Source organism: Phyllostomus discolor, chromosome 7 (genome assembly GCF_004126475.2).
Source record: "Phyllostomus discolor isolate MPI-MPIP mPhyDis1 chromosome 7, mPhyDis1.pri.v3, whole genome shotgun sequence".
In the NCBI taxonomy this organism is placed as follows: Eukaryota; Metazoa; Chordata; class Mammalia; order Chiroptera; family Phyllostomidae; genus Phyllostomus; species Phyllostomus discolor.
Window position 1 is genome coordinate 132,452,012 of NC_040909.2, and position 287,103 is coordinate 132,739,114.

The 287,103-nt window shown below is 49.2% G+C and overlaps 5 protein-coding genes, 1 non-coding gene and 1 pseudogene across 18 annotated transcripts in view; 1 reads left to right on the top strand and 6 right to left on the bottom strand.

Moving 5' to 3' along the window:
- Positions 1-2,105, bottom strand: part of LOC118501901 (gasdermin-C-like) — a 3,721-nt gene extending 1,616 nt beyond the window's left edge. Inside the window, exons 1-4 of the mRNA XM_036031679.1 lie at positions 2,088-2,105; positions 1,949-1,993; positions 418-585; positions 1-97 (exon numbers count right to left, since the gene is read on the bottom strand). The exon at positions 1-97 is cut by the window's left edge and continues 33 nt beyond it. Of these exons, the coding sequence (XP_035887572.1) occupies positions 1-97; positions 418-585; positions 1,949-1,993; positions 2,088-2,105 (328 nt within the window). The remainder of the gene's footprint in view (positions 98-417; positions 586-1,948; positions 1,994-2,087) is intronic.
- Positions 2,106-2,191: 86 nt separating this feature from the next.
- On the bottom strand, positions 2,192-15,630 carry LOC114514434 (gasdermin-C-like). The gene is made up of 6 exons (XM_036031421.1): positions 15,277-15,630; positions 13,446-13,663; positions 12,601-12,784; positions 8,867-9,035; positions 4,367-4,478; positions 2,192-2,350 (listed from the first exon to the last, which is right to left on the bottom strand). Exons 2-6 carry the CDS (start codon positions 13,657-13,659, stop codon positions 2,280-2,282), a joined length of 750 nt encoding a protein of 249 aa, XP_035887314.1. The 5' UTR covers positions 13,660-13,663; positions 15,277-15,630; the 3' UTR covers positions 2,192-2,279.
- Positions 15,631-38,365: 22,735 nt separating this feature from the next.
- Positions 38,366-54,696, bottom strand: LOC114514435 (gasdermin-C). The gene is made up of 12 exons (XM_036031680.1): positions 54,448-54,696; positions 52,435-52,652; positions 51,598-51,781; positions 46,842-47,010; positions 44,293-44,404; positions 42,174-42,238; positions 41,588-41,681; positions 41,288-41,314; positions 40,397-40,536; positions 39,945-40,077; positions 39,439-39,512; positions 38,366-38,773 (listed from the first exon to the last, which is right to left on the bottom strand). Exons 2-12 carry the CDS (start codon positions 52,646-52,648, stop codon positions 38,534-38,536), a joined length of 1,452 nt encoding a protein of 483 aa, XP_035887573.1. The 5' UTR covers positions 52,649-52,652; positions 54,448-54,696; the 3' UTR covers positions 38,366-38,533.
- Positions 54,697-59,078: 4,382 nt separating this feature from the next.
- On the top strand, positions 59,079-60,103 carry LOC114514650 (annotated as a pseudogene).
- Positions 60,104-64,614: 4,511 nt separating this feature from the next.
- On the bottom strand, positions 64,615-195,874 carry CYRIB (CYFIP related Rac1 interactor B). 9 transcript variants are annotated; one of them, XM_028533944.1, is made up of 13 exons: positions 195,832-195,874; positions 159,271-159,323; positions 114,712-114,750; positions 97,501-97,583; positions 90,405-90,526; positions 84,912-85,017; positions 78,120-78,256; positions 77,047-77,124; positions 74,665-74,781; positions 73,535-73,614; positions 72,187-72,313; positions 69,819-69,889; positions 64,615-65,355 (listed from the first exon to the last, which is right to left on the bottom strand). In XM_028533944.1, exons 4-13 carry the CDS (start codon positions 97,571-97,573, stop codon positions 65,292-65,294), a joined length of 975 nt encoding a protein of 324 aa, XP_028389745.1. In that variant the 5' UTR covers positions 97,574-97,583; positions 114,712-114,750; positions 159,271-159,323; positions 195,832-195,874; the 3' UTR covers positions 64,615-65,291. The 9 variants fall into 9 exon arrangements, with proteins under 9 accessions (XP_028389745.1, XP_028389743.1, XP_035887315.1 ...); XM_028533942.2 differs by lacking the exon at positions 195,832-195,874 and adding an exon at positions 195,582-195,712; XM_036031422.1 differs by lacking the exons at positions 159,271-159,323; positions 195,832-195,874 and adding exons at positions 98,479-98,561; positions 140,312-140,519.
- LOC114514949 lies at positions 110,201-110,266 on the bottom strand. Its single transcript, XR_003686166.1, has one exon. It is a non-coding gene; the product is annotated as a small nucleolar RNA SNORD102 (small nucleolar RNA).
- A 17,383-nt stretch (positions 195,875-213,257) lies between the features above and the next one.
- Positions 213,258-287,103, bottom strand: part of ASAP1 (ArfGAP with SH3 domain, ankyrin repeat and PH domain 1) — a 269,830-nt gene continuing 195,984 nt past the window's right edge. Inside the window, exons 5-30 of one of the 5 annotated variants that reach the window (XM_028533938.2) lie at positions 286,652-286,726; positions 286,100-286,149; positions 281,593-281,722; positions 280,054-280,139; positions 273,850-273,925; positions 272,662-272,748; positions 267,589-267,597; positions 266,703-266,803; positions 264,099-264,168; positions 255,405-255,492; positions 254,924-254,972; positions 249,829-249,992; positions 249,042-249,175; positions 247,288-247,379; positions 245,031-245,217; positions 244,706-244,791; positions 243,588-243,703; positions 243,367-243,434; positions 242,232-242,339; positions 240,369-240,597; positions 232,367-232,537; positions 224,939-225,008; positions 222,702-222,760; positions 218,837-219,336; positions 216,906-217,028; positions 213,258-215,639 (exon numbers count right to left, since the gene is read on the bottom strand). In XM_028533938.2, coding sequence (XP_028389739.2) covers positions 215,565-215,639; positions 216,906-217,028; positions 218,837-219,336; positions 222,702-222,760; positions 224,939-225,008; positions 232,367-232,537; positions 240,369-240,597; positions 242,232-242,339; positions 243,367-243,434; positions 243,588-243,703; positions 244,706-244,791; positions 245,031-245,217; positions 247,288-247,379; positions 249,042-249,175; positions 249,829-249,992; positions 254,924-254,972; positions 255,405-255,492; positions 264,099-264,168; positions 266,703-266,803; positions 267,589-267,597; positions 272,662-272,748; positions 273,850-273,925; positions 280,054-280,139; positions 281,593-281,722; positions 286,100-286,149; positions 286,652-286,726 — 3,003 coding nt within the window. In that variant the 3' untranslated portion in view covers positions 213,258-215,564. Of the gene's footprint in view, positions 215,640-216,905; positions 217,029-218,836; positions 219,337-222,701; positions 222,761-224,938; positions 225,009-232,366; positions 232,538-240,368; positions 240,598-242,231; positions 242,340-243,366; positions 243,704-244,705; positions 244,792-245,030; positions 245,218-247,287; positions 247,380-249,041; positions 249,176-249,828; positions 249,993-254,923; positions 254,973-255,404; positions 255,493-264,098; positions 264,169-266,702; positions 266,804-267,588; positions 267,598-272,661; positions 272,749-273,849; positions 273,926-280,053; positions 280,140-281,592; positions 281,723-286,099; positions 286,150-286,651; positions 286,727-287,103 lie in introns of all 5 variants that reach the window. The other 4 variants (XM_028533937.2, XM_036031427.1, XM_028533939.2 and 1 more) reach the window with 4 other exon arrangements.

Consider the following 287,103-nt stretch of genomic DNA (forward strand, 5'->3'; position numbering starts at 1 on the left):
GCTGTGAGCCATTATATGCATAGGTGGAGTCCTTTTGCAGTTCATTTAGGATGGTGCCACCAGGGCCATCCAAATGACCCAAGGGTTCCTGTTCAAGCTATAGGAGACAGGAATTATTAATGAGGATGACAATACCATGTGATTTTGCCTGCAAATGCTGTGTTTATAAGTGAGTAACCAAGGAGCTGGGTAACGGCTCCACAGAGCCCCTGGGGACACTGGGCACCGTCACTCAGTGTGGGCTGCACTCCCTGGCCCTGCTCACTGGGGACAGAGCCGTGGTCCCCAGTCTCAGACAGCCCCTCAGCCCCCTGAGATGACCCCATTCTTGTTTTCCCATATATTTCAGCAGTCGGATCTCTGAAACATCCCCCATTTACAAGTCTGATCAGCCTCAGTAGCAGTGGGCTCCCTCACCGTGTCTAAGAGGTCCTGGAGGGCCTTTCGGTCCTGCAGCATGGCCAGGATGTTGGAGAACACAACGTTCTTGAAGTCCTTTGAGAGCTGGCCCACTATGCTTACTTCCAGGGAAACCTCCTCATGTAGGCCATTAAAATCTGTCCTCCGACAAGAAAACAAAGACAACTCTTAGGTGAGAACAGTCATTTCCCACCACCATAGGCAAAATTCTTCTCCCCTTTAAGCAGCTGGCCCCCAGTATCTCTGAGGGTGGCATGTTTGAGCTCCGTGATGGAGCTGCCATAACAGGCCAGAGGGATGGAAAACCTCAGCTGAAATGAGGTGGGGGGCAAATGCAGGGAGGGGAGAAGAGGATTCTGGAAAGGGGTCATGGGAAGAGGAAGAAACTGAGCAGGTGCTCATTTCTGGGACATGTCTGACATAATGAGGATTCTAGATTACACTCCACAGAAGAGAATGCTGGATGTTCTGGCATCAGACTCCAAAATGAGGCTGTCATGACAATCACATGAATCTATGGATATAAAGTGCTTGGTACTGCATGCAGTTGTGCTGTACCTCTAGGTCTATAAAGAATTAACCAAGGAGTGGATGTTGGGGACACCTGAGGCTGCCTCCAGGTGAGCTTCTGGGAGTGAGAAGTCACTAGAATGAAAGCATCAGGGAGACAGGATTCCTGTTTGGTTCACTGCCCAAGCCCCAGGGCTCAGAATAACAACACCCAAGAGGTCCTCCATAAAAGGTTCCTGCAAGAAACAAAAGAGAAAAAAAAGGAAAGGAGAGAGACATAGAGATAGAGATAGCGAGGGCGAGAGCGAGAGAGAGCGAGAGGAAGAAAGAAAGAGAGAGAATAGTAGGACTGACCAAACTGTACATTTAGAAGTAAAGCTCAGTTTTCTGAGTTGGTTGGAAAGCCCAATTTGGGTTCTGAGCTTTGCAGTTTCCTGCCCAGCAGGCCTTGTACTCCCTCTTAGTAAACACTCACCAAGCAAAACAGGCTCCTGTATTGTTTCTAGAAAGAGAAAGGCAAGTGGTCATCTCCTTTTCTCATCCCCCCAAATGTGCTTTAGAGACACTTCTGAGGGTTCTTCCCTTCACTGCCCCCTCCCTCTTGCTTAAACTCTCCCTGCTCCATCCCTCGGCCCTCCCCACGCTCCCTGACCCTTCCCACCCCACAGAAACCACGGCCAGGCTCCTGCCTGGAGGAAAAGGCAGGGACTCATGGTCCTGCTCCCCAGAGGAGTACAAATAGGACCCTCCCCAACCCCAGCAAACACACACTCTCCTTTTGAGTGGATGAACAATTCTTCACTGCCTAGAAAAAAGCAATTAAATTCCCCACCAAAGAGTTAGTCTGTGAAGACTCTCCCTTCTCTACATTCTACCACCTACTCCCCAACACCCTTTTCTATCCTCCCTGCCCTCTCTCCAGACAGGTTGCCCAGGTGAGGAAGGCAAAGGCAATCGCGTGGGATTTCAGCAGGGAAAAATGGGGTCTCTTGGAGGGACCACATTATACTTTCCTTACCTGGAGCCCTGCTCCTATTTGAGTGGGATTCGCAAAGGGCTTTTTCTGGAAAGAGAAAAAGAAATGATCACTCACAACAGCTGAGTCCCCTCTGCCACAACATCCATCCCCACCCCCACACACACACACACACTCCCACTTCGGTCTCAAAGCTCATAGGTGGCCGTCCCTGTGACCGGGGAGAGGCCTGTGTCTAAGTGACAGCAGTGGAGACCGGGACATGGGAGAGGAGCCTGGCTGGGGAAGGTCTGCCTGTGGGCGTGTCGGGGTGAGCCCCAGCAGGGTTTTTATAAGGTCCAAAGTGGGTCATGGGCTCAGTGGGGCCTGAGGTCTAAGCAGATAATCTGCTCAACTCACCTACTGGAAAGGTTTCCTCTTCAGCATCTGAGACGAGAAGAATCTCTGGGTGGGAAGAAGCCAGGTCAGCAGAGCCGGGGTTTCCCCTGCTGGAGCCTCTCACATCCCCACCCCTGCTGCCCTCACACCTCCCCCAGGACAGGTGTGACAGCTTTTCTCAGAGTCCGGGACCCTCGCATCCTAATCACCTGGGATGCTTATGGAAACTCAGGGTCCCTGACCTTTCAATATCTTCAGAATCTGTCTCTCTAAAGAGGAAGCTACAACCTGCCTTGTCAATAAGCACCTGGGTTGGTGGTGTCAGCTCCGGTCTCCCATTCCACCGGGAACAGAAACTGACTTCCTTCCTGCTGCCCTTCATCTCACTCTCCCGAAGGGCCCCCCTCACAAGTCTGCTCCCCCAGTCAGGCCTGCTTCCTGGCCGATGTCACAGACAAACATTCAAAGTTCTGAAACCTGCCTAACAATCAGGTTGATGTGCCTGACAGGGAGCAGGAGCCCATGAAGGAAGAAGGAGCAGAAACAGTCCCGCTAAAGGAGACCCCGTAGATCATGGTGGGGCAGCATCCAGGGAGAGAGGAGCTCCAAGGAGGGGGGATCAAGTGTGTGCTCCCTGGTAACAACGTGGAGTGAGTTCCCGGGAGGGCAGGCTGCAGCGGGTGGAGGGGTGGACGCCAGGGAGGGAGGGGGCAGAGTGTAGAAGATTCTGTGGGCAAGTTGGCTGTGAGGACACACTTGGGTGAGGAGGCTTCTGAGATGGCAGGGACCCATCTTGCTGCCAGGTCATGGGAAGGTCCAGGTGAATGGAGAGAGGGGAGACACATTTGGGTCGCCACTTTCTCAGACATTGATCTCTACCAGCCCTGGAGAGAAGGTCTCACTTTCATTCAGAGGTAAGATGGGAGACAGAGGAATTGTGATTTCCTCCTAAGCTCCACAGCAAGCGCTATGGCAAATTATTGGACAGTGCTGCACATTATTTTCCTCTCTGATTTGCTATGAGGATGAAATCAATACACAGAATTCCAATGGTTACTACCCTGGGCCATTCTTTGGGAAGGTTCCCCCTTAGGCCTGAGACTTAGAAAAAGGGCAAGGACCTTGCGCCCCCTAGTGGGCAGGGCAGGGCTTGCAGACACTGGTGTGAGGTCAGCCTTTTAGACCAACTCCATTTACTTCACACTTGTCAACACTCACACAGCATGGATTTGAAGACGGAGCTGAGCCACTGACCCCAAAGATTGGAGAGTTTTTCCTCATTCTGCCTATGGCCACTGACAGGAGATCCGTGACAGACGGACTCTCCCTTAGCCAGATGTTACATTGAAGCTTCTACAGGGAACAGCATGTGTGTGTGTGTTTGCGTGCCTGTGAGAGAGAGAGAGAGAGAGAGAGAGAGAGAGAGAGAGAGATGGAATGTGTTTGTTATGTGTGGTGAGGGCACCCCTTGACCTCCGAGGAGCTGGACCCCAGCTGTATCAGGCTGACCTCTACCTGGGACTCAGCATTAGGGCGGGGACAGGCCAAGGACCCTGAGCTGGGTGTGTTTGTAGTGCCCACATTCCACCCTGGTTTGCAGTTACTTCTTCATGAAAGTTTTTCTCCTGGACATTACATGCTCAGGGCACTACATCCACAGATTTGTTCTTGATTGGGCCACTCTCTATGGGCTTCCCCGTGGGGGCAGAGGTAACCTGAGAGGGCTCTGTGGCTCCCCCAGGTGAGCTGCTGAGAGTGGTGGGACCTTCAGTGGAGGTGGTTGGGGTTAGAATCACGCTCTGCCCAGTGCCAAACACACCCTGGCGCTGGGCACCCCATTACGCCCTCTCCACGTAGGATACTGTCTCTCTACCTGCCCAGAGCAACATTTCAGTGGGGCCCTGATTGCAGGTGCTGTGCATGGTGACAATGTGTGTGCCCTGGACAGCTGAGGGATGCTGCTGCTCTCTCTGAACAGGCAGGGAAGCCACGGTTGCCTGACGATGGTCTGTCCCTCCTCATTTCTCTCCCCAGGAGAAGCAGACTCCCGCTCCCCTCCTGCCTCCCTCATCCCCTGCTTACCCCAGCTGTTCTTCCTGAACACCAGCTGCTTCCTTTTATAGGCCATCACCGAGCCCTTTGGCACAGTATGCTTCCTCTCGCTCACCTGGAGAGCCCCAGCCCCTCCTTCAACCTGGGGGCAGAAACCAGGCATAACAACATCATCACACATGCATGTGTCCTTAAAAGTCAAACACATCTAGACAGCTCATGAGAAAAAGAATCAGCAGCCCCCTGCCCTTACCTTCTCTACTCCTGATTTCTCGTTCCTGCCCATTTTTCCTTGCTTCTTCCTATCTTCAGATCTCTCAATTTCATGTTCATATTGCAATGGTTTGATTTGTTTCAGATTCAAGTATATCTAATCACTTTCTCTTTTTCATGATGAGGGCTCTGTTTTCTACTCCTTATAAGAACTGAAGCAATTGATAAAAGGGAAATACCAACTCCAGCCTCTCGTGGGCTTCCATGCAGGGCAAGGGAAATATCCAACCCTCCCTCCCTCTAACCATCCCGTCACATCTAAAGGGGAGAAAGTGCTGAAAAGTTCTTGTGAGTTCCCAGCCCTGGGCCAGGCTCAGTAAATCAAAACTGAGACCTCTTCAGGGGACTATAAAATACTTCCCTCCTAACATATCCTATCACAATATCAGTAAAGGCTGATTAACCAGAGTTCCTTTCATCATGCATATCATGTCCAACTTTCAACAAGAAAATTACAAGGCATATTCAAAGGCAACAAACAACTGTTTGAAGCGACAGAGCAGGCTGAGAATCAGACTCAGTTATAGCATGGATCTTGGAATTATTAGACAGCGAATTTTAAACCACTGTGATTAATTTGCTAAAAGATCCAATGGAAAATATAGACTAAATGCAAGCGCAGATGAGTAATGTAAGCAGAGAGATGGAATCCTAAGGAAAAAATAAATAAATAAATGCTAAGAGATCAAAAATACCATGACAGTAATAAAAAATGTCTTTGATTGTCTAATTAGTAGACTGGAAACAAGTAACAGGAAAATGTCTACACTTGAAAATGCATCGATAGAAACCTAAAAACTATAAAGTAAAGGGAAAAGTGATTGAAAAAAATGGAGCATAATACCCAAGAACTGTGAGATAACTACAAAATTTGTAATATATGTGTAATGGAATGCAAGGAGAGCAAAGAGAGAAAGGAACAGAAAAAATATTAGAAGCGATAATAACTGAGGATTTCCCCCAGGTTGATACCATAGATCCCATCAGTTCAGAGAACTCCAACCAAGATAAATAAAAATAAAAATAAAAATAAATTAAAAAATCTTATACCTATAAATTCAAACTGCAGAAAATCACCGATAAAGAAAACATATTAAGGACTTCTGGCAAGATGGAGGCATAGATGGATGCACCGTACCTCCACGCACAACCAAGATGAGAACAACAATTTAGAGGCAGAATAACACCCAGAACTGACAGAAAATTTATCTGAATGGAAGTCGGACAGCCAAGAAGTTGAAGTAGACCCATTCATCCAGACCGGTAGGAGGGGCGGAGATGAGCAGCTGGGCACGGGTTGCAGCACAGGTCATGGCGCGGAGAGCAGAGAGCAATGGGCGCATGAGGCAACCAGGAGCGTGTGGGGCATCCGGAGTGCACAGGATCACAGCGGGTGAGCCCTGAGTACTCGAGCAGCAGCTGGTGGACCCAGTGAGGCAGCGATTGTGGACCGGGGCAGAGCGTGCAGCCCAGGATCCCAGGGAAGGGACTGAGGTCCGAGGAGAGCAGAGCCACGCCATTGTTCCCTCCTGCTCCCGCCCCTACATACAACGTCACAATCTAGCGACTGGGGTGCCCAGCCCAGGTGAACACCTAAGGCTCTGCCCCTCACCATAACAGGAGTGACCAGACCAAAAAAAAAAAAAGAGAGAGAGAGAGAGAGGCGTGTCTCAAACAAAAAAACAGATCAATGCCCCAGGGCTCATCCTTTTGAGCGACCAAGAGATAGCCAATCTATCAGATGCACAGTTCAAAACACTGGTGATCAGGAATCTCACAGAATTGGTTGATTTTGGAAGCAAATTACATGAAAAAATGCAGGTTACCATAAAAGAGATCAAGGAAATGCATGGAGAACCAATAGTGTTGGGAAGGAAACTGGGACTCAAAAAAATAGAGTGGAACAGAAGGAAGAAAAAAAGAACCAAACAGGAAAGAATGAAGAAATAAGAATTCAAAAAATCGAGGAGAAGCTTAGAAACCTCCAGGACATCTTTAAACATTCCACCATCCGAATTATAGGGGTACCAGAAGGGGAATCAGAAAAGCAACAGATTGAACAAGTATTTGAACAAATAATAAAGGAAAACTTCCCCAATCTGGCAAAGGAAATAGACATCCAGGAAATCCAGGAAGCTCAGAGAGCCCCAAAGAAGTTGGACCCAAGAAGAAACACACCAAGGCACATCATAATTACATTAGCCAAGGTAAAAATGAAGGACAGAATCCTAGAAGCAGCAAAAGATAAGGCGACAGCAACCTACAAAGGAGTTCCCATCAGACTGTCAGCTGATTTCTCAAAAGAGACCTTACAGGCAAGAAGGGGCTGGAAAGAAATATTCCAAGTCATGAAAGACAAGGACCTATATGCCAGAATACTTTATCCAGCAAAGCTTTCATTTAGAATGGAAGGGCAGATAAAGTGCTTCTCAGATAAGGTCAAGTTAAAGGAGTTCATCATCACCAAGCCCTTATTTTATGAAATGTTAAAGGGACTTATCTAAGAAAAGAAGATAAAGAAAAAACATGTATAGTAAAAGGACAGCAAACTCACAATTATTAACAACCACACTTAAAACAAAGAAACTAAGCAAACACTAGAACAGAAACAGAATCACAGAAATGGAGATTACATGGAGGGTTAGCAACAGGGGAGTGGGAGGAGGAGAGAGGGGGAAAAGGTACAGAAAATAAGTAGCATAGATTGTAGGTTGAAAATAGATAGGGGGAGGGTAAGAATAGTATGGGGAATGTAGAAGCTAAAGAACTTACAAGTATATACATGGACATGACTAAAGGGGGGGATATGGGTGGGAGAGGGTGTACAGGGTGGAGGGGAGTGAAGGGGGAAAATGGGACAAATGTAATAGCATAATCAATAAAATATATTTAAAAAAGAAAACATATTAAAAGTCAAAAGATATTGAAAGAAGTCAGATACTTCTTGTCTACTGTTGTTTCCACTATTTTTTTATGAATCTGTACCTTGTTCGATGGGACATGACAATAACTTATTTGATGATACAAGTAAGATTCCTTATCTTTCTATGAAATCAACATGGATTTTAGCTCTATCAGAAAAAAAACTTAACTGAATTTTGTAAACTTTTTTATTATTATGTAGCTCTTCCATTTAATTTATTGTGGTAAAAAAAGTAATATCTTCCCATTTTTAAGTGGACAGTACAGTATGGTGTTTTCATGTTTATTTGTCTTGGGTATTTTCTGACCTCCCTTGTATCTTCTTTGATGCACTGGGGGTTCAAGAGTGTGTATTTTCATGTCCATATGTTTGTGAATTTGCTCTGTTTCCCTCTGTTACTAATCTCTAGTTTCACTCCATTGTGGCCAGAAAGGACACCTGGTGTATCGTCAGTCAAGACTGATGGGGAGGCCTCACATGTGAGCGATGCTGCAGAATGTTCCGTGTATACTTGGGTAGAATGTGTGTGATACTCTGCTGAGTGTTCTTATGTGTCTGTTACAGACTATACCTCAACTGGTCTGCATGGTGCTCTGCAGGTCCTCCGTTTCCTTGTGGATCTTTTGTCTGATCAACCAAAACAAAGTGGCTGCAGCCACGAACCAGGAGTGATGTGCAAACTGTTTAACGACATCACAGCCCATGGCCAACCTTTAGAGCTGCGCTGGCTCTGAACAGGTGTGACCGTGGCACTGGACACCAGTAAGCAGCTGCCCTCTGTGAAATGGCTCAGGGTTTTCCCCTGTTCTCAGAAAGCCAAGTTTACCAACCCAAGCAGATGGAAACCCAAAGCTGAATGTCAATATATCCTTTAAACTGGAGTAAGGTTTTACTTGGTCCAAACATTCCTCCTCCAGGACAAAATCACCAGCCTTGGGGAAATTAGTTCACAATTAGGTGTTTTTCCCTGAGTTTCTGAATCTTCTAAGTGAAGACCAACTACACATAAAATATATAATGTGTAAAAGCACATTATAACACATACAAACTAATAAATGAATTTTATATAATTAAAAGTATTACTGTTGGCTATTGTGAGTGAGTTATGTGAATTCTATGTGCTTGAAGGTATTTAAGTCTCACTCCACCTATCAATTCTTCTCAGGATGTCATGGCATTTAATATTAGCATAAAACTTGACGTGTGTATAGTACGGCAACCATCCCTTTAGATGTACTCTAATCCACTGCTTACCCAAAACAAATACGTAATCATGTAATACCACATAATTAAACCTATATCCTATTTTATTGATAGGTGACCCCATCTCATACCTTGGCAAAAGGCTTCACAAAGAAAGAGAGAGCTCCCGAAACATTCATGCTGCTGTGATCCTCCATTACACAACTCTCACACAGCTCTACGACGTCAGTCACCACATAGACATTGTTCTCTCTTCTCCGGCACTCCTTCAGAAATGAGGGCTCTGGGTCCATCACTTTCCTAGGGTGGGGGGTGAGGCAGGGGGAGGAGAAGAGGGTCAGCTGGAAAGAGATGCCTTCCTGGGTTACCCTGGGCTACCGCCCTCCTCAGGACCTGGAAGGGGTGCAGAGACTTTGCACTTTGACAGGTGATCCCTCCCTGGGAAGAAAGATATTGACATACGGGTTAAGTTACCAAGGAAAGAAAAACATCTTCCTTGCTATGCAGGGTAGAAGGAACCTCATTTCCTGATGGGGGTGTGGGAAGGAGAGTATCCATGCCATTGTGTGAAAGGCATCTGCATTTTCCACAACTATTGTGCCCTGTTAGGGGGTAATTTACACATGTCCAGCGTACCAGGGCCTCTCACCTGAGGGGCTGGAAGTAGACAGGTGCACAAGGCTGACCAGAGCCCTACTGTCAAAGCTGGGAACCCACAGTCACCACCGTCCAGAGGCACAATCAGTGCAGGAGAAGGAGCAAACTGATAAATATGATGAAGCATGGAAGATTCTGGATGATTAATCATGACCAGCACATGGGGGTGTTTATAGATGAATTGTCCTTGGTAAGTGGCTGGTAGGGTGGACTTGAAGACATAGGTGTAGGCAGGGGACAGACAGGTTTGAAGTCCTGAACACAGATTTCATCTCCATTGCAGCTGTGAGACTCAGCTCTGGTTCTTCTTAAGGCCCCACCAGGGTAGGCCCCCTGGATGACAGCCCAGTGCAACTCGAGGGACCCTTAAATTGCTTCTCAGTGGAGGAGGTCATGAGCCCCCAGTGTGGATTTTCCCACTGCCCTGTGGGGAAAATTCACATCCCTTTTGGGGGTATGCAAACCCCTTAATATGTCTCTTGGAGGTTATGTCATCTCACACATTTACCTACCTCCAAACCTATTTTTGTCACCTTCATCCTCATTGGCTAAGCCCCCACCTCACTGACTTCCTGGTGCTCCTGAAAATGTCAAGTTCTGTCCTGTGCTGTCCCGAGGCTTCAAACCCTCATCTGGACCACTTTCCTCCTGCTCTTTGCTTCTTTCATTCTCCACGTCTGAGTTCAGCTGTTAGTTCCACAGAGAGACCTATACAGACTCCCTTCCACCAGCCCTTCTTTCACAAAATCCCATGGCCCTCAGAAGTCCCATCACAACCTGTAACCGCCTCCAGGTGAAAGACATTATATGCCCCACATCCACGTATTAAAAGTATCTAATTGCTTTCCTTTTCATATTTCAAATTTTGACATCAGGCTTATTTCTTATTCTTGGTACTAGGTAATAAAATGTACCCTCAAAACTGGAGCCTCTTTAACTGCTGAGAGAAATTTCTGCAACAAATTTTCTTTTCTTTTCTTGAAGCCAAAGAAACTCAAATACTCTTTTACACCATAAACTGTCTTTGTGAATGTGAGTTCTAATAAGAGTGTTATGGCTGTGGCACAGTACTTGCACAGGGCCGCCACCTGGGCCACCTAGCTGGCCAAGGGCAGATTAAGAGATTCTCAGCCAAGGTGGAGGCATACATAAACCTACCTCACCTCCACACACAACTCTAGCAAAAATTACAACTAAACTACAAAACAAACATCACCCAGATATGTCAGATAATCCAGCTGTATGGAAGTCCAACAACCAAGGATTTAAAGAAGCCACATTCATCCAGACAGATGCCTTTTCTACAACAGGTCATGCTACTAGGACAGGGAGTCAAAACAGCTCTACCTCATACACAGAAACAAACACAGGGAGGTTGTCAAATTGAGGAGACAAAGAAATATGGCGCAGGTGAAAGAACAGAACAAAACTCCAGGAGAAGAGTGAAATAAAGAAAAATTCACAGGGAACCAACAGTACAGAGGATGAGGTTGAGATTCAAATCAACAATCTGGAACATAAGGAAGAAAAAAGCATTCAGTCAGAAAAGCAAGAAGAAAAATGAATTAAAAAAAAACAAGAATAAAATAAGGAGCCTCTTGGACATCTCCTAACATACCAACATCCAAATCACAGAGGTGCCAGAAGGAGAAAAGTAAGAGCAAGACATTGAACACTTATTTGAAAAAAAAAAATGAAAGAAAACTTTCCTAATTTGGAGAAGGAAATAGACATACAAGTCCAAGAAGCACAGAGAGTCCCAAACAAGTTGGACCCAAGGAGGAGCACACCAAGACACATCATAATTAAAATGTCAAAGGTTAAAGAGAGAATCTTAAAAGCAACAAGAAAAAAGCAGAGAGTAACCTACAAAGCAGTTCCCATAAGACTGTCAGCTAATTTCTCAAAAGAAACTTTGTAGGCAAGAAAGGACTGGCCAGGAGTATTCAAAGTGATGAAAAGCAAGGACCTACAACCCAGGTTACTCTATCCAGCAAAATATCATTTAGAATGGAAGGGCAGATAAAGTGCTTTTCAGACAAGAGAAAACCAAAGGAGTTCATCATCAGCAAGCCATTATTACATGAAATGTTAAAAGGAACTATATAAGAAAAAGAAGGTCAAGATTATGAACATCAAAATGGCAACAAATGCGACAACTATTAACAACTGAATCTAAAACAAACAAACTAAGCAAACAAGGAGAACAGGAACAGAATCACAGATATGGACATCATATGGAGGGTTATCAGCTGGGAGGAGAAAGGGAGAGAATAAGGGGAAAGGTGCAGTGATTATGAAGTACAAATCAGTAGGTACAGAATAGACAGGGGGATGTTAAGAACAGTATAGGAAATGGAGAAGCCAAAGAACTCACACGCATGACCATGGACATGAACTAAGAGGGGGATTGCTGGAGGGAATGGGGATAGTGGGCAGAGAGGGGCAAAGGAGAAAAAATTAGGACAACTGTAGTAGCAAATTCAATGAAATATATTTTAAATTTTTAAAAAAATTTTAAACAGTCCTACAAGACACCAGAAATATAGAAATTGTGTCATGGCCTATCAATGTAACTTTTGTTCTCTATATAGCTGGTGATGTTTAACCACTTGCTTATGTTAGTAATTTTTCACATTGATAGAAATACAATTTAAATTGAAATCTCTCTTTCTAAGAGGCATAAATCCTTAAGGTTCTTATTAAGCCTTAGAGGATTATTGAAGGTGGGTCGTCCACCACACCACCCCCTCTCACGCCCCGCGTCGGTGACCACGTTAAATCACACCCTAGGACACTGAGGCATATGGACTCTGTTGAAACAAAGCATTTCAGAGCCTTTGTCTTACTTAAATTAAAACTTTGATAACTTATTTTTTTTAATTGCTTGTTTTCTTATTCACTGCATTTCCCTGCCCCACTAAATACATTTCATTTTAGGACAGGATTTTTATCTGTCTTGTCCTTAGTCTATTCTCACCACAAAATAGCATCAAGATAGACAATTGCAGGTTTAATAAATACTTATCAGATAACTGACACCCATTAGTCAAGTGAGTGAATGTAAGCACACCCAAGAAGAACAGCAGAGCCTGGGATGTCAGTTTCTTCATTCCGAGCCTCAGGGATAAAATCTATTGACGCCTCTGGAGGAGGGCACTGTTTGGGTGGGCCTATTGACCAATCCCTCCCCCTCCCATGGCCTCACCACTTCTGAAGTTCTGTCCAGGTTTTGTATGGCGTTCTAACAATCTTATAATCAATGGAGGATCCTTGGCAGCTACAGGTCTCCTCCGAGATGCTCGCTTTTGCCCCAGCATTCACACTCGTAGCCACATTCTGTTTCCACAACTCATTGTAGCCACAGAGGTGTCGAGTTTCCACAGCAGCATCTGCAAACAGACAAGGAGGCCTGAGGGTTAGCCAGCAGTTCACTCTGGAACAGCTGAGAAACATAATGGAAATGGAATGACTGAGTCCTAGCCTGCCCCATCTTTCCTACCCAACTAAATCTCTCAACTAGGAAGACCTCATTTATCAAAAATGAACAATTGAATTAAAATTACTCCTGAGGACAAACGTTTGAATGCACTCAGGGGCTGGATAACAGGAATGACATCCTAACCCGAAGGAATGATGGCATCCCTTGCACCCGGGGCCAGGAGACCCACAGCATCATCTTTCCCGGCACAGCGTCAGGCCCAGGAGGCAGCTCACAACACAGAACATGTTTGGGATTTGGACCGAGACAGACTGGGTCTGAGTCCCAGTCCTACCAGTTCCCAGCTCTGTAACCTGGAACAGATTATTCTCTAAGCTTTCATTTACTGCTGTGTAAAATGGGGATCATGTTCCTGACTCAAGAGGCTGCTCTCAGTATCAAATGAACCTGGGTCATAAATAGAAAGTTCTGAGACACTCTTCTTCCCTTGCTCCTTGCTCATAGGCGAGGCCGACCCTGTGTGGGCGTCTCAGCAGGACTTGCATGTGGCACCCTCTCCTCTGCACCCTTGTTTCACAGTGCCCCCCTCCTAGGCCCCTGGCTGACAATACCTGGGACCACGCCACTTGGTTCGAGGATGTCCTTGAGGGAGATGTCAACTGGAACATCAGATACTGTCCAAAACAGTGAGGAAGACTTCTTCCTCCGTATTAGAGAAAACCGACGTATTGTGTCAGCATTCGTGACACCTGAGACGGGCCTGAGTTCTTTGTCTCCAATCTCGTTGACCAGTTTCTTGACAGTGCTCTCAAACACGGAGGGCATGTTGCTAGGAGCAGACAGAAGGGAAGCAGAAAGATCAGGTGGGTCTCACAGATGAATTAACTGAGTCTCCATGTGTCATGCAGAGGGAGCTGACAGTGACTGACTATCTCATAGGCCTTTGTCACATCTACACAGTGACGTAGCATGCGTGTGCAAGGGGCCCCCATGTAACCCGAACTGGCCCTGGGACTTCCCTGGACAAGTCTCCAGCAGGACAATCTTCAGTGACCAGAGATAAGACACCAAGCCAGGAGTCCCTGCCAGGTCAGGGACCAACGAGCCCTTGCTTAGTGTACTGTAAGTGACAAAGGGGAGGTAAATTTCCTTCCAAAATTAAATGCACCCACTTTGCTAAGCCACTACAGTCTAGAACAAGCCAGCCAAATTGGGTGATTGTTAGTCATCCCCCGAGGACTGACTTTTACATTGTGTGAATTTCTTATGTTTGGTGCTGCTAAGCCCATGCTTTTTAAGATGTCATAGCATCTTGCTGTGACTGAAATAAGCAAGAGTAGCCTTCATGAAGATGGGCGTGAGATAGTTGAATAAATAACAAGGAGCCTGCATTGCTGTACCAAGTAGGCCGTGATTCAGCATAACATTATGAACTGCCTCATTTTCCTAAGCATCAGGAGCCTGGTGGAGGTGGTCATCCCAACCCGGATGGCACTCCCATTCCACTTTTAAACACTTTCAGTGTCAGGCAGATGGCAGAACTGGACTTTTCAGCCCTCAGCCCTTCACAGAAACACCGGTTTTGACAACCACCCATGGCCAAGGACACCTCTGAGGGAGCCCAGAGTCCAGCAGGGAAGTCCCGGCACCCCCTCAGAACACATCCCAGAGGAATGCACTGAAGAGGGGAAGGAGAGCTGAGTCCTTTCTCCCCTCACCCCTCCTCTGAGGCAGCACAGTGCAAGCCAAGGCTAACCCCTTGGCCCATGACGTCTCCCATGGGGGAAAGTGAGAGCCCAGTGAGCACCCGGCTCCACCAGCTGTGCAGGGCACATCAAAGAGGCCTGCATGTCCTCTGTCCCACCCAAACATGGAGGCAGGTTGGCATGCCTGAAGTTGCTGAGGACAGGTAGATGTCTATCAATAGATGAGCAGATAAAGAAACGTGGTATGTGTGTAAACCGTCACACATGATTCATATGTGTCATGACAATATGGCTCAGCCATGAAGAAGAAAATTTGTCATTTGTGACAATGTTCATGGACCCAGAGGTTATTGTGCTCAGTGAAATAAGGCAGACAGAGAAAGGCAAATACCGTATGCATTCACTTATGTACAATCTAAAAAAAGAAGAATAAATAAAACAAAACAGAAACAAACACACAGGTACGGAGAATGAGCTGACAGTCGCCATCCAGGAGGGGATGAGGGGGGGTGAAAACAGTCACAGATACAGCCCTTAGTCTTGCATGTTGTTGCCCAGGATTCTTCTTTACTAGGGAGAACTTCAGGAAGAGTGCCTACTTTGGGGGCGGGGAGGTGTCCAAGTGAAACAAACCCCAGACTCCTCCATCACGTCACAAACCTACCCTGAACACGTCTGTCTCTGACCTCAGTATCTTCCCTTCTTCCTCATCCCCTGGTTCCCAGTCAGGACTTACCAGCTTGTGAATTGCTTTGTCTTGCAGGGAAAGGTTCCAATGAGTAGGGCTCCTCCCAATCTGCAGACCACCTGATTCAGACAAAACCCAGAAAACAGAGAAATGCAACTATCCTCAACACGTCTTCTTTGCACCAGCAGGTCCCTGACTTAATTTCCAGTACAGTGTCCTGGGAAGTAAGCATGTGAGGGTCTCCCCAGAAGGCCAGGTCTGGAGCTGAGCTCTGGATCATGCAACCTTACCTCTCAAGCCCTCGGCCAACGGCCAACGTGTCTGCACTGGAATCAGGCAGCGCTTCTGTCTGCAAGGAGGTCCCACAGCAGAGTGAGAGAGGTGCCAGGAAGCAAACGTGCCTGGTCCTGATCCAATGAGAACAAGTCTGATGTGTGGATTCATTCACAAATGAGTGATTGTTGGAACAACTGGTTAGGCTTCTTTTAAAGCTGGGCCCCCTAGGGGTCAAGTGTGTCATCACCTCTCCTGTTATCTCAGAGGCTGTTATCTCTCCTGTTATCTCAGTGGCTGTTCTCTCTCCTGTTATCTCTGCTTTACTCAATGTGCTTTATGGCCAGGGAAAGAAGTTAAACAAATTTGCTCCAAAGTGCTCTTGGTCAGGAGATAAGGCCTGGTGTGCAGTTTACAAGCTGGTTTTAAATTGCTCAAATTGTTTGGCCTGGTTGCATTTTCCTGTCTCAGTTTTTCTTATCTCAGTTTCCCTTTCCACTTGCCCAAGAACTTTCCGACCTTCTTACTGTCCTGTCTCAATACGCCATCTAACATACACTGTATGTACAATGTAACCATGGATCAACAAGCAAGAGAGGCACGTGGGGATGGCCATTGCCAAGTCACATCGCTTCCTTGAAAACTCTCCACTAGTTACCTTTCTAGCTTAGCCTTGTTCACAGGTGTTCATGGAGGCCCCTTCTCTCGGGCCCCTCCCTGCCCCTCCTTGCCTCACTCCTGCTTCTCTGTCTCCCCTTCCTGCTCACACATACATAGCAATGTCCGGATTCGTTCTGAGAGTCAGAGACTTGAGAAGTCATGGCACAGCGCTCTTTCGTAGCTGTTGGCCCTGCGGGCAGCACAGACCAGGATCTGATCCCCCTTCATCACCTCCAGCTCCAACACCCTGCCCCATCCACCCTCAACTGCTGCTTGGGTCATTGCAGTCCCCTGACCAGACTCCCTCCTCCTGCCCTTACTGACTTACTATGTCTATGGTCCGCACAGCAAACACATCTTTTCAAAACATGCAGCATGTTTCACGGGTGATTCCAGACCTTGGCAGTTGCTGCCAACCCACCTCAAATGCAAACAAAGTCATGACAATGATTGACAATGGTCTGCACACACTTGTGCTTCATTTTCAATGAACTCTCTCACTCACTCCACCTGTTTGTGTGCCAGGAATTACTGCCTCTACAGCCTAATTCCTAATTCCCCTTCCTGGAATCTTTTCCCCAAAATAACTACAGAGTTCATTTGCCCTCGTTTTAGTTTAAGTCTTAGTTCAAAAGTCACTTCTCAGTGAGGCCTTCACTGTCTAAATGCAACCAATCTCCAGAACTTGTTCATCTTGCAAAACTGAAACTCTCTAGCCGTTCAATAACAACTCCTCATTCTCCCTCCACCTCCCCATCCCTGGCCCAACAACCACCATTCTTCTTTCTGTTTCTCAGAGTTTCACTCCTCGAGATGCCCCATACATGGTATTTTCTCTTTGTGACATACTTATGCCACCGAACATCATGCCCTCAACATTTATCCACGTTGTAGCATATCTCAGAATTTCTTTCTTTTTAAGGCTGAATAAAATTCCATTGTATGGACAGAACACATTTCATGTAACCATTCTTTTGCTGAAAAACATTGGGACTGCTTCCATCTTTTGGCTCTTGTGAATAATGCGGCTATAACATGAGTGTACAAATATATCTCTAAGACCCAAGTTTCAGTTCCTTGAGATAGATACCCAAAGGTGGGATTGCTGGATCTTATGGTAATTCTGTTTGTGTTTGAGGAACTGCCCATACGGATTTCCGTACTTGCTGTATCATTTTATGTTACCACCACCACCGAGTGCAAAGGGTTCCAATTTCTCCACATTCTCACCAACACTTATTATTTTCTGCATTTTACTTCTTTTCTTTGTAGCAACCAGTTGAGTTCAAGGGGTTCCAATTTCTCCACATCCTCATCCACACTGGTTATCTTCCTGATCTTTTTTTCTAGCAACCATCTGAATGTGTGAGATGACATCTCATTGTCGTTTGGATTTGTATTTCCCTAATGATTAGTGATGCTGAGCAATTTTTCAGGTGCTTATAATCCATTTGATTATCTTTTTTTGGAGAAATGTCTATTCAAGACCTTTTCCCATTTTTCATGGAATCATTTGTTTATTATTGAACTTCAAGGGTTTTTTTCTTTTGTGTTTACTTCATTGATTGAAGTATTTTAAGTACAGATATGACATTTTATTCCCAAATACTTCAGTAGACATCCCCATAAAAATAAAACATTTCCTGCATAATCGCTGTATGTATTATCCTATCTACCAAACTAGTAATTCTAACTCCCAGTTGATAATCATTTCACCCATTAATTTTCAACATACCCTAACCTTCCTTCCTGCCCTCTCATTGGTGATGGCTTTGAGGCCTTCCTAAGCCTTCCGAGCAGCCTTGGCTTGGGGCTGGGGAGACACACAGGCTTTCCATTTACTCCTCAGGTGGGGATCGGGGTTCAGTGGAGCCCAAAATCAAGGCGAGAATCTGCCGAGATCTGGAACTCAACTCCTGAAAAGGTTATCTCCTATTTATCCTCTGTGATGTGAAGAATGTCTGGGTGGAAAGAAGCCAGATCAGCAGAGCCAGTTTTATCCCGACACCTGTGGTGCCCACCCTTCCTCCTCCAGGCCAGGTGTGGCAGCTTTTCTCAGGGTGCCCTGGGGACCCCTTGCATCAGAATCACCTGGGATGCTTGAGGAAACTCAGGATCCCTGCCCTCACTCCATGTTGCCAAGTGCTGGAAACTGCCTAAGTGTCCATCAGTGAATGAATGGTTCAAAAAACTGTGATACATTTACACAATGCAATACTACACACCAGAAAGAAAGAAGGAGCTCCTACCCTTCGAGACAGCATGGATGGAGCTGGAGAGTATTATGCTAAGTGAAATAAGCCAGGCAGCGAAAGACAAATACCATATGACCTCACCTCTAAGTAGGACCTAATCCATAAAACAAACAAGTGAGAAAAATAAAACAATAGACATGCAAATAACGATTAAACTGACAGTGACCAGAGAGATGGGCTAGGGAGATAACGGAGGAAATAAGGGGAAGTGTCAAGTCAAGAAACATGTATAAAGGACCCATGAACAAGGACAACAGGGACAGGGGGAGGACTGAATGTGGGACAGGGGGTTGGCAGGGCAGGAGAAGATAATGGGTGAAAATGGGGACAAGTGTAGTTGAGCAACAATACAAACATTTAAAAAGAAAATGAATCTCCTGTTCCAAGACCTCTTCTCCTTATATTCAAACCAATAAGTAAATCATAGATATTTAGATTCAAAGTGTCTTAAACTAAAAAGTTGAATTCTCATTGATTTTCTATTTCTGATCATTAAAATCAAAAGACACTTCCATTGCATTAGCCAGAATCTATCTAGAAGTGCAAATACTTGCTGAGCATCTATTAGGTCTCAGGCACTCTGTCCAAGTGGTGCACTTCAAATTTACTTGTAATTAAAGGGATACATGCCTTCTGTATGCATTGTATCATGCTGCATGCTGTGAGGTATTAGAGAAGAGTAGGAAAACTACTCCTTAATCTCAAGGAAATGTTCAACCAGCGACTTGGGTGGGGGTGGGGGGAGATTTAATATAGACTTAGAAGTGATCATGATCATCACCCATTAAAATTGGTCCTGGAAAACTCTTTTGAAAGGGAACCTTAAATTCTATCTCCATGGACAGAAGTTTGGGCAGGAGGCAAAAGACAAGATGAATGTTGGCCACATACAAGAGAATGACCAATGAATGGTAACCCAAGACCTTTGGGAAGTGTTCAGAGCTGGGCTTATATAGAATTTGTGATACCAGGATCTCTTTAGACTAGGATGAGGAAGATAAAATAGTACAGTCTTTGGAAACAAACCAATTTAAATCCTGGCTCTGCTATCAGGAAATGACTGGAGTGCTTTAAATCTCAAATGCCTAATCTGTAAAATGGAGATAATATTATCTACAATGTGGAATTACTCCCAAAGATCAAGTGAGACGATCTGTTACAAATTCACATCATTTTGGCTGCTCACAACCCTCAGATTACTTTGGTAAGAATGCCTAGGACAATTGTAGGTAGGTGGGGTGCCATGAATCTATTCCCCAACAATCTTACTTCTGTCTTTTGTATTTTTATTTTTTAATGTAAATAACATTGAATTTTACTTATTTTTGATATATTTTATTGATTATGCTATTATAGTTGTCCCATGTTTTCCTCCCCTTTATTCCCCTCTGCCCTGCTCCCCACCCTCCCACCAGCATTCTCCCCTTTAGTTTATGTCCATGGGTCATATGCCCATATAAGTTCTTTGGCTTCTCCTTTTCCCATAGTATTCTTAACCTCCCCCTGTCTATTTTGTGCCTACTGTTCAGGTTTCTTATTCCCTGTACCTTTCCCCCATTCCCACCTTCCCCTTCCCTGCTGATAACCCTCCATGTGCTCTCCATTTCTGTGATTCTCTTCCTGTTCTACTTGTTTGCTTAGTTTGTTTTTGTTTTTGTTTCGGTTTTTATGTTCAGTTGTTGATAACTGTGAGTTTGTTGTCATTTTACTGTTCATATTTTTGGTCATCTTTTATTTCTTAGATAACTGCCTTTAACATTTCCTATACTAAGGGGTTGGTGATGATGAACTCCTATAACTTGGCCTTATTTGGGAAGCACTTTTTCTGCCCTTCTGATCTAAATGATAGCTTTGCTGGATAGAGTAACCTTGGATGTAGGTCCTTGCCTTTCATGACTTTGAATATTTCTTTCCATCCCCCTCTTGCCTGCAAGGTTTCGTTTCAGAAATCAGCTCATAGTGTAATGGGAACCCCTTTGTAGGTAACTGTTTCCTTTTCTCGTGCTGCTTTTAAGATTCTCTCCTTATGAAAAGGGGACTCTAGTGCACTGTTGGTGGAACTGTAGACTGGTACAACCACCATGAAAAGCAGTATGGAACTTCCTCAGAAAACTAAAAATGGATCTGCCTTTTGACCCTGCAATTCCACTGCTGGGACCATATCCTAAGAACACTAAAACACCAATCCAAAAGAAACTGTGCATCCCAATGTTCATAGCAGCACAATTTACAATAGCTAGGTGCTGGAAGCAACCTAGATGCCCATCAGTAAATGAATGGGTCAAAAAACTAGGGTACATTTACACAATGGAATTCTATGCAGCAGAGAGAAAGAAGGAGCTCCTACCATTTGCAACAGCTTAGATGGAGCTGGAAAGCATTATGCTAAGTGAAACAAGCCAGGCAGTGAAAGACAAATACCACATGAGCTCACCTTTAACAGGAACCTAATCAACAAAACAAAGAAACAAGGACAATATAACCAAAGACACTGAAATAGAGGTCAGGCTGACAGTGACCACAGGGGAGAGAAGAGGGAATTTCAGGGGAGAATGGGAAGGGTTTACAGGAACAAATTTAAAGGACACATGGACAAAAATTAGGGGGGGTGGTAATGGGAGAGAAGTGGGGAGGGTTGCGTAGGTGGGCTGGGATGGGAGTAAAAGAGAGAAAACTATACTTGAACAATTAATAAAATAAAAAAATTTTTAAAGATTCTCTCCTTATCTTTAATCTTGGGTAATGTAAGGATGATGTGCCTTGGTGTGTGCTTCCTTGGGTCCACTTCCACAGGAACCTCTGAGCTTCCTGGACATCCTGGAAGTCTATTTCTTTTGCTACATTAGGGAAGTTCTTCTTCATTATTTTTTCAAATAAGGTTTCAATGTCTTGCTTTTCCTCTTCTCCTTTTGGCATCCCTATGATTTGGATGTTGGAATGTTTAAAGTTGGCCCACAGGTTCTTAAGCCTCTCCTCATTTTTTTGAGTTTTTCTTTCTTCATCTTGTTCTGGTTGAATGTTTATATCTTCCTTCTGCTCCAAATTGTTGATTTCAGCCCCTGTTTCCTTCCTGTCATTCTTGATTCCCTATACATTTTCCTTTATTTCATTTTACATAGCCTTCACTTCTTCCTCTATTTTGCAACCATACTCAATCATTTCTGTGAGCATCCTGATTACCAGTGTTTTGAACTCTGCATCTGATAAGTTGGCTATCTCTTTGTCACTTTGTTCTATGTTTGGAGTTTTGTTCCGTTCTTTCATTTGGGTCACATTTTTTTCCCGGTACACCTATTAAGTAGTAAGGGGTGGAGGCTTAAGTATTCACCAAGGTGGGACAACACAGGTCACTGCACTGTGGTACTGTATGTGGGCGAGGTGTCTGAGAGGAAACAATGCCCCTTGTTCAGCTCTTGGCTGGCTTTTGGTCACTTCCCCTGCCACCTATCAGCAAACTGGGTCCTTTGGGGGCTGATTCCCAGGTGGGCGGGTTTGTGCACATGCTAGGACCCTGTGCATCTCTCCAACAAACTCTCCTGTGACTTTCTCCTGAAGCTGCAACCCTCACAAGTTTTTACAGTCAGCGGTTTTGAGGCTTTATTTCCCCATGCTTGAACCCTGGGGTGCACGGCCTGCCTCACTCCCCAGTTGTTCCTTCCCGTATATCCACACACAAATGTGGAACCGCCCGCTCTGCCAGCCACCACCTCACCACCAGTCCTTTCTGCCTCAGCCGCCCATCTCTGCCCCTTCTGCTGGTCTGCATGAATATTTCTTCTTTAACTCCTTGGCTGTCAGACTTCTATACAGTTCAATTTTCTGACATTTCTGGTTATTTTTTGTTGTTAAATTTGTTGTTGTCCTTCTTGTGTTTGTGCCAGGAGGTGAAGTGTATCTACCTATGCCTCCATCTCTGTTCCCCAACAATCTTACTTCTGAAAGGAATGTTTTGATGAAACCAAGCCTCAGGCAGAATTGTGCCACTTCCAATTGTGTATAAATAGTTATTTTCAATTAGTCCCCAAGCAAGCTTGCAGCCTGTTCCTGGATAGGTCCCTTAAAATACAAATGAGTTTCACTACTCTGTGGTTTCTTAATCTTTGTTTCCACTACTAGACTGTCACTGTCAGGCACATAACAAATGCTCAATACATATTAGGTGAAAGAATGAGCAAGTTAGTGAATGAATGAATTTATCAGCCTTGGGGTACAGTATAAAGTTAACATAATACATGTATATGCATGTATATATACTGATATATATTAAATTACAGATACTATAGCATATAAAGCACCTGGCTTATTTGGGTACTTATCTTCTCCATCCTACTCATGAAAACTCATTGAGCATCTCATTCTTCTCAACAACTTCTAACACAGAGCTTGAACAAATTAGATACCAGTTACAGTCCCTTAGGTTAAATGGACAATTTATGCACTTATTCCCCTCATTGGTAAACTGGGAGTAATTCCCATTCTGTCTACCAAGTTGGCTTGTTGTGACATTCAAAATATAACAAATAGCACAAAAACATGTAAACTGCTATAACATAAGACCGTATTTTTTCAATAAGAGCCATGAGATGTCTACACCCGAATCCTTGGATAGTTTTGGAAATGTGGAGTCCTGAGGCCCATCTCAAGAAAGGCTAATTCACAGCATGCCAAGTGTGCCTGGAAATGTGCATTTTAATGAAGTCCCCAGGTGATTATTTTTCCCTTTTTTAGTTTTTAAACACTTTATCTTTATATATATTTTTATCCTTAGATGTTTCCTAACACATTAGTTTTCAACATTGCCCGAAGAGAAGAGAAGAGAAGAGAAGAGAAGAGAAGAAAAGAGAAGAGAAAGTGAGAGGAGAGGAGAGAAAGAGAGAGAGAAGAAGAGGAAAGACCCTTGGCTGGTGTGGCTCAGCGGATCGAGTGCCCACCTGTGAACCAAAGGGTCATCAGTTCTATTCCCAGTGAGAGCACAAGCCTGGATTGTAGGCCATTTCTTGAGTGGGGGGCATGTGACAGGCAACCACACATTGATGTTTCTCTCCCTCTCTTTCTTCCTCCTTTTCCCTCTCTCTAAAAATAAATCAAGAAAAAATTGTTTGAAAAAGAGAAAAGACAGATGGTAGTCATGGAGGTGATGATGATCATGACAAGTAGAACCCAAATAATAGCTGGACCAGGAACCCTAGGAGGGAAGAAAGAGCGCTGACTTTTTGCTCGCTGCTGTAACCCTGGCACCTGGTATGGCAAATGTCCTATAACTGGTGCTCAGTAAATGGCTTCAAATGAATGATGTTGATGGTGGAGATGCTGTCTTTTGAACTTTCTGTGACACCCAACACAGCACAGGAGACACCTGCTCCTCAGGACAAAAAATGCAGGACCTGCATGTGAAGTTCTCTGTGTGTCTTGCTAAAAGCAAGAGAATTTCTTTCTTGCACTTTCTTCCCCTCCCATTAAAACAATGTTCACGGCCTGGGAGGAAGTGTATAAACAGGTAGATCGTGTTTCTACACCCCACTCTGGGTTAATAATGGCCACATTTCCTGCCTCATGAAAACTGTCAGACTCACTGTAGTCAAAGTTCACTTTGTCTCGAGAGCCTGAGCCAAGGAGGGTGCCCAGGGGCCTCTCCCTATATTATCCTTCACCTATCTCCTTCTTATCTTCTTCCACAGAAAAGGCAATGAGGAGTTCCTTGGAAAATGTGCATAAAGTTAATTGCTTGAAGAGGTATCGGATTGCCTAAAGGTAGTCTTGATTTTTTTTTTTATAACCTCATAAAGGAGGCAAGTGAACCAGGTTACAGTTTAGAAGAGGAAAGGACAAACAGAAAGAAAGGAAACCGTTGTGAATGTGTTAATTACTACAAAGACAGTTCAGCCTCCCTCCCTGACCACCCAAGAATAGACATGTAAGTTGCTGTCTGTCAACCTCCAGTCTGTAGCAGCTAGAAGGGTCCTTGGGCTTGGCTCTAAGTAAATGTTCTAACTCACTACCCAGGTGAGAGGCCTGTGAAGCCACCTGCCCTTTTGTGTTAAGTCATCCTCAGCAGACAGTACTGGACTAGAGGGCAGAGAGGTGACTGGGAACAAAGGGGATCAATTCTGGGCCCTGGAGTTAGAACGGACCACTTGATTGCCATTACCACCTGCCAGCCTCTCTGCTTTCCTCTTAGTTCGGATGTCAGCTGCTTCCCACGTCTCTATCTAAAAAAGCTGGGACATCAATATACTTCGGATGGGAGGAGAAAGTGTACAGAACGTCACTGAACTTGAAGCCGTTACTGTCTGTGTGTCTACAAGTCCCCAGGCATTCCCATGAGGTTTGTTAGCCCGTAGAGAGCTGGGTAAGCTTGCCTCTGCTCTGAATCTCAAGATCTGTGGAAACTCAGTCCTTCCTTGAGGAAGGGACTAACTCTTCTTCTGGTCACCCGCCACCTGAAACTTCTTTTCTTTTGCCTTAACTCACAATGGTTCCAGGAGACAGCATTTATACGTTTCTATAAAAATACACTCACACTAAGAATATATAAATTCAGAACTCTTTCTTGAAGATTTGGACATTACATTGCTAAACTGACTACTGACTTCCTCTTCTCTGTCCCTGTCAGCCTTTGCTGCCCCTTCCTTTTTCTAAATTCACATTGCTAAACTGACTACTGACTTCCTCTTCTCTGTCCCCATCAGCCTTTGCTGCCCCTTCCTTTTTCTAAATTCACATTGCTAAACTGACTACTGACTTCCTCTTCTCTGTCCCCATCAGCCTTTGCTGCCCCTTTCTTTTTCCGAGATGGGACCTGATGGCACAATGTTCTCCTTCTATACTGGGATGAAGGAGCTTAGCTATACACAGTTACAGACACTGGTGATTGGATAGCATGATGTCAGAAATGCTGTGAAAGAGGTAAGAGCAGGGGCCAGAGAAAGAGACTCTAACACTCCATCTTCAGGGTTGCAATTCACCTATGGTTCCTCTGGAAAATGGATGCCTGGCGAGTCTTTAAGGAAAGTAGGTGAAGTGTAGGAGAGACTCAGCCTGGTGGGTGGGAGTATTACCTGCAGGCTTATTCACATGCAAAGGGACAGAAGTGTGCCTAAAGGAGAGGTGCAGTGTTGGGGAGCTGGGGAAGGACAGCTGGCAGGGTGCAGAAACCTATGGGGCATGAGCACATAGGATGGGGTGGCTGCAGGGACTCTCTGTGACCAGAATCAATCAGCTCTGGCCATGGGAGAGAGCCTGTTGTAAAGTCCTACATGATGGGCAGGCTGCAGCTGTTCACACGCTACATTGTCTCCTGGGAGCGGATCCGAACTCGTAGGCTGGCTGAGCTTCAGATAGAAAGACCATTCGGTCTGGTCTTGGGGGAGGCTGGGGAAGGGAGGTGAGTACTGAAAGGAGGTGAGCACTTGTAAAAGCTTCAGGAGTTAGGAATAATGGGAAGAATTGTTATATTTCCTAAAATAAAGAATTATACTTACTTCAATCAATATCTATATATGTATATGTCTATATCTGTATGTATCTGTATGTTTTTGGTCATATAAGGATAGTTTGATTTTTATAGCTTAATTATTAATTCTAAATTTCATTACATTTCACAAACATTTATTGAGCATCTACCATTCCTTGGTCACTATGTTCGGCACTTGGATGCAAAGGTAAAAGCATATGGTCTCTGTCCTTCAAGATCTTAGAGTGTCAAAGAGGCTAGAACAAGGCTATGGGTGAAGTGCTATGAAAACCTTATTAATGGAGTTGTGTATGAATGCCTGGCATATGACTACAAAACAGTGTTGAGTGTTTGGTCTGGTGGTGCTGCTTGCATTTCTCTATAACACTTTCACGTGGCAAACGTTCCTCAGGTACCAGCCATTTGCATGGGCTTTGGAGACAGAAGCTCAAGCAAGACAGAGAAGGTCCTGGTCTCAGGCATGTCATTACTTTGGAATCAGAGAGCATGACCACAGGCCAGGGAGGGAGCAAACAGGAGCATCACAGACCTGTGCTCTGAAGACAGTCACCAGTGATGTCAGGGGCATCTCTGGGAGGCAGCCGAAGTCAGATTCAGTGGTTAGGGGTGGCTTCTTTGCATTTCTATTATGTAGAAGCCTAAAAAATCACAGTGTTCTACAGAAAGTATTTTTGGGGGACTATCCTGAGCTTGTTGGTAGGAGTTGATAGCAGTCTGCCTGCAGAAGGCAGGTTCACAAGAAAAGCCAGAGCCACCCTCTGGTGCCGCAGGATTCCTAAACTATGCTTGGATTGCAGGGACACACGAGAAGCAAGATGGTGACTATACACTTTTACTGTCCAGCCTCCAAGCCTCTTACAAGCCAAGTAGATGAGGCACAGTGTTAGGTCATGAACAGAGCATCACTTTTCTATTACTGTGTATCAAAATACCATGAATGCAGTGGCTCAAAATGACATCAATTTACAGTGTCACACTTCTGTAGGGTAAGAGTCCAGAGAGACCTCACCTGGATTCTCTGCTCAGTGTGTTGCCAGCTGCCAGCTGGGGCTCTGATCTCCTCTGGGGCAATGGGTCCCATTCACACTCACCCAGTTGTCAGCAGGATTTAGTTCCTTGAGATGTAGGTTGGAGGTCCCCATTGTGTTGCTGACTCTGGCCCAAGGACCATTCCTTGTTCCTAGAGAGGGAGGCAGGAGATAGCACAGCAAGAGCTCTGAGGGTGTGCTGCTGTTGCTGACCAGCATCTTGCATCCTGGTTACCAGGCAGCGCCTTTTAGCACTTAGGTAGAATAGATAGTAAACCAAGGGAGGGAGGAGGAGGAAGACATGTCTCACCCACTAACTCAGCAGTCCTGAGCCTGTCCCATAACATTGCCAGGTGTTCCAACATCACAGGGAAACTCTGTTAGCATGAGAGCAGGGAAGCCTTTGAAATGCTATACTTCATTTGCACTATCTGGTAGAGAAAGCCTTTGGAACTGTGCTTTCACTCCAAAGTCTAACAGGGGAAGAGGGGGGCACCCACAGCACCCAAAGTAGAAGCCCATGAAACAACTTTGGTCAACTGCCTAACTTCGGGTCACTATCTGTTCTATGAGGAGTCCCTAAAGCTTACAGAAAGAGGTCATAAATAACTTTGTGTAACTGCCCCAACTTGAGTTAACTGCCTCCTTCGTGTATCTGTTCTACAACAAGATGAACAAATGGACTCTGGAGCAAGATAAGGATTCAAGCTAAAAGACCCCCACACATACCTAAGTTTGGGTACTCATGTCCCCCCAGGAAAGCAGGCACCACATTTATCCATCAATAAATATGTAGCTCCTTTACCCCAATCCCACCAACTGTACAAGTCCCCAGAACAAAAGACCAGAGGTGGGGGTGTGCCACCCCAGCCTTGGACTGCTCTGACTTTTGCTGGCCTTACCCTGCTTTGCCTGTGCCTTTCACCCCCCACTTTCCCAAGGCCTGTTCCCTTCCATGGAATGTAACCCCAGTAAACCCTGCTTCCATGATAATAGACTTGCTGGTCTGCAATTCTCTACTGTGTTGGCAAGAGGAACCGGGTTTCCCAGACCACTGGAGGTCTCTGCCATGCAGCTCCTTTCACAAGCCCTCCCACACTTTACCCCTACCTCACCTCAGAAAGGACCCCGCTCCTTTTAAGGGCCCACCTGATCAGGCCAGGCACACCTGGGTAAACTTCCTTTTGGTTTACTCAAATTGCCTGGTTCCGAACTAAAGCCTGGTACCCTATTTTATACAATGCCCTGCCCACACTCAGGGAGAAGGTTATAAAAAGCCTGCACATGATGCAGCGGAAATCTTGGGAGAATCTTAGGATTCTGCCTCCCACAACTGGTGAGCACGCAGTCTCACCTGAAAGACTAGCCTCACAGACACCTGGCTGGTGAGATCAAGTTTTTCTAGCAGTTTTTCTCAAGGGGAAGCCATTCCCCATTCCAACTGCTTACTTATATCAGTTTCACTAGACGTGTATGCTAATCAAGAGTAACACTGCGTGTCTGCCTGCCAGGAATCATCGTAACTGCCTTAAATATACATTAACACATCTAATCTTTATAACAACACTATTAAATAAGTACTATTCATATTTCCGTTTTACAGGTGAGAAAGCCATCTGAAGGATGGTGAGTAACTGCCCCAAGTTCACACATAATTGGTCAATGGCAGAAGCAGGTTAGACAGAAGTCAGGCAATGAGCCTTGCAACACAGTGCTGTGGGGTATGAGACCCCTTGGTGTCTCTCTCCCCAGTCTTAGGGTACTGCACGATTTCAAATATTACTGAAACCCACCCAAAATGGCATTTCCAATAACCCTTTGAGTCTACTAACTAGTTATCAATAGCTTTCACTGAGCTAAGGGAGCCCAAATCAGATGAACAGGTTTGAGCAGCAAAATTACTCTCTCTGTGTATAGAATAAAAGGTATTTCCTTAGATTTTCATGGATAAATCATATTTTCATATACCAACTCCCAGCCTCTTGAGTGTTTCTCGAACAATCTAGCAACTCTGCCACTAATAGCACACGAGGTTTTGAAAACTGTCCTTGGGTTGTCAGGAACGTGTATAAAGGGCACACGGAGAAAGCCAAAGGGAGGTAGGATTAAGGGTGGGAAGTGGGGATGGCTTGGCGGGGGTGTGGGGAGTGTTGGGGTAAAATGGAGACAACTACACTTGAACAGCAATATAAAATGTGAAAAAAAACATATATTAGATAAGAGAACAAGAAACAATGATATAAAAAAGGCACCAAGAATAAACTTTTAACCAGAATGCATGACTATTGCTAGTACTACTTCCATTCCACCGAGCAGAAGGATAAGAAGGTTTTCCTGATGAGCTGAATTCCAAGGCTCTTAATCACACCTGTCTCAATAAAACATGCCTTAATCATCAGAAAGGGGCCAGATGATGATTCCTCTTTTGCTAGGAGACACAGGAAAGAATGTTCTTTCAAATTTTGGTTTAGAATCTATTTATCTAGATTCTTTTCCCACTCACTACACAGAGAAATGAGGCAGTGTGGCTGCTGAAATTAGCCCCTCTAAGCAGATAACTTTATATAAACCAAGGAGCAATGACTCGCTTATTTATTGCATATTCATGGCCAGGTTCTGCTTTCTTTTTGCTTAGACTTGTGAACTTTGCGAGTCTTACCTTTGTAAAGCATGATGCTTTTGTGCCTTTCAGGGTTGGATCCCTATGTTGAATATCTTTATTTGGCCACAAGGGTATATCCTGCCCCAGGGATGCTCTTCAGAGGGAAAGCTGACCTCACCAGGTGAGGCAACATAGCGTGAAGCTGTGGACAACTTGCCGACGTAAAGGGGTAACATGAATGGCACAACATAAAGTCAGCTCCCAAGGAAAACTGCATTTTTACCAGAACATACCGGAAATTTCCCCAGCAAGTTTATGAAGACCACGGTCATGGTAGCAGGACCACACAGACTATGATGCAATTTTGAAGGATGACCAACTCTCCATAGGGCAATGACTGTGAATGTTACTTATGGACTTTGTAACGTATGCTTGTAGTACTTGGGTCATTGTGTTTTAATTATTGGTGGCTTATTCAGTGCAATTCTGTATCCTGTATTATGATTCCTATAATATCAAAATCTTTTCTAATGTTTAATTAGGAAATTCTCATCCTAATTTTATAAAACTATCTTTTAAAAAACACAAATGCCTATTTAAGTTTAAATTCCTTCAAGTATGACGTCAATATTTTTAGTATCCTCCTTTGAACCATGGTTGGTCCATCCATAACATGAAAGAATTAAATTTCATGAGAGAGCCCATCTGCAGAGCTTCTGGAAGCAGAGGGAGTGCCCTGTGAGTGGGGCTATGAGTTCCCCTCCCTCCCGACAACCAGAGGCTTCCAAATTCGCTGTTTTTATGTTGCTGGGTTTGGACTCTTTTACAATGCTTTCATTTGTAAGCAACAGGGAATCCCACTGAAACTAATTTAAGCATAAAAGATAACATATTTATTCATGTAACTAAGAAGTTTGGGGGCAGCCAACTTCAGGTGCAGCTTAACCCATCAGGTTAGGGACAGTTACCTCAGGTGCTCATTTCCTTGTCCTCCACAGAGATCTGTGTCCGTTGCCAGCTTTGACCTCAGGCTAGGATTTTAATGGTAGCTACAGGGGGTGTGGGTTGTGGTCCATCCCACACAACACCCATAAAGGAAGGGTATTTTCTCAAAGAAAATTTAGGTGTACTTTATCAAGAACGAGTCAAGTTAGGAGTGCTGGATGCCTACCTTGGTGTTCATTTAAGATGCTGTCTGAAGAAGTTTCCATTATTAAGAACAAGTCTGAAAGTTCTAGAGAAGACCATTCTACCTTTCTCTCATTTGACTCAGTGTCAATCTCCCCAGGCTGTTCTAGATCCATGACTCATCTCCAGGCTCAGAATGGGTTAATATCTTAAAGTAAAAAGCATTGAGTATAACAAATAACGTCTCATATGGCCTGAGACAAAGTCCTGGTTGAGCATCCCATGATTTGCATTAACTCGGAGGCCAGTGCACCATTATTACAATGAACATTTTCTTTTGAAGGAGGAATGATTCCCTGAGGGTTGACACTCACAGTTGTTTGTCACTTGGTGACTGGAGCCAGTGCTTGCCTGAAGGCAAACTTTATTACAGGTGTCACTGAGGGAAATGAAAATATTCTACTTGTTATGAAGGGGTCTGGAAGGCAAGAGCATTGTGTCTATCCAAGTCTGCCTCTTGCAGTAAACTCCCTCCCTGCCTGCCCAGTGATTAGCTGATGCCACTCCTATGACCATGACACCAAGTGGGGTCTAAGAGGTAATCCCACACTTGAAGGTTTGGAGACCCCTCTCCAGGGGTAAGCACTGTGAGGTCAAACATCTGACTCACAGAGAAGGCAATCAATAAATGCACACCAGGCACTTGCTTTGCATCAGGGTATAGTGAAGACAGCCAGGGTGGGTGGTCAGGGGAGCTACTTTATATATAGATTATTACTCAGTTATAAAAAAAAAGAATGAAATTTTGTCATTTGCAACAACGTGGATGACCTAGAGGGTATTACGCTAAGTGAAATAACTAAGACAGAGAAAGACAAATACCGTATTATTTTACTTATATGTTGATTCTAACACACAAAATAAACAAACAATACAGAAACAAACCCACAGATACACACAACAGACTGATGAATGCCAGGTGGGAAGAGGGTTGGAGGGATGTGTGAAAAAGGTGACAGCAGTAAGTTGTACCAATTGCCACTTATCAATACAGCCACGGGGATGTGAAGCACAGCACAGAAAATACAGTCAATAACATTGCACCGAGTGTGACATCACATGGGCACTAGACTCACGGGGGGGGGATCACTTTTTAAAGTACATAACGTCTAATCACTGTGTGATGGACATGAAACTAATGTAATATTGTATGTCAACTGTCGTTGAAAAATAGAAGCGATGCAAAATCACTGTCTTCTTTCAAGGCTCTCTGCCTTTCCTCCATGCATTCCCTTTGTAATGCCTCCTCCCCTTCATTTATTCTCCAGGCTCCCCTCAGAGGTCATCCTCTCCAACAGGTCACCCTCCATCAACTGGAATCCCTGGCTCTAAATATTCCGAAAGTAATTCCTAAGTGCAGCACTTGCCACTAATGGCCTCTTTGGTCAGCTTCCTTCACTAGGGCAAATAACCCTCAGTTTTCTCATCTATAAAGTGGGCAGAACAGTCCTTCCTCAGTGTGGCTCTAAGGATAAAACTGGGAGTTCTCCATCTGTGTTTGGCATTCAGTAAATATTCAATCATTTTAGGCTGTAAATATAAGCCCCGTGCAAAGCTTAAAACTGCAGATAAAGCGTCTGCAACATGAGCAAGGGTGAAGTCATGACTCAGCTTTGCAGCAGCCACACACCTGACTGCTGCTGAAGAAAGAAACCCCTTCGTACTTCAACAAACCCTCAGCTCCACCGCGGCACTGGCCGGCAAACACTTGGGATTAGCACTGCCCTGCAGACAGATTCCAGCACACACACACACAAACCCCCGCTTGCTTGGTGCCTGCCCAGTGTCTGCATGGCGCACCTGGGATGTTCTCTTTGAAATCAGGGATCCCACTGAGAGGAAAAACGGTGTGTCTCCTTTGCATGTGTTAAAGCGGGGTTTGGATGGCCAATGCCCAGGAAAATGCGAGAGAGGGTCCCTGAGTTGGTGGCAATATTATGGCAACATTACAGGTGACGTCCAATAAGGTCTCTGTGAGGTTTATAATACCAACCCACTGGATGCTACGTTTTCTTTTTTAACCCTAGTGCACTGTTGGTGGGACTGCAGGCTGGTACAACCACTATGGAAAGCAATATGGAACTTCCTCAGAAAACCAAAAATGGATCTGGCTTTTGACCCAGCAATTCCACTGCTGGGACTCTATCCTAAGAACCCTAAAACACCAATTCAAAAGAACCTTTGTACCCCGATGTTCATACCAGCACAATTTATAATAGCTAGGTGCTGGAAGCAACCTAGATGCCCATCAGTAAATGAGTAGATCAAAAAACTAGGGTACATTTACACAATGGAATTCTATGCAGCAGAAAGAAAGAAGGAACTCCTAGCCTTTGCAACAGCTTGGATGGAACTGGGCAGCATTATGCTAAGTGAAACAAGCCAGGCAGTGAGAGACAAATACCATATGATATCACCTTTAACAGGAACCTAAACAACAAAACAAAGAAACAAGCAAAATATAACCAAAGACACTGAAATAGAGGACAGGCTGACAGTGACCAGAGGGGAGAGAAGAGGGAATTTCAGGGGAGAATGGGAAGGGTTTACAGGAACAAATTTAAAGGACACATGGACAAAAGCTAGGGGGAGGGTGGTAATGGGAGGGAAGTGGGGAGGTTTGGGTGGGTGGGCTGAAATGGGAGTAAAAGGGAGAAAACTGTACTTGAACAATGATTAAAATAAAATTTTAAAAAATACCTGTTATTTTTCTATACGTTGATGAATTACTTAATCCTAGTTTCTTTGGTTTGCCACCCATGTAGGTGGGAAAATAAATTTTAGTGTCTATTCTGTTTTCCCACTAAGAGACGATAACACATGAGGTAATAAGAGAACATTTGTGTTATGAGATCCTCAGAAGAAACATTGAAAATAAATCTAAGATCTTACTCTAGGATATGAATGATTCATATGCCTAAACCATACATATATACCAAATATATTTCCATTTTTCTCCAGGAAATACCAAACTCTCGTGGACATGACAGTGAATCATGTCAGACTTTTTATTTTTAGTTTTTTTTGACTGGGACCACAATTTGACACAGTCAAAAAAGAAAGACTAAGAACAAAAGTCTATTTCTCTTCCCTTTTCCTCTCTTTTCAACCAAGATTGAAGCTGGTAATAGAAAGGAAATCTATGTAATCAATGTAAACTTGGAACACTGTCTCTGATAGTCGCCTGTGCTGGATTCTCTCCAGCTATGACACACTCAACAGTATGTCTAGAAGTTCGCACTCATAGACAGGAGGGCTTATTCTCACTGTTTCCACACCTGTATTCCTTCCCATCTTCAACCATGGCACCTGAGCAGACACAAACGCCAATCACTGTGCTTGCTTCCTGGCAGATTTATGGAGAGGACGTAAGGTTATTGTACTCTCTCCTCTCCTGCCTGAGGTAGGAAGCCAGAGTGCTAACTTGCAATGCTTTGCTCCTTGGGGATGAGCTCCCCTTGGACTCTGCTTAAACAAGGAAGGAAGGGGCAGAATGGGAAGGTAAATAGGTGAGAGTTCAGATCACTGCTCTGTGTTTCCTAGCAGTGATCCCTTTGGTTAACAGAGCCTATGCTGTATCCCACAACACAAAAAAACGAATTTATGTTGGGAAGGAGAACCCTGTAGAACCATCAACATGTGGAGCAGGTGTTCACATGGGCTCAACAACAGGTGTCCAGCACAAGGCAGAACTCAGGCTGGAGCCCAGATCTAGCCAACCCCAGAGTCTGTGTTCTTAGCCGTATCATCCTATACAGCCCTCTAATGCCCTTGTCCCAGAGGACCCAGGGCTCCCCTGTGTTAGGGGCCTTGGATCTGTGACCCCTCACATGCTCTGTTTAGGGTCCTTGCAGAAATACCTGCTGCCTGACCCACATTCACTATCCAGAAGAGCTTGTCCATCTCCAATTCTGGGTGTCATTTCACCCTGAAAATGGGAGTGAATATGGGAGGTGATGCCTTTACTGCTCTGTGGGGTGTAGATGGACTCAAGACTCGAGGACTTGCCCTTCCTCTGCTCCAGCCTCTTTGCTTTCAGACTCAGAGCATCCCGAGGGAAGAACCTGTGCATTCTTCATGCTGGCTTTCCTGTTCCTACGGCTGGGCCAGGCGCATTGTGGGTGCTCAAATAATATCGGCTGAATAGAGAAAAGGACAGAGGGATGTATGGGTGGTGAAAGCTCTCTTAATTCTCAGTTGTCCCCCAAGGAGGGACAGTTCTACTCAGGTTGGGAGACAGTTTGTGGAGAAACAGAGAGCAAAAGAACAGGCCAAACAATAACACAGAGACCACATCATACTCCAAAGGAAGCCATGATCCTCCCACTGATGCAATCGCTTCACACCCCACTGCAGCCCGATTCTCTCCCCAGCACCCACTTCACACCCATGGTAATTAACTGATCTCCCTGCACAACCCATCCCCACATCATGTAAACCCCAGTCCTCCCTCCCCATAAACCCTGACATTCCAGAGCCAACCCCAGGCTCCACCCGCGCAACCACTGCCCACTCCACACCAGGCACCACTCCTCCCCTCCACACGTATTTGACACGAAGAGCGAGCCATGGGGCTTCCCCTCCGAAGCACTTCCCCACCTCTGCTGCCACCTCACACTCCCTGGGAAGTGTGACTTCCCACTGCACGTCTGCCCACCTCGCTCCCATGACAAGTCCAGTCCTCTCTCCACGAAACCAGTTACCCTCCTCTTCGAGCACCATCACCCTCACTACAGGGGCTCCGCACTGAAGAGTGAACCCCAGTCTTCTCTCTCACACCCCTCATATTCCAAACCACACCCATCCTGCTCCCCCACAGCCGCTTCACGCTCCACATGATCCCGAGTCCTCCCTCCTCGAAACCCGTCACAGTCACCTCCACTCAACCCTCTCACAAACGCTGGACTCCTCCCAGGGAGCCCCAAAGCTCACCCACCGCGATCCCTTCACACTCCACAGTGAAAGCCAGTCCACCCAGGCTGAACCCCTTTAGGCCCAAACTCTTACCTCTGCCATCCCCTGACATCCTCAATAATCTCCAGTTTTCCCTCTCCACGAATACCACACACTCTACAGGAAACCCCAACCCTCCTCACCCCAACCTCCTCACACTCCACGACAGACTGCAGTCCATCCATCCTCATAACATGTGTGTACTTCATGATTAGCATGCCTCCACCACCATCCCCAGGCACGGCAGAGAAACCCAGTGCGCCATCCCTACAACCACTTCGCCCGGACAGTCGGTCTCTCTCAATCCTTTCTCCCCATGGACATTTCACACTCCACCCAAGCTCACAACCTCACACCCCACCCTAAACACCAGTCTTCCCCCCCTGCAGTCATGTTACCATCCACAATGAAGACTGACCCGTTCACCCCACAATGACCTCACACCCCACAGAACCACAGACAGCCCTATACTTCATCCTCCTGCCAACCATGTCCCACTTCCCAGCAAGCTTTCCCCTCCCCTTCCCTCTCTCTGGGTCACTCTCTCTCGTCATTCATCCTGGGGGAAGCAACCTGCCTGTCATGGGTACCCTTGGGCCACCTATGGATAGGGGGCCTAGGCCTCCTTCCAGCAGCCATGGGAGAGAGCCATCCTCAGAACAGCTTCTCCAGACCAGGCTGGCATGGCTCATTGGATTGAGCACCCACCTGAAAACCACTGGTTTATTTCCTGGTCGGGGCACAAGCCTGGGTTGCAGGCCAGGTCCCCTGTCGGGGGCATATGAGAGGCAACCAATAGAGGTTTCTCCCTCACATCAGTGTTTCTTTTTTAATGTTTGATTTTTTTTTTATTATTGTTATTCAAGACACCTTTGTCTTGTTCCTGATCTTAGTGGGAAAAGTTTTAGATTTTGCCAATTGAGTATGATGTTGGCTGTAGGTCTCTCATGTACGGCCTTTATTATGTTGAGGAATGCTCCCTCTATTCCCACTTTGCTGAGTGTTTTTATCACAAATCAGTGCTGCACTTTATCAAATGCTTTTTCCACATCTATTGATAGGATCAGGTGATTTTTGCCCTTCCTTTTGTTTATGTGGTGTAACGCATTCATTGATTTGCGAATATTGTACCATCCTTGCATCCCTGGGATGAATCCCACTTGATCATGGTGTATGATCATTGTAATGTATTGCTGCATGTGGTTTGCCACTATTTTGTTGAGGATTTTAGCGTCTATGTTCATCAGCCATATTGGCCTGTACTTTTCTCTCTTTGTTGTGTCTTTATCTGATTATAGGGTTAGGATGGCCTCATAAAAAGAGTTTGGAAGTCTTCCCCCATCTTGGATTTTTTGGAAGAGTCTGAGAAAAATAGGGCTTACCTCTTCCTTAAATGTTTTGTAAAATTCTCCTATGAGATCATCCAATCCAGGGCTTTTGTGTGCCAGGAGTTTTTGCAATAAGCTTCAAGTTCACCAGCTCTTACACTCTGTTCAGGCTTTCCCCTTCTTCTTCATTCAGTTTTGGGAGATTACATGTTTCTCAAAATCTGCCCATTTCACCCAGGTTTTCAACTTTCTTGGCATATAGTTAGTTGTTCATACGAATTTCTTACAATCCTTTGCATTTGTGTGCTCTCAGTTGTCATTTCTCCTCTTTCATTTCTGATTTTATTTATTTGGGTCCTTTCCCTTTTTTCTTGTTGAGTCTGTTTAAAGGTTTGTCTATTTTGTTTATGTTTGCAAAGAACCAGCTCTTGGGTTTATTGATCCGTTGCATTGTTCTTTTAGTTTCTGTGTCATTTAATTTTGCTCTGATTTTGATTATTTCCTTCCTTCTACTCGTTCTCAGCTTTGTTGGTTGTTGTTCCTCCAGTTCTTGTAGATGTAGGGTTAGGTCGTTTAGTTGAAATGTTTCTATGTTTCTTACATAGGCCTGTAATGCTATGAACTTCCCTCTCAGAACTGCCTTCTCTATGTCCCATAAGTTTTAGACTGTTCTCTGTTCATTTTCATTCTTTCCAGAAACTTTTTGATTTCTTCCCTGATCACATTATTAACTCATTCATTGTCTAATAAAATGCCAGTCAGTCTCCATGAGTTGGAGTGTTTTTCAGTTTTTTCCTTGAGGTTGATTTCTGGTTTCAAGCCCTTGTGATCCAAAAACGTGCTTGATATGATTTCAATCTTCTTGAATTTGTTAAGGCTTGCTTTGTGTCCTATCATGTAGTCTCTCCTTGAAAATGTTCCATGTGCCTTTGAAAAGAATGTGTATTTGCTTCTTTGGAATGAAAGATCTTTATATAGCAGTTCAATCCATTTGATCTAATACATCATTCAGTTCCACAATCTTCTTGTTGATGTTTTGTTTGGAAGATCTGTCCATTCTTCACAGTGGGGTGTTCAAACTGTACTACTATAAATGTCTTGCTGTCTATATCTTTCTTGAAGTCCTCTGAGATTTTTCTTCTATATTTGGGTGCTCCTGTGTTGGGTACATGTATCACATTGATGTTTATCTCCCTCTTTCTCTCCCTCACATCCCCACTCTCTAAAAATAAATAAATCTTTAAAACAAAACAGAACAAAACAAAACAAAAACAGGTTCTCCAGCTGCAGGGCAACCTTGGGTCCACTGGGGCCTCTGCCTTGGTCAGATGGCCTTCACAGGGGAAACCCATGCTCAGTGAAAGGAGTCAAACAGACAGAGACCAAGCTGGACAGCATTTATGTGTGGAGCCTGAAACTCCCCACACAACCACACATGCACAGAACGGCCTGGCGGCGTTTGCAGCAGAAGACAGCACCAGGGCCAATGGCAGGTTCTGTGGGCTGACCCAGGGGACTGGCGCCCGTCCTGCCCACCAGGGGGCTCAGGCCTCGGCCAGCTGCTGCAGCACACACAGGGCCCCATACAGGGCAGACAGGGGCTTCTTGGCTCCCAGGTCCCAGGTTGACCTGGGGCTATGCAGCTCCATCTTCAGGCCACACTCTTCCAGCAGGTCATAGGTTATGGCCAAATCGTCCCCCTGCAGGGGGGCGAGGAACTCGGGTTTGAGGGTGAAGGGAATGCTCCAAGGGTATTTGAAGTTGGGCTCCAGGATGCTCCTCACCTTAAAGAAACAGGATCAGCTGTTACAGGTCAGCCTTGAGGTCAGGAAGGGGGAACCTTCAGTCCCAGGAGCCAGGGGTCATGCAGGACAACTACAAGGGCAGGAGCTCTGGAGTCACGTCCTGGCCCTGTCTTGTGATCGGTGTGACCAAGGACATGTTATTGGAACTCCTTGAGCCCTGGGTCCTCAGCTGCTAGAGAGTGACACTAACATCTACGCTGCAGAATGGTGGTGTTTGGGATAGCATATGTGGGTGCTTCTGTGTGCCATGTGTGTATGGGTATGCATGTGTCATGCATGCATATCTACCTCTATGTCCATACGTGGAGACAGAGAGCACACAATGTGCAAATGGTAACCATGTGCATAAAGCAGGGGTGTAACCCAGACACCCTGAGCTCCCCAGCCCTGTATCCTATATGGCTCTTTGAGAACTGGTGGGGGCTCTGCAGGGGTTGTCATGGAAACAGAGACCTTCCCCAGGCAGACTCCTGACCACAGGGCCTGCTCCCAGAGGGAGATGCAGCCCAGGTTTCCTGGTGGCCACACTGGGACTTCATCTCCTTCCGAGCAGAAACCTGATTTATCTCTCTCTCCTCAGAATCATTCTCATCTCCAGTTCCCTCACCCTCCTCCCAGGACGCTGGCCCCTGGGGATTTCTCACCAGATCCCGCTGCTGGGAGAGGATCTTCTTCTCCATGGATGGGGCCAGCAGACAGTGTTGCATGTCACTCAGCGCTGCGGACAGGGGACATTTGGGGAAAGACAGTCAGATATTCCTTTCCCCCTAGTGAGGCGAACTCTAAGGCAGAGGAATAAGACTCCTTAGACTTGGAGGTCAAGTTCCCTGCCCTGGGAAGGCCTCCTTTGGCTCTTGGGATGGTCTCCAGGATGCTCCCTGACATGGTCCAGAGCGGGGGATTCTGTGGCTGCAGCCTGGGATCATCCACCCTCAGTGGTACACGGGATGAACCTGGGCTGCTCTTTCTAGCTCTTTCTGTGTCATGTGGCAAGTTTCCCACACTAGGCCCTGCTGACCTTGGACAGAAGTGTGAGGTGAGGGTGAAAAATCATAACATTTCAAGGGTTTTGAAGAAATGGCAGCCCTTCTGGGGTCTCTGGGAGACCAACCTTGTGACCCCCCACAATGTCCTTCCAAATCACTCTTACCCATGATGGCTTCAAGCAGGTAAAGGATGAGGTGCTGTGAGCCATTCCATGCATAGCTGGGGTCCTTTTGCAGTTCATTTAGGATGGTGCCACCAGGGCCATCCAAATGACCCTGCAAGGGTTCCTGTGCAAGCTATAGGAGACAGGGATTATTAATGAGGATGACAATACCATGTAATTTTGCCTGCAAATGCTGTGTTTATAAGTGAGTAACCAAGGAGCAGGGTAATGGCTCCATAGAGCCCCTGAACACTGAGCACTGTCACTCAGTGTGGGCTGCACTCCCTGGCCCTGCTCACTGGGGACAGAGCCGTGGTCCCCAGTCTCAGACATCCCCTCAGCCCCCTGAGATGACTCCCATTCTTGTTTCCCCATGTATCTCAGCAGTCGGATCTCTGAAACGTCCCCCATTTACAAGTCTAATCAGCCTCGGTAGCAGTGGGACCCCTCACCGTGTCCAAGAGGTCCTGGAGGGGCTCTCGGTCCCCCAGCATGTCCAGAATGTTGGAGAACACAACGTCCTTGAAGTCCTTTGAGAGCTGGCCTACTATGCTTACTTCCCGGGAAACCTCCTGTTGTAGGTGCTTGAAATCTGTCCTCGGACAACAAGAAAACAAAGACAACTCTTAGATGAGAACAGTCCTTTCCCATCACCATAAGCAAAATTCTTCTCCCCTTTAAGCGGCTGGCCCCAAGCATCTCTGAGGGTGGCATGTGTGCTCCGTGATGGAGCTGCCATAAGAGGCCAGAGGGATGGAAAATCTCAGCTGAAATGAGGTGGGGGGGTAAATGCAGGGAGGGGAGAAGAGGGTTCTGGAAAGGGGTCATGGGAAGAAGAAGAAACTGAGCAGGCTCTGAAATACCTAGCAGTGTGAATTTATGGATATAAAGTGCTTGGTACTGCATGCAATTGTGCTGTACCTCTAGGTCTATAAAGAATTAACCAAGGGGTGGATGTCGGGGGTTTTCTGCCTCTGCTACGACACCTGAGGCTGCCTCCAGGTGCACTTTTGGAGTGAGAAATCACTGGAGTGAAAGCGTCAGGGAGGCAGGATTCCTGTTTGGTTCACTGCCCAAGCCCCAGGGCTCAGAATAACAACACCCAAGAAGTCCTCCATAAAAGTTTCCTGTAAGAACAAAGAAGGAAGGAAGGAAGGAAGGAAGGAAGGAAGGAAGGAAGGAAGGAAGGAAGGAAGGAAGGAGTTAATTAACAGGGCTGACCAAAGTGTAAATATAGAAGTAAAGTTCAGTTTTCTGAGTTGCAGGGGCACCTCCGATTTGGGTTCTGAGCTTTGCAGTTTCCTGCCCAGCAGGCCTTGTATTCCCTCTTAGTAAACACTCACCAGTCAAGGGAGGCTCCTGTATTCTTTCTAGAAAGAGAAAGGCAAGTGGTCATCTCCCTTCCTCACCCCCCAAATGTGCTCTAGAGACACTTCTGCGGGATCTTTCCTCCACTGCCCCCTCCCTCTTGCTTAAACTCTCCCTGCCCCATCCCTCAGCCTCCCCACCCTCCCTGGCCCTTCCCACCCCACAGAAACACGGCCAGGCTCCAGGGCCATGGTGGAAAAGGCAGGGACTCATGGTCCTGCTCCCCAGAGGAGTACAAATAGGACCCTCCCCAACCCCAGCAAACACACACTCACGTATTGGTTCGATGAAACATACTCTGCTGCCTAGAAGAGAAATTAAATTCCCCACCCAAGAGTTACTTTCTGCCGACTCTCCCTTTCTCTCCTTCTACCACCTACTCCCCAGCCTCCTTTTCCCATCCTCCCTGCCCTTTCCTGGGAGAGCCTGAGCCAGATTGCCCAGGTGAGGAAGGCAAGGGCAATCGTGTGGAGTTTCAGTTGGGCAAAATGGGGCCTCGTGGGGGGACCACATTATACTTTCCTTGTACTAAAGTCATGCTTTTTCCATACAACTTGGATTGAAAGTATATTTCTAGAAAGAGAAAAATAAGTGATCACTCACAACAGCTGGGTCTCCATTTCCCCCAACACATATACTCACTCACAAACACTCAACCCAGGTCCTCAGAGGATATAGGCGGCCGTTCCTGTCACCAGATTCCTGTGTCTAAGTGACAGCAGGTGTGGGAGGACATGGTAGAAGAGCCTGGCTGGGGAAGGTTTGCCTGTGGGCGTGTTGGGGCTGAGCCCCCAGCAGGGTTTTTATAGGGTCCAAAGGGGGTCAGGGGGTCACGGGCTCAGCAGGGCCTGAGGCCTAAGCAGAGAACCTGCCAAACAACGCACCTGGAAAGGTCTTCTCTTCATCTTCTGCAGAGTGAAGAATGTCTGGGTGGGAAGAAGCCAGGTCAGCAGAGGCGGGGTTTCCCTGCTGGAGTCTCTCACATCCACACCCCTGCAGCCCCCACACTTCCAACTCCAGGCCAGGGGTGGCAGCTTTTTTCAGTGTGACCTGGGGACCCCTTGCATCAGAATCACCTGGGATGCTTATGGAAACTCAGGGTCCCTGCCCTCACTCTGTTATCTTCAGAATCCGTCCCTCTAAAGGGGAAGCTACAACCTGCCTTATCAATAAGCACCTGGGTGGTGGGTGTCAGCTCTGGTCTCCCATTCCACCGGGAACAGAAACTGACTTCCTTCCTGCTGCCCTTCATCTCACTCTCCCGAAGGGCCCCCCTCACAAGTCTACTCCCCAGTCAGGCCCGCTACCTGGCCGATGTCACAGAGAAACATTCAAAGTTCTGAAACCTGCCCAACAATCAGGTTGATGTGCCTGACAGGGAGCAGGAGCCCATGAAGGAAGGAGCAGAAACAGTCACGCTAAAGGAGACCCCATAGATCACGGTGGGGCGGCATCCAGGGAGAGAGGAGCTCCAAGGAGGGGATGATGGAGTGTGTGCTCCCTGGTAACAACATGGAGTGAGTTCGCCGGAGGGCAGGCTGCAGCGGGTGGAGGGGTGGACCCCAGGGAGGGAGGGGGCAGAGTGTGGAAGATTCTGTAGGCAAGTTGGCTGTGAGGACACACTTGGGTGAGGAGGCTTCTGAGATGGCAGGGACCCATCTTGCTGCCAGGTCATGGGAAGGTCCAGGTGAATGGAGAGAGGGAAGACACATTTGGGTCGCCACTTCCTCAGACACTGATCTCTACCAGCCCTGGAGAGAAGGTCTCACTTTCATTCACAGGATAGATGGGAGACAGAGGAATTGTGATTTCCTCCAAAGCTACACAGCAAGCGCCATGGCAAATTATTGGACAGTGCTGCACATTATTTTCCTCTCTGATTTGTTATGAGGATGAAATTACTTCACGGAAGTGCAAGGGTTACTGCACTGAGCCCTTAAGTGGTAATTGTAGAAACAGGCAAGTGCCACGCGCCCCCTAGTGGGCAGGACATGGCTTGCAGGCACCGCTGTGAGGTCAGCCTTCGGGTCCCACCCCATTTACTTCACACTTGTCAGCACTCACACAGCATGGATTTGAAGACGGAGTTGAGCCACTGACCCCAAAGATTGGAGAGTTTTCCCTCATTCTGTCTGTGACCACTGGTAGGAGGTTAGTGCCAGCAGGACCCTCCCTTAGCCAAATGTTATACTGAGGCTTCTACAGGGAACTGTGTGTGTGTGTGTGTGTGTGTGTGAGAGAGAGAGAGAGAGAGATGGAACATGTTTGTTATGTGTGGTGAGGGCACCCCTTGACCTCCGAGGAGCTGGACCCCAGCTGTATCAGGCTGACCTCTACCTGGGACTCAGCATTAGGGCGGGGAGGGGCCAAGGACCCTGAGCTGGTTGTGGTTATAGCACCCTAACTCCCCTCTGGTTTGTAGGTACTTCTTCATGAAAGTTGTTCTCCTGCATGGAGTCAGAACCCCAAGTGTGTGTGTTGGGGAACTGTGCATTTTGAGGCTCCTGAGGAGGGAGAAATGTCGATACAACTCTTCATTATGCGGTCAGGGCACTACATCCACAGATTTGTTCCTGATTGGGCCACTATCTATGGGCTTCCCTGTGAGGGCAGAGGTAACCTGGGAGGGCTCTGTGGCTCCCCCAGGTGAGCTGCTGAGAGTGGTGGGACCTTCAGTGGAGGTGGTTAGAATCACGCTCTGCCCAGTGCCAAACACACCCTGGTGCTGGGCACCCGATTACACCCTCCCACGTAGGATACTGTCTCTCTACATGCCCAGAGCAACATTTCAGTGGGTCTCTGCTTGCAGGTGCTGTGCGTGGTGACAATGTGTGTGCCCTGGACAGCTGAGGGATGCTGCTGCTCTCTCTGAACAGGCAGGGAAGCCACAGTTGCCTGACGATGGTTTGTCCCTCCTCGTTTCTCTCCCCAGGAGAAGCAGACTCCCGCTCCCCTCCTGCCTCCCTCAGCCCCTGCTTACCCCAGCTGTTCCCCAGGAACACCAGCTGCTTCCTCTTATAGGCCAACACCGAGCCCTCTGGCACAGTATGCGTCTTCTTGCTCACTTTCAGAGCCCCGCCCCCTCCTTCAACCTGGGGACAGAAACCAGGCATAATAACACCGTCAAACATGTGTTTGGTCTCAAAAGTCAATACATCGAGAAAGCTCATGAGAAAGGAATGAGCAGCCCCTGTTCTCACCCTCCCTACTCCTGATTTCCAGTGTCTGCTCTTTCTTCCTTGCTTCATTCCATACTTACCTTGAGATCCCTCAATTTCATGTTGATACTGAAATGAATTGATTGATTTCTGATTCAGTATAGCTAGTCACTTCCTCTGTTTCATGATGAGGGTTTTGTTTTCCTACTCTTTATAAGAGCTGAAGCAACTGATAAAAGGGAAACACCACCTCCAGCCTCTCGTGGGCTTCCATGCAGGGCAAGGGAGATACCCAGCTCCTGCTCACTCTAGCGGTCCCATCATGTCTAAGCAGGAGAGACCACTGAAAAGTTCTTGTGAGTCCACAGCCCAGGGCTCAGGCTCACTAAAAATAAACCTAGGACCTATTGATGGGACTACAGAATTTTCCCTCCTCACATATCACAATATCAGTAAAGGCTGATTAACCAGAGTTCCTTTCATCATGTGTATCATATCCAACATTCAACGAGAAAATTACAAGGCATATTCAAAGGTAACAAACAACTGTTTGAAGAGACAGAGCAGGCTGAGAATCAGACTCATTTATAGTATTGATCTTGGAATTATTAGACAGGGAATTTTAAACCTCTGTCATTAATTTGCTAAAAGGTCCCATGGAAAATATAGACAAAATGCAAGTACAGATGAGTAGGTAAGCAGAAAGATGGAATCCTAAGGAAAAAAAATAAAAAATAAATTCTAGAGAGATAAAAAATACCGTAACAGTAATAAAAAATGTCTTTGATTGGCTCATTAGTAGACTGGACACAAGTGAGAGAAAAACTTCTGCACTCGAAGATGTATTGATAGAAATCTCAAAACAAAAAAGCAAAGAGAAAAATGACTAGAAAAAATGGAGCATAATATCCAAGAACTGTGGGATAACTACAAAAGTTGTAACATATGTGTAATGAAAATGTTAGGACAAGAAAGAGAGAACAGAACAGAAAAAATATCTGAAGCAATAATAACTGAGGATTTCACCAAATTAATGTCAGTCACCAAACCACAGATCCAGGAAGTTCAGAGAATTCCAAGCAAGATAAATAAAAATAAAAATAAAAATAAAAATAAAAATGAATTAAAAAATCTTATAAATTCAAACTGCAGAAAATCACAAGTAAAGAAAACATTAAAAGTCAGAGGATATTGAAAGAAGTCAGATACTTCTTGTCTGCTGTTGTTTTCTTTTTTTCTTGTTTGCTTTATGAATCTGCACCTTGTTCAACAGGGACATGACAATAAGTTATTTGAGGACACAAGCAAGACTCCGCATCTTGCTATAAAACCAACATGGGTTTTAGTTATACAAAAAAGAATAAACTTATTTGAATTTTGTAAACTTTTTTATTATTATGTAGCTCTTCTATTTGATTTCTATTGTGGTAAAAACAAACAAACAAACAAAAAACATAATATCTTCCCCATTTTTAAGTGGACAGTACAGTATGGTGTTTTCATGTTTATTTGTCTTGAATATTTTCTGACCTCCCTTGTGGTACCTTCTCTGACGCACTGGGGGTTCGAGAGTGTATATCTTAATGCCCATATATTTGTCAATATGCTCTGTTTCCTCCTGTTATCAATCTCTAGTTTCACTCCATTGTGGCCAGAAAGGACACCTGGTGTAACGTCAGTCTTCTTAGCCTGGTAAGACTGATGGGGAGGCCTCACATGTGAGTGATGCTGCAGAATGTTCCGTGTGTGCTCGGGTAGAATGTGTGTGATACTCTGCTGTGTGTTCTTATGTGTCTGTTACAGAATATGCTTCAATGGGTCTGTATGATGCTCTGCAGGTCCTCTGTTTCCTTGTGGATCTTTCATCTGATCGACCAAATCAAAGTGGCTGCAGCCACAAACCAGGAGAGATGTGAAAACTATTTAACAACATCATGGCCCATGGCCAACCTTTAGAGCTGTGCTGGCTCTGAACAGGTGTCACAAGTCAGTTTTTTCCTTGAGTTTCTAAGTCTTCTAAGTGAAGAACAACTACACATAATATATGTAATGTCTAAAAGCACACTATAACACTCACAAACTATATGATGAATGAACTTGTTCATATAATTTAAAGTACTACCATTGATTATTGAGAGTGAGTCAGTTATACAAATCCTACAAGGGTACTTATGTCTCACCCCTTCTACCAGTCCTTCTCAGGACGTCATGGCTTTTAGGGAGGTTTACTGTTAGCATAAAACTTTACATGTGGGTAGTGCAGCAGACACCCCTTTAGGCGTGCCATAATGCATCACTTACCCAAAGCAAATGTAACGCCACATAATTAAACCTACATCTGATTTTGTTAATGGGTGAACCCATCTCATACCTTGAATAAAGGATTCCTCTTGAACAAGAATTTTCCTGAGACATTCACACCACTGTGATCCTCCAACACACAACTCTCACGCAGTTCTACGATGTCAGTCACAACATACAGATTCATCTCTGTTCTCCGGCATTGCTTCAGAAATGATGGCTCTGGGTCCATCACTTTCCTGGGGCAGGGGGAGGAGGAGAGGGTCAGAGTGGGAAGAGATGCCTTCCTGGGTTACCCTGGGTTAGTGTCATCATCAGGACCTGGAAGGGGTACAGGGACTTTGGACTTTGACAGATGTTCCCTCCCTGGGAAGAAAGATATTGACATATGGGTTAAGTTACTAAGGAACACAAAACATCTTCTTTGCTATACAGGATGGATTGTGCCACCACTTCCTTAAGAGGATGTGGGAAGGAGAGTATCCGACATTTTGTGAAAGGCATCTACCTTTCCAAGATCATATGGGTCTTGTTAGAGGGTAGATTACACATATCCATTGTGCCAGGGCCTCTCACCTGGGGAGCTGGAAGTAGACAGGTGCACATGGTTGACAAGAGCCCTACGTCAAAGCTGAGAACACACGGTCACCATCATCCAGAAGCACAATCAGCGTGGGAGGGGGAGCAGACTGATAAATATGATGAAGTGTGGAAGATTCTGGATGATTACCCACAACCAGCACATGGGGGTGTTTATAGATGAACTGTCCTTGGTCAGTGGCTGGTAGGGCAGACTTGAAGATACAGGTGTGGGCAGGGGACATGACAGCTTTGAAGTCCTGAACACAGATTTCATCTCCATTGCAGCTCTGAGACTCAGCTCTGGTTCTTCTTAAGGCCCTACCAGGGTAGGCCCCCTGGATGACAGCTGAGTGCAACTCGAGAGACCCTTAAATTGCTTCTCAGTGGAGGAGGTCATGAGCCTCCAGTGTGGATTTTCCCATTGCCCTATGGGAGGAATTCACGCCCCTTTTGGGGGTATCCAAACTCCTTACTGTGTCTCTAAGAGGTTGTGTCATCTCACACATTTACTTACCTGCAAACCTATTTTTGTCACCTTCATCCTGGTTGGCTGAGGCCCCACCTCACTGACTTCCCACTGCTCTAAAATGCCAAGTTCTGTCCTGCCCTGTCCCAGGGCTTCGAACCCTCATCTGGACCACTTACCTCCTGCTCTTTGCTTCTTTCAGTCTTCAGGTCTGAGGTCAGTGTTTGCTCCACAGAGAGACCTAAATAAATTCCCTTCTGCCCAATCCTTTTCTCACAAAATCCTTTTAACCTTAGAGCACCCAGCACAATCTATAACTACCTCTAAATGAAACACATTATGTATCCCACATACATTTATTAAAATTATCTAATTGCCTTCCTTTCCACATTTCAGATTTTGTCATCAGGCTTATTTCTTTTTCTTGGGGCTAGACAATAAAATGTGTCCCTAAAATTGCGGCCTCTTTAGCTGCTGAAAGCAATTCATAACCTCTGATGAGACATAGTAAGGGGTTTGGATAGCCCCCAAAGGGATCTGAATTCCCCCCCCCCACAGGGCAACAGGAAAATCCACACTGGAAACTCATGACCTCCTCCATTGAAAAACAAACTAAGCAAACAAGCAGAACAAAAACATAATCATAGGTATGGTGATCATTTGGAAGGCTATCAGTTGGGAGCAGAAAAGGAGAGAATGGGGACAAGGTGCAGGGACTAAGAAGTACAAATTAGAACATACAAAATAAACAGGAATGTTAAGAACAGTATAGGAAACGGTGTAGTCAAAGAACTTATATGCATGAGCCATGGACATGAACTAAGGGAGGGGATTGCTGGAGAGAATTGAGGGTATCAGGTGAAGGGGAGCAAAAGGGAGAAATTTGAGACAATTGTAATATAAAAATGAATAAAATAGCCATGGCTGTTGTGGCTTAATGAATTGAGTGTCAGCCTGTGAACCAAAGAGTCACTGGTTTGATTCCCAGCCAGGACACATGCCTGGGTCACGTCAGGTTCCTGGCAGGGGGAAGCACAAAAGGCAACCACACATTGATGTTTCTCTCCCTCTCTTTCTCTCTCCCTTCCTCTCTCTATAATAAATAAATACTTATCTTTTTTAAAAAGAAAAGAAAAATGAATAAAATATATTTAAAAATTAAAATTTTTTTAAAGTCTTACAAGACACCAGAAATACATGAATTGTGCCATGCCCTGTCAAAGTAAGTTTTATTCTCTAAATAGCCTGTGACTTTCAACTAGTTGCTTACTTCAGTAATTTTTCACATTGATACAAAGGCGATTTAAATTGAAATTTCTGAGGTATAAAGTTGGAACTTCTGGCCAAGATGGAGAGGTATGTAGATATATTTTGCCTCCTCGAACAATCAAAAGAAGGGCAACAACAAATTTAAAAACAAAAAAAATAACCACAACTGCCAGGAAATCAAAATGTAGGGAAGTCTGACAACCAAGGAGTTAAAGAAGAAACACTCATTTAGACTGGCAGAAGGGGCAGAGATGGGCAGAGGATGCATGCCAAGGCAGCTGCTACAGGACCAGGTGAGTGAGGCAGAAACTGGCAGAGTGTGTGGTTCCACATTTGTGTGTGGATGGACCAGGAGGAACAACTGGGGAGCAAGTCAGACTGCCCAACCCAGGGTTCCAGTAAGGGGAAATAACGCCTCAAAACTTCTGACTGTAAAACCCAGTGGGGGTTGAGGCGGCGGGAGAAACTCCCAGACTCATAGGAGAGTTCAATGGAGAGACCCACAAGGTCCTAGAATGTACACAAACCCACCCAACTGGGTATCAGCAACAGAGGGGCCCAATTTGCTTCTGGGTAGGAGAGAAGTGACTGAAAGCCTGCTGAGAGCTGAGCAAGTGGCATTGTTCCCTCTCTGACCCCTCTCCCACATAGAGCACCACAGTGCAGTTTGCCCCAAGCTGGCTAATACATAAGACTCCACCCCTTACAAGTAACAGTAACACTGAGACAAAAAAAATAGGGCCCAAAAGAAAGAACAGATCAAAGATCCAAAAATACAACTAAGCAATGAAGAGGTAGTCAACCTACCAGATGCAAAATTCAAAACACTGGGGATTCAGGATGCTCACAGAAATGTTGGAGTATGATCACAAAATAGAGGGAAAAGTGAAGACTATGCAAAGTAAAATAAAGAAAAATACACAGGGAACCAACAGTGAAGGGAAGGAAACAGGAATCAAATCCAAATCAGTGATTTGGAATATAAGGAAGAAATAAACATTCAACCAGAACAGAATGAAGAAACAAGAATTCAAAAAAATGAGGAGAGGCTTAGAACCTCTGGGACAACATTAAACATTCCAACATCTGAATCATAGGGGTGCCAGAAGGAGAAGAGGAAGAACAAGAAATTGAAAGCTTATTTGAAAAAATAATGAAGGAGAATTTCTCCAATCTGGCAAAGGAAATAGACTTCCAGGAACTCCAGGGAGCTCAAGAGTCCCAAAGAAGCTGGATCTAAAAAACCACATGCCAAGGCAGTCATAATTACATTACCCAAAATTAAAGATAAGGAGAGAATCTTAAAAGCAGCAAGAGAAAAGGAGACAGTTACCTACAAAGGAGTTCCCATTAGACTACCAGCTGATTTCTGAAAAGAAACCTTGCAGGCAAGAAGGGGCTGGAAAGAAATATTTGAAGTCATGAAAGACAAAGACCTACATCCAAGATTTCTCTATCCAGCAAAGCTATCATTTAGAATGGAAGGGCAGATAAAGTGCTTCCCAGATAAGGTCAAGTCAAAAGAGTTCATAGTCACCAAGCCCTTATTATATGAAATGTTAAAGGGACTTATCTAAGAAAAAATGACCAAAAATATGAACAATAAAATGACAACAAACTCACAATTATCAACAACTGAACAAAGAAAAGAAAAACAGAAATAAAACAAACTAAGCAAACAACTAGAACAGGAACAAAATCATGGAAATGGAGATCACATGGAGGGTTATCAATGGGGAGAGGAAGAGGGAAAAACGGTACAGGGAATAAGAAGTATAAATGTAGGTACAAAATAGACAGGGGGAGGTTAAGAACAGTATAAGAAATGGAGTAGAAGCCAAAGAACTTATGTGTATGACCCATGGACATGAACTAAGGGGAGGAGGGTTTGCTGGAGGCAAAGGGAGTGCCGGGGGAGGAGAGCAAAGGAGGAAAAATGGGGACAATTGTAATATTATAATCAACAAAATGTATTTAAAAAATAAAGTTTAAAAATGCAACAAAAAAATAAAAGGTATAAACTCTTAAATTCCTTATTAAGCCCTAGGAGATTATGGAAGGTCGATCTTTTACCCCTGGCACCAAGTTAAATCACACCCTAGGACACTGAGGCATATGGACTTTATTTAACAAAGAGTCAGAGCCTTTGTCTCATTTAAATTAATACTTTGATAACTTATATTTTAAGGCTTATTTTCTCACTGACTGCATGTCCCCCTACCTCCCTAATTGTATTTCATTTTAGGAAGGCCTTTTTATCTGTCTTGTCCTTAGTCTATTCTCTCCACAAAATAGGATCAAGATAGACAATTGCAGGGTTAATAAATACTTATCAGATAACTGACACCCGTTAGTCAAGTGAGTGAATGTAAGCACACCCAAGAAGAACAGCAGAGCCTGGGATGCCAGTTTCTTCATTCTGAGCCCCAGGGAAAAAATCTATTGACGCCTCCGGAGGAGGGCACCGTTTGGGGCCGTTGACCAGACCCTTCCCCTCCCGTGGCCTCACCACTTCTGAAGGTCTGTCCAGGTTTCATATGGGGTGCTAACAATCTTATAATCCAGGGAGGATCCTTGGCACGCTGTAGTCTCCTCTGAGACACTCGCATCTGCCCCAGCGTTCACACTCGCACCCGCGTGCTGACTCCAGCCAACAGTGTAACTGAAGAGGGCTGTCACTTCCACAGCAGCATCTGCAAACAGACAAGGAGGCCTGAGGGTGAGCCAGCAGTCCACTCTGGAACAGCTGGGAAACGGAATGGAAATGGAATGACTGACTCCTAGCCTGCCCCAACTCGCCTACCCAACTAAATCTCTCAACTGAGAAGCTGACTCATCAGTAATGAATATGTTGAGTTTAAATTACTCCTGAGGACAAACATTTGAATGCACTCAGGGGCTGGGATGATGTCCTAACCGGAAGGAATGATGGCATCCCTTGCACCCAGGGCAAGGAGACCCACAGCATCATCTTTCCCGGCACAGCGTCAGGCCCAGGAGGCAGCTCACAACACAGAACATGTTTGGGATTTGGACCGAGACAGACTGGGTCTGAGTCCCAGTCCTACCAGTTCCCAGCTCTGTAACCTGGAGCAGATTATTCTCTAAGCTTTCATTTACTGCTGTGTACAATGGGGATCATGTTCCTGACTCAAGAGGCTGCTCTCAGTATCAAATGAACCTGGGTCATAATTAGAAAGTTCTCAGATACTATCAGTTCCTTGCTCCTTGCTCATAGGCGAGGCCGACCCTGTGTGGGCGTCTCAGCAGGACTTGGCGTGCTACACCCTCTCCTCTGCACCCTTGTTTCACATTCCTCCCCTCCTAGGCCCCTGGCTGACAATACCTGGGACCACAACACTTGGTTCGAGGATGTCCAGGAGGGAGATGTCAACTGGAACATCAGGTAGTTGCCAAAACATTGAGCGAGCCTTCTTCCTCCGTATTAGAGAAAACCGACGTATTTTGTTGGCATTCATGACGCCTGTGACAGGCCTGAGATCTTTGTCTCCAATCTCTTTGACCAGTTTCCTGGCAGTTTTCTCAAACATGGAGGGCATGTTGCTAGGAGCAGCAAGGGATAGAAGGAAGGCAGCAAGATTAGGTGAGTCTCACAGATGAATTAAATGAGTCTTCATGTGTCATTCAGAGGGAGTTCACAGTGACTTGGCTATTTCATAGACCTTTGTCACATCTACACAGTGACATAGCATGCATGCAAGGGGCCCCCATGTAGCCCGAACAGGCTCTGGGTCTTCCCTGGACAACTGTCCAGCAGGATGATCATTAGTGACCAGAGATGAGACACCGAGCCAGGGGTCCCTGCCAGGTCAAGGACCAGCGAGCCCTTGCTTAGTGTACTGTAAGTGACAAAGGGGAGGTAAATTTCCCTCCAAAATTAAATTACCCACTTTGCTAAGCCACTACAGTCCAGAACAAGCCAGCCAAACTGTGTGATTGTTAGTCACCCCCCGAGGACTAATTTTTATGTTTGTGCGAATTTCTTATTTTCAGCCCATGCTTTTTAAGATTTTATATAATCTTGCTGTGACTGAAATGGAGCAAGAATAGCCTTCACAAAGATGGACATAAGATGGTTAAATAAATAGCCCATGATGCCTGGTGTGGCTCAATGGACAAAGCACTGTCTTGTGAACCAAAGGGTCCCTGGTTCAATTCCCAGTCAGGGCATATGCGTGGATGTGGGCCAGGTCCCAGGTGGTGGATGAGAGGAAACCACACATTGATGTTTCTCTCTCCCTTTTTCTCCCTCCCTTCTCCTCTGTCTAAAAATAAATAAATAAAATCTTTAAAAATAAATAGCCAGAAGCCTGCATTGCTGTGCCAAGTGGACCGTGACTCAGCACAACATTATGAACTGCCTCATTTCTCCTAAGCGTCAGGAGCCTGGTGGAGGCGGTCATCCCAACCCGGATGGCACTCCCATTCCGCTTTTAAACACTTTCAGTGTCAGGCAGATGGCAGAACTGGACTTTTCAGCCCTCAGTCCTCCACAGAAACACTGGTTTTGACAACCACCCATGGCCAAGGGCACCTCTGAGGGAGCCCAGAGTCCAGCGGGAGGTCCCGGCACCCGCTCGGAGCACATCCCGGAGGGATGCACTGAAGAGGGGAGCAGAGCCGTGTCCTTTCCCCCCTCACCCCTCCTCCGAGGCAGCACAGTGCTAACCCCTTGGCCCACGAAGTCTCCCATGGGGGAAAGTGAGAGCCCAGTGAGCACCCGGCTCCCCGAGCTGTGCAGGGCACATCAAAGAGGCCTGCTTGTCCTCTGTCCCACCCAAACACGGAGGCAGGTTGGCATGGCTGAAGATGCTGAGGACAGGTAGACAGATGTCCATCGATAGATGTGCAGATAAGAAAGATGTGGTATGTGTGTATACAATAGAACATTACTCAGCCACAAAAGAATAAAATCTTGCCATTTGCAACACTGATGGACCTAGAGGGTATTATGATCAGGGAAATAAGGCAGACACAGAGAAAGACAAATACCATATGCTTTCACTTACATGTGCAATTTAACAAAAGAGAATAAATTAAACAAATCAGAAACAAACACACAGATACGGAGAATGAGCTGACAGTCTCCAACTGGGAGGGGATGAGGGGGGGTGAAAACAGTCACAGATACAGCCCTTAGTCTTGCATGTTGTTGCCCAGGATTCTTCTTTACTAAGGAGAACTTCAGGAAGAGTGCCTACTTTGGGGGCGGGGAGGTGTCCAAGTGAAACCAACCCCAGACTCCTCCATCACGTCACAAACCTACCCTGAACACGTCTGTCTCTGACCTCAGTATCTTCCCTTCTTCCTCATCCCCTGGTTCCCAGTCAGGACTTACCAGCTTGTGAATTGCTTTGTCTTACAGAGAAAGGTTCCAATGAGTAGAGCTCCTCCCAATCTCCAGACCACCTGATGTCAGAAAAAGTCCAGAAAACAGAGAAATGTAACTCTGCTTGTGGTGTTTTTTTTCCACCAGCAGGTCCCTGACTCAATTTTCCGGTGCAGTGTCCTGGAAAGTAAGCATGGGGCTCTCTTCTGAGGAGCTCTCATCTCCCCCAGAAGACCAGGTCTGGAGCTGATCATGCAACCTTACCTCTCAAGTCCTCAGCCAAAGTCCATGGACTGGAATTGGGCAGAACTTATACCTCTGTGAGGCGGTCCCACAGCAGAGTAGAGATCTCTGGAAGCAAAGCATGTCTGTTCCTGACAGGCAGGCTTGTTCAGCCCAACTGGCTGAACAAGTCTGATGTGTGCATTCATTCACAAATGATTGACTATTGGAACAACTTACTTGGCTTCTTTCCAAACTGACTCCCTGACACCTGTGGTTTATAGCCAGGGAGGCTACGCATCCTCCCGTCGGGGAGAAGAGGATGAAACCATTTGCTCTCAAGTGTTCTTGGTCGGAGGAGGTAAGGTCTTGCGCTTCACCAGCTGGCTGTACATTGCTCAGACTATTTCAGCTTGTTTAATTTTCTTGTCTCACTTTTTCTTGTCTCGGTTTCCCCTTCCACTTGCCCAAGAATTTCCCTAGCTTCTTACTATCCTGTCTCCATATGCATCTCACATGCTCTGCATGTAAAATGTAACCACAGATCAGCAAGAAAGATGGAAATAAGCTTCAGGACAAAGGACAGGTACACACAGGACCCTGGTGAAACCCTCTGTACAATCGGAATTGTACAGAGCATGTTCTTCATGCTTCCTGTGGGCCAAGTACTGTGTAGTCCCATCTGATAACAATCTTTAATGATAAAGAAAAGGGATACATTTTAAAAGGCCAGGACAACTTGCCCCAAACCCATTCTCTTTCCAAATACTTCTGAAATCTCTCCAGTAGCCTTATGAAATTAAGGGAAACGCCCACTGGAGAGGAAACTGTAGGCGCAGAAGGGAGAGACTCACCTGCAAGTCTTTTGTGATTTCCCAGAACCGATGCTGAAAATAGCAGCTGACAGTATTGCACAATGCATTTATCTTTTTTTTTCCTTTCAGTGTTCATGGAAGTCGCCACACCTGCCCTTCTTCCCCAGGGGACCCTGAGATCACCACTCCATTTGGGACTGAGCTCACAGCTGTGCTTTCTACCTACCACCAGATAAATGGTTTCCCCAAACTGAATTTACTTTCTGTGCTTTGCATTGTAAAAACAGTACATTTGAAATATAAAATTGTGTGTATACATATACCACTCTGCCACAGGCCAGCATTCCAAGAGCGCTGCCCTGTTCTTGGACATTCTAAAAGCCAAGGAAAAGTAACTCAGCTGTCTAGGCTGAGGTATGTGGGCCCAGGGAAGCCTGAGGGTCTTATTGATTAGGATTCGTTTAAAACAAAGATCATCATAAACAGCTGATGGCTTTACTTTCCCATCTCCTTGTTCTCCACCTCAAAGTACCCTACAACATCCCAGGGGAGGGATATAAATGGGGAAATAAATCTGGAAAAGCCAATGTGCAGCAGCCTGTGCTGAGAACAGCCTCTTGATAGGGAAGAGCGATCTTGGAAAAGCATGAGGAGAAACTGCATGTTCCTTCCTGAAATGTGCAAACAGCACCCATGCCTTCCCTCCTAGGAAACCTCACAGAGGAGTCTTCTAGTTTTGCACGTCACAGGGAAGCTCTCTATCCCTTGCACTAGAGGCCAAGAGTAGGTGATACCGATTTAAGGTTTCAAAGGAGGCTGAGGTGAGGGTGGCCATTGCCTAGCACACGTTATTTTCTTGAAAATTCCCCACTAGTTATCTTTTTAGGGTAGCTCTGTTCTCACAGAGGCCTCTTCTCTCGGGCCCCTCCCTGCCCCTCCTTGCCTCACTCCTGCTTCTCTGTCTCCCCTTCCTCCTGACACATACATAGCAATGTCCTGATTCATTCTGAGTCAGAGACTTAAGAAGTCATGACACAGCGCTATTTCGTAGCTGTTGGCCCTGCGGGCAGCACAGACCAGGATCTGATCCCCGTTCATCACCTCCAGCTCCAACACCCTGCCCCATCCACCCTCAACTCCTGCTTCCTAATTCCTCTTCCTGGAATCTTCCCCCCAAAATAACTAAAGTTCGCTCCCCTCTTGTTTCAGTTTAATTCTTAATTCAAAAGTCACTTCTCAGTGAGGCCTTCATTGTCAAATTGCAACGAATCTCCAGAACTTGCTCATCTTGCAGAACTGAAACTCTCTGCCCACTGAAAACCCCTTTCTCCCTCCACCTCCCCACCCCTGGCAACCACCATTCTACTTTCTGTTTCTAGGAGTTTGACTCCTCGAGATGTCTCATACATGGTTTTTCTTTCTGTGACACACGTGTTCACCTAACATCATGCCCTCAAGGTTTACCCACATTGTAGCATGTGTCAGAATTCCCTCTTTTTAAGGCTGAATAAAATTCCATTGTACGGATGGACCACATTTTGTGTATCCATTCTTTTGGTAATAAACATTTGGGTTGCTTCCATCTTTTGGTTCTTGTGCACAGTGCTGCTATGAATGTGGGTGTATGGTATCTCTTTAAGACCCTGCTATCAGTTTAGACAGACATCCATAGGTGGACTTGCTGGATCTTATGGTAACTCTATGTTTGTGTTTAAGGAATCGTCATCCTGTTTTCCATAGCTGCTGCATCATTTTATGTTTCCACCGCCACCACCGAGTGCAAAGAGTTCCAATTTCTCCACATCCTCACCAACACCTGTTATTTTCTGGATTTTAATTTTTCTGTAGCAACCATCTGAATGTATGAGATGGTATCTTATTGTGGTTTGGATTTGCATTTCCCTAATGGATGTGAAGATATTTTTCATGTGTTTGTTGTCCATCTGTATATCTTTTTGGGGGGGTGGATGTCTATTCAAGTTCTTTGCCCATTTTTAATGGAATTATTTATTGATTATTGGACTTCAAGTGGTTTTTTTGTTTCACATATATTTCATTGATTGAAGCATTTTAAAGTATAGATATCATGACATTTTACCCCCAAATACTCCAGCAGACATCCCTTTAAAAACATTTCCTCATAATCACTATATGTATTATTCTATTTACCAAAATTAAGAATCTAATTCCCAGTCAATAATCATTTCACCCATTAATTTTCAACACACCCTAACCTTCCTTCCTGCCCTCCCATTGGTGATGGCTTTGAGGCTTTCCTGAGCCTTCGAAGCAGCCTCGGTTTGGGGCTGGGGAGACACACAGGCTTTCCATTTACTCCTCAGATGGGGGTTGGGGCTCAGTGGGGCCCAAAATCGAGGTGAGTAGCTGCTGAGATCTGGAACTCACCTTCTGGAAAGGTTCTCTCTTCCTGTCCTCTGTGACGTGAAGAATGCCTGGGTGGGAAGAAGCCCACCCAGGTCAGCAGAGCCGGGGTTACCCCTACTGGAGCCTCTCACATCCCTGCCCCTGCAACTCCCGCCCTTCCCCCTTCCTCCTCCAGGCCAGGGGTGGCAGCGTTTCTCTGGTGGCCTGAGGACCCCTTGCACCAGAATCAGTTGGGATGTTTGTGTAACCCCAGGACCCCTGCCCTCGCTCCGTATTGTCTGAATCAGATTCCCTGAAGGGAAACCTGGAAACTGTATCTTACTATTTTACAGAGAAAATAGGGAAATAGTTTCCCTATAGAGAAATATTTTATCTCAGCTTTACAGAGAAAATGACATCTACATGTAAATTTAAGGTGTGCAGTGTGAGGATCTGATACATGTATGTTTCAAACTGATTACCACAGGTTAGTTAGCACCCCCATCACCTCACATAATTACCATTTATTCTGTGGGGATAACGCTGGAGATCTACACCCGTGGCACCTCGAGTCTACAACACAGCACGGTTAATACTGTCGCCTAGATGGCACTCGGTGCCCCAGCATTGACAACTGGAGGTCTGGACCCTTTTGGCCAACATCTCCCCATTTCCCGCACTCCCCGGCTCATGGCAGCCACCGTTCTACTCTGTTCCACGAGTCTGGCTCTTTATCTTCCACTTGAGTTTATACGGTATCTGTCCTTGACTTGGTTCCCTCAGCACCACGCCCTTGAGTCCCACGCATGCCGTGAACAAGGCGTGGGAGCTGCAGACAGCGCCTGGGGAGGCCACGGCTCTCCTGGGCTGTACCACTGGAGAACGGCTTCACCAGGGACAGAAACTGGCTTCACTCCTGCTGCCCTTCAGCTCGCTCTCCCGCAGGGCCCCTCACGAGCCTACTCCCCCATCCTGCCCGCTGCCTGGCTGATTTCACGTGCACGTAGAGAAACGTTTGAAGTTTGGGAACGTTCCTAACAATCAGATTTAAGGGTTTGACAGGGGACAGGGGCCCAGGAAAGGAGGAGGTGTGGACATAGTCTCATAAAAGGAGACCCCGTAGGTCATGGTGTCGCAGCATCCGGGGAGAGGGGAGCTCCAAGGAGGTACTGGAAAGGCCTTGGTGTTCCGTGCCAATATACTGGAGAACGTGTGTCAACACTCACTCTTGTCCTTTCTGCTGGTGGACGCCACTAAGTAAGCATTGTTGAAGTTCTCTCCTCTGCAGTCGTCATGGCTAAGTCAGAGTCTCCCAAAGAGCCGGAACAGCTACGGAAGCTCTTTATCGGAGGTTTGAGCTTTGAAACAACAGAGGAGAGTCTGAGGAGCCATTCTGAGCAATGGGGAATGCTCACAGGCTGTGTGGTGATGAGAGATGCAAACACCAAGCACTCCAGAGGCTTTGGGTTTGTCACATAGGCCACTGTGGAGGAGGCGGATGCAGCCATGGACGCAAGGCCACACAAGGTGGATGGAAGAGTTCTGGAACCAAAGAGGGCTGTCTCAAGAGAAGATTCTTAAAGACCGGGTGCCCACTTAACTGTGAAAAAGATTTTCATTGGTGGTGTTAAAGAAGACACTGAAGAACATCACCTAAGAGATTATTTTGAACAGTATGGGAAAATTGAAGGGATTGAAATGACTGACCGAGGCAGTGGCAAAAAGAGAGGCTTCACTTTTGTAAACTTTGATGACCATGACTCTGTTGACAAAATTGTCATTCAGAAATCCCATACTGTAAGTGGCCACAACTGTGAAGTAAGGAAAGCCCTATCTAAGCAAGAGATGGCTAGTGCGTCATCCAGCCAAAGAGGTCGAAGTGGTTCTGGAAACTTTGGAGGTGGTCGTGGAGGTGGTTTTGGTTGGAATGACAACTTTGGTCGTGGAGGAAACTTCAGCGGTTGAGGTGGCTTTGGTGGTAGCCGTGCTGGTGGTGGACATGGTGGCAGCGGGGATGGCTATAATGGATTTGGTAATGCCGGAAGCAGCTTTGGTGGTGGCGGAAGCTGCAATGATTTGGGCAACTACAACAATCAATCTTCAAATTTTTGGCCCATGAAAGGAGGAAACTTTGGGGGTAGAAGCTCTGGCCCCTATGGTGGTGGAGGCCAATACTTTGCCGAACCACGAAACCAAGGTGGCTATAGTGGTTCCAGCAGCAGCAGCAGCTATGGCAGTGGCAGAAGGTTTTAATTACTGCCAGGAAACAAAGTTTAGCAGGAGAGGAGAGCCAGAGAAGTGACAGGGAAGCCACAAGTTACAACAGATTTGTGAACTCAGCCAAGCACAGGGCCTAGCTGTGACACAGAAGACATGTTTTAGACAATACTCTTATGAATGGGCAAAAAACTCGAGGACTGTATTTGTGACTAGCTGTGTAACAGGTCATTTTAGTTTCTGTTCTTTGGAAAGTATAAAGCATTCCAACAAAGGGTTTTTAATGTAGTTTTTTTTTCCTTTTTGCACCCATACTGTTGATTGATAAATGTAATAGTCTGATCATGACGCTGAATAAATGTGTCTTTAAAAAAAAAGCACTCACTCTTGCTATGTGGTTGTCTCTGCCCGAACGCCCACTTTGTACACCCAGAAACCACCGCTCTCCCCCACAAAGGCCCCACCTGGCACCACCTCTAGTCCTAGGACACATCTACGTGGGTCCTGGGCAGGTACTCACTGGGCATTAATGACATAAAGATGCACGCGTGAATACGCTCCCTGCAGCTGTGTATCACCACACTGGAGCTCAACTTGTTTTTTTAAAGATTCTTATTTATTTATTTTTAGAGAGGGAAGGGAGGGAGGGAGGGAGAGAAACATCGATGTGCAGTTGCTGGGGGCTGTGGCCTGCAACCCAGGTATGCATCCTGACTGGGAATTGAACCTGTGATGCTTTGGTTCGCAGCCCGAGCTCAATCCACTGAGCTATGCCAGCCAGGGCTGGAGCTCAACTTTTAAAAGAACAGTGTGGCTAGTTTTAGTTGCAAGTAATGCAGGGAATCGCCTGCCAATTTAGAAAACGGGGACTACCACAGAGCAAGTTACAGCAAGTTTCACTCCTCAGTTGTAGGGTCTCTAGCGGGGGAGTTAAAGCTGTGCAGCTTTGCCCCACGGCCTCCCAGACTGGGGATGGTAGTTAGAGCCGTCACCGGGGACGGTGCTGGGGTAAACGGGAAATGACACACGTTTACCGAGGGCACCTGCCACAGGCTACGTGGCTGTTTATTAATAGAGTCAGATGTTGGGATGGACATCGGGCACTTGTGATACTCACGGGACATTACAGCCACCGCGTAGAGGTAGGCAATTTATGAGTGAGGACACACGAGAGTCATCCATAGTCCCACTGAGTTAACCCCAAGTTCACCGGCTCTGAAGTCTGTTTCTGAACTGTTCACACTGCTGCTTCCCACTTGCAGACAGTATACAGGGTGGGCAAAGTCGGTTTGCAGTTGTGAGCAAGTGAATCACAGTTTGTGCTTGTACTATTCATCATTACTTCTTTTCCATACAAACAACTGTAAACCCACTTTTGCCCCACCCTGTATATAAGATGTGTATTTAGAACATGAAATCAAAGTCAGTCATCTGTCCCAAGCCTGTTGCTTTCCTAATGAGGAAAACAGTTTCAAGGAACTGGTGTGGCGTGAGTGTCTGGAGTCCTCACCGCGGAGCTGTGCCCTTCTGTGATCACACCGTACAGGCTTTGCGGTCCCCTCTGTAGGGGATTACTTTATGAGTATTTACGGAATGCTGCATGGTATTTCCACTCAATAGACCTGAGTTCACCTGGCAGGCGTAGCTCAGTGGATTGAACGCAGGCTGTGAACCAAAGCATCTCAGGTTCGATTCCCAGTCAGGGTACATGCCTGGGTTGCAGGCCACGGCCCCCAGTGGGGGCCACGTGAGAGGCGCATTAATGTTTCTCTCTCGCTCTCTTTATCCTTCCCTTCCCCTCTCTAAAAGTAAATAAATAAAATCTTTAAAAAATTAAAAAAAAATAAAAGTTATCTTTAAACAAATAGACCTGGGTTAAACAGGAATGCTTGTTATTCCTGTGACGGGTCTAAGATACTAGGTGCCATCTGAGAAGAGCCTACAATGCTTTTCCATCCCCATCTCTCAAGTGAGAGAACAGGGGTCCGCAGGGAGTCCCGCTCATGCAGGCAGAAAGGGGGTGGTAGTGAGACAATCCCAGCTCTAGCTGGTGGAAGAATCTGGCCACTGTGGACAACTGACGCTGTGAAGGGAGGGGCACAAAGACGGGGGTCTGGGACCATGATTTCAGAGGTAAGAGGGGCCGAGGGGAGGCTGGCCGAGCGAGCAAAGATCTGCCCACACACAGACAAAGTCACACCTCCCCCCGGGTTCTAGCAGGCAGACCCTGCTGGTTAACCCTGGCGCTCTGTCCCGAGGAGCCCGTGGCCAGCTCCACAGTCTGCTCCTCTGTGGGGTGGGCAGACAGTAACAACAGGGGTCAGACGTGGCAGGGGAAAAGACGACTTTTTGTTTTCTTTGGCTATGTGAGTGGCAAAACTAGTCCTAAAATTAATCACCCTTCCTGGCTGTAGAGAGGCCTCCTTTGGTCGCTCTGAGCACCTGCTTCCATCACACAAGGCTCTCAAATCAACTGCTCTTGTCATTAGGGGGGACAGGAAACTCCTTCTGCAAAGGGCTAGGTAGTATTTTCACCTTTGAGCGCCAGGCGGCCGTGGTCACCAGAACTCCATTCTACTATGGTGGCACAACAGTAGCGTAAAACAATATGTAAACACACCAATGAGGCCGTGTTCCAGTAACATTTTATTTATGGACACAAACTTGAATTTCATGACACGCCATGAATAGCCTTCTTTTGATTTTTCAACCTTTTAAAACCAGTTTGGGCAGACTGGCCGGTAGACCAGTCGGCTAACCCTCGGTGCAGAGTTAGGGAGTCTCCCACGCTCCCCAACATGCAGAGCGTGAACTGTGTTAACGGCAAAGGGCACGGCAGGATGGCTCCATTCCGGCTGCATCATTATTACGTTCACCCACCGCACTCAGCATTCACTCGTACTGGTGGCATCTGGGTGCAGGGCAAGATCCTTGGGACCCTGAAGGGAAATCAGCCAGGGCTCTTCCCCCCGGTCCTCAGAGGGTCAGAGAAGATGCCCACAAGGGCAGTTACTTATCGGAGGTGTTGGAAGAGCTACTTGTATTAGATTCTTAGGGCTGCCATAACAAATTACCCCAAGTGGCTGGAAGCACCAGAACTGTCTTTTCTCAGTCCTGGAAGGGGAAATTGGAAGTCAAGGTGCTAGCAGGGATGGTTCCTTCTGGAGGCTGGGGAAGAATCCAGCCCCCGACTGGTGGCTGCCAGCAACCCTTGGTTCCTTGGCTTGTGGGCACGTGGCTCCACCCGCTGCCACCACCTCCAGGTGGCCTCCGCCCTGTGTCTGTCTCCTCTTCTTTCCTTTTCCGAAGAGCTGCTGTTAGAGTACGGCCCGCTCTCACCCCGGACGGTCTCCGCTGGGGATCCTTCATTTCATCTGCAAAAACGCCTTCTCCCAATAAGGACACATTTTCACCTTTGAGCACCATGCGGCCATGGTCACCAGAACTCCATCTTACTATTGTGGCACAAAAGCAGTGTAAAACAATACATAAACCAACCAGTGAGGGGGTGTTCCAGGAACATTTTATTTATGGACACTAGAACTTGAACTTCATGTACTTTACACATGCCACGAATAACCTCCTTTGGCAGGTGGGCATGCCTTTGGGGGGCTCACAATTAACCCCGACAATACTCGCAGAAGGTGCCTAGAAGGATGTGGCTCGTGTCGTCCTGAAGGCTTCCTGAAGGAGGCGGCACGAGCTGGTCCCTCAAAGGTAGGAGTTGTTGTTTCGTCAGATGGACACGAGGGAGGAAGAGGACGGGCTCAGGGGCCTCCAGACCCGAGTTACGGACACGCGGCACCACACGCCACCACGTAAACAGCAAGCGGCAGGTGCTGGCTGGACAGCGGGTGTGAGTGGGGGCGCGGGAGCTGAAGGCAGGGAGGCCGGCAGAGACGCCATCAGAAGGGCCGTGGGCTCCCGAGCCAGCACTGCTCCGCTCGGTTTCAGTGGAAACCTCCAGGGTCTTCTTGTGAGGTTAACCCTTCTCCCGGTATCAGAGCTCAGGTTCTCCTCTCATTGCATCAACAGCACGCTTGGACTCGACAACGTTTAAGCAACTTCTGCCGTCAGCACATTCAGATTTCACCATTAAGGTTTCAGGGCCTCACAGTAACAAACATTCTCGTTTCCTCCCACTCACGAGACCACGGCCTTCAGCCTCTCCTGGAAAGTGCCCCTGATCGCCACTCTCCTCCCAGTGCAAAAGGCTCGTCTTCCTTCCATGCTCTGCTTCCTGCTGCTCCCCCCTCGCTGCTGGGAAATGCTAGGCAAGCAAGAGTGGAGCTTCCTTGTGTGACTATGTCCACACAAGAGTGCAGCAAGGATAAAAGTCATGTTAACCACAAGATCACTGCTCTTACTGCACTTAGTGAGATTTTAAAAGCAATTAAAATTGGGTACACATGGATAATAATAGAGAAAAATACTTTTAAAAAGATCCAGCTTTTTCCTAAAACAAGGGAAATTATGGAATCTGTATATGCATTTCATAAAACATACACGGGGAAAGCTTTAGAAACCTAAACCCAAGCCTCAGTAAACCAAGCCACACTTAGAAAAATGAAAGCTGATTTTTATTTTGTCATCAACAGCCATTCTTTAAACATGAACATGCATACGTAATACTCTACGCACACATCACAGCTTTTAACGTTAGTTAATAAAGGTTAGACACACAACACACATCCTTACAAAAGAGTCAAAATGCAAACTTAAACTGTAAAGGAGAGTCTGACTGATTCAGGAAAGGGCGCATCGGGTACCATTTGTACAACACAGTTACCTTAGACGTCTTCGTTTGGGTCGAACGTGAAAAAGCGGCGGTAGAAAAGAAAGTCGTTGAGGGTTTTTAAATAGCAGAAGAGGCAGTTTTGCCATGCAGGAGAAGCAATATTAAATATTAGTTTTCAAAAAAAATCCACATTTAAAAATATTTAGTTCAAGTCACAGAATTTTTCTCAGTAGAGACCCCAATGCAATGCATAATTAGCTGCCTTAGATGGCCAGTTTGAAAGGAAAACGTCCCTTCAGAGTGTAACTTTACTGATTTTGGCACAGAAAAGAAGTCTTAAGAACGAGAACATGATTTAAAAAGAGGGGAGAGGAACAGAGGAAAGAAACGAAAAGCGAGCGTAAACGAGGAGTAACTGCGATCACTAAAAAACTGTGCATTCCCAGACGCCGCAGAACACCGTCTTCCATCCGCAGCAGGCGCTCGCTCCCGCAGTGTTATTGCAGCATGGATCGAATTTGCTTCGAGGTAGTCTCGTCATTCAAATGTTTTGTTGTGTACCTAAAAGTGAAAAAAAAGACTGAGAATTAAAACAAACAAACATTATCTGCATCAGGTTCCAAAACCACGACAGGCTAAGCGCCAGGCCAGGCGAACCTCCGCCCCAGCTCCGACCCTGCCCGGCAGCCAGCGCTCACCCAGAGCAGCCGACAGCTGTTCGCTCGTGGGAACTGCCTTCTTGAGCTGATGCAGGTGGCTGAACTCCACCGTAAACAGCTAGCTGTGCTTTCTCACTCAGAGGAAGGCTATCGTCGCTTCAGCTCAGGGGTCAGCAAATTGTCGCCTTTGAGCCAAATCCCACCTACTACCCATTTTGGTATGGCCTGTGGGCTAAGCATAGTCTTACATTTTTAAATGGTGGGTGGGGGTGGGAGTGGGATCAAAACAAGTGTAACACTTCACGTGAACGTGAAAATTATATAAAATTAAAATTTCAGGTTTACTCAAACACCGCCATGCTGACTCATTTAGGTACGGTCTATGGCTACTTCTCACTACCATGGCCGCGTGGGGTCGCTGTGACGACGCCATGCGGCCCACGAAGCCTCAAATACGTGTTTCCTCTCTGGCCCTTTTCAAAAACTTTGCCGACCAGGCAGATGTACTTAGCTTTAAGTATGTAAACACAAAATTAAGACTCTAAAAAAGAATCACGAAGAGTTCTTCTTACGTTAAGAGAAGATTCACCATAGGATTCTTTGATAGTAAAATTCAACAGGCAAGCCTACCGTGCGTAAGGCACGGCTCCTGGAGCTAACGAGCTGGCAGAGGGAAAAGGTGACACAAGGTGACACTGTGTTTCCTAACGCAGGGAAGGGGCACACCTAGGAGCGCAGGGGGGCGGCACGGGGCAGGGCCCGAGAGACCAGAGGTGACCAGGGCGCACAGACAGGGGGGCCACAGTGAGGAGCTGGAGATGATGCTGAGGGCACTGAGGCCGGGGAGGGAGGATGCCAAGTGGAGCAGCCACGTGCCATCTCACCGGTGTTGTGAAAGGACCGCTCTGGCTGCTGAGGGAGCAGGAGGAGCAGCCGAGGGACCAACCGGCCGCTGGTACAGGGGCCTAGGGGACCAGAGCCTGGACGAGAGCGGGAGCAAAGGAAACAGGTGCGCAAGGCTTGAACAGAACTTAATGCTGAATCGGTTAATTTGCCTCACAAGAACTTCGCACAGTCAGCTGTCTTTAATGATTATTTTAAACAGACATGCACCTATTGTCTGAGTTAAAGAAATTAAACTCTTACTGCTTTCACTTCAAATCAACTTAAATAGTGAAGAAATATCTGAACTCAAGCAAATGCTGAGAGAGGTACAGAGACAAACACGTGCTTATTAGGTACCTGATAAACTGTCTACAATGTTACTTAGAATCACTTCCAAATTGTTCTCCTATTACAGCACCGTCACCAGAGTGCCTGGCACATAATAGGTGCTCAATCAGCATTTGTGCATCAAGAAGGTAAGGGAAGCAGCCAGGCTGAAATAAAACTCCATAAAGGCACATTTACATTGACAGTGAGGGAGCACAGACTTAACCTTTCTGTTTTACTTCCCAGTGGCATATTAAGTGTGGACAGCTACGCATTATCCTATTGATGTCAGGGAATTTTCCCTTTCCTTCCTGCAACTGGAGAGTAGAAAGAGTGAGTGACGCGCACAGCGAGATCTCTGCTGCCCAGGACTTGACGTGTCACTGCCCAGCGATGCACCGCGACACCCCGGGAGCCGCGAGCGTTCTCCTGTCGCCCGACGCCAGCTCTCGCTCCTGCTGAGGGGTGATGCGGCCAGGAGCGCCCAGCGGCCCTCAGAGCCGTCCCTGGACGGACCCTCGCCAGATGTGTACTGTCATCCCCACACTTCTTCACCAAGCGAAGGCCAGTGGCATCTGGTGCACGTGAAAATGACGTACGAACACAGAAGGGATTGCTGCGCTTCGTGCGCAAACCCCTTTTCCAAGTGCCCGTGACTCTCCCTCCTGAAGAAAAGCGACTGTGCTTTACCTTTACTCTGGAACTAAGTAAAGAGGGCCGTTCCCTAGCCCTGAACCCTGGCTCCCAGTTCTGGCTTGCTTTCTCCTGCAGGACCAGTTCTTTGGTCCATCTATAAAATGCAGACATGATTTGTTGCTTTCTCCTAATCACACACTGTAAGTTGGAGAAACTGCATAATTACTACAGAAAAGCATTCAAAATAAGCAACATATCTTTGTATACAATTATGCTCCCTTTTTAAAATTTTTGGTTATTTGCTACTGGCTCTAAGAAAAACTCTCTGAGGAAAAAGAAGTGGGCACCTCTTGTAAACTGGCTATTCTCTGAAAAAGAAAATGACGCGAGAAAACGTGTTCCATTGTGCAGAGGTGTAAATGGCAATGAACCCTTGCGTGGTGCTTTCAGGACTACCAAGTGCTTTCCCAACCACCTCACTTCTGCCTCCAGTAAAGGGCCAGGCTCCTTCGGTCTGAGCAGGGTTTCTCCAGGAACCAGCGTTACCTATGAAATGGGGCGCCTGAGGCTCACCCAGACCTAAGGCAGGAGCAGCCTCTCTGGAGGCGGTAACCTGGGAAACTGCATTTTCCTATCCCCCCAGGTGACTCCAAAGCACACCGAGGTTCAAGCACACAGCAAACGATACAGCATCAAACGTTTCTCAAGAGAGCCGTCCTGACTTTGAAAATGGATTGTGACATTTATTAGCTATGTAATCCTCTAGTTCCTCAAGAGCTTAAGATACCTCTTGTACAAGGAAGGCTCCGAACACCCCAGGCCCGCCACCTACCTCACAGAGCCGTGGTAAAGATTGTATAAAGCCGTATACATGAAACTGCACTGTAGGTGTAGTGACATAAGAATGTTACTCGTTATCACCTCTACTACAGGAATCAGGTGTATTATTTAACCTTACAAAGCTTGGCACATGAAAAAAATAAGAAGCAAAAATCTGTTCACTAAGTAAAAAGAGGCAAGAGTTAAAACTTTTGTTTTTGAATGTGCGTTACCGACTCAGGAAGAAAGCTGACAGGTGGCTGCCGCTGTGGTGCTCCTCCTCCCCTCCCCTCCGAGGCCCAGACGGACTCCCAGAGCCTGCCCTGCCCCTCGCCCCCTGCCCCTGCCCTGCTCTGCCTTGATGCCAAAGTAAGAGACTGAACTAGCTTCAAACTCTGACAAGAAAACTGAACCATGGTTTTAAAATGAGTACCTGAAGCACAGTCCCTCCAAGGTAAAGAAATAATGCTAACACCTCCTAGCCCTCAAAGACCTCCTACTGTTGAGAAAGGAGTCCTGTCTCTTGCCGGCTCTGGGGAGCCTTGCCCAGCAGAAAAGAGAGGGCTCGGGAGAGGAGCCGGGCTGCCTGGGACTCGGGGCGTCTCCAGGAAGGGGTCAGGTAGGAAAGTTCACAACACCTCAAATGCTGGCAATACCGATGGAAAACCTCCGGAGTAAAACAGCCCAAAGAAGTGAGGCTTTTGATAGGTTGTGGCTGAAGGAGTCTGACATTTTAAGGGGCTTTTTCCTCATTTTACTATGTTCCTTGATCATCCTGATGTTGATTTAGGACAGACCACCTCTGCTCTGGCAGCCGCTGAGTGCGGCACGCTCCCCACAGTCATGCACAGTTATCTGATGGTTGCGCTCAGCTAGCGCGACACAGCCCGGACTTTGCTTTCTGACGCCGTGCCGGGAGTGACCACGATTCCCCACGGAACAGGGGAGTGTGACATCCACGGGAAACCCCTCTGTTCTATCGTGTGCACTGCAAAGCACAGATGGCGTGTCACCTCGGAAAGTCACCCCAGGATTATGTTATGTCCGTACAGCTTTGTGTTTGAACACAAAAACACAACTAACGAAACAATCGTCTTCAATGTTGAGGACATTTTATTACTAATAAATCTCTGTAAGGTAGAGATTAGATCACAGTTAGGTTAGTAGAGTCATTATAACGCGCCAAGATTTTCACTTAGAAATATCCCAGGCTTCCCAGCAGCTTCAGTAACTAAATCAAGTGAGTCTAAGCTGAGAGAAGACCACTGTCTCATGGAGCTGGGACTGTGCACCAGAATAAAGGACAAAATCTGGAAGGATGCTTACCAGAATGTTAAAGAGTGGTTCATTTCAAAATAGTGAGACTTCATATTTCTTTCTCTTTAAAAACTTCCATGTTTCTGGATTTTATTTACACTAGCCTTGTAAATAAGCAACCTCTGCTTCAAGAGGGGCAGAGGGTGAAAACCAAACTCTTTAGCCAAGAAATAAAGCCGCTATTCTCATCACACACACACACACACACACACACACTCTTCATTATAAAAATACTGCGGCCAATATTTGAAGCAAAATGACCATTAAGCAAAACGAGACCTTTACTCTCTAACGCAACATTCACACCCACCGCTTCGGGCTACCCTCACTGGGAAGCACCTTCTCACGTCTACCTTCTGACCCACGCGTGCCCATACCCACCTGAGAGCGTTGAGAAGGCCTTCCACACTGTTAGGAGGCTGGTCCTTTAGGACTTTGATACAACCTTTCATCTAGGAGAAAAGGAAACAGAAAAGGTGAAACATCTATTTTTCGTCTAACATTCACGTTCGAAATAGTCATACTTGAGCACTACAACCAAGAGGAAGCACACACTAGAAATGTAATTATCCTTTTTTTCTTTCTTAAAGGTTTCCCCCCCCAAGGGAGGAGAAAGGAGAGAGAAAGAGAGGAAGACAAACATCAGTGTGTGGTTGCCTACTGCGCATCCCCTACTGGGGACCTGGCCCACAGCCCAGGCATGTGCCCTGACTGGGAATCGAACCAGTGACCATTTGATTCACAGACCGGCACTCATTCACTGAGCCACACCAGCCAGGGCAGAATGTATTTACTAAAACAGGAAAAGAAAAATCTACCTCCATCTTATTATTTCCAGTGTATCAGTCAAAGAAACTTCTGAAGAACGAAGTCAGACTGAAGCACACCCGTGCTCACGGGCAAACTCAGGGGCAGTCAAGGGAAACTTCCTGAAAGGGCGCTGAGCGGCCTCCTCGGGGATGAAGCAGACACAGTGGCCAGGAGAGGGGAGCTCTCCTCTCCAGAGAGATGAGCCATGACAAAGGCGATAAAGGGTGCTGCCCACGGAGGGCAGAATCTGAGGAACCGCAACGACTCCCGTAGGGGAGCTTAAAGCAGGCCTTGGAAGCCAGGAGGACGCTTTAGAACCGAGGGGGCGGCAGCAGGGACTGGGTACAGCCGTGACAAAAGGGAACGAGTCGGTGGAGATGGCATGGAAGGAAGACGAGCTGCTTGCTGTGGAAGAGCACGGCACAGCAGACGCCCACCGGCTCCGGAGGCCACGCAGACGTGGGTTTCAAATCCCGCTCCGCCCTTCACTAGCAGGTCCAGTACTTGATTTCCTAAACTGTAGTCTCTCTATTAGTGCAGGGGAGGTAATGCCTACGTCTTAGGAGTACTTGCACAGGTAACGGGAGAACCAATGTAAAATCCCTGGGACACAGGAATCACCCAATAAACAAACGCTCATTTCTCTCGCCCTGTGATGGACACGGATGAACGCAATCAGCACCCCGGACGGGAAACGCCGAGGGCCTGAGCCGCCGTGAAAGGGACGCCGGAAGATGGCGATCACCCAACACTGGTTACAGTGGGCTGGCCAAAACCTGTGTGGCTTTTTCCGTAAAACAAATTTTTCTTTTTCACCGATAACTTCATTGATTTGGATATTTTTGAGTATGCCAGCTCTCTCCTCTGCGGTACAACGCTGACTATTCTCAACAAATGTCTCAATTTAATTCATCGCTATCAACTGCAACCGCTCTGCCCAACCCTGGAGCATCGTCCAGAGAGAAGTCTCCAGCAGGAGACTTGGCAAGCCGCTTCGGACACGTGGATCGGTCACAGCACCTCGTCCGTGCGCTGCACACATCTTCTGCTTCTCCTGTGTGTGGTTCGGCTGCCTTTTCCCTTTCTCGAAACAGTAAGGCACAATATGCCAGAAGTGCGGTGTGTTTCCTTCCATCTCCAATGTTAAAATGGCTACATACACAAAAATTCACCAATTTTGATGTGTTTTTTTTAAATGCACGCTGATACGGATCACAATACAATCTAAAAAATTGTTTCAAGTGAAGTTAAAAACAACAAAGTGCTGCTAGAGCCATCTTATGGGGGAAAAAAACAAACTTTTTTTTTACCAAACCAGTAATTCTGATGGACCGGGTATGAGAGGATGAGAAGAGAAATTACAAAAAAGAAAAACTGAGGCTATAGTCACAAATTATTATGAATGGGAGGAGAAAGGAAAATGTGTAATCTTTGACTTTTTTCTTGGAGCACCTCTACTGATATTTAGTAGCATGGGACAAAGGTGTTCACATTTAAATGGAAAAATAATATAAGAAGAATAAACTCTGTGTTTTGTGTACTCAACTGAAAACCTGCTCTTGCCCTTTCCCGTATATTTGGAAATCAATCTGTTGTTTGAAATGGCCTTTGGTCAAAGGAATGAAAGGACACAGTAAGATTTTTTCTTACATCAGATTATTTGTTTATATTGCCCAATACACAGAAGGACCCCTTGCGAGCGTGAGGTTGCCCTACCCTACGAGGCCATCCTCTCAAAGACAATACAGTCACCCTCCAGCAGCCCACCCACCTGCAGGCAGGCTCCAGGAAACACCGCAGGGGCAGGAGACCAACCCCACCACGATCGCAGACCGCCACCCCGACCTCTGGGACGGAGAGCGGCCTGCCAGCTCTTAATGGCAGCGTATGCCCTTCAATCGTGGAAACTGTCAAGAAGTACATAAAACAAGTAACTTACATCGATTTTTGAAGTTTTGGCAAATGCTCCCACTGGATGTACATGGTCATAGAGTATTATGACGCCCACCATTACCCTCAAGCAGAATGACACTGTCTCTTCGTTTGTAAATCTGCTTCTGTACTCCCTGGAGGGCAGAAAGGACATGGGCGGGTGAGGCACACCACACATCAATGAGCCGATTCAACTCTCAAGCTGACGCTCGGAGAGGAACCTGTTAATCTCTGCAACGACAGCACACATGAAGCCGCCCTCTCCCTTTCAATGGGGTTCCCAGACACGAGGTGGTATGGAGCAGCTGGCACCTGCATGTTATGGGCTCTGTATGCACCTTCTGCTAGCAGAAATCAAGACAACTTTAGAGAAATCCAGAGTAGCCCCAGAGTAAAAGTTTGGGAATGGGCACTTTGTAAAGGTTGCTATCACCAGTATGATGAAAAAAGTCACTAGCTTAAGAGCAAGTGTGCCTGCTAATTTGAACTAAACACATTAACTGTATCACTGGATTTTAATTTTCTAAGATTTGATCACATTAGTCTCTCACTGGAAACAGGAGACAGAACTTCTGTCTCTACAGGAGGCAGCCTGGCACAGTGGCATGAATGCAGAGGCAGGCTGAGACATCCAGACACACGTGCGGGGTCGGTCACAGGTATGCACACGTCCCTTCATTTCCCAGGGCCTCAGTCTCCCAAATGAGGAGGAGGAGGAGGAAGAGGATGATGATGATGATTCATAGCTACCCTCTTGCTTCATAAGGTTTTCCAATAAGACAGTGTATATGACAGTGCTTTGGAAAATCCAAAGCTCCACAAACACGGAAGTTCTCCAGTACAACCATACATATTTCAGGAACCCAGGAGGGAGCCTCTCTGCCTGTGTGAGGAAAAGCCGGCCAGACGACACTGCGGCCGACGTCATAAATGGCTAGAGAGGGGAGGAGCCCAGGGGAGAACCCAGGACCGGGGTGAAAAAAATGAAGACTCAGAACTAACACTGAGAGAAAAGGATATAGAAGAATAAGGCACGGTTCTTTGTTGAAAAGGGAGAATGAATCAAAGAGCTTTAAAACTCTTCCCCTACCTGCCCCGCCCCCCTTAAAAGGAACCACAACATCCACATTATGAAAAGTCTAAGTTAGTCTGACTGGTCTGACACACCTGGAAACCAGCTGGACTTCACACTTAATCAAAGGTTACATTAAGCTGCCAAGTAATTTTAATTCTATTCATATATTAACATTGGTTATCTGGGATCTACTTAATTTTCACCTTCCAAATACGACCTATGCGTATCTGGACAACCATTTCGCAGGACTATGGAAGCTGAAAAGACCGGTGATACTCACGGCGTTTCCAGCATGACTCTGCACACACTAGCCATGGTGCTTAGACAGTCTGTGGTGTTTTCTATTGGTAAATTTTTATTCTGTAAATGTGTACAGGGAACAAAAGAAGTAAAAGTGACAGAAAGTTAGTACCTGAGTACAATTTTAAACTTTGCATAACATCTTAGCAACTTTAAAATCTGGTTCCTACTCTTACTTTGTAAAAACCACACACTTGATTCTAGGCACTGCCTTAAGCTCTGGAGACACATCTACAAGCAAGGCAGCCAAGACCTGCTCCCCTGAGTGGCTCTGACACTATGGCTGAGTGGCGACCACCACGGCATGTAGACAGGAGGGGCTTGGAGGCAAGAGGTATGTGGGTCTCATCCCCACTGCACTGGGAAGTCCCTGGAAACATTTTAAGCTGGGGAGGAAGGGAATGTGGTTTATGTTTTACGATTACTCGGCTCCTCTTTGGAGGAAGGACTCTAGTGGGCAGGAGTGGAACAAAGAAGAACAGTCAGAACAGGAACGCAGTAATCTGGGTGAGAGTGTGGGGCGCTCATGTGGAGAGGTGGCAAGAGAGGGATTCGGTTTGCAGATTCAGCACACATTTGGGAGAGAGCCACTAAGACTGTCTGATGGAGTGGACATAGTGGGTAAGATGAAGAAGGGGATTTAGGGTAAAAAGCCGTAAGTTACTTGCTTGTGCAGGCATACCTTAGACATGCTATAAGTTTGGTCCAGACTGCAATAAAGCGAGTCATAATCTTTTGGCTGGGGAAAAGTCTTGTCTTCAACTTGTGAAAAATGCAACATTTGTGAGATGTTGCATTTCAGTAAAGTGAGGCACAACAAAAGGAGGTATGCCTGTCAGTGGTTCTATTAACTGAGACAGGAGAGACTGGGGAAAAGGCAGAGGTGGGGAAGAAACCACAACACCACTTAGGTGTGGGCCATGCCTCCAGCGGGAGGCCGCAGGTACGTGCACACAGGTGGGCCTCGGGAAAGGGGCAGCACTTGGGGGACACATCTGGGAGCCCATCAGCTGGGAGACGGCCTTCAACGCCACTGACTCACTGTGATCATCGTGTCTGCCGACGGGCGACAAGCATCAATGCAGAAACACCTTCCCCGGCAATGCTCACCTCTGATACAAACTTTGTTGTGGCATCGCTTAAGGTTTTCAGCATTGGGGTTGCTTCAGCATAAAACAAAGACATTCGATTTGCCAATTCATTATTTACTTCGTTTTCCCCTTCTGCCTGTGTGGGAAATAAGAGCACCTGATGAAACCAGTTCACAAACTATTAAATACTATCTCATTCACCCAAGTACCCAGGTCAAGTGCCTGCCTCATTAGTGTTTGCTAAATTAATCTAATACATGCTCCTAAGTTATGTTTCAACCCTCAAGTATTGTTAAAAATAGAAAGATTAAAAATGATAAAGCCATTTTTAAAAAAGATAACCTCTTTAAAAATACAGAGTAGGGCAAACGTAGGTTTACAATGTTCGTATGGAAAATAATAAAATAATTAATAAGTAATAATACCAGAATAAACTGTTTCATGTACTCACAACTGTAAATTTACTTTTGCCCCAGCCTGTAATTTAAACATTAAGAATGAAATAAAACACTGACAGGCTGCCTTCTGTGTACAAGGGACTATTCCAAATGCTCTGGAGGACAGGCAGAGGACCATGATGCTGCACCTGCCCCCACTGGTGACACACAAGCATCCACAGTGACATGCTAAGAGGCGACGATGGCCAAGGGGCAGGGGGAGACTAAGTTAGGCTGGAAGAATCCCAAACGGACTCACAGGAGAGTTCAGCCTCTGCAGGTGGTGATGGGCAGGTATACCTGGTCAGTCGGAGGGGAAGAGCATGTTTTCTAATGACTTGGAAGAGTGTAATTCCATGTAATTCCATGTACTCGGTGTAATAAGGGGCAGCAACTGGTGAAAGACAAGGTTAGAAAGGAAGGTGGGGGTCGGGGTGCAGAGGGCCTTAAATGCTGCCAGATCTTTTGTCTGTGATGGTAAACCACTTGCAGCATCAGAACAAAGGAATGACAAGTAGGTCAATTTCCTAAAGAAAGCTAATGAATGACAGTGGGCAGATTGTACCAAGAAGGAAGACTGTAGGTCAGAAAATGAGTTCTACTGCTACAGAACAATCGCCAGAAAGAGAGTGAGAATGAGGCTCCCAAGAGGATGAAACCGGGAGAAGATCTGAGAGGTACTTCACTTGAAAGGGACTGGATTCACTCATAACTTCGGGTGGTGAAAGACAGTACAAGGTGATTTTAATGTCTTTGGTCTTCAGTGATGGCAGGAGGCACGTAATAGAGAATCACGTGTTCTGCTTGTGTTTATTCTACACAGTGGATGTGAAGAAGACAGATGATGAGGTCAGTCTCACGGCAGGAGCTGGACTCCGCAGAATCCAACTGCCGCAAAGAGCAGATGCCTGACGGGAAAGAAATCTCTCCTCACACTCGAGGACTGACTTGGGAGCAACCACATCATAAAATATTGATTCGATGAAAAGGGGAAAAAAAGAATGGTGTCCTTTGGCATTTTTTCTAACCTCTTGTGTCACTCAGTACTCTTTACATACTTATATTTCTTTTTTTTAAAACATTTTATTTATTTTTACACAGAAGAGAAGGGAGGGAGAAAGAGAGGGAGGGAAACATCAATGTGTGGCTGCCTCTCGTGTGCCCCCTACTGGGTCCTGGCCTGCACGCAGGCATGCGCCCTGACTGGGAATCAAACCGTGACTCTTTGGTTTGCAGGCCGGCACTCAGTCCACTGAGCCACACCAGCCAGGGCTATAATATTTCTTATTAAACTATCTACTAGAGGTTAGGAATGAACCTAGAAATTTGTTTATTTTCCATACACTATAGGCCCTCAAAATACAACAGAGAAGAAGATAATATTTTCTCCGTATTTAAGGTTTTACTTCACTTGACTCCCTGGAGGCAGAAAGGGTATGAAACAGCTTAGACGAGAAGTCAAGAGGCTGCAAGCCTGAAGAGACCAGAGCAGATGCCCTGCCGGCCAAGAGACAGGCACCGAAGGAGTGCCCCAAGCTCACGACCTCGCTGTCCCCTCTTGCCAACATCAGTTCTTTCTGTCCCAGGCCAACTGCTCTCCAGGAGTCTTCCATTCCAAGAACACAGAAACAAAATACTCCACTGATTCACAAACCACTATGCCATTAAGATGATAATACATAGAGAGGTCTGGTAAATACCAATGTTATATACACAAAAAATAATTTTATTGAAGTAGTCATAGGAATTGAGGTGAAAAAGTGGAGGAAAAAAGGTAAAAACACTATATGGTTTGCTACCTCTTGCTCTTTCTTCCCTCAGCTGTGGTTGCCCACCGTCACCAACTTAATTGCTAGCTCTAACTTTATCAGAATGAATGAGCAAATGAATGAACAGACAGACAAGCTGAACACACCAAGGGATGAGTTACTGCCCCCCCTCCCCCAATCACAGGACTGACTTACTGGGACATTGTTAATCCTCATGCGACTCAGTGTTCTCCTGTAGTAGCTGAAGTCGTTCTGTATGGCAGGGTTTGTCATCTGAAGAAGACAGTGATGACAGAAAGATGTGTTACACATAAATGACACTGTGAATATTAAGTGAAAAATCTAAATACAGTTTTCCAATTAGCAATAACATTTGAATAACTACAACTGGTATTACCAAGATGGCTTTTTTCACTTAAGTTATATTAATACTGTACTAGTCCTTACTGACCATGTGAAACTGTGGACAGCTTTTAGTCACGGTCAGTACATTTCCCGTCATCTTTTCAATTACTCCACATGATATGCAAAAAGGTTGTTTGCCAAAAACCGGTATTAGCAAACACAGAGAAGGAAGAAGAAACCTGCGGGCACTTGTTTTGGAATGAGAGTAAAAGCACGTATGCCCGGCCAACGGGACGTGCTCTGCTCAGGCTAAGGTCCTCATCTACATCATTGGGCTCCGAGCATTGACAAAAGTGAACGGCGGTCTATGGGGCAGTCACAAACAGCTGAAGCTGGGAACCCAGCTCTCCCACTTCCTGGACCAGGCGACGGAGGCCCTGGCAAGTCAAGGACCTGCCCTGCGGCCGGCTCCTGCGACAAGGCCTCCCCCGGTGGAGCTCAGGCCCCCCGACGGGAGACCCGGCACTGGTTTCTACGCGGGCGCTCCTTCTCACAGGGAAGGGAGGGCTGGGGGGGTAGGTAAACAGGTACACTGGAGACCGGGCAGGGGGCATTTTGACGTTTTTATGTAAAAGGAAGTTGAGATACACTGGGGGTGAGCAGAAAAGGAAAAATATTGCAAAGGTCAATGCTGTTGTTTAAGACATATTTTTAAAATGAAGTTAAATGAAGACTGAGCTGGGCGATTTACTATGTATATATCAGAAGGCCTACCATAGTTTCTAAACCCAGTTTTCCATTTTTGCTAAGGACCATCAGCCGTCACTCAAACGCGTTTGACAGCACGGTCTCCAGGCAGTCCCTCCCAGGGCTCACCCAAACGCCCGTGACGGTCACACAGCCGCGGCCAGCGGGAACCCTACCTTGAGTTCGTCGAACCGGAGCGTGAAGTGAAGGATTTCTGCGAACTGCTTAGCGAGAGCCTGCTCCCGCTCTAGGTGCTGCGTGGGCGAGTACGGCGTGCTCGTCAAGGCCCCCAGGAGCCCCCGCAACGCTGTTTCTAAAAAAAGAAAGATCGAGTATTGTTCATATTTCCTGGTATTTGTAAATTAGAAAGTGAACAATTTAGAAACGTTATGATTTCAATTCCCATAAAGGTGCCATACTTGTCAAGTATAATTCGCACTTTTTTTGGCCCAAATTTTGGGGGGAGAAATAACCATTATACATGGTTAATACTAGTTCCGTATCTACACAAATGTTTTTAATTCTTTTTAAAATTTCTTGTACCTTGTATTTGTTCTTGTGTTTTGTAATTATTATATAAAATTTCTTGTACCATAATATATTCAAAAATAAATGCTAAAATTCCTTTATAATACAAAAAACAAGTATCTAAATATAAATAAATAAATAATCGAATTTAAAAATTAAAACAAAAGATTTTTTTCATGAAAGTCTAGCCCAAAAACATAGGTGTATATCACACACAGCAAAATACAGTAAGTTCTCTTTAAAACCCAGATTATCTAAACACAATCACTCAAACTGAATGCTGTATAACAACAAAAACCTGCCCTGGCTGGTGTGGCCCAGTGGATTGAGCGTGGGCCTGCAAACCAAGGGGTTGTCGGTTTGATTCCCAGTCAGAGCACATGCCTGGGTTGGGGGCCTGGCCCACAGTGGGGGATGTGCGAGAGGCCACCACACATTGATGCTTCTCTCCCTCTCTTTCTCCTTCCCTTCCCTCTCTCTAAAAAATAAAATCTTAAAAAAAAAAAACCTTAGACACTAATTCAATTTTGTATTCTATAAACTCAAATTCAAAATAATGCAAACTGTAACTGAATTAAATATCAGGATCAAAGGGTATATTTTACACTACACTTACCATTCTACAGCGCTGATTTTATGAAATGGTCATTGTTACCTACAGCTAAGGCACTTCTACACCAGCGCTGTGTCCCCACAGCCAAATCTGTGCATGCTATGAGTCCATGACCAACTTCTCATACTTTGAATATGCTATTAATTTATAAAAAGAAACTGCTTTCTTTCAGCTACTGAAGGAAAACAAAATATTTGGTTTACTAGTTAGCTTCCTGAGTTTCTCAAGAATTCGGCATCTCAGGATGATAATATGAATATATATTCTACTTCATTATATAAGTAAAATGGTCCCTTCAAAATAAGTGCCACTTTTGGAATGCCAAGCTAAGAAGTACTGTGTTTAAAATGGCAATAGTGATATTTCATTCAAAAAAGTTACAGAAATCAAACTAATTCTGTAACAGATTACAAAACCAGGAAACAATGCTAGATCCTATTCAGAGAAAGTAGCTTAGAGACAGATGGTGATCTGACATTAATGAATAAGTGTCAGGTTAATAAACAAGTATTTCCTAATGATAACAAATTTATGTCAGATCAACCGTTAACTTTAAAAAATGCCACCTCGACTGTTCATGAAGACCTAATGGTGAGCCAACATGTGTACTGTAAGCGAACCTAGTCTCTCGTTCAACTTGCACAGCTAACTACGACAAGGGTATTACAGACGGACGACCTGAGTTTCGAAGACATTAGACCCCGAGGGTGTGGCTACAAATGCCAGGTGCTTCTGACTACAGCCCTGTTCTTTCCACCATAATAAGCTGTCTCTCAAATAAAGCAACATTCTACCCAGCCTTCAGTAACCTCATAAAATATCAGTCTACTGATTACTACCATCACATGTACTTCCCATGTGTCTGTTCTGTGCCAGGTGCTGGCCTAGACACTTTACAGATACTACCTGTCATCCGCACAGTAACTCCGAATGGTAGCTGCTATCCCGTTTTTACAGTAAGTCGCTGGCTCTCTGCTCTGTGCCAGGCCCTGGGGAAGCAGCAATGACACAGACGTGCTTCCTCCCTAGGGACGCACACAGCCCGACTACACAGAGGGCAGAAAGGGAAACCACTACAGTCTGATGTGTGCTGAGAAATACGCAGTGTAATGGAAAGGTATAAAAACGGACCTCGCCTGGCTGAAGGCTCAGAAAAGACCTCCCTGAGTAAGTAACGGCTGGGCTGACACTGGAGTGTCCACTAGGGATGAGTGAGAGTTTGCAAACAGACAGGGCAGGGAGCCAGAGTGTGGCGTAGTACCCAAAGTGCAAGGCCCACACAGGTGGACAGAGAGCGCGTGCAGCAGAGTAACAGGCACTACAACAACACACACATAATGTGTGTGCCCCATGAGGCATCCTGGCCTGGTCCTCCTGATAGCCCTGGGAAACTATTTAAGCAGGAGAGTGATACCATCAGATTAGAATTTAGATTTCCACTTCATCCGCAGTGTGAAGAATGGACCATAGGCCTATGGGCAGCTTACGGAGTTGCAACGTGAATGTGAAAATCAAGTACGAGAAATCACATTTTTTGGCTACTTTAAAAAATGGTTTATTTCACCCTGAATGGTATGGCTCAGTGTCCTACAAACCAAAAGCATACTGGTCCGATTCCCAGTCAGGGCATGTGCCTGGGTTGCGGGCCAGGTCCCCGGTTAGGGTCATGCAGGAGGGCAACCAATCAATGTTTCCTTCTTGCATATTTCTCTCCCTCTCTTTCTCCCTCCCTTCTCCTCACTCTAGAAATATTTTTTTAAATGGTTTATTTCTCCCAAGATTCATTCCATGTGTCAGCATTAATGTAAGCGGAAAGCAAAGTTTGAGAGAGATGAAAACAGGAAAAACCATTTAAAAAAATACACACCAATACCGAAACGGGACTGTTGGCCCTGGCCAAGTACTCAGTTGGTTAGAGAGTCATCCCGATACCCCAAGGTTGCTGGTTCAATCCCCGATCAGAGCACATATAAGAATCAACCAATAAATACATAACTAAGTGGAAAAACAAATTGATCTTTCTCTCTCCCCCTTCCTCTCATTCTAAAAACATTAAGTAAATTTTTTTAAAAAAGGACTGCAGCCCTGGCTGGCGTAGCTCAGTGGATTGAGCACGGGCTGGGAACCAAAGTGTCCCAGGTTCGATTCCCAGCCAGGGTACATGCCTGGGTTGCAGGCCATAACCCCCAACAACCACACATTGATGTTTCTCTCTCTCTCTCTCTCTCTCTCCCTCTCTCCCTCTCTCTCTCTCCCTCCCTCCCTTCCCTCTCTAAAAAAAATAAATAAAATCTTTAAAAAAAAAAAAAAGGACTGCCACCAAAAAATTTTGCATTTCCTAGATTTAACAAGTCTCAGGGTTAATATCAGCATTCAAAGCACTCTACCACTTTGAGGGATAGGAGACCCCCGCCACAAGGAGTGGGCTCGGGTCACCTGGCCGAGCTGGGATGGCCAGTGACCTCAAAGAACTTCTGTCCATTGACGGCTGGAGTTCTCAGCAGATCTACTGTCAAAGGGACACTCAAGAAGGCAAGGCTGTTTATCTGCCTTGCAGCAGCTAGATCAGCCTTTTGTCCTGGGCTCCTCTGCCAATACAAAAAAGATCTACTGGCCTAACCATCCAGCATCAAGAGAGGGGTCAAAGACACAGGATTCTAGAAGGTGACCCAGGTCTCTAGCTGAGTTAGAAGGAAAGGGAGGTCAAAGAAGGGGTGACCTAAGGACTGGTCTCTCCAATGAGGGTCCTGAGACAAAACCACAGAGTTATGATTCTTAGAAAAGGTAGATGACAAGAAATTAATGGACTACTAAGCCCTAAACTTTGGAAGAAATAAGCTGGTAGACCAGTGCAAAAGCCAAAACTTATATAAGAAGTTGGCAAGAAAGAAACTGACCGGGAGAAATAACAAGGACAGATTAGTCCATTAGTCCACAAGGCAGAGCATGAAGATAATCAACGTGATAACTAGGGCGGGGAGGCCCCTGCCAAAAGTTCCTCCTGAGGGACAAGAGTCATTTATTCTCACCAACTGCCATCCATCTGCTATCACAGAGCAGTGCTTGAGTCCTCAGAAGAGAACCCAAAGGATGTGGGTTGTGGGGGATTTCAAACAGCCAAGAGACATGCCCACAATTATTGTGGTCGCTTTGGGACCCCTGATAGCTTTTGGTAAATTTAGCCCAGTGAAAAGGAGTCAACACGTAGGAAAAACTCATTCACTGTGACCCGATGATGGTCCCTATAGATAGCCCCTGGACCAGGAGGGAGAAAGATTAAGGAGAGACAAAGCAGTTTGTCTACAGTCTGATCCCACAACCCTCCATCAGGTTACACCTCAACCAGGAAGGCCTCAGACCAAAACACGCAAGAACGGGATATTTCCCAGACCAGCAAGGTTAAGCTCTCTCAGAAAAGCTCAGCATCTTCCCAATCGGTTGAGTGATCCCTTCCCTGTCCCTCCATAAACAGGCAAACCAGGAAGGGATCAGGGCCCTGCTTCTGGCACACACCCCATGATGCATCGGGAGTGCTCGGGCCAGGCCACCCTCTCCTTGACATGGGAAGATCCTGAAGGGCCAGGCTCCACTGTTGGCTGTGTGGTGCTCCGTGAGCTGTCCGGGGGTGTCTATCTGCATCTCCGGCTCAACAGTAAGGCAGGAAGAGAAGAGACAACAGGCACTAACACACATAAACCAGAGGACCCAACAGACTGGAGGACCAGACAAGATACTAAAACTCAGAGCCTAATTTAAGTGATGCGGCCAAGACCACACAGCTACTAAGCAAACACCAGAATTCAAACAGGCTGTTATGCCACCAAAGCCCAATATCCATTTATTGCTTCTCCTAAATACCCAACACATATTTCATACTGCAGATGTGTGTACTCATTAATGCATCATTGACTCATTCAACAAACATCAGCCCCTATCACGTGCAAGCAGGGATCGGCATCTTGTAAGCAAGGAAGCTGGAAATACTACTAGCTAGTTATTGGGCAAGAGATGAGAAGTAAACCCTCAGACTGCAAATTGGTGCTTTGCTCACAACTTTACGGAAGCCCCCAGAGCACAACGGGGAAGGTTCAAGGTGTCCGCAGCACAGCATGGAAACCGACAGCTCTCTGCCATTTCCTGTGCTGCCGCGCGCACGCCGCTGCTGAAAGGGAACACTGCACCCGTGAAGGAACGCGTGCCAGTGCCCGGGTCTGATTCCACGCGTTAGGACACAAGAACACATGTAAGCCTGGCTGCTTTGGCCTATTTTACAATTATTCTTTTTTTACTGGCAACTGCTAAGAGATCAAAATGAGCTTTGGTAGGACCAGAGCACCACCTACAGCAATCCAAGCATAAATGCTGCAGAAGCTCGCTGCACAAAAAGCCTGTACATGTGAAGGAGCCGAGATAACCGTGATTAAAAGACCAAGGCTGGCGGTCTGAGGCTACCAGGCCGCAGACTATGTCACTACTGCACTGAGAGAGCAATGGTGTGCAAGAACTGCCTGTTGTGCTTGGGAAAATAAATTACAGTTCTTATTTCCAGTAAGAAAAGGATAGTCTATAAAATACTTCTATCTCAACTATTATTCATCTGTACATTTAATAGTGTATATTGCATCTAAAGAAAAACAGTGATTCTTTTACTTTTTAAAAACACAGCCATTTTTTTAAAAAAGAACTTCAACTTCAAAGCAAAAGTTGCAAACACAAATGGCCAAGTAACTAATATAAAACAGGAAAAGAAAGACATAAAAAACTCGGAAGCAATAGGAACCTCTCGCAAACTAGGAAGCCCACGCCCTAACCAATGAACAGAAATGGTTTGTCGACTGCGATGCAGGTCAGTGGATCACCTGGTGCCTAGGCTACTGATTTCATCAAACAACTGGAGACTTCAAAACAACACAACACAAATAACTACCAATTTTTAAACCTGGCAACTAATGAGGAATTTTTTAAAACTACGGGCCACACAAATCACACCTCGGGTCTAAATGTAGCATAGGAGCCCCAGTTTGACACCTATCTTACAATATGGTTCTCCTACCCAAATTGCATGTATTCATTTAAAATACATAACGTGTTTATAAGATTCAAAACTCAAAACTATATAAAACATGTGTCAAGAAATTAAATGTAAATGTTTCAAACGTCCGACATACCTATACTGCTCCTCCTCTAGGCCCACAATTTCAAACAGAAGAGCCCTTGCAAGGTACAGCTTTCAAATGACACAAGCCGCTAAATGCCTGAATCCTACCTGTGCCTCCTTCTCCAAGAAAGGGAATTCCTACGTCGTTCACACGTTGTAGTGAAGGCGCAGGCCTGATCTCACAATCATTTTTCCCATGCAAGGGAAAAAGCAAATGGTTTTCGATTCTTTTTGCTTTAATCACTGTGGGTATGTATCAGCAGCTTCCTAGTTCTCCACTCGTACAGTTTTAGATATATAAACTCATCACAATCAGCAATGGTTTTAATAACACCAACATCTAAATAATCCAGAGGGCTGTGGATTTGTTCCTACGTACGGAAAAGGCTTTGGTGTGGGGCTGAACAAACTTCTACCAAGTGGCTTCTCAGACTAGGCTCCCTTAAACTGTAATGAATCAGGGATTTCCTTGTGTAAATGTAATTTGTCAAGGAGAACGGTGTAAATAAAGACCTAGTTTATGCTATGATCTTACAGTCTAACAAGCTTGCTTCATGTATGTAACATTAATTTAGCAATGGGAACATAAAATACTCTAAATCACTTCCAGTGTTGTCAATAAATGTCTTTTTCACTAGGGAAGTCATAATTACAAAATTGTCAACTTACCTAACCTCTGAGAAAATTCATAAAATTTCTTTAATTTGCCTACTAGTGGGACAACAGCACCCCATGCCTTCTCTTGTAACTTCTCGTCAGCTGGATGCTGGATGGCCTTCAAAATCCAAAGGAAAAAATAGTTAGACTTACACAAATCACAACAGTAGTATTTTAACATTAAAATAAAGGTTTCAGGAAATGTCAGAAGCCCTAGTATAATGTATAAAATACAAAATAACGGACCCAAGAACGCCAAGAATGGGCCTTCTCAACTTCATGGAAACTTGAAGCCTATCATCATACCCTTTCGGTTACCCGCGCGGTGGACACGGCTATAATGAACTAAAAGACAACACAAGATATGTTTGTTAAATGCAGAACACCCTGGTACGTTGTACAGCCTCCAAAAGAAACCATGTTTTATTATTTCCCATGTCACAGAAAGGCTTCCTTGGCAGTTCTTTCTCAAAGAATTTAGTGGAATAAAAAGGAGCCAAAAAGGTAATAAATGAAATTAAGATGCCAACTCTGGAAAAAGGGTGTAATACTTTCTATAATTCAAATTCTGGGGTCCAAACTAGCTTTAAGAAACCCACCAAACACTTAATAACCCAAATCAGTATGAAATACATGATTCAGAAATTGTCATTACTTATTTCCTATAACAAAAGCATCATACTGGAATCCAAGTTTTCTCGGGTTTTCCTGAATAAGAAGGCAAAAGCTAGTTTCAAATCTGAAAGTGGAAAAAATAAACTACAATTTACAGACTCTATAAGGTGAATATGCTTTTTCTATGCCCAGTCTTTCAAACCACTAGGCAATCTTTTGTAACTATAGAGGGTTATTTCAAAAGAAATATATTTTCTTACTTTCATCTTTATGGAACATAATGCTTTTTGCAACATCCTGGTTTGTTTTCTCTGACATCTTCAAACAAGCTAAACATGCCATCCAAAAATTGAAACTCATAACCCAGACGGAGGGATGGGGCTACCTATAAACATTATCAGGAGGTACTGACATGTTTAGATTTTCTCAAGGCGACAGTATTCTAACTCCATCTTCAACAAAACCAAAAATAGTAATGCAAAATAAAATTGAAACCACATAAATTTAGAAGATGCTCCTGAATAAATCAGCTACGAACTAAATAAATGGGCTATGTATTGTTTAAGCAATTTGCTTTAGAAGCCTCTCACTACACTCAAATTTTCTTGATTTACTATTAAATTTTAAAAACAATGCTTAAACACAACAGGAATCTGAAGTAAATGGGACTAATCAGAAATATTTTAATGTTAAAAAATACCGATGTTACAAGTAACAATCTTTATTCCTTTTTTAAAAAGATTTTAGTTTTTTAAAGAGGGGAAGGGAGGGAGAATGAGAGGGAGAGAAATATCAATGTGTGGCTGCTTCTCAACTCTCGAGCACCCCCTACTGGGGGCCTGGCCAGAAACGCAGGCATGTGCCCTGACTGGCAGTCACACCCGGGGCCCTTTGGTTCACAGTCCTGTGCTCAGTCCACTGAGCCACACCAGCCAGCGCCAATCTTTATTTCATATTATGTTAACGTGAATATCTCAAAGGGACTGTGATAGTATCCTGCTATATATGAGAAATCCTTTCAGCCTCAAGCCCAGTCTCAGCAGTGTTTTATAGCAAAGTAGTAAAAATTTGTTTATTTTACTTATTCAGGAAATGAGCAAATGAAAATTTTAAATTTGTTTTCTTCTCTTGAGAAGCCTATCCAACTTTTCTTGCAAGGATCTAAAAATGACTTTCTAAATATACTCATTCTCATAATACGAAATGCTCTAGCAGGTGGCACCCATTCTCGTAACCGAGCAGAGTTAACCATGTGCCTGCCTTTCCAGGAGTCAGATCAGAAGACAATGGCTGCTCTCTCATGACGGCATCTTATGGTTCCCCTTGTCATCCCGGTCCGCCCCCTTTCGCATCAGAGTTACTGCCGTCAGAGAACGCCGGGCACGGCAGCAACACAGCCCCGCACGCCAGCGGGGGCTTCATCGGGGACGGGGACTCTAACTCTCAGACATAGCACAACATTAGTGGGGAGTTCTTATTTCCATCTCCAATGGTTTATCCTAGAGGACAAACTTTGTTTATTTAATAGATTCTATCTTAAATGAAATGTTACTCTTTTTAGAGCGCTGTTAAGAAAATGCTGTCTTTAAAAATGCACGTAATTCCCCACCATCAGCACGGAGCAGCGGTGTAAACTCTCAGTCTGCGCCCCGCGTGTCGGGTACGGGGCTGTGCTGTTCATCGCGCGGGTGACCCCCTCGGTCCTCAGGACAGCTCTGCGGGCCGCTTCCCCACTTCCGCTACCCTGAACGCGGGGGCCAAAGAAGTTTTCACATTTATCTCCCTCCTGAATGACAGCCTTTTAAAGGACAGTATTTTCTAAAATGTAGGATTCTGCTGCAAGAAGACAAATAATTTTATAGGTCTTATTTTATACATTGCCAAACTGACCCCCCAAAAGACAACCTTTTCATAATACCACTTGCAATGAGACCTCCTGTTTTTTCATAAAACAACCAAGGCTGAGCTTCTATCAATGTGTTACTGTGTTTAGTAAAACTTCCCGACAGTGGTGTGCACTTATTAGCAAATTGAAACATTTTTTCTACTGTCGGGGCTTTTTCATAGGTAGAATCCTTGCTCTATTAAGTCTACTAAGACCTCATACTGATCTATGACGGTTATGTTGGTTGTATCTGTTGTTTATATATTTGGCATATAGACAGTTTTTATTTGTACCTTCCTTTCTTAATTAAAATTGTTTGTCTACTATTCGGAAATATTTTCTGCTTACATAGTTAAACCCAAACAACAACATACATTTTTCAGTGAAAATTTCTTCAACTTCTTCAATAGTTACACATTTATCCCCCATCTACCGAGGATTTATATGCTATTTTTAAAAGACTTTTCTAGCTTACATTTTTTATTTACCTACTTCTCTGCCTTTAATTCCTTTACCCAACAGTTAATTATGGTTCCCTTATAATAAGGCTCAGAGCCGGGACAGGTGAATCTCTTACCACTGATTGTTACTCCCCACCTGACATCCTAGCGTCCTTCAGTATTACTTTTCTATATAACCCCTTTTTAAAACTTGGAGACATCTACTTGCCCCCGCCCCACGCGCCCACCACGGAACACGGGGAGTGAGCCCCTAGGACCGCACGGCGCTATTAACGACCGCGCGCCCTGCGGAGGGCTCAGTCTGAGGCCGCAGTGCTGGCAGCTCGGGTTTAGGAGCCCGCGGGCCCTCTCTCAAATGACCAGTGTATAGACTTTTGTATATTTTTACTCCCTTCTAGCACACTACAACCCAATCTTTTTAATTTTATTCATTTATTTTGAGAGAGAGGGGAAGGTTGGTAGAAAGAGAGGGAGAGAAACATCGATGTGAGGGAAACATCCATTGGTTGCCTCTTGCACGGGCCCAACCAGGGACTGGCGGGCAACCCAGGCCTGAGCCCTGAGCAGGATCAACCAGAGAGCTTCCGCTTCTCGGCTGGCACTCAACCAACCAAGGCTCGCTGGCCAGGGCTGCCACTGAATCTAAACAGGCACTCAATTGCATCAACAGAAGACTCTGGGGAAAACACTTCCCACGGAGAAACAGAGTAGCCCTTCTACTTGGGAAGTTTTTAAAAGAGGAGAGTTCTACCTTCAGAAAAAAATCCAATAGGTAATAATACTTTTTCTGTATTGTTTACAAAGACAACTGTAACCAGTTAATAAAAATTCAGTTATAAAACAAATTTTAAATAAGGCTAATGATATAACACCGATGAACAATTTAAAATAAACCGTAGCACTAATTATTAACAGAGAGAAACCATGAAGCATTTTTAGAACAATTTGTGAATTGATTGCTATGACCTGTAGGGAAAAAATACCTTATCAATTAGTAAATTAGGGTCCTGCTTAATCATTTAAATCTTCCACCTCAATCATGTTTGATTTTTCAAAGTATGTTTAAATATTTAGAGATCCTGAAGTTCACAGGAGTGGTTACATGCCTTCATTAACTGAAATCTTAACGTCCTTCTGAAGCTAATGATATTGGTGAAGCACCGTGCCGGTGCTGACAACACAGACACAAGTGAGAATCAGGTTCACCCTCCTCAAGCTAGAGGTACAGTAGAAAGAAAAACATCAAACATCAATGCTCCTTCTTTAAAAAGTGATGGCCACCACAAAAGATAGGGTAAAGGAGAAAGGGGAAGAAGGAGACCACTGGGTTACAAAGAAGGGTAGGAACAGAAAAGGAAAAGAAAACCGAAGGGCATATTCCAGGAAAAAACAAAGGCAAGGAAGTGTACACGTGCCAGACATTCCGGAAACCAGCAGTCTGGCGCACAAGAGGACGAAAACAGAGTCCACGTGAGCTGTAATCTCCCTCAGCTAATGCTATCCCCAGCCACTAATCGTCCTTAGAAACCATGGAATCACTTCACGCTCTCTTCTCCTTGATGTTAAATATCCAGTCAATCACCAGCACCAGCGGGCAACTTAAAACTGCTAAAACATTTCTTGAATTGTCATCGTCTAGTGCCGGCACTGAAGCCTGCCTTCACGAGTGCTCCCAGTGCCACCTGGGGAACGGGGCCGGACGTGACCAGCACAGCCGCGGGCCGAGCCCTGACAGCCCGTGCACTGTCAGTTACAAAGAGCAACAGAAACAAAGGGTTGGGGCGGGGGTGAAGAAACAAAGTGTGGGCTGTGCCACACTTCAAGGAGCGTGGTAAGGAGGAAGGGCAGCGCCCAGGTTTCCTCCGGTGGTGCGGGAGAGCCGAGTGCGTGCACGCGCTGCAGGGGAACAGTCAATGAAAGGGAAGACACAGAGGATGTCATTCAGAGAAGAAATCATTAAAAGAGTCAAGTTCCAGAGGAGGATGGAGAACAAAGGTAGAGAAGTTAGCCTTGGTAGTGAGGGCTAGAGAGACACTGCTTCCTCTGAAAAACAGAAGTGGAAAAGGGATGAACGGAAAGAAGCCTGGACAAATTCAGAGGTTTGGGAGAAGAGAGTTGAGGGAGACCACACCAAGGAGTTGCTCTGTGGTGTCGTCAGAGCTGAAGGAGTCCAGACCTCCAGGATGGTTTCAGCGTTCCCCTGGGAAACTTAGGAGGAGCAGGAAAAACAGCCTGGCAGGACAAAAGCCCAAGAAAGGTATCTTCTTTCCTCCCCTCCAAAAAAAGGTACCAATAGTCCCCCATGGACACAGTAAATTTCAGGTGTGAGAGCAGCCAGCAGAACAAATACAATTTTCTTCAGTACACACAGAGCACACATGGGCGGAACACTGTCCCGCTTCCACTCTTCATCTTGCAACCACTTTCGAAATAATGCAAGTGATCTTCCTTTCAACACAACACTTCGTAGGCAAGAGGGAATCCTAAAGCACAGAAAATGACAGAGGTTAAAAAGAGGGCAACAGCAAGTTTCGGCTGATTTACCTCTCGTATTTCATGGCCGGCTCCTCTGTATGACTGCAAGTCCTCCAAGATGCCTTCTGCATCTTTTAACACTACATTCACCTGATTGTAAATCTCCTTCTCAGACTCTGTAGGCTGGGCATCTATATAGCAGGGAAGCACAAGAAAATTCACAGTCACATGATTTTTTTAGTACACATATAACTCTAAGCAACCCAAATGTCTAAAGATGACCAACATTTTATTCAATGTTAACTCTGCACTTCTTAGAAAGGACTGATAATTTTTTCATCTTGAATAACTTCTACACTTGAATAACTAGCCACAAGTTTGTAAATATCACAAAGAAGAAAGGGAACACCAAATATTACCATTTATTTTGGTTACAAATCACGACTTGGTATATTAAGTGACCTTGAGAACAATAACTTGAAATTTACACTGTGATAGCATTAATAATGGTTTTTTCATATTTATGTTCATCACTATCAGTAATGACTGTCAAGTGATGAGTAATGACCTATTTTAATGCAACAGAAATGAAAGGCCTACTAATATCTTCCTAATCTATGGTGTAAGACTGGAATGACTTTACTCTGCTATAACGTTCATTTTAATGACTGAATTTTGATATAAAAACTGTTTTAAAAGAATAGTGTTTAGAATCTCCCCTTTTCCAGGGACCACTTTAGATTCTGTACCAGAGAACTTCTCTGCTGATGGACACAAGGTCAAGACTCCTTCGCAGGAGTTCAAATTATGACACTGTTCCCAAACTCGTGGGCTGCTGAAAAACTGGGTACTTTAAGCTACAGCACACTGTCATTTCAATTTTGTAATACTGAAGCAAAAACTGAGTTCCTACATCCTTGAGAAACAGCGAGAAAAAAGTGGAGAGAGAATGCCAGTTATAAAAAGCATGATGAGGAACACAAACAGATGGGCACCTCCACCCCCTGCAGTGTCAGCCACAGGACATATGTTAATGTGACTGCACCCAGATTTCTCTCTGCTAGGCTGGAGGTAACAGAAACTGTTTCCAAAAGCTTGGTCATTTGTTTCTCTGAGAATAAATCATTTTTATTTAATACCTTACTTTTAGCTGGGGGATGCACACTCTGTGAGGAAACTGAGTTTTTTCTTAAATCTTTCCGGTTAGGCCACGTTACTACAGATAAGGCATAAAGCACTTAAAATGATAAACATCAAAATTACCATAATGTTTTAGAGAGGAATTGTGCTGGTAGAATTTCTCCATGCTAAAATTTTCTCTTATGAGGGTGAGGAGGCAGACCAAATTTATCATATGAATTAAGAATATTTCTGACGAATCTTTGTTTACCCATTATATAAAACTAGTACCTAAAGTTTTCTGACCCATGCCACCACCCCACAGTACACAGTGATCTGTTTATTCCTTTCTTTAGAAAATTTAAGGACACTTAGTTCACGTAGGAAACTAGGACTCCAGATGCCTAAAATACTGTAACTTTACTTGGCGCTTAGTCATAATTCAATTCCACCTATTAAACCTGCCAACTACTCAAGAACATACCACATTTTTTAAAATCAACAATTACAGTACCAAATTTTAATATCAGCACACTTAACACTGTACCACAGAAACAATAATAAAGTAACATTTACATGCAAAGCCAACTTAGGAATTTGTGTTCACATATCTGTACCCTTATATTTCAAATTTCTTTTCATAAATCATTTTTGAATGAAAATACTATCACAAAGGAATTACACAAAAGTAGCCAATTAAAGAGTCTGTGACCAAAGCTACAGAGGTATTACTAGGAGCAAATACTGATATTATAGCTAAATGACATTTTAAAAATCAGAATTTGTCATTTAGCAGTAATATCCTTTCATATTTAGCCAGACCATATTCTCCAAAGTAATGGTTAGACACACTTTTAAAAAGGGCACCTCATAACTTTTATACTTACACCAGGTGCAGCAGAGAAAAATATGTTTCACATGCAAAAACAGCAGTTGTGTACATTTGCATATGGACTGTGAAACTACAGACACGTACATCAAGTAGACACGTATCAGCTTCCATTCATGAAGAGGGAATTCATGACAAAGGACAATATTTTGACTTTCATATATCAAAAGGTATTTGTAAAGTTTGCAGATACTAAACTGTATTGTTGGTGTAGGGACTCGTTGTTAAAAGGAAAACGTGACACTGAGACTTACACACAAAGAAACATTATCAAGCAGATAGATTTAAACAGATCTTGAAAGTGATTAATAATCTTTAAAGATTTAATCAATGACAAGAAACTTAAAAATAAAGATTTCTGTTTCCCCCGAGGGTGGAAACAATGCCCAGCACCACACTGATTGACCGTGTTTGGACTGCCACAGCAGAGCCACATGTATAACTTTGAAAGCTGCTGAAGACTGCTGCAGAAGTGCAGACAGACAGAAAATGGCAGACACGTAAGCACTACTTTACTGACAGCAAGTCATGCAAAAGGGGACATACTAGGGGGAGGAAAAGGCTGTAAAAGAAGCATTTGTTCCAAAAATGGTATCATACAATGCACCCAAGACTTGTCACTTTGATTTTTCATAGCAAATAATGAAAAATTTTATTAGTTGAAGAAAAAACCTACCACTTAGCCAGCTAATAAGAGGACATTCATTTGACTGCTTTAAAAGAATGTATCCACTCCTGAGAGCAGGCACAGTGACTGCTCACCCGGCTTACTGAAAAGCCACTCAAGGGAAATTACAGCATGGTTCAGTTGCTCTTATTGTTTGAAGGTAAATTTAAATACTTAAATAATTTCACACCACTTTCCTATAAACGAGTGACTGAAAATAACTGCTAAAATTGAAATTATTATGGTACAAAGGAGGCAATGATCAGCTACAAAAGAAGAAAGTAAAAAGCAAATCATAAAAATTATAATTGTAGTAAGGGGTCTATGTGCTTTAAGCTTGCATTCATTCATTCAATAAATATTTGCACTCTATCCCCATAATTTCGTCAGGGCTGGGACCTCAATGTACCTGCAGCACATACCACTGCACGGTGTGTGCAAACTCAGGACCCGGCTTTTCTACAATGCAGATTTGTTGAGGGAATGGAAGGGACTGAGAGGGTAGATATAAGTACAGCTCCAGCATGGCTTAAAGGACCTCATTATGCATTTTTATCTTTGAACAAATAAAATCCTACACCATTTTAGAAAAAAACCTATAGGAAAATACGACCAGAATAAAAATATTTCAAAGTGCAGAGTTAAAGCAACAAAAAATATACAAGAGGTAAAATGGAAAATAAAGTTAGACTAAAAAAGTGGGTATTGACATTTTTCAAAGATGGACAAACAGGCAACATAAAAGACACAAGAATTAGAGGAAATGCATGACTAAATGGAAAGGCACTAAAACAATCAGAGACAGTGAGATTCTATTTCTCATTTACAAGCGCCCACCTATATTCACTCTCCTACTTTGATCTATCTGAAGGTAAGTCAATCAAGATTAACTAACAGACACTGAACTCTATCATTTATAAGGCACTATTCTAGGGTTGGAAGAGACATAAATAAGTAAAAGTCTCTCTCCTCCTAAGAACCACAATTTAGTGAACTAAATATATAGATGAGCGAAAGCAGGAGTACAGTTGTAATACTGTAATCCTGTAATACATGTAATCATTAATAAACAATAATATGAGAATAAACTCTGTTTGGCATACAACAGTGAACCTACTTTGCCCACCCCTGCATACTACTTACTCAGGCTAATGACTTGTCATTAGGACAAACAGTAACTTAAGTGTCATTTAAAGTAGTAAATTCCAAGAACCAGAAAAGCTATACATGCCCCAATTCAGTGCTTTTCATACACACTGTCATCAGCAGAAGTGCTGCCAAATTTTATGGGGCAATCTGAGCTTGTATGTTAATTGGGCCATTTTTTTAAATAAAATCTTATCATATAGGTATAACTTGTTTTTTTTTAAAAATGACCCTCTTTCTAATACAACAGATAACAGTATGTTTCAATGAACACGGATTGTCATTTCATGCCTTCGTACATGTTCCTTCTACAAAGTCCTTCACTAAATTCGTCTGAAACATCCTAACTCACGCTCTACAGCTCAACTCAAATATCACCATCAGAACATCCACCATGACGCCCAAGCTACCCACTGCTAGGTAAAGTTAATCCCTTCCTGATCTGTACCTGGAATGTAAATTATGTAAAGAATATTATTAATTTGCATTTCTATTTATTTTACTAGATTGAGAACTCCACAAAGGCAGGGGCTGTGTCTTAGTTATCTGCATCGCCAGCACCTACTTGTTGGCATACAGGAGGCAAGCTATAAGTGCACACTGAACTGAAGTGAAAAACAGCACATGTGTGCACAGGCAGAAGTTAAGGGAGTACTGCTTTATGATAAAGACAGAGTCTTTATTTTGTAAACTACAGGACTCCACTGAATCATGACTAAAAAGTACCAGAACAGTTAATTTGTATACAGATTGATGCAAAATGCCAGTACGTTTATCTGTATGAAATTATTTCTATACTTGTCCAATCATGAAGAGACAGTGAGCTAGGTTTAACCAATCAGATTGATGGAAATAGTAAACCTAAACTACTCTGGTAGCCTGAATATTACTGTTCACCTAGAAATAAACAATGTAGTACTAAATACTTTATTTAATAAGAGAATGTAGCTTTATTCTCTGTAATCATAAGGAACTGGCAAATCAGTGATGCTGACCCTTTTGAGTGTAGTATAAAACAGTTTAAAAGAGAACCAATCTGATGGGCTAAGGTCACTCTAGTAGCCAAATCATAAGGTAAACTTTTACGAATGCCAATTTCCAAAAAGAAGATGAATGAAAGAGAAAATTGATGAAGAAAACTCTAAAGTTAGAATCAAAAGAAAACATATATAAACATCTAAATAAGAAATAACAGCAGGCCCTGGCCGGGTAGCTCAGCTGGTTGGAGCATTACCCCATGCATCAAAGGGCTGTGGGTTCAATTCCCACTCAGGATACATACCTATGTTGCAGGTTTGATCCCCAGTCAGGGCATGTACGAGAGGCAACCTCTCAATGTTTCTCTCACATCGGTGTTTCTCTTTCTCTCTCTCTCAAATCAGTAAACACATCCTCAGGTGAGGATTAAAAAATAGTAACAGGCAAGAACTCTGGCCTAGTACATAGTGTATTTTCACGACTTTTCATTTACTGTATACCAGTAAGTGCCAAACCAAAAGTTCTACATTGGCTGATATAAGCAACAAACACCATTCCTTAATTTATACTGTCTTTAACATGTTAACACTTCATATGTAGCTCTTGGTTATTGGTAATTGTTATTATTAGCGATTCTAACCTTTTACTGCCACTAATTAGTTTTTTAAATTTTAAGGATAATGATCCAAACCCACCCCATATTAGAAAACCAAGACCAAATAATATTTTAAACACTACAGTAAATTCATGCTTCTCACTTGACCACAACATAACTCTGGGTTTATAAAAAGATCAAGTGCCAAGTCTTGAACAAGATCTTGACTGTATCAGAGCCAAGATTCTGCAAATGTAAGGAATTTGAGACAGAGTAAAAGGAGACAGAATAGCAGAAAAATACACAAGACCAAGTTGGAAACAGATGCAAATAAACTAAAATACAGCTTTAATGTAAGTTGCCTCATCTGAAAGAATAACCTTCAAGTCAGCAATCTGCTCAACATCCGGAAGCTGATTAAAATTCATGCTAAACATGCACTTAAAATAGCCTTGTTAATTGTTGAGAAGGGTCAAGAAAACCGTACTTGTTTAACTACATGTTCCCCTAAAAGCCCAACAATTTATGACGGTCCTGATATTGACATTACTAGTCCTTGCTAGCCTGCACACCGTACCCAAACTATTTACAGAACATTGATAGGAATGCAATAAAAGTAGAAAAATATCAGAGACCACAAATTATTCCATAAAATGTAGAAAAGCTATAAACTAATGTGTTCGTATGAGCTATCCTGGTTTAAAGAAAAAATACATAAATTATTCATGGAGTAGAATTAATTTCACAATATCACATAAACTAAATTGAGGTTGATGAAAAATGCAATGACTCTCTGAGAATTCAAGGGATTCGTTTATTTTGTTTTTAAAACAGAAAAGGCCTTAAATTTTAAGTATTTAAAAATCTACTAAAAGTTTTAACCTCAGGTGATGATGCAAGGGATGACACGATTTAGTCTAAAGGCTATCTCTTCACCCTTTCCTAACAATTTTCTAATGATCAGTTAAAATAGCAACATTCACACTAAAACACCAATTTAATATCATTTTTCTTGATTTGACAACCAGACAGGCTAAAGCAATACTGACAGCCAAAGAAGCAAAAGCTTTTCAGCATGCATGGGGTCAACGACACTTACCTGCCACCCTCAGACCACATTACAATAGGTCATGCAACATAAAACAAACAGAAGGCAAATTACTTAAAGGTCTGTGAACCCATTATTTTTCTTTATTTAGAGTTAGAATAGAATTAACTCCTGAAATAAATACATGAGTTTAACTTTTCAAATTATGTGCAAAGATTAAATAATTAAGGTTCACACCTACCTTTTAATATTATGCCCAAATTACTGAGCTCTGAATGGCCTTCATGAACAGATTTGTATTAAAATACTTCATTAGGTACACAGTGTTAATAGTTCATTTTTCTCAACTGCAATAATTTCCCCCAAATACTGCTTCTATTAGCAAATCGTGAAGTAGCATTTGTCCTTTCCATCAAAATTTTTCAAAGAAATGTTTTCTTTAGAGAGTCTCAAATGTTTTCATTAGAGATCTCAAATTGTAAAATAATGTCCAACCAAGAGATATGAATCTCTCATAAAAAGTCAAACGAAGCATTTTATCACAATTTAATCTAAAAAATAGGATTTCCAGTTCTAGAAGGCACCAGAAATTTTATTCCAGCAATTCACAGCTCAGTCATGCAAAGCAGTTAAAGAGATGGCAAAGTGGAAACATTCATTTAGTGCAAGACGAACGCAGTCTACTGCAGGCAAAGAGAAATAGATATAAAATCATCTTCTCACTTTCAAAATCAAGGAAAAAATTTGGCCCCTGCTCAAGGTCTGTGCATGTCAAAACTTTAAGAAGATTCCCCATGTTAAGGTACCTGTCAAGACAAGAATAAGAAAAGAGAAAATATCCCTTTATAAAAAAGAACATCGGAAATTTATTGTTTGTTTCAATAGCAACAGGGAAGAGGTTCATTAGGCCATGAATTCGTCCTTCAGGTCACCCAGATGTGCTCTGGCAGACAGCAACCCGGGTGCTCAGCGTGCTGATGTGGAGGACCTGGAGGTGAAATGCGGCTTTCCTGCACACAATGGCACGACTGCTGCTCTACTTCTTCTCAAAACTCTCCCAAGACAAGTTTCATTAATGGCCTTATAATGAAAAATTCTTTAAGTATTCCAATAGTGCTAGAATTCTGAAAAAGAAATTGCTGATCAAGAATTATTCACATGTAATGTTGTTTAAAATTGCACTGAAATAATAATTTATTTCAAAGCCAAATATCTAGAGTTTTGGCCACAGCTCACCTTTGCATTCCGTCTTAAAATAGCAGAATATTCAGCTTACCTCCTGTATGCCATGAAATAAAGCATGTGTTTCTAACCAAATTTGGAATCTTAATTTGTGGAGGTTATTTAGGTATTGATTCTGGATATGCAGCACACTCCCGATTTTTTACAAAATCACCACAGGATCATAAGCGTAGTCACCATGGCATACTATCAGAATGTTCATCATAAGGCTACTGGCTTCATGGACTAATGAAAGGACAGCACTGGCTACAGACTCAACATGATTTCAGCAAATGAAAAACTAAAGAATTATACATATGATGGTGATGTTTGCCTACGATTAAGAAAAAGAATCATGCAAACTTTGATTCCCCAAGTTTTATTAACGAATACTCTGGCTGGCCTTCACTGCGGTGTGAGTATAATTAATCTTTCACCTTTACCATTATGCACCAGCTGTGAAGGGCTAAAGAGACTTACTTTCAAAGTCCAAGAAAAAATGTGCTGCATTGTGGTCTATGTCCCTGGTTAGCACCTTAATGAGATTACCCATGCCAGCAAACCTAAAAATAAAAATGGCAACATCATTTAGTTCCAGTAAAAAAATTTTAAGCAGAGGCCTGGGATTCGGCAAAGGCTGGCTTGCTCATAATTACCAGCAGGTGCAAGTTTATATGCTCCTGGCACTGCAAATTTGGAACAACAAAAGCACTGTTGGCCCTGAGTTCACAGCTCTTGTCCCTCTTTTCCACATATCAAAAAAGTTACATAAGCAGGATTGAAAAAAGATTAGATTTTTAAATATAACTTGCAATATTTACATTTGATTAGTCTATGCTAGTGTTACTTCTTTAAGATGGTTGAGACAAATGTTCTTAATTCAAATTAACATCAAAAAAAGATTTCCCTAGTAAGTAAATATTGACACCATATCTTTAAATAACAGGGATAGTTTCCTTTTGTAGATCAAACCTACTGGGAATACAAAGAAGGCAATATTCAAACCATCTTTAACCATTAAAGACTGAAGGGAGTTATCAATTAATGACCTATTTAAAAAGCTTTACCACACATAAACCAATTATTTCTTATATCATCTATACTCCAAAGATAAATCAAACATGTTATTATTTAACTCATGGACTGATTATTCAACAATATTAACTATACACAACCATACGAAGCAGGTAACTTAAAAGTTAGCATACCAAACCAGCACGAAGGGCGCTAACAATTACTGTAACTTAGTGAGTTTGCAGAAGAAGAACAGTAAAAATGAGGCATTGGCATAAGTCTTGCCCAAGCATTTGCCAGGACTCAGGGAGGACGGACGTGGAGGGAGGTGTCGGGGACATCAGGAAGCCAGGTTCAAACTTGCAAGTGGCAGTAGCTATAAATCCCCTCCCCCAATCTCAATACCTTTTCTCTAAATATGGAATTGCTAGCAAATGCAAGTGAAATTAAACATAAAAGTAACAATATTTTTAACCAATGAAAGGAGACACCTTTTTACTCATCCCCATACAAGAAGTCTGGAAAGAGTTATCATTTCTGGCCGCCTGTGTTGCCCCCCCACCTCCCCATCCACTCCCTGGACAATGGTCCATGTCCCTAACTTTGAACTCCACAAAGAGGAAGTAACAGTGTACACATAACTGTTACCTGTTGGACTGACACACATTCCTTTAGAAAATGTTAAAGCAATCTAACTTATTCACAAATATGGCAAATAATGAAGGGCCCCCTCTTTTTTAAAACAATAGTCTCCCAACGGGAGAGGCAGGATCTGTCTTATTTTTTATATCAAAATCCCTATTACACAGAATTTCACTGGAAAGATTTTGTACAATGTTTTACACAAATGGATTAGTTGAGTTAAAAACTAAGAAGGAGCTATTTTATCTTAATTATCTTCTACATTATAGAAAGTTTAAGAATATGAATGATTTTTTAAAAACTGATTAGAGAGTGAGAGAGAGAGACTGACTGATTTGCTGCTCCACGTATTCATGCGTTCATCAGTTGATTCTGGTATGTGCCCTGGCTGGGGGTCAAACCTGCAACCTTGGCACATAGGGACGATGCTAATGACAACCTTTTACACGTAAGGAGAATATAAGCATTGTTCCAAAATCATCACATTCAAATAATTACCTCAAATTGGTTACTAAATTTATTTAATAAATTTTAGAAACCACTTAGAGATGGACTATTTCACTGCTTCAAGTTTTAAAAGCTTTCAAATACAGCGAAGTATGTTTCCAAACACATAAATTCTCTCTCTAACAAGAACTGAGACCAAATGTGCAAAGAGTTACCTAGTGTATCCAAGTGTCAACTACAGGCAGAAAGCAAGCTTGAGAAAGGCTGTAACTGTTTTAAAAGGGAGCAAGGCAGCATACCATTTGGTGGCAAGAGTTTATTAGTCCATGGAACCAAACCAGAATTCCAACTCTAGCTTTCCTAGCTGTTTGACCTTGAGAAGGCTAGTTAACCACTCTGGGACTTGTTTTCTGTATCAGTAAAACACACATAGTCGTAGTAACTATCTGAAAGGATAAAACACACATAATCAAAGTAACTATCTGAAAGGATTATGTGGTATTTAGGCTCTATTTCTTTTCATACAAACCAGTTTTCAAACTATCGATTAATTGCAATGTTGTGAATCACAGTATATCACAAAGCCCGTTTTTAGCCCATTTTTGTCAAGAACACTGCGGAAATGCTGTCCTGGAATCAGTCCTATGAGGCCATCAGCAGCTACAGGAGGGAGGAGGAAGGCAGAGATCGGTTTCCTTAGCTTTTCACTTGTGCGCACATGGTTGATCCTCAGGGGAACAGGGAAACCAGCCACGTCTGCCAGCTCCACTTTCCTACATCCCCTCCTGCAAGCGTCGTCCCCTATTTAGTCCTTTTTCCAAGGTGGCCGGGCCTAATGCGACCCCACACCCCTCACCCTGCTTCACACTCCGTCCTGGTGCACTCTCCGTAAGTGCTCAAAGATGTAGCATTTTTTAACCTCTGTGGTACAAATACAGACTCTTAGTTTGAAAATGGCCCAGTTTATACTGTACAGGTTTCTCAGCCTCAGCACTATTAACCACACAGGCTGTGACAACTAAAAATGACTACAGATATTACCAAATGCCCCTGGGAGGCAAAATCACCCTGGTTGAGAACCACGGATATAGTGCAACAGCAGTCCAATGCAGTAAGTCCCTCCGCCACACAGCACGCAGGCAAGATGCTCTGCAGGCAACCCATACCCCGTGTGTCTCTGAACAAAAGCTCGTGGAATTTTTCAAAGATTTGGAAACAGCTCATTATATTATTAGTTGTCATATCTTTTCTTGTAAGGACAAACAAAAAAATTAAAACCATATCTGTCTTGCATTGTTTAAATCTTCAGCCAAAAACAAAACAAAACAAAACAAAACCTCCCATCCCCTCGGTGTGGCTGACTTCAGTGAATACGACACAGCGGCTGACTGTCGGTTGTGGTAGGTACCAGAGTGCCTGGGGCTCAAACCCTAACTACGCCACTTTCAGCTTTGAGACTTGAGTCAAGATTCCTGACTTCTCCATCCCGCTGTATGCTCATCCTTAAAATGCACAGTCATAAACACCCACTGCAGAGGGTTCAGGAGCTCGTAAATGGCTAACTTTAGCACCGTGCCTTGCCATCTCTGTGCTGCTGCTGCTATGGCGGTTGCAGGCAGAGCCTGACTGACCAAAGGCCCAGCCCCCGGCAGCCCGGCAGCGGAACCTGTGGAATGTGAGGTTTCAGAGGGTGTGGCAGCCTCACTTCCTGCCACAAGAAGCCAGTCTGTCACAAGAAAACGAAGCCAACTTGCAGTGCAGGGTCACAGAAAGTGTCCTAGAGTCACTGCTTGCGGATTCCATTTGGTCCCAAGTTCCACTTGCCACTTCCGTCAGTTTAGTAGCTAGATTTTCTTCTGGTTTTAACACCCTAGTTTCTTTCAATCCATTTCCCCTCTGCCTGTTTAGCTGAGTTGGGCTTTGGTCACTTGCATCTAAAAGATTTCTGACTAATAAGACTTCTAAGTTTCAAAGGAACAAATAAATCTGATAAAAAGGATAATAAAATATATAAAAGATCTTTCAGATCATATACAACTTGGTCCAAAATACTATTGATTTATTTTGGAGACACTATTTCAAAGTAAATGGTAAATATATTTCAGAAAGAAAACTGCAAGTCTTATCATTTTAATTAGGAGGAAAAGTTGAGGAATTTTCTTTCAAATTTACTTTTTATTGTAATCTTTGGATTCAAACTAAACACTGTATTTCTCAAGTAATCTAAAAGGAAATTTAATGCACAGAAACTAAATATGGTTTACTTCCAGGGTAATATTTACGGTGGAGTGTCGTGACGATGAGCTCCTATGTTCCAAGTGTGTTTCCCAGCCGACTACTTACCCGGAAAGGAAAACACTCCTCCTGGCCGGGGCTGTGGAGTGTGTGTCCGAGCTCACGAACAGCACTTAATAACTAACTACATTAGACCACTTCCCCACAAAGCATTTGAAGCTTCCTTAATTAACATAGAAACCAAAAGAAACACAACGATACACTACAGTTAATATACTATTTCTTCTCTCTTTCTAGAAAATTCCTTTAAGATACATTTACTTCCTTGATTCTTTTACACTCTAGGGTCTTGGAACGCTGTGTCCTCTGCCTGGAGTGCCGGTTCCAAGGATGGCTTCTTTCCGTCCCTCGGGGCTCGTCTCAGATGCCCCGCTCCTGTGAGGACGGAAGGTCTGCCAACCTGATCGACAGCAGCCGCACCCTGGCCCCACGGCCTCCTGCACCCCAACTTCCTCCTTCAGCATGCAGAACACACACTCAATCACTCTGTTTGTCTGGTGTCAGTTTTCTCCACAAGCAGAAACTCAACAAATATTTCCGAGTGGGGGATGAGAAAGAAGAGAAACTCATCAACACACTGACTCACTTCACCGTAAATGGGGGTTTGTTAAACTTGGCAAAATGAACATTTGAACCATATAGTTCCCTTTTGTGGGGTCTGTCCAATGCATTGCAAGAGTTTTAACAGCACCCCAGGCTTCTACCTAGCGCCCAACTATGGCTACCAGTAACATTTCCATGTTAGAGATTCCCTATGGGGCAAAACTGCCCCCACCCCTAAGAATCACTACTTTAAATGCACATCCTGTTTTGCCTAGTAATTCTGCTACATACCTCCAGTGAATGTACTCTCCCCCCTCTGCCACATGACCATTCCAGAAGGCTTTTAAAAAAAAATCTCCTCTAACCTCCGACAATCTCCCTATCCTCACACACAAGAAATGACTTCACAACATTTTTTACCAATAAAAGAAAGAAAAAGAAACATCTCCTCCTGGGCTGGAACGCTCTGTCCACAGATCATCAAACGGCAAGCTACTTGAATTCAGGCACTGGTTAGTGAGGCCACCTCAGAGAGGGCTTCCAGGACCAATCCGTCCATCTCTCCCCTACCCTCTCTATCGCCTTCTCAAACTGATCGTTATCACTCTTTTGATTATCTGTCTTCCACTGCTGGTAAACTTCAGGCAGGCAGGGTCTTTGTTTGAGATACTACTCCATCCCTGAGTCCTAGAACAATGCCTGGGACACTGTAGGTAGTTACCAATGTTTATTAAATAACTCATGATTAAACATACACACAGTGTGTTCCAAAGAGGGGAGAGGAAAGACCAGAATAAATATTGACAACTGAAAACTTTGAACTGAATTGAAAATTAAGGCGTTAGAATTGAGGAAGAAGTCGCTGCCTTTCCAATCGCATCGATAAAGTCAGTCTCCCTCTCTTTGAGCAAAAGCCATAAACTTTATGTACAACTACTAAGAATTTTTAAAATGTTAAATATTATGGAAATAAACTAACAGATAATATGAGTATCATGCAAGTCCACAGTTGGCCACAGGAAGAACATAGCATCTTTCTGTGGCCATAAATGGGCTCCAAAACACAAATAAGAATGGAAACTAGCCTGTGTCCCACTTCTGATTTCGTAAGACTGAATGGCATTCGTAACATTGGACAAAATAAACTTTAAAACTGGTATTGAATTTCATTTAATTTCCTCCAGAAAAATTCTGAGTTTTTTCACATCTTTTGAAAAAGAATTAAAAAGAAGCATGTCAATTCTGCCCCCTCAAAATTCTACAAGGAGGACAAACTCCAAAATCAAGTCAACGTCCATTATCATCCTCAACACGGATAACCGGATAAAGAATGCAAGGCAGTATGATGAGGTATTAGAAAAAGGAGCCGCTGAAAACATGCTTTGTTCTCTCTAATAAAATTCAAAACCACAGATTTCCTAAGAACACAATTCCACACCTTCCGTTCGTGGTGGCTAAGCACGTGTGGATGTGGGAGAAACCCGCCAAGAGGATCGCTGGGAACGGCCACCCATTCCCAGGGAAGAAAATGAAATGTGCCCGATGCAAGCTCAGGATCCTTGGCAAAAAAGTGCCCTAGAAAGTATGTTACTGTAAAATGTTCCTAAATTATATTGTTGTGCATAAAAATATTACTTCATGTCGAATATGCTATTTCTTTATCTTAATTAGATTTTCACCCCTGTAAAAACAAAAGGGAGTCTTTAAAACTGACAATATGCTGGGTTAATGTGAAATTCAACTATGCTTCTGCTTTACTTGTCTACCAAGAAATGACTGGTTCTCATACCACATGTACTTATGAAACTGAAGAAATATTAACAGAATGGGAAATCGGTAATGAAGAATATGATGCAATTTCCACAGACAGTGGAACATACATGGTAAAGGCCAGGAGTGACTGAGAAATTACAAGCTTAAATTTTGTTCATTCCCTTCAGTTGTGTTTTCAGAAACTATAATACAACATAATATAACAAAATACAATCGCATGAGCAAAAACATAGTGAATCGCTTTCATAATTCTCCTTCCAAAGACAAATTACCAGAGATATACAAGCAATTCTGGGACTGCTTTGTCATATACTCAACCAAGCAGGTACTGCATGTTAAAAAACCTGTCTTCATATAAAAAAGTATTAACATTGTACTCTGAAGATAACAACACCGACACAAAAAATATTACTAATAAGCAATGGTTCTTTCAGACAACCTAATTCACTTGCTGGCAGCTGCTGAAGATATTGGGTAATTACTGAAATATTTTGTGGCACCTGCTGAAAAGGTCCTTCTAATCACTGACTACACAGCAGATAATGCAATGAGGTGAGTGCAAGGTTGAAAGGCAGGTAGAAATTCACGAGGTTTTGTTATCCTGAAAGCCACTCGCATGGCTCCAATTCCACACCTCTAGAGCTCAAGTGATTGCAGAAAGCAGCAAGTACAAGCTAAAATAGCAGAAACCTCAAAAATTTTCAACTGATATCAACAATCTCTCTTAGCACATCTGCTTCCGGAAATATCCAGGTCCCACCTTCCTCAAGCACCGCACAAAGTCTGTTTTGCAGAACTACGTCTAGGAAACTGCAACGTCACCATTTGATACTGTAAATGAATGGCGGAGTGACTCTGGAAGCAACCTGGCAGCTGATGATGAATAGTATAAGAATAAAAAATGTTCAATGTCAAACTTTCAAAATATGACTACTAAAACTACTAACATTATAATCATTCAATTTTCATAAATTTTCAGGTTTTTTAATGTATCTAAAAAGTTTATCTTATGCTGATATTCAGCTTTGGCTTTAGTTAAGTGTTGACTTAATTGGCCAAATATGTACTTGTTGTACCTCTGATACAAGCACACAAAATAATTCCTCAACATAGTGCAGAGTGAATATCCAATACACACCTACTGAATTACCTTAATAACTGTAAATAGGTGGGATCCAGCGGCACCTCTTCTATTTGAAGGGTCAGTTGGGCACAAAATAATTTAAAGGAGAGGCATAATCATAATTCCTTCCAAGCTTCCGATAAGGCTACAACTCACATTAGGGACATGGCAGCTGACGGTCCTGAATGGACTAACTTTCTGTGAGACGCTGAAAACCACCAACAGGTGAGTGCCAGAGTGACGGAGAGAAGCAGCCAAGGCAAGCGTCTGCAGCGGTTCCCCGACGTTAGGCTACTGAGGGCACTGCGGACACCAGTTGCACCCGAGCCTCCTTCCCACACCGCACTTACTTCACTTCTCTTTCTCCCCCTCCCCCCAACAAGAGGAGTTGCGAAATAGTATCTTTTGTTCTAGCACAATAACAATGGGCAACAACTATTTGTTCATTAAGTGGCATCACTGAGACTTCGCTTCTTCCCTTGCTCTTCCCTGTTTTCTGATCTGTGTGGTGAAAGTGCCTAAGTAGAACCTAAGCACCCAGGCTCTGCTCTTAATAAAATGAGTACACTTAACATCCCCCCGGGATTCTATATCCAGAGGGGTTTTTTTCTCCCACCCGTATCCCGAGGCAATTTGAGCACGAGCTATCCAAGGACCAGAACTCTTTGAGAGGAAGCATGAAAATATCGCTGTACTTAAACCGACATGGATAAATAAATGCTGCCCAGTCGAGGTGAACCCTCATGCCCAAGCCTATCCCTCTGCTTTGGGATGGTGGGACGAAGAACCGCAAAGCCTATTTCCTGGGCTTTGTCAGCCGACTTCCCATTAGGCCCCATCAGCGGGAGAGACTGACCGCAGACTGGATGGAGAGAGGGGAGAAGGACCCTCTCTCGAGTTTTCCAGTCCTGCCAGCAAAGACAGGCTCTGCTGCCGGCCCTGGCTCCCAGTGCGGGCACCTGGAGCAGCGCTGCGGTGCCCCCGCCCCCGCCTCAGGGGTCTCCGCTGCCTACGGCAGGGGCTCTTTCTTGAGCTCCTAGAATCCGCCTAGAATCCGCCTAGAATCCGCCTACCCTTCCGCTTCCCTGTTGTTTCCCCAACTTTACAAGTGATACTTGCTTCCTGTGGTTACCATTAATGTCTAAATTATCACAAGTGATTTAAAAAAAGGAAATATATATTTGTTTTTTCCAATGTATTTATTTTTCTCTTTTAATTAAGTTTATTGGGGTGTCACTGGCCAACAGGGTCATACAGGTATCAAGTGCACATTTCTACGATACATGACTAGCAATATCGCATTGTGAGAATATTAGGCTAAGCAAAATATATTTGGTCTTTATCCCCAGTTCCTAACAGAGTTCCTAATCCCCTGGAATTTCCTGGGTGACAAGAGCCTCTTTTGTTTTAATGAGGTGACTCTTGGCAGGCCCCTAAATAGCTTTAAGACAAAAGCTCCTTAAAGAAAGACAAGGCATGATTAGAGGGTTGGAGCCTACAGCCCCATCTCCTGACCTCTGGGCTTCCAACAGTATGTAAGTAAATTCACACGTTAAATCCCCAATTTAAAACCCCTAGCAAGGTCTGTCCTCTCCTGGTTGAAATCTGACTGATACAGAGGATGTTCTAGAGAATAGCTTAATCTTTAACCTTACCAATACCACCTAATCTATCATCACCTGGTACTGGTGTAGCTACTAATAGAGTGAATCTTTGCTTCTCCTTCCTTGGCAAAATGTAAACTAAGAGAAGCAGGAGTCAGTTATCACAGGGTGCCCAGCTACGGCACCCTTATAGTAGTACTAAAATCTCCCCATGACTCCCTACCACATGTCAAGATAACATATATTATTAGTCTCATACTTACATGGCATTAAGTTACGTGCCTTAAAGAAATGTGACATAAATGCACGATGGAATGGAAACTGGGAGACCTGATTTCTAGTCTTGACTCTAGCACAAAATAAGCGACTTCACACACGTCAGTTACTTGTTAGACCAAGTCTCTCACATTGCTTCTGACAATGATTTTACATGTTACGTGCGTCTTTACTAATGCTGACATCTAGTGGATATACTTAGATTTAGTATTTTACAATGAAAAATCTTATTTAAGCTATTTAAATAAAAGACCTACTAGAATGCCTGACCATGCAATAAATATAACAAATTAGATCAATACTGCCCCATAAATGGAAGTAAGCCGTAATAAAATAGTATTATATTACATTGAATTGTCACAACATCCCAGACGTTGATTCAGAGATTACTAGCACAAATACTCTTCCATGCCTCCAGCCCTTAAAATTAAACCACCAACGCAAATTACTGCCTCGGCCACAAATTTAGAGCCAGAAAGCCAAGAAACGTTCCCTGCTACGTCTCTCCCAGCGGGCGCAGACGCAGGGTATGAGAAGGGCGAGCACCAAGTTCCAAGGTAAGTGATCCACAAGTGCACAGGATGATGTATGATGAAAATATGAAACAGGCAAAACTCAAAATTACCTATTTTATAAGAATTTATTATGAAGGTTTCTCTTGAAAAAGTAGGATCATTAAATTAAAAACAGTATTCTGAATTCACTTTCTTAAAATTTCCCACTATTTTGAAATCCATGAAAAAATTACATATACACATATTTGGTAAACTACATATACTGAAATGCAAGGGAATGATAAACACAAAATTTAAGCCAGTGCTTATTTCTGGAGAGAGAAGGCCGTAGTACTGCGCAACGTCAAAGGTCTGGGTAATATTCTAGTTCCTCAACTACTGGTGGATTCGTGGGAGTCTTTTTTTTAGGTTTTTACATTTACAAATAAAGGTACATACATTCTTTTGTATGTATCAAGAATTTGAAAAAAAAATTTTAAATGTGAAGCCACTGTTGCTCAAAGAATATGTGACTCACCCAAAAATGCCCAACAAAAACAACAGGCTGGAATGCAGGTACTTGAACTCTAACACTCATATGACGACGATGCATGAATGATCTAATAAATAAAAGCCTTACCATCATGTAAAACGTTGAATGCTTCTATATCCAGTGATTACAGTGCCCGGCGGTGGTGGCTGCTGTTTTAAGTCACGCCACCTTTCCTTAGCCCCTGCCTGCCAATCTCCGTGACAGACACTGAGTATCTGGCACTGAAAAATCCCGAGGGTGGAAGAGACTGCACAAGACAGTGTGGCTTTCTTTCCAACAGAAGCATGCACACAACGCTAAGAACACATAGAAAAGGGAACACTTAGCCAAAGGCTTCCCAATCAGGCTGATTCTGGCCTGTTTTCTTTAAATTAGGAAACAATTCAAACATGAAAAATCATATTCTACCACCCCGATTAAAGCAGGGACATTCTGCTTTATTTGCTTCAGATGCTTCCCTATATCTTTGTGTAGTTAACCATCCCAACCTCCCCAACCAACTTTCCTTCCCCCTTCTCCCCCGATCTCCTAAGGTAACCAGAACTTAAAGCATGCTTCCTTTTCAAACATACTTAGTTTTTTACTACAAAGGTATGTATTCATACAGAAACAGTACTCCATTGTGCTTTTCAATCTGTATAAATGATACACTCAAGGAAATCTGCCAGGATCCGTCATACAGGAACGAGCATCAATCCTCATTATCGTCCTCTGACTGACACAGTCAAGAGGTTTCTAAGCCCCTTCTTTCTCCTTTGTTTCTCTCATAATTTGAGTTAAAAGGTAAAGTATTCTCTCAAGTAAGATATTCCCTACTTTTCTGATTGATTGGGGTCCCTTCTTAACATTAATGGGAAACAGTCTCTATGAGGAGTGGAAGACATCAAGCAGAATGACCTTACATCCAATTATCAAAGAAAAAGAAAATTTCAGACCAGGAAAGGACTATCCAGGCAGCTATGAATGTCATGCCCCCTCAAAATTCACGTGTGGAAATCATAATACCCAAACAGCCTTTGGGAGGTAATAACTAAGTCATGAAGGTGGAGCCCTCATGAACCAGGTTAGTGTCCTTATCAAAGAGACCCCAGAGGGCTCCCCGAAAACCTCTACCATGGGAGGACACAGCAAGGCAGTGGTGGGCCCTCACCAGGACCCAACCACGCTGGCACCCTGACCTTGGAAATTCCAGCCACCAGAACTGTGAGAAATAAATTTCTGTTGTTTGTAAGCCACCTGAGTTTATGGTACTTTGTCACAGTGGCTCAAACTGACTAAGACACGTGTTAGAATGAAAGACTGAAGCTTGACCATCTGACCTTAGAATGAATTTATTCTACGATACCCATGACAAGGAGCCAACTAGCCTGTACTTTAATGCTTTATTCTTCATGGCTATACCCAAGAAGTCACTATATTTTCTTCTATTTTTCTCGAGAGCTTTCAGAGCCAGTGAAATGCATTTTTCACATTGCTTTAGGCAATCAGAAAGAGTCATTAAGCACTCTATTTTCAAATGATTTAAATTTTAGACTTTAGTCAATTTCTAGAAACTTCAGCCAATGATCAAATGATGCACAATTAATCCAACATGAATCTTGCCCTCAAGAATCACATAAAACTTGTATTAAGCTGAAATTCACTGACTTACTAATTTCTCCTCACTGACCCCAGCTCTCTCTGGCCTCCTGGAACCAAACAAAACGATCCCTGAGCCACCTGACAACCCATTAAGTAACTGAAATGTCTTACTACACGTTAAACTGAAGTCCAAAGAAAGGTATCTAACAGACAATATATATATATATACTCACATACGCAAAAAAAATTACAAACAAGGTATCTCCTGTCTAGTAATTATGGGGATTTAGCTTCTGAAAGAGAATAATGTTTAGAAGGAGTTATTTAGGAAATACTCACCATAAGGACCTTCTTAAACATAGACTAAGGAAGTAAGGGCAACAGAACCATTTTTCTTTGAATATGACAAGAACTCCACCTTTGTGTCCAAAGCACTCACGAGGGCCTTGGATGCTGTTAAGTACTAGAGAAAAGTGAAAGTCAACACATGAGATCTTACTGTGTGCCAAGTACTATGCTAAGCAGTGCAGGTACAGTGTTATCCTGTAAAATCCTCAACCATTTTATGAGGTTGGTTAGCATGACAATCCTCATTTTACTTCCGAGCTCCCGAAGGTCAGAAGGGTTAAATAACTTGCTGTACAGTGCGGCTGGAAGTCTCACTCAGGCAAATCTGTGTTCCAGCAGTTCTCCTGACCATTTTGCATATTGCTTCCTAGTCATAAATGAAAGTACACATAATTCATCCAAAAAGTTTCAAAAATTTCAGTTGTTTCTGAAAGAAATTAATTCTAGTATTAAAATGTCTGAAGTAGGAGTAAGATTATAAGAGAAAATATAACATGGAGACTAGGAAAAGATGACAGGTAGTACACTAAGAAACGTCCTGCCCCGGCCAGACAGCTCAGCTGGTTAGAGCAGGGCTCCCCAAACCCCAGGTGGTGGCTGGCGGCTAACTTCCTCCCGTTCCCCATTGCTCACATACCCACCTGAACTCCACGCCCCCCAGCCTCACCCACCCCCCAGTGCATTACCACCTGACCTCCATCATCCTCCCCCAATCCCACTCTGTCTGTGGAAAAACTGTCTTCCATGAAACCTCCACAAAAATGGTCCCTGGTGCCAAAATGTTGGAGGGACCACTGGGTTAGAGGGCCGTCCCAATACACCAAGGTTGCAGGTTCAATCTTTGGTCAGGACACACACAAGAAGCAACCAATGAATGCATGCATAAGTGGAACAACAAATCAAAGTTTCTCTCTTTCTCTTAAAATCAATTAATAAAAATTAAGAAAGAGAGAGGGAAAGAGAAAGAAAGAAAGAAAGAAAGAAAGAGAAAGAAAAAGAGAGAAAGAAAGAAAGAGAGAAAGAAAAAGAGAGAGAGAGAGAGAGAGAGAGAGAGAGAAAGAAAGAAAGAAAGAAAGAAAGAAAGAAAGAAAGAAAGAAAGAAAGAAAGAAAGAAAGAAAGAGAGAAAGAGAGAAAGAGAGAGAAAGCGAGGGGGAAGGGGGGGGGAGGAGGAAGGGATCTTTAAATATTTCCCTACCATTTGTCAGATCTTTCTGTCTGAGCCTGGCACACTCAAGAATTTACACAGTGAAATTACAGGAGGTCACTGTCAAATGTTTCCCTTGTTCCTGAACTTCAATTAAAATCATTCTATTAAATATAACTCCTTTAGGCTCATCATAAGCAGTATATAACAGCAAAATATAAATATTCTCTTCTTGGTAATCACGTAGTTTTTAAGACAGGTACTTGAATAATTCCACATTTATAAATCAGTATCTCATATAGTGCTAAAAAGACTCCAACAGAGGACATCACATTTTGATCTTGTAGAGGAGGTAGTAATTATAACTGAATGTGTTTCCATTGCAACACTTTAAAAAATACTAGTTGGACAATGGAGACAGATTCCCTGAGTAAATTTAAAAGGCATACTCCATGACTACTTTCAAATGACAAGGCCTGATGCCTTTCACTAAATAACACTGTCAAAGCTGATTTACCACCCTCCAAAAAAACTGACTAACAACAAATAGGAGGCATTCCATTCTTTTCTTATAGTGGAGCACATTAATTTTAAATGGATTTTTCAAACCATTAAGTAAGACAAATGCAGAATGTATATATCACGTAGTTTTCTAAACTAAGTATGTTGTCTAATAATTATAGCTTTTAAAGTACTGCATAGCATATACAAGGACAATATTTATTTAAACCAAAGTTCAACTGATTTAACTACTTGGAATATTTTCAGCATATGTCTGAAGTTGCAAGGAAGGAAGTGACAGAAATGAGAAAGGACAGAAAATCTGAGCCTAGAATATAGGGTTCGTGAAATGACTTGAAATTACGTAGCTCAATTCTCTAGTTTTAATTTTTTTTAAGGGACTGAGAACTACAGAAATTTGGTGACTTGGCCAAAAGCAGCAAATTAGTTTTTTGGGTTGTTGTTTTTTAGTGGAGCTTAAGCTGATGACCTGGGCAGTGCAGCTTTTGAGAACGTCTTTAAGATATGGCATCAGGGTCAGCTCATATTGATAGAACCAAAAATCCCCCAAGTCGGATACCTATTGTGTCGTGTTCCCTTCAAAAGGAGTATTAGTGCTGTTTTGGCTGCCAACCGAATTTCAATAGATCTGGCCTGCCCTTTATTTGCAGTCAGCGGCAAGGTGCTGAGCAAACCTTCAAATTGAGTGACACCACTCCGGGCTCTTCCTAACGAGGCTGGCACACTGTCATTGTACAGTCCCTGCCGAAGCAGCTGAGAAACACTGGACAGTTTTACCAGTCTTGACCTTGTCTGTGTGTTTCCACAGCATCAGAGCACTTACTATCTGCATCCTTCCTGCGGCAATTAATTATGACATTTCTCTTGTTAAACTGTTGGAATTTTGAACTATTTTATCTTTTACTTGTGTAGTTCGCGTTCCTTGAACTAGAATGCGAGTTCTTCCAAGGCAGCAAACTCCAAGGTTTAACACTTATCTTCTACACCATTTTCTGCAGAATCTTGTTTCATGATTATTAACCATCAATCAGAAGTTTTTTCACAGCTATTTCAAAAACTTCTAGCCTACACCATTAGGATATTTTTTAAGGTATAGATGTGTAGTGCTACTTAAGATTAGTTACACGGAACATTAAAGAAACTTCTCTATCAAATCTGATGAAGAAAGAAAGGCCCAGGTGATTCTTCATGAACCCGAGTTCGACTGTAACCTGGGGTCCAGAGAGAGAATTCAGTGCCTATGAATCTGGATGGGAAACTTTTCACTAACTGTGAAATTTAGCAATTCCTTCAATCAAGAGTAGAGGCAACAAACCACAGTATGAACTTGTCATCAGTAAAAATCAGAGGTATTTTCATATTTTATTAATTACTGTGAACTCCTCATTTTTTAAATTATAGTTATTTAACAGAACTGTCATCAAAGTTTATTCTCAGTAAGAAGCATATACATTATCAAAAATTTGTATTTTTAATATTTAACTTTTTCAATACATCTGGTTCCCTGTTTAATCCTCTTTTACTTCATAAAGTAATCATTATAATCGTTATTCTGAGAAGGGATTCACAGGCTTCTCCAGAACACTAGAGGTCATGGCCCCAAAAGTGGCCGAGAGCTCCCCGCACTGACGTACAGAGCAGGTGAGGCGACCCCACAGTTCCAAAGGGCATCTCGCTAAGAGGCGCAGCAGGTCTGACAGAATGCCAGGCAAGTCTGAAATGTAAGCATCTCTATTTATGACTAGGAAGAGCACCAAGACATTTAAGCTGATCATCTTCACTTGAACAACACCAAAGGATCTATAGAAAAATGACATTTTCAAATACCCATTAACTTGTTACAATTACAGGACTATTAACGTTTCAGTACTCAGGACCATTTAACAGTAACTATTTTTTGTTGTGTTGTTTACTTCTAAGACTCTTTAACAATTATCAAAACCAGTAATTGGTAGAATTCTTATTAAGAATGTATGTAAAACCATCACCCCTTGAAGCTTCCAATTAAATAAATATTTTAAACTACCAGAATTATGGCTTAGACCTTTTCTGATCAACTATACTGGTGATAGCTGAAATGACTTAAAAGGTAATTTACAAACACAACACATACCTCTCCTATTGAAAGAAAGCTGTAAAAAAAAAGTTCTAATTAATTTACATTTCTCCACTACTTCCTAGTCTAAGCCACAAACTAAACAATATAGGGTATTATTTCCTAAAGATATTTTTAGCAATTAAATATTATGCATAGAACATTTTCCTTAAATTAGGTTTAGCCAATGTAGTTTTTAATTTAAATCATGACTTTTATTTGTATTTGAATCATCATTTCCCCCAAAGACATATTTACCTTCAGCCAGTGCTGGTGATTCTGTCCTCGTCCCTCTATCTGTTTAAAGAAAGAAAAAAGGGAGAAAGTCTAAAACATTATCATACTTTAGAACAACTTGAATTTGACTAAAACTAACAATAAGGTCCGTGAGGGCAATCACAGATCACATGCTGTGTGCGTAGGTATACACGCGTCTCCTCGGATCAATGCAGCGACTATCTACAGAGGACCTACTAAGAGTAAGGCATTAGGTTGCACCTGGAAAACACAAATCGGTGACAAAACACCCTAGTTGTCACCCTCAAGACACTCAAAGACCAGTAATAAGTGTACTAACAAAAGTGCACAATTATAGCTTATGAAACAAGGGAAGAAAATTAGTAATTCTTTTTTATGCTTGTAACAGGGCCTAAAATATATCAAAAGAGGCACATTGCTAAATTCTATTACCGTTTAAGTTCATTCAGTTTCAATGTACTATTAAGAAAAACTAGGTTTATTACAAGTGTTAACATCCTTATATTCCATGACAATAACTTATTATTCGCCAGAGGCACATGTGGCAAAACTCGAGTGAACCACGCAGTCCTCTCTAGGACTGGCTTTACTATTTCAAGGCCTAAAACAATTTTAGGTAAAATTAAATCTTTAGAATGAGTTTACTCTAATTTCCAACTAAGAGCAACTATAGCCACTAAAGCAAACCAGCTTAGTTCACACAGAATGAGAAGAAACATTTGACCAATGTGAAAATTTCTTTCCCCAATTGTTTATTCTATAATCCACGAGTCCTGGATTTACCAAACATACAATTTCTATGAATAAAAGTGTTTGGTAACACCTTGAGGGGATGGGGCGCTGCCTTCCTAAAACGACACGACAGTCACACTGCCCTCCAAAGGCTGAAGTGTGGTGCTGTGTCTCTGACAGACTAGAAAAACAAAACAAGCCCTGGCTGGGTGGCTCAGACAGCTGGAGCACCCTCCCGCACACCCAAAGATTGAGGGTTTGATCCCTGGTCAGGGCACACACCTAGGTTGCAAGTTCAACCCCCAGTCTGAGACAACCAATCAATGTCTGCCTCTCACATCCATGCTTCTTTCTTTCTCTCTCCCTCTGCCTCTTCCCCCACCCCGCCCCTCCCTCCCTCTCTTCCTTCCTTCTCTCTCTAAAACAAATGGATATATCCTTAAGCGAGGATTAAAAAAAAAAACAACCTGGCTGGTGTAGCTCAGTGGATTGAGCGCGGGCTGGGAACCAAAGTGTCCCAGGTTCGATTCCCAGCCAGGGTACATGCCTGGGTTGCAGGCCATAACCCCCAGCAACTGCACATTGATGTTTCTCTCCCTCTCTCTCTCTCTCTCTCTCTCCCTCCCTCCCTTCCTTCCCTCTCTAAAAATAAATAAATAAAATCTTTAAAAAAAAAAAAAAAAAAAAAAAAAAACGGGAACATGGCTCCAGGAACCAATGGATGGAAGTAAGATTGGCAACCCTGGGCTCCACTGGATTAGAAATTCTGATTCTGGGGGAGGAGAGAAGGGGTTCCGTGCTCTGAGAGACACAGAAAGAACTCTGAAAACAACAACCATCACCTGATCATTCTGAACTCATTATTTTGGACGAGCACGCTAAGGGAGGAGTTACTATATGGTGGGCGTGGGGGGCCCCTGAAACTGACCCTACCGACCATGAGGACTTACGGCTGCTGCTGAACAGCAGTGACAGGACGGAGTGTATTAAGAACCTGGAGCATTCAACTGGGGCTGTCACGCTGGGTGGTAACTACAAATGGGCAGCTGCAGCAACTGTCCCGAAACAAGGATAAAGCAACGACAGGCACTGATCCCTTGGGGAAGGTCTGGGTTACTCTACCAGAAAAAATAACTCAAGCTGTAGAAGCGCTGGCTGAAGGCATGGGAAACCTAGAGTGAGTGGTAGAAGACTGAACTAAGGAGAACTACCCTCCTGTTGTAAGCCTAATGTCAAGACTGTGGCCAGCCACCACCTTGAAAGCTTTGTAAGAGGCTGGACTAAATAACTTGGGGCTTAATGGAGAGTACAAGGGAGTGGGCCAGTGGGCTGGGCTGAATGGGACACCTCCTGTGGCCATCGCACATGTCCACTCGCGCTGAGGCACCTCCCCTTTGCTGCACGACTGGGCTGCTCTCAGCTCCCTGGCTTTGCGGTAAGATGCCTGCAGGAACTCTCCAGCCATCCTGAGGCACAAAGGAACCCTGTGGGCAAGCCCTGCCCAATGGGGATGGGATCTGGTAGATAAACATCCCCTCTTCCTACCCAGAGGCGCATTCTCCCTGCCTTTTCTGACGCTTCCTCAGGACCAAGTCTCACCTGCTCAGAGAAGTGAGTGACCACGTCGCTCAGTAACGCACCCTTGGACTGACTGTCCTTCCTTCCAGTTCCACGTGCCCCAGTTCTCCAGCTTTACTTTCCTGCTAACAGGTCCCCAAGTAAACTGCCTAGGGTGTCCCTGCCTCAGGCTCTGCTTTGGGGAGAAACAAAGTCAAGACACTTGTCCTTCAGGAAACAACACTCACTCCCTTTTCATCCCATCTCCCTGGAGGGTCCTTCCTAATCTCCGCCCCACTTCTCTCAAACCCCTGCACACTGACATGCCCCTTGTCATCTCATGGATTTAAATGTCATCGATGTGTCAAATTTTTTGCCGTCTACACATTTCTCCCAATGCCACACTGCTCAATGTTTCCACTAAGATTTTTTTAAAGATTTTATTTATTTATTTTTAGAGAGAGGGGAAGGGAAGGAGGAAGAGAGGGAGAGAAACATTAGTGTGTGGTTGCTGCTTGTGTGCCCTCTGGGGACCCAGCCTGCAACACAGGCATGTGCCCCGACCAGGAATTGAACCAGTGACCTTTTGGTTCGCAGGCTGGTGCTCAATCCACTGAGCCACACTGGCCAGGGCTCCACTAGGATTTTTATTAGACACCTCAAACCTAACATGCCCAAAACTGAACTCCTCATCTTCGCCCTCAAACCTGATCCCTCTGCAGTCTCCCCCGTCTCAGGGGTGGGCCTCTATCCTTCTAGCTGCTCAGGTAAACCCGTGGGTTCCTCCGCAACTCCTCTTTCTTACATAGCCCATGTTCCACTCAAACTCTCAGTACCTAAAATCTTCATGCCTGCTACCCTGTCTTCCATTAACTCAAAGACGAAGGTTCAGCTGCATTAGCAGTACTGGACCTCTTACTTCAGTATTCGAGAGCCTCTAGGACAGGGCTGCAAAGCTAACTGCACACGGGAATGAGCAGGAACGGGAGTAAGGTTAAAAGTCAGCAGGAATCAGGTCGAAAGTGCCAACTGGAGCAAATGTGTGTACTTAAAGGATGCCATTGCTATTAACATGCCATGCTGCTGGATATACATGTAAAATAATCTTTAGATGTTATCAACAAGTTAAATAAGTTTTATAAACACTCAGGAAGCCAAAAGAAACTGTCTGAGGGCTATATTTGGTTAAAGAACCTTCAGTTTGCAACTTCTGCTCTAGAACTTTGTACTGCCTACAATTTATGTATTATTAATTCTAATCTTTTACTTTTCTCCACCAATTAGGAGATGATCAGAGCTATTTGTGTTCAAAACCTAACCCCTCTGGTTTTCCTCAAAAGCTCCTTTTGGATCAATGTTACTACAAATGGAATGAATAAACACTTTTTTGCTTTTTCTGCCAAAGAAAAACTTCCTTCCCTAAGGCTGACTGCAGCCACCCAGAAATAAACAAAGCAAGTGGCTTGGCTGGTCACCTTCATACTTTTATAAAACCACAGAAGAAAAACCAGTGCCACTTGCATAAAACCATAGGAGAAAATTCTATTTATCATGTCTCTTTTTAAAAATATTTTGTTTTGTTTTGTTTTTACACAGAAGGGAAGGGAGAGAAACATCCACATTACAAAGAAATATCAATTGGCTGCCTCTTGTACACATCTGACCAGGGACCAGACCCACAACCCAGGCAGGTGCCCTGACCAGTAATGGAACCTGCAACCTTTTGGTCTGAGGGATGGTGCTCCAACCAACTGAGCAACACGGGCCAGGGCTGTCCTGTCTAATTCTTAATAAATCAAGAAATAATAAGACATCCTTATTTTCATCCTTACAAAATCAGGTCACAAATACTGATTGTCACATAATATGTGAATCAGATCATCCAGGCCTTCAAAATCCACAAACCTAGAGGTTCTTCAAATGAGCAGTAAAATTTGTTTGCCTCCAATAAAACATAAAACGTGCGAGTCATGACGTCAGAGCATCCTGTCAACCACACTTACAGCTCTGCAGTACTCCAAATGACGGTCTACGGATCTAACTGGTCACACAGCCAGACTGTGTTCCTCCTTCATCTGGGTGTATGATAAAATCTAATTGAATTCAATTTGTTTTAAGTTCCCCTTGACATTCAAAGAGCAATCTGAAAAGCCATCGTAGAAACAGAAAAAAAGCACTTGAATTAAAGAGCTACTGACCAAGCCTCCAGATAAGACAACATTGTAAAAGTGCATTATCCTGCAACCTCTCTCAGCACCCTGGATGTGATTTCATTGTTTAAAAAGTGTGCATGTGCATATGTGTGTACGCACACAATACAGTGCCTTCTTTCACATTTCTTGTTAAACTATTATTGATGTTAAGGTTTTTTTCCCCTCTACAATTGTAAAACTAGTTCTTTCTCATTTCTCCATCAAGGCCTTACTCATCTGTAAGGACCACCGACATGTTTGAAATTTCCTGGGTCAGACATTCCGTATATAAGTACATGTGATAAAGCCAGACACGGTCTTTTTAAAATATCCCCCCGGCACTTTGCATGAGTTATTTCATAGAAGCCTAACAATCTAATGAAATAAAATTATTAGACTGGTCTCCTTGATGAAAAAACAGAGGCTTCAAAGAGCTGTAGCTTGCCCAGAGTCATAAGAGGAGGGGAGGGAGTATTTTTCAGGAAAAAGCCCTATTCGAGCAATAATGATCAGAATATTCCTGTCCGTAAATGTGACCTGCTGTAAAAACAAATACTTTCCCCCCCTAACTTCTACCATAAAGTTACAAATTATTCCTTAAAAAATGAACAACAGTGGAAACCTGAGGCAAGGGCTAGATCAAGATGATCACTGGGCTCTGGGAACATTATTACCAGGACTTTTTTTTTTCCTTTTTATTGATTTACTGGGGTGACACTGGTCAACAAAATTATCCAGGTGTCAGATGCGTACGTCCACAACACACCACCTGCACGTGGGACTGTGTGCTCACCACCCCAAGTCAGGTCCCCTCCGTCACCATTTGTCCCCCGTGCCCCCCTCCACCTCCCTCCATCGCCTCCTCCCGGAAACCACCACACTGGTGTCTGCGTCCGTCGGTTTTTCCTCTTTTCCTTTTTTTCTCAACCCTTCCACATTATTATTTTTATTATTACAGTATAAACCATACCTATAAATATACTTTTGCTAAAATATCTACTTGCCTCTTTAACTTAATGAGAAACGAAGATACTGTAAGTATAGGATGCTTTATAGTGTTGTTTTGTTTTTTAATTTTCTCCCATCTTTTCCATCCTATCCCTGACCAACCGCACCTTTCAAAGCCCACCAGTGATCAGGGACCACTCTTCCTCAGGTCACGCGCAGGCTGCAAAGTGTTTAGCTGTGTTACCTCCCTGTCTCCCAGCGACAGGTCCATGAGACATTCTACAGAAATGGCTAACGAGGGAATCTGCCAACAAAGATAAAAGTGCAGCAAAGAAACACAACCGGTAACACGGGAAGTCGAATTCTAACGGGAACACGAAGGGAGTCACAGCGGAAGTGGCTGGCTGGGAGCACGGTGCCAGCGGCGGCAGGGAGAGTAGATCCGCAGTCCAGGAAGCTCTGTGAAGGCGACAGGAATGAGGAAAGTAGTTTGATGAAAAAAGGAAGACATCCCAGAGGAAGTCACAAAGGAAAAAAAATCTTATTAAAAAACTGTTGGGTATACTCCATGACATTGAGAATGCAATGGATAAAATATCGAAGCGACTCCAAACTAAGAAAGAAGTGTGACAATTTGGCCAAAACATAAAAAGGACACGCACGGTGCACTGTAAGCTACACAACAAGGAAGAAAGCAGGTGACTGCCCACTTTCACTGACAGCAAACACTAGCAGACCTACGCTATGAAAAAACACGTAAATGTCAGTAGATCTAACCTACATAAAAGGGAAATGGCCTCTTTTTGAAGCAAAGAATACAATTTCCATCTACCCATGTCATCCTACAATTGGGGTACTTCGCAGAGTCCCCCGAAAACACAGTAACAGAATCCCAGACAAGTCCATGGTTGGAAAATCCAGAGTCCCAAAGCTAAACTCACATCTTCATTTGCCATAGCCATTTTTTCTATTGCTGGAAATATATAAACAAGTATTTAGTAGCAAAATCCTAAGTGCCCAAATTAAGATAATGCTCTACAAAAGCATGTAAGAAGTTCTCTAACTTCTGGGTCTGAACCAGAAGCATGTCACAAAATTCAAAATGCAGACAGCTGTGTTCTGAACCACCTATGCAGTTTCTTCAGTCTCCTTCCGTGTACATCAGCATCTGCAAAAGAAAACTAGGAACCGCTAATAAAACCAAATACGTATATCCCACTCTGAAAATTTCTTAATCTTTAGTATATCATGAAAAACTGGAGAAATAATTTGCAAAATCTGGCGCATGGAAAGGTCATCAGCGTTGCTCACAAACACAGCCAGGTCACCGTTTGGTGCGGGCTACTGCAGCACGGTGTCGGCCAGGCCAGCGTCACACACCTGATCCTCACCGGGCCTGCACGTGGCAAAGAGAAGGTCTGTGCGTGGGCTGCCACTCCTTGCTCTCCTAATTCCAGAGAGCTCTATACCCAAAACAAATGTTTCACCACCCTCTGGGAAAAAGTATGGATCCCTGTGTAACGTAACTTGACAGAAAAAGCACGTTTTAAACTTGAGCAAGAATCCTAAGTCTCTCAGAGCTTCAGTGTCTTCATCTGCAGAAAGGAAGATGACACCTACTCACAGGCTGAGAGGCTGTCTGGCCCTCCCCCAGCCTCGGCTGTCAGGCTCGGCCAGCCGCACTCTGCACAGGTGCTGTCCCTACCACCCCCGTGGTTCTAACAGCCCAAACAATTCAAGCAGCACCAGGGCTGTTATGCAGTTTGTTTGTTAATTCAACAAATATTATTAAAATCTTCATTGTATCTCCAGCAGTGCTTGTGAGACAAAGAAATACGAAAATTTTTAAAAGATGTGTTTATTTATTTATTTATTTATTTATAGAGAGGGGGGAGAAGGAGAGGGAGAGAAACATCAATATGTGGCTGCCTCTCTCGCACCCCGATCTGGGAACCTGGCCCACAGCCCAGGCATGTGTCCTGACTGGGAATTGAACTAGCGACCCTTTGGTTCTCAGGGCAATGCTCAATCCACTGAGACACACCAGACAGGGCAGAAATAGGAAAATTTTAATCCTCAAAAAGGATAATGACTTCCTGCGGAAATAATGCTTGCATACATAAAAAGTAACAAGTCCATAACAATTCTGACCCCCCTAGATTATTGTTACAGATCACAATCATAACAGAAACTTAGAGAACAAGACAGTGTGAGAGAAGAGTATGATAATCCAAGTGGGTTAAATATCTCTTCCTGGGCCCCATAACACAGTATTTCACTCCTTAAAATGTCTGGCTCTCTCCTAGGACTGAATGTGGCTGTCAGAGCCATTTGCTGGTACTGTATCCCTTGCGCTCGCTAAGCATAATGCCTGACACACTGTAGTCTCCAGGGTATGAATGCTGAATGAGTAGATGACTGAATTAGAAAACATGATAAAAGATTTAACGAGACTAGAATTAATGTGATTTGTTTAGAGTTAAGATGGGTCATTCTGCTAAAAGGATTTGCTTGAGAAAATGAGCAATAAGGACAGAGCAACATATAAATAAGCAGCTAACTGATAAAAATTAGAAAAGTGTGTAATTTCTCCTATTAAAAATGAAAAGGGCCCTGGCTGGCGTAGCTCAGTGGATTGAGCGCGGGCTGCGAACCAAAGTGTCACAGGTTCGATTCCCAGTTAGTGTACATGCCTGGGTTGCAGGCCATGACCCCCAGCAGCCGCACCCTGATATTTCTCTCTCTCTCTCTTTTTCCCTCCCTTCCCTCTCTGAAAATAAATAAATGAACAAATAAATAAATAAAAATCTTTAAAAAAGATTTAAAATACTAAAAAATGAAAAGGATAGACTTTAAATAAAATATTCTACCATGATCATACAAAGAATGGTTTTTCCAGGCTGACAGAATAACTCAATTGCAACAAGTATAGATAACCACACTGGAGAGATACTGTGTATTTGATATCTGATATTACTGCACAGCTATCTACCTTGGCAGCAACCAAATAATAGATTTTTAAACAACTATTAAAAAATGCTTTATCACGTAACAGTAAGTTATGAACTGCTTCCTAATGGCAATCCAACAAAGATTAGAAGAGGACCTTCGATAGGCCAGATGTTATACAAAAGGCAGAGTATAAACTGCTGGGTAAGACAAGACCTGCCCTCCAAAAGCTCCGAGTCTGGGATGATGACATGTAAACAAATTACTACCATACACAGTAATTAGGTGAAATGCTATACTAGAGTTCTACAGATAAACTGCTATGGGGAAACAGATGAGGGAGTAACTGAACTCTATCTAGAGGACAGAGTAAGAGGCAAGCTAGAGAAATGATACACACAGCTACAGAAAAAGGTGGTTAGTTTCTCAAGAGATGGTAATTTCATTAGTGGAACTTCATTTTTCCTAATTTTTAGAAGTTTGCAGAGACGGTCAAGTGAAAACATTCAGTATCTGCAGACTCTGGAGCACATATGTGTGCACATGGCCCCATGCGGCCTTCATGCAACAGGAAGGAACTGTCATTTCCTAAAATCACTGCCAACATGCACGCTTACTATTTTGTACTACATGCTCAAAACAATGTAATGAGTGTTTTATTTCCAAAGCATTAGTATAAACACAAGAATATAAAGCAAATGAACAAAATAAAATTCCTGAGTTATGTCAGAAATCGGTATCATGCTCTCTATTTTACAGACTTAAACATCTTAGTTTAAATGATTTTTAATAATAAACACCCACACCAAATGAATGATGAATATACCACTGCCGTACTTTGCTGTTATGAATACTTTCATATCATTGGTAATTTTTACCTAGATATTTCAGACTGGAAGATAATAAAATAAATGATATAATTTTAAAATAAATTTTGAATATAATAAACCGAATCCTGAAAACATCAACTCACAATATCCTTGCTGTTTTACCATCTGCTGCTGTTTATTCAGTAACACCTTACCAAAATCTGTACATCTTTCCTTTGCCCCCTTTCCTTTTCACTTAATTTCTACCAGATCTAAGAGCTTTTATTGTGTAGCTTCTGTTTTAATTACATTCTTAGGAATTCATTCTCTCTGGACCCATAGGTATTCCATAACAATTTTCAGTCTACTGGGAATTGGCTTCCTCGCGTTAAGAGGAAAGCAGCTGGAAAGGTGCCGGTGAAGACAGGAGTGAGCGGTGGGCACTGGAGCTGCGACTCCGGAGGGAACTACTGATAACCCACGTTAAATGACAGACAGAGGAGCAGTCCTCACTGAGTCAACGGGCCGTCAGCGCAGATGTTTACTTCAGCTAGCGCACCCAGCCTCCTTGCTGAGTACCTTTTCTCAGGCATCATTAACCTTGTAAAAAAAGTTAAATATACAAAACAGCCATACAATCGCTACCTTTATATTCCAAATTAGGGAATGATTATTAATGTTGATTAAATCTGTTTCTATTAAGATTTGAGTTTTATTATTATGAGTCATTTACTTAACTTTCCTGTATTAAAAACATTGGAGTTTTTTTGTTCCATAACTTCTTAATAATAATTGACAGCTATTATTCAGATACACATTAACAGCTATTATTAAATTAAAGTGCCTGCCCTCTCCTATGCTAAACTAGTAGGTGAATGTTCACATATATTTGGCCCATCTGTTCACATGGCCCGGAAGTATTCCACTACCAGTTCTGTACTAACTGAAAAGGGAAATGTGCCTTACAAACTGAGGCAACTGGCAGACACCACCTTAGTCCAGGGGTCAAACCTACTGGCATCAAAAAATGTGACATTGTGTTCCTCGTGACGTGATGCAATTGGAAGTCTCAATGTAGTCCTATGTAAAATAATTGTCCCATATGTTTAACCTGATTCTACTTATAAGCAGACATCACATGGATGAGTCCAGACCACAGAACAACTTCTGAGACGACCCGCGTGGATGGGAAGGAGCAGGTGCTGGGCTACCGAAAGGCAGTCCCGTCTGTGCCGTGTGCAGGGCTCCACAGGAGGACGGGGCTGGGGGTGTCAATGGAGCACAAGGGGGGAGGTCTGAAGTGTCAGCCCACAGACACTGCTCCTTTACCCCCAAGACTTCCGATCTGGAGAGAATGGTCCGAAGGCAAGGGACACTTGAGGAATCACTCCCAGTGGCAGGAACAGATCCATGCCCCAGTGTCCGGACCAGACTGGTGTGCGACATAGGCGGGGCTCTCTCCCTGATGCTCACTCTCCTTCGGTTAACCGAGCCACCTGCTATCTCCCCAATAGATTCTTTTCCCATCCAAGTTACCCCGTCAGCTTCTGCAGCTTGCAACCAAAGACCCTTGACTGAATTATACAGACTATTCTGCACTTAAGTAAAAAGCCAACTATAATTTCCTTCCTAATTCAAACCCATTTCTACAAAGAATCAAAACTGCACTATATTATAAATGTAACTCTGAGGTGCCGAGTATAAATGATCAAAGATACTATCACAACAAAGACGATACCAATCAGCTTTTGATGCATTCAAGAGGCGCCTAATTCATTAAAGCTAAAATTTTGTTTTAAAGTACAAAATTTGAACCTTAAAAAAGTATGAGAACATCCTCAAAAAAAAACAGATGACAAAAGACCAACACTGTTCTAAAATGTATCATGCAAATAAAGAACTAAAAAAAAAACCCCACCCAAAACATTCTTACAAGGAGTTCTCTCTGCTGTAAGATGACGTCTTTTTGTTTTACATATTCCACACTGCTCTGGGAACAATGAAAAGATTCTCCTCCTGGGCCCACCTTTTCTGTAGACCCCTAATTCATACGCTTCCTCGCAAAAAAACAATACATGAATAAAAAATTACTTTCCATTCTTTATGAATATCCTTCACATTTTGAATCACAAGTGGAAATTTTAGCTCTACTAAAACTAACATCTCTTACTTCCTTGATAGTATCCTGTAGTCATACTGAATCTGCTAGTCCATTTGGGTTTTTTAAAAGACTTGGTTTGTTTGTTTTTAGAGAGAGGGGAAGAGAGGGAGAAAGAGATGGAGAGAAACATCAATGTGTGGTTGCCTCGCAGGCGCCCCCTACCCTTGGGGTAGGACCTGGCCCACAACCCTTGACTGGGAATCAAACCAGCTATCCTCTGGTTTGAAGGCCAGCAATCAATCCACTGAGCCACACCAGCCAGGGCTCCATTTGCTATTTTAAGGAATACGTTTAGAAGAAGTGCAACACGTGTTAAGGAGGGTAAAAACATATTTAAACTATAGAAAATCCTTGCTGTAACAAGGGAAGAGATTAGAAATATTTGTGAATACCTATTGTGTATCACACATTTCACTATAAATCATAATTTTTTCATAAACACTATAAAACAGGCAATGTTACCCTATTTATAAAAAGTAAATAAGGAAACTCGACCTCAAAAACTGGTTTACTTGCCCTGACCAGCATGGCTCAGTTGGTTGAGTGTCGCCCAGCAAAGTGCAAGGTTGCTGGTTCAGTTCTCAGTCAGGGCACACGCCTGGGCTGTAGGCCAGGGCGAATGCAAGAGGACACCAACGTTTCTCTCCCTTATTCCCCCCCCCCCGCTAAAAATAATAAATAAATAAACAAATAAATGAATAAATAAAATCTTGAAAAATAACTGGTTTACTTACCTCGTGTCAGAGCTAATAAGGGGTTGATCTGACTCAAGCAAAGATCTGCGTGGTCCCCAAAGTCGATGGCACTTTATCCCATGACAAAATGCCTCAATGGACACATTCTTCTTATAAAATTTCATTTTCATTGATATGTTTCTTATTAGAAAAACAATTGTAACCATTACCCTGAACAAGCAGAATCTGTGGGATGTAATCTGAAAGCAACTTTCTGTCCACCACTGTCCTTCAAAGTTATCCTGTGGCGACAGTTCATGTCCCTGAACTTTTATTTAGGGAGGTCTATGACTTTGGTCACTTTCAAGCTATACAAGTGATCTGAGTTTAGACATTGAGAGAGCCAGTTTAGTATAATATAATCATCACAGTTTTCCATTCAAGGTTGTACCTCCTCCCCGTCCCAGGCCAGCCCTAGGTGCAAGAGGAGACTTCACCCTTCTGCCTTCCGCCTATGGTGTCTGTCACTGGAGGGCACATCTGTCACTGGAGGGCATGTGCCCTAGGCCTAAGTGACCAATGCTGGTCAGTCAGGGCACGCTTTCAGGGATGCCGTGGGAGCCCTCACCACTCAGGCCCTGGGGGTCTCTCAGCAACAATGCCCTTGCTGCAGCAAGGGGCACCCCTCCTGATAATCTAGTCATTTGTTCCCCCCTTCACTGCCCACGCCACCCTGATCCCGTGGGCTTCGGGCTTTCTGGTCTATGGAAAACATGTACCCCTTGCCCACAAGAACTTCCAGAGGGTAGGCCGTCCTCCTGCACAGTGACCTCACTTTGCTGTGCTTCCAGAACAGCCAGCCTTCCTCTCACCCAGGCACCAGGGAGACAGAATCCACCTGTGCCCCCCCAGCTCCCCAAGTCGTTACCACAAAGCCCTGCCCTTGAGGGAGCACTCCAAGACGGCAGGGGGAGGATGAGGAGAAACTCCTAACACACCGAGAACTTGACTCAACAACTCTTTTCTGATGTCCAACAACTCACTTCAAAAACTCTTCAAATTTGCACCCTGACCAGGTGGCTCAACTGGTTGGAACACTGCCCTGCACCAAAAGGTCAAGGACTCGATCCCTAATTCCGGAAATGTGCAGCAGGTGACCAGTCAATGTCTGTGTGAGTCTCTCTAAAATCAGTGAACATATCCTTGCATGAGAATTAAAAAAAAACAAACTCTTCTAATTCCCAACTTCCTGAATCTTTTCATACCAATGAAAAGGGGACAGGTGTTAGAAGTCACATGATCCATTTTCTGGCTCCTTCTTTCGAAAGACCCGCATGGTGTTGTTACAACACACTATACTGACTTCGGGCCAAACTAAGAATAAGAGAGTTCCATTTTAACATCTTATTGTGTAATATACAGTGTGGGCAAAAGCAGGTTTACAGTTGTTTGTCTGGAAAATAATACGATAATTAAAACAGTAATACAAGAATAAACTCTTTCGGTCCTTACAACTATAAACCTACTTTTGCCCCATCCTGTATTTAACATTTTTCGAAACTTCCCATAAAAAGCAGGAAGAAAAATCCATAATCCCACACAGAGGTAGTTACCATTAACATTTTACCCTACTGCTTTCCTTTCTGTAAAGTTTATTTGAAATCCGAAAAAGTTTTAACTTTTTAAAACCTTGTACAAACAACCTCACTGAAATAATTTCATTTGCGACCCACCTGCTGCACTATTTAAGCATGTCCTTTTCAAACACAAAGTTCCCAGTACACCACGGTGCGGTGGCGTTCTGAACCCTCACTCCTCACTCACTGAGTCCCTCCTCACACTCACAACCTGTAACGGCTCCCCGCTGCCAGAGCCTAAGATCCACTCTTTTAAAATTAAGCAGCATCTATACCGCCTCCTATACCTGCTGCACCTCTAAACGAGATTTAAACTATGCATCCGTCATAAAAAAAATCACACTCAGGAAAATGTGTACGTCAGGGGGGTTTCTGGAATGTGACCTGCTCTCAGAAGAGAAGTGTTTCAGAGTCTGGTCACAGCTCCAGGGCGGCCACTGGAAGGATCTCAGGAGCATCCCCAGGGTTACAAGGCTGAACTCACCAAGTGCAAAAGAGCAAAGGCCGTCACTACTTTAGTTAGTAGCACGGCAGAGTCAAGCTCCTGCTGGGGGCCAGCCCCACAGGGCTGCAAATGAAACCCTGCCACCACACATACACAGTCGCTGGCTCCACGTGCTTTGTCACGACTGCCAAAGAGTTCATCTAATACTCAAGAGCAGATTTATGGAAACTTTCAAGGCTTAAAAATGGATTTAGGGATTAATTTTGTTAGAAGTTTCGCACATAATTTGCCATCCATTCACAAAGAACACATTTAAAAATCTGTTTTAAAGGCATCTTTCAGCAAACAAAGTGAGAGACAAATTCCATTTAACATGCTAGCAATATAAAATGAATTCATAGTTCCTACCCAAAGAATTTTGCTTTTCTCAGAAGTCTATGTCATTAAAAACTCACAGGATTACAGAAGTGCTTGAAGAAAGAAAATAATCGGTTCCCTCTTATAGCTGACAATAAACATATTCACTCAAAAGTACACAAGAACAATGAGCGTGGGCAAGTACTGATGTGGCTTTATGCTCAACCGCGGCGGGTGCGCGTGCGTTCATACGACATGCATATATGTGCAGAGATGTCGGAAAGACGTTCACCAAAACAGTGACTACTCAGACGGTGATTTCTGCTTTTTCTTTTACTTTTCTCTATTGTTCCACCTTTTTATAAATATGAGGATAGAAAAGAAGAATCCTATCCGTGTTACTGAAATACAGCACGGAAAACTGCGATAATCAAGACAAGTGAACCGGCAGAAGGACAGACACGGAGACCAATGAAACGGAAACGGCAGCTCCAAAACAAACACCTTCACCTGCGGTCAGCTGACTCCCAGCAAAGCCACAGGGAAGCACAACCGGGGAAGGCAGCGCCTCGTGCACACGTTGTGCTGAGTCGACTGGATCTCCGTGGACAGAAGGATGAACTTCAGAAATTTACTTCATGCAGTATTAAAAAATTATTTCAAAGTACATCATAGGCATAAACAGAAGAGCTAAGATTATAAAACTTTTAGAAGAAAACATGGGACTAAATCTCATGAGCTTGGGGTAGGAAAGATTTCTTAAACACAGCACCAAAAGCATGATTCTTAAAAAAAGAAAAGAAAAGATAAACTGAACTCCACCAAAATCCAAATTCCTTGCACCCCAAAAGATATCATTAAGAAAATGGAAAGACAAGTCACAGACTGGGAGAAAAATCTGCAAATCACGTATCACATAAAGGATTTGGATTCAGAACATATCAAGAATTCTAACACCTCAGGAAGAAGATAACCCAATTAAAAGATTTAAATTAAAAAATTTGATAGACATTTCACAAAAAATACGAAAATGGCTTGAAGAGATGTATACCACCAATCACGAGGGAAGTGCAAATTCAAACCACAGTGACACGGACTGCACGCCCACCGACATGGTTATAGTGCACAGCCAACAACCAGTGCTGGATTCAGAGGACTGAAACCCTCACACTCTGCTGCTGGGATGTAAAATGAGATTGTCCGGACAATGCCTTAACAGTTTCTTTAAAAATTAAACATGAATTTACTATGTGACCCAACACCCCCATCCCCAGGCATCTACCTAAAAGACATGCGACAAAAGGCCACACAACTATTTGCACACAAATGTTCACAGTGGCATTATTCATAGCAATCGAGAAGTAGAAACAATCTAACTGTCCATCAACTGGTGGATGAATAAATAAAACATGACATATCCCTATAATGGAATACTACTCAGCAACAAAATAAAACAAATTAGTGATCCACTTAACAATAAGGATGAGGCTCAAAAACATTAAGTGAAGGCAGTCACACACACACACACACACACCATACTCGTGTATCACATGACTGCATTTTTAAGAAATGTCCAGAAGGAAAATCCAGAGAGACAGAAAGTGGCTGCCTGGGGCCGGGGGTGGGAATGAAGACGGAGTATGACAGTGGGCAGGAACTTACTGTGTTGATAAATGCATTTCAAAACTAGACCATGGTCCAGGAAATTCCTATCCCAGAGATTAAAAAAGAAAGCAGGATTGTCCAAAGTCTAACCAGGAACTCCCTTCAGATAGAAATCCAGCAAGGCCATATCTAAACACAGGGGGTGAAGGCCTGAAAGTAAACTCGGGCACACTTTAACCCAAATGAATGGAATAAATGAAGTTGATTTCTCTGTACTTCTGAAAACAACTTGGTAAATGTATTTATGAAATGCCAGAATACATTACATATTTAAATTTACTGACTACAAGTAATGAATAGTTAGTTCCTGGCAGTCTCTTTTCCTGTATTGTCAGCTGTCTTATGAAAAGGTTACTTACAGTTTCCTTTTTACAGAGCACGAGGGAGAGGGTGTGTGAAGATCAGGAGCAGCCCTGATGAGTTAACGAAGGGTGGTGTGTAATGCAGCCTTGCTACAAGGGAAGAACTGCCTGGGATCAACTGCCTTAGCGCGCCCGTGGAGCAGCCCTACCTTATGACTTGAGGACAGCGTCCTATAACACTACCAACCAGTGACACATTTTTAAAACCTGTTCGTTCACCTCTTTTTTAAACTTTTTAAAAAGATTTTATTCATTTAATTTTAGACAGGGGATGGGAGGGAAAAAGAGAGGGAGAGAAACGTCAATGTGTGAGAGAAACATCCATCAGCTGCCTCTCACATGTTCTGCAAGTGGGGACTGGCCCACAACCCAGGCTGTGCCCTGCCTAGGAATCGAACTGGCGACCTTTTGCTTTGCGGGATGATACCCAACCAACTGAGCCACGATGGTGAGAACAAAGAAAACCTGTTCCTTCATCTCTTACTTATGAGGCCCAAATAAGATTCTAGGGGGGATCTGAGAGAACAGAGGCAGTGAAAGAATGCCACAAAAAGTTCTGCTTCCCCTAGCTGGCGAGGCTCAGTGGATTGAGCACCTGCCTGTGAACCAAAAGGTCACTGGTTCGATTTCCCAGTAGGGGGCGTGCGAGAGGCAACCACCATTGATGTTTCTTTCCCTTTGCCTCCCTTCAGGTCCCTCTCTCTAAAAATAAATAAAATCTTTAAAACTATGTATATATACTTTTAAATTATTTAAATACTTAAGCTAGCTACCTACCCAAACTAGGCAAATTGAGAATGGTTTTAAAAATGAAATTTGATTTTAAAGTAATATATACTATTTTAAAAAATTGCTTATAATGAAAGAACACTGGATATCATCTAAAATGAAGCCCTTGAAAGATATATTTAATAAGCTGATAGACAACTAAGAAGGGGTCAGTGACACATACCAAAGGCGGGACACGGGCCAGTTGTCACCATGACACATACCATAATGGAACTGCGGCACGCCCATTTCAAAGGGCTGCCAACCCCAAGCTACATAGTTTGACTACTGCTTCAACATGCTGTTCTATAAATAAAGAGAAAAGTCTTTAACATATTCACATTTTTAACATAGTAAGTTCCAATTGTCCAGGACTATTTGCAAAATGCTTTGGCCCTGGATTCTGAGGCATCAACCTGCTTCTACCCGCTAGCGACTCGGAACAAGCGCCACCACCGCTAGATCATTTTAGACTTCCGAGTCTGTAAACCCACGTGCAGTTTAGCTCAAATAAGTGGAATAAAAGAAGCTGACTCCTCTGTACTTCAAAAAACAATTTGCTAAATATATAACCACAGTGCACATTAAATATTTAAGTCAAAACAAGTTCAAATGTAACAAATAATCTTTAGCAAGTAAAATTAGCTTTCAAAATAATATTTTTCAACTGTTTACAGAAAAATAACTGGAAGGGAGGAATTAGGTGGTGCTAACTGATCAAATAAAGCCTTGCCCCTTAAACACACACAAACCCGCAGTTTAAACCTCCCCAACTGTGTTAGCCTCTCTTACTCCCCCCTCAGGCTACTTGCCCCAAGATGAAAAGAAAAAGAAGCCTCACTTTAACAAGTTGTGCTTAATTAACACTGTTTTGTTTGTTAGAATTTGCCAGAATTTTTAGTAGAGAACTTTATGTAGAGTGATATACACAAAGCAATCTCATGCCTTGCAACCAAGGTGATTTCCTTGTATTTTTACTTTAATGTCCCTGAAATTCTTAAAAGACCACATATGATATTCTTTAAATCAAAACATGTCTAAACATGTTAGTCATTACTTTTTGAATAAATGTTACTAGTTAGTTACCACTTGCCTTGGTGAAAAACTAACCTCAAAATTCCACCAAGTCACTACATACAGGTTTGCCCCCAAATTAGATCGAGGACATGAAGACCAATAGTAATATGTATCATATTCTTACTACATGCCAAGTACTTTTTTTGAGTCAGATTTATTAAAGTATAATTTACCTATGTTGGGAAATAATCCTGCACAGGTCTTTTTTGAATGTGTTGCAAAGGGTACTGACTGCCCTTTGCCCCCGACTGTATTTTCAGTATCTACATTGCAAACAGCATTGAAAGACACGTCTCCTTCTGGAGCAAGTGAACAGGCATGCTTACTGCTGGTATAATAGTACAAGGTATCCTTGAGCAAAGGACAGGCATGCTACTGCTCACTACAAAAGACTCGGGCTCCCTAAACTCGGGGCTTCTCTCCAGTAACACAGCCCTCTATGTACGCAAGCATAACCTAAGGATCAGGAAACCCGCACAAATGCTGATACTCTGGCTACTGCTATCACTGACAGTAATAAACTGTCCTTCATCTCCTCCATGGAGTCTCATGTCCTCAATATCCATTAAAATGTGGCAGGGTGATTTACTAACTTACAAGTAGGATAAGATCTCACAGCATCACGGTTCTACACAGTTTTGGCAACAAGGATGGGCTGCTGGCAGAGCTGCAACTTTCCCGGAGGGAAGGTAAAGGGCTCCAAGGGCAGAGCTCTGGAAAATGAGAGACATCCTGGGATGAAAGAGTTATCCGAGTGGTGGGTAGGGAGGTGGGAATAAGGATCCCCCCGTCCTACCTGTTAATGGACAAGAAGTTAAATTAATGTTTAGAAACTGAGCATTAAGAAGTAGGACTGAAATAAGCCACCCAAGTCAACTGCTTGTTCATTCTCCTCTGGGCTGGCAGAGGGATGTGCCATGACACTAGGGCCAGAAGCTTTGAGTCTCCAGGTGAAAGGCAGTGTGGTCCTGAGTGCTGAGCCAAGGGATCCCCAAAGCTAAAATAGATGGTGTAAGGAATATAAACTAGAAGTATTAGAAATTCTTTCGGATGAACTGCGGGAGAGTGACCAAAAGCGACTAATTAACTGGTGCGGAGTTGCTCTCTCCCTCTGCGCCCCTTCTCCATCCCTCCCTACTGGCACCTCCGAACTCTTCTGCATTATAGGGAAACAAGACAAGGGATTGGGCTGAGGTCTCCCGGACACCCGAGAGGGGTTCCAGGCCATACACACCCTCTGAGGCTGTCCAGGGAACCTCAGAGAGGGACTCCAAGTTTTAAGGCTCTCTTGGATACAGGAACCCAGGTCATCACCACCCTATCTGGTGCCATGGAGGGAGGGGAAATCCAGATTCAGCTGATAAGGTTTGAGCAGGAAAGGGAAATGAACGTGACCTGTGGCTGGGGCTCTTTGGGGCAACTTGATGCCCTCTTGTTGCCTCTGCATCCTAACGTGCAGCAGGAGTGGAAGTGCTATGCGGTTGCACTTCCTCATCCTGTGAGCGCACGGGAGTCCTCCCAAGTAGGAAGGGCTGCATGTAGACAAGTGGTGCTAGGGCCTCTCAACCCTAACGACCCACTGAGTTACAAGTCTCTGTGACTCGTGATTCTCCTGACTGGAGCCTCTGACAAAGGGAAGAAGTCCGCACCTGCAGGTGGCTGTGGAGCTCTGGAGCTCCGGGTCCTGGGCCCCCCGACACAGCTACCAGGCACACCCCTTTTGTAAGGCAGCTATCAGCTTGCAACTGGGCTCTTGGGGAAATGGACTGCCTGACTCCTGGAAGCCTCGTGAGTCTCCACGATGATAGTTCTACTTGGGGTGGGTCACACTCAATGACTGATAACGTGGACAGTCAAGTGAAAAACGTGTATTTGAGAAGACAACTGGTTTTGCCTTAGCCCCAGGAGCATCTCAACAGAAGATGAAAAAGTAGCAGCAAGTCCTTTGGGGGAGACTCAGCCCCTACTCTACCCCAGAAGCAAAGATGCTGGTTCAGCGGAGCCTGCAGCCAGTACATCTTTAAATCTTGCGGAGTTAACATCATCCCTCCACTGTCAATACTCAGGTGCTGAACACTATCAATTCTTTCCTAGACTTTCACAACGCCTCTTAATTTGCCTACCTGTATTCTATCTTCACCCTCAATCCTTTCTCCAAAAGCTGCAGGAAGAATCTTTTGAAAAGACAAACGTGACTATTTCATTCTGTCTCCCCTTAAAAATCCTTTAATGGTTTCCCCACAGCACTCAGTAAAAACCGACCTGAACTTGTCAACATGACTCAAGGAGACAGACAGCCTTAGAGTCCATTCAATGTCTACCTCTTGCCCACCCTCCACTACTGGCATACAGAACCAGTGTAACTGTTCCTACATGTACACGACCTCTTCTACTGCCAGGCTTCTTCGCCTCCCCCTCTCCCTACACTCATGCATCCCCCGTCTGCCTGACTAACGGCTGGTCGTCAGGTCTTGGTTTGTACGGTGGTGCACACACCATGGACTTTTATCCTGACTGGTAAGATCAGGTACCTGTGGACCACACACACACACCACTGAATTCACACTGCCTATTTTTCTCTAGCTTCTATTCTACCATGAGGAGGGACACTAACATTTTATTCACTGTTATAGAACCCTGTTTAAGTGCTTGATAACTATTTATGCAACTAATAGCAATCGTAATATCATGTATTGCGCCAGGTGTCAAGGAAACAGATGACCAAAAACAAAACAAAAAAATTAATGATCACTTCATTCACAAACACCTCAGTTCAGTACATTATATTCTGTATTCCCTCCCTATTACACTGCACTGGGATCAGCATCAAAGCTCCACAAGAGTGTTGAGGCACAGAGCAGAAGCAGTATTCTTCCCGCTTTAGACACGACCGGAGAATCTACCCGCTGTCAGTATTTTTGTCCACGCGCACTACAGTTTTACAACGAGCCGTCTCTCGGTAACGGTACAAGTAAACAAACTACAGGAGTTCACTTCAAGACCTAGGAAATCTCAGATGTCATTTAAATGTGTGCCTTTACTTCATTATCACCCTAAGAACAGAGAAATGACATAACTAATCCCCAAATAATACCTGGGAATATGTCATCATTTTTTTCATAGCAAGGGTTTCCTGAAATTATTTTACCCAAATTAGCAGTCCGTGTAATTGGGATTACCTGAGAACATGCCAGTTTCTGCCGGAAGGAATAGTCCAGGCAGGCTGAAGTGTCTGCATCGGCCTATATTTAATACACGCCGGACACAATACACCACTAGAATACACGGAGTGGAGATCACTTGCATGGCAGAAAATGACTGTACAGGGTGAAAGCTTCACAATGTCGCACCCAATAGTACCAAACAAATTACCTTTTCAAAATAAATTACATAGCTACAAAAATATATATTCACACTAGACATTTTATTTCAACAAAATCTTTGAAAACAGCTATTTTCGCCCAGGGTACTACCATCGGGCTGTAAGATGTGTCAGATGAAATGTTCATATTAAAGAATCAAAATTCTAAGAAGGATTTCCTTGTTTAAAGCGTTTTACAAACGTCACTCATTTGCACGCCGATATACTGGTATGAGTGGGTACGGGGTGAAGCTACAGCCAGGGAGGAAGAAACCTAATCTTGTACATGCTCAGGAGAGCAGACAACAAGCGAACATTATCCATCCTGGGTGCCCGCTGAAAAACTTTTGAGATTTGCTGTTTTAAACATGGCTTCTAAATATATAATATCAAATACAGGACCTCAGATTAGTACTCTGAAACCGAATTTTAGTAAAGGCTGCAAGTCAGAGACGTCCGTGTTTAAATGCCAGCCTTCCTCATCCTACCTGTGAGTGCACTTGGACAAGTTACCTAAACTGCCTCAGGTTTTTTGTCCTAACGTTAATTAGGAATAGGAATTAACCCATACCTCGGAGGGTTAACTTAAAGTTTGTGAAGAACTTGGTACATAGTAGGTGATCACTATTATAGCATAATAATTAAGAGCTAACACCCAGCTCTATCACACAGTAGCTGTGTCACTTTAGTTTAACCCGTTTCCAAGTCTGTGAAATGGGACCACCACTAGCTACCTAATGAGGTTGTCGCAAAGCTTAAACATCTTAGAACACTGTCTGGCGGTAGCAAATACTGTGTAAGTGTTAGTTACTATTTATTAACATCTTCATCATCACTACACTAAAACATTAAGTAACCACTGCCACATGCCTGGATTATGCCTTCCATTTCTGCTACAAGAAATATTCCTTAAAAAATTAACCTAATTTAGTAAATTGATCATAATATGGGATGAGTATACAGATCCAAGAATTTTTATGCTGACTTTTAGAAACTTTTAATGCACAAGAAATTATCTGAATTACCTATTGCTCACGAGTGCTGACAAGGTCCATATATGAAACACCCATTCTAAGTGAACAAATCCATTCAACGAACTAAAATAAAGCATAACACAAAATGACACATCTACTGTACTTTCTCCCCAAATACCTCAGCAGTTTAAACAATTAGAGCAATCCTCAAATTACACAAGCTACTTGAAAAAACTGGAGCTGAGGACAATGTATTTCTCTAAAACTTTTGCCACATAATTACAAAATGATGTCTGAGCGGAAAAACTCTTTGACCTTGCCGATCATTCAATTACTCAAAAATTTATTAAGTATCCACTTTTCAACAGGCAGGCACTGTGCTGAACTGGTGGAGTAACAGAAAAGGAGACCAAAAATACCAGTGGGCATGACATAACTAATATTACTAATATTTACTAGTAGTATCATTTTGTTTTCCTTCAACAGTGAGAGAGCCAACTACAGGCCCCAGCAAGTGAGTGCATCAACACTTAACGAGTTAAGTAACCTCACATAAGTGGCAGTCCAGCATTTTCCCCAAGGAGACTAGGAGTAAAATGAAATAAATATCCCTCTAGACTCCTCAGTCAATTACTTACTAAGTAAAGGTAAATGACCTTTTCGAACACGAGCCAAATAATCTCAAGAGTGATGCTACTTAACATACTTTTTAATCAATTTTTGGAAAAATTCAGAGAAATGAATTTTAACTTCATTGTATTCAATGTTACCTGTAACGTATCAGGAATAAACTGCCTTTGCTTAGTTTTATTCTGAAATTATATTTTTGCTGGGACCACTAGAATCTATTTACTAATCATGCCTCCCTTTGATCAACCACTTTCTTAAGAGAAAAAGATCTAGGGCCTATGAGATTACCAAATAATCTAGAGCTCATACTATATAGCCTACATTTTACAAAGCAAAGGTTTCCTTTGGGACAGCTATGTAACTATTAAAGTTTTAAGGAATTAAAAACTGCTCTGCCAATGAGAGCCTGCAAACTGAAAGGTCACTGGTTTGATTCCCAGTCAGGGTATGCCTGAGTTGCAGCGCAGGCCAGGTCCCCCTTGGCTGGGGGCGTGCAAGAGGCAGCCGAACCACGTTGATACCTCTCTCCCTCTTTCCTTCCCTTCCCTTCTCTCTAAAAAGAAATAAGTAAAAATACTTAAAAATAAAAACTGCTCTGCCAAAACAATGCAATCTTGACTACGAGATAAGAAATCTTACTGCTAGAGTGGTCATCCAAAACCTAAACAGTGACAAACAGCCAAGTGCCTTTATAACACCTAGCTCCCAGAAGTAATACTGCTGGCAACTGTATCATATTGATAAGCGAGTAGATGTACTTCAGGACTAAGAACCTTCCTCGGAGTTCATTATTATGTACTAAGGAAGTCACATTAAAAAAAAAGTGCTATCATCTTATTTTATGAATGTTCAGCAGGCAGTTGCACTGAACCGCAACACTTTAGAAACGGGCTTGCAAATACACCCCAACTCTCAAGTTGTGCTAGACACAAAGTTTGTTTCTAATATTAAAGGCAATTTTAAAAATTAAAAGGATCAGTGCCTTTTTCTTGAGGTACATTAGTCTGAAGCGATTTACAATTAAGTCCCCAAACACCCAAGTGACTAAAATTCCTTTAGCTGTAGACAACACTTCTCAGCAATGTCAGTCTGCCCGGCTGCGAGGCTATGAGAACACAAAACTGACTGACATACATTTTCCCCATAAAGATTAACGAGCAGAAAAATAGCAGACTCAACAAATTTACAGGATGGGAGGAAAAAGTGCGAACAAATTCCAAAAAAAAAAATGTCTCATCCAGAATGGCACTTTTCGGTACTGCGAGAATCCAGGCAGGTCACCAGTATTTTCCGCACACCGGGGGACACTAACTGCTGTTGACAGATGAGAAAAAGTCTCAGCAGCCAACAGTATTGACAGGTAATGTTGCAAATCAGCCAGGGAACCCAGCGCGCAGGAATGTGTAGGAGTAGCAGAAAGAGTAACACTCTTCTGACAAATTTTACATCCAGAGAAAATTAATCCATCAAAGATACTCCTCCAGAAGGGGCGGGGGAAAAGAGAGAGAGAGAGGAGATATGTGGTATGACCCAGAATAGCCATAAGGAAAACACACACACACACACGCAACTGCCACTTCCACTACTGTTTGACGGTCATAGATTTGGGTAATTATAGTAGAAACTGTGTGTTTTGGAAACACACGGAGACCACACCCTGGGACTGGGCATCTGGACTTTAAATGCTGGGAATTCAGAGGTCAACGCAGTGCACGTCAGTAGGGAGGTCTGGCCGCACAGGTGGAAGCAGGGGGTGGCCGGTGAAAACAGCGACTCCGACGCGGGGACCGGGAGGCTGGGCGCCGCGGGGCCGGGAGCGCGGAGTCCGAGGCGAAGGGGGTGTGGAGCTGAGACGAGCGCGGAGAGGGAGGGACGCAGGCGGCCGCAGGAAGGGAAGAGAGGTGGGAGCTGGGGGTGGGGGGCGCACGTCGACGCGGGCGTGGAGCGGAGAGAGCCGTGGGGCCAAACGCCACGGGCGGCGCCGGGGTCTGGGGGTGGGAGAGGGCGGTGAGCTCGCGCGTGGACAGGCGAGTGGAAGGAAGGGGCGTAAGAACGGAAGATCCGAATGAATGAGTGCGGGGCGAGGCCCGGGCGGCGGGCGCCGGGGCGGGCCGGGGCATCCGCGAGGTGCAGCCGCAGCTCCCCGGCTGAGTGCCGGGGCGGGCCCACCGCGCCGGGAGACGAGGAAGCCCCGCTCCGCCGCGGGCCCCGCCGCACCCGCGTCTCCGCCAAAATGGGGCCGGGGCGCTGGCACGCGAGGGGTGAGAGAGACGCGAGGAAATGGTCACGGCAAACCACTCACCCTGCGCTCGCGCCTGCAGGCTCTCAGCCCCGCTCCTCCGCCCTCCTCGAGCAGCAGCGGAGGCTCCTCAGCGGCGCTAGAGGGAGCCCCGGGCCCGGAGCGGGGCGGCGGCGGCGGCCGGACAGGGAGCCCCTCCGCACCTGCCCCAGTGGCGGAGCCGCGACGAGCCAGGCGGCGGCGGCGACAGCGGCTCCGAGCGGGGAGGGCAAGTGACCCGGATGTACAGGGTAGCGGCGAGGAGGGGGAGGGGGGAATGCCAGGAAGTGAGGGCGCCGCGGACCTGTCCGGCGGTGCGCATGCGTCACCAGCCCGCCCCGTAAGGTAAATCCTTTCCCGCCCCCTTCGCCCCGCCCCTCCCCAGAGGGCGGGGCGAGGCCGGAGACAGGTGGTCGCGAGGCAGCTGGAGAAGAGGAAGGGGGCGCGGCCACCTCCTTACAGCCCCCGCCCTCCTTAAAGGAGCAGCACCTTCGCGCAGAGAAGGCATCCGCATGGGTCTGTCTTGCAGCACTCTCGTTTTACATATGGAAAACTGAGGTTCAGAGGTGATGATGACCTGTCTCAGGTCAGCAAGCTGGGGAACGGCGGGAACAGGAACTCAGGACTCGCAGACCAGGGCTCTTTGCATTGAACCCAGCAAAGTTGTCAGAGCCCACTCCCCAACCCCCTCCCCCAAGTCTGTAATGGCTGGGGTGGTGGGCTTGTCTTTCCCCTCGGCCAGGTAATGAGCCTCGTTCGCTCTCCCGGACGTGGCAGATGCGCTTGGCATGCTCCCCAGAGCGGGGAGGTGCACCGCTATCGCCTGCGACGGTATCCTGGAAACGCCCTTGGGAGGTGTTAAATGATCAGTCTGGGAAAAGAAATCAGGCGCCACTTGAGACATGTACGGTGCCACGCACAGCTCTTTCAGATAAATGACACTTTGTTCTGGAGTCTGCTCTGTGCAAAAATGTCTGATGGACAGAAAACTTGGCAGTGGCAGAGCGCGCAACCTCTTCGTTTTTCTCTAATCCCCTTTCACTCTTAGAACATAAATGCTCCCTCTTCACATACAAAGACAGAAGATCCCATTTAGCTAGCTCATCTTAATGCTGTTATGAAACACTCCGATTTTTTCATTTAATACTAAAGGGTAAGTGATTACCAATGTCACTTCTCCTGGGGGTATTTTCAGTTTGCCCAGCTGATCACTACTATAAAGGTAAATGGTTCTGAACATTTTGGGGTCAAGGGCCCTACCAAGAATCCCGTAAAAATATGGTCTTTTCGCCCCAGGAAAATGCATATATGCACACAAATTTGTATACAATGTCAAGGAATTTATGGATCCAGGAAGCCTATGTATGAAACCCCGATTATGAACCCTTGTTCCAATCAAATAGAATCCCGGGAACCCTCTGGGCCTTACCCTCTGTGGCCAAGAAATCGCTCCTTGCCCCAAACACAAAAGGGCAGTCTTTACCTTATTTACATAGAGACCAAATGGAAGTGGCCATATTACACAGAAATATGTTGAGAGTCATGCAGATGTTAGGTGTTTATTTTTTCAAGGCACACGCTAAGGTCAAGAATTGTAAGCCTCAGACTTTTACCATAACATTTTAGGATATCATATTTTTGGATGATTTGGGGGTTCTGTACTATACTGTAATCTTCATCAATTTCAATTATACGGAGGGAGCTGATATTTATATTGCAAACATTGGTGCTGATAGAACAGTCTTCACAATTCCAAGAACTTTGGTCCATTTGTCTGACCAAAATGTGACAGTGAAACTCGTAAATAACCCTGGTCCATACAGACCCACTGTCCTGAGTTTGAACCAGAAGAAGAGTTCACACACCTGCCCAGTCCCATGAACTCTGAGTAACCAGAGTAACCACACACCTCTAACCCAATCTCCCACCAAAATAAATCTCTTCCATAGTATCCTCAATACATCAACATCCAGCTTAGCTCAGATGTATACAATTATGGGGAGCTCATCATTACAATTGTCAGCCTCCTCTAATTGTGAGGAGCCTCTTCTTTTACAGGGAGAAGACATCAGATGCCCAACAATTTTCATCCATTTCGCCCTAATTGTATCTCTGGGAGCAATACAGACATGATGTATGATGCTGGTCTTAGGGGCAACTTACAGTTCAGTAAAAATCATCATCATCATCATCATCCTGCTCTGGCTGGTGCGGCTCAGTGGACTGAGCACCAGCCTGCAAACCAAAAGGTTGCTGGTTCTATTCCCAATCAGGGCACATGCCTGAGTAGTGGGCCAGGTCCCCAGTTGCAAGCATGCGAGAGGCAACTGATAGATATTTCTCTCCCTTTCTTTCTCCCTCCTTTCCCCTCTCTCTGAAAATTAAAAAAATCTTTTAAAAAAAATCCACTGATGAGTAATAACAATAAAATAGAATGAGTCCTATGAGGAGTTCCCTTCAAAGCCACCTCTCTCCTTATCAGCTCTAGACCCCTCACTGGCCTGTGCAAGAATCCATGAGTAAGCTCCACCACTCCCTCATGTTAGATGTCCCGCCCGAAAGAGGGATAGAAAACAAGACCCTAAGGGAAGTGTTGACTTTTTTTCTTCCTGGATCCTTTCTTCACCATTCTGCATTAGTATAATCATATTTCAGCTGAAGTCAAAGTTTCAAAGTTACATGTCGAAAAAACAAGCAGAAGGATGCAAAAGAGGATGTTTGCATAAGACCACTAGGCTCTCCGTGATGACTGAATCACTGGCTTTTTGGCATCTTTTTGAGTCTTTATAATGAGCCAAGCACAGTACTAAGCCATTGGCTTGCATTTCCTCTTTTGCTTTTGACAACCACCCTATATGGTACTAGCATCGCGTCCAGTTTATAAATGAGGAAACTAAGGCTCAGAATGAGTCAGATTTAGAATTCAGTTCCAATCTGTCAACTCCACAGTTTGTCTGTCTCCTCACACTAACTTCACTCTATCTGCTTCTGTAAATTTCAGGAGATCCTGATGCTTTCTTTAAATGCTGTTTTCCTTGAAAAAATGTTATTTATTACCAAATCAACTTTGAAACACTGTAAAGAATCAATTGTTTCACTCAATCACTGATTCATTCAATCAACACTCATTTGTGCTCCTCTACTGTGTCCTAAGTAGCACGCTGAAGTCTAGGATGGAGGACAGTGAGACATGTGGTCCCTGCCCTGAAAGGGCGCAGAATCTGGTGAGAGGAAGAGCTACAACCTCACAATGACAACACAGCCGTGACTCACTGTAATTTAGGAGGGTGGAGGAACTGACCAACTCTCCCCAGGACATCTGTGAAGTCTTCAGAGAGGAAGAGCTTGGTCTTGAAGAGATGGGGGAAGGATCAAGAAGAAAAGGCAGAAGGGCAGAGAGGGAGGAGAGTTTGTGACATGCTGGGGGAGTGATGAGACTGTGAAGGATCTCCTCTCACATCATGTCAAGGAGTTCCAACTTGCCTCTTGATGGCAACAAGTAAACAGAAGCTCCCAAGGCAAGGAAACATGACCAGATGGGTTTATATCAAGATCACTCTGACCACAGTGCCCAACATGGGTTATGATGGGAGAGAGGATGGAGACAGCAGACCAGTGAAGATGTCGTGGGGTCCAGGCGAGAGATACCAAGAGGCTAGTCTAGGAAACTGGCAGTGGAGATGAAGAATGGGCACCAGAATCAAGGTACCTACTGATGAAGGATCTACAGGAGTCCGGGACTGGTTGAATCTGGGCGAAGAAGCAGCAGGACCTGTGGGGCACGACCCCAAGGTTCCTGGCTTAGCAGACTAATTGGATGGTGACACTACCCAGTCCCAAGACCTTTACGCAGCTTTCCTTCCTTCTCTCCCAACCTTTACCACATATAGGCACAGGGCTTCAACTGGAATCTTCAGATATGTGCAACTGTTTCCCAATACTTTTTCATATTTCTACAGTCACACTGATCATTTTAATGGCTGCAAAATATTTCATCACATTGAAACAGTTCAGTTTCCTTCAGCTGCCGAAGGTCCACGCCCCACATGCCTGCTTTACTCTGGATTTATTTGGCTCTGGGCATTTTGTAACAAAGGAGTGGAGTGAGGAAAGAGAGCCTGTAGGAAAAGGGTGTTGGGAAAATGTGGCCTCGAGGGCTAGCAAACCAGCAACCCTCTTGGAGAGTCTTGGGCAACTGTATCTCAGGCAGGAACTGCAGAGCGCTGGAAAAGAACCTACTGATCATAGGGATCCTGAGGTCGAATTCTGTGTGGGAGCTGGCTGTCAAGTCCTAACCCCACCAATCCATTTGTTCACTGATTCACTCAGTCAGCAACGCATTCTGGTGAAGCAGAGGGCAACAGAAAACAGCTAAAACTACCTCAAAGCTCTGCATTTAGCCCAGCCAGGGTGTGGAACCTGTTAGACAACTTATGCAAGTTATGCAACCTCTCAGCACCTCAGTTTCCCCACAAGTTCATTGTCAGGATTAATTTTGGTAACACACGTGAGGCGCTTGGGCCAGAACTAAGCCTACATTAAGTCCAGTCATTACTTTCAGCCTTGCTCCTTCCCTGTGCTTCCTTGCCTCCCACCGCTTTCTTGGGCTCCTGAGCAAAGCCACCAGGCAGCAATCAATGTATGTGCTCGATGAGTTCAGAGCCTGACTGCATCTGCCAGAGTGAACCAGAGCTACTCCCTTGATGGCTCTCATTTTCCATCTGTGAAATGGGCATAAGAACCTATTGCACAGGAATACTGCAAAGCTCTCAAAACCCCAAAACACAATGCCATCATTAACCATGTTACTGCTGTCATTTATAGACATCGTTGTTTTCTTGGTTTCTCCCCATTAGAGGGGGGAAAAAAAGATGTCAGCATAAATTCCCTGGATTATAATGACTGGGTCAAAGGATCTGAGCACTGTTACACTTCTTGACTTCTGCTGCCCAATTGCCCTTAGAGAAAACTTAACAGTTGCCACCATCGTGAACTCTAAGATACTGTTTAGTACGTTTAAGCATGTAGAACAGTTTTGGCTGCCTCTGTACCCAGTCTTAGTCCTCAGTCTAACATTTAGGGACTTCTGTCAATTGCTTACCTTCTCCTCCTCTTCACTGAATGAATGAATATTGAATCCGTGAGGAGAAAGGTGCCTTCCCAAACACTGCCACCTCCCCCAGGGGCTCAAGGTTCAGAACTAAGACGGCAGGGTCCTATCTCACGGAGGAGCATCCAGCGGGTGAGTCAAGGGCATGCAGAAGAGGACCGGAGAAGGAAGCCTGGGAACCCTGGGAACCCTGAAAGATGGCCTTGGAGCTGCTACGGAAAAAGAACCAAAGTCCGGAGCCGCCAGCCCACACCCAGCACACTCTAGCCATTTCGTGAAATAGTAACCAACTTCTCAGGAGCCATCAAGTTGTCTGGACGGTCCTGTCTCCCCAGAGTTACAAGATCTCCCTAGGAGCCTCCGTCACATTCCCAAATGTGACACACTTCTCACCCTGGGCAGCTCCCGTTGCCCCAGCTCTCTGTCACTGTGGCCCACAGGAAGGAAGTGTGCTCACACAGCCTCGCGTTTGCCTCCTTCCCTGTGCCTCCAATATGTTCCCTCCTACCCAGCCTCTGCAGGAGGCTGTTTCTCCGCCTCCAGGTTCAAGGGCTGCCTCCTGAAAGAGGTCCTCCCTCCCCATCACCCATCCCAAAGACAGATACCCCCCTACCCCCACCCCGCCACCAACCTCCCTTCAGTTATTCCCTAGTATGTCCCTGGCTCTCTCTTTATCCTTCACAGCACTTACCACAACCTTTCATTATTTTTATTTTTTAGCTTAAAAATACTTTCCCTAAACAGAGCCACTCACTCAAACATCAGCTCTGTGAAGGTGGAGGCCAGGCCTGTCTTGCCCATTCCAACGCCTGTCACTGTGCCCACCCAGCTCCTAGGAGCCCCTTGATAATTTTGTGGAACGATTTTGTAAGAGAGAGAGAGGTTTCTGCCCTCCATACCGTCTTTCACCTAATTATATGAATCATACAGGCTGATGGTGGAAGAAAGCTGAAAATACAGATAAACAAAAGAAAATATAAACCCTCGTGATCCAACTTCCCACGCCATGTGGATATATCCTACCAACTAGTTTTTGTATGTCTCTAGCTATAGAAAGATAATGCATATAATTCTACACAACGGGTTCACATCCTGAGTCGGCATTTGCTGTGTTTCGTGTCATGCTCCACTTTAATCACCTCCCCTTCATAAAGGCACTTCAGCTACCGCATTGTTAAAGGCTATATAATACTTCCCTAGGTAGCGACACCATATAAAGCATTTAACAAATCTCCTAGTGTTAAGCCAAAGGGAGGTCTCCTCAATGTCAATAACAGTCAAATGTTTTAACACAGCACTTCCCTCTTGACAAGCTTCCCATTTTTTTCTCCGTGTTTGTACTGCTTGAGAGCCGTATTTCCGCAGAGCTGTGCTCCTCGCCACCCATTCACCACCTGGAGTTATTTAGAGCCCCGGAAGAAAAGGAGAGACAGAGAGAGAGAAGCAAACTTGTGTGCAGCCGAGAAAGCAGAAAAGCTGAAGTATGACAAGCCAGGAGTTCCATCTGGGAATCTGTGGTTGGTACAGGTGACCAAAATAAAGAGCATGTTTTCTTGCCAAGATTTGTAACAGTCAAAAAGAGGAAAAGAGAGACTTTCTGCAGGCCTTCACTTCCCCCCCCCCCACCCCCTGTCCTCAGGCACAGTTTTTCCCAAGAGGGGCAGGCTGGCCCCAGGGGTTACCTAGGTTGTAAGCAGTCTGCAGCCTGAAGCCCACTGCCCCATTTGCAGAGGAGCTGGCTGTAGAAAGATCCAAGAGGGTACACTCAGGACGCGCTGCCCTTTCCATGAACAGCCCTTGCAGCCCATGGGAGGTTCAGTTGCACAAAGGACTATCCCTTTGGCATTTTCGGAGGTAAGTCACACCTGTCCTAGGGAGGGCTTCCCACACCCACCTGGTGAAGCAGGTGGGAAGAGCAGACCCCACTCCAGCGGAGCTGCTCCAAGTTCCAGGGTGCTGGCCACCTGGACCCACCTGCCCACCCCACTTCAGCACCCGTCCATCCTGAACAAGAGACACCACGTGTGTGGGCACAGGCCTCCCCTCCCAGGAAGGAGGGGACGTGGAGCACACCAGGTCAGATCCCCTGCTGTGGGAGGCCCCAGCACCCTGTGCGCTCGGTGAGAGCACACAACAGAATTGTAATTGTATAGGGATTTCTGGATGTCCTTGAACCCTGTGCGTTCCACAAGGGCAGGGCCAGCACGGAGCCTGGCGCTGGGCCTGCACCCAACAGTTGAAGCTGGTCAAAGAGATGGCATCAGACCAGCTCGAGTCAACCCAGGCCTAAGGCCTTAACAGTGTGCACGCAACACTGGACCCAGGGAATCAGGTAGGCAAGAGAGAAGGTGAGATTTAAATCCTCCCCCAAGTAGCCAAAATGCTTAGGTGACTAGCTGTGTGTCCCAACTGTTGAAATACAAAGCTTTAGACAGAAAATGGTAATGCCAAACATGAGCTAAGCGTATGGAAAGAGTTTTGAGTTTGGGGGGCTGCACAAGAAAAGGTATTGCGTGAGGTTTGAGGGAAAAAAACTCTTTCCAAGAGAAAACCAATATGGTCCAAGTTAGGAAGCTTGACTGGTTTAGCTAGCTTCCTCCCTAAAATCCTGGTGCTGATTTCATGCTGGAACACAGGTTGAATGAGAAAGATTTACTCCGTTTTGAAGGACAGAGGGAGGTAGAGGGGACAGCTACCTTGCCCCAGCTCTGGTCTTGTCTGAACCCACAGACGCAGAGAAAAATGTCCTCAGGGTCCACTTCAGCGTTTATGTAGCATTTTTATTGAATGGCCACTTGCATTAACGAGGTTCTGAATGAATCACCTCATTTTAAGGTGTGAAAGGAATTTCGGAATTCACTTTCAGTCCAACGTCTTATGTTTAAGAAAGTGGAGGACCCACGAGGGGCCCAGAGGGGGACTCACAGGGGCAGCACCCCCTCCTTGTTGAGACTCTGGGTCCCGAGCGTGGTCACAGGGGTTCCTGTCTACACTGTCAGACAACTACTGAGTCGGTTTCCAAAAGCCACCACGGCGTCAACAGAGTCCTGTAACGTTCGCAGTGTGCAGCATTTAGTACCACATCTGGTGTGATCTTCTGGGGTAAAGGAGGCCGATTAAAGCATTATGCTTCTCTGGCCCTTCATCACCTACAAATCTCTTCCAAAGTAAAAAAGAAAAACAAATGTTAGGAGACGCATGTGCCGAATGACAAAGAAACACGTGGGAATGCAGATGTCGTGGGTGGTTCCAACCACCTGTGAGTGTGGGGGATGGCTCCTTTCTTGGTACTGACACTACACTGATTACACAGTTCCTGTAAATATGGATTACTTCCTGCTGCTGGGCCTCTGCCCGTGCTGGGCTGTCTGCTCTCTGAGCGGCCTTGCCAACGCTCTCACACTTCGGGCCGCACTCCGGCCCACCCCCCAACACTCCAGTCCAGCATCTCTATGGACGCTGGACAAGCGTCTCGACACAACCTCATTCCTGTTGATACCTTACAGGGGCGCACAGCCTTACTCCCGCCTGACAGTCCTTCCAGCACGCGTCCAAACGACTAGCAATTACCTGAGGTTTGCATAGCGCCGTGTACCCCGTGGAGAAAAGTGCTACAGGCACACAGGTAATGTTTTATTAATTGATTTACCCTGACTCCTTGAAACACACTGAGTGATTTTGATGGATGAATCAACCAACCCAAGATTAATAGCCTGGTTTTCTACACTCATTTCTCTTTCCAAGCCACAGGCCAGAATCAACTCACCCTCAATTTATAACTTTGCAAAGTGTGCTTTTGCGTATCGACTCTTGAATCCACTGTGGTTATTAAAAGGATGGTTGTGTCCGTCAGGATGAGCCAGGTTACACTGCGGTAACAAACAACCCTCAAATCTCAGCCCCAGTCAAGACCACAGTGGTCACTCTGGGGTCAACAACACGAGCCCAGCAGCTCCGTCTTTCTGCACTTCACCTGACAATCGGGATTAAGCAAGTCTGTAGCTGCCAGCGGGTTAAAAGACATGACCCCTCTTTTGCTTCTCCAACCAACTAGAGAGCTGTCTTGCAGAGTGGCACGGCACAGGAGATGTTAGGGTGTTTGTGAGACACCCAGGACACTGCCTGGCATACCGGGAAGCAGCTGGAAATGATCACGATGGCGTGTGCCATTGTCACTGCCATGATCTCTACTCCTCTTGAAACAATCAGGATATTATTATAACTGTCACACACCCATGGTTCCTGAACTTGTCTGCACCCTGGAGTCACCTGGAGAGCTTAAGAACTGCAGTGTTTGTGTCTCACCCGCCGAGTTGGTGACTTAATTCACCCAGCAGGTAGCCCTCGCTTTGGAATTTAAATGACTTCATTTTTTGAGGAATGATTTTTGACAAATCATCTCCTGCTCTGTTGAAGATCATGCCTCTGTAGAATCAGGAGAAAACCAGGAAATCCAGCCCGTTTGCCCTTGTTTGGATAGTTTAATCTAGGTATCACCCTGGCTTTCCATAAACTCTTAACCCCCCAAGAATGTATTCCATATTTCAAAAATGTGAGTTAACTGGAACCCAAGGGAAAGAAGCATTGTATAGGATTACATAAGAGTCACTTTAAAACTGAATGGCAGCCTCAGGCAGCAAAGTCAGAAGGAGAGAGACATTTTTGTAAAATTATCTGAATGCAACTGTGTTTTCTGATGCATCAAGCTGACAGTGGCTCTGCTTTTCTCAGAAGCTCATTCAATTATCCGTCGCTTATCTAGACCTGGGGGAGGACTTTTCCTCTCAGACAGAATTAAAGAGAAAAAGCAGGCAGGATTTCTCTAATAAAACCTGAAATGAAAAGCAGTAACTACTCCCAAGGCCCTGCTTATTGCTGAGGAGTCATTAGGCGAACCTTTGTAGGGTCTCTGCTAAGGATCTATGTCCTCTACAACCATCACAAAACGGAGAGGGCAGCACGTGAGGTCCACAGCCCCCAAACACTTTGCCGTCCTCTGAAGTGTGTGGCTGCTGGCAAGCAACTTAACCTCTCCGAACTTGTCTCCTAGTCGGTAAGATGGAAACACTTATCTGCTAGAGAGGGACACAAAGAACTGAGAAAACATGTGTAAAGTAACTAGCCTTTAATAAAGGTGAATGCCCTCCTCTGATCATTGGCAAAATCCCAGGAAGTTCTCTAGAACGTGAGCTTTTTAAGAGAAGGGGAAATGCCTACTCATCTGGCTACATGCAGATCCTAGAGAGTGACCTTTTAGTGACTCCATTCCTCTCTGACCAAGCAGCGCCCTGCAGTCATCAGACCTCATCTCCAATTCCAGGGGCGGGTCCTCAAAGGGCTACACCAATCAATGTTATCCCATTTCCTCTGCCACCGTGATTGGTTCAGAGATAGAGGCAAGTCCCAATATTGTCCAACCATTGGGAAGCTCAGCGACAGTAGCTCTTTCCCCAGATGTGAACAAACAAGCATGGGATCTAAGAACGAGGAACAGCCAGACCACCACACTGGACAGCTCTCCTCTACACTTCTGAAGCATGCTCTTTCTAAGTGGTGTCTCCTGGTGCTGAACAGCAGCCATCTCCCTGCTACAAAGGCAGTCAACCTGAGAACAAAGCCAACAGACAGAGAAGCACCGAGCCCAGAGAATCACAAAGAAATGAAACTGGAGCCCTGATCAAAGCATGCCTGAAATCCATCCTATCGCTCCACTTTCTGGTTACGTGAACCACTCAACTGCTTCATTCAATTACCGAACTTGAGCTGGGTTTTCTGTCCCTTGCAACTCAAGCATCCTAACTGATACATCCTCTTGCGTGGCTGAATGAAACACTGAGCAAAGGATTGTACAGAAACATCATTGCTCTTGCAACCATTGAACTCAGACTTCTAGTTGCCTAGGAGCAGGAGCCATCATCAATCTTGGTCACCCAGTCTCCCAAGGACTAAAAAAGTTTCTGGACACAGGCCCTCAATACTTTTTAAGTAAGTGAATGGTATGAAACTGACCAAATGAGCCTCAGCTTCCTCCCCTGCAACAGGAGGGTAATAATGCCTACCACCCTGGACAAGGGAGCCATACAAAAGCACCTGGGGTAGGCTGTGTTCAAGAAATTGGTCTCCTTCCTTCTGTTTGGCTAACCCTGCTTTGCACCATGGATTCTGAGCTGCGGTTCAGAAAATAGGGTTGTCATATATTCAAAGTGGTGGGCCACACCCCACATCACCCAGCAGAGAAAGCCCTGGGAAGGTGTGGACAGGGAACACGTACCCTGTGCCTCCCACCCCTCGACACACACCCTTTCTCTTTCGGAGAGGGGTCTTGGGCAGAGGGCATATATACGACTCAGCCCTCCAGCTCTCTGACTGGGATGCTTTCTCTTTGCTTCACTGGCTGCTTCCTGGAAGAGATGTGGGACCTCTTCCTGAGCAATTGGCAGTCTCACGAATCTGCACATCTCGAGAGGCTTTGGGCCTCACCATGTATGAGTGACAGGGAACTCAGCTAGACGGTCAGCTCCGCGTCTCACTGGCTGGTGTACACCCAGCACCCAGAAAGCACCCAGTGAAACAGCTCCTGAGTATGTGGATGAAGATAAGTGAGTGAATAAACAAGGAGTGACGAAATCGAGAATCACACAGTGGAACGATATTAAAACCTTATTAATAACAACAACAAAAATTTCTTATTTAAAAAAATAATACATGTGTTATTAAACAGAAACCTATCAGTGCACAGACTGGTTACACACCAGGCAAATCAAAGACCCAGAAATGCGGGAGGGTTTCCGAGGCTGATGAGATGTGGACTGAGTTCCCTCCCCCCCTGGAAGTCCGGTGTCCAGGCCTGGGGCCTCAGGTAGCTTCTTAAAATCTCTGAGCCACAGTTTCTTTCCCAGACAGACACAATCATCAACACTAAATAATAATTTTTAAAATGCACCTATAAATAGGGAGAAAAGATGAAAAGAATATACCAAAATATTAATATCAATGAATCAATGAATACCAGTGAGGTGGTAAGGTTATGGGAGGACTTTTATTTTTCTGTCCTTTGTGCATTTTTGAATTTTCTATAATGAACACATATCAGTTGCCTAATAAAGTGACAATATAAGTGGGGGGATAGCAAACACCTACACTGCAATGTGGGGACCCAGTAAATGTCCCATCTCTGTGAATGCCCTTTAGACACTAGGAAACAGCCCTCGCATGTGGCTTATGCGTCTCCTGTGTCTCTTATTTCTTGTTAAATATTTCAGCGAAGTTCATGCCATCCATCTATGACTCGATTTCAAGGCTCTCCTTTATCCCTCCTCTCTGCAAAGGTTCCATCTGTTAAAAGCCCACTCAGGGTATTGTATAACCAGCTCCCCGAAACAAACAGCAGCCTGCTCACGCTTGCTCATTCATCTGTTCATTCATTCACCGAGTAAATGCTGATTAAAAACCCACTATAATGGACATCCTAGCTTTTGCCTACATCCCCCGACCCCCGGGCCAACACACACACACACACACACACACACACACACACACACGGTTCCCATACAGTCTTGGGAATGGCTTTCCCTCAGCCTCTATCTCTTTGGGCTCTGGGAGGTGCAGACCCTACCCCAGTTTCTTCAGGGGGCGGGCATTTGATCCAGGATGGCCAATCAGAGCATTGTATTTGCCTGGCCATAGGGATTGGTTCAGAGATGGGCATGTTACCAAGAGGAGGCCAATCAGAGGCATTTGGACTCAATTCTGCGACTCTCCTTGAATTGTGGCAAAAGTGGCCTTTCCCCCTTCTGCTAGAACTGCTGACAGCCCTCTTGCCACCAAAATCCAAAAGGAAATGGTAGGCAAGCGCTGAGACATGGAGAAAAACTAGGTAGGCCTTAGCAACACCGTTTAAGCCTTACGTTCCACCCCTGGACTTTTCGGTTACATAACCCAGCAAATCCCCTTTCTGCAGAAGCCGGTTCGAGCTGGGGTTCTGTTCAAGGTCAAAAGAATCCTGAGTAATGAAATTTGAAGTTCTGTGCCATGCGCGGCATGCGGGCCAGGCACAGATGAAGCAGGATGATCCAGGCCATCTTTCCTGGCATTCAGTCTGATACAGAGATAGCTATGAACAACTACAATTATTTAAAGCCAATAAGGTAATTGCTTTAATTAAATTCTACACAGCGTAATAGGAGCGCAGGGAGGGGCAGTCAGGAAAGGGCTCGCATAAGAAATAGCATTTAAACCAACTCCGCGTCGGCATTAGGCAAGGAAGATAGAATTACTGTTTGGGAGAGTCCAGATAACACTGTGGATACACACTCATCTCTCGTAAACGAAAACCACCACGTCCCACACTGCACTCGGAGCAACGACAACTAAAGTGCTTAAGGACACTCTCTAAACAAACCCACAAAACAGCGTCCAGAGAGACAGCAAAGACCCATGGTCAGCGGCCCTCACTTGCAAGAACTGCACCCAAATGTTCTATGGATGATGATGTCACACTCTTAAACCATCCTCAGGTCAGTGTTGGTGATTTTGGTCTTATCAACTTAACTTTTCACTCCCGTTTTCTTGCCCATTTGGTTACGGTTGGCCAGGTCATAACAACGTTGTTTTCAAGATAAATAACCTACTTACTGAATGTATTACCAAATGATACAAAGGGAGAGAGAAGAGAGAAAGCCTTTGGCTCTGTCAGACATTCCGCGATGGGTTAGAAACGTGGCGGATTGCAGAGGACAACAATCGCGGCACTAGAAGCACCTCTGGGAACACGGAGTTTGCTAAGGAAGTCCCTGAAGGCCGGTCTTTTCAAGTGACCAGAGCTCGTGTCTCGTAGACCCTGGACGGCCCACACTCAGCAGGGCAGTTGTGCAGGTGAGTCAGGAAAGGGGGACACCGCAGGACCAGGTCTCCTCGTCTTCGCTGTTTCTGAGCACGTCAGCGACTGATCTGGCCCAACAACACAGCTCCAACTTTCCGGAGCAAACAATCGTACAGCTGGGAACATTAATGCCGAGAGAAACTAGGGTCTCAAGAAAGGCTCCGGGAGTGAGTGCCAGGAGGAGGAAAGGCTTGCCATGGCCTTCCCAATAACTGCAATCCCTAAAAAGCAGCCTTCAATTCACTTTTAAGGTTGCTAGCCCTGGCTGGCATAGCTCAGTGGGTTGAGCGTGGGCTGCAAACCAAAGTGTCGCAGGTTCGATTCCCAGTCAGGGTACATGCCTGGGTTGCAGGCCACGGCCCCCAGCAACCACACACTGATGTTTCTCTCTCTCTCTATCTCCCTCCCTCCCCTCTCTAAAAATAAATAAATAAATAAAATCTTAAAAAAAAAAGATTGCTGTTGAATCCCACTCTCTCCTTGCATGGCACGTGCCATCACACAGAGACTTGACCTCCCCACTTCCTGACAGTGGGACTCTCGTTTCTCATACCCTAACTGGGCAAGCACAGGGGTCCGGGCAGAGTCAGGCGATAGAGAGACCTAGAGGGGACGGGCGTGTGAGGACCAGGACAGACCACACCAGAAGTGCCTGGTGTTCGACATGTATGCTCAGTATCTGCTGGGGGTCGGCAACGCCATGGACACCTGCCAATCTCCTCAAAAAATAAGAGAGCCTTTCATGTGGAAAGCTCCCGAAGTGAAGTTTTTGTAAACTAGTTTGTTTTTAACAGAAAAAAAAATACTATGTGCGTATGTTTAAAGATGGAAGAGAATACAATAGGATATAGAGTAAGATATCTTCCATCTTAGACCCATAATCCTTTGGTCCTCACAGAGATAAACGGTAACCCCCAAACCACCTTCCTCATGGTGTCTTTCCAGGGAGAGTCCATGTGCAACCAAGCACGCGTGTGTGCGTGGGGAGGTGCCTGTTGTAAGCATTTACACCTCCCTCCCTCTTCTACCATACATGCAGAAGGATACCACTTGCAACTTAAAAACATAACCTGGAGATCACCCCTCTGCGTGACCTGTTTCACGCAGTGGCCCAGCACTCTGCTCCGAGAACACACCATGCTTCAGTCAATCGGCCCCCAACCGACACACGCTCAACTGCTTCCGGGGTCCGGCCACTACAAACACGGCTGCAGTGAACAGACACCCGTACAGATGTGCGTGACTATGACAGGGCAGGTGGGATTTATAAGATCAAGTCCTTAAAGTGGAATTGCAGGGTCAATGGGTGCATGCACTTGAAAGGTCGGGGTGCCCAAGTGCCCTCCAAAGACGTTGTACTCATGTTCACTGTCACCCATAATGTAGTAAGTTCTCCAGGCTCTCCACCCACGTGCACAAAAATATTTCTTTACTACAAGGGAAGATGGGCAGGCAGAGCTCCGCCCTTGTCCCACTGGGTCTCCCCGCCCCTGCGGTGTCACACAGGACACTACCACTTCCCGAAAACCCCGCACTGGGCTGGCAATCCAGAGACCGGGGTTTAGGAGAGATTGCACACCAGAGCCCCCGGGTGCTGGAGCTGACTCTACCCCTCTCTTCCCGAGTCCACGTTCAGTGATTTCGTGTTCATAGCTTCACACTGGTCGTGGTGCGGGCATTTACACCCTAGAAACCAGCAAATGATAAGACAGGTCAGAGAGACCTTTGTCAAATGTATCAGGACTTCAATGCTTACGACAGTAGAAACTGAGGCTCTGCCGCCCTCCTTTGCAAATTTCCACCGTGGATCGGTCACAAATTCTTACGACTTGGTCACAAATTCTTGGAACCCAGGACTAGAGAGGATCTGAAGGGACATCTAATCCACGTCTTGGAACACTGTCGCTCCGCTAGACCCCCTGTTCAGACCTAAGCAGGCAGTATACCCTCTCATTATTACCTCCTCCATGCCTCTTCATCATTCTTTCATATTCGCATCTCTTTATCCCTTCCTCTCGATGATTTCACACAGTGCAGTAATTACCACAGACTCTAGGCTACACTAGACAGCCTGGGGTCACATCCCTGCCCCGTCACATGCCAGCTGTGTGACCTTGACAGGTGGCTTAACTTATATGCATTAATCTCGTTGACTATAAAGTAAGGATGATAATGGTAATGCCTTCCTTATAAATCTGTTCTGAGGCTTAAATGCAAGTACCCAGAACAGCGTCTGGCACATACTAAAGGCTTAACGAATGTAACTGTTACCATTGCCTTCCAGGTCACTAATTATCTTTCCAGTTACCTCTTACCTGTCAGTTAACCCCTTTGTTGGATAATTTCAACGACGATTTTTCATAACAATTTGGCTGCTTTTCAAATCAAACTATTCCTTTTTCCTCTCTTTCTTACATTTTTGATATCATCTTTAGTCTTTAATAATTTTAAATGCACTATTTTATAGTCTTTCATGGTTCTATTATTTTCAACTCGAGGCAATCCATTTCCTGAACAGTTCGCATTATTTCATTGCGAACTCCCCTTCAGAGGAGACAGCTCTCTCTGTGGGAGTCCCGCTAGGCCTGGCTTGGTGAGACAGCCCTATGGGGTGATGTTTGCATTTGCATTAGGGAGACCCCTGGTACTGGCCCAGTTTTATGCTAATCTCTCAGCTGGAGGGGTCTTACCTCTCATCAACAAGAACCACACAGATTCCACAACTGCGTATAGTACAACCCCAGGTTCTTAATCTCTTGCTGGTGCTGTTTTTCCACTTGGGGCGAGCTTCCTCTCTGTTTCTCCCAACAGGGGAGCTTTTCTGGCTCCTTTTCATGGAGAAGTATGATGTGCAAGGCTCCTGGGTACACAGTTCCACCTCGGGCCCGGCTTTCCTGCCCAGACTTGCTGTGGAGTTAAAGCCTCACTCAACACCCCAGGCGCTATGGCTTACGCATAACCATTGGGCTCAGACTTCTCTCTTCACTTTTGACACTTGTGGTGGACTCCCCTGTGATACATTGTATCCTGGGGGGTACCCTGAGGAGCTCCCCAGGACACCATTCTTATATTTCAGTCAACTCTGCATTCAGAGCGGGAGGGACTCACCCAGCTCAGCACCGCCCATCATGCGGCCACCAGGTTCCAGGCCGCCCAATCTCCAGTTCCCCCCTTGCCCCATCGAGGTCAGCCCACATTCCAACTGCACCCCACTCCAGGGTCAGTGTCTAAAGCCGGCACATGATGTGGAAAGTGAAAGGACTCACAATTCTCCATGAGAACCCCCAGATCGGGTCTCTCCATGGAGCCTGACAAACCGTCTCCCAGGAAGCCCACCACGGCCCGTGTCTCTTAGCATCAGGTTTGGTTGCTGGGCTTGAGCACCAGAGGAAGCCGCCGGCCCGGATTCTGGGGCCGTGCTGCATGGGAACTCAAATCTATGAACACGAGCAGCACACGCGGCAGCCTGAGATGCTCACGGTGCACAGAGCCACAGGAACCACGACCGGCAGAGGGAACGGCAGGTCTGGGTCTCTCGCCCACACTCACTCGAAGAGAGACTCCAGCTGGGTGCAAGGACAGGATCGCCCACACTGCTGAAAGTGTTATTTTTATCCCCCCTGTGTTTTGTTTTTGTTGAGCCAGGATATTTGGGTCTGGATAAGTTACAAGCAGGAATCTTTGATCCGGGCAGAGGCGGGATTTCCATACGTCTGAACAGCACGGCGTGCCTAACTCAAACGGGCCTCAGGGGGCTTGTGACGGGAGTGACCGGGAAACTGTGTCCCCTGCTCTGGGTGGTGGCGAGATGGGCGTTGCAGGCTACAGATTCACCACGCTGCATAAGGAATACGATCCGCGCATATTCCAGTGTGGTATATACCTCAATTAAAAGCAGAAAGCATGCCTGAGAGACTGCTGTATAACATGCATCAGTTGAGCTGCATTCTGTGGCTAAACCTGCCCAGACGCCAGCCCGTCCCCATGGAGGGTGGAGAGGAGACCAGGAAGTCCAGGAAAAGAAGAGGCAGGAAAGGCAAGCGCCCCGTTGTGCCCAGACGGCACCCAGGCTCGCACAGCTGGTTTGCCAGGGACAGCCCTCCACGAGTGATGGGTTTCCAGCAGTCACGGTCACTGGCTCTCCAGCCACACCGCTTGGACGTGAACACTGACTCTACCTCTGACTCAGGACTGCTTGTGTGCCCACAAAATCCACATGTTGACACTTCACCCCAAAGGCAGGGGATTAGCAGGTGGGAACTCTGGGAGGTGATTAGGTCACCAGGGTGGAGCCCTTAGGGATGGGATTGCTGCCTTCATCAGAGAGACCCCGGAGAGCTACCCCAGCCCCCTCCACCCCGTGAGGTTCTAGCAAACAGAAGGCCACCCATGAACAAGGAAGTGGGCCTTCGCCAGACCCCAAATCTGCCAGCCCCCCATGCTGGGACTTGTGGGCCTCTAGAAGTAGGAGAATTACACTTCTGTTGTTTCTATGGCCCCCCAGTCCATGGTCTTCTGTTCCAGCACCGGAATGGACTAAGGCAACCCCTCACTAGTGGAGTGAACTTGGGCAAGTTACTTCTCTTTTTTAAACCTCAACTTTCTCGGGCTGCTGTTTCTCAAGCTTAAACAGGATGATTCGGACGAGACTCTTAGCACCAGGTCTGCTGTTCAACGGTGTTCAATAAACGTTAGCTATTATTATGACTGATGGTAGGGGGCTGGGATGGCTTCTTCCCTCCAAAGTTATATAGTTCTTACTAAAATCAATAATTAATAATTTTAGGCTCTTAATACACATTCACGGAGCGCATGAAAGAGTAGGTGTGGATTCGGATTTCACCAGAGGCAGAAGGTTCTCATTTCAATGAGCTGAAATCTATGCCCTGGCCTGGCGTTACCATCCACTTTAATTGTGCTTCAGACTGAAGTGGTTAAGGGCACAGGGGCTGAGGTGAGACGGCCAGGGTCCAATAAGGCTCTGTTACTTACCAACTTGGTAACCTTGAACGAAAGACTCAAACTCCAGGCCTTCGTTTCTTCTCCTGCAAAACAGAATTATAGCAAGGCTTAAGCAAGAAGCAACAGACCTCGGCACACAGTAAGCTCCCAATAAATCCCAGCCACCGTTATCTTCTCCCATGCCAAAGACACGGCCTCGAAATACCATCGCCAGGTTCCACCTCGTCAGACCCTTGGAGTTCACAGAGCATGTTTCTCCACAAACATTTTTCTCATTTAATGCTTAGTCTTATGGGTTACAAGTACAGAAATGGAGAGTCAGAGAAGTTCAGTAACTTGCTGAAGGTTGCACAGCAGGGGAAGAACCACCAAACCAAAACTCTCCTGACCAAGGGGCAGTTCGGTTGAACTGCTTTGTCCTGGGCACAGAGGGCGGGGCCAGGATTCTCAGATGAAGGCTGCGGGCTTCAGCAGCAGCAGCAAGTCTCGTCCCAGCAAAATGCTCAGCTCAGCTCAGCTTGACTTTGAACTGGTGTTAGTCATTCTGCCCCCTGAATCACTTCCTGTTTTAGGTTTCTACACGGAGGAGAAAGGAAAACAAGCATGCACGTTGCACCCCCCTTGGCACACTCCCGTGGTACAGGGAGACGTTAGCAAAAACTCTTGCCTCCGAGGGAGCTTTCAGAAAAACCACAACGAGCATCCCATTCGAACGCACTCACCAGCACGGAGCGTGGCGAGGGGAGCGAGGTCAGAGCGTAGACACTCTTCCTAGCGCCACGCGGGGAGAAACAGAACGCCTCTGGCTGCCCTTTTGCTGATTAAATCTTTGGCTGCCTTTGTGTGCTCTCTTTGCTTTTCATCGGGGCGGAAACTAGCGGAAGCCACTTAACCTGCCTCGTTTTATTCACAAAAGGTCTGGGGCCACGTCTGCATGACTGTCCCGGGCGAACACGGAGGGCTGGTGCTCCCAGCCACTTGTGCGGCTTTTGCCAGCAGCGCTTTGTGCTCGGCTTGCTTTTCCTGCCCTCGTTGCAGGAGTGTGGTTCAAACTCCCTTGTAAGTCTCGTCACAGGGCTGCTCCGTGGCCAGAGAAAGCAGGGATTTCATTTGAGAACCATCGAAGCCTACTCCCTAGCTGTGTGTGTCTCCTCACATGTGTGTGATACGTCCCACACCCCGCGTGTATGCATACACACACCACACACATGTACACACACCACACACGTGTGCGCATACAGAGGCCCAGAAACATGATTACGGTTCTCCTGTCTCCTCCCATAACGGACATAAAGGATTTTTTCTTTCTTGCTTTCTGATTCTTTTATCAAATTGAAAATGGGGAGAAGTTGTTCCCTTGGAAAAATGTCAGGGCCTTGGGTAAAAGGGCTAAAAATGAAAAAAGTGCACTCGCTTGCTCTTACAAAATTCTAGGGGTTTTTTTGTTTGTTTGTTTTAAGAACATGAAGAGCCCTGACTGGTGTGGCTCAACTGGTTGGAGTGTGGTCCCTGGAGTGTGGTTCGATTCCCAGTCAGGGCACATACGCAGGTAGCAGGTTCAATCCTTGGTTGGCATACATACAAAAAAGCAACCAATTAATGTTCTCTCTCACACTGATGTCTCCCTCCTTCTCTCCCTCTCCTTCTTCTCTCTCTCTAAAAGCAATAAAAAATGTCCTCGGGTGAGAATAATAATAAAAAAAAGAAAGAACACAAAGAGTAAGCTGGTCACTGCATCACTCAGAGGTAAACGCAGGAGAGAGGGTGCAGCTCCCCTAGAAGGAAAGTGGTCATCTCCAGCCAGGGGCGACTGTTTTCGCTTCCCCAATACGGGCGGACAGACCCTTGCCTGTGGCTCTAGAAACCGGATCTGGTCTTGTCTCCTTCCTAGGCTCACATCAGGGGCTCCGGCCCTTGCTTGGTCTCTCAGGTCTCTGGGGCTTCGGGCAAGGTAACCTCTCTGAGCTCCTGCAGCTTCTGCTGACACATGCAGATACTCATTCAAGAATGAAGGCCCTGGCTGCTGTGCCTCAGTGGATTGAGTGCCAGTCTGTGACCCTAAAGGCCACCGGTTCAATTCCCAGTCAGGGCACATGCCTGGGTTGCGGGCCAGGTCCCCAGTAGGAGGCACTTGAGGGGCAACCAACTGATGTATCTCTCGTACATCAATGTTTACCTCTCTTTCTCCCTCTGTTCCATTTTCTCTAAAAATAAATAAAATCGTTTTTAAAAAAGATGATCTACGGAACACCCAAGATATGCTAAGCACGTGGCCATGAAGAGGATTCCAGGAGTGAAGCCGTCCAAGCCACCCAGGAGCTCCTACAGGTCAATGGGGACAATTACAGGCAGAGGGGCAATTACAGGCAGACGAGCAATTACTGTGGAGGATGAAAAAGTGATACAACAGGGGTGAGTGCGGGTGTCGGGCGGCCACGGAAAAGCGTATCTAATTACTCAGCAGGGAATGCAAAGTGATGGGTGTAAGGCTTCCCCGGGTAGGTGATAGCTGAGAACGAAAAGACAAGTTAGAATTTGCCCAGCCCGGGCAGGAGGGCATCCAAGCAGATCTGCAAAGGCCCACAGGCTGAATTGCTGGTTCACACGGTCAAGCACAGGAACCGGGAAGAGAGACGGAGGATACATGTGTAGGTAGGCCTGCCAGGGTCGCTCGCCTGGACTTGACAACCTCCTGAGGTTCCTCCCTCAGGGATCCTCCTCTTCCCCTGACAACCCCTTCACCACCATGCCGGAGTCCCCCAGAGTCTACTCCAGGGCAGGAGGGAAGCCCCACCCATCCCACGTGGGCTCTCCTCCTTCTTTCTTTTCCCCTGGGGAGTGACTGGGCAATGACTCAAGGAGGGAGTTTGTGTTGTTTCTGAAAAGAAAATACCCAGGCCTTGCATACTCAATCAGCCTTCTGACAGGACTCTTCCCCTCTCTCCACCCCAGCCCCTGACCGAGCTGAAGAAGTGCTGGAATTATCTGTGTCCCCGTCTCTGCCAGGACATTAAGCTACCTGAGGGCTGACACTGTGTTTTGGTCATCCTGGTGTCCCCAGCACCTGGAACTGTGCCTGACACACAGTCGGTCCTGAAGAATGCTTGCAGAATTGAATTGATTCCTTCTCTCTGCAAGTGAACACCCATCCAGAGCCCCGCCCTGTCCCCAGACATCAGCTCTGTCCCAGGCCAGGGCAGGAGACCCAGGGACCTGGCAACTTAACAGCCCTCCCCAGAGCTCTCTAGGAGACACCCCGGGCTTCGTGTCACTGAAGACGGGCAGTCCCCTCATTGTTCTGTACCAGTGAAGAACCCCAAGTCCAAACAAATGCTGGGACTGCCCAAGTCTCTCTCAGCAAATACGATATGGTGTATTCACTGATTTATTTTTTATTGATGCATTGATTTTACAGAGACAGGAAGGGAGAGCTATTCCACTCATTTATGTATCCACTGGTTGACTCTTTTATGTGCCCTGACTGGGGATCAAACCTGCAACCTTGGCACATTGGGATGGCACTCGAACCAACCGGGCTACCTGTCCAGGACCAATGTGATGATTTTGAAAGGGCACATTTTTCAATGGAAGGCTATCTGGCCACCCTTACCAGAAAGGTTGCTTTTTTTTTTTAAAGATCTTATTTATTTATTTTCAGAGAGAGGGGAAGGGAGGAAGAAAGAGAGGGAGGGAAACATCCATGTGTAAGAAAAACATCGATCAGGCAGGCCCCCAACAACCCAGGCACGTGCCCTGACTGGGAATCAAACCGGCGACCTTTTTGGTTTACAGGACGGTGCCCGACGCACTGAGCCACACCAGCCAGGGCAGAACATTGCTTCCTTTAGGGGGGGAATGCTTAATGCGGGCACGTCAGACGGCCCCTCTCCTTTATCTGACCACCAATCACGCCACGCCTTCACAACTCCTGGGATCTCCTGGGCAGGACCAAAAGTTCCCATGGATGTAAACCTCTTTGTGAAGATGACCAGAAATTTTTTAGGGACCGAATATGTTTTTGATTACGGCCCGTTTTTTAGGTTAATATTCTGTTATATGATCTAAGGCCCTAATAATTTTTCAAAGAAAAGTTGAGCTCCCCAAACCATTTAATTCCTTCATGGGGTTTTTTTTTTTAATGTTTTGATATGAAACATTTACTAGGACATCAAAGACAATTTTTAAAGAAGCCTTTTCAACCTATAACTCCTCCACCCCAAAAATTCCCCATCATTCCCTGTGTCTTATTAAACCCTTTTATTCACAGATCTGTATTCTGTGCGTATGTATGTATTTCATTAAAAGGAATTACCTCTAGTGTAGATAGTCTGTTTTTTTCTTGGTGGGGGGAACCCCACTTACAATGCAAGTCACTGACATGTTTCTGATAACTATCACAGCAGAGCCCAGGTGACAAATTAAGTGCACCTGGAAATTCTAGGCCTGAGACACTTAGCACAACATTTTCTAGCTTGCTTCGTTCGATAATTCTTCTGACACTTCCCACATCCCAGTTAACAGGAAACAGACCGACGAAAGCAGGTGTTTTACTTCCTGCACCGGGCCTAGCAAAGTCCCTCCTGAAGTGTGCAATGGTTCCTCGTTGCTGAGGAGTTCAGGTCGACGTTTTTCCGTGAGTGAAATAACATCTCGGATAGTCTAAGGCAGCGCTTCTTGCACTGGCTTAACCAGATTCACAGAGGAGGAGAGAGGAAGAGTTTTAAAGGTGCTGCTGCTGAACCCCAGCCCCGCACAATTAAACAGACTCTCTAGCGGGGAACCCCAGCACCAGAGTTGTCCAACACTCCCCAGGTCATTGGACCGCACCTGCAGGGCCCAGGAGGAGCACTGGGCTAGGGTAACTCATTAGTCAAAGGGAGCCCAAGGGAAATCTGATCTGGAAGTGACGAGCTCATTGTAATTAAATCACACCGCAGATGTAAAACTACCGAGCAGTGCCGGCTACCCAGAAAACACTTCATAAGTATTAATTAACCAAAAATATAGAATTCAAATAATTAGTCCTCCTCTTCAATAGATTCTTCTTGTAATTTTATTGGCTTGTTTATTATTTGCTAGTTTTTCTGAGCCGTGATTCACTCTATCCCTTTTTATAAAAGTATCAACTTAAACCCATAATCCCATTCAATTACAAGAGCTCTGTAGTATTTCTAATAATCCTTAATCCCTTTTTTAATAAAATCTTCTCCCAGAACAGTGGTTAATATATAGTAAATACTCAATAAATGTTAGCTACTTATAATAATTATTCCATAGCATCATGATCTCTTGCTTATAAAATTTTTTAAATGTTTTTTCATGAAGCTGTAATACTTGCAACTCTATGCCCAACTGAAAAATTTGCCTTTAACCGTACAAATGCTCAGACATTTTAGGGGAAAGGAAGAGACTACATGGCAGGGTGCTTAAATATTGGCAAATGTTCAAAATAAATATTTTGAAGCTTTAACCAATCACCTCTCTAAACTAATAACATTATTATTGGGTACTATTGTGTCCTTTCCCAAGAGTGGAAAGAAATGGAGAGGAACTCATTAAAGATGGTATTTCTTTAAAAAAAACACATTTTATTTATTTATTATTAGAGAGAGGGGAAGGGAGGGAGAAGGGGAGGGAGAAAAACATCAATGTGTGTTTGCCTCTCTCATGGCCCCCACTGGGGGCCTGGCCAGCAACCCAGGCATGCGCCCTGACTGGGAATCGAACTCGCGACCCTTTGGTTCGCAAGCCGGCCCTCAATCCACTGAGCCACACCAGCCAGGGCAAAGATGGTATTTCTGAAATAACAGAGAAGTGATTATCAAACACTTCCTCCGTGTAAGCATGTGTCGCCTTTAAAGACATGCCAGTCAGTGGAAAAAGTGTCATTGGTAGAGGTACAGACCAGTATTTCTGGGTGTCTGGTTTACCCGCCTGACTTTCCAGGGGAGTGAATCAGAAGCACGAGAGGAAGGGAGCTTGCCTGGGGTCACACAGACCACAGCACGATCAGGACCAGCGACCAACCTGCCTGACTCTGAACCACCCAAGGATGATCGTTTAGCTTCCCCTCACTTTCAAACGCCTTCACCTGGTTAAGGCTTCCCAGGTGTGGGCTCTCAGTTCAGGTGGACCCGCTTCCAGGAGCCTTCAGTCTAGACAAGGCCCCTGCTGGGCCCACCTTACCTGGTGGTCCTTTCTCTGAGCTTGTCTCCCACTCAAACCTGAACGAGGCCAGCAGGTATTGACTCGCTTCTCCGTGACCTTGGACTCACTGTGAAACTCTGTGTCTTGGACCGGAGCACAGTGTGACATCTACAAGGGAAACTGGGCAGTGAGCACAGTGGCCCACTCGTCCCAAGTCACAGGGAATTTCCCAGTCCCGGGCAACCCAGGACAGCTGGTCACTCGTCCTGGACACCCACAGGGTCGCGCAGCCTGCTCACAACTCCCCCCCCCCCCCCCGACCATCCCCAGCCGTTCAGGCCTGGCCCAGAGCCCTGTCTGCACCCTGTGCGCCCGCAGCACCACCTCATAGAACCTTCTGCAGGGACAAAGACGCCCTGCAGCTGCACGGTCCCCGTGGCGGTGGCAGCGGCCGCACGTGGCTACCGAGCACCTCAACTCTGGCTAGCGTGACGGAGTTTATTTTACTCAATTTTAATTAATTTAAATTTACATAGCCCCAGGTGGCTACTGGCTACCATACTGGACAGCTGAGTTCTGGTGTTACGTATGTGGAGCTAGGCCCCGTCCCCGTGGACAGAAATGAGCTCTCCGGTCAGACAGAGCTCGGTCCAAATCCCGACCTGGTCATCTGCTAACGCCCCTTGCTGCTTCTTCTGTAGTCCTTATGCATTGACTAGGAGACTGTTTGGAAAGTGGCTGGTTTATAGTGGAACTCCAAGAAGCAGAATTTGTTTAGAAGAAGCAGCTAAACCAAGTCAGTACAAAAACGCTAGAAAAATCTGATTCCGAACCAAAACGAGTGCACTAGTAGGCATCATTTCTACCAGACTGCCAATTTCCATCAGGTTTAAATTCTGATTCTAAACCACCCCAGCTGCCCTGCTGGGCTGGCCATGCCTTGATTTCTGTCCCAAACCTGTGACTGGAGCTGTCATTGAGCCCCATCAGAAGATGCCACGGAGCAGTGGGCACTGGGTAACTGGGAGGTCGTGTGCCAGGTCACGTGGGCATGGCCCTACACCGTCCCACAGGCCTGGATCCAGGCCAGTCACAGAGCAGAGAGGGCACAGCACCCAGAGGAAGCTCAGGGGCCCAGCTGTGCTCACCTGAGCTCCTCCCTGCACCAGCAGCACCCAGGGATGAGGCAAGGTGTCCTGGGAACCTCCTGGGAGCCCACCCTGTGGATCCTGGAGCCCTGTTCCCTCCCTGGGGGCGGGATGCTGCAAGCAGCTGTGCAGCCCCCTCCAGCAGATCCTCTCCAGAGCCTCTCCCAGCCCTAATGACTCCCATCTCCGTGGCAGGAACAGGCAGTGGGTCCCAGGAGAAGCAGCTGTGGCTCAGAACTACCCCAGGAGCTTTGTAATAACAGCCTTCCCCAGGACGGGGAATCGGTGTTTGCAGAAGGCTCCCAGGCGACTGTGCTGCACAGCTGGGGACCGGGCGTGTTTCCTCTGGAGACTGGGCAAGGTGATCCCCTGGAAATGAGCAGCCAAAGCTGGGGGAGGGGTGCACGTCAGGAGCACCGGCAGTGAGACTCGCTCTGAGGGCCCGAGGCAGAAATCCCCCTGTGAGCGGTCCCTCCGCTGGAGGCAGGAACCACAGTCAGATGGCTGCAGGGCCCTGAAACCACAGCTGGAACACCAGCTGCTCCCCTGCCTCCCACCCTAATGGCAGAGCACCCTGCACTTCACCAGAACCTTCCGGTGCAATGCCTCCCGTGCGGCACTGGTGGGGAGGGTCCTCCTCCCACGGAACCCCCGCGCACCCCAGGGCAGAAGCCCTAATCCGTGCACCTCTGGGCCGGTGCCAGCACCAAGGAAGCCCACAATAAATGCTATTATTGTGGCTGTTACCCTCGTTTTGCTGAAGAGGAAGCCAGCTCGGAGGGATGGTATGACTCAGCCACAGCCCCGTGATGCTGCCTGCTGCCGGGACAGGAACTCTAGGCTCCAGGGTTCGCTCTCTTCCCCATGCCCATCGCCTCCCCGCCTCCCCCAACACACCCCTTTCCCTCGCCCTCTCCCAGCCAGCGGGAAGGCTCTGTGGGTCAGGGTAAAATCTCACTCAATAGTCTAAGGGTGCCCTGACCGGTGTGGTCCGGTGGGTTGGGCATCCTCCTGAAAAGCAAAAGGTTGCAGGTTCGATCCCCAGTCAGGGCGCTTAGGAGACAACCGATTGATGTGTCTCTCCCTCTTTCTCCCTCCCTTCCCCTCTCTCTAAAAATAAATAAAATAAAATCTTTGAAAAATAGACTAGCCCTGGCTGGCGTAGCTCAGTGGATTGAGCGCAGGCTGCGAACCAAAGTATCGCAGGTTCGATTCCCAATCAGGGTACATTCCTGGGTTGCAGGCCGTGGCCCCCAGCAACCGCACATTGATGTTTCTCTCTCTCTCTGTCTCCCTCCCTTCCCTCTCTAAAAATAAATAAATAAAATATTTTTTTTAAAAAAAGAAAAATAGACTAAGGGCTCTCATTTATAGAAACCCACCCTTTCTCAAGACGAGTCCGTGGGATCTTCTAAGAACACCGTTGGGCACTCTACCCACGGGTGGTTTTTGTACACTTTGGAGTCTGACACACAGAGGTTGCCACTTAACAGCTGGGTGGTTTGGGACACATTTCAGTACCTGTCTGGGCTCAGTTTTCTCGGCTGAGAAATGGGGAGGATTGTATTTACAACTGAAGATGGTGAGCATTACGGAGAAGGGCCAGCAGAAAGTCCTAGCAGATGGCAGGTGTTATTCAGGTGGTGGGCCCCATCCTCATTACCTGTTCCACACCCCAGATTCTGGCCCACAAAAACCTCCAAGGGAGCATGCTTTTGCCTTATTCGCCCCCGTCTGCCCCCCCCCCCACCAGGCTCCCCTGGGCCAGCTGGCATGCCCCGGAGGACCAAGGGACTTGTGATGTGTCATCCCCACCCATCCCAGGGTCCCCCAGAAATAATGAACAAGAAGTGACTTCTCCTATTCCCCAGCCCAGGCTTCTTTAATTGAAATCAAATATTTGCACGCACGCCCCAAGGCCTATACATCTGAATTGCTCTCAGGGAAAAGAGGAGAAAAAAAAAACCCACTTAGGTGCAAAGACAGTGAGTGTGGGCGGAGGTGGCCCAGTCAAGCCTGGGAGGGACAACCCAGAACAACCGCACAGCTGAGAGCGTGGGGTTTCCAGAACGTTCTCCCCTGCGTCTCTGTGAAAGTCCCACTGAGCCTCACTCCAGGGTGTGAGAGAGGAGGGAGGAGGGAGGAGGGAGGGGTGGCAGTACGGCCCCACCCTGAACGCCTCCAGCCCAGCGGAAGTGTCTGGCTGCCCCCTCCCCAGCGCGGCTGCGGCAGGCGGTGAGATACCGAAACACCGCGGGCGGCTCCGGTGGGGCAGCAGCTGCTGTGCTGCGCTTTCTCCCCACGTTGCCCTCCTCCAGCGCTCCCAGACCTCCCCCCCCCCCACCCCCCGCTGGATCCCGCAAGGGCAGAGTTCACCTCCGGCACTGTGGGTGCTCTGATGGGTGCCCCATGTTAAACCTTCTGGCCATCACCCCTGGGCAGGGGTAAGGGGCATGAAAAATGCAAAGAAAATTCTGAGGGATTCAGAAGGGGGGCAGGGATGCAAATGTTTGAGGAAGGAGAGAGAGGGAGGGGAGGAGAAAGGCGGACACCATCCACCCTCAGTGGGTTCACGAGAAGCTGCCAGCTGCTACCAGGCCCGGCTTCCTGCCCTGCCTGCCACGGTCTCTGACTTGGTGGCTCTGATGGCATCAGGGAGACAGGGTCCAGGCCCCAAGTTCACACACACAGAGCATCCGCCTCTCACTGTGGTGCCCCACACTCCAGTCCCTCACCCTCCGCTCCTCACTGCCACTGGTTACCTTTGCCGCTGCACAAATCCTCCCGAGGCCCCGCCTCCAGACTGTGATGTGACCTCCTTTAACACACCTTACAGAGCCACCTTGGCCTGGCCCCGAGGGCCCGTGTTCTCCTGCACAGAAACCCTCTGGTTCAACCACGTGAGTGAGACTGCTCCCAGCCCTGGATGCCAGCACGCCCCACCCCACCCCACAGGGATGGGCGGCATTTTTACAGCCCCAGGTGACACCATAAACTCGGGAACAAGGAGGCCCTTCCTGTTCTGTCACCCACACCTGTCCACTGAGTTCAAAGCCCCCCTCTTCATAGGGGTGATGTCACCCTTGAAAGAATCTCACAAACAAAGCCTCTTCCCCAGATGATTGATGAAGGCCATTCCAGGAGCTTCCTAACACCCACCCAGGACTAGCCGAGGCTCTGAGATAAGCCTTTGTTGTGTAAATTAAAGCTTTTTTTTTTCTGTTTTAATTGGAAAACGGCCACCTGCATAAATTTCATCCGAAACCACAGAAAACAGTCTACAGATAAATCTTCTCTTGAAGATAAACTGACAGCAGCTACTACGATCACAACGTGCAGAGGGTTCACTTCCAGGTAAGAGTTTAGAGGTCTGGCCAATCTCTCCATTTTACAGAAGTGGAAACTGAGATTCCGAGAAGTGAAATGACACCCCAGGGTCACGCAGTCAAGAGGCAGAGGACCCAGGACACACACCAGATCTTCTGCTTTCTTCCCCCTGACCTTTTTTAAATGCACACACCTGCATTTTAATGCAACTGCTTACAACCCTTATCAGCCCACTGCAACACGACCGCGGCAGGGCAGCCCTGCAGGTCCTTTCTGCATTTCATACTGCACCGCATGGGGCATCTGCAGACGGGGCCTCTGCTTCCTGGCAGGGTGAAGGGCGCTTCCAGGCCTTAGCCCTGCTGTGGTTTCTCACCCTCTCCGCTGCCCGTGAACATGGCCAACGCCAGTGCCTCTGACAGTGGCGGCTGCTGGTTACACAATGAGAGGCTGTTCCTGCTTCCTGACTCGGACCTCGGCGGCAGGGAGGGGTGGTTCTCAGGAGAAACGTCTGTCCTCTCCGGGACCCTGCACGGTGCCGTGAGAACATTCACGGGTCACGCAGGGTGCTGGTGTTTTGTTTGCATCTCATTTCATTTCTAAAGGAAAAGCATCTTGCAAGGCGAGGGTGACTTCAGGCACAGCCTGGAGTTTGAATCTCCAGGTACAGCTCTTACTGTGTGGCCTTGGACACATTGCTTGGCCTCTCTGAGCCTCATTTTCTTCATCTTCAAAAGTGGTGGTCACACCATCTACAGAGCAGGGGCTCAGTCCCTCGAGCTCACCGGCAGGGTTCGGCCACCCTGCTGGGTCAACTCTCCTCCAGGTCATCACCGTGGAGGCTCCTCCCGCCACCTACCAACGGCTCAACTCACAGCTACACTCCTCAGAGACCAGGCTCAGCCCGGCCAACGCTGTCCCATCCACACCTCCCCTGGTGCAGAGCCAGGTCCCAGGTGGCTGCCTGCCTTTGCTGGGGACTGACCACCCCTTGGCCAGGTGCCCCCCAGGCCCCATCAGCTCCAGGCTCCTCCTGCTCTACACCCTGGTCGACAGGTGTGGTCTGGACGCCTGATGGCCAAGGTTCTGCTCAAAGGCCCCAAACCTCTGATAGTCACCGTGAAACAACTCACAGCTTTGCTCACGGGATCGCATGGATGAGAGTAATTCACGGACGTCCCTATGGCCATGTCCCACCTGTTGTGACAGACAGACTACATAATGCTTGCAAGATTCCTTCGCTGTCGGATCTCCATCCAGAATGACGCTCACGCCCTACTGCTGACTGCTATCGCTGAGGGACTGTGAGCGGCCTGCTGCCCACTGAGCCCGGTCAGAATGACCAGCTTTCCATCTGGGTGCCGTCTCCGTCCTCCACGCGCCCCCCACCCCATAGCAGGGTCAAAGGGCCTCCCCAACCCCCCTCCAGGTCAACACCTACTACAGACTGGACCCTGGTGCCTGCTCCCAGGCCCTGCCCCCGCCTGGTGAGCAAGCCTAGACTGGCTCAGACCAGGGGTCGGGGGAGCGGAACTTACAAGCAGAAGCTGCAAGCCAGGAGGCCAGGCGGTGGGCCAGTGCGGTGGCAGGCAGAACTGCTTGGGCGAAAGAGGAAGGGCATGGGGAGGAAGCCGGAGACTCGCCCCAGTGTCTCAGTGACCCAAACACTCTGCCTGCCTCCCTGTTTATCCCGAAAGGACCAACATCGGGTCTCATCCAATGCAAACCTACACATTTTGGCAAGTGCCCACAACAAAGCTGGTGGAAGGAGAATGTAGGATGCATTAAGGCTCGCGGATCTGGAACGCCAACAACTATTTATTGGGTTGTGGAGCTAATACGGGGAGGGGGGGGGGGGAGAGGGGGAGGGGGGCAGGAGAAGCTGCTGCAACCACTTAGTTCTTCAAAGCCCAGAAAAGAGGGCAGCTTTTCTTGTCTTCCTCACCTCCTGCCACAGCCAATTACAAGCCATGGAAACATCGCCTTGAAAATGTTCTCCGGGTACGCGTGCGGACACATGTATGCCCGGCATATGCGTGCATCCACACACGCGTGTGCACGCTCAGCCCCTGTGGCTACCTGCCCTCCGGAGAGAATTAAGAGCCGGTGAAGAGGGAGCCCTCACGGACTGCGGGAGGAAATGGAAAAGCGGGCCGCCGCTTTGGAAAACCGCCTGGCCGTGTCTCAAACAGTTAAACACAAACCTCCGCACGACCCAGCAGATCCCACTCCTCCGTGCAGACCCAGGGGAAATGAAAACCCACGGGCACACACAGACGTGCACGGGAAGGCTCACAGCAGCACTACTCACGCTCGCCCCACACTGAAAGCACCCAGATGTCCGTCCGCTGGGGAGTGGAGGAACAGCGTGCGTAGCTGGGACGTGGAGTCCTACTCCAAGTCGGAAAGGAACCAAGCACGGACGCCCTTGACAATGTGGATGAGCCTCAGAACCGTTATGCTCAGTCAGGAAAGCCAGACACAAGACACCACGCATTATAGGATTCCACTTGTATGAAATGCCCCAAAGGCAAGTTTATAGACAAATTTATAGGGACAAAAAGTCGATGAGCGGTTGCCTAGGGCCGAGCACAGCGAGTACCCATAAATGGACAGGAATGGACATCTTACTGGGGTGATGACAACAGTCTAAACCTGCATTAGGGGCACGGCTGCACCACGCAGTGGAGGGGCTAGAAGTCGCTGAATTGTACACTGCAGAGGGGTGGATTGCAGGATACAAATAACACACTTTGCATTGGTTTCCTCTGGCTGCCGAGAAAGCGTACCACAGATGCCGCAGCTTAAACAACACAAGGCGTTATCTCACTGTTCTGGAGGTCAGAAAATCCAGGACGGGTGTCGCCGGGCTGAAACGAGAGTGCCCACCGGCCCTCGCTCCCTGCAGAGGCTCCAGGGCTGTGGCACATCGCAGCTGGTGGGCCCCTCCTCCACCTCCCAAGCTGGCAGGGTGGTGTCTCCACATCCCCGAGTCTGACCGTCGTCCGTTCCCATCAGCACACCTCCGTGACCCTCCCTGTCCCCTTTCACGAAGAGCCTTGTGATGACAACGGGCATACCTGGATCCTCCAGGAACCTATTTCCAGCTGAAGATGCTTAACTCAGTCACATCTGTAAGGCCCCTTCTGCCATGGAAAGTAATGTATTCACAGGTTCCAAGGACTAGGGCGAGGGCGTCTTTGGCGGGCTATTTCTCTGTCTATCAGAGGCCTCCATCAAACTGGTAAAAAGAAAAAGAAGTCTCGCCCGCACTGGTGTGGCTCAGTGAGCTGGGCTTCGTCCCTCAAACCAAAAGGTCACTGGTTCCATTCCTGGTCAGGGTCCATTCCTGGGCTGGGGGCGTGCAAAAAAGGCAACCCACTGATGTTTCTCTCACACATCAGTGCTTCTCTCCTTCTCTTTCTCCCTCCCTTCCCCTTTCTCTAAAAACAAAATCTTTTAAAATTTAAAAAAAAAGTCACCAGTGTAGGGTATGGCCACCACGTCGGGTGTGACCTGTCTGGAACCCCCACCGTGGCAGCCCGTAGGAGCCCTGCCCCGGGACACCCCATGCAGCGTAAGTGAACGGAAAGGTCCTCATTTTGGCTTCAAAACCTAGGAGGGAATGGGACAAGAGAATGGCAAATCCTGGCAAGAAGACCAGGATAATCAGTCAAGTTCGAGACGGGAGAGGGGGTGGGGCAGAACGGGAGAAATGCTTTTAGTTTTTACTGACTCGACTACGTCAATTCCGAGGAAAAAGTGTCGTGCCCGCACGGCTTGAGGTCTCGCGGCGTCCCGAGATTTCCATCGCATTGATTATTTTAAAAAAACCCAAATGGAGTTAGTTCCCAGACGATCTCTGATGCTGGCAATCACCTTAATCGATACGTGAGGAGCCACTGGGAGCCACTCGCCAGCAGGCACCAGGGCCAGGCTGCCCTCACGGAGGTCAGGGGAGAACGCACCCCGACTCCCTTCCGCTCCAGCAGCAGCCCTCTGCCCTCCCGCTGACCACGCCCTGTGGCAGCTGCCCAGGGCGCCCCGCCCCTCAGCCTGGCCCTCGCCGGGTGTAGGGCCCTCCCAGCACATGGGAAAGGTGTTTTCTTCTCTGTCTCTTCCAGGAGTCTGTGTCCTCCCCAGTGGTTAGCACCGTGTGGGCACAAAGTAGGTGTTCAGTGGACACTTGCATGGACAGGTACATGCATCTCCTGCGTGTGCATGTTTTATGCATATAAACAGGTTTTTATATGTAGCGTACAGTTGGTATTCATGAAATGCTTGTTTCCATATGCATGTACACATGTGTAGAACATGTTTTATATGCAGAACATACATGTTCAGGAAATGACTGTTTCATATATATAGTGTGTGTATGTAATTCATATGCGTACACATTAATGAATGAATAGGTGCAGAACACATGGTTTAGAGGCAGAACAGGCTGCGGAGCTGAAACGGAACTCCAGGAGGGCAAACGTTACCCCTCTGTCGCCCTCCACCGCATCCCTAAGCCTGAGCACTGTGCCTGCTTGGCATGCAGTGCGTGCGCAATACACACCGGTTGGCCAGATGAATGGCCAGCCTACTTTCATCCGATGGGCTTTTACTGAGCAAGTACTTAAGCCAGTACCCAGTCTGCACTTTCTGGATGGTGGGGGCACCTGGTAAATGGGAGTGCAAACCACACACACACCACATACTAACCAAGGGGAGGGCTGTGAAGGGAAGGAGCAGGCTGCCTAGGGAGTAGAGGGGGATGTTCAAGAAAGACTGAAACTGACAAAGGAAGTGTCTGTCTACCTTGCAAAGATCCAGGAACACAGCATCAGACAGAGGGCCAGCCTGCGCCAAGGGTGGAACAGAAAAGGGTGGGGGGGGGGTTGCAGCCAGGGAGGAAGGGCAAAGAGGCCACAGGGAGCTCAGAGGAAGGCAGGGGCTGGGCCCTCAGGACCTGGGGTTTCGTTCAGTTCTTAAATGACAATGGGAAGCCTTGGAGGGCTTTAAGCTGAAGGAGGGTCAGGTCTGATTTCCATTTTCAAAAGATCTGGGGCATTACAAGGAATGAACTGGAGGGGGTGAAACATGCCCCCCAATACCACCACCACCTTGCCTCCTTGTCAGAGAGTGAGAAGCAACCCTACTGGCCGCCCCTGAATCGCACTCAGAAAGACCCACAAGGCTCAGCCATCCCGATTCACTCCACTTTTCAGACATTTAATGAGCACCTAGTAGGTCCCAGGCGCTGTGATAAACACTGGAGACACTGAGGGGACACAGGCCCTGACCTCCAGGAACCTAAAACCTCGGCAAGAGCAGCCAGCGTTGCACGGACTGGAAGCACTGAACTCGGACCCACACTTCTGATGGGGAGCGGCAGAGACTCGGGGCTCTGCGTCAGCACAGAGTCCTCCCCCCCCATCAGATCGTTTATGCCGTGCTTCCTTCCCAAAGGGCACTGAGCAGTGTGCAGCAACAGCAGAGCATCGATGAGGACGATACAGAAGGCAAAAAATCTAACAGTGAAAACAAAGCAAATACACTGAACCTAAAGGCTGCTGCTAGCAGCTGTGCTTAAGCATGATGACTCTGGCTCTGAGCTTCCTGGTAGCCAGGGCAGAAAGGGATACCGGATAAGGAGGAAAACAGAGGCAAATGGAGGAAAAACAACCTTTCCTCTATGTGGCTGCCGCTACATTTTAAAAATAAGAAATGGGCTCTAAAAAAAGTAACCCAGGGCGGGCAAGGAAGAGGGACCTTGGGTACAGGCACCCCCTGGTTCATCTTGCTCATTACAGAACTCAACTTCTTCCCTTAAAAATGTGTTCCTCCTCTGGTTCTACTAGTGATCAAGCTAGAAATGGGCATTTCTTGATCATCTTTCTTACTTCCTCCCTCCCTATCAACCTCACACACATTAAATGAGTCACAAGTCCTAAAAATGCCACCCCCCAAACAGTTCTCGCATCTACTCTCTCCTTCCAATGCCCAGCACCACTGCCTAACAACCGGCGACCCTGTCCCAGACCACCTCCTAAAGGGGCCCCTCCCTCCAGGCTGGCTCTGCTCCAGCATGTCAGCAGAGGGAGTATTCTAGAGATTGTGAGTCTGGCTCATCGCTCTTCTGCATGCAGTCCTCTCCTGAGTGGACTCATTCTACCCTCTCCCAATAGAAAATGGCCACAGGCTTGAGCAGGCCTGAACACATCTCCCGTAGGGTGGCCCCTGGGTGGCATAAGGCAGGTGGTTCCAGTGGTCTTAATCGCTTTGTCACAGTAAGCAGTTCAAGGAGGCGAGGACCAAACAGCACACAGGCCACAGGGACGGGCTCCCAGGCATGCACATGACCTAAGGTGGTCCAATAAAAACGGCGGGGAGAGAAGGGGATGTGAAAGCTGGAGCTGGTGCAGCCATGTTACCACCATGAGGAAGGCAGCCTGGGGACAAAGCTCACACGGGAGGGCAGAGCTGACAGAACAGCAGAGAAGCGAGCCAGGGCCCAGATCAAACCCCACCTCAAGCCCGGCCTACCCCAGCCCATGTCAGTTACACGTGTTCGTGAATCCCCTTTCCTAGCTGATCTGGCTTGAGCTGTGGTTCCTGTTTTCAGCAACCAGAAGTACATCTACTCACCATAATCTCAACATAAAGTATAGACCCCTTGGTGTGTATAACAGGGACCGGCAAACTACCACTCACAAGCTAAATCAGGCCTCCCACCTGCTTTTGCCAATAAAGTTTTATTGGAACACGGCTGTGCCCACTCATTTATGGATTGTCTGTGGCTGCTCCGGAGCTGCCGGGGCAGAGGAAAGCCTGCAAAGCCTAAAAAGTTGCCATCTGGTTCTTTAGAGAAAACGTTTCCTGACCCCTCCCATACAGGTCACCCACATTTTGGCATCTGCCTTCCCTTCCGGACTGACCACCCACCACCCTCTGTCTTCCCACCCGCTGTAACACCTGTCACTGGACTGCCATTTGGCATCACTAACTCCCTGCAACCTACTAACCTCAGCTCAGATGTCGCCTCTCCTCTGCGGGTCCCCCAGCAGGACCAGGAGTCCCCTGTGCAAACACAGCACCTTCCCCCGGCCCTACTGTCTCACCGTCCCGGGCGGAACTACGCAAGGTGTGCTTGTCTCCGCCTCGGGACTGTAAGCCCCCGACCCGCCTGGATTGGGGTTCCTTCACCTGGTGTCCCTGTGCTGAGAGCACAGTACCTCACCCACAGTCGGCGGCCCGATGTTTACGGACCGGAACTGCAGCAGGCTGGCTCTGCAGGGACTGAGATCAGGCTGGGTGGTGGAGCCCCCAAAGCAAGCTCACCGGCTCGCATTGTGGCCAAGGTCTGTCCCAGGGACAGGAGCCTCGCGCTGGCCCCGGCCACACACGTGAGTCAGACTTACTGATCACAGACGGCAGAAGTCAGCGGTGACTATGATGGGAAGCCCACAGGATCAGCACACGGGCTGGAGGAGCATGCTGGGATAAAGGACCGTGGGAGAGAGCTGCGGCCAAGGCCACGGGACATCTGCTTAGGACACTCGCCATCGCCAAGGGGCTTTCCACGCTAAGGACCCGTGACTGCCCCTGTGTCGCTGTGGCACTCGGCCCAGAACCTAAGCCATGTGGCCACGCTGAGGCCGTACGCCGGTGCCCGTGCAGCTGGGGGCGGGAAGAAAGAAGGTCTGGTCCACTTTGGTCTCCACACTGGGAGGCAGAGCTCTGCCTTGCAAACTGGGAGTTCCCCAGGAAGGTGGGTAGGATGCTGAGCACCCCAAAATGCAGAAAGCGCCCATGAGACACATCCGCTCCCCAAACTGCAGCAGGAAGGCCCGTCTCGCCGTCGCCGGCCCCACAGAGTGGACTCGGAGGCTCCGGGCGCGCCTGCAGAGCCTCGGGGCCAAGCGTGCCCACAGGAAGTGTTTCTCCATCCCCCACCACAGAGAGCAAGTGTCAAGCAGAATTTCAAGCCTCTGCTATTGCAAAACATCTAACATAGTAGCGAAAGCTTGTTTCCAGAAACAGTCTTCCCCGCCCTGCCCCGTAGTAAAGACATTAGGCTTCAGCTAGCTGTGTTGTGGATAACTTTATTGCCACCATATGAAGTTCGTTCGTTCATTCATTCACTCATTCATGCTGCAAACTGTCCCAAGGCCCAGATAGGCCAGGTCCTGGGCTGGGTGTTGGGGCACAGAGACGAATCTGTCATCATCTCTGACTTCCTGAAATTCAGCTGAGTTTCACTTTGGGGAGGACAATTGTAGCAGAGGGTTAGAGGTGAGTGGTGTGAATATCTGTGCTTTGGACCTTTTTTTTTACCATGTTATGGGTCTCTCTCTCTCAGAGACACACACACAGACACACACAGGGGGCTCCCTACCCCCTCCGTCGGCCACCAGCCCCAGGACCGCGGTCCAGACGACAAGGCCTGCATGTCCAAATCTGGATTGGATCAGGAAGCGCTGCTGGCTACTGAGCTGGCTAATGAAACGTCCAGCTTCGGCAGTCTGCTTCCCTGAGTGGGCTGGGACAAGAGGCGGAGGCAGACACTGTCACCCACCCGGCTGTGGACCAGGGCAGGCTCCAGCCCTTGGCTCCTGCCCTTGGCAACAGCTGGTCCTCAGGAAACTGGGCGATAAAGTTCATCGCAGGGGCTCCTGCGCCACCCTCCCCAAATCCCAATACCAACACCTGCCGTTTGCACCACACTTTCCAGTTTATGAAACACATGGACATACATTCGCTCATTCATTCACTGAACACCTGTTACGTGGGAGGCACTTTGCTCAGAGGCAGGAATGTAATAAAACACAGCCCCTGCCCTGTTGGATGCCACTTCCTCCAGGAAGCCCTCCTTGATCTCTCTGGATGCGGTGGGTCTGCGGTCCCCACCTCCCTCACAGACCCACAGTACTTCAGGCTTCCCTGTGTCACAGCCCCCTGTGCCATCACTGCCTGTCTGTTGACCTCAACACCCCCTCTCACTGACATGGAGAAGGGGCTCGTCTGTCTCACACGCCACTGTATCCCCAGGGCCTGACACGCAGGGGGAGCAGAAGAGATGTCTCAAGTATGAATGGGAACACCTGGAAAGACGGGGAGCCGTCTGGAGCCAAAGCCAAGGGGACCGGGCAGGTAAGACTCTTAGGGTGAGAAGCTGGCATGACCATCCCCCTCAGCATCTAGACTCTCAGAGACCTCGGGTGACTTGTCCAGGACATTCTTGCCAATAAAAGTAGCTGGGCCTCTCATGCCACTCCCTTCTTACCAATTTCGGTCCCCGCCCGACACGCCGGCCACAGTCTGGCCTTCCCTCTCCTCGGGGCCCCGAGTGCCACCTGCCTTCCCGTGCACAGCTTACTGTGGGGGCCTAATGTGATCCGGACCCTCCCCCAGGGGACCCTCCCATGAGATATGGTGAAGATAGAAGCCTGTGGTTAAAACAAACAGTGGGCTCCTGACCATGGAACGTCGGTAGTTATTTATCCATCAGACTAGGATTTCCTGAGCACCTACGGGACACTCCCTCTTAGGGGCAACCAGGTGTGAAGGCAGGTACAAATCACGGCCTTCTCAGGTCTGACCCGGAAACGGTGCTACGAAAAGGCAGTGCCCCTTTGGTGGGTGGGCGGATGGATAAAGGGACTGCAGAAAAGGCAGTGTCCCCGTGGTGAGCGAACGAGTGAATGAGTGAGTGAAGAAATGAAGGAACGAACGAACGAAATGCAGGCAAAGTCAAGTGCTCCACTGCAGGTCAAGACATGACCCCGCTGACTCAAGATACATGGCCTGTTGGGAGGGGCGGGGAGACCATCTGATTCCTCACCCCCAGGTCACTCCGTTGGCTCTCAGGGGATCCCTGCTTTCGCTTCTTCTCCTTTCAATGTCCACAGTGCATGAGAGATAGAAGGAATGAGCCCCTTTTACTGGCTGTTGCCGGCTTCCTAATTAAAGACAAGGATTTGTGTTTACTCAGCGTCTATAAACACAGACCCAAAAAAAAAGTGTTTAAGAGAAAGCAGATGAACTGCGGGCAAGGACCGGCTAATAAAATCCGGGGGAAACGCTGGGAGTTCTCAACCATGACTGTGATTAAACAAACGTGCAGAGGGCCGAGCCCAGGAATGTGCGCAGGGCCTGGGTTTCCAGGGCACAGTGTAAACCCTCACTTCCTGCAGAATTAATTGGTCCCCGGTGAGAGATCGTGCGAAGTGCCTCTGGACCGTGCAGCTAATGCGGTTTTCCCTCCTTGCTCCTGCCACCGGCTTCTCGTGTAGCTCGTCAAGGCTGCACGTGAAAGGCCCGTGGACATGCGGGTTGGCTGGGAACAGCTTTCAGAGGAAGAGGGAGCGCAGGCTGGAATGGAGAGCAGCACCTGATGAAATGTCGGAAGCCAGGGCTGACCCCTTCTGGAACATTCTCTGTCATCCCACCTGGCAGGGCCTCGGTCTCCTCACCTGGCCACTGCACGAATCACTGGCCAAGGTCCTCCCTCTCCAATGACTATGAGCCACGTTCCTCCTCAGTCCAGGCAGGAACCTGGCTGCGTGTAGAGAAGTACCTCTCTTTTGAAACACGGAGGAGAGTCTGGCCTGAATTGGACCATGAATGGCAAAGACAATGAGGAGCCCCGAGGGACCCCCAGTTGGCCCCAGGAAGAGAATGACTTCCCAGAGATCAAAGGGGAAAAGGAGAGGCGAGGCCAGGGGCCAGCCCTAATGAAACCCTAATGAACAAGTTTCCACAATTAGAGACAACAATGGGAGGGTAAGCAGTGAGGCCCACAAAACAGTCGATGTCTTTGATTAAGTGCTGATGAAATTCCCCATCACTGCTTTAATCTGGCTCCCCTGGGGAGTTTCATTGGCTTCGCAAGACATTTTCAAAGAAAACCATCCTGAATATACATTATTCCCTAAGCCACTACACAGAGAGACTGGCCCTCCTGCCTCCGCCCCTCTTCCCTCTCCCAAGCAGGCAGCCGGTTCCCAGATGAGTCTTGAACGTCAGACAGTGGCGGCAACCTGGGCTCTCTTCTGAAAAGATGCTCCCCTCCTCACCCGCGTGGGCGCCCTGCAGATCCCACTCCTTGACTAGAGGCTCTGCTTACCAAGGGCTTTCTGCGCCTGAGGCTGAACCCAATCTCCTTGGGCTGGGACAGGCCTCACAATGCTGAGGTCCCAGTAAAGATCAAAGAGCTCCCTGGAAACTGACTGGGTTTTACTGCCAGAGTGGAGTCTAGCCTGGGTCTATTCCAGGCGGACCCAGATTCTGAACCCCTCTGAGTATAAATGATCAAGAGCAAAACACACCAAAGGACTGCTCCAAAACAGAACTGATCTGCCCACTCACACCTAGAAGTTCCTTGAATGCTGGCCTCCCTATTTTTTTTTTTTTTGCACATTCTGTTCCCTTTGTCTCAAATGCTGTTCCCAGCACTGGTCTTCAAAGTCAGTTTAAAGCCTTCCCCCAGTCCCTCCCAGCAGAGTTCAGTTCAACATGTCCCGAGTGCATGAGCCCAGCCAAGCCCAGAGGAATAATGTCCACATCCTGCGGGAGACCTTCCAGCCTGGTGTCTCCAAACAACCTCTTGCTCGCAACTCTATTTTTTATTAAAGTTTTACTGTGCAAGATGTAAAATGTACAGAAAGTATATAAAGAATAACACAGCCACCTCTTATACTCACCACCCAGGTGAAGGCATGAAACATAGGGAATACCCCACCTGACCCTACCCTTCTCCCCAGTGCCCCAGAGGTAATAAGCACGACCCTGGATTTGGTACTTTATCGCCGCCCTGCATTTCTTCCTGTTTTGACTACATCTGATTGCACTCCCATAAGCAACGCCTACATCACCGGTCTGCAAATGTCAAAGTTGTCATAACCCGAACACGTTGTGTGTTAATGCGATGGTCTGTGTTCATGTCCACTGCCTCCACAGGGCACGCCCCTCTGTGAGCTGGGCCACTTCCTGCGGGTCTCTCTGTCAGGTGGGGCGGTGGGGGGGGCGCCTACCCCAAACCCCGGCACACAGTCCATGCTTCCTGCACGCTTGTAGAAAATGGGGGCGAGCACACGCAGGGCAGGGCTTTCACCCACTGGGCCCGGAAAGCGAGTGGGGAGAGGGGTGCAGAAGGCTTCCCCCGATGGGGCCTACCTGTAGCACGGCCTTCGGAAGGCCTCCCACTCCCAGAGTGGGAAGGTGCCCGGGACCTGGGGAGACCCCGCCCGGGGCTGAGCGGGCTGAAGGGCACTGGGCACCGCTGACTCTGAGGAATGGAGAGTGCCGGATGTGCCCGGCTCCCAGGAGGGGCTCTGGCCGTGTCTGGTGAACGAGTAACCGCCTCTGCCGATAAGGGAGTGCAGAGGCCGGAACCAGAAAGTGCGGCTGGTCCACAGGAGACCCAGTGTGGGGACCACCTAACAGAAAGTGGAAGTCCTCTCTCAGTGGGGGTGGGGGGCAGGGGACAATGTCTTCTTTCCCTCAGCCCCAGCTCCCACGGCAGAAGCTTCTAAATAAGAAGCCCAGGCGGCTTCCAGGGTCTTTGGGGGGAAACCCGGTGAGTATCATCCAAATGAGCAGGGTGGCGAGAGGGGACAGTTTATGTGGCACCCCCCGAAGGAGAACAGGCAAACTCAGACAGTGGGGAATAAAGGAGGGGGTGGGGCCTCAGGAAATGCTCTTTTCGTGAATTAGCCTGTGTCTTAGCCTGAACAGCATCTGCCCACCAGGTGGAGGTTAAAAAGAGCCGGTGCTAAGTGAATACGCCCCACCTCTAGCCCCGACCCGCTGTGCAGCCTTGGGCAAATCACTCAGCCTCTCTGGGCTTCCATTTTTCCGGAAGAAGGATCCACTCCTTCTACACATGCTGGGAGCAAGGCCACTGTGGGCCTGACCCGTGGACCTAAAACAAAAGCAGCCCCTGCGCTGGGGGATGTTTCCTGGGCTGAGGTCACGGCGCAAACACGCAGCTGTCTACAGACGTACGGTGTTGGTATTCGACTTTGCTTTCTATCATATAAGCCCCTTAGTGGCTTTTTTTCTTCCTCTTCTTCTTCTTTTAAAGATTCAAGACTTGGTCAGTGCTAAGTAACATGGAGAGACAGGAAGCTCATCTTTAATTCAGCGCTGACCAGGATCAGCTCAGCTCAAACCTGCCAAAACGCTTTCTCCCCTTCTTCCCACACCTCTATTCACAGACGGCTGTTCCTCGAGTTCACTCTCAATGATTCACTCCCACAGAAGGCATTGTCTCCGACTCTGAGAAAGGCCCGGGGGAGGGAGACAGGCAGGCAGGGAGGCAGGGGAGGAGAGGAGGAGAGGCAGGGAGGAAAGGCGGCACCTGAGAAAGGGGTAGACCTAGAAAAGATGTCCCCGCCTCCAGCAGGAGGTGCAGAGGGGTCTGGGCCCCCAGGGTGTGGTCACTGGGAGACAGACCCGTTCATCACCCAGGGCCTCTCACACGCCCAACCTCATCCTCTTCGCGCCCCAGGAAGGGAGTCTCGGGGAAGTTGAAGCGACTTCCTCAGAGCAAACGGCAGAGCGGGTTACACACTGCGGGGGCGCAGCAGCGGGCTCCCGCGGCCCTGGGAGCAGATGGCACCCACGCCCGCAGGCAATTAAAACCCCGGAGCCTCCTTTTACCAGCCCTGCTTCACTCCCCAGGGGCCGCCCGCGAGGATCTGCTGAGCTGAGCGAGGTCTCCCGCGAGGCGCTGGTGCGGAGGAGGGTTTGATGACAGGGCGCCTGCCGTGGGAACCCTCTGCCATCAGCAGCTTTCTCGCTTCGCGTTCTGGTCCTTCGTTTTCTTTGCCCTGGTCCCCGAAACGACGAGGCCGAGGACCGGGCATGACTCAGCAGGGTCAGCCCAGGGGGCCGCCGGGCAAGGAGCTGGAGCACCGTCCCTCCCTTCATCGGCCGGAACCCAGGGCCATCTGATTCACCCGTGGGCCCTCTGGGAGGCGCTCAGCAGCACGCAGCCCAGACACGGGGCAGGAAGGCGGCGTGGGAGGGAACGGGGAGGACGGGGTAGCCTCCGGACACTCCACAAACGCCTGTTTGAGATGCTAAAAGTGTGTTCCTCTTTCGGATCTAATCATAGAAACACACACATATATATACACACACGTGTCCAAACTACGAATCCTGGCAGCCGAAATTGTTTGAAATACGGCAATTTCCACTTCCACGCGAAGCAGAGAATGAATTCACGCCCGCACTCATGCAAGGTATGGCTGGCACCCACGCACTCAGCCCCTTTCAGGCCTTTGTGCCTTCCTCCTTCAGACGCCGCTGAGGAGCTCTGAATCACAACCTCTCCAACGTGCAGGCGAAGATGTGAAGTGAGCTGCGTGGCGGCAGAGAGCGCGACAGAAAGCGACACTTCAGACACCACAGCGCCTGTCTGGGAATCGGCACTCCCTTCCACGGCTCGAGATCGGCCACCCACCCGGACGCCCCCGTCTGCACGCACCTCTCGCCCTCCCGTGCTCCACCCCGGAGCACAGGCACAGGCTTCTGGAAAGGGGTGACACTCCTCCAGAGAGGTCAAGTGCGCCCCTCTCTCTGAATGTGCAGGAGAGGGGAGACCCAAGTGCTGTGGACCTACGCTTGCCTGTGTTCGACTGGGGACAAGACAGCAGCTCCCCCATGGACCTGGAAGTCCACCTCTGCCTGGACACGGACCTAAGTGATGCTGCCTGGGCAGAAAACGCTTTGGTCCGGCTGCCAGTCAGTAGCTGTCACTCATCCTGCCTTCCCCGAGAATAACGTCCATGCAACTAGGAGAGAGTTGCCGGTATTATGGTCTCTTTAGATGCCCTTCGCCCCGCCAGCTGCTGACTGGGAGGGAGCGCTCGAATCTAGAAAAGTCACGTGACCTCTCTGGACCCCAGGTTACCTTGTTTATCCAATGGCGACAATTTGTTCCCACGGGCGTAGGAGGGTCTGACCCCCGCCAGCTCTTCTATGTTAAGCATTGCTAGCTATGGTATGTGCCCGGACCGGGGGGCCAAACCTGCAACCCCGCACGTGCCCTGACCAGGAATTGAACCCTCGACCTTTTGCTTTGTGGGACGACTCCCAGCCAACTGAGCCGTACGGGTCAGGGCAGGCCTGTTAGCGTCTTAACCTCGGGAATGCCTGGGCTGAAGTTTCAGTCAGCCTGATCCGTTCTGTTGCCTACCATTTATGAAGTGGTCTAAACCTGGGTTTGGTTCTTTCCCTGGAAACATCGGCGCTCCGGGTTTCTTCGAAGAGGAGAGAAGATGGGAGGAAAGGCAACAGAAAATGTGCCAAAGAGAGCGAGTCATCCCGTTCGGAACGCCGTACCGGGACCTCTGACACCGTTTCGGTCTGGGTTTCCCTCCAAGCTCTTTCCCTATAAACGACGGCTTTTCCCGGTTTCCTCCCAGCCTCCTTGGCTCTCGCACTGAGTGACCGCTGTGTGGCCGATTCGAGAATTTGGGCTCTGTCAGACGCTTCGGTTATTTTCCATTTCTTTTATTACTGTAAAAAGAACCAAGCTGAACATCTTTTTGTTTTCTATTGTTTCCTTAGAGAAGCTCCCCAGAAATGGGTTCACTGGGTCAACAGTTACAACTATCTTCAGGGCTCCCCCTGGCTGGTGTGGCTCAGTGGGTTGAGCGCCAGCCTATGAACCGAAAGGTTGTTGGTTCAAATCCCTGTCAGGGTACAAACCTAGGTTGCTGGCTGCGTCCCTGGTGGGGGTGTGCTTGTACATCGATGTTTCTTTCCTTCTTCCTCCCTCCCTTCCCCCCTCTCTCTAAAAATAAATAAAATTCTTTTAAAAACCAAGTATCTTCTAGGCTCTTGACATACATTGTCCCAGGTGCCCACATGGGCCTTTGGAGGACCCCACTGGCCACCAGCACGAAGATGCAGGCACCTTCATGGGGTGACGCCTTTCACAGGCATCACGGGCCGGGGACAAGGGCCCCCGCTGGGCTTTCTCTGACCAGAGCGCCTATGGAACATTCCAGACTCTGCACGCCAGCACTGCCAAGTCCCCCTGCTGAGCGGCAGCCCTGTGCCACCCAGGAGAGTCAGCTCCATGCGGGACGTCAGTGCCTCCATGCTCCCGCCCCCACACTATTTCACGGGATCCGGAGCAAAAGATCGGGTTTCCTTTCTTTCGGTTTTAAGTGTCCAAGGTCTTGAGCCAAAGGTCAGTTTATCTGGAGAGAGGCATTTTCCAACCACACTCCGGGTCACGATCGTCGGGGGCCGGGGTGGGGGGGGGCCTGGGGAAAGGGCACGCGGGGCACTCCAGAGGTCAGACCTCGTTTATTCCTCACTCACTGCTGCTGCTGCCGGCGACGAGGCAGAAGTATGCAAATGCCGTCTTTCTACACTTCCCCTGCGTTTCACCACCGAAACTTTGAGAAACACTGCTTGGGAAAGAGGCGGTTCCACTTGAGGCCGGGCCCCAGGGAGGCAGGGTCCCCCACCGCTCAGGCTGGGGTCCCCCTGGGGGCCCAGGAGCAGCCCCTTTCGGACCGACCCCAGGAAGGGGCATTCCGCCACAGGAGCAAGGTCAGTCGGAATGGTCCTCAGTAAATCCTGAAGTTGTCGCTGAAGAGTCTGGCCTCACTGGGCCGAGAGAGGCTGCGTCCTTCCCGTGCACTGGGTCTCCCAGAATGGACAGCTGGGGCACCCCTCCCCCCACAACACACAGTCCTCTCCGACGGCAACCACACTCAAGCAGCAAAGACCCAGGAATAACTACACACACACGTAACACACGTGGCCCAGCACTGGGGCAGGACGGCCGCCTGCACACCCTGAACACGTACGTCCCCGAGGCGTCCCAACACGCACTGGAACAGCCAGGCTGCTCGCCGAACTCAGCCACTTCAATGATCCTCAAAGGGCCAAACGCCTTTTTTTTAACTTAAAAAAGAAAAAAAACATCCTGGCTGGCGTAGCTCAGTGGATTGAGCGTGGGCTGTGAACCAAAACAAAGTGTTGCAGGTTCGATTCCCAGTCAGGGAATGTTGCGCAGGGTACATGCCTGAGTTGCAGGCCATGGCCCCCAGCAACTGCACATTGATGTTTCTCTCTCTCTCTCTCTCTCTCTACCCCCCCCTTCCCTCTCTAAAAATAAATAAATAAAATCTTAAAAAAAAAGAAAAAAGAAAAAGCAACCTTAACTAAATGGACAAATGTATTTGTCGGTTGTATCTATCTGTACTTGTTTCACGTGGGGCGTCCTGCACTTCGCTGCGTATGGTGCACTGCTGTGCACGCTGCACTTTTACACACGCACACAGCCGTCACTGTGCAAACACTCCTCAAGGGCAAGCTCAAGGGCAAGCCTGGACGCTGTCCAGAGTTCCTTTCCCGACACACGTCTGTCTGCCGCGCTGACTCCCGGACCCCACAGTGCGATGTGCAAGGCTCCTCCTCCTCTGGTGCTTTCGGATCTTGAGGAACGTGACCACCTACTAGGTACTGGCAGAAAATCGGTCTCGGATCAGAAGGGGAAACCAGGCCTCCCGGGTTGGGGAGCTCCAGGCCAGAGCCCTGCACTTCACCACCCGCCTCCCAGGACAGGCCGCGGGGTCACGGAAGGGGCCCCTCCCCCTCAGCGGGGCTTCCGCCTCCCTGGCCTGGTCCCTCCTTCTTTCAGCAGCGAACCTGTGGGACTCTGGCAACTCGCCGCACCTCTCTGGGCTCCCACAGGCTGGCTGGCCAGGCTCCCGCCGGGGACGAGAATCGACTTCCCAAGAGAGGGATTCCTAGAGGAGGGTGCCCTGTGTTGAGAGGCAGACGCCCCGACACTTGGGATGGGTGGTCCCCCTGGTCAGCACCCTCCAGCTGGTAGATGCTGCCCCTCTGACCACTCATCCAGCCCACGCTCACACCTTCCCTTTCCTGGCGGGCCACGAGTGAAGAAGGCTGGGGAGGACGGGACTCGGTGATCCTCAGTGTCCTGTCCATCTGAGACCCACCGCTCGGAGTCAGAAAGAGACCGGCAGGGGACGGCCATCCCTGGCGGTTTCTCCAGTCGGGCTCCTCTCACTACAGGGCACTGGCTACAGGTGTGGGTGCTTGACCCTCCCACCCAAGCTGTGGGGGTCAGGTGACAGGAAGACTGGGGGAATGCATGCATGGAATGTTCCGGCAAGTTCAGATACTGCAAATGGGTGAAGCCCTGCGAGTGAGGTCCCGATGCCGCATGTAACTCATTCTCTCAAGTCTACCCTAATCCAAGCCCAGGGATTTTCCTTTCAAAGTCAACCCCCACAAAGCTCGAGCCCTCGGCACCCCTCTTTCCCCCACACCTTGCCCCCGTGAGGGTGCAGAGCGACACAGAGGACGCCACGCGTCCCAACACCAAACGCGTGGGCACATATTAATAGCACGTGTCACTTTCACACTGAATTTACCCAAAACCTCAGCACTGAAATTAGTCCAAGTAATCGACTTGCAAGAATAACTTACAAAATCTGAATTTCTCTGGCGGGCAAGTTCACAGAAGAGAGCTGGCGATGCTGGTGGCCGAGAGGCCCACCCCGAAAACCACACCCTCTTCTCACAGCATCCGGCCGTGCCAGCGCCAGCTCTTGGGTAGACGGTTTTCTTGGGTGATTTTTCGAGTGCAGTCTGAGGTTCACGAGAGAAGGGGTAAGAGCCGTGGGTGGCTGCTGAGGCTGGTGTGGCGCATTTGAGCACCAGGCCTGCTTGATGTTGGCCCCTGCGTTTTCTCCGCTTCCTCCTCTGTGAGACGGGGGTGACGGTAGCTGCCTCACAGAGGGACTGCGGAGGTAAGGAATAAGGCGCAAGGCACACGTCGTCCATGCTCACTCAGGGAAAGGTGTCATTGCTTCAGGGGAGACCAACAAAAATGGCCTGAGCACCCACACACAACCCGACGGCCATGGAGCTGTGCTATCGCCAGGCAGGCAGCGGCCAGGCTGAAACGGCCCCTGCAAAGGCTCAGCCTCGCAGCCTCCCCCCACCCCCGGGTCCCGCCCCCGCTTCATGGACCAGCCCCTCTGTCCTCCCTGGGGTCCAGCGACTCCCCCTGCTGTCTCCACGACCAGTCGAGAGCATTTCCCGTTCCCGAGTGACAGGCAAGGGAACAAACCCAGAGCTCCTCCCTCCTCTAGGCTGCTCAGGCCCCGAGGGACTTGTGTGGGGTCGCAGGAGGACTCTCTCTATCCCCTACGGGGACCCATCCCAGGGCCCAGCACATAGTAGGTACTCAACTACCACTGCTCACTCGCAGGGCGGACCTGATTCCTCCAGGAGGAGCTGAGCTCCTGGCAGCTGCGAAGGCGTGTTCAGACGTGACTGTGAGACACCTCCCCGCCCCCCCCCCCCACCCTGCCTTCCTCCGAGGGCCCTTTGATCTGCACGGGCCCCCTTTGGCACCTCCGCAGCTCAGAGCAGCGGGCGAACCCAGAGTTCAGGGGCGCCGAGCAGACATTTTAGGATGTTATTGCCCGAGTTTCACTTCCACCTCGCCTTCTGAATTCTACTTCAACTCTGGTTTTGAGCAAAGCGGGGACCAACGCACGGACCTCCTTGGGTCTACGGGCTCCTCTCCTGAGTCCCGGCCCCGAGGCTGCATGGATAGGGGACTCGAGGGACTCGAACTGCTGAGCGCCTGTTAGAGAGAGGCCAGGCTCCCAGCCAGGCACATGCAGGCATTTTCTGAGCTAAGAGCCACAACAAGCTGCAAAACAGGCACCAAGATGCCACTGGCAAAAGACTCCATGGTTAGGGAGACGGAGGTGAACGGAGACATACCTGACCCCCAGATCCATGGGATCTCTCGCAGGCCTCTCGCAGGCCCAACACTCCCTTTCAAAGGAGAGCCACACAAGGGGGCTGGCGCCAGGGTTCAGTGTTGCTGAAAGGCCCCCCGCCCCCACCAACCGTTTGGAAGTGTAGCCCTGGCGGTGGAAGCGAGCACTGGATGGACGACCGGTTCTCACCCACCGTGACGACGACCTGGGGGAGGGGGTATATTCTGGGAGAGTTTCTGCCAGGGCCTGTGCCAGGAGCTCTTACGCCTGTCATCTCACCCGGCCCTCCAATGAGACTGGCCCAGCTTCCCCCGTGACAGCTCTGGCTGAAGAGGTGCCGTGATTTGCCCGAGGTCACTCTGCTATGGAGGGGCTGGCCCAGGGGCTCCTCGGTGGGACAGCAGTCGCTGGAGGAGCGCCGGGTTTAAATTCCAACAAGCACCCTCTGAAGACTCTCTGCGCAGACGCGTAAAGGAAAGTAGAGCCTTCTTCCTCCCGCTGCCCAAGCCTCTGCCCAGCCTCGCCCCCTCCACACAACTGCACCCCACTGTCCTCCCCACTCCTTGTCCGAGGGCGCTGGTGGGGCGAGGGGGCCCTTGGTCTCCGACATGGTGGGTGATTCCACAGCTGTCTCTTACCCTGTGCTGGGCCTTCTTTTTCCCCGTGGAGGTTAAAGGCGTAGGCCCCTGCCAAAGGAAGGTCGCAGGCAGGAGCACCTCTGGAGCTGGGGAAGGGTGCCCGGTCCCAGCGCCTCCATGGCCCCAGAGCCTCCCACAGAGGGGGGCCCCCGGCACTCACAGGCAGACTCTGTGGAGCCCTGCGAGAGGCCTGGCCTGGGAGCCAGGAGACCTCTCGGGCGAGATGCGTCCCCCTCGGAGTCCCAGCTCCCTCCTCTGTTAAATGAAAAATACTGGACCCCTACCACCTGAAACCGGGGGCGTGGATGAGGCTCCCACTCAGCCCTTCCAGGCCACAGTCACGTGTGAGGCCCACGCCACTTCCCCTTCTTCCCTCCCAGCTCCATCGCCACCTCGCTGTCCCCTAGTTCCCCGCAGGGCCGAGCACACGGCTCTGGCGGGTGGAGGCAGCTGTCTTCCCTGTGCCCCTCTGCCCCCACCGCGGCCTGTCTAGGCCTGCGCCTCCTCGTCATCCGCCTCCTCCGCTGACCGGGTGATCGGCTGCCTCAGGAACCCCCAGTGTCCTATTCAGGTTGGCAGCCTCGGGGTCAGTCGGGTCCCAAATGAATGAGAGGAACAGGGACAGCCGACCTCTCCCTACCCGAAGTGTGGTCCCCGCACCAGAGCGTGGAAGGAACACAAACTCCGTCACGTGGAAAAGGGTTGGACGTGTGGGACCTCAGCCCATCCCAGGCCTCGGGCTCAGAGTCTGCAAGGGGATCCCCGAGAGATTCGGGGGCACGATTCCCAGTTTGGGAGGCACTGCTCCAAAAACCCCTCCCAGCTCTGCCGAGTCCCTACCCCACACTCCTCCCTTTGACCACCCAAAAGCCTCCCATGGGTGGGCCTTTGCAGGATTCGGGAAAACACAGAACACTGTTAACCAAAGGACATTGGTCTTGGGAACCTTCTAGAAGCCTGCCACTGACCCTCACACGCAGGATGGGAAATTGCAGTCCCCAGGGTGATGCCTGGCATGCGCTACCCAGCGGCCCCTGAGTCTGAAGGAACCCCGGACTGCTTTCGAAAACGCTGGTGTACAACCAACACTGGTCTCCGCCCTGGGTTCTGTGGATCTGGCTGCCCTCACCCTCCCACCCACCAGCCCCCGTACACGGGGGGCTGCACAGCTGCCAACCCCCGGCAGCAGACACAACCAGGCTGGCGGCCCACCTGCCCCTCGTGGGCCCCGCGTCCCTGCTCCGTGCCGCCCCCCCCACCGTCCCCCACGCCCCACAGCCGCTCCACGGGGGAAGGAGAGGAGCCTTTCCAACACACGTTTCCGGCTTTTTAATAAACCCTGCAATTCCTCTAATGGTTTCAGATGATCTTAAATATTTATAAAAATCACTCTCAGCAACACTTCATTAAACAAATCTCCTCGCCAACTTCGATTATTTATATATTTATGAACATAATGTCTCCTTCCCTTGGAGCAGATGGCAGCTAGTAAGTCTTTGAAAAGGAGGAGGAAAAAAATCAACGGGAGAGCATGCAAACCCCAGGGTAAACCCCGCTGTACCCTTCGTGACCAGCTCTGGCACAATGACCTTGCCACTTTGGGAAGTGCCCGCCCTGCAACCGGCCAACAATGGACTTGGGAAAACGGAGTCTTGAACTTGAATCTCAAAAGAAGCTGCCAGCCGAGGGCGCGACTCCCAAAGGGAACCGGAGCCCTGTTAGTGGAGGGGCAGGGCGGTGGGGCTAGGATAGGAACAGAAAGGGTCCAGAGGGTAGGAGAAAAGTCCCTGACGAGCACCTACTGTGTGCCATGCCCTGTGCTGGGAAGATCTCCATACAACCTCTGGGTTCATCCTCACAACATCCTTGCATGTGGACATTACTATGGTTCATCTGAAAGATGAAGAAGACCCCAAGACGAAGCTTCTTGCCCAAGGTCACAGAGCTAGCCAGCAGCCCAGCCAGGATGTGGACCCGGGCTGTCTGGCCCCCAAACCCACGTGCACAATGACTCCAGAAACAGAAACAGAGGCAGATATAACTGCCCCTAACCTCATGCACCCTTGACAACAAAACTGTCTTTCCTCCAGCCAGCCGAGGCCAATCAGCCTTCCTTTTAAGACAGGCACGCTCAACTGCCCAGGCTCTCCTGAAGGGACAGAAATCCTGTGCACGGGACAGCCTGGGGAGATCAAGTCTCGGCCGGAAGGAGTCGCTGTGAATGCTATGAGACCAGATGGAGTCAGGGTCACAGACACATGAAGAGCTGACTTGATGAAGAGAGGGAAAAAGATGCTTTGCCCTGAGAAAAGGGTGAAAAACAGGATCACAGCGATTCCTTCTTCACCGGGCCTTTACCCTGGGCCCCCAACACGGACAGGGAAGGAGAAAATCGGCCCTTCCCCCTCACCCACTCCATTCGCTTCTCCTGAGAAGCTACCATTGGAGTTTACAGAGAGAGGAGATTCTAACCTTCAAGCTGTTTGCACTCATTCTAACCCAGGGAGCAAACCAACCCCATGATCCATGGTCCCATTTTACAGGCGGGAACACTGAGGCTCGAGCGGTGGAGAAACTCAGGCGCATGCCCACTGCAAGCAAGGGAAAGGGGGGGCGGGACAGTGGGTCTCACCCTGTTACTAGGAAGCCTGTAAGATACGCGTGGGGTGGAGTGGTGAGTATTTTGCCTGTTTACAGCCGAGGAAAAAAGGGTTACAAGAGGCCAGTGACCTCTCTGTGGCTCCCCAGACAGCCTTAAAATCCAAGTGTAAGGATTTTAAAAATGGTTTCCCTGAAGATGGCCAAGTCCCAGACGGCGAGGCCACGGGACGGTGGTCTCTTCAATCGGGGAGACATGGGTATCGCTGAACGTGAGGCCTCCCCCTCCTGGCTCCGGCAATCCTCAGGGGTCCCTCCTGCCGCGGCCCCTGGATCCTGAGGTAAGAGCTGGCAGTGGCTGGAACTGCACAATGGGGAATCTAGACCCACTTGGGAGGAACCGCCAGAGAACAATGTCAAGGTCACCTACAGGCCAGTGCGCTGACGCTGACCTTGACTTGGAGACAGAATGTGCCTCCACAGAGAGCAATAGGGAAACCCTCACTCTTTTGTCCATTCTATCAACGCACATACACTGCACGTCCAGCACAGGCCAGACGGCCTGCCAAGTGCCAGGGGGACACAAAGGCCACTCGGGCAGGGGTGAAGTCTACAGGAAGGAGCCTCGGGGCGGGCCCCGAATCTGCCACTCACTGGCCGAGGGTCTCGGGTCAAATCCTGCACTCTAAGTCTCACCGAAGGAGAAAGAGGTCACTCCCCTTAGGTAGCCGAGGTCACTCCACATCTGCGGAGTGCACCGGCCCCAGCTCACGCTGCAGCGGCCTGGCGGAGGGGCGCCCGCTGTTGCCTCTTAAAATGCCAGCAGCACTCAGGCCCCTCTCCTGCCTCCAGAGGGGGAAAAAACACGGCTGAGGACCCTAAAGAGGCACAGAGAAGCCTTTGGAAGCTAAGACAGAACGAGAAAGGATGGCTGTCGGAGAAAGCAAAATTGCTCAAAAATCTCCCGAAGTGAAGCGCAGAGAGGCACACTGGGCCTGCACGTGAAGGCCATTTCCAAGGGTCCCTGTGTTACGAAGGCACCCCAGCCTCCTACTCCACCCCTGCTCGTGCTGCAAGTCTAACGAGGATGCAGACAGTGCACATCACAACCTGGCTCCCCAGGAAGAAAACCCAGGCCAGCGGACCACTTCTGCGTGACCCACCAAGGGAGAACACCCACCTCGCCCCAGCTCCCTCCGAGTTTACCGGAGCCCCAGGCCTGGGAAATCAGCCCGGCTGCCCACCCTGGCGGCCGGCCCCGGCCTGTCATCTGGCCGTGGCAATCAAAACGGTGGTGCTTCCTTGTCATTGCCACAGAATGCAATCTTCCAAGAACGGGAGACGCTCTAAGTCAGAGTGTAAGCTCCTTGTCACAGGGAGTCAATATTTTCACATGGTAATCCTCCTTGCTCGGGGAGGGGTGATTAATTACACAGGTTCCAGGTGGCAAGATGTGGCTCTCTGGGGATTGTGGGACAGAGATGATAGGGCCAGGAAGCCAAAAAAAAAAGTGGAACCACACCCACTCACCTCCCAAAATTCACATCCACTTACTCATTCCCCAAATATCCACAGAGAACCTCCCCTGTGCCCCAGGCACCCCTTCTAGGGGGTGGGGAGACAGAAACTAAAGGTGGCTGACGATGACACCTTCCATTACTGTGGGGCCCCCCACCCACCCACGCACACCCCTCAGGCCAGGAATCCAAGCTCACTTTCTCTAGGGTCAACTCCAAGCAGCCCATTTTACAGACAGGCACCTAAAACTCAGAGAGGGTAAGCCACTTGCCCAAGGTCACACAGCCTGTCAGTGGCAAAACCAGGATTAAACCATAGGTGCAAAGTCCACCTGACACTCCCCAGCCAGGCCTCCTCCCCGCTCAACCCCTCCTCCACCTCAACCCCTCCTCCACCGGCTTCATTTCTTGCAATTGGGTGGGGATCAAAGACCGCCCCCCCCCCACTCTAGCAAGGGAAGTCCTTGGTTCCTCTTTCCTCCCACCCGCAACACAGGACACACAGGTGGGACCCCCGGGAGGGGTGCACAGCCCCAGGAGAGCCCTGCAGGATGCAAGGGCATCCACCGTTACCACTGAACTTCCATTTGAAAATAAAGATGATGAAAAGATAAAGGGCAAAGAGGAAGTGCTCCTAGAACATAGGCGGGTATTCACCCCAGGAGGAAGTCTTGAGGCCAATGGAGATTCTGCTCACCCCCTCTAGTTCCTCAATTCTAAGCGACTGGCCTCCCAAGCCCCCAATGGAAGTTTGCTGGGGGGGCGGGGGGGCTGACCTGCGACCGGGGTCAGACCCTGCGCCCTCACCTGGCGTGCAGAAGGGGTCGGGGGGGAGGGGAGCAGAGGGGGGAACCGCCACCCGGAGCCCCCCTCCCTCCCGGTGCAGGACGCCGCTGCGCGCTCCCCGCAGCTGGGTGGACCCGGCGGCGGCGGCGGTCCCCAGGCGTGCGCCCCTCGCGTCCTCCCGCCCCGGCCCAGCCCAGCCCGGGAGCATCCTCCGGGTGCCCCCTGCGGCGCCCCCTCTGCAATTCATTGGCACCCGGCGCGGCCTGGCTCGCACCCCCACGTCTCCCCGCACCCATCACTCCCGCGCCCCGCACCCCGCGTCCTCGCCGGTGCCAATCGGCTCCAAGGGCGCGCGCGGGGGGGCCGGGGCGGCGGCGCCGGCGGAGCCGGGGCACCTACCTGGCGGCCGGGCGGGCGGAGACGGAGACCGGAGGCGGCCGCGGGCGCTGGGGCGCAGGAGCCTGGGCTTCGGTGCCGCCGCCGCCGTCGTTTCCGGGTTGGCGGGTCTCACGTCACCGCCACAGGTTTGCGAGCCGCCCCGCCGCGGCGGCTGCAGCAGCCCCAGCAGCCAGCGGCCCGGTGCGTGCCAGGCGAGAAATCTCTATAAAAGGAAGCGACGCCGCGAGGAGGAAGAGGAAACGCTGTTTACCTTCGCGGAGCCGAGCCGCCGGCGCTCGCACAAAAGGAGGACGCCCGCCGACGCGCCTCCCCCCGCGCCCGGTCCCCGCCGCCTCGGGCCCCGCGTCAGCGCGCGCGGCGCCCCGGGACCGCCCCGCGCCGGCCCCCACCCCAAAACCCGGCGGCGGGGTGCACGGGACGGGGTGACCCGGCTGCGATCGGCCCGCGCGCCCCCGAGCACGGGCGCTGTGGCCCCGGGCCGGGGTGACCTTGGCCAAGTCACAGCCCGCGAGCCAGCCGCAGCGTGGGCTTCACTGGGGGCCTCCTCCACCCTCCTGACATGCAGGAGGGAACCCCAGCCCTGGGAGGCGCAGAGGCGGCCCAAGGTCACAGCAGGTCGGGCGGGGCGCCAGCTCGAACCCGAGTCCCCTGACCTTCCCGCCGGCAGGTTCCTGGCGGTGGGTCTGCGTCCCCCTCGCCTGTGCGCTGGGAAGGATGGTGATCCGCGCCCAGCCCGCCGCACGGCGGGGTCAGTGAGAGCAGCATGGGCACCCAAAACGTGCATTCAGCCCTCGACAGACCTTTACTGAGGGCCTACCGAGTACCCGGTTGCTCTAGGCCCTGGGGGCACCGGTGGGAACCTAGACAAGGTCCCTGTCTGCGGGGCGGGGTGGGGCAGGCAGTACCAAAATATACCTGCCGGCGTGCTGTAGGTGCTTAGTGCTGTGAGGAGAGAACTGGGGGGGTGGGGTGGGGGTGGGAGGCGTGTGTGTCTCTGTGGGCACCCCAAGTGGCTCTCCAAGGACTCTTAATACAGAAGTTCCCAGACAACAAGCTCCTCACAATCATTTCGGCTTCCGATATCATGGGGGACCCCCTCTCTCCCCGTGTCTGGAGTGGCAAAGAAAGCACTTTTCTCCAAGTAACCGGGCCTGCCTAGGAGACGGAGATTCTCCCCTCTGCCTCCCGCCCAAGCACTCAAGCCCATCCTATCATCGCCTTGAAATCCAGCCAAATTCCAGGAATATAGACACTGTTCTTTCAAGTATCTCTCCAGGGCACCCGAAGAGTCACAGAAAAGGCTTTCAGAGACTCTCCACCTTCCCCCTCCAGCGATCCTGGATGTGCTGAGAGTCCAGCTGAGCCCAGATAGCACCAGGCGCCGACTTACCTGCTCATAACTCACCGGGTTCTTCACCTGAGACGCCCAAAGCCCTGTCTCTTGCTCAGGCCCCGCGCTAAGAGCTGAGGGCACTGAGATGACTTCCAAGGGGCCCCTGGTCCCCAGGGGCACGTGGGGGTGCCATGGGACTCTACCTGCAAGAATGTAGGTAGGGGGCACGGAGCTGCGAAGGGTGCATATGGGATTTTGAAGGGAGGGAACTAAAAAACAAGCAAGTGATCGAGTGAGTGAGCAGGTAACAAGATCAGAAAACCCTTCCTGGGGGGTTTGAAAGGTGGTCAGGCAAAGTGGGGGGAAGGAGCAGCTGGATGCATGCGTGAGCATCCGTGCTCTCCTCCCTGATCAAGGGGATCTGGTGCCTACCGCAGCCGGGTGGCGTGAGGAGCGGTGCGACAGCTGGGTCTTGAACTGTGAGCATGAGGAGAAGCAGAAAAAGGGTCAGCCATCAGAGCTGAGCTGACATCCTCTCTCGGTTGCTTCAAGTGGGCATTAGTCATTCCAAACATTTCTGAAGTACCTACCAGGTGAAGTACCTACCATTGCGCCCATCCAGCTGAATTCTCACAGCAGCCTCATGAAGCAGGTTTGGTGTTCCGCAAGTCACCCACGCTGCGAGAGCGGTGGGATTGGCTCCAGGTCGCTGTAGTTAGAGAGCAGTGGAGCTGGGTGTGTGAACCCCAGGTTGCCTGGCTCCGAAGCCCAGCGCTTGGCCACTCTGAGCCTCAGTGTGCGCATCTGTGAAAAGGGACTGACAATAACCACTTCCCTAGGTTGCGGGGAGTTGAACAGGATGGCACGTGTGTAGAACCAGCTCGGGAGCAGGAGCCAGGAGAGAGCTATTGCCGTAGTTATTATTATTATCACAGTCCTTTTTGAAGGCATAGGGAAGGAACTTTCTGGCACACTCAGGAGCTGCAAACAGTTTGACGTGAGTGTAACAAGGCATGAATGTGCGGGATCGGGGTGCAGGGAGGGTTGGGTGAAGGTGTGGGCAGGGGCTGTGATACGCTGACTCCACTGAATTCAGAGATGCAGGGGGCGGGGTGGGGGCGGGGGTCTGGCTCCTCCCGGGCATGTGTCTCCGCCCCCTGGATGCAGTCAGACGGAGAGGGTCATTCTGGCCGCTGACCTTGGCTCGTGCAAGCAGGTCCTGACGGGGTGGACAGACCTGGGGATGATGTCTGAGAAAACCGCTGGCAAGGCATCACTGAGGGACCTGGTCCGTTTCCCTGACGGTGGCAGGTAGAGGCCCGGCATCTCAGTCCGTGGGGACTGCAATCAAAGTACCGCAGACCGGGGGACTTAAACAACACACGTTTATTTCTTACGGTTCTGGAGGCCCGGAAGTCTGAGGTCAGGGCACCACCAGATCTGGTGTCCCGGGAGGACCCCCTTCCCGGCTCATAGATGGCCGTCTGGTCTGTGCCCTCACAGGACAGAAGTGGGGAGGTAGCTCTCTGGGGTCCTGATTAGAGGGGCATCATCTCATTCCTGGAGGGCCCCCTGCCCTCAGGACTTCCCAAAGACTCCCCTCCCCATAGGAGGGCTAGATTTCAATGTCTGAATGGGGGTGGGGGGCACAGACCTTCAGTCCACAAGACCTAGCACCAGGTGAAGGGTGCTGGTCCTGAGACCAGGAGGGCCAGCCTGCAGCTCCCAGCAAGTCCTGCGCTTCCCTGGGCAAGTCCTTCCCCTTCTGACTCCTTTCACGTGCTCCTCTGTCAAAAGGGAGTAACAGTGTTATCTGCAGTTGATAAGACTACAGGAGATCATGAACTTTTTAAAAATTGATTTCCAGAGAGACCCGCCGCCCCACCCGCCCATGCATTCAGGGGTTGTCCGCTGCAGCACCCTGACCCGGGATCCGCCCTGCAACCTTGGTGCGTTGGGAGATTGCTCTAACCAACTGCGCTGCCCTGCCAGGGCCGAGGCACTGAGCTGTGGATGCTTTGTGAGCTCTGAAACGGCGTGCACATTTCCGTCCCAATCTTAGAATCCCCCTTGCCCACAGCAATGCTGTCCACACAGCTCCTAAGCCAGGTGGCCGGCCGTTCCATCATAAATGCAAGAGTGCCTCAGAAGCAGGCATTTCCCTGCCGAGGGTCTGCTGCAGAAGGAGGCAGAAAGATGAGAGACGGGGGGGGCTCCATTTTTGTCCTGCTGGTTAATACGTTGCAGTTGAGCAGCGCCCGTCCCCCACAGGGATAAAAGCAGACTCTACTCACCGGGTCCTCAGGGTCCCTGCACCACCAGACATCCAAAAGCAAAAGACTAAAGGGAGAGGCCTCCAAGCCTGAGACGCCTGGGGGCTGCCGTCCTGGAACCACAGGGGGCCACGTGGGAGGGGCTGGGGGGGCTCAGGAGGCCCCTTCGGGGTGGGGAATCCCACCCTGGGAGGTGGAGGGGGGGAACAGTGATCCCCACCTGGGCACAAAGAACCGGCAGCTTCAGAACCAGTGCGTGTTGGCTTCTGGGGACCGGCGGCTGGGGTGTGGGGGGGGGTGTGGGGGGGAACTGCTTAGTGGGTACAGGGTTTCCTTTCGGGGAGACGAAAACACGCCGGACTAGATCGAGGTGGTGAATGTAGTGAATGCCAGTGAACTGTTCACTTGAAAATGGTGACCCGTAGGTGGTGAGAATTTCACCTTAATTTAAAGACAAAGGAGGAAGGAAGGAAAGTTTGGTGGTGGGGGGGTGGGGGGGAGCTAGTCAACGGGATCTTTAGTATACTTTCGGTATTTCAGGGTATCCACAATAGGGCTGTACAGACGACCCAGAATGTCAGAATCTTAGCAACGGGGCGCGGTCCCTCCTGGCGAGCAGAGCAGCAGTTTATAGGAGTGACCCTTCAGCACTGGAAAGTGAAAGGGATTCATGCCGAATACTGCGGTTTTGGTGGTGGTGTAACTTCATTCGTGCTCCGGATCCAATAGGGTGGCAGAGTGAGCAAGCTCCAGGGGTCGAGTTGGAGAGACCTGAATCCGCAGCCGGCCCTTCGTTCCCACCAGCTGCGGGGCCTGGGCGTCACCTGTGCCTCGTGTGTCCTCATTCCATGAACTGGGGGGACGATGGCATCTCTGCCATCGGATGGTCACGGGACTGGGGGAGATTGCGTGGTGTGGTCTCACCTGCAAGGTGCTTCAGAAATGGCTGTCATTGTTACTTTTGTTACTGCATGGCACACACAAGCTCTCAGAACATTGGGGGGGCAGAGTGGACCAAAGCCGTTCTCGGGGGAACCGCAGAGACCACAGTGCAGGGAGCACTGGTGCCCAGGACCAGCCCCAACGACGGAGCACCTACAGGGCAGGTTTCCCTGTGCCCGGCGCCTTGTGCATGGAAGGTGTCATGATGGAGAGGAGGCACGGGGTGTCATAGTACATTAGAAAGGGACAGTGACCCCTGAGAGCAAGAGGGCAATGGGACAATATGCCCTGGGATCGTTTAGTGGGGAGGAGACCAGCCCTGCACACTCTTTTAGGAGCCTAAGTCCTTAAGAACAGCTGGGAAATGCAATTTGTTTTCTTTCTTTTTTTTTTTTTTTAGGTTTCTTTTCTTTTTTAAGTTTTTAGAGAGGGGGGAACAGAGGGAAAAAGAGGGAGACAAACATTGGTGTGTGAAAGAAACATCGATTGGTTGCCTCTCGCATACCCCTAGCTGGGGACCTGGCCCGCAACCCAGGCATGTGCCCTGACCGGGAATCAAACCAGCGACCTTTCAGTTCACAGACTGGCGCTCCATCCACTGAGCCACACCAGCCAGGGCGCGATTGGTTTGAGAGACACTGCTGCTACACAGTTGCTTCCAGAGGGTTCGCTGTGGAAACAGGTCAACTTTGGTGGTCCAGAAAAGTCAAGGACGTGGAGGGGTGATCTTGGATAGGCGATATGTTCAGGGCGAAGTCCAGTGGCCCCAGGTGGGAAGGGACAGATGTGTCCCAGCTCCGGTGGCACTGAAATAAAACCATCCTTGAAATGCACACCCCAGTCCACAAGCAGAGGTGTGTGTGCACTCACACCCCCTCTCAGATGCACGCACACCCATGTGAGAACACACACGGGGAGGGAGAGTGTTTGCCGGGGGGAGTCACTGTTTCTGTTAGGAAAGCGGTAGACCGTGCTCATCAGAGAAAACACGAGGAGGCTGCTGGGGGGAGACACAGGCTCATCTGGAGCCTGGTGCTGGGGGAGAGCCCTGCGGAGACTCTGGACTGCCAGAGAGGCGAGCACGTGGCTCCCAGCGCAAACGAACGAAGCCTGAAATGTAACGGGAGGCAAAACAAAAAAAGACAAAACAGAAACTGCCCTAATTCGGCACGCCCTGAGAAGGCAGGGCTCTGCGGGAAAGACGGTCATGCTGGGAAAATCGAAGGCAGCAGGGAAAGAGGACGACTGAGCAGGACGTGGCCGGACTCCGTGACAGAAGCCCTTGGCGTGCCCCTGCAGGGGTGGGGCAGGCCGTGAAGGCAGGACGGACGTGTGGGCGTCACTCATTCAGGGGGTCGCCAGGGGGCGGAGCCGACTCAATGGCTAGTAATATATACTTCGTCTTTTATCTCTTTTCTCCTTGAAGTTAACTGGACTGGGCCCAAAAAATGTGGGTGTGCATGACTGTGTGTGCACGCACACACACACGCACACACACACACGTGGTGGAAGGTTCTAGTTGGAAGCACTTCTGGCTGCTTTAGAATCTAACTTGATTTACTCTAATAGTCAAGGGTTTGGGAAGCAGGATCTGGCGCTCACTCCCCCAGATCTCTAAGCCTCAGTTTACTGATCAGCAAAACGGGCACAGCCACCGTCCAGCCCATGGGCCTGGTGCGTGAGGATTCCTAGACCACGCCACTCCAGTCCGCCGCTCCGCACCGGGCATGCGGGGCGTTTACCCGTGAGGCCAGTGCTCACTGCTCTTCTTTCATTATCACTATTTGGAGGTGAAAGGGCACGTGTAAGAATTAGTCTTCTGTCACCCTCATGCAAAAGGAAAAGCCCCCTGAGGGTTCTAAGGAAAGTGATCTCTAGTGAAAGTTTTGGTTATTCATGCAAATGAAAACCAAGGTGTGTCAGGCGGTACAGATAATCCTCAAAAGATAAATGCCACATGTACCTGTACCACTTACCTTCGACACGTAGGATGTTGGCACTATGTTGCTGTCGCTTTTCGTTTCCATGTACGATTACAGGCTGCCCCGCCTCCCCCCAGACCGTCCCCTGAGCACCAGCTCCATTTGGAGGGTGGGTGCGGGGCCGGCCTGGGAACACCACCAGGAAGAAGACTCCACAGTCCCACGGGGCTCTCAGGTTTGCAGACGGACTTCACACACATTCTCCTCAACCCTCAAACCCCGGTGCCCAGGGTGAGGCAGGGACAGTCAGTGCCACCTGACAGCCAAGGAAATGGCAGCCAGGAGCCCACGTGACCTACCCAAAGTCATCTGTTCCGTAGCAGAAGCTGAACTTGAACCTGGTCTCCGGACTGTAAGCCTGTGGTTAGTTCCATTACGAGAACTGACTCTAGAATTCAAATTCACCCTTAGGTACCTAGTAACCCGGTTGTCGGGAAACCACCATAACACGATAGTCAGGATCACCAGCAGGAAGAGGTTTGCCAATAAAAGCAGATCTGGGGGTCCTTCTGGCCCAGGCGGGGTAGCAGGAACTGGACTTATCCTCCAGCCTTAAATAAGTAGAAAAAAAAACTGTTTCGAGACATTGGAAAGTAGGCAGCGAGGACAGCGATTCCTGAGCGAGGAACAGTGGTTGTGAATCATTACTGGAGAGAACAGTGCATGATGCTTTCTGTGCACAAAAAGAAAAAAAATGCCTTTATAAAGAAAGAGTGAGATAGATTCTTAAAGTCATCCTAGTCCTCCTTGACATTTTCATTTTACAGTTTTAAAAAAAAAGAGTGAAACTTTGCCCTGGCTGGTGTGGCTCAGTGGGTTGGGCGTCACTCTGTAACTGAAAGGTCGCCAGTTCGATTCCCGGCCAGGGCACATGCCTAGGTTTCAAGGGCCGAAACTGGAGTTGAATGGGAGACATCGATGTTTCTCTTTCACACTGATGTTTCTCTCTCCCTCTCTCTCTCTCTCTTCCCCTTGTGCTAAAAATCAGTGAACACATCCTCAAATGAGAATGAGTTCAATTTTTTTATTTCTTTGAAAGACTTTATTTATTTATTTTTAGAGAGGGGGACGCGGTGGAGAGGGAGGGAGAGAAATATCAATGTGAAAAATTTACCCATGAGGCCATTCTCACACTCCCCCCGCAGGGGACCCAGCCTGCCGCCCATTAGGCCGGGTCTGCTCAGGCAGCTCTTTGCCACTGGAATGTCCCTTCCTCGCCTGGCTACCCAGCTCGGGCACATCATGGCCTCCCCTCCTGGGCCAGCTCAGTCCCTCTATCTACATCCTCGGTCACAGCTGACACCTTGCCATCTTTGCCTCAGACTGACCTTCCTTGCTTCCTTCCTCCCTGCCTTCTTCCCGGGAGGAAGAGGACAGATGGGGGGGAAGCCCTGTATTGCCTCCGTGCCCATCAGCCCCTCGCTCCTGGGAGAGAGCCACTGCCCTGAGTTTGGAGTTGGCCATCCCTGGGCATCCACACACAACACACAGAATTTCTTAGAGATCAGCAGCTTCCTATAAAGGCTTTCATTCCTGTGACTCCTTCTGCAACTTTCTTTTTTGCTCAACGGCGCTCGTTCGTGTTGCTGCATGTCGCCCAGGCCTACTCATTTCGTGATTCACTGCGCTCACCACCAGCACGTGAAACCCCTGGAGTCCTCCTGTCTCCCCCACTCTGTGCGCCGCCCCCAGATGAGAGGGCAAGCCCTCGGGGAGCAGGGTCCCTGCGGGGGTCAGAACAGTGCCTGGTGCACAGCGCCCGGAGAGATCGGCAGGCTTGTTCCAACCCGTGGTCAGCACTGTAGGCTCTTCCACTGGGTAGACGTACCACTGTTGTTTTGTCCACGCCTCTGTGGGTATTCCAATGCTCTGGTCTTTAGAGGGCGCTCTTTTGCAGGGGCGTTCTCCTCTGCATGTCCTTGTGCAAGGGCAGGACAGAGTCTTTTTCACCCAGGGGTACAGGGGCTGAGCAATAGGTGCACATGCGGAGCTTCCCATGTGTTAACTACTACTACCTGCTCTCCAAAGTGGTTATGCCAAGACTCGTGACTGCCGGTTTATTATATGTTTTATATATAATATGTCATACAATACATAAACTATATTACACATGTAGTTTATCTATAATATATGAAATATACTGTGTGTGTGTGTGTGTATCACGTTTTAAAAAGCACAGCTGTGTAGTTCCAGCCCCAGAACCAGGGCACTCAGACCCTTCCAGGATTTTTCCACGTGTAAGTTGTGTACACAACAGAGACCTTTCTCTTCGGTCACACGGAGAACTTCCCATGTCTTCTGCTTGACAACTGTCAGCACTTCATGGTCACGATGCCTTTCAATTTTGAAAATCAGCCCCCTCTCGGTGGTTGTTAGCTTAGGCTCTGCAATAGCATATATTAAGCTCATTTGCGTGTTCTGTAGTTCCATCTCTTTCTTTCTTTCTTTTTTTTTTTTGTGGCTACATACTATTTTATTGGGTGGATGTACCATAATTAACGAGTCACATGTATTTTTAAAATAATAGCATAGTACAAAATCTTTTATTTTTCTTAGGAAAAATTCCCGGGAGTTGGCATTTTGGTCAGCGCATTAATATTTTTGGTGCCTCTTATGTATTGCCAGAAGGGTTATTATTATTTAGACTCCCCCCTCCTGGAAACAGCTCCATGGACGCGTTGCGGGCATTGGCTTTGCTGACTCGACTCGGAGGGGCCCCGCCGGCCCAGATGGTGTTTATTATCCCCTGTGTCCCTGGGGCCTGGCACGCAGTAAGTGCCCAGGAAATGCTCTCGAAAGAAAGCAAGGCTCCTGGGAAGACGGTTGGGTGTGAGACCAGGAAGATGGGTCTCTGGGCACCAGGAGACCCATTGCCTCGAGCTGGGAGCGGGCTAGAGACCTGCTAAGCAAGACTCTCTCATTCTCGAGGGCCACCTGGGGGCCTGCCGCCTGCTCTGCTCCGGGCTGCCGCACGCAGCGCTGGCCAGAGCCTGGAGCGAGTCCAGGCCGGCTGCTGCTGATCTGGGAGCCGCTGGTCGAGAGCACAGGGTGGAGTTCACAGATCACAAGGGTGTGACCACAAGGGATTTGAGGAAGCCGGCCACCTGGGCGGCTTCTGACTCAGGCTGCCTGCGCTCCAGCTGGGTGACTTCGGGAGAACTGTTTAAGCTCTCTCTGTGAGAGACAGCAGGCCCCCCAACGCCCTCCCCACAAAGAGGTCCACGTCCTTATTCCTGGGACCTGTGAACACATTACCTGACAACAGCAAAAGAGATGTGGCGGACATGAGTGGGGATCTTGAGGTGGGTGGCCGTGGGCTAAGGAGAGAGAGAACTGGGCCTCACAGGTTGGGTGGCAGAGGTTGCCAGGACCCAGGCCACTCTCACCTCAGCGCTTCTTTTGCTTTACTGTCCACATGCTGGTTGGATTTTTTTTTTAATTGAAATACATGAAAGTTACGTTCCAAAGGCCAGTCTGTGACCACCCGCCTCACCGTCACCTGGGTGGGTTTGCTAAAAGCGCAGATGCCAGGCGCCTCCCGCTGACTCAGCATCTCCCCGGCTGGGTTGCCCGCCAGGTGCGCCTGCTTCACCTCCAGCGTCTTTGTTTTCCCTGAAGGTGAAGTAGAGGGAAGGCCAAGATGCAGAGGGTGGACAGAGGGGGATGGGCTGGCTGGCAGGGGAGCAGGGAGGGCTCCCCGAGGACATCCTGCCCCCGGGAGCACCATGGGGCCCTGGGGAGCAGCACCTGCAGGCTGTGGCTGGGTGTGTGGGAGCCGGGAGGACCCTGCCTTGCAGGGAGGGCTCCCTGAGCAGAGGTGCTGCCCGCATCGCGATGTCAGCATTCCCAGGCCTGACTCAGAGAAGGGAGTGACTTACCGTTCAGGGCCCCAGGGGCACAGATGAGGAACTTCTCTTACAGTTTTGTTTTTATTTTTAAACTCACAGCTCAGCCTTTGGCACTGTGTCCGAGCCTCCCTGCAGCCCTGCCCCGCCACCCCAGGAAGCGCCTTTGTGAAAGCGGGCACAGCGGCTTCAGAGCCACCAGACCCACAGCCCCCAGGACCCGAGGCCGCCTGCCCCTCCCCCGCAGGCCACTTGGCAACCTGGCTTTGGAAGCAAACTGGCTGCAGGAGGGCCCAAAGGCTCAGGGGCACAGAAGGCGCCTCGGGGCTCCCCTCTGTGGGTGGGGTGCGGGGTGCTGTGGGGGAGACTCAGAAACTCCTTCCTGGGCCAAAGGGCTGTTTCCTCTCGAAAGAAGAGAAGAAGGACACTTTCTTTTGGTTTCAGTTGTTGGTGAAGTTCTTACTGGCCCAAGAAGCTGAGAACACGTCTGTTTGTCTCTTTTGTGATTACCATGAAAAGCCCTTTCACCCTCCGCACTGCCCGAGGAGGAAGCAGGTTCGCGCTTCCGCCGCTGCGAGCAGCTGTGAGCCACGGAGAATCCTCTGGAGGTGGAGGGGGAGGGGGCTGTGCCAGGCGCTGCGGCTCGGACGGCAGGGCGAGGGCGGGGTTATGATTTCTGGAGCCCTTAGTTTACCCCATAAATACGTCGTCCATTTTATTTTGAAAATATTTATCAAGGTAAAATGTGCACAGTCAAAGGATTATACAGGAGGGCCTGTTCTACAATGTCCCAAGTCGTCTGTCTGCTGTCCCTCTTGTGAGGGCAGCGGTGGCGTCCCCAGTTCCCGGACAGCACCCTTTGGGCTCAGAGAGGCCGGCCCACTGGCCCACATTCACTGGGTCACGAGGGGACCGTGCGGCATTGAACGTGGGGCGGGAGAACCCAAAGTCCACATTGGTGTTTGCAGACGCCTGAGCAATGCTTAGCTCCGCCTGGAAACAGTGTTACCGAGAAAACCCAAAGGTTGCCTCACATACTTCGCCTATTTGCCTGGCTTCTGAAGGCTTTGGGGTTTGTGATTTCTGACGTTTCCATCGTCTTGAAGACGTGCCCATGTTGGAAAGGATGGAAGGAAAAGATAACCCGCAGAACAGAACAAAGTGTTGGCAAATCATACATGTGCTAAGAAACCTGTATCTAGAACATAGCACGAATGGCTACAACTCAATACCAAGAGAACACATAATCCAATTGTAAAATGGTCCAAGTTTCTATTTGCCACTTCTCCAGGGATCCCATGAAAGATGTTGGGCATCATTAGTCATCGGGGAAATGCAAATCAGGGCCGCGGGGAGGCCCCCGCTCACTGCCCCTTGTCTGGCTGCACCAGCAAAACAGGCGGATAAACGCAGTGGTGCCGAGAAGCGGAGGAATCGGACCCCTCCGCCCCGCTGCGGGGAGTGTCACGTGGTGCCCCGCTTCCGACAACCCTCCGCCGGCTTCTCGGATAAGGACCCCCGGAGCCACCCTGTGACCCAGCAACCCAACTCCTGGCTGTACCTACGCGAGAGAGGAAGACAGACGCCCGCACGAAAACGTGATCACACACACGCACAGCGGCATTATCGGTGCTAGTCAGCACGGTGGAAACGACCCAAACGTTCGCCAGTGGATAAACAAAACGAAGTGTGTGCGTGCAGGGAGTGCCGCTTGGCCGTGAAAGGAGAGGAAGTACTGACGCGAGCTGCAGCACGCATGAACCTTGAAGGCGCCGTGCGAAGTCAAGAAGCCATCGCGGGGGACCAGGGGGTGGGGGTTCCACTGGTGTGACATTTCCGCAAGAGACAGACTACACGGACAGGAAGGGGACTAGCGGCTGTCAGGGGTTGGGGGAAATGGGGGTGACTGCTGATGGGTATGGGTTTTTTGAGGGGGAGAGAATGTTGTAAAATTGATAGTGGGGTAGTTGCACAACTTTGTGAATATAATAAAAACCGCTGAAATGTACGCTTCATATGGGTGGCTGGTATGGCATGTGAATTATATCTCCATGAAACTGTTGCACAGCTTTTTTAGAAGAGTGGAGGGAGGTGGGAAGGCAGGGGAGGCCTTGCTGGCAGGGTCTAAGCAGGTAGCTAGGTCCGAGTTTCTCTGCATTTTAGCAGACTTTCTATAGAAACAAAAAAACGAAAAAAAACTTTTGTTGACGTATAACCACTAGTCTGCTGGAGCTGGTGCAACTGGTCTTCAGCCACAGCACCTTGGGGGCTTGTTACCAGCCATGGTAGAAAAATTGACACTAAGCAACTGGCAAATGCTACAAACAAGGGTGAGAAAGAGAGTGAGGGGGGGAGAGAGAGAGAGAGAATGAACTGGTTAAACATTCATCAGCACACCCCCGAGAATAACACACATACAGACTAGTCCAGTATCAGAAGGGAGCAACCCTAGGAATCTCACAAACTGAAAAACCCCGTGTGACCTGCACCCACAAAAAGAAACAGGATCTACACCCCTAAAATCCCTCTTCCCAGCATCCACTTCAACTTCCCCTTCGGGTAAACACGATTCTGTCTTGTAGCCCCATGTGTGACTTATTGTTGTGCATTCCAGAGAATCAAAGGTGAATTCCTGTGAGTCTGGCTCTGTTGTACTTGACATGGTTGGTGACACTCACCCATCCGTATCATTGTGGCTGGCTGCGCAGTGTTCGTGCTCGTTACTGTGGACTTGGTGTGCAGAGTGACCAAGTCTACAGCCATGCTACCATTGGCGGACACTTGGGTTGTTTACAGGTTTATACTATCTTACATACCATGGTCACTCTAGTACATTCTTTTGGTCGATGCATTCACATTCCGACCTGGGAGTCTCCGGGTCGAGGCATGTGTGTGGTCAGGAGCTTCACAGAGCCTCAGATGACTTCGCTGGGACTCTGTTCCTGTTCTCTGCCTCCTCTCTGACACCCTTAACTAACTTCCTCAGCCTTCCTTACAAGCCTGCTCCCCAACCTGGCACCTTCCACATTGTTGCTGACCCAAAAGGTGAGAATGTGGACGCCAGGCCAGCGGCACGAGTCTTGGAGGAAAGCAGGACAGCCTGGGCGCACCTGCTGCCCTGAGGGCCCCAGCGCTTCCTTAAAGCGGCAGCAGGGACAGCACGAGCCCCAGCCAGGGAAGGGGTTGCCTGGTACCCGGAGCTGGAGCAGGCCAGGGAGTCCCGGTCTCTGAGTTTCCCAAGTGGTTCCAGCTGAGCAGGAACTAAGCTTGCACATTCACACAATGTGTTCTTGTGAATCCGGGTTCCGCAGCTCCGCAGAAAGAGGCCCATTGTCCAGACGCCTGTTTACTGGGCGGGAGTCGGCATTGTTTAGTGCCAGTGGGCAGAGCCGGCGGGGCCCCGAGGCTCCGGCTTTGACCTTTGGTCGGGTGGGTGCTCCCCATGCTGGCCTCACCCCTTTCCAACAACCAGGGCTCTTCCAGAGACTTCTACCGGGTTTCATGTGACCACCAATGGCACGCCGAACATTGAGTAGACTGGGGTCTGATTTCTCACTTGTCACCAGGGAAGGTGACGTTCAAAGTTCCTGTCATCTTTGAGAGGACGAGTGCCAACAGTTACTCTGTGCTACCACCAGTGAAGCGCCTCATCGTCATGTAACTCTCGCACGAACTCTACGGCATCAGTACTACCATCATCCCACTTGGGCAGAGGAAGACACTGAGGCCTGAAGAGATTCAGGCTCCGTGTCCGTGTTTTTCTGGTTCCCAAGCTTGACTCTACCTCCCCCCATCCTGTCCTCTGGGCCTGAGTAACAAATGGCCATGACCGGCCAAGCCAGGCCCCATGGTTGTCACTTTTAGGGATGGGCAGAAGCTGTGCCTGGACCCTGCAGGCTGGCTCACACTGGCCAAGGGAGCCAGGGGCCGAGCCCAGGGAGATGTACACCTGGCTTCTCAGGGATGGGCACAACGAGCCTGGCAGGTGAGTGAGCCGTGTCGTGTCTGCAAGGCTGCAGTCTGAACTCCGTGGTGCCTGCAGGGAAGCTGGGGGCTCATGGAGTTTAGCAGCGGCCCCAGGTCATATGGGGAGGGGCCGGTCCTATGAAGACCTCTCAATACCTGTTTGCTGGACACATTTTGCTGGTAAGTGGTGCAGGCAGGGGTGGGCTAGTTCTGCCAAACTCTGAATCTTGTGTCTTAGTCATTGCACCCTGACAGCAAGAAAATGACAGCTGGAGGTGTGCAGGGGCTGAGCCCTAAGGAGGGGTCTCACCATTATTAGCAGGGGCTGCTGTGCAGAGGTCCTGGACTCTGGGTGACCCACCTTTTGGGGTCAATTCTACATTCTGAGGAGCTGAGCAGTGGTCCAAGACAGACCTGCGCCTCCAGCGTTGCATGGGATTCACCTGGGAATGGCCAAATGCAGATTCTTAGGCCCCTCTGAAACTCCAGGGACAGGGTCTGGGAATCTGGTTTTAATATTGAAGACCCAAATGATGCGGCCCAAAGCAGAAAGCCTGGCCCTCATGCGGTTTCAGGCCAGTGTGCAGATGGCAGGTTTGCCACCTCTCGTCCTCCAATCTGCTCGGACCTATAAAGCAACGTTTTAAATTCTGTCCCCAGAAGTGTGAAGCCAAATGAGGTTTGTCCCTTGGCGGTTTTGCAGAAGGTCACCGGTTTGGCCTTGGAGCCTCTGGCTCGGGTTTGCTGTGTGGCAAGATGTTTGCAAAACAGCTGTGTTTATCTGAGCTTCAATTCCTGTTTTTGGGGGCTTAAGCGTCTGATGGACCTCACTTGCTCACCGCTCCCCCCTGGTCACATTCTGCAGGCAGCTGCAGACCCCGGGAGCCAGCTCGACCTCTGGCTTGCTCCCACTGCCCCCCCGACCTGGGAGGCAGAGCAGTGTGTCCAGGACACACCCTCGGCAGGCCCTGCTGGCCAGTGCCTCATTCCATGGTTTACACTCCCTGGCCGGCTGACCTGGCTGTAGGAGGCCTTGACCCAGTTTCTCTTTGGAAAGGGCAGCAGGGAACACAGCAGCAGCTGGGGCAGCCCAGGGTCATGGCTGGGAGCCACTTGGGCCCTGACCTCAGTGTTCATGTCCGGGCTTGGCCCTTCACGAGCAACTTGACTTGTGGCAAGTTACCTCTTACCTTCTCTGAGCCTCTGTCCCCCACACTGGGAGGTGGGGGAGATGGGAGCTCTACTGCATAGTGTTGTCCATGAACATGAAGGTGCCGCAAGCCCCTTCCTCCCGCCAGGCGAGCCCCACAGCCATGCTACTCAGCCTGCGACCTCCTCAGGGACAGAGTGGGGGGCCCGTCTTCGCAACCACAGGCCTGGCTCTGTCTTCAGAGAACGTTTAGGGTTATGTAACACGCTTGAGCTGACCTCACCCTCACCCCAGGCTGCGGGCTGCAGAGGACAGACGCAAGCGGAGGGCCGGCTGAACACATCTGCCCATCCATTCTTAGGGGGGCGGGGGCACGCCCCTGTCAGGCACCCCTGCGCAAAAGGTGAGCCCACCGGCTCCGAAGTGCCCACCTACCGCAGGTTCTGGAAATGAGGCGGTCATTCGGGACCGATGAGGACACGAGCATGGTGGCAACAAGTGGAACTGTGCTATGAATAGCACCACTGCCACCCACCCACCCTGCCACGCATCCGCCCACACAGTGGATGGGAGTGGGGGAGGGGGATGCAGCGTCAGGGAAGGGGAGAAAGCAGCAGGGGTGGGGAGAGAGGGCGGAAGGGGAGGCTGTCCCCAAGGCCAGAGAGGCTTGGGCTCACGCTGCCGCCATGACTTATGGTGACCTGGGGTAGGTCACTTCAGCTCAGAGAGCGAGTTCCTCGAGGGAGCATGCACCCCAGGGGGACTTGCACCTCACAGAGGAGGGAAGGTCCGTACAGGAAAGACAGGCCCGTCCCCCGCAGGGCTGAGCCAGGGGTTGGGTGCCCCACATGGCGCGGAGGTCTGTCGGGGTCCGGAGTTCTGGAAGAGCTGCTTCCAGTGGGGGGTGGGGGGAGGGTGAGTCCATTAATTTCCAGCAGACCCTGTCCCTGGTTTAAAGCAAAGCCGATGTCGTATTCGTTCGTGATTTCAGGTAGAAGGCTGGGTGCCCCTTGCCTGAGTGAGGCAGGTCGCTACGTCGGCCTCTCCCGGAAGCACCCCGAATGAATCACAGTTCCCACGCACGAGCCCACCTCCGGCGGCCGTCGGGAGGGTTGGTCCTGCCTCCGCGGGCGAACAGGCGTTCCCACGGGCCCACCTCGTCGCAAGGAAACAGGAGACCAACCCGTCAGATTCTTCGATGCTGTTGGCTCGGTCAGCTTCCCGCCCTGTTTCTCTCGCAGTGTCTCAAAAGCTAGAACCTCGTGCCGGGGACTGTCTTCCGTGCAGTGGGCACCCCCGCGGTGGCCTTGGAGCCAGAACCACTCGTCTGGACTCCTGACTGGGCCGTGCACGAACCACGACATCTCCGGCATGGGAACGGGTCTGAGCCTCATTTTCAAGCTCTGGGCAGCAGAGGGCTCATTCCCTCTCGCCGGCTTGGGGAGGGCGAGGTGATGCAGGCAGACCCTGGCCCTGGTCTGCTCGCTGCAGGGCAGCACCGCGGGAACAGCCACCCGACACACACGCTCCAGCACGTGGTCAGAGCCGGGAGTTGCCCCAGAGCCCCTCCCACATGCCTGCGCAACCCCGCCCCCTTCTTCTTGCCCCGCCCACACACGTGAGTCTGACGCAGGCGGCGTGGAGGCAGGAGTGGGAATGGGGGTGGGCCGCAAGGCCGAGGGCCGTTTTAGAAGCGAAGGAAACCACCGCGCACGTCCCGAGTGTGCTGTGCACGGGAGTCGCGGTGACGCGCGCCATCTCCACCCTCGGAAGCGCAGCCAGGGCGGGTCGCGATGTTCTCCAAATGGAAGGGGCGAGGACGACTCACAAAAGGGCCTGATCTCAGGTGTTTGGGATCAACTGAGAATATGTTTATTTAAAAGCAATTTTAAATATTAAAAAAAGTAGAAATTAACACATACAGTACTGAAAAAACTGTCACATTAAATACATGTGAAATGACGAGTGTACTGATGTTGGAGCGTAACATCCAGATGAGAATTCGGAATTTAGCTAGTGGTGTATGTACGGGATTGCTATACAACAGGGTAAAGTTCTAGGCAATAAAAAAATAAATAGCAATTGCTGTTCAACAGTAAAATAAGACACACACTATTTGCAGAACATACCTTTCCCCTCTGAGGGAAAAAAAAAGAACTAATTAGCTATTTTTTTCATAAAGTTCCATACCTTCAAAATACTATATCATGTACAAAAATTGCAGATAGTGGCTCACTGAGTTTAAGAACAATATCAGATTTCAACTCAACCAAGATCAGCAAAGGTATTTATACCCAGTTTTCCTATGTCCCACAGTCAGCTGGGTTAGCGAAAACTCAGATTACTGATGGAAAACAAAGACAAAACCCGAAAAAAAAGTATTAAAAAAAATGCATTTAAGCGGCTGCAAAAAGCGATAAAGAACAGACACTGATTCCATGTGGTTTCGGACACCTAGTTTCTGGGTGTTTGTAGAAACCAGTTTATTTGGAGATCAGCTGACAATACCATAGGCTGCAGAAGTGAATCGGTTTTAAATGCAACTCAAAAGACGTCACTGAATGAACCAGGACACTGAGGAACTAGGGACGGCCACTTCCTGTCCTGACACCTGTGCGGCGGAGATCCTGAGGCTGCAGACGGGGCTGGCCGACCACGCACCAGCACGCCGGGCGGCCGGCCCCCGCCGTTCCTGCTGCGGGGAGTCACCTGTGCTGCGAGGCCGCGGGAGCAACTGCTTGGTCACTGTCCACTAACAGCTGAGAAGACACGGCGCGGCGGGTCTGCCATGCAAGGGTGGTTAACTAGGTGGGCACCCCGAGTTCTCACGGTCACCACCACTCACGCAGAACTACATTAATATGCACTGGGTGCTGTGACTCTAGAAATGGCGATTTTTCCCTAAGGGCTCGGGTGGGGAGTTGTGCTTCTGTGAAATGAACGAGTCTCACTCATTGCCAAGATTATCTGCTGAAAAATATTAGTTTTCTGTGCGGCTGCCAACAAAGCGGTTTAAGCAAACGTATTGCCAGACTGACACACGAGCCTCAGAATCAGAGCGCAGGCCCAGCGGTGGGGGAGGGAGCCGAATGGATTCTTTTCAAAGTTCCAACTCACGCAAAGGGCTGAACTAGGCACGGCGTGCTCGTGGTCAATAGACACACCGGGGTGAGGAGAAAACCAAGAAGGGGACTCGTGTCGGGAAGGGCTTTTTCACAGTGCAATTCACAGCAGCGTTCGGAGCCTTGGTAATGAACTGACTCGCAGGTAACACGCCCGCTGCACAGAGCTGGAGACTGGAAAACTTACCTACCACTGGGTTTGAAAAAAGGGTGGGGGAAAAAAAGAGGCTGGTTGCATTCAGCACCTGGGTCCTACCATCGGGGAGCTGTGTGCCGGGCTGGCTTTTAAATCCGTCATCCTGTCGAGTAATCTCCTAAGAGTTTAAATGTGTCCAGAACAGAACTATGAAAATAACTTAAAATTGACGCATGAGATGCTTTAACACATTTGAAGGATGCTAATTCTTAATGTGATATGTAAATCCATACTCTTGAGAAAGCCAAAGGACTGACTAGAAACAAGTATTGTTGCAACCTTATAATTTCTGCTTTAATGGCAATCCGGTTTAAAAAGTGTACAGTTCAACTGACCCATACGGTTCCTTTATAAAAGGCAGATTTCAGGTGAGCTTCTAAACACATGCATAAGGTAGAGGCTAGTATTTCCTGGCAGTCCTTGGTTCCTGACAGTTGAACTTCACTCAAGGGGTTTTAAACTTTTGTCAAAATAGTCATGAAGGCTATGTTATTTTTGCATAATGAGGTAAAATCTCAGGGGCGGGCACTGCTCAGAAGACAGCATAAGTCCACTCGTCTAGACTTGCATGAGGCTGTGGGCACAGACCCAAGGTTTGGGGGTTGGCGATGACTCTGCGGAAGGAGTAACACTTGGGTTTCACTGAGCACTTGCCCGTAATCAATACCGGCGTTGGTGCGGGGAGCGATAAACGGTGGACACGGACGACTACGGGCCGGCCTGTGGCGGGGCCGGGGGTTCCGCCTGGAAAACAGAACCCGCCCCTTTGCTCACGCCGCATTGCAGTAACATGACTCAGAACACTGCGTGGTGCGGAACGGAGAGTCCGTTCCAGGCCTTCCGACGGCTGCTGGGACCACTCGTGTTTGCAGAGCCAGCGCTCCTCTGTTCCCGTTTGCTCGGAAACCAGCGTAGACAGAGCTGTAAGTGCTAGACGCCAAGGATGGCTTTGGCAAACCGGGACGGCGCGCCGGGTCCCAGGCCCCCCTAATACTGGCAAAGGCAGAAAACAACAGGGTATTTATTTACAACAGACGCTACAGTCCACTCCTGCACCGCCCTCCGGTGGGTGTCTGCTCCGGCGGCGGCGGCGGTGGCTGTGTACACGTGCGCACAGGTGACCGGGCGGCAGTCTCGCTGGAGGGCGCGGACCATCTCGAGGTTCTGCTTTTCGCTAGTCGGACAGGATGTGGACGAAGGACACCGGGAAGACCCCCCTTCGCTCAGGCTGCCCCTCGATGTGGCCGATCTGTGGGGAGGGAAGGGAGGCGTCAGGCTGGAGGCCGAGGACGGCTGCCCGGGGACAAGCCCGGTGGGCCCGAGCCCCGGGAGAGCCCGCAGAGCTGGGCTGGGAGGCAGGTGCCCCTCTGCCGCCTGCGGTGACCTGCAGGGCAGACGACATGCCACACAGCCCGGCGCCGACAACAGAGCGGAGGGCGGCCTGCACTGGCGCGCCGGCACTTCTATGCGGATCTCACTGTGCCGGCACGGCCGCCCCACGAGGGCCCGGGCTCGGCCCTCCCAGCGGAGCGCACAGCGGCCTCATCGCCAAGGCCCCGGGGTTCTCACCCCCACACTCCCGCCAGTGCCCCCCGACACAGCAGCATGTCCAATGTCCAGCGGCAGCTTCGCCTTCCAGCCTCCCAGGTGCTGCCCATTGGAACGTCTCTCGTGGCGCCAAATGTCCCTGGAGGACAAACTGCCCCACCTGGGAACCTCTGTTTCGGTCCGAGCAAAACCAGACATTGGCGATCAAGGACCAACCGCTGTCCAGGCCCAGAGGACACAGGCCGGAGGTGCACGCGTGTGCACGTGTGGTTCTGAGCATCGACAGGTTCCGCTGGCTCAGCTGTGAACCACAGGCCCCTCCTGGCAGGCAGGGCTGGCTCCCTCCGGGCATCGCCAAGGGCCCCTGATGCCCAAACGGCCACTGAGTGAGACAGTGACGCCTTCCCTTGCCGAGACCTGGGCTTTCACAGAGGAGAAGTTTTTATAGACATTCTTGAGGGATGTTGTCCTAAAATCGCACAGGAAGGCACGGTGCCCCACTGGACGAACAGAGGCCTGCACGCAGATGGGAGATGGAGACTGGGCTGGGAGCCCGGACCCTCTGGCCCCCTACCCCCCTGGCCTGGGGCAGCACAGACGGCAACAAGCACACAGCCTTGGGGACCAGGCTGCCTGCTGACTAGCTGTGCGCCTCGGGCAACGTGCCTTCTGACGCCTTGACTTTGCACCTGAAGTCCAGAAAACACCCCTGGCTCACAGGCTGCGGTGTGACGAGGAGGGTGGGGGTAAAGCACATGGAACATGGAGGCTCCTGACCCAGTTTCAGAGCTCCATGGCTGTTCACCCAGCAGCTGAGACAGTGACGGAAGACACCCGGCAAAGGGGCTGCTGGCAAGTGCCACCAGGGCCCGGCCTCCCCGCTCCGCGCCGTGTGCGGAGTGCAGCTCGGTGCTGGGGACACCCGACCAGACGCGGGAGGGGCCGCCTGCTGCGTGTGCGTACGTACCCACCACTCCTGGTCCTCCTCCCCCGTGACCACGATCACTTCGCCCTCGATGAAGGTCAGCTCGTCGTCATTGTCCGCCTGGCAGTCGTAAATGGTCTTCACACGCCGCACCTTGTTCTTGCCCTGCGGCACAGAGACGGGGTGTCAGCTGCCGGGTGCAATGAGGGAAACAGAGGGCGCACCGAGCGAGCTTGGGCAAGTGACGGAAGTTCCTCCAGCCTCAGTTTCCCCGCTGTGATTGGGGGAGCGCGTCCGCCCTGTGCTCCGTGTTCCATGACATCGCAAGATGCACAGTCCCTGCCCCTTCCTCTGGCATCACACGGCAGAGCCCGGCACGGGGGGACAGGCGCCCCCCCCCCCCCCGTTATTTTCAAGGGGAAGCAAACGACAGGGGCAGGGAGGAGACGGCTCCACTGGAGACTCGGAGCGAGGGGCCCACCCCCAGCCCCCCCAGTCACTGGCAGAGAGGGCAGCGGAGGCTGCAGATGGGTTTGGGGAACATGGTGTAAAGCGAGCCTGCAGCTAGTTGGGTGGGGGGGTCGGGGGGTAGGGCACTAAGCAGTTCCCCCCAAAAGTTTTGAATCTTGACCAATGGGACTTGGGCTCTCATTTGTTGAACTGCTAGTGCTTTGCAAACAGGAAGATGGAAACAGGGAAATGACCTTCTGGAGGCTGCTCTGGGCACCCAGCTCAGTAAATACCAGCAATAAGAAGAGCAAGCCACAGCTCTGAGTATTCTGGGTCCTGTGACTTTTCCTCTGGGTCCCTCGGTGGCCCTGACGCCCTGGCCCCGGGCTGCAGCTAGTCACCGGGCTGGTGGGTGGGTGGGTGGGGCCTGTGGAGCTGGTGGCAGATGTGTCCTTACAGTGCCAGCTCGGCAAGCCACCAAGAAGCCCCCAGTGACCACTCACAACGGGGTGTGAGTGGTCTCCAGACTCTGTGAGATCACAGAGCGCCTGGAGTCTGCACCCGTCAAGGCCACGGTGGCACCCGAGGGCCCGGGAGTTGCCCTCGTGAAGAGCAGAGGCGCCTGCCACATGGACGTGTCATCTCTACGCCGGGGCAGCACGGGGTTCTGTCTGAAACCCCTTCAGGACCGAAGCAGCCCTTGTATCACAGTGCTGTTTCCCAGCGTGCCGCGAGCGGGGGCAGGGCTGGCATGCACTGTGGGAGGTCTTTAGGTCTGGCTCCCTCAGCGCCCCCCCCCCCCCCCGCCAGGGAGCTGTGCTCCTCAACCGGGGGGGGGCCAGCGTCCCTGTTGGGGTGCAGCCACTAGCAGGACGGACAGCACACTTGCACCTTCCTAGACCCCCACTTTCCCCCAAAAAAAGATTTTAGGGAAAAGAGCATTTTTATATCAAAATGCAGTTGCTGTATTAAAGAGCAGAAAGCACTTCATGAAAACCATGAAACGTGAGACTTCAGCCCAATCCCAACGTCTGTGTGCATCCCCACAGGCTCTGCCCCGGGTCCCTCCAGGAGGCGGTGGGCGCACCGAGGCTGAGGCTCCCGGGCCCAGGGAGGGGAGGGGGCTGCTCTCCTGTGACCCCAGAAGGCAGTCTCGTCCTCCGGCTTCCGGGGTCCGAGCGCCCACTGCTGGGTGTTTCCTAGGTGCCAGCTAAGTGTGTTCAATCACCCACGAGCCCGGTTCTGGTATCAGCCCCTCTCTGTCCACGAGGAAACTGAGGCTCGGAGAAGGTGAGCAACTGGCCAAGGTCATAGTTACAGTGGGCACTGCAGGCGGGTCCTGACAGGCAGGCCCTGCTCGGGTACCCCAGGGACCCCGAGCCGTCAGGCGAGCGAGCAAGCTCCTGCGTTTTCTGTGTGAGTTGTCCGCCTGCTCCCCCGCCCCCCGCATCCCCCCAGCCCAGGTTTCAGAGTGGGGCAGAGTCCACAAGAGCCCGCAAGCACCCTGGCGCCTGCCCACCCACCGTGTTGATCTTCCTGGGCAGCGGGACGGGCGTCTCGGGCAGAGGGGGCGCCAGGTCGTTGGCGTCCTCAGAGGCTTGCTTCTGGATGGCGTCTCGGGCGGGCACATTCGGGGACAGATCCACCGGGTGCGACTTCGGGGCCGAGTCGGAGGACGGCTGCGCCTTGGGCGAGATGTCTCCCGGCTGGGATTTCGCCAGCAGGTCGGTCAGCTGAGGCTTGGGAGGCAGGTCCTTCATCTGCGGCTTGGGAGGTAAGTCCGAGAGCTGGGGTTTGGGGGGCAGGTCGCCCAGCTGCGGCTTGGGGGGCAGTTCTCCCGGCTTCGGCGGCAAATCTCCCATTTGGGGTTTGGGAGCCAGGTCGGCGGGCTTCGGGGGCAGGTCCCCCGGAGGCGGCTTCTGTGGCAAGTCTGCCAGCTGTGACGACTTCTGGACGATTTCAGGTGGGATGTTGGCTTTGTCTAGGGAGAGATGATGGCTGGTTTCCGTTTTCCGTAGTGCCACTGCGGGGAGCAACCACAAAGAGGGGGGTCACCGAGGGGAGGGGAGAGGGGGTGGGGAAGCACAGCTTCCTCCCGTTGGCCACCTGGAGGAGAGCCGACCTAGCACCCAACGCGGGCACCCGGGGCCGGGGGAGCTCAAGGGCTGACCTGGGTGCATGTGTAAGCCCATTTGTGATCAGAACAGCCGGGAGCCTGGAAGGCACCCACGTTACAACCCAGGATTTTATGCCTTGGTTACCCAAGGAAAGGATGTCCCAACTGATCCACAATTCAAAACCCCACAACCATAAACACAATACAGCATCGAGGAAATAGCAAGCACAGAGCTGCACGTTTCCAGAAGGCTATCGCCTAGCTGCAGCCACTTGAACTATTCCGGTATTTTTCCTTTTTGACTTTTTCATGTGTTTCCACATACAGAACTTTTATCTATGCACCGTTTTAGCAACAGTATTGGCCACATTAATAAAAATTCTTCAGTATTAAGGTTTCTCCTCTCGCCACCCTTTGATTATTATGTTTTGGTGACACAGGTACAAGCTGCTCATGAATATAAACGGGACTACAGCATGTTACCTTGTCGACAACTTTGATGTGTTTCCCTACTTGGTATGTTTGGGTGCGTTCCTAAGTCAGGCCCTCCTCCTCCTCCTCTTCAAGGCCGGGCTGCGCACCACCCCGCAGGCCGGGGGCGGGTGCTGCTGCAGCGGACCACCCCCGCGGCTCCCTGCGCTGCTCACTGCTCGCTCCAGTAGAGCTCCGGACACTGGGGACCGGGCTGCACCCCTTACTTGCTGGCTGTGTGACCCGGAGCAGTGACACCACCTCTCCGTAACTCACCGTTCCCACCTCTACAATGTGCCTTACTATGTATGTGTAGCGCACTGGCTGACAGGACCTGGTGGGCCCTAAGCAGTAAGGAGGTTCCTGTGGTCTCTGTCAGACAGGGTTCTCTGAGGCCAGGATTCACGTTCTCACTCATGCCTGGGCTCTGGCTCCCCGAGCAGGGGCCAGTCGCAGGGGGCTGGGCAAGAAAACAGCCGACCGAGCACACCGAATGAATGAGTCAGACAAAACAAAACTGTCATCCTGAAAATCCCACACATTCAGAAAGGTATTCTTAAAAAAAAATGAAGATAAATCAGTGTTGTAAACTGTCACGAGCCGTACTGCGGCTGTTCCCACCCACGGCCTGCCCAGCCCCCGTCCGTCCCAGGGAACTCCAATTCAAGGGCATGCTCATGCACATGGGCTGGGCCTTGAGCCGCAGCTGGTGCGGCTGGGTGAGCAGATGTCTGAGGCAGGGAGAGACGGGGGCAAACCCGGGGGATCCCCAGGGCAGTCTGCCTGGAAAGCCTTGCTGTGAGTCACATTTCCGGGGGAACAGAAACCGTGAGGAAGTGCTGGGCGGCCGTAACCCTCAAAATATGCAGCTCTGATCCTCCCATTCCTCCTAAACAAGGCGTCAAGGCCAGGCCCTGACGGGTCTCCGCTGGGATGCACAGCACGGCGCGCCCTCCACCGAGCAGGAGGAAAAGCAGACCTGTGCGCAGCAAGTAACAGAGACCGCTTCACACGCGCGGTGCCAGACGGTGGAATACTACGCGGCCAGTAAAAGCCACCCTGTTATGTAATTCACGTCACGGCACATGTTTCTGATTTGCCCTGCGAAAAAGCCAGCTTAAATGGGAACCTAAAGAAGTAGAAACCAGAGAGTGAAAGGAGAGATCCACTCGTTTATCCTGGTGGGAAGACTTCAAGTGATTCACATTTTCCTATTTTTTTTTGCGTTTCTGTATTTTTCAAATCTTCTAGAATGAATGTATGCCACTTTTATAGTGAGAAAGGAAATAAGACGAGACAGTCTCTGCTCTAGGAGAGCCTCCAGCCTTTGCTGTTTTACTTCCCAGCTGGGCCTGCGTTCCCCCGTGGCCATGAAGACTCCTCCTTGGCCTGCACGCACTCTGAAGGGCAGGCCAGCGCACTTCCCCTGCAGCCCGGCTGCACAGCGATCTGCGGGGGGAGGGCCGCTGGCACTGAGGCTGAGCAGGACCTCCCCCAACCGTACTTCTCTGCCATACCCAGGTCCTGGGAGCTGAGGCCCAGCGTCGGGCAGCATTAGGAAGGGGGGGCAGCCTCAGGAGGGAGGGAGGCAGGCTGGAGGCGCAGGAGGCGGGGAGGGCTCGAAGGGGATGCGGACTGTGAGCTGCAAAGGCAGGTAGGTGCAGGGTCCCATGGGGGCACGTGATCAATGGTGACCCCTCGGGCTGGATGGCGCAGACTCTAGAGAAGTGGGAACAGGGCTGTGAAACTGGGCCCCAACTTATGAGATCAGGCAGCCTTCTGGGCAGAGGGTGAAAGCAAAAAGCCCCACGACTTTAGAGACGGATGCGGTAAACCTGGGGGAAGGCTTCCTTTGCACTCGGAGGAGGATGCACACAGCCACCTGGGACACACCGCCCCCCGCCCCCCCCCCGCCCCGTCTTCCTGCACCGGGGCCAGCCCCGACCAGTCCATGTCCTTCCAAAGATGCCAGCCGAGACTTTGGACAAGTGCTGAATTCCAGCTTCCCGCCATGCATCCCTAGTTTGGCTTCTGGGGTCAAAGGTCTCACCGCTGGCCCGAAACCCAGGGCGTACCCGCGAGCTCCTCTGGGCCCCCGTCTGCCCCTAGTGCGGGCCCTGCTGGCCTTGCGGGCCTCCGGGAGGGCAGATGGAGTGAACCAAATGCCCCCGCACTGCAACAAAAGGATGGGCACCGTCACGTCTGCTTGATGGGGAAGATGGACAGTTCCGTCTTCCCAATGCAAAGCTCGGTCAGAACTACACATCTGGTCAGACAGCGGGGCGTCGCTCCGGCCAAGCAGCAGCTGGGAGACTCCGCCGTCTCCTACTCGGTGGGCACGCGTGTCTCCACTCGGCACGACAGACGCCATCCCTGGGACCCACCAGCTCGGGGCACTGGGGAGCGGGACCCCCTTCGTCCTGTCAGAACCTCGGGGAGGGGGCATCCTTGTCCCGCGTGTGGGTGAGGAATCCGAGGCCCCGCCCAGGCCCCAGGCCCGGGAGTGGGAGGGCTGGAACGGGTGCGCGTCTCTCTGATTAGCTTTGCAGAGGAGGAGACATGGGCCCTGGGGGTCTCGTGATGTGTCTTTTGAAAGAGTACTTTTTGAGGGAAAACAAGGTGCTTTGCTCAACACAATCTGAGGTTATCAATATGCTCTGCGTTGAACACACTTATCAGGCGTTCCCTTCATGCCAGGTGCTGCTTTAGACACCTGTGGCCAGGACAGACGGAATCACTGTCCGCTCCACAGGCACGGCGACCCTCTCAGCACACGTGGAGACTGCAAAGAGACGGCTTACCTTTCTGAGGTAGTTTAGGAAGAACTCTTGGACCAAGTGCAGTCTTCGCAGAAGCGGTGCTAATTAATAAAAAAAAATCATTTAGGGCAGAAAAGTGCTACAATGTCAGCAGTGACAGGTCATTCAGGGCAATCCCAGGTGTCTACCGAACTACCTAAAGGCCTCTCCACGTTCCCTCAGCCGGAGGTCGCCGTCCCTCTCCCGTAACCGCAGGTGTGCCTGCCCGGGCGGGAGAGCGCAAGGCAGTTTCTGCGGGACTCGGGCCACCCTTCCTCCTCGTGAGGCCTCGGCCCGGGGCCAGTGACATCTGCGGGGGCACGGGACTCGAGACCGTGTCCCCAGTGTGGCACAGAGAAGTATCTCATCTCACGGGACCCCAGAGGGTGACTCTCGCTGCCCTCATTTTCAGATGATGCGACCGCAGTGACAGGTACAAGGTCCCCAGGCTGGTCACTGGTGGACACGGGAGCCCAGCCCCAGCTCCAATGGACTCCGGAGCCCTCGCGCCCTCCGAAGGGGACGGCTGGGGTGTCAGGCCGCCACATCCCTGAGCTCTGCCTCCTTTGGGAGGACGTGTGAACAGGGAACAGGCCCAGGTCCCCAGGACGGAGGTCTGTTAGTGTCCTGAACAGCTAAATGCTAACCCCCCCACCTGGCCACCACTGAAAGGCCAGCGCTGCAGGTGGCACCTGTGGGATTCGTTGGAGCCCGATGTTTCCCTCTGACAAGAGGCCCCAACTGCTCTCGGGACACGGGGGCGCTGCAGACCCCAAAAGCCACGGCAGCCAAAAGCCACGGCAGCCAAGAGCCCGAGTCTGCCTGCCAAGACCTCTCTATAATCGCTTGCTTCTCCTTTCCTGTCCTTCCGTGTCCTCAGAACTGGCCACTTTCCCTTCTGTCCTAACTGCATTTAAAAGGACAGGGAAAGCCAAACCGGCCAAACGGAAGCCGAATCAGAGAGGGGAGCACGCTGCCCTCAGTCTCACCGCCCTCCAGGCTCGCTGCAGCCCCGCCTGCCTCTGGGCTCCCGGGGGGCCGCCCTGCTGCTGACGCACAGCCACTACGGAGCTGGAAATGGCAGACGCCAAAGGCTTTATTTTCTAGTTTTTTAGAAAAGGTTATATTTATTTTTAAAGAGAGGAGAGGAGAAGAAACAGAGGAAGAGAAACATCAACGTGAGAGAGAACACTGACTGGCTGGCTCTTTGTGCGCACCCTGAGCAGGGACTGAACCCGCAATGCGGGTGCGTGCCCTGATGGGGAATCAGACCGTCAGCCTTTTGCCTGGCGGGATGACGCCCAGCCAACTGGGCTGCACTGGTCAGGGCAATGCCAAAGGGCTTTGCCTCAGACGTTTTTGGGGTGCTTTTCTAAGGCCCTGCCAGGCAGGGAGCCAGGGGAGGGGACTTGGGGACAAGGAGCCTGGAGAGCCAGGGGTCTGGGTCCGGCACTGAGCACTGCCACCACTCAGCCTCTTGGGCTACCCCCGCCCCTCACCCCGGCTCGGTGACAGCGAGCACAGTACCGAGGGGGCCCGCCCCGTCGTACTCACAGCACGGGGCTGTGCAGACCACACACGATGGTGGCGGGAAGAGAAATGAGGGTTTTTGCTTTTTCAAAGAATCCTGGACAAACTCTGAAAGCAACCCCCACACCCCCCAGCTGACTCCCCGTCCCTGAGGTCCCGGGCCTGGAAGTGGCTCTTGGTGTCCTCCTCCGGCTGGGCCTCCAAAGAAGACCCCGTGCGCCGGCTGGGGCTGGATAAGTGCTGCCCGCAGAGCGCTCCCAAGCCCCCGTCTCTCTCGGGGAGAAGAGAGAACACAGAGACGCTGCTCCCAGCCGGACCGGAACAACTCCCCACCAGGGAACTTTTAGAAAGGCACATTTTTACGTTTGAAAACCTCGGGGCTGTCGGGGGTCACTGAGGGCTGTCTTCCCATCCCCAAGGCTGCAGGATGGAGCCAGCGGGGAAAGGAACAAAACCCAATGCCTTCATTTAAAAAACCAAAAACTGAAGCCTCATTCTGACAGACCATGTGACTCTGGGACGTGCGGGCCGGGCGCACCTGGAGCCCAGGTCGGGGAGGGCGGTCCACTCGCAAGCTCGCTCTGCAGAGGGGCCAGGCCCGAGACCAGGGACGCGGCCGGTGGGCCACACCTGGGGCAGACCGTCACTGAAGCCCGTTCCTGCAGTCCCGCCCACCATGACCTCCCGCCAGGAGAACAGAGGTGGCTTACCTCGACTGCTGAGAAAGCCCCTCGAACTTGTTTGCGCTCTTGCCGGATGACGTTGGACCCATGTCGTTACCTGCGGGGAAAGTCGAACGTGAACAATTGTGTCCTGAGAAGGGGAAGTGGAACCGGGGACCCGGGGCGGGGCAGACGGGCCCCCCGAGGTCCCAGCCTTCGGAAGACCGGAGCCAGAGGAGCCCCTGGCCGGGAGAGCCCAGACTCGGGAGAAACACGTGGCCCACAGTGGGTGCGTGTGCAGACACGGCTCAGCAGGGTGGCGGCGGCCGGCCGGCTGCGGGACACGGCCCTCAGTCACTTGACTCACTCGTCATTCATGCAAACGTTAGCATTTACTAAGCACCTACTATGTGCAGGGCACGAGCGCGTGGCAGGGGGCACAAAAGCAAATAAAACGCCACTGCTCTGGCAGAGTTCAAGCGCTGGCCAGGGAGACGGACACTACAAACCACACGAGTGCCGCGGGAGGAGCTGGGTGCGGAGATGAGGCAGTGTCCAAACCGGCCTGGGGGGAGGGTGGGTGGTCATCTTTGGGGGACGTGGCCCCCGGACAGCTCAGCGCTTTCTAACGGGACTGGAGCCGGACCATGTGCTCTGCCCAGGAGGTGGGAAGACCGGCTGCAGTAAACGTGGCTCCTCTGTGACCCGCTCCACGCAGCGGGGAGTGCAGGGCATCCCGGGCCAGGCTGCTGGGTGCCCAGGAGGAACCCGGGAGCCTGCAGCTGTCGTTGGGCTCCAGTCCACCTCTCCTTGCTCTGGAAACCCAAGTGTCCTCCTTCGGCACGGCCCTTTGCTACCCGACCTGGACACCCGTGACCCCTCCCGGGTGGCACTGGCAAGGGGCTGGATGGGGCGGCTCCGAAACAGGAGTGGACAGGGCCGAGCACGCTCCCTGCCTGGGGTGCCCACTCCAGGGCCCTGGTGCTTTTCTTTCTCACAGTGACTGGAGGACTGGCATCGTCTTCACATGAAAGACGAGGAAACAAGGTCAAGTGAGCGAACAGCTCCAGGCCTCATGGCTAGAAGCTGCACCTGAACGTCCCGGCCACACGCCTGGGTGCTCTTCCTGACCCATCACGACCCCCCAGTATAACATGACAAAGGCAACCACTGTTTACTCAGCACTGACTCCAGTAACCACATTCACGAGGTGCATAAAAAGAATCACTCACACACAGAGAAGTCAAGCCAAGCCCAAGGTCAAGTGGCTGGGAAGGGTCAGAGCTGGGACACAAAGCCAAGTGGCCCACCTGCAGGGTCTGCACTAAAGCACCACAGCCCAGCACCTCCATCCCTCGAACCCACGGGCACAGAGAGGCGGGCGGAATTCGAGGGTGGGCTCCTGGACAGAATGCTCTCTGGTCACTCGCGGCGACTCCCCGCCTCCGAAGGCGTGTGTTGGTGGCTCTCTGACTTAGTCCCTGCTGTTCCCTGTCCCTTCAGTACTCCTCCCCTCCCACTAGCGGCAAATTCTCATGCGACCGTCAAAGAACACCTGCAAAGCCATTTCCGAGATTCCTTCTGCAGCTGGACTTGGCTGCTCCCTGGGCCTCGAGTGCCCGCACCCACTGATCACAGGAGAGTGGCTCAGGGTGCAGACGCGGGCGCCAGGCAGGCCTGGGCCGGCTCTCCAGCCGTACCGCGGGCCAGCGGCTGTGAGTCTGGGCTCCGTGGCTTTTTCTGTGATGCCTCAGTCCCCGTCTATGAAATGGGAACGAGAGTCCCTACCCCACTAGATGGGCATGGGCATCACGAGAGAGAAACTCTGGAGGGCGGAGCACAGTGCTGGACCCCAGGGAGCCTGACCCAGCGTTCTCGGTGTCCTCCACAGTTCTTCGGTGCGGAATGGAAAGACATGCTTTACTCGACGGACGCGCATCTCAAAGACAGGGAGTCTGCCTTGTTCGTCTCGAAACCCGCTTCCTGGCCAGTGCCTGGCCTGGGCGGCCACTCGGTGCCCCATGAATGGAGGCAGGACCTGCAGGGCCGACTCCGCCCTCTGCTTCACTCCTCACACACCTGGGGAGGCGCCAGTGGCCTGGCAGAAAGGAACCCCCTGGTGCTCCCAGCGGGCCAAAGGCCACCTGCCATGCCTGGGAGGAGAAGTGTGGTTTAGGAAGACTTCTGAGAACAGGATAGCATTAGAGGGAGGAGCGAAAACACAGAAGCAGCTCCATCCTCTCTCCTCTTTGTGCAATTGGGAAAAGGACCTAGTGTAACCTACAGATGTGCTGCAGAGAGCTGAAGACAGATGCTGGGCAGGCAATGCAAAGCTGTGGTCCCTCACTCCAGCTCAGAAGCGGGGGGCCAAGCGCCTGTGGGGACACAGGCAGGCACTGGCCCAGCGTGCCTGGCACAGAGGCTCCGCGAGTCCTCTGGAGCAGCTGAGTTCAAGTTCTCGAGCCCCTGGATTCATGATATGACACAAATCGCTGGACGTCTCTGGTCTCTGAAATCCTCATTAGTGAACCAGGGATGACAACAGTCCCTGTCCGACAGGATGGCTGTGATGGCTAAATAGCGTGCGGATGAGTAACCGGCATCCGGCACCTCGCAAACAATCCATGAGCGGCTGAAGTCATTATCATGTCCACGACTGCTTGCAAAATGCGGTTTGGGTCGTGGGGGGCTATAACATGGCAATATTGGGTCGGCCAAAATGTCCATGTAGCTTTTCCCTTATGATGGCTCTAGCTGCGCTTACTTGTCTTTAACTTCATTCGAAACAATTTTGTTACACTGTATTGCGACAGCTGTCCTATCAGCATGCATTAAAAAAACAAAAACATCGATATTGGTGAACTGTTATGTAGCCATTTTAATACTGAAGATGGGGGAACTAAGCAACATTTTCAGGCACATTATGCTTCACTATTCCCAGAAGGGTAAAAACACAACTGAAATGCAAAAGGAGATTCGTGCAGTGGATGGAGAAGGAGCTGTGACTGTTTGAACGTGTCAAAAGTGGTTTCTGAAGTTTCTTGGTCCTACTGACATTTTGGCCAAACGACTCTTTGCCGAGGGGCTGCCTTACGCACTGGACGATGTTTAGCAGCACCCCTGACCTCTGCCCACAAGAAGCCAATAGCAGGAGAGAGCCGGCATACTCAAAATACCCAAATCCATAACGTTATTGGTGGAAATAAAAAAGTGTCTTTTATTTTACAGAAAAAACTAAATGGCCTTTCTAGCTAACCCAACATATTGGAAAATCCAAGAAAAGTGAAGAATAAGGAAATTTCTAACCAAAGGCTCTTGTACAAGCCAATACGACTTCTGATAACTAGGTAGGCACGCCTGAGTCAGACATTTTAAATACTGAGCCTTTGCACCTGGTGGTTCTAGCCTGGAAACATGAGAAGTGAATCAAATTGTGGGGTAGTTTTTCATCCACTGTTTACTCTGCAACATTAAGAAGAAGAAGATGATCATAAACCTTCACGTCCCAGTGGCCAGACTGAGGAACGTAAGTGGTTTCCAGAGGTCACTTAGCCACGGCTGGTGGAACTCGGACACCAGAACTTGGGCTTCTAGAATGTTCCTTCAGTGCACATACGGTTTCCCACACTGGGCATCGCAGGCACTTCTCTGAATTCTTGCCAGAGGATGGAGGTCCCGGGGGAATGCTCCCAGGTATTAACTGCCCAGCTCTCAAGTGTGAGAAGAGGGTTAATCACACGGCCTCCATGAACCGATGATCAATTGGAGTTTTTTCTTTGCTCCGGCCTGTAACCACCTCAGTGTCAGATTGGTAGTCTATTTTTAGCCACCGTTTGTAACTGTACGTTACGTATTTTGTGACGAGATCACACTTTTGGACTTTGTTACTTTGCTACCTATATTTTCCTTTTGACCTCATTTCCTTATTAACTTTAAGTTGTGTTAAAATGTGTTGGTCTGTTAAAAGTAGGTGATAAGCAAAGTACTTTATCCCCCAAGGTGAGGTTTAACGACACACCGCTCCAAAGACCAAAGTCCCCACAAATCCCAGATCTGCCCAGAGGCCTGTTTCCTGCTCAGAAGCCTGTCCTGGCTGCCCCCCCCCCCCGCCCCCCCGAGACAGATGGCCGTGGGACTTCAGGAATGTGATGCAGGGGCTATTTCGGGGGCTGCGGACACTGCGGTTCTGGCAGGGACACAGCCTGGAGCGGCCCTCCCCGCACACCAGGGCGCCACACTGCAGATGGACAGGGAGCCGCAGCCAGGTGGACGGTGCCGACCTGCTGGGCCACCTCCTCCCGTCTCCGCCCCACGGAGAGACACCGGTGCGGAGACGGGGATGGCCAGTGGCATCTCGGAGCCGCGTCGTGCAGAACGCTGTAGGCCAGAGGGCGGGGCACGCAGGCTCCCCACTGCCCAGCCAGGAGAGCCTGGGGTAAGTAACCCTTCTGAGTCCCAGTGTTTCCTACCGGGTGGATGCAGTTAAGAATAGGTGAGCACTACTGGCCAGCCTGTTTTACAGCTGGAGAAGCTGAGGTACGAAACGGTGCAAAGACACTTGCTGGAGCTGGCTTAGGATCTAGGCACGGGACACAGGGGCCACACGGGAGCACGCTGCCCCACGGGGACGGGCACCGCATGCACACACGCACGCACCCTGGGAAGGAGTTCACGATGCATGGGGCAAGCCTGAGAGGCAAGCAGACCCGCCGTGACAACCCTGGGCCACAGGAACACAGAGTGGGAGGGGGCGGTGGCCGACCTGGGCACGGCCTTTTCGGCACATCCCTGGACAGCAGACCTGGGAAGAAGCCTCAGCATCACCACACACGAGTATGGCATTCCAGGCTGAGGTCACAGAGCGCGCAAAGGCTCAGCGGGGTCTTAGGGGAAGGAATGCAGTCTGGGAACCCGGGGCACAACGTGACAGGCAGGTCCTGTTTCAGGGGTCAGCAGGTGAGGCCCGGGCAGAGCCGGCGGCTGTGCCTGCACCACTTCTCACACCTGGTGCCGACGGCAGAGGGGTTCGGGAGGTCAGGGAGCACGGGGGATGATGGGGCCACAGGGAGGCTGCGGGCATCAGATGCTGCCCCGAGTTGGCTGTGCACACCCAGTCTGGCCCCCGCCTCCGGCCCCTGGAACAAGGCCGGGGGCAGACAGACGGGGACAGAACTGAGTGGCAGGGGTCTGGCAGAAAGAAGCATGAGGCCCAGGGTCAGGACGGTGCAACCTGCCCGTGGAGGTCCAGCTGCGTGTGCCCGTGCCTGCCGTGGCCTGAGTCTGCTGGAGCTGCCTCCAAGTGTGTGTCATACATGTGCACACGCCTCAACACAGGCACGGCCCCGATCACCCCGGAACTACCACGTGGGGTGGTCTGAGCGTGACCACCGGAGTCAGCGGCATGGATGACTGTCGCTCTGGGAGCAGACAGGCTTTGGGTTTTGTCCCCGAGACCGGTCGTGGGTGCGAGGCTCCAGCTGGGGACAGAGCCCAGCAGACGGCTCGGTGCCCACGGCTCCGAGAGGCTTGCACGCTCCCAGCTGGCGGCACTGACTCTCTCTCATGAAGTGGCAGCTCTGTTTAGAGAAAAATGCCCTTTATCCACAAAAATCCAGAAACCAAACCAAACAAACAAAAGCACGCCAGCTGCTTGTCCGACCGCCGAGGGAGGTGAGAGAGATCTAAGAAAGTGGGGGTGGGTTCCTGAGCCGGGAGACGGACCTGCGGTCAGTTTCACGGTGGACCGCTCTCGCCTGCGAGGGAACGGAGGCACCGCACACCTGCCACGGGGATGAGGACCGAGTAAACAGAGGCATCGACGTCCAGTGATATCGGAAGAGAAGGCTGTAATTTGCACTATGAAAATCTGCACAGGAAGCCTGTGACCGTCAATGGAACGTCATCTGGGGACCGTCCCTGTGGGTGCACTGGGGACTGCTGAGGGCCCCGGAGTGCAGCCTCTGGAGACGCCAGGACCCTGGTGTCGACATGCCGGCGGGGCGCCCTCCACTGCCTCCCTGGCCCCTCGCAGCGGGGAGCTAGTCCCTGAACACCCGCGGCAAACGTCGCCTGCTCTGCGGAGCCTTCTCGCGCAGGTACCCCCAGTATTTGGGGGACACGTCAACTCTCAGAGTGAGGACTCTTTCCTCACCTGCCCCCTGCACCAGCCCCTGAGCTCCACGTGCGTGTGGACGCCCCAACAACAGGCACCTAAGGGTGCCGAGTGGCCACACACACACACACAGTCGCGTACACACCTGGGCATTTGCGTTAGCTGACAGACAGGTGTGCCAATTTGCAAATGGCAGGACGGCTTTCCCCCAGACTCCAGTAACTCAGAACACCTGATAGGGGCTTGCGAGGAGGCCTTTAAAAGCATTCAGCCAATTCCCCTATCAGTCACCAACAAAAAGCCACAAGGAACCCCCTGGAAGGAAGGCGTGGCACATGCAAAGCTGTGTGTCCCTGTTGTGGGCAAGGACCCTGCTAGGCACTGGGGACACGCTTGTTCTTGAACCTAACTGCTGACAGGCCAGTGGAGAGTTCTGTTGGGCCAAAAAGGCAGACAAAGATGGAAATCATGTTTCTCGGGGAGGGCGATTTGTGATTTACAGTCATGTCACTGGAATGGTTAACCGAACCCACTCTGAGCAGGCTCACTTATTCTCAAGTGACCACTGAGTCCCTGCCGTGTCCTGGGCTCCACGCGAACGAGGCCCCGCGAACACAGAAAGGAAGCAGGCAGGCAGACAGGGTCCCTGCTCGCCTGGAACTTAGACCAAAAACCACACACATGACACTCGGCAACCGGGACGGGGTGGGCTGGAGGACACAGGCGGGAGGAAGCGGCTTTAAGAGAGGAGGGCCAGGGACCCAGACAAGCAAGCCAAGAAGGGGTGGGACCAGTGTGTGAAGGGGTGTGACAGCCCCAGGAGGGAAAGAGCCTGGTGTGCCCCCCGGCCAGGTGACAGACAGCGGGTGTGGCAGGAAAGGGCTGGGAGGAGAGAGCCTGACCGAGACCCCTCCACATCCTGGAGTGAGTGTTCGCACTGACCCGAAGCGCAGGGCGGGCACTGACTGTGAAGGGTTTGTCTGCTAAGGGAACCGTTCTGGCTGAAGGAAGGAGCAGGATGAAAGACTCGCCTCTTCTGAGCCTTGGTTTCCTCACCTGTCAGCGAGGCTGACGCTGTGTGTCTCACGGAGCGGACACCGTGACCGAGTGAAGTTTCGTGGAGGGCTGGCGGGTTAGCACAGTGTCTGGTGCCTGGGGAATGCTCGGCCCCTTGGCGTCATGATCTAGCTTTTAAATGGTCCTGCGTCTTTTCCAGAATGGATCCAGCTTTCCGCGGCGACACAGCACTCTCACGCCCCGCCCCCCTGGCGCGTGCCCAGCCTGCTCCGTTTGCCGCGTGCGCTAGGTGTGCACAGCACACCGGGCCCCGCACGCCGGCCGGCCCCGACTTCAGGATGACTTACCCCAAGGAACTGCGCCTTTGTTTGGGGGCCCGTGAGGTAGTGGGCTGGGAGGGTCAGACAGGGTTCTCTTGTGTCCGGGTGGTGGGGGAGGAGGCCGCTTCTTGGACAGGGTGGAGGTGCCACTAGAGGTCTGGGTGCTTAGAGGGAGTGTTGAAGGTGGGCCGGTTGGACCTAGAAGGAACCGAACGGGGCAGGAAGGTTAATCCGGGTCTCACAGAACAGCCAGTAAGCAGTCGCTCGCGCACCCGAAGGTGGCTGGGCACAGAGGGGGACGAGGGCGCGAGGCCGGGCGTGGCCAGGCCCATCAGCCCAGGGGCTCGCAAACGGGGCTGGCAAGGACTGTTGGGGGTGGGAAGGGTCAACGAAGGAAAGGCGAACGTGTGCTTCTAAGAAACAGGACGCCATGCTAAGACGTGTGGTCACGTAGGTACAACGGAAAAGAAAACACGCGTGTTAAACCGGCAAGTCCCTGGAACTGTCACGGAACCCACTGAGGGGGAAGGCACACGGCGCCGCCAGGGACATCGATGGGGAAAGAGCGGAGCGTGGGCCACGGCCTCGACCGGCCACGGGTGGGGGCGGGTGTGCATAGGGGGCACGCTCTCTCCACAACAGTGTGGTCCTTCGGTCGGCGAACGGTGCCTGAGTTTAAAAACTGACTTTCACAAACAACCAAGGATCTAATGGAAAGAGCTACTCAGGAGAAAGAGAAATCCGAAAACTTTTGTTTCCTTCGATTCTGACTACTGTTCTGGGAATCATAAACCACCTAGTATATCATATTGATGTCTAGAGATTTCTAAAAAAGACTCAACTTTCTCCAGAGGTTAAGACCGGAGAGCGGTAATCCTATTGTTATACACACTCACACACACACACACTCACACACACACCCCAGTACTGCAAAAGTCGACTGTTTTGAACTAAGAAAAGAAAAAGAGTTTGTACAAGCTGTTGTGGGAGCAGGTGTTAGCTGTGTTGGTGCAAAGTGGCAGTGAAGCGGCTGGTGTGTGCCAGGCACACCCGCTGGGCACTTCAACACACATGTGCGATTCTCACTGGGATAACTGCTTCCACAAGCATTAAAAAAAAGAGAGAAAGAGACAAAGAAACACTAAGAACACTGCCACACCAGATGTGTAACACAGGGTGGTAGATACCTGGTGATCCAGAACGGCTCCAAAAGAGCTTTTTACACTCTGTGTGTGGAAACAAAAGCTTAATTACTGCCAGCCTCCTTCCTTCACGTAATAAACTCTGACACTTCCCATTGCTTCTCAAAGACAGTCTGGTCTTGGACGAAACTGCTGTTAATCTCGTGAGGACTCCATGGCCCTGGGTACCCAGTTTACCTGCTTGGTGCTGAGACCGTCCATGGGAGAAGCCTGACCATCACCCCCACCAGCGCCTCATTAGGACGCCAGTCACTGCCGTCTCAGAAACCATTTTACTTTTGCAACAGTAAAGCCATTGTTATCACAGCCCTGCACTCGTATAATGCTTTGTAGTTTTCAAAATGTGTCCATGTGTGTGGTTCCCCTGGATTTCCATCACGACACAGTGAGGTGTGTGGGCAGGGAATTACGGCCCCGACTTTGCAGCCAGGAAAGTGGGGGCCTGGCGTCATGCGAGGTGACAGACACGTGGGGACAGTGAGGAGCTCTCCCTGTCATGCAATGCCGCTGTTCCTGAAATCCAGGGCGGCATTCCCTGCGCGTGGCACACGAGAAAGACAGCAACAAATGCCCGTGAGGAAATGTAACTTTCCTCGAGGAAATGAACGAGGGGGACAGACAATGATGAGTGAGTTTCCCCAGCAAGTTCATCTCTATCACCACCTAGGGGCCGGCTGAGGCACTGCATCGGAAAGGTCATTCAATGGGTTCCAAACCCCGCCTGGAAACAAAAGCGGCCAGACAAAGCGCTCACGGAGTGTGTCTTCGAATCAAGGTTGTGCGTGCACAAGATGTCAGGAGTGGTCAGGCCAGAGCCGTCCTGTGACCCCAAACCAAGCAAAACCAAGGAAAACCAAGCAAAACCACGCGTCCGGACCCATCACTTCAACCCGAAGGGGTTAGTGCTCCACCTCTCACGGCAGGCATTCGTCCCAGCAGCTGTGACAACCTGTAATGCTGCGCCTTTGTTTGTGTGTTTACCGCCCTCCTGCCTTGCTAGCCCGCAGGTCCTACGGGGACCAGGCTCTGGTGTGTAAGAAGGCTGAGCTTAGTAATTTAATATTGAGTTAATGGATGAATAAACTGCCACTTCTACCATATGTTAAGGCTAGTGATTAACTCTTAAGGAAGCCTTACGTCTCACTTAGAAAGAGAGAAAACGGCGGGGAGCACAGTGTCAGGTACAAAGAGGAATGTTGAAGACTATCGTCTAACTTCACAGAAAACACAACTCACCCAGGCCTTCCCACTGTTCTGTAACAGAAGCTACGGGACGGGAAGAAGCCACACCTTCTTGGCTGGCAGGGTTGAAGAAGGTTGAAAAACACTCTGCTAGACTCCAGATAAGCAGACTTAGTTTGTTTTTAAGATTTAACAAGCTCAGAAAACTTTCAAAGTGAGTAACTAGTCTCTAAGCACTAAAGAGGATGTTGTATGCAAAAGAGCTATCAGTATTGCCTCATTCAGGAAATAAGCAATTCTGGCCAAATAAAGCTAAAGCAAAGTAAAACAAACAAACAAAATTAAACAATCTCGAAAAGGAGGCAAGATGAACAAGTGGGGGGCGGGGCTCGGACTTGGACAACTTTCTCTCCACAACTAGAAGGGGGCCTGAGGAAGTAAGGACACGCCCAGACTGCTCTCGACACTGATAGTGGCTATTATGTCAAAATGCCTTCTAATCCTTCTTCTTGGAAGTCTTCCAAAGCCGCTGTCAACGAGGCAAGTTAGAAAATCAGCTGAAGGTCTTCCTGGGGAGACAACCCGCCCGGGGCACTATCCGTGCCTGCAGCAGCCTCAGGGTCCCTCCACCTGGACGGTCTGCCTCACCTCCCACTCCAGTGGTCCCCACCGTAGCCCCGGGGCTGTGCTGCACGAGCACCTCAGGGACGCCACTCCCCGAGGGCTAATGTCAGAGGTGGGCCCAGCGCATGGCCTGGGCTCCGGGAGCTCCCGCACCAGCACGACAGTCTGCAGGCTCGAACCCAGGTCAGCTCTCCTGGTCCCAGGACTCCGACGCCCACAAGGCTGCAGCTACTCCCTGAGGCTCTGCCGGGAACTGGTGTTTCCTCTGTGCGCTACAGGCCCCCTTGCGGGAAAACTACATTCTCAGACCACAGGGGTAGTTGGAACGAAACCTCGCCAGAGAGGGCTCTGTCTCTAACAACAAAGAGGTCTATCCACCTAAGTCCAGAAAAACCATCCTGAAAAATCACTCACCTACACCTACATGGGGAAATAAAAAAACAAAAACAAACCCATTCCTAAAATCACAATCCACGTGCTCTTCACATCTCCCCCTCGGTTCCCTAAATTCTCTAGAACTGTCTTTCCCTGAGAGGCTGGTGTGCCTGACCGAACACTCAGGGGTTTACACACATGACCTGGAGCTCACCTGACACATTGCAGTCAGGACCCTCTGCTTTTGGGGTAAAGAGACCCAAGGCTCAGAGAGATGAGGACCCCGGCTGTGGGACCCCAGCCCAGGCTCTCAGCCTGGACAGCCAGGCTCCAGCTGCCCTCCCTCGCCTGGCACCGCGTCCCCTCTGCTGGCCCATCACACACAGCCGAGTTCCCTCCTCGCCCTCGCATCCTCTGCTGTCAGAGGTGAGCTCTAACCTCCCTGGCAGCCTCCTCTGCCCCACCCCCTCTGCCTGCCAGCTGCTGCTCTCATCCCAGAACCTCCAGCAGGACTGATGTCCCTCCATGTCCCGCACCTGCCTCAGAGCCCACCTTTTCCTCCTTCCCCGGCTGTCGGCTTCTGTGGGGCAAGATCCGCATTGCCTTCCCCTCCGTGCCTGGCCCTCTGGGCACCCGAGACTATGCTGCAAGGCGGGAGGGCTCTTTCCCCACGTCCTCCTACCTCTGGTTGTTAGCAGAACAGAAAACCCAGGTCTTCCACGCTCGGAGACCAAATAAAAGGAGACCTTGTTCAGAGGAAAACAAGGCCCAGAAGAGGGCTTTACAAATTACCCTGACAATCTCTGCAAGAAAAGCGGTCTTCCCAACTTGCCTCTATGCAACACTGGAGATGCAAATGAAACATTCCCCATTTCCTAATGGTTTTCTCAGTGTAGCTAGAGCTCAAATGGGGAAACCGAGGCACAGTGAGGCGGGTGTGCCGGACACCGCAGACATCAGCAGACCCGATCAGGACTCCCGCGAGGCAGTGTGACGCCCGGAGTGACACAGCGTTACACACCGAACGCGGCTCTTGCTGGTCACTCGCCCTTCGATCCCCCGCAGGACACGGATAATTAAGGGAAGAGCGCCAGACTCGAGGGCGCGGGCTGGCTCTCTAGCAGTCGCCTGTGCATTCTGTGCTCCGGGAGCACACCGGGACGTCCTCCGCTTCCCCTGCTCGCCCTGGCGGTTCTGGCCTCCGAGTTTCGAGCCTGTGCCCGCGTCCACTGCCGGGGGCAGAAATCACAGCCCCGGTCTTGGCCAGCACGGAGACAGGAGGGTCACGAAGGACTGGGGGAGACAAAATCAGGCCAGAACAAAGAAACGAACAAGTCCAAGACAAGTAAGAGTCAGCCCACCGGAAGCTTTAAAATTGAGCCACTTGAGTGGCTGACTCCCCACGAGACGGGAAACCCCAGGAACCGCCCTTAGCATGAGAACAGCGCGGCTCACAGGGGAATGTCTCCCGGGCAAGTCTGAAGCTCGGGGAAGGTCATGTCCTGAGGGCAGGCTGGTGGCAAGTCACAGCTGTCCTGCAGGGCCTGCCCTCAGGGCGTCACACGCTGCTCTCCACCCCCTCCTGTGCTCCTGCGGCCCCCAGATCTGCAGCCTGGCCATCCCAGCAGGGGTCTCCCTCCCGCAGGGGTGCGGGGCTCCACATTTCATGCAATGCTTTCTCCAGGGACCGTCCCACTGGATTCTGACGACAATTCCACCAGCGGGCAGGGCAAGACAGAGATGGTGGACCCTCTTCCTCAACACGGACAAGGGGAAACCAGGAGACCTCGTCTGAGGAGTCCCCGTTCAGCCACCGTGTGAGCTGGAGGTCCTCCGTGTTCCCAGGGCTCAGCTCCCGTCTCGCGCGGCGGGTTGTGGACTGCGATGATCTTTCAGCATCCTTCCCGCTCTTAAGTATTCTGGTCCTCGGACCTAATTTTAACTTCTAGGTGAAAGACAAACCAATGCTGGGAAACCTGAGGAAGTTCTGGTTTCACTAAACGCCAGTCGGGGGCAGAGGGAGCTGCTCATTGCCAGTGGGAAACTCCCGCACACTTAGGTTCACGGCTCTGGTTTGGTGCTGCTGGGCCTCACGTCTGACGGGAGGGCAGGCAGCGAGTGCGTCTGTCTCAGGCGCCAGGAGGGCGAGTCCGGGGTTCTGAATGGCCGAGTCTTCCGCCGCGGGCTGAGCTCCGCTCCAGCACAAGGAGGCTTTGCTCATGGGCCGTTTAAGCCAAGCTCCCTTGCATTTTGATGAGGCAGCTGGGGTTTCTGGAAAATACTCCTGAGCTGCATTCAGAATGGTTCTACTCTTCCCCTCAGTCCTCCCCGATCGGTGGGGACTGGAGCACGAGAGTCTGTTTCCGCCTCCCCAGGAGCCACTGTCCCTCGGAGCCCCAGCTCTCAGAGCGGACACGGCTCCTGCAAGCAGAGACGGCGGCCCGACTGGCCCCGGAACACACCCAGTGGAGCCAAGACAGCCTTGTTTTCACGCAAATGGTCCGTCGGTGCAACAGAAGGAAATGGAAAAACCGGAAGGGCCACAAACCAGAGGGGAGCTCTCTCTCTGCAGAGCCTCTGCAGCTCTTTGGCCACGTCTGCTAAGGCCTCTGTTCTAAACATCGCCACCTTTCCCAGTGCCCGGGCACGTGAGCCCGGCTAGAGGCAGGAGGAGTCCAGGTTCGGCCCCTTCAGAAGTCCCAGGAGGGCTGTGCTCCCGCGTCTCCCCAGCGCAGGCCAGACCTCCACGCGGAGGGCCGCCGGGATTTTAGTAGGGAGGGGCTCCTCTTCCCAGTTACGGGCGTTGCTTTGGTGGAGGAGGGGGCAGTCTGTCCTTAGCTGGCCACAGCTGCCACGGCCGAGTCCTAAGGACTTGTTTCGGCAGCTGGGTCATCACGGGAACTCGCTCCTTGTCTCCGGGGCCTCGGGGGAGGAGCCGCCTTCAGAATGTACTCAAGGCGGAGCCACGCTGGGCCCCGTGTCAGACGGTGTATTTTGTTGTGTCCCCTCGAGATGAACTTACGGAAAGGGACACAGGGGTGAGGGAGACTCCGGTCCCCAGGACTCCAGCGTCAGCCTCTCCCACAGACCTTTCTGGAGGTCCTCAGTCACCTGTCTGGCCAGGCCGTCACCATGAGGCCGGGAACCACGACGAGGGGACGGGAACCCTCTCAGAGCGCCTTCCTCGAGCATCTGGTTTGGCCTAAGGGCCTCTCACAGTCCCCTCTGGGGTGAGAAAGGGATGCCCCGGTCTCCCCAGGCTGCTCCCCTCCTAGGGAGCCTCAGTGCCCAGCTGAGCTGCAGCGCACGGCTCTCCCAGCCCGGAGCAGCGGCCCGGGGTCTCTTGGGGGGCGCAGGCTGGGCGCCTCACTGAGGTGCACTCTGGCCCATGTATGGAACAGGAGGGGAACGCCAGTGGGTGCAGCTTTTGGCTCCCACGTGCGGTCACGGTCACGGTCACTGGTTATCTGTGATGACAAGCGAGTCACGCCGAAGCCTTCATTTAACTTCTCTCCGTTACTTTATGATCTACGAGGCCATTTGGGGTCCCTCTAAGAACACAGCTCCCATTTACAACACCATCTCAATGGAGAATAAGCTCTGAGAAGAAACACTGTTGTGAATAAAGCTCACATTTCCCAGAAAATGGCCCCAGTGTGATTCAAATAGGCACGGCATTGTGGACGGAGAGGCCCCGAGACCTGTGTTAGCGTGAGCCGAGCGCCCAGGGAGAGCCCTGCGTTCGGATGTCCCGGCTGAGAAGCAGCCCAAAGGTACAGCTTAGGGGACCTCTCAACTTACCGCCCAACCCCCCACTGTGGGGGCCCTTCGATGTTGGCATTTCTGTGCCCCGACCTGTCCCTGTCTGGGGGGACACACAGCCTTCCTGAGCAGGATGCTTTCTGTGGGTTCAGGATACAGGACAAGCACTCTGTCGCTAGGACCAGGGCGGGGACCCTCGGCACCCGGCACTAGCCCCGGGGAGGCAGGCGATGCACTCTCCCAGTGACCTCCCCGGGGGAAGATCTGCCGCAGGCTGTGTCTCATCAGAGAGCACAGGAGGGTGGGCTCAGGTCGCACAGGACCTGGGTTAGCATCCCCGGCACTTCCTTGGCACCTCTGACCCACGGTCCTCTGGTCTGAGCCGTGCCGGCCCCGCGGTGCCCCCTCACTGGTGAGCACGGACTGAGAAGGGCTCTTGGAGTCTCCAGGGCCCTGGAACTGTGACCACCACTCCTGCCACCAGCGCCAGAAGAGATGCAAGCTAGTGCGGGGGAACAGGACCTCAAAGACCTGAAATCCCACCCACATTGAAGAGGGAAGAGCCCGGGTTTTGGACCCTGTGTGGACCTTGGACTGAATCACAACTCGACCACTCACCAGCTACATGACCGCAGACCAGCCACTCTACCTTCTCGAGCCTCAGTTTCCCTATCTGTAACATGGGCACTAAGAGCGCAGAGCGGGCGGGATGCTGAGAGGCGTATACACAGAGACCGTGCGAGGAGCGCCCACAACCCCGCCTACCCTGCTGCTGGCACTGCCATCACAGTCTGCACTCTGGGCCCCTTGTGCTCTCCACCTCAGCACCGGACGGACTCCTGGCTCTGAGGATGGCATCACAGGGTCCTTCTCACAGACCGTACCTTTCCCGGCGTTCCTGGGGGGCAGTGGAGGTGCCTCCGAGGTGGGTGACGTGGGCGAGTCTGTGCTCGTGGAGGCGAAGATCTGGTTGGTGAAGGCGCCGTAGGAGAGCCGCTGCTTGTCCCGCGGAGTGCCGAACCCCGGCAGGGACAGCTTGTCCTGCGGGGAGAGGCTGGACGAGTGGCAGAAGCTCTGAGGTCGTGGGGAGCGCTCCTTCTTGATGGGGCTCGGCTGGCAGACGAGACAAACAGGCAGTGAGGGAGACAGTACTCTGCTGCAGGGCGGGCTCCCGTGGGAACCCGGGCTGCGTCGGGTCACCCACGACGACGGCCCAAGAGCCACCTCCCACACAGCAAGGGAAGGAAGTGGACCGTGTGGCTGACGTCTCATGCTGATGACTCAGACCTGCAGATCCAACTCCAAACTCCTGGATTCGAAACATTTTCAGGCACCTGGGCAGTGGCCTTGTGTTCGCACTCCTGGGGACAGCTTTAGCACCCATGCAACTTTCTAAGTTAGGGACCTCACGGCACCCAGGGACACCAGGCTGTGCACCGAGAGCTTGGGAATATCCTCGCCCGTGTCCCGTGAAGGAACCCTCTGGCTCCCGCCCTTCCTGACCTGGGCCGCCTGACCCTGCAGCACAGCCTCCTGCCTCTCTCCATCCAGCCGGCGCGGGGGTCACCGCACACACCGGGCTTCTAGCCTGTCCCCGGGCTTCCGGGCTCCATGTGACCCCTGGGCCTCTGCACAAGCTGCTCTCCCTTCCTGGAGGGATGCATTCCTTCTCACCTCTTGGCCTGGCAGGAGCCTCCCTACCCTCAGGAGCCCACTTCCAACTGAACTTCCTCGCTAAGGTCGTCACTGTTTGCTGAGGCGGCGGCAGCTGCTCTGTCCTCCGAGCACTTTCCAGTAATCGCCCCCAGCCCCTGCTACAGGTGATCCACACAGGGCAGCATGCCGCCTCTCCGAGTGGCAAAGGCCTTCAGGGCACCTCTGCACGGCCGCCTCTGACCTTTCTTTACGCCCTGCCGGGGAAGGCGGAAACACCGCACCCATAGCCAGTGAGAGGAGCGTGAGCGAACCCTCAGGAGAGGTTCAGAATGCTCTCCGGGAGTCAGACAGATGCAGGCAGGACTCCTTCCTGAGGCCACCGTTCCCAGCTCCGAGACTGTGCACAAGCTGCAGAAGGTCTGTGTGCATCAGTTTTCCCCTCTGTGATGTGGGACAGTGACACGGCCACAGGGGGCCTTTGGTAAAGACAACCTGAGGGGACGTGGGTGACATGCTTATTGCTGCCTGGTCCGTATTCAAGTGCTTGATAAATGGCAACTTACCCTTTTTTCAGTTATGTTATCAACCTGGCTAAGCCACGGTGCCCAGGTGTTTGGTCAACCACCAGCCTAGGAGTTGCTCTGGAGATATTTTTTAGTATGCAGAGCATTCAGATTTTGAGCAAACGGGGTTACCCTCCATCATGCGGGTGGGCCTCACTCAGTTGAAGGGCTTAAGAGAGAAGACCGAGGTCCCCCCACTGAGGGGGGATTCTGACTCCAGACTGCTGAGGTTTCCGGCCTGCCCCGTACACTGTGGACTCGTCAGGCCTCACGAGTGTGTGGCCTGAAATACACTCCACGCTTTCGCTCTACACACACACACCCTACTGGTTCTGATTCTCTGGGGAGCCCTGATGAATGCAGCTGTCCTGGGGCCCCCAACAGGGAGCACAGTCTGAGCCGAGAAAGTGGCCCTGGCCCATCCGGTCACGAGACCAACGCCACCTCACAAGGACTGCGCGTCCTGTCTACACACCCCAGAAGGAGCAGGGGAGCGCCCGGAAGTTCAGGGGCGTCTCTGACACCCACCTTGTCATCCAGATCATCGTCGCTCTCGTCCATCTCCTCCTGCCGGAGGTTCCATTCATACTCGACATGTACGTGTGGGTTGAACTTCCCCGACCTGGCCTGGGAAAGCTGCAAGGGAGTGACAGTGGGGGTCACCATTTTAATCCAAATGCCAGCAGGACAGAAACACTGAGCAAGCCCCGCCTTATCCCTAGCTCCAAGTTAACCACTGGCAGCTATGGTACGAGCAAAACCGATTGTACAAGCCGGGCCGCCAGCAGCCAGGCTTGAGAGAAACTGCCAAAAATTACAGGCAGGGCCTTTTTAGTGTGATAGGTTGACTTCTCTCCAAAATGTAAAACTTCCTTAAATATTAAAAATGAGTCTCAAAACGGGCAGTTCTCGGCTGGGAGGCAAAATCAGTGAAGTGTGAGAGGTGGACCTTTAACGCCAGACAGTCCCAGTTCAGTCCACGCCCCACTTTTCTTATTCATCCACGGGGCAGGGGCAGGGACAACCAGAACTTCCTCAGAGGAGTCTTGAGTAATAAAGAAAGTACAACCGTGGGCCCGGAACTCGCCACTTAGCAGAAACGCAGGGGCACGGAGCTCATCCTCCCCACCTCGTCCCTTCCCGCAGTCCAGAGAATGGAGTTCTGCTCAGGCCTGGAGTCGTGGGCAGCAATCACTGGGGTCAAAACAAGGTGGGTGTGCCCAGGGGCACAGAGGGAAGAGGGCAGTGTGCTCAACAGTTGAAAAGCCAGTGCACTCTGAGTTCCACTTGCCCAGTGCCTGGAACTGGCTTCCCAAACAAGTTGTCTTTGCTGTAAAGCCACCGAGAAAGCCCAACGGTTTGGCGAGCAGAAAGCACGACCCTGAGGCATAAGCCCATCTGTAACAGAACCTCCCGTCTGTAATAAAACCTCCCGAGTGCCTCCCAGCGCCTGTGTTGCAACTGTGCTTCTCAGGCAGCGGACGGCAAATTGATCATTTTTTTAAAATTGTGGCCACAGTGCTCATCTCCATTTCTTCAGCCAGCGTTCCAACAAATGAATCTGCTGCTTGTATCTCCTGAGCCAGGTTTTGAGAGTGACCCGAGGGGGCAGCCGATGTCCATTAGCGACCCCACGCCCGACCCCACGCCCACGGCTGCTTACCAGGTCTTCACACTGGGTGGCTCTGAGTCTCCTGGCTATGTCGAGGGCCGTCTCGCCGGCCTGGTTCACTACAATCAGGGGAAAACAAAGGCGCATCATTATCCGGGACAGAGCTCGAAAAGGCAAGAAACAAGAACAGACTGGAGTGCGAGATGCCGGTCTCGGGTTTGGCCAACAAAGGCTCTTCCGACAGCCGCGGAGACGCCCGGCCGTGCGCTTACCGACGTCCACGGCGGGCTTGCTGCGGAGCACGAGCTTCAGGCACTCGGGCTTCCCGTAGGCGCTGCAGTAGTGCAGGGCCGTGTTCCCCAGCGCCGTCTGCTTGTCCGGGTTCCCGCTGGAAAGCAAAGGGTCAGAAAAGGGACTCGCTCGCTCCCCGGCGGAACACCGCCGATCGACCACTTACATCTGCGCTAACGACGATCCGAGTTTCAGAGCTATTATACAGTTGTGGCGTCTCTGATATTACACCCCAGATGACAAGCAACGTCGTGACAGTACAGGCAGCATTTACCGAGTCTCCTTTACGCTGTGAGACAGACACTGTCTCTTAGCTTTTCACGTGTCTTATCTCCTTGCATCTTCACCAACGCCCGATGGGGTAGGTGCAAGTACAACGTTCATTTTACAGGTGACGACACTCAGGCACGGAGAGGAAGGAGGGCTCACAGTCAAGATTATCACGACTGGACACCGGGGGTCTGCATCCGGAGCCAAGGCTCTCGACCACCGCACCTCTGAGTAAGGGCTCGGGGTCACGTGTGGGTTCGAACGCCCTCACTATTTTCCTCCCCCTCCTTTGGATGGGGTCTAGGTCCTCCTCCCGATCTGTGGCTTACAGACCTGCCCCATAAAGAATCCGGCAAGTCTAAGCCCCCTGTGTTTAATATTATATTCCTATTAGTATGTCCCAAATGCGAATTAGCTACCAGCCACATACACTGCTGTCTCATGATGAACATCGTGTGGACCTGAGTGGTTCAGTCTTCTCCTTTTCAACCACCCTACTGCAGCAGGGTTTGGACTCAGAGACAGGATTTTACATTTATCTAGGCCAGGGGTTGGCGAACTATAGCCTGTAGGCCTTATCTGGCCCTCCACCTGTTTTTGTAAATAAAGTTTTATTGGCACATGGCCACGGTCACTCATTTGCATGTCCTCTATGGCTGCTTTCATACGTCAGAGTTCAGCAGTAGCGACAGAGACTCCATGGCCTGCAAAGTCTGAAGCAGTATCGGGCCCTTTATAGAAAAAGCTTGCTGCTTCCTGATCTAGGCCACTAATAGGACTGGTCTTTGTTAACTCACAAGGCATATTTGGAGCAAGAAAGAAACCATACCAGTTTTGTACAAGAAAGTCAACCAGATGGAGAGATGTCTGGTCTGCAGTTCGGATTGCAAGATGAAGGGCTGTCTCCCCGAGCTCCTAAAAAGGGCAGGATAAGTATAAACGGGGGTAGGGGGTCACATGTCCTGCTCTGTCTAGAGCAGCTTCCTTTACCTCAGTCACCCCAGCGTAATTATTACTAGCACCCCCTTTCCCTCTCAGATTGCCCTGATCTAGACAGGGCCACTCGGTGCAGTAGCTCTCATTCTAATCGCAAGTCATCCTGGAAATGGACCGCCCACATCCCTTCGGACCCCACAGCTTCAGGGCGGCCTCACCTGCCCGGACTCCAGCAGCGGCTCCATGAGCTCCACGCCCTCTGCATAGACTTGAATTAGTGCAAGCAAATCCCTGGATCTGACGGCCTCCAGCAATTCGTTCAGTTTAGCGGATGAGGAAGAACAGGTCTTCCTGGAAAACCGGTGATCGACATACTTGGCCGTGATATATTCTTTCCGTACAGTCCTAAAAGACAGCAAAACGAGACCGAGTGCTTTTATTTTCCAAGAACTAAGACAGATGCGCACTTTTGCAGGCCCACAGTCCTCTCCGAGGTCGTTACTTTAATTAAGGTACTTCTTTTTGACACTCAAACATGCCAGGTTGTAGACCAAGTGACTCCGGCAGAGACGGAACGGAGAGCCCGGGATACAGTCACCGGCACGTGCGGCCGGCCGCGCACAGGCACAAAATTAACGGGCATGCAGATCCCAGCGGGTTTCTTTCCCGCCCTGGGCAACAGCGTGAGACACTGGCTGTTTGCTACCGCTGCAACCTCAGGCTCAGCAAAGTACACAAGGCAAGTGAGAAACTGCAGAAGTTACAGCAGCTCTGAAAGGCCAGTGAGAAGTTTGCAGAGCTTCATGGGAAGGGTTTGAGTCATCTGACCTCACTGTTATTGCAGCAGGTAAGGAAACGGTGGCGCAGACAGGCTGTCGTCAAAGCCTCAGTTCTCTGTAATCTGTGTTCACTGGTGTATGACAGACATCCGAGCGGTCTCCGCTGGGACACCTCTGTCAGCCTGCCACCCACAGACAGGTCAGGGTGCCGCGTCTGCCCCCCAGCACCCCGCCTTTCCTTCTGCGGCACTGCCACAGCCACGAGCACACCGCTGACGGCTGCACTTCTGAGCCACAGCCCACCTTCCTCTCCAGCTTCCGGGCGTTGTGAGAGCAGGGTTTGTATCTAGTCCGTGTTCTGCGGGTTCCCCGGCAGCTAACACGGGATGAGGCAGAGTGAGCACCTGACACGCGTTTCTTGAATTCACGAAACGTCAACTGCCAAGGGGCCTCCTGGGAGAGTTTATTTTAGGGTTTCAGAGTGCAAACAACATTTCCCTGGGATGCCCCCCATACCAGTCTCACTGCTTTGCAAACTTGGCGCCTGAATAACCTCCGAGGAGGGAGGGTAAAACATTCAGGCAGGCGGCTACTATACACCACCTTCCTGCCCACGGGCTGGGACTCGGTCCTTCTTCCTAGTCATCCACAGCATCAAAAAGACTTTTTAAAGTGCGAACCCAATGAAACAATTTTTAACAGGTTTAAAGAGTCACATGACTCAGACACATAAATGACACCCAAGGGTGCGGGTGGGGGAGTCTCCCGCTTACGCCCGCCCCCGAGGAAGCACGTGGGCCTCCTGTGCACGTTCCCGTGTTTCCTCAGACACGATTTCAAACACATGTGTTTACGTATCTGTCACCGTCCGAATCCACGTGGTGCCTGAGTGCAGACAGGACAGAGTGCGAGTTCAGGGGTGAGGAAATCCATCAGCGAATCCACCCACAGCTCAGCTCCTGAGCCTGGCCGGCCAAGAGGGCTAGCATGCTGGTTTTCGCCCGCCGCCCCCTCCGCTTCCTCGCCCTGAGGGCATGTGCCTTGCCCAGTGCTCTGCTCTGCTCGGCAGTCATCCCGGGGCCCGTCCCCAATCAGGACACAGGGAGTGTCCTCATTTTCACACGCAGTTGTGCAGCCCGCACCCTAAACTCCTGCACCAGAGGCCCGTGGATGATGCTTGCGTTTGCTCCCCGTCTCGCCCCATCCCGGGAAGGAAGGAACCCCCCGAAGAGGGCCTGCTCAGTCCAAGGCAAACACATTTCCAGCTGCGGTACACACGGCGAGTCGGTTCCTCCTGGGTAGCGCGCCACTCGCGTTCCCACCAGCGACACGGGAGAGAGTCTAGAATGTTCGTTTCCCCTCAGTCCTGCTGGGCGGCTGGTAAAGCATCTGGACTGCTGCCAGCCTGACAGGCACCTCCCACTGCTTGGGTGCCCCTTATTTATCACCACATGCCGTGGTTCAGAGACAATCGTCCCCAGGGAGATTTATCCTCCCGAGCGGCTGCAGCTCCCTGGGGGCAGGCGATGCTGAAAATAACCTGTTCGTTCCAGAAATGCAATTCCAGGCTCTCTGCTTTTTCCTCATCGTGTGGTTTCCCCTGCGGGCACAGTACTGTCACCACCAGGAAGCTTCTGGGGAGGGCTCCGAAACAATGATGGAGCAGGAGAGAATTCAAGGTATTAGAAGTACTTACATGTCACTCGTCGGGGTGGGTTTTGGTGAGGGGCTTGGTAAATTCGCTTCCATAATATCATTGAAACTATTATTTCCTACATTCTTGGCCAGCTGCAACATAAACAGAACACAACATAGCAAACTCTTTGCCCCTGGCTTAAAAGGGTTGTATTATTTGCTTCTGAGGTTTCTGAGTATGTACCTTCCCCCCACCTGGTTCAGAATACAAACCATCCACCCATCTGGTCAACACATATCTGCTGAGCACTTGCCACGTGCCAGGCTTCAGAGAGCGGGAAACAGACGGGAAGGCACGTTCCCTCCCGGAGGAACTTACTAGGGGCTGGAGGGACCCCTGATGAGAGCACCAGTGATTTCTGCAAACACGGTGTGATAAACGCTAGCGCAGAAGAGGACACGGACCTACACCCACGTTATCGGAGCCAGACACAGCGGGCTCCACACAAAGCTAGGTCAAATGCTTAGTGAACAACCACAGCCATGCAGCCACCATTGGGCACGTTAGATGGGGCAGCTCCACACGACAGAGAAGAAGTCGGGGCTCCTGTGTGTTCTGGCACAGATTCCGACGCAGCAGGCAGCCAGTGAAGAGGCTCCGGCGAGCACTCTGCATCTGGGCTCGAGATTCTCCCGAAGATCGTGGCCGTGGAGGTGCTTTGGTCGTTCGGATAATCTGGGGTCTATGTGCAGTTCAAGCAGCATTCATGCAATCCGATGCCTGAAGGGACGGGGAGCCCGGGACTGGCACACTTTCCGAATTTCCTGTCTCCTGAGTCAAGAGGCTCTCGCAACACAAGACCGGCCCCCAGGCCAGACGACCAAGACTGCCCGCCAGGCGACTGCCTTGACCTTCGGGGACTCTGCTCCAGACATCTGGCCAACACATATCTGCTGAGCACAGGCAACGAGCCAGGCTTTCAGGTTCTTGGTCCCCCTTTTTTGCCCAAGGGCCTTCTGTCTGAGGTGAAGCCCTATGTTACTCCCAGCACTTTCACTGTTAGTGTAACTACTCCCGGGGCCCTGGATTCAAATCTTGCAACACGGGATCATGACCAGAGGGCATCACGCCTGGGGCCTTCCCCACCTTCACCTGTGTCCTGTGGGGACCATTTAACTTGGACCCGACGAGGGCCCCCAGTGCGGGTGAACCATGACGGGAAGGGTGGGGTTATATGCACACGGGAGGGTTTCTGGCCCTCTTCCCTGCTACAAAGCTCAGGCCCACACCCGCACACGGCTCTCCCCAGGCTCCCTGAAGAAGTCCTGGGGTAAGGAGTGATTGGTTTTCGGGCAGCAGCTGACAGGCCGCTCTCCATGCACGCGTACTTTCACAAACTCACAAACAGTAACAATAGAGAAAAAAAACACCACAGTCATCATTTTTAACAACATAAGCCCCTAGGGTAAAGTGGGTAGGTGAATTTAACAGCTCCCTCCCTTGACTGCTTTTCAGTGAATCATGTAAAACCGATTCTGAAAGAAAGAAGCAGCTTGGAAAAAGCCCACCCCAGGAGAGCCAGTTTCACGGACTAATTAAGGAACTGCGTGATTCACCGGTTCTTCAAACAGGAAACAGAAATAGTCAACAGTACACGGGACAAGATTTACATTTTAAGTACCTGTGCCAATTAAACAAAATTCAGGATTTAGAATTTTTGTCCTCAGCAGGAACAAAAACCTCAAAGCGATCTACTAGGTATATTCACGACAACAAACTTCGAGTTTTCTTCCTAAGGACAGGCCACCACTTACCAAGAGTTCAGAAGTCCCTAATTTGTCTAGTTCCAAAGACTGGATGCGAGAAATGTGAACCCCCATTTCCCTGTGGATGCCGGAACATTCTATGCAGGTCAGAATGCCCAAGTTGGTGGAGAGCCAGGTTGGTTCTGTGGAAAGGATTTTGAAGACAATGAACAAACAAGGCGTCTAATTTTAGTGTGCCCACTGCAGAGGAAGAAGCTAAAACAATAGCAGTAGAACTTTTAAACAATTACAAGGGGAAGATTTACATGGAAGCAGCAGATAGCTTGCAGTGATTCTAAAAACTGATAGCTTGTCAGAGAGCAGAAGGTGTCCTAGGACAAATTTGAAAAACTTTCTTCCAATATTGACTTGAGCCCTGGCTGGCGTAGCTCAGTGGACTGAGCGCGGCTGGGAACCAACGTGTCCCAGGTTCGATTCCCATTCAGGGTACATTCCTGGGTTGCAGGAAACATAGATGTTTTTCTCTCTCTCTATCTCCCTCCCTTCCCTCTCTAAAAATAAATAAATAAAATCTTTAAAAAAATATTGACTTGAAAACAAAATGAAGTTCTTTATTCTCACTAGCCACGGCAGTATTTTGGCAGGTGAGCCCACAGAGAGAGCTGGGGGGTGGGTTTTGCAGGGACAGCCAGTGGCGTGGGTCAGTCCAGGCGGCAGCACGTGCTGGGCGTGTCCGTGAGGGGAAGAGGGCTGTGAATCCCTAGCTCATCTATCCTCCCCGAGAGGAGAGGAGACGTTCAGTTTGACCAGCCGGCTCCGCCCCGGGCACTGGTACCTGACGAGCCGCAGTCACAGCAGACGTCGTTCCCCGGGAGCCGCTGGACGTCCTCGATGATGGCTTTGGTCAGGTCCTCCAGGCTGTTCTCGCCCGTGCTCTGCTCGCCCCGGAAGGCCATGGTCAGGGCCTCCTCCTTGCTGTTGGTCAGCACTGAAATCCACCTGTGGGCGCGGCAGGGAGGAGAGCTTGTTTCCCCCACGTCGCAACGACCCCGTGTTCACCACCGAGAGACACCCGAAGCGACACCACTGCCCCGCAGCAGCGGAGAAGGGAGAAAACGAAAGGAGTGAAACCTAAAGGAAGCAGAGGTAAAGGGTGGAGAGGGGCACAGCAGAGAGGAGGGGAGAGACGCGAGGAAGAGGTGGGGCAGGCCGGGTCAGTGTCGCTGAGGACCAGCACGGACACACCCAAGGGGATGATGCGGAAGGACCGGTGAGGAATGGCTGGGAGGTGGGGAGGAGTTCAGCGGGAGGCCTCTGCTCTCCAGAGGCCCAGCTGGGGGGAGGGGGGGGTGCCTCCCAGTGACACCACACAGGGCATTTCATTAGCGGCCATGAAAATCTATGCTTAGGAGAAAGGTGCACTAATGTGGACACATGCTGGCATTTTAATGCACAATGCAAAGAGAAGACTATTACATTATATATCCAGTATGATCCCAAGGTGTACTGAGCAAAATAGCCCTCTCCCACCAGTCTATGCGTAAAATAACCCGAATGCCCAACAGCAGGGGGCTGATTAATAAAGCATGAAGTAATCAGAAAGTGGAATAGTCACCCAGGTATTAAAACTGAAGTGTTTTAATAATTTTTGAATGACATTGGGGAAATGCTCATAATGTAATGTTTTGTGAAATAAATAGGAAAAACCATTATATACGATATAGCCTTACACTTAAATGCATGCCTGGAGTATGTATGTTTGTTTGTTTGGAAAAGAAAAGGCTCGAAGGAAATTCATAAAATGCTATTGGTGTCCCTGAGTGATCTTCTGTAGGAAAACGGATGGATGGGTTGCTTGACTCTGTGCCTCTCTGTAATTTTCCATATGTATAGGGAGCTGGTATTACTTTCATGAGTGGAAAAAAAGCCACATTTATTTTTTTAAGAAGAAAAGGAAAAACATTTCCAAACCACCGTTCACTGTTACCTACTACAGAGACCGGTGGTACCTGTTCTCAGCAGAGAACACAGAGGTCCAGAAAGGAGGCTCTGGTTTTTCGGGTGGCTCGTAGGATGGAATGGATATGCAACGAAGGATGGGCTACAACAGGTTTTGAATTAGTAATGGGAATTAAAAGACAACCCAAATTTCCTGGGGTATGTGGCCTGCAAGTCCCACCTTGGACTCTAGGTGGCGCTCTCCTTCAGTGTGTTGTGAGAAATACCTGTGCACAGCTCAGCTTTTCCACTGTGGCGCAGGAAGCACTCGCTGCACCCCCAAACCAGCAGTCTAGGGATGGGCGGGGAGGGGGCCACTGAACACCTTTTACATGCAACTGTGTTCTCCCACTGTTTAGTCTTGAGTTGCAAACTAGAAACTGTTTTGTTAAAAACAGTTCAAGAAACCAGACGGAAGAGCACTGGTCACAGCATGTCTGTCATCCGAGGCACCGATGTGACTGGAGTTTCCTCTCTGCCTGTGGGTCTCTGCTTTGTTTCCCTTAAGCATCAGGATACTCTGCCTATGTGGCGTCACAAATGTCTACTGCGCGCCAGGCACTCACATCTCTCTCAGGGAACCCTCCCAACCAGCCCCCGCTTGAGCGCCTACAACACTGGATCCAGGAGCCTGGAGAGGCTGGGCTGGGGTGTGCCCGAGGGTCACAGCTGCACCGCTCTCAAACGGGGGAAGAGGCACTTCCAGAGACTCCCTGTTTGCTGAGCTCTTTCCCTTAGGCCATTTCTGCCTCTTTATTCATTCAAGAGGTCAAAGAAGAAAAGAAAAGAAAGAAAGAGAAAGGAAGGAAGGAAGGAAGGAAGGAAGGAAGGAAGGAAGGAAGGAAGGAAGGAAGGAAGGAAGGAGTCTGTCGTGATAATCAGAAAATACGCAGGTAAAGGACAATGAGTTTTCTGGAAGAGTAATTCAACTTTGATGGAATGGAGTGGCTACCTTTCAAAAGGGTGGAGATCAAAATAGCTATTTCTGACATTAAAAGAACTTTTAAATTACTTTAAAGTAATAGGTGTACAAAAATATAAGAAAGAAAAGAATGCCTAATAGTGTCACTTGGAGTTTACAGGGTTAGAAAAATTGGCAACGTAGTAGTATGCGTTTTACACACTTTATCTCCAGTCTCCAAGTCTGCAAGCGAGGCCCATAACCCCCAAGGAACTGGCAAGACGACGGAAGTGGGGTGATCGCCCCGGAAGGAAGGGCAGAGCCAGGAGCAGCTGTCAGGTTGGCCCGCCTTAACTGCACACCTGCCCTTCCTACTGCACCTGCCTCCCTCCTCGGCGAGCAGCGAGCTCTTCACTCAGCCCCACTGCACACTCTCCCATGAGAGGGAAACCCAGAGGTGCAGTGAGAGCAAATGAAGAACTGAGGCCTCCCTCCGGGGCACGTGCCTCCCCTGCAGAAAGCCATTACCTCCTACATCACTCGAAGTCCACCTGTGACCTCGCCACGAACACCCAGAGGGGCCCAGCAACCCTCTAGCACAGGGTGGGAGGCCCTGCAGCAGGGAACCCATGCCTCTCTGGCCGACTCAGCTACCCTCGGTCAGAAGACTTAAGGCCTTGGTCTGAGACGGAGCAGAACAAAGAAGCGGACGTGTTCCCCCGGGTCGCCTCCCTGTCCTCTCACTTAGGGCTGTGAGGAAGGGGGAAGAGAAGCAAAGCACAAAATGAGAGAAGGGAAAGCGACGCTCCAAGGCGACTTGACAAAGTCTTCCAGGACACGTGACGGCCTGCGGTGCCTTTGCCAGCAGGAACCACCAGTTCACAGCCATCACACCAGAAACGCTGGTCTGCTCAGATCGCACGCTGTGTGCCACTTTCCAGGGGGGCCTTCAATAATCCCCTCTTGTTCCCTTGTCTTACAAACGACTGAGGTTCCTAAAGGTAAACCAAGCAATGCCAGCCAGATCCAGGCAAGCGCAAGGCTCGGGCTTCTCAATTCTCTCACTTCTGAATCCCTGTCCTCTGATTGGTGGAGCTGCACCCCTGGAAACAGCGTGGTGAGCTGGAAACAGCACAGGCACCGGAGCCAGGCTTCCCCTCGCACACCTGCTGTTCTGAGCCTGACCATCAGGACGGGGTGGCCTGCCGCCCTCAGGGTGCATGTGAAAGGAGCAGAGACAGTGCGGGTGAGCCCCTGCTGCTTGGCTCCCGACAGGTGCCACCGTGAGGGCAGCTGGACGCCCCAGACGCTGGAACTTCTCTGTCCAACTCGACCATGAGATGCCCGGGTCCCTGGGGCTGTGACCATGATCACACTGTGCTCCACTTCCTCATTTCCAAACTGGGGATAACAGTCCCACTGTCTGCGGTTGTCAGGGTTTCTAAGGCACGACAGGCACTTAGCACAGTATGAGCGCAACACGAGTTACCTGTTTTGGGGTAAACATGACCTCTCTCTGAATCTGAGGCGGAGGGCCAGCCCTCCTGACTGTCCCCGTTTCTCCTGGTTCCCAGTAACCCTCCAGTTGGCCAGCTCCATCCCAGCAACACCTGGCCACCTGCCCTTTCCTCTCTCTTCCTCCTTGCTGCTTCTAGACCAGCGGCATCCCCAACCTGTGCACAGGGTTTACACCCGTCCCGTGCCTTCCTCAGCCGGCTCTGGCTGCTTCCCTTCCTCTTGGAAGTCATCTCCAAGCAGCACACCCAAGTGCCCGGGAGGGTGCGCGCCCCAGTCTGTGTGCCCACAGCACAGGCCTCCTCGGTCCCCGCACTATGGCACCTGCCTTTCTCGTCCAGCAGAGGCTGTGCTCCTTCAGGCAGGGCTCTGCCTGCCTCAGTGCCATGTTCTCCATGCTCTGCATCGGCCTTGGGCCGTAGCTGGCGTTTAATAAACCGTTGGGTGAAGCCATGACCCGTGGACCTTTCTCTCCTCTTCCCCTGGTCTCTCCTACCTTTTTGCTCAGCCTTTTCACTGTTTCTCCCAGCTCCACACCCTCTGTACCTGCTTCTTACTCTCTCTCTGGTCCCCATCACTTCTCCCTGGAGACGGGGTAAGAGGACAATTCTCCAGAGCGGGAGGAGACAGAAAGGAAGAGGAGAGAGCAAAGGGTGAGCGTAAGGAAACGGGGTGTGAGCAGGATTCGGTGGCTCTGCGGGAATAATTAAGGGAGGAAAATAGTATACTATGACGCAGCAACGACACGTCTGAACGCCACAGCAAGGTCTCGCCACCAGCGCTCACACGAACGCCCCCTCGCCCGAGCAGCTGAGGCTGCAGCGGTCCCACACACTGTTCTCAGTCCCCGCCGGGCTACGGGACCGAAGAGGGAGTGATGGTGGCTCCAGACCAGGGGTGACATGAAAAAGGGGCTGCCTACGATGGCACACCTGCTCAGGTGAGGTCAGGGTTCTGACCCAGGAGTGAGTGACAGACACCAAGCCCCGTCCGCCCCCCACACCAGGCTCTGTCGGAGAAGGGTTCCTGCCAATCCTGGTCCTTCAGGGCCAGGCTGGCCTGCTCCCCTGATCGTGACAGCAAGATCCTGGGGAGCCCGGCGCACGCATCCGGCTACCGAACAGGGGGCGTGCCCTCTTAGTGCCGGCGACGTGCTTACAAGACAGGGAGACACAGCCCTTGCCCTCGGGAAGCTCCCGGTCTCTGGGGGCTCAGCCTGAACCAGGGCTTCCCAAGGAGGCGGGTGGAGGCTCTGGGGCCGAGAGGAGGGCACACACCTCCAGAGGGTGGGGCTTGAGCAGAGTCTTCAAGGAGGCACCAGAGTTCACTGGGCACCACAGAGAGACAGAGAGAGAGAGAGAGACAGAGACAGAGAGACAGAGAGACATAGAGAGAGACAGAGCAACGTGCGAAGGCCCAGAGGGGAGAGATAAGCATGGGGAGCCACCAGGAGCGGTGCTTGGTCACGAAAACGCAGGACAGAGGTGCGCTGCACCAGTGTCGCAGAACTACTTACGCGACATAGTCCTGTTCGTCTTCCGCCTGAAAGTGATACGTCCTGTTATCTAAAACACGAAGAAGAAAACAGCGTGAAACCTTAGGAAGCAGAATACCTTCAGGTCTAATAAAAACTTCCCAAGTTCCTACCAAAAAAAAAACAACAAACCCCTCACGGTGAAAGTAGGATTTCAATATTCTTTTGTTTTTATGCCACTTTGTGTCGGCAGTGACACAACTCACGTTGTCAATGCCACTCTTTCTGAAGAGCCACAGGAATGCAGTGAAAGAACCACAAACACCCCACAAATATCTGGCACTTCTGGGAAACGGGGAGGGGCGGGTCCTGCCCACGCGAATGGGTTCCAGCGACACACTGCGTGTGCAGAGGCAGCGAGGGGCCCTGCTTGGAAAAGCCGCTGCCTTAACACCCTGAGATGGAGGCGGGTGGCCGCCAGCACCCACCGTAACCGACTGGCTCGGAGAGCAAAAGCACTCACGGGAGATCAGGTCGAAAGACTTCTTGTCCTCAGCGTTCGGCTTCACCTGGCAGGTGAGGAGGTTCAGCTTCGCTGGCTGCCTGTTAGACTGGAACAGAGAACACGGAGAAGTGACCTGTAGCGCCTCCCCTCCCTGCAGGGCCAGTGCCCTGTGGTTGCGGGGCAGGCATGTGGCTGCAGGCAGCAAGTCTGATAAAGTCTTATTCAGCCACCAGGGTTCTGAATGTCATTAATGAAGGAAAAAAAATTTGGTGGTCTAACAAATGTCCTTAACTATACATAGTATCTGGTGATTAATGAGAACAGAATCAGGAAAATCCACTTTTCAGTGAAGAGTGGGCATGGTCCATGAAAATGCACCTTTCTGGAACCCACTCATTTTCCAACAGACGGCACTTTTAATACTGTATCTTCCTGTGAAATGTAGTGCACTATAATTCATTCATCATTCATTCATTCATTCCTTCAGAACGAGCCAGTCACCAATCATCCCGAACCCGATGTCCCAAGCATCCACAAGTTTTGGCTGCGACGTGAAATTTACATGATTCCTCTCAAACGCCCAAGGACAACTCAACTACCACCCACGAGGCATAACCTTAACGAGCCCCCACCTCTGGAGAGATGGAAAATGTGGCCAAGATGGCAGCGCTGATCATCAGCAAATCTCGGATTACCAGACCCTGCAGTATGTAGTCATACGCAGGCCTGGCCTAAATGGAGTCCTGCCACGTAATCACTCTGGTCAGAACTCGTCCTTGACCCGCCTGCCCACATTTGTCTGAGGTCACACACTGGCCAACGCCGATGCCAACACGCCGGCCTCCTGCAGGTGCTGACCAAGGAGTGGACGTCTGAGCGGCCGGGCCGGGCCGGGCACGAACACAGACCACTGCAGTAGGCACTGGAACTCTTTAGCCGGGCCTGCGTGCCCAGTCGAAGTCCCCATGCCAGGAGCGTGTCCACTCATGCAACCCAAATCTTTAGGAAAAATGGGGTTGGGAGAGTGGAGGGAAATGTCACAACAGTGGCCTATCAAGGCCCTGAACAACAGAGGTGGCATGTGATCAAGGCCATTTCAGTGACCCACTGTACCTCTCAGTCTCAATAAGGAGCAACACCCCATTTCTGTCTGCCTTCCTGTGCTCGCTGGGCAGTTTTTGAGATCTTGCTCTGGGGTTCCAGTGACACCAGACACAGAAAACAAGCCCCTCGTCCTGTGCCTATCTGTCCCAAAGCAAGCGGTCTGGGGGGAGGGCGTGAGAGACCACAGGCCTCTGACTGAGACACGGAAGCCAGAAGCAGAGTCCTGTACGGAAGAGTGTGCCTCACAGGAAACGCCCTGGTCGCCACACCCAGGACAGAGGGGCATGGGATGCACGTTCTTCTCAGGACAGACTGGAGCCTGGGTTGCCAGAGGCCTCAGACCACCAAGCAGCAGCCACGCCACAAACCCAGGCCCAGCCCACTGTGCCACGAACTGTCAGTGCGGCGGCTCGCCCTGCTTGGATATTGACTAAGTCACTGCATTCCCCAAATGAAGACAATGACATTGGACAACCCGGAGAGGCCGCAATCCCCGTTAACGGACTCTCTGCAGAACGCTGTGCTCCAGTTTGGCGTCCAGGTTTCAAGGAGGATGCAGGAGGGCTTAGGGAAGACGGAGAGATGATTAAAGGGTGGGAGAGTGGGACCTTTGAAGACTGGCTGAAGGCACTAGTTAGTCCAGGGAAAAGACGGATAGGGAGCGACTTAATCACCACCTTCGAGGGCCGAAGGTTGTGCTGGGGGAAGGCCGGGCAGCTGTTCCCCATCTGCACGGACCCAGAAGAAAGATACTCCCATTGCAGAAGAAGATTTGGGCCAGACAGAAGAAAGAACTTCCCAGGCTTAAGCTGATTATGCAATAATAAGAGGTTTCAAGTTTCCTAACCTACGTAGAGAAATCTCTTCGAAAAACCTAAGAATTTTGTGGACAACATTCACTTTTGAATGTGGCAGACGGTTAACTAGATGACTTTTTTTTTTTTGCTTCCAAGTTTATATTGCTGCAGTGTTTCCGAAACAACCTTACTAACAGACACAGCCCATACAATGCAAAACAGAAAATTTTAAAGACGGAAAAAAACACTCAAGTTGACCATTCATTCAGGAAAATTAGCCTCCCCCCCTCCCCAAGCATGGACTACTTCACAGCGTATTACCAGAAAGCTTCTGAGGACACAGATTTTATATGTTTAGGTCATGTCATGACTGAACCACAACTTCAGTGACGATGACAGATGCTATAGATTCCCTGGGAAGTTTGTCAAGTCCACTGGATTGACTTTGCCACATCATCTTGAACTTCAGTGGACACAGACACTTATCTTGCACAAGTATAGTGTTTGTTCTTCCCCCAAATGCCAGTGAGAAATCTTGACAAATGACCTATCAACCCAAACGTGACTCCGAGCAGCCCAAACCACACAGTTTTTGACGACCCAAGCCGAGGACAGAGCCAACGCCGAGCCAGGACTGTGAGAAAGAGTAATGGGGCGCTCCACCCGTGTCCCCGGACCCAGGGGCCGGAAGGCTCAGGAACCACTACGGTCGTGACAGTAATTCCAGGTCTGTATGACTCTTCAACATCTCAAAGACTTTCTCTCGACATTTAGTGCTAATTTATAGGTACACTGATTAAAGGTATAATCTTCCCCAGCGGTTCGCAGACTTCAAACACAGAGGGCTGAATGACTTGCCCTGGGCTGCACCCCTGTGGGACGGTTTAGAAAATGTGCTCACATTGTTTCCATAGCGGAAAGGAAAAAGGGAAAAAGGGAAGGAACAAGGAGACGTGCATTCCGAGTCCTTCCCGTGGGCAGCGGAGTCCTGCCAGCAGAGAATGAAAACAGCCGGTCTGCCCGTTGGCTGCCAGGCTCCTGGGGCTGCAGCTCCAGCCACTGCATCCGCTGCTCCCCCTGCTGGGCCCCTGGGGAGGGGCACTGGCCCCCCTCCCTCCAGGTGGCTCTCGGCCCACAGGTCCTTCGAGTGGCTCCTGGCCTGGCCGCCCGTCCCTCCCACCCTGTGACATGGCCTCCCTGGCTCTTATTTCTCCTTATTTGCTTCCTGTCGTTCTTTCCACTAAACGCACACATTTCTGTTTTGTTCACTAAAACGTGTCGGGCACACACCAGGCAGTCAATAAATGAATGCATTGCAGGTACCTTACACAGGCTAAGTGTGAGGGAAGTCTTTTTAGTTTCTTTCTCAGTGTTTTCATGCATTCTGAGCACACATGAAAAACACGTGCTCCGCACCAGCAAGCAGCTGTGGGAGACAGCCCTGACCATGGACCTAGGACGCGCCCGGTGCCTGAGCTCAAGAGTGCACCAACGACCTGGGCAGGTCCCGCGGGCAGCACCAGCCCGCAGCGAGTACCTGGGGAGAGAGATGAACGAGGCGGATGAGCGGGAGGAGTGGAGGAAGACCAGGTGCAGGCACCTGGGGGAGGAGGGGAGGAGGTGATGCTGACGGGGACGCAGGGAGGGCACTGCACGTGGCACTAAGGAACTCACAGTCCCACCCCAGGAGCCGATCAGAGAGAGCACCCGTGGGACCTGCCTGCAGGAGGGCGGCTGGAGGAGCGACCCAGAGCGAAACTGATGCGCAACGATGAGGGCCTGCATTGAGGCCATGGTTTGGGGCTGGGGGCTCAAGTGTCAGCCAAAAAGGGAGACTTTTAATAAACTGTTCCGAAAGGAACCTCTACAGAGTATGTGGACCACCCAGTCCAGGCGCTTGAAGGGTGCGTGGGGGCCGGGGTGTACCGTGCCCACAGGCTCGGCTGTGGAAACCTTTCCAAGGCGACAAGTGCTTCTACCCCAGATGCAGCCGGGGCCTGCCCTTGTACAGGTCTCACTCTTCCTCAGAACGAAGCACATTCGCTGAAGAAACACTGGGGGACAGTGTGCAAAAAAGAAACTGAACGTCACCTGTGAACCCCGCCTTTATACCCAGAGACAATAGCTGTTAGTACCTCGATTTTAACAAAACGTGTGTGGAAAAAAACAAAACAAACACAAATCTCTTAAAATGCAAATGTTAAAAAAATAGAAACATGGGCCGGTTCCACTTGTCTGTATTGTTTGACAAATTGCTTTCCCCCCAATGGAACAACATATGCGGATGTTTCTACTTCACACACACACACACACACACAATGTACACACATGTACACACACATGGCAGACCCATTCTCGAGTGTTCGGTCTTTGGAAAGGTTTCTGGGGGGGGGGGAGCACTGGACACGTTCCATGGACAGAAGTGACGAAGACATCATCACTCCGACAGGATGTCCCGCCACCCCACACGGAACACGCCGCCCGGCTAGGAAGTCTCCTCCGAACCGCGAGGAGACAGACGTGCACGTGGAGACAGGGTGAGCCGACTGTGGTGACTGCTTCTGCGTCTCCGGAGGGAAAACAAACACCACACACGCCCCCCGACAGCTCAGCACGCACCGACGCGGCGTGTTGTCGCTGGAAGTGTGAAGCCGCCAGCGCAGGCACGGCCCTCGGGCGGCAGAGAACAGCTGCTACTGGGATTAGTCTCCAGGAACGAGAGGAGGCCCCCCACCCTGCTGCTCCATTGCTCAGCTCCACAAACAAGGAGTGAGCACCCTCCATCAGCAGGGGAGTCAGCTGGGCCCAGCCTGGCGGCGCTCGCCTTGTGGGGAGACGTAGAAATAAAACAATACGGGTCTCCACTTCCTCTGTTCGTGCTTAGTGATGGGGCCGCACAGATCGGGGGCACCCCAGGCCAGGTCCCTCCCCAGGGCTCGTCACCTCTCACCCCTGTACATTTTCACCCCTCACTTCCATGTCCCCTTCTTCACCTAAGAAACAAGTTCCTTGGGAGTTCTCGCTACTCTCTGCTCCACGGGAAGGCAGGAGGGGCGATGCGGCAGTTCCTGAAACCCAGGCGGCATCAGCACCGTGGCACCCCGGGATTCCAGAGTCTGTGCCAAAAGAGGGAACCCAGGGTGCGAAGCTGGCTGGTCCCTCAGGCAGAAACGGGAGGCCGTCACAAAACACCTGGCTGTCATGGAGCTACTCTCTGGGAGCCCAGGGTGCTGCTGGTTTGCCTGGAGCAATGCAATACTGTGAAGAATATGTATGTATAATAGGAACATGCTTTACGTGTCGGCTGGGTGGACACCTTTACTAGCTCTGAGGCTGACACAGTGTTTGCCGTGGCTGTGTCAGAACTGGTATTTTGAAAGGAAACACTGTATACCGCACTTGGAACACACTGGGTGGTCCACCGATGGAAGCTGCTATCAGCGTCACTCCCGTAACAGCAAGTTAAGGTATTCCCACTGACTCTGGTCCCAGTGGTGCACTACTTTGAATAGTAAAGACTCTGTGCCTTGGAGCGGACCCACGGGAAGCAGTGGGTCTGTCTGCAGGTGAGATGCTCTGGGATGGCTGCAGGTCCTGCAGGCACATGCAGAACCGGACTTCCTCCTGGACCGGGGGCCGGGGGGAAGAGCGGCGCCTGGGGCAGGTCGAGTGGGCGGCCAAGCCGGCAGAGCAGCCACAGTCCTCCGGACCACACTCAGCCCTCTCCCGCGTCACTGCGGTAACAGCTTCACCCTGACACTGATGGGGGCCCTGCAAGCGGGAGGAACCCCCAGGTGATAAGGGGTCCCAAACACGGGCCCCACTTTCCTGACAACAAAGGCGCTTTGACCCAAAGATCACTGAGTTCCGTGTGTTTCCCCAGGAGAAACTGCTGGTCTTAATTTTCCATCTGATTGCAAGTGATCAGGGGTGTTTGCGAAGTCGGGAAAAGCCAGCTACAACTGGCTACAGGGACCTTCCCTCTGAGCAGGGATGCGCCCACGAGTGATGTCACCGGCAGCAGAAAGGTGCGGCCCAAAGCCGGCCACGAGTGGGAAAGAGGAAGCAGGAGTCAGCGGAGGGAATTGGAAGTTGGGAGGGAAAACCCACTTCCCCCTGAGCTGCTGGGGAAGACTCCCCGTTTCCCGCGTTTGTAGCAGGGGAGCTGCCTGTCACTGGATGTCGGTATTGCCAGCGACAGTCAACGAGGTCACAGGGCAGCAACGATGGCTGTGACTGGAATGCCCACACACGGGGTGTGATGCCCCTTAATCGTCGCCATCACAGGTATGCGGTGAGCACTCTTCCCCGGGGCATGCGGTGAACGGCCACGTGGGGACGCAGACTCGTGGGACAGATGCCCCAGTCCCTTCTCAAAGCCACTAACCAGCGCAGCTGGCGTCGTATCTGCTGTTGGTTAGAGCCTCAAGAACACACGGAAACGGCTGGCTTGGCCACAGTAATGTGTTTGGCAGGAAAGAACAAGGGGGGATGGAAGGGACCTTATTACTACTCTTTTAAAACAAATTGCCCCAGACATAGAACTGCTAGCAAGCGGTGTCAACTGCTTCTCGTCAACCCTGGGACCGCCCCGCACACTGTGCTGCCTCCCCGAGGGTTCCTAGGAAAGGCGCGTCCCCGGATCCTGACAAGGACACACCACGACTTGGCAGGAGAGTGAGGACACACGGAGAACCTCCGACCACAGCTCCAGGTCTGTGCAGAGACAGACGGCCGGGGACCTGCACTGTGGTGCAGCCTGAAGGAGACGCCAAGGCGTAGAGAAGTAGTCACGTTTCTGGTCACACACGATACAGACCCACTCAGGGTCACACAGCTTAGTGCCACTTGGCTGATGACATCAGACAGGGTCAGGCACGTGTCCGGCTCAGGGAAGCCGGCCGAAGACCAGGCACAGTCACATCCGGGCAGATGCTGACCACTGTCCCATCCACACCCTGCAGTGCTGTGAGCCAAGGCCTCTCGCACGACCCTGGTTACCTGAAGGGTGCCGTGCCGGCGGGTCTACCTGCGGCAGGCTCGGAGGTCTGCACATGGCCCGGATGCCTCTGGAACTCGCCTGGGGATAGGTCAACCATACCAAGATGATGAGGCTCTGAGGGATGGGAGGCTGAACGGAAGGGGCACATGGACTAATGGCAGGCAGACCGCGGCTTACATTCCCGACTCTGCCAGCTACTAGCTGAGTCTCGGTGCTTCTTTGTGCCTTAGTTTCTTCATTGCAAAAATGAAGGTTACACGCTGGAGAGCATTATGCTAAGTGAAATAAGCCAGGCAGCGAAAGACAAATACCATATGACCTCACCTGTAATGGGAACCTAATATCAGAGGAAAACAAATAAACGAGCAAGACAGAACCAGAGGTGTGACATCAAGGAACAAACTGACAGGGACTGGAGGGGGGCGGGGGGGAGGGAGGAAAGAAGGGGAAGGACCTCCTTAAAGAACAGGTATAAATGACCCAGGGACATGGACAACAGGGGACAACAGGGGACTGCCTGTGGGGGCTGGGGGGGGAGGGGGTGGAGAGCAATGGGGGAGAATTGCTCTCTCCCCCATTTGCTCTCTCTGTGGGAACTGGGACAACTGTAGTAGAGCAACAATACAAAATAAGTAAATTACATAAAAGCAAAAAGAGAGAAGGTTACAGAGGATTCAGTGAAATAAATTGTATGAAGGGTTTCACATGAAGTGTTTAATAAGTGGTACTTCCTTTCCTCCTCAACAGAGGGCAGTCTAAACACGACTGAATGATGAGAAGCTGCCAGGGCTCGAACTGCTCTCAGCTCACGTCTGCTGTCCTGTTCCCCACGAGTGCTGCTCGAACCGGAGGACGGCCCCTGGCTCAGGGGCTGCGGCTTACCCACGAGCCTCTGCTCCACCCTGGGCCCCGGCTCAGCCTGCAGGTGCCTGTGTCCAGACTCAGAGTACTTTGCTGTTTCCATTCCCTCGATACATTTTCCATTATCATTTTTATGAATAAAAAAATAATTTCTTGCTAGTTTCAAAGGGCAAAATTGTGATTTGTTTTTACTGCATATGTCTTTGACTGTCACCAAGACTGAACCTATTTTGACAAGTATACGGATTTTGTCGAGACAGGACTTTTAGTTGGAAATGGGTGCTACAAAAGAAAAAGAAAAATTCTAGACAGATTATAGACATCAACTATCACTATGTAACATGCATGCATGTACACTAATAATCTGAAGACAAACAGAACGTAAGTGTTAACAGCTTAGCTATTTCCTTCCTATTCAATTGCCTTTATGACTGAAAAGGGGGAGTCATAACGGAGGCAATTTTATTGTTCTCTGTTTTATTTATATACCCTTTAACATAAATGATGGACTTTCTGAGTAATTTAAGTCAACAGTAACAATAAAAAAGACCGGACATATTTACATGCATTGTCTCACTTCCTACATGACATTTTTCATGCAAAGAACATCTCTTCTGTCATCTTTATAGTTCAACAAACCAGGTTTTCTCCACGAGCAATCATACTTCCCAGAAGAGGAGACTATCAGGTAAAAGGCGACCTGACTTGGTCTGAGAGAACAAAAGGTGAAAAGTTCCGGTGGAGCGACAGATGAGGCAGGACAGACACCACAGGACAGAGACAGACCAGCTTCTCTCGAGAAGAGTATCTGAAGCTGTCTGACCGACTCCACACCTAAACGTGCTGGGGGACCATCCCACGCCCGTGACGCCACGTGCCTGCTAGTTTCTAGTCCACGTGACCACAGGCAGGGCCGGGCGGCGTGTGAGGACGGACGGACGCACTTACCGTGGCGTGGGAGATGGTCAGCATCCCGTTCTTGACGGCGCACTTCCTCCGCTGCCACACTTTGCGGATCCTGCGGAGCAAGGCAGACGCGGCCGAGTCAGTGCCGGGCTGGCGCTGGGGCATGTGCAGCTACAGGGTGTTCTGCGTGACCGTCGTTCCAGAGCAAAACCACCCCCAACCCCAAACCCCAAACCCCCGCGAACCAGAACATTTTGGTTGCCTTTCGTTAGCCCAGGTGGAAGGTAATTCAGGGGAAGGCAGGGACGAGGACGCTCCCTGCAGCACGGTGTTGAGTGTGAAAGTGGAAACCAGAGACACAGCGGGCACCTGACCGCAGGAGAATGAACGCGTGTATTATATTCATTCCTGGTTACATTCACACTGCACGTGCTCGGCAGGAGTTTCAATGAAGAAAGTGTGTGTGAGTGCACAGACCTGCACAGATTCCTAAAGCATACTGTTGACCGAAACAAGCAAATGGTTTTAAGGTAATTCAGGTGTGATCTAGTGTTGTTGGGGAAAAACTCAAGACATTTCAGACGCATCGTATCTAAAGTTTCTGTGGGCACACACACACACACACACACACACACGTGTGCATAAATGTGCAGACGAGGCCCTGAGAGAGGCGCACTACGCCGACAGAAGACCCCTCTCCGGGCAGGAGCCTCCGACCTGTGTCAGGGGTGGTGCTGAGAAGGTTTTAACCGTGTCTGGGACTGCTACACTTTGAACGTTTTGGTTCGATGATGCTGACAGGATGGAAAGGACCACACATGAAGGATGCAAAAAGCCAAGGAAAACCAGTTTCAACTTGGAAGAACATTTTTTCCGTAAAGCTTCAGGTACAGGTGAGGGACTGCGTGTGGCGGTCTGGCACAGGGGTGGCAGGTGCAAACACGCTAGCTGAGACCATTTCCGTCAGGGGAACAGAACTGTCCAGGAACAGCATCCTCCAGGCTAGAGGCTGCACAGGCCTCCTGTTGCCATGGAAACAAACAACATTCGAGGAGGCCATTGTTGCTTCTCCCAGGCATTAAAAACAGCGTCACCTTGTGGTTCTTTTTCCTTCTTAAATCAGTCTTAGAACAAACCTGCCACAACATGAACTTAAGTCCAACTGCAAACGCAGACAATACAGACTTCTTGAACGTGTAGCTGTCAGAAGCCTAGCGTGCCCCAGAGCCTTCACAGACGGCACTAACAATCGGACACCTTCTGACCTGAAGTGTTGCACACAAACTGCACGCACTGCTCGAGATGCTCGTCCCTCCTCCCCCAGATCTCCGTTTGGATCATTCCGTCACGTCTCCAGCTCTCCACTCCAACATCACCTCATCAGAGTCTCCCCGACCGCTCCCTGTGACAGTGAGCACCGGTCCCCCTTGCCCCCCTGTCCCTGCCCTGTATCCCTCCTCTGATTGCTTCTTCTTTCCAGACAGCACCTGCAGCCATCCCCCTCCCGTACGTTTCCTTCTTCACTGTCTGCCTCCCGGAGAACGGAAGCTCAGACAGGACGAGGACTCTCTGCTGCTCCGTGTCACGCCCAGTGCCTGCGACAGCGCCTGGTGTGGACAGGACTCCCGGGAGATACTTGTTGAATGCAAAGTAGAATGATGAACAAAGCTGACGGTGACCCCAGAAATTTATGGGAGACATAGCAGCAATTTTAACAAGTGAATGAAAACAAAACAAAAAAAATGGATGCTGCTGAGATACAGTCAAGGAGCACATACCCACAAGCAATCAGAAAACAAGAAGCTTTTTAAAAAGAATGCCAATTATTCAAGTGAAAAATTAAGGGAATAAGTAAACTCTATGTATGCACTTATGGTGAAACAGGGTCACTTGTTCAGGCAGCAGGGAGAGGGCCAGCGTGGCAGGACCACAGAGGCAGATGACCTGAGATGAGACTGGAGGACAGGCAGGGGCAACAGCAGCTCCAGGCGACGGGAAGCGGCTGAGCACTCCAAGGAGGGCACGACCTGCCGTGCTTGACATTTTTTTAGAAGGCTAAGCCGGGTGCGGTGTAGCAATGAACTGGAGAAGGGGACAAGTGAGTGGCAGGCCCGGAAAGGCCTGTTAGGGGGCCCCTAAGGTAGTCCAAGACAGATGGAGGTGACTTAGGCTAGGGCAGGACAGCAGATGGCAAGAAACGCATTATCTCTTGTTAGAAACGGAAGGGGCTGTTGCTGAATCGCTGTGATGTAAGAGGGAAGAGAGGAGCCACAGCTGAACCCCAAGGCCAGGTGGGCTCCCCAGGCAGAGAAAACCCGCAATGAATAAAGGCAGAGGCAGGTGAGCAAGAGGTCAGCAAGGCGCCCGCATGCTTCATGGTCTACTCGGTTCCTGCCTCCTAACACTGTATGTCACAATTCACAGGTGTCACACAGGGACCAGAAAATGATGACTGCTTCTTCCGAAGACAGCAGGTGAAATCTCGGACGTGCCCTAGGAAAACCAGTGCACTGAAGGTATGAAGCGAGTGCATTAGAAAACTCTAAGTGTGCTTTCCTATGTGAGAGGTGGGAGAAAGTCCGTAGGTGGCTAATGCTCAGGAGGTGCGCTAAGGCACACGGGGACATGGGGCTGGCCTGTACGTACCCGTCACTTTTCTTCAGCAGGTACCCCTTCTTCTCGCTGCCGTACTCCTTATTGCCCTGCAGCTGATGCATGCTGTATCCCGCCTGCCGGCTCTGAGAATCCTAGGAAAGACGAACTGCAGATTACGCGCATGCCGGGGACGCTTCTCAAGTTCCTGCCTCTGTTCTGCCACTGCGCGGGGGCCCATGGGTGTGGGGTTAAGAATTATGGAACTCTAAGAGTGGCCAGGTCCTTGCCTTTATTTCAGAGGAGGAAGCTGAGCAAGTAAATGATTGCCAGAGTCGAAACCAAGTTCAAGGCAAACCTGGGGTCTGGGGCCCAGGGTCCAGGGCTCCTATTTCTAGTTCAGAGCCCAGCTCTACGGGGAGACTACTCTATTTCCAAATCAGCTCACACTGGCAAACACGGGAAGGGCTGCAAACACTGAAGCAGACGGCAGAACAAAAGCTCATGCAACCTGAAAACAAGTACCCTTTGCCCCTTCACACATTCTGCTGAAACACCCCCAGTGAAAAGTGCGCCTTCTGAGTAAGGTGTGAAGAACTGTTACGAAACTTGTTTTGTAACTAACTAGTGCTCTGCACGGTACACCTGTAACCGTGCGTCATATTCAAAATGGTGATTCTATTGCCGTGACGGGTGTATTACGTAATGAAAAGGGTGACAAGGACCAACAGAACCACAGAGATGCCGAGAGGCCTGACTCAGCATCAGTACCCCAGGGCGCCTCCCACTGGGTGTAAAGGCTGCACGACCGACAGTGGCCACTGGGGTGGGGGGGTGGCGGAGGGAGGGAGTGACTTAATCACAGGGAGCTGTTCGAGGACACAGGGGGCTTCAGACACGGACATCGGACAACACATTCTCAGAAGAAGTAACGACTTACTCTCCTAGACTTCGATCAGGAAGGGCAAAAGCAACAGAGAGAAAAGGCAGAACATTGGAAAACAGAGTTAATTTCATTGATAGTCTTATCGCTCATAACGTAAGCACTTTTTATAACACAGGGAAAATATCGTTATAGAGGTAATGCTAAAACGAACACACCCACAGATATTTAGAACCGTGACGCACTCGGGCACAGGGAAATGTCTGTGCTGATCAGGCTCCGTTTCAGGTCGTCTGCGTGGGAACGGAGGAGGGGCCGAACGGAGGAACAGGGCACACGTGTCAGCCCGGCAACACGGCTGACAAGCCTCGAAGTGCGTGCACAGGGGACACCTCGGCAGACCCATCTCAAATTGCTTAGAGAATCTAAAAGCAGCCACACATTTCAGGAAGTTTCTTTCTGTTCTGTTTCGCTGAGCAAAGGGAATACAAGTATCCAGTTGGCAGCAACACTTGAGGTGTGAAGGTGCGGAGGCAGGACGCTCGAGGAGCCGCTGGCCGCCTCCAGCGGCAGGTGTGCCGCCCGCCCCTGGGCAGCACGACCGCTCTGGGGCCCTGAGGCGGGACCGTGGCCCCTCACGGCTGCTCTGCACACACTGGGGCCTGTGCTCCGGAGCACGACCTGAACGCCTCCCAGCCAGGCACCAGGAAGTACTGGGGACACTGACGGGGACGCCACTGACTGTGAGGTGGACACCCACTGTCCCCTCTTATCATGCAGGCTGAGAGAGCTGATGCACCTTTCCAGGCAGCTGAGTCTGTGCTCCACAGGCCACAGGCTACAGTGTCTTACCCTGAGTCATCTCTGTCTTTAACCGGCCAGACTGCCTCCAGCTGAAACACCGCAGGCCCAGGGCCTTGGACGCCAGGGTGACCGCCTCGAGCTCCCTCCCCGACAGGTGCTCCCTCCCCGCAGGTCCTCCCCGCCCCCCCCACAGGTGCTCCCCCCCGACAGGTGCTCCCTTGCTTTCTGGAGGGAGGCCTGAGGGACAGGCAGAGGGCAGCCTTCCTCCACAGGGGGCCTCCAGGACAGTCCTGGTAACAACAGTGGGGACACAGGCGGCTTTTCTGAGGGAGGCAGCGATGTGTCCGTAACACCAACAAAGACCAATCAGGACGGAGACTGGACGGGGCTGGAGGGAGCCAAGGCCTGGGACAAAACACGAGGCCGGGCACTGAAGCCCAGGTGTTGTCGGCCCGAGCCCAGTGGAACCAACCGGGTCAGCATCGCTCAGCTACGGGTTTGGACCCGGGGGACTTCGCCACAGCTCTGCCTCCAAAACATTAAGGACAAAATCTAAACTCTCCCTGGATAGCAATTCTTGTGAAAAGCAGGTCTCTCTCTGTTGGAACCTTTTTCATTGAACTAAACTCTTCTATGGCCCACACGATTCCTGGTCCGTTGCAATGCTTTAAAATGATGCCTCTCTGACCTTAACCCATTTGTTAACCTTTAAAATAAATTCTAGGTTTTGAGAATAAAAGTACTCATATGTTTAACAAGAATTTAGATGCTGATAACTTAGCAAAACTATTATGTTCTATAAATATACTAGTAACACATTCCTTACGTATATTTATTACAAGCCTAAATAATCTCTAAATTCTAAATACCAAACAGATCGAATAAGCTTTGCTTTCCATCAGACAGAGATGCTTTTAAAGGTAAAGAAAATGACTGAACTCTAGGCTGTGACCGCACAAGACTACCCCATTAAACTGAGGAAGGAGGAAGCAATGTATTTCAGAAGTCTAGCACCAACAATCCTAAATTAACTACTGATAAATTTTATGGTGCAAGAAAATCACACAAATTGTCATTTCTGCAGTTTAAGAAAAAAGGGTCATTCAGCTTGCTTAGCACGGCACTCTAGATAAATGAAAAGAGGATTTTCTTTTCTGAGAATGTAAATTTTGGAGGACCGTGAACGCTAAAATAATTAAAAACAAAACAAAACGGAAGGAATGAAATAGGTTCTGAATCCTCTGCCAGCATAATAAAAATCAACGTGTATTCAGGAAAGAGAAATGCAAATGAAAATATCATTCAGGCAAAATAATACAAAACTAAACTTCTACAATGAACTCCCAACCTTGGAGAAATTCCATGACGGGAGCCAAGAATCACTCTAAGCTGCAGAATGAAACTATGGCATCATGTTTTAGTTCAGTTTCCCATTCTCTATTAGCAGCACAAATTACCTGGCTTTCTTATTAGAAACCCTTGTAATGCATTATTAAGGAGAAAACAACAGACCTCTTAAAACTGCAAGCAATTACACACTCACTGATTTCATGGGGTTATAAATGTTCCTGGCACCCCATCTAGAGCTAAACCCCAGTTAGAGACGCTTCCCGCCTCTAATGGAAGGTGTGAACGGAGCGGGCACAGGCGTCCCTCTGTTCCGTCTCACTAAATGTTTACAGGGTAGCTTGTGTGCCCGGCAACGTGCCAGGCGCTGTGAAGACAGCGGTGGGTGACACCCAGGATCCACCAAACAAACTGCAGGCCCAGGACAATGGGCTACTGGGAGAGACTCACACACACAGAGCAGGGACCTTCACAATGATTTGTGGACAGCACTTTTAAAAATAAAATATTTTCGCCCTGGCTGGCATAGCTCAGTGGATTGAGCGCGGGCTGCGAACCAAAGTGTCGCAGGTTCGATTCTCAGCCAGGGTACATGCCTGGGTTGCAGGCCATGACCCCCAGCAACCGCACATTGATGTGTCTTTCTCTCTCTCTTCCTCCCTCCCTTCCCTCTCTAAAAAAATAAATAAATAAAACATTAAAAAAATATTTTCAATCCGAAAAACAGTTATATAGCAGAGAGTTCCAGGGAGGTTAGGCTATTATAAAAGCTTAAGATAATCAATCCCACAGAGTATCTGCCACAAATCAATAAAGAGTTTCGTTCTGGTGATTAAAAAAAACCAAGTCTACCAAAAATCTGGAGGTCCAATTTACAGCTCGAACTTTCGAAGCTTCCTTGCAAGGAGTCGAGTGAGAGCCTGGTTGGCGGGGTGGGGGGAGTGAGGCTGTTCAGTGATTTCCTGGGCGCCTTGCTCTCCCGGGTCATTCTTAGATGCCTTCACACGCCTCTGGAATTCTAGCGCAAGGGTGAGAAATCTCTGGCCACAGCCTCCTTTCATATGTAACGGAAGTCCTTAAAAATCATGACCTTCTTGTGTGTATTGCAATGAGAGGTGACAGACAGCATGAGAATGGGCAAGGCATGCTTTGAAAGATCAATTTTACTTGTAAAATGCTCTGGACAGGGTGCTCATGAAAACTCATCATTCATTAATCTGGCATGAAGTTAAAATCAGTCCAGCCACGTGCACTTCCACACGTACACACTGCTTTGGCTTGTACGCAACTTTGTCTTTTAGTTACTAGCGTGAGCAGACCAGGCTGGTCTCCATGCAAAACAAAGGAACTAGAACAGTTTTTTTTTTTTTTTCAAGAAAGCTTCCATTCATAGGAAGGAAGTAATCCTATGTGACAAAACAAAGGTAGGAAGTAGTTAATATATACCAGTCAGTACGAAACCTTGCACATTTCTCCCCAGACAGGTCGACCTCTCCTCCTCACAACCTGGGTCTGTCTACTGCTCTGGCGCTGAGCAATCCCTTGAGGAGACCACTTCTAGGACCTGTGCACCAGCGATAAGCACCCTTGAGGAGACCTCTGAGATGGGTGCAGACGCTGGCTGGGGCTCTCTCTGCATGACGTGACGTGGGTGCACCCGTCAACCGGCTGCCCCCGGCCACAGGTGAGCAAGGCCCCGTGTTAAAGGGCTGGGCTTCTCTCCCCTCCCAAACCCAACACGTGTGTGACGACTGGGAGCCGCGGAGGGGAAGGCTGCAGCCACTCGGTAAGGAGCCTTCGGGGCTGCTGTACAGGACTCAGGACTGCTGGGCCAGGCCTCCCATGCCGGAGGGGGTGTGCCTTGTTGTTTGGTGTGCCTGGCTTCATTTAGACTTGAGAGCCCCTTTCAACGATTTTAGAAGTTTATACATACTCTGCCATGGTGAGTTAATATCATGAGGAATTAAAAATGTAAATATTGTGTTTAGATATTACACTTGAACTCAATGCATAATCATTTCATAGTATAAATAGGCATACTTTCACCTTCTCCCATGTAACAGTTGGTCTCACTGTTTACTTTACCCTTAGCACCAAGTCCACACCCTTTGGTGAGCATCCAAGGGGTCCCTTGTCAGGTCTGAGTTTTCACCCCAGAAACTGCATCTTACGCTTCCACCCACCTTACTACCCCAAGTGTCGCCGGCTGAAGAGGCCAGGCAGTTCTGTCCCTGAGTCCTTCTGGCTTCCTCTCGCCCGACAGCTCTCTTACAGCATCCACGCCACTCTCGGTACGCCTGCTCACTCATGCGGCTGACTCGCTCTGCTTTCTCCCAGGTAATGACCCCTTCACGGAGGGACTAACGCTTACTGCCTGGCACAGCGCAGGCACTAATTACGTGTCTGAACAACAACTGAACAAATGAGATTTATAATTAAGGATCTGTGTGTGGTCATCTAACACCTACCACGCTGCCTAGACTCCATCTCAATGCCCATGGGCTGTTTTGCCTTCATTTTCCTGACAGGGCGTGGGGGGGTGGGGAGTGGGCGAAACCACTGTAGGATTCTGCCTCAGACTAGTTCTCTGTTTCCCTGGCACAATGGGACAGGCCCCAGCTTTGGCTGCCTGCACAGAGAGACGAGCCGAAGAGGACAGGGGTGTGCCCGTCCCTGCCTCTCCTTCCGTGGTCTGGGAGCGCACACTCCTCCTGAAACACACGTCAGCAAAGCCAGGATAAAGAGTCCGGCCGTGGAGCTGTAGCTCGGGGCTCAGGACGCCTTTTCCAGAAGACGGGAAGAGAACTAACACACAGCCTCCACCCTGGGCAATGGGGTGGGTGCACACTTGTATCTGTCCCCACAACCACCCTGGCGGGGAGCTGTGAACATCCCCAGTCTGGCAGAGAAGGCAACACCAGGGCCATGGCCACGGGCCCGCCTGTGGGGTCAGCCCTGCTGGAAACACAGAGCACCTACTTCTTTCTGATCGAGCTGGAGAGAGGATTTGATTAAGTCTCGGAGTGCGGTGAGCTGTTTCTTCTCTTCATCCTGTGTCTGTTTTATCTAACGAGAGAAAAAAATTATTGCTGTCACCATCTCTTGTACACGGATGAACAGAGTTTAATTCACCCAAATACAGCACTCATCAAACAATTCAATGACGTGGTGCATTTCCTGACTCAAATCCTTCCCATGGTCTCGTTGTCGATAGGAGAGGTATACTTTTCTTACCTTAGGAAGGGACCACTGAGTTCTCAAATTAGCAAATAATGCACCCAGGCTAGATAATGACCTCAAAAGTTCCACTCCAAACCAAGTTAAGAAATATCATTGAGTTCTGCTCTTTCAGAAAGTGGCAGCGAGAGCACCACGATGGGACAAGGGGGCCGGCAGAGAGCTCTAAGGACCACATCCGAAGGGCTCACAGGTGTGGGACGGTTCTTGAAGTACCTCCACGAGGGCAAAGGATTGTTGCAGTTTTTAAACGTGTGGCACTTAATCATAACCAGAGGCATGTTAACTACTGAAAGAAAATCAGAAAAAATACACAGCCACACACTTTTTAAAGTTATATAAAGATGCAGGGTATTAACTGTAACTCTACAACTGTATTTGAGCACATGCAGTTGCACTCATAAAACACACTTTTAATGTTATTCACTGCCAAGTGGTTTATGGGAATCGAGGTTGACATTTATATATATAATATATATGTATCTGCATTTAGTTTTTTTCCTCAAACGTTTTCCTTTTGACTTTGTTATATAAAAGCAAAACCAAGACATGAAGGAAAAAACAGAGGAACTATAAAACAAGCAAGCTGAAAGAAATCCATAAACCTGCCTACCTGGCGACAGTCCCCTAATTTTTATCCTGTCACCGTCGACCGCCCACGATGCCACAGAGGCCTGGACAGAGCATCATCTAGAAGCAGCCGTGAGACCCTCCTCCCTGCTCCCCCCGTGCTCCCGGAACCCCCTCTGGAATATTCCGGCACTGGTGATGTCTTCGGAGAAATGGACGGTTTGTCTCTCTCCGGGTTTACGCTAACACATCACTGAACTGGTCGTCTTTTTGTGACTACTCTTCTAACACGAATTTCACACTTATTGGTACTTAGCGACAGAGCAAGTTACAATGCATGTATTTTTAGAAAGAACTTACGTTATATAGATCAGCAGCCAGTTTCTCAATGTACTGTTTCAGTTTATCAGCCGTTTTCAAGCCATCTTGAAAGAAACTACGACGAAAAACATCAGAGATTTACCAGCCGTGTAAAAAAATAAATGAACCGTAATTACCTGAAAACCCCCCGCACGCGTACACACGTGCCCTCTGCCACGCATCTGCACAGAACCCATCTAAAGCGAATGTCGGTGTTTCACAGAGACACGCCGACAAACACGTGTGGGCTCCACTGACACGGGCTAGCGGGCACCGCACAGAGGACGCAGATCACAGCCGCTGTCCCAACACCGTGACTCCGTCACACGCAGGCCCACCCGCACCCAGACCAGCCCCTCCTCGCTGTGCCTCATTTCAACTCAGAAAGAGGGAGAGGCGCCTTAACCAGCGGGGTACCATGGCATTGGACTGGACACTCGAAGGAGAGAGAGAGGGGATGGGACCGGAAAGAGAGGCCGGGGAAAAGTCAGTGATCAGTCAGTCCCCCGCAGGTCCCTGCGCCCCAACACACATGTGGAATGCAGGACGCCGAGTGCACGGTGCCGATGGGTCTGGAAAAGCTGTGTCCCACCACAAGTGTGAGAGGGTCGCCTTGGCTCACCCTGATGGGTAACGTGCACTGACACTGGTTGAACACTCACCGCGTGCCAGCACGCTCGGCACTCCACCCGAGTTAATACATGTTTCCCTCACAACGACCCTACTGCGTTTAATGAGCACTTAAATCACATCGTCACTCCAAAGGGGGGAAACTGAGGCACAGAGTGAGCACACAGCTTGCCCGAGTCGCTCACACCACTCACTAGTCAGTGGCAGGAACGGGATTCTAGTCTGGGTTCTGATCCCGACGCCCCTGCGCTGGCCGACCCGGGGAAGACATCTCCCGTCTGAGCGCGGCCACTCGGGGGCCCCTGTGCTTCAGGGCTGGGAGCTTGCCCTGCTGTGCTGAAAGCGGCCCCACCACAGGCTGTTTCTCAGCACACTTTATCGGTGCTGCTGTCGCCCCACGGAAGGACGGGCTGGATGAGGACGAGGGCTCTCTTGTGCACATCCCAGTGGGCCCGGCACAGAGCAGATGCTCGCTCGGTTAGTGGTTAGACTGAAGCACACCCAGAATTTTCAGGGAACAAACTGGGACTCATATACCTCTCTTTAGCTGAATTTGTACAGTCAGTGGTAACTCTACAACAGTGTCGGAACTGGCCGTCAGAGTAATTACTGAAACCCTCAAGTTCGCAAATTCTTTAAGATTCACGTCTTCGGCAGGGAACCCTTATGAGGCAGAGAAACGCTATCTTAAGAAGGGTGTTTAGTGACAGGGATGAGAGAAAAGAGGGCTCTTTGGTGAACCACTGAACTGGGAAGCCACACTTAAACCCTTGTATTCCAGCACCCAGGCTTTCATCGTTGCCTGTGGGGACGCAAGTTAAACCTGGTGCAGGGCTGAGTAACATTTATTGTTTGTTCTGGCCCCGAATACCTTTCCGGTTTTATCTCCCACTGCTTCCCTTAAGAGCTCTGGGCTCTAGCCGTGCCACACTGGTTCTAGCCGCTCCCCTGGCCTTGTCACGTGCCGCTCCCTCGGGCTGAAACGCCCTTTCCCGCTGTGCTTCCCTGCCACACTCTCTCTCTCATCATCTTGCCATCATCTTGCCACTCCGCTCATCTGCAACCTCCCCAAGCAGCTTTCCCTCGTCCTGCCAGTCAAGGGGTTGGCATCTTTAAGCTTGTGCCCAGGCCTAGGTACCAGCCCTGCTGCAGCTAGCGAGGCTCTGCGTGGAGCAGGCCATCCCTGAGCCTGTCACAGGTGTCTCCCACGGTCACCCACCCCGGAGGCAGAACCCATCCTCCTTAGAACCAGCATCTCCTACTAATCAGGGAAATATGGCCGCCCAGTTAACCACGGCAAAACCAACTGTTGTCTCACACTGCACTCCAGTAGCTTCTGGGGAAAGGCCGGGAGGCGGGGCACTTCAGCGTTAGACGGACACCGTCAGGACCTCTTACACCAGGAGAAGGGAGGGCTGGGTGGCCCGAGGCTGGAGGCCAGGACCCAGGCCGGTCACGTGGCTTCTGTATCCAGGGGCGCGAGCAGCACAGCTGACACGTGTGAAACCACTCAGCGGAGTGCTGCGTGGTGAGGATGTGCTCGGTAAACGCTGGTTTCTTCGCCGAGGCTGCACACGTTTGTTATACGAGGACTTATTTCCTTCCCAGAGGGACAGAGATTCTTTGAAGATATTTTTGTAAGGGTGTTTCATTTTCACTTTCAACATGAAGGGAATTTAATCATGGTTTTTTTTTTTTTTTAGAAGGGAGTTTAAATGAGAATGCTCTAGATCTGTTTTCCAATATAATGTTTGCCACCGGTCATATGCAATTAATTTAAACAAATTTAAAATTCGGTTCAGTTGACATGCGGCTTGTGGGTACCGTGTTACACAGCAAAAAATATCTACATTTTCATCCTTGCAGAAAATTCTATTGGACGTTAAGAATAAACAAACTGATATTTAAACAGCATACAAGAAATGTTATAAAACATATATTTTAAGGAGAAAAAGGTCACTGTTTTAGCAAAGGTCACCTTGAGCATGGCTCTGTGGGGGACATTGATAAAAATAGTTATTTTTCAGTGGTTCAAGCAAGCAGAAAGGGGGAAACTCCTACCAACTGAAAGACTGAGAAAGACCCAAAGGAGCCGGGATCCCTTGCTCCTCAGGGGGATTTCCGTCGCTGAGACACTCGTCCTGATTTCTATCTAACACACGTGTGGGTGGGACCAGCCTGTCCCCATCTCTGTCCCCATCTCTGTCCCTACTACCTGTCTTGATGTGGCTTCTTTAGTTCCCTAGTGGCAGGATTTCCCACTCAGTCCGATTTCAGGCCGTTCTGAACGATCGTGGTCCTGTAGTTCCGTTGTCATTCTGCGTGGCTGTGGGAGTAGGCAAGTACTGTGTTTCCCTGGGCCGCCATCTTGGCCAGAAGTCTCCGCATTCTCACCCATACTGATTCTCTGTTATGTTGTCACTGTTACTTTTCATTATAGCCATTCTGGTGGGTGCGAAGTGGTTACTGAATTGTGGTTCTGCTTTGCATTTACCTAATGACTAATGTTGACCATTTTGGTTCACGAGCTTTTTGGCCATTTGTGTGTGTGTGTGTGTGTGTGTGTGTGTGTGTATTTGAGAAATGGCTAGTCAAAATCTTGGCTCATTTTAATACTGGGTTGCTTATCTTTTTGTTGTTGAGTTGTAAAATCCTTTATACATTCTGGACACTAAATCTCTTACTTGATAAGATAAATGATTTCCACATTTTCTCCCCTTTTGTGGATTGTTCATTCAACTCACAGAAGCTTTAGACTGAAGCCTTATTTATTTATTTATTTATTTATTTCCCTTTGGTTTCTTGGGCTTTGTCTGTTCTGACACATTTTTACTGCACACCTATAAAATGAATGGCATGGCTTTGCGCAAACTACTCATCCTTTCCGAGCTACAATTTCCTGATTGCTCTTGATAAATGTTAACTATTATCATCCGTCAAATGAAGGAAAATACTGTTTGTAAGTGCTCTTCACTCTGCAGAGCATAACGATGCTTGCGAGGTGGTGGAGGAGTGGGTGAACACTAGGGTGATATGTTTGTTTTGAAAGCAGCATGTTACTGAAAGCGAAGAGTAATTGGTGTGGGTGAGCCACAATGGGTAAGGAAAAGTCAAAAGCTCTTCTTTTCTGCTCCCTCTTTCCCCCCATTCTGGCTGCTGCATGCCCGCTGAGGTGCCGCGACTCCACGAGGGATTGCCGGAGCACATCTGCCCGCGAGTGCCGCCTGACTTTGGATCGGAAGTCCTTCTGGACAGGAATGAGGACTCAGAATAGGAGACTCTCTCTTCTCAATCCCAGTGGATGCTTCACAGGCCCGCTGGATGTCTGTGATGTGTGGGAGGGCTTGACAGAAGTGGGAAAGGGCAACAGTGGTCCCCAAACGAAAACAGCACTGGCTTCCCGCTGTGACGAAGTTCTCGGGGTTCAACCGGGGGCTGGCCGAGGCTGACTCTCATTATTAACCCAGTTCTGCTGCTGGATGGCTTTGAGCACCTCTACCCACAAGGAGGTTTTCACTGTGCAGGGCGGCCTTCCACTGATACCTCTTGCCCTGGGGTCCAAGTCCAATCCCAAGTGCCACCACCTCCTTCAAGGAGCCTTCCTTAGTCTCTATGGCCCCAAATCTCTCCTTCTTTTGCCGCCCCTTGTTATCAGTCACTTCCTAGCTCCATTATGATCACTGATGAACCTGACTTACTTCCTGTTCCAGGTATTCACTCCTGAGGGCACAGGCTTTGTTTCGTCTCCACCCCAGGACCTAGCAAAGTACCTGGCTTTTGTTAGGAGATTAGTAAATTATTTGTGGTAAGGGAAAAGTCAAGAATAAAGAGAAGGTGAGTTAGCCAAGTAGGTTGGAGTTGCTCTTTTCCCCCACATTTATTAACAAAGGCATATACACACACACACACACACACACACATATCCATCCAACCATCTTACATTTTGGGAAACTTGTTTGTGTAGGTTAAACCCTCCTCTGTGGACTGGGAGTTTGAGATCAAGAGATTTCTAAAATCAACTGAAATCAGATTTGCTGCCAAAGCATTATAATTCAGAAGACTAAGAAATTCACTTATTTCTGTAAACGTTTCAAAGCAATAATATGTTTCTAGGAAAACTAAAATTGAGGGAAGATGAAAACCTCCCTAAACCAAAATCAGGGACCACCACACACATTTCAAGTTTCAACAACACCGCCCCCCCATCCCTCCCGCCACTATACTAGGAAGCCTAAGGTTAGTACAGGTCTTCAGCATGGGGCTGCCAGAGGCAAATTTATCTTATAAACATGAAATTGTTTCCACTGCAATGTATTATTTTTTTATATCTGAAACACATTTATACAAGGTAGAATTTACTTTGAAAGAGGAAAAAAGTTAAATCATTTCATACACATACTAATTTGATGATTAAAAAGCTTCATCCGGAAGGGACTCAACCCTGTATCACGAAGTTTGTGAATGAATGATTTTCAGCCGCTCTGAATCATCTCAGCAGCAGACACACTCACGTAGCAAGCACTGGGCTGAGCATTCCACGTGTCTTATCTCATGCAATTTGCACATCCTCCCAAACCTGAGGAAGGTCTACGAACCTTAACCCCATTCGACAGATGCGGATACTGAGGTTTGGAGAAGCACCTGATAAAGGTCACATGGCTGCCTAGCTGCAGAGCCGGGATCTGAACCCAACTATCTGTCTGACTGAGGCCTCAGCGTTTCCCCCACTGTTAGTGCTGACCTCCTTGAATGTTTCACTCGAATGCAAAGATCTTCCTGCGTGTAACACCAGTAAAAGGATTAAGTGAGCTTGCCAAAGGAAATCATAAACGTGAACACTTTGGAGAGTAGGTATCCTGTCTAGCCCTAATGAATGACTTTCACATTACTCCACTTACAAATGTGAGAGCTGCCCGCACCGCCTCCCAAAGCCCCTGCACCATTTGCACATCACGCCTCTGCCAGGAATCCCACAAACGCTAACCTGCCGGGTCACCAAGAAGTGAACAAGCAAGTGCGGCGCCACAGCCATGAACACCGTCAAAAGGTGGCCTGGCCACGTGAGCAAACTAACATGGGGCTGGTGTAGAGCCATGGGTATCTCACAAAATACACCAGCACTTCAGGTGTAAATGCAGAGTACTCTTAATGTCCGAATTAACAACTTCACTTAATTTAGACGATAAAAAAGATAACGAAACCCCAAGTAGGAATATGTGATACAAACGACACAATACTAGGTGAGTTACCGAGGCAGCGGGGAGGGGGAGAGGGTAGAAGGCCTCTCTGGTCACAGGGACGCACGTATCTGTAATGAGGGCTCCAGGCCAACGCTGGCCTTTCTAAGGAACGTCACAGTTTCACGTAGCCAAGCGGCTGCACCAACGCGAGTCACTATGTACAGGAAAAAACCATGACTATGGAAGACAATGCCACTTCTTACCACTTGGCTGTGGAAGGCCATTCTACCACTTATAGTGACCAAATGAAGGCCAGAAAGAAGGCAGGCGGCCGAAGTGAAGGGTGAAGGGTCCTTACTTGAGCTCTTAGTCACCACGACAACGGTCTACTTACTTGCACTGTGCGTGATAATACTTTATCAGATTCTGCAGCAGATCCACACCCTTTTTGGTCTTGATTTCATTAACTTTGATGAGATACTGTGGAAAGGAAAGAGAACCGGGTGTCGGTCATTACAGACAGGGCTCCTCGGTCACGGTCTGGGGCGGCAGACCCCCGATCGTGACCTGCACCGTCACTGGGCCTCGGCTGTCTCCAGACAGGGCGAGCGTGATCTAGGGAATGTGGATCGGGCACGGGCGCAGGCGCACTGAACCAGCGGTCAGTGTGTTAGTGTGTACAAATGCTCGAGTTAGTTTGTTAGACAACTGGAAATCAAACACAGCAAAGCATTCTGGATAAAATTAATTTATCTCCTCTGCTGCAGTGGCTCTCAAACTTAGAGTTCACGTGGTTAAGGCCTGAAAGATGGTTCATTCTTTGCAGAAAACAAGAGAAACAGCATTCTCTCTAAGGAATACGCTGGAAGGTATTAAAATTTTTATTTTTAAAATATTTTACTTATTTATTTTCAGAGAGAAGGGAGGAGAAGGAGAAAGACAGGGAGCGAAACATCAATGTGGGAGAGAAACATCAACTGTCCTCTTGCACGCCCCCAATCATGCACCTGGCCGGCAGCTCAGGCGTGTGACCCAACTGGGAATCAAACCTGTGACCTTTCAGTTCACAGGCTGGCATTCGATCCACTGAGCCACACCAGCCAGGGCAGGTATTAAAACATTTAGACCCCAGAGGTGAAGTAGAAAGAATTTCTGCTACTGAAAATAGAAGAATAAAAACAACGCAGTGTTGCTTTGTGCAGTAAACATCATGGGCTCTGATTCTGACAATGGGCCCCGGTTTCTACTGTTTGTGTGTTGACACTGCTGGCTCCTGTGTCGTTGTGGGGCAGTGTGCACAGGCAGACCAGTTCTAGAAAGAGGCAAAAGTTTATGGGCGGGGGAGCGGGCGATGGGGACAAAATTAAGGAAGAAAGACTTAAAACAGTGTCCACAGGGGCCGGTCTCTAGGTCACGGGCGCTGGTGTGCGACGAGAACACAGTGTGAGAGCCACCGCTCTCCGTCCGAGGCAGCATGCCGCCCACTGCATTTTCTCCACGAGCCCTGGACTTCCTCAATGACCACTTCGTTCAAGCTTTCACTCAAACGGGACACGTGGTTAAAAACAAACAAACGAATAAACAAACATGCTCTGAACCTGTCCCAGGAAAACCTAACATTCACCAGGGTTACCTCTCGCCAACATTCCCCGCCCCCCCCACACTCATTCACAAGCAACATTGAAGTTCTCACCAAAGAATCCTGTTTGGGCTGCAAGAGCCCCATAGGCCCCAGGCTCAAAGCATGAGACAACAGTGACAGGGATGATCCCAAAGGCTTGGAGAAAAACGAGATTAGAATCCTTAAGTAAGAGCCCCTCCTCTCCCAATCACACACAGTCTGCTCGGAAGCGCGAACACTGCCGACCCGCGGGAGGGGCATGAGTTCCCGCGACTCCAGGCCCAGGCGGACGGCGGGCGGGGCTGCTCTCACCTCGCACATCTGCAGCTGGAAGAGGCGCCGCTCCTTCTCCATCTCCTCGGCGATCTCGGCCCCGGTGATCTCCGTGCGGATCATGCCGTGCTGCTTCGCATGCTCCCTCTTCTCCTTCTCGATTTTTGTACTGTGATTAAAGCAGACATCACCATTAACACGCGCGTGCACACACACACACACACGGGTCTTTCCTTCAGCAAGAACCACTCGATTATTTCTTAATTACTGGAGGTAAGGTGCAGGCGCTGGTGAGCTGGCAACAGCAATCGGCAGCAGAAGTCCAAGTTCAAAGAGAACAAGCACACTGACTGGATTTCCACCTAGAAAGCTTCTCACATTTAACTTTGATCTCGCACAGAATGGGTTTGCGCAAACGCTTACATGTTGGTTGGCACAAAGAAATTCTGACAGTTTACTTTCTCTCGGGGAAGTGCTTTGTGATGAAAAGAATCAGAAAGTTGAAGAGCTGAGGCATATTCTTATTTTCAACAGATGACTTAGAATTATTTCAAGGCGAAGTATGTAACAGGTCTTTGTGGGTATGCACGGAAATTAGTCAAAGACAACTGCCAATATTCCTGTAAACTTGGGCTGCTTCCATATCCCAGTAACACATTTTAATCATCCAACCGCCGGCACTAGATTGTACAAAAGGAGGACTGGGAGGAATCCAAATGTCTCATTTGGAATCTATGAAACCTCCTTCAGCGGGGAGGCGCCCAGAATGATAAGAAAGAAGAGGTCCCACACTAATAAAACCTACAGGACCCGAGGCTAACGCTCAGCGATGGCAGCAGATGCTCTGGTAGTAACGCCAAGGGTCACAGTCCTCTTTCCAAAAACCCATTTTAGCTTGAAAACAGACTTCTGATTTCAGAAGCAGCCTGTAATTTCCAGCTGTGACCACAGAGACTAAGTGACTTAGCCCTCAAGTCTTCCTTTAAATTGTGGTGTTGGAGAGCCAGCCCCAGGGAACGCCAAGCTCCAGGCCTACACGCAAAACACAAACAGTGGAAAACCGCCCCACCGACCCGATCAGCGGGAAACCCGTTGCAGTCGAGGCTGGGGTTTACACTGATACCTGCACGCTGCCCCGAAGCAAGTCTTACCCCTGCCACCTCGGCTGTCACACAGGCGGGACGGCAGGACTTTGCCAGACAGAAAATAAACCTCAGCTCCCTCCCCACTGGCGTGGGTGGGAGAAGCAGCAAGAAGCCATAAACACTGGAGAAGAACCATGAGGGGCAGGCGTCACTTCAGAGCAACGACAGACTCCCGAGTCAACATGGTGGCTTGATCACCCGTGTTTATTCCTCCTCTGTTCGGCAATCCCGCTAACACGACAGGAAAGCCATTAGAAAAGTGTCATGTTCCAAAGGCAAGAACTGGAGACAAAAGAGGAGGAGAGAATTCTACAAGTGGGTGACAGAGCAGGCAGGAAAAGAGGAAGTCTGCACCCCAAATGATAGGCTCCTTGCCCGCCGGGCCTGCGTGGCTTCCGGAAAGAAAGTTACCATGTGCAATCACTAGACAGGGGCTGGGAACTACATGGCCCCTGATGACAGGCCAGGAGATGTGACATTTAGAACACCCCTGACAGAAGAGCTGTCTTGACATCCTAAAGCTTAAAACCTAAAAAGGCAGCTCACCGCCCTCCTGACAAGCCCTGCCGGTGGATATGAGCTTTCAACCCACGTTTGGGGGCCTTGCTCTGAAGTACGAACAGGCAGCCAGGGATCGGGAGATAATTGAAGGAAGGCTCCGAAATGAAAGTGAGAAATCAAAATAAAAATGTCAGGGATGGCAGTGAAAGGAGCCAGAGGTAACAGGGAGCAAAAAATGTCATAAAATGTAACCAAATCTTCAGAGACTTAATCCATCTATGAAACAAGAAAAGAAACCATTAAATTGTAAAAAAAAAAAAAAAAACCCCACAAAAAACCCAACCCAACCCAACCCAACAACCACATAAAACCCAACTAATTGAGAAAAAGAACTTTTTTAGAAATTTAAAATATTATAGCCTTAACTGAAACAGCGGGAAGAAAAGGCTGAAGGAATAACCTAAACTACAACATAGACAAACAGCAGAAAAGAGAATTACAAGGACAATGTAGAAAGTCCAATATGACATGAGAGGAGTTTTAGAAGAATGAGAAGATAAAAGCAGGAGAGAGAAATTACAAGAAAAAATTTTCAGAACTGAAGAACTAAAAACTGCAAGTAGAAGGTCAGCATGCACACCATGAAGACACTTTGTAAAAAACCTTTTATGAAAAGAAGACCTCAACGTTTCCTAACTGAAAACACCACCGCCCCTTCTACACTGTAGAGAAATAAATGGGAATCAGAGACGCATCAGATTTTTTCATGATCTGCAATGGAGTGATGCTCTCGACACCTTGAAAGAAACTGGTTATAAAATTATGATCATACACCAGCAGAATGAAGATAGTTTTGGGCATGCCTGAACATTTCACCTCCCTTAGAGTTGTTCCCTGGAGGGCTGTGCCAGCAAAACAGGGACTCCCCAGTGTGGGGGGGGGGGGGGGGGGGAAGTAGGCGCCCCTCCATGAGGGGGCAGCCCAGATGACAGCCCCCCTCTGACCTACAAAGCTGTGACAGGATGTTTCCAGGAGAGAAAGGAAGGAGCTGCCAGGGAATTTAATAACTGATATAGAATCACTGCAGTAATACAAGTCATGCATTTTCTACACAGAAACATCATTAATAGGTGCTGGACACCTGTTGGAACAGACAAAAATTCACAAAAGATTCATATAGAACCGAGTCAAGGGAGAACAGAGATTTTTTTTTAACTAAGAAAAAGCAAAAAATTGAACTTTAAGAATGGAAATTCAGCCCTGGCTGGTGTGGCTCAGTGGACTGAGTGCCGGCTTGTGAACCAAAATGTCGCCGGTTCGATCCCCAGTCAGGGCACACACCTGGGTTGTGGGCCAGGTCCCAAGTTGAGGGGTGCATGAGAGGCAACCACACATTGATATTGCTCTCCCTCTCTCCCTCCCTGACCCCCTCTCTAAAAATAAATAAATCAATCTTTTTAAAAAGAATGGAAATTCAATCACAATACACCACTGAAACTGATAATGGCTGTTTTTTAAAAATCATCTTTTTTTAAAAGATATTTTTACAAAAACTGATTTTTCTCTGTAACTCATAATCAAATGAACCCAACTCCATCAAATACGTATTATGTTTCATTCTTTTCTTCCTGTACCAACTATACATCAGTGAGAAAGATGTACTTATCTTGGGAAAGTAACTGGTTGTCAGAGGTTCATTAAAAAACCAAAACCAAAACCCAAATCTTCCCAATGAGGTAGGTCCTCAAGTCGGGACCCACTCAACTCGCTGTTCCTGTGATACATTTCCGGGTCCGGGTAATTCCTCCATTCCTTCACTAAATACTCCCTGTGCAACAACCACAGGCCAGTGACTCTGAGGGGCACCGGGAGACTCAATTACCACCACACACAGGGACCGCGTGGTCCCTGTCCTCACCAAGTTCAGATTCTAGGGGACAGTACCGACACGGGGACAGGAGAGTCATGTATCTTTGATAGAGGAGCTGTGAATGGCACCTGGGTCACTTTAGAACACCTAATGTTGGGTGACATTCACCATACGGACCACCAGACGCTCCAAGGTCTACAAACACCACACGGATTTGTGGACGGACACAGTAGTGCCACCACCATCTGCAGCCCTTTAGCTGACAAAGCCCGCATCCTGTCCTATTGTTCCTGTGTCCTACAGAGGAGGTGTGTTCCACAGCAAGTCTACAGCGAAGGTTTTCTCCCTGTTCTGTGGACGCCCACCCCTCCATAACGACTTGGTTCTATTTGGTCCAAGTGCCCGCAGTCGCCTCCGGGCAGGGCAGTACTCAGTCACAGGCACGAGCATTCACAACCCACTGTCGGAGAAAGGGGATGCGCTGGCCCCCAGCATTCGTCCACATCGGCTGACCACGTTAAGGGCCCTTTTGTTCTCAGCTGCATTTATAACTGCCCGTGCACAAAAGTGCTTCTAAGACAGCACGCCAACAACGCACGTATTACGCAAGCAATTACGAAAGCAGTTTGGGAGAAAAACATTTAATCTTGAATTTTTCTTTCGCTTGTGTTTTCCTTTTGCTGTTTCTGCCGCCCACGGAAATGCCTTTTTATTCTCTTATGTTTATAGTTATGGAGTTTTCAGCCAAGATTTTTATGAAATGCTTTCCAGTACGTTTCTCCTCCCACCCCAGCCCGTGGCCTGGTGTTACACCCGTGTCGGGACGATGAAGCAACGTGTTACGGTTCGGAACGGTGAGAACAGTGAGAGCCAGCCTCTCAGCCCTTGCACGCACACACTAGACAGATTTGTTGTCCAGAAGATGTAAGTGACAGGCTCTGTCCTTTTCTCGGTCATTCTTTTTCTTGGGAACTCACCACAATTATTAAAACAAAAACAAAATACAGAAAACCACACAAACACAACTTACAACTTCGTCTCATAATCTTTCCAGGCTTTGTCGAATGGCTTCTTGAGATCCTTAGAAAAGAGAAAATGAAATTGAAATTCAATGTACTGTTGTTTGAAGGCAAGTAAATAATTTTCAAATAACATCTTAGCAAAAATGTTTCCCTTTACGGGATGCTTGGAAGTTTATACAAGACACCTGCACGCACATCACGCTATTATCATTACAGACGAGAGGCCTAGGAGAGTTGGAAGGGCGAGTACCCTGGTCACATGGGTCAAGCGGGACCCCACTGGGCCCAGGGGGTGCCCCAGGAGTAGAGCTGGCCCCAGGGGCAGACTCTGCCCCACCCACCCAGGCTCCCGATCTTCCTCAAAGTGTCTGCTCCGTGTTCCTCAGGCAACGACATTACGGGAACTGGGGCGTCTTTCTCAGTGATCATCTTCCAACAACATTTTTTATGCTGAAAGGGTTCAGAGTGCCTTTTAAATGCAAGGACCACTGCGATCTCAAAAGACCAAACAAAACCAATCCTTTCGAGTTACAGGGGAAATCACATTTGTGCACACTTACTCCTTTGACTCCCTTCAGGTCTCCCTTTAACAAGGAATCCAAAGTGAAGATCACATTGTGGTTCAGACCCTGGAGCTGCAAGACAAGCAGAGGTGCTGGCCGGTTAGCAGAGGGAGCGCACGGGCAACGGGGAGACCGGCTGGAGCTGCCTGAGCACCTCCCGCTCACCAGGCTTCAGGGCCTCACCTGCTCCACCTGCAGGAGGGACTCCCACCCCCCCCACCCCAAGCCGTGGCCCCACCACACCACTTCCTTTTTATATTCTTTTCTGGCATGTATCAGACCTACAATCATCTGCTTTGTCCATACATGTGTTTAGTCTCTCTGGCCAGAACGCAAGCTCGAGGAGGGCACAACCTAGACTGTTCTGCTCACGGCAGCAGCCTCAGTGCCCAGATTTCACGGAAAAGACAGGTACTCAGGAAGCGGCACCCACCGCTGGGGTGCAGGGT

What these genes read in the sequence shown, in the direction of transcription:
- LOC114514434 (XM_036031421.1), bottom strand. Translation starts at nt 13,659, where the DNA reads ATGCCCTCCGTGTTTGAGAGCACTGTCAAGAAACTGGTCAACGAGATT. An exon ending in ACCAAGTGGCGTGGTCCCAG is followed by an intron (nt 12,785 to 13,445) that starts GTATTGTCAGCC and finishes GTCTGTTTGCAG; the next exon opens with ATGCTGCTGTGGAAACTCGA. An exon ending in GTTCAGGAAGAACAGCTGGG is followed by an intron (nt 2,351 to 4,366) that starts GTAAGCAGGGGA and finishes CTTCCCACCCAG; the next exon opens with AGATTCTTCTCGTCTCAGAT.
- LOC114514435 (XM_036031680.1), bottom strand. Translation starts at nt 52,648, where the DNA reads ATGCCCTCCATGTTTGAGAAAACTGCCAGGAAACTGGTCAAAGAGATT. An exon ending in AGAGGAATCCTTTATTCAAG is followed by an intron (nt 44,405 to 46,841) that starts GTATGAGATGGG and finishes TTCTGTCCCCAG; the next exon opens with GTTGAAGGAGGGGGCGGGGC. An exon ending in TCCAGGACCTCTTGGACACG is followed by an intron (nt 40,078 to 40,396) that starts GTGAGGGGTCCC and finishes TGTCTCCTATAG; the next exon opens with CTTGCACAGGAACCCTTGCA.
- CYRIB (XM_028533944.1), bottom strand. Translation starts at nt 97,573, where the DNA reads ATGGGGAATCTTCTTAAAGTTTTGACATGCACAGACCTTGAGCAGGGG. An exon ending in CCGGCCATGAAATACGAGAG is followed by an intron (nt 85,018 to 90,404) that starts GTAAATCAGCCG and finishes TGGATTTTGAAG; the next exon opens with GCCATCCAGCATCCAGCTGA. An exon ending in AGAGTCATGCTGGAAACGCC is followed by an intron (nt 72,314 to 73,534) that starts GTGAGTATCACC and finishes TCTGCCCTCCAG; the next exon opens with GGAGTACAGAAGCAGATTTA.